The sequence below is a fragment of the Simochromis diagramma genome, unplaced genomic scaffold (assembly GCF_900408965.1).
Source record: "Simochromis diagramma unplaced genomic scaffold, fSimDia1.1 OVJJ01000663.1, whole genome shotgun sequence".
Classification (NCBI taxonomy): domain Eukaryota; kingdom Metazoa; phylum Chordata; class Actinopteri; order Cichliformes; family Cichlidae; genus Simochromis; species Simochromis diagramma.
Genome location: NW_024387049.1, coordinates 1,390,311 through 1,646,829, shown reverse-complemented (window position 1 = coordinate 1,646,829; position 256,519 = coordinate 1,390,311). Strand labels below are relative to the sequence as shown.

Sequence of the window (256,519 nt, the reverse complement as noted above, 5' to 3'; positions counted from 1 at the left end):
AGCCCCAGGTTCTCCTTCATTAGCGGGTATGCCACCAAGTTTTTACAACAGATTAGTCATTTTCCTGGAACAAATTGTGAGGAAAAACCAGACCAGTGTTAATATAATAACATTTGTTGTCACCTCTTGACCCCTGTATTTAATACTCTACCACACAAGCCTTACATGTTGTTTGTGCTTTCAGGCATCTCAGAGGTGAAATGCCAAAAATGAAAAGATTCACTGTAAGAATCAGTTTATTCAGTCAGTTTATCGGTTCATTTTAGAGGAAATGCAACCATCTGAGTGTGTGGTGATGGGAAAAGGTTGTGGTGAGCACACAGGCCAAAAGCAATAAATAAAGGCAGCAGGCGTGGTAGACGGGCTTCTGTTGCACCGGCAAAACACAGCCTGAAAGCAGAACCAAAGACATAACATCCTGGGAACAGGAGCAGATGGTGTTTGCTTAACATGTGGACTTACCACTGGGGGAACAGTTCAGAAAATGGAGTACAACAAGACCAAGTAAAGAAAGTAATCACAGAGCACCACAGGCTGAAGTGAGGTCATCCTACCAGAGTAAGACGTTCTTGTAAACAAATATAATCATAGATTTCAGGTCTTTTCCATTTGACTCAAAAAATAAAGCTTAGCTTCTTATTTGCACCCTGGTTTTTTGTGCAGAATCCACAGATATTGATCCAAAATCATCATGGAAAAATATGAATTAAAGCACAGCAATTCCAGCTATAATGAAACAGGCAGGAAACGGAGGGGGACAAACTGACTGCGACACTGTGAAGGCAGAGATGTTGACCCCTACGTAGGCGGAGAAATCCACAGAGATTGGCAATACTCACAGTAATTTTCTTCCAAGTGTCTCAAAGAAAGATTAGAAGCATTGTGATTATATACTCAGATATCACCAAACTACTAATTACATCATGCTTTTTGAACCACACACGAAACCAGAACACCACTGCCATGACATCCCAGGCCAGTAGAGGGCAGCAGACAAACACAACCTTGCTGCTACTATTTGATTATCGATTTTGTTTACAACTCATTTTTTGTAATAGACATCTGATCATCAGTTTGACATTTAGTTTTTCATTTAAATTTTTTAAAATAAAAAACTATATATGAATATATGCCACAATAGCCTATGAAAGTTCCTTATTTTACAGACTCCCACATAAACACTTCACTGATGTCAGATATAATTAATACGTTCCTGTTAACCATCAAAGCCTTAACATTCTCATAAATAGTCAGTATTAATCAAAGCCAGTTCATAATAACTCTGGACAAAAAGAGACAAATTAGTCTTTCATCCCACACAAAGCATTAAGGGGCATTAACATGAATGAGTTGGTTTGTTGGATTGGCCAGTGCATGGATGTGGATTAGAAGTGGGATGAAGAGCTATGAGGGACTGTAATCCCTCTTTCATGCTTGCTAGGATAATAAATCTTGTGAGAAACAAGGGGACTAAATAACGGCGGTGCCTTCAAAAACAGCATTTCTCTATTTTAGCATCAGGCGTTTACAAAAATAATTTACAAACTGACGGTCTGAGAATGGCTTATAAAATGTTTTATTACCAGTAAAACAGTCAGTTGGTAACTCCACTGGTAATGCCACTGGCACCGATCCTACCTCAGCTTTAAAAGGCTGTAAGACAAAAATATAAAAAACAAAAAGCAGCCACAGCCTTGTGAGGAACACGAACATAAATGAACTAAATAAACTGTCGGCAGAGATGCTGCAACTAGACAATGAAAGCACAGCAAATACTACCAAAGCACATTTGGATAACACCCATGATTATGATGAGGCCCAAGGCCAAAAGCTGCAGTTAAGACATCTTGGCTACACTGTGAAGCGATTCACGCATGTAAGCACCAAGGACAGGGACACACTGCGCCAAGTTAGAGGCCATTTGTTTGGTCTTCGGGCAGCACAGAGAAAGAGACACTTTATTATCGCATCTTAAGACAAATGAAAGCAGACTTTTTGTAAAAAGGAAAAAAAAAAATTTTTTAATTGAGCTGTAAATGAATGTGAGTGCGTTCTTAATTATAATCGTGCACGCTGGCTGTGCAGGATATCGTTTTGTGTTTAATATTAAATATGTTCTGCCTTGAGCCTTTTTCACGTTAATTATGATTTCATGATTTGATTCAATAATTCAACTTATCGGCACGGCACCTGTGTGCTGCTCTGAGATTCTCACTAACGCTCAGCGCTGTGGCCTTTATAGCCTCACGGTGGAAGTTTGGGGGACGTGCCCACCGTGTTACACGGCAGGATGTCAAACCGATGAGGACGTCATTGAAACGGCTGGCGACAAGAAGGCTGTTTGAATTCTGTTATTTGTTTGGTAACTCACACTTCCAATTATTAATTAGCAACTCTTTTTTTATTGTCCTAACTATAACTCTACAGGCCACTGAGTGCGACACAAAAGCGATGCACTCATTTGTTTGTTTCTCGATTTAAACAAATGGCAATAATAATAATAAAAAAAGATGGACACAAAAAATGTCTGCATTTATTACACATTCAAATCATTTCTTGGGTGAACTTCTCTCTTTCTCCTTTCATAGAGGAAAAGAATAAGGAAGCACATTTCCTGAGTATTCAGAGAAATCAGCCAGCTCTTATTGTAGCTGCCAAGCAGATACTTCTAAGTCACTTTTCTCAGTTTACAATCATCCTGATTCTTGTCCCTGCTCTCAAAGAGCCAATCAGCAGTCAAATCGGAAACATGCACCATGTGTTGGAAGTGTATAAACTGTGGGAGGAAAACAATTCTTAAAACTTATTTTGGGGGAAAAGTCGCCGAAACTTTTTAACCCATTGTTGACTGGATTTAACTTTCTCTCTATGTTCTTTTATATGGTGGACTCATAATAACATAATAAATCATAATAATAACGTGGAAATGACTTGATCTTAAGTCTAGTATGGATGCATGCGAACTGTTTGGGTCTTGTGAGTAAATTATGGGTATTTTTGCACATGCAGTTTGCTTTTTTTTTCCCTCCATAGACGACAATAAACAAAGGGGGGATAAAGCAGGTGGTTTAACTTAAATGACAGTTGCAAAAAAGTTGCAAACAGCATTTTTAGAATCTGCTTATCTGACGTTCAATGTGCCTTCGCTGAGAGTCATCCACTGACCCTGACACCCCCCCCCCCGGTGAAAGGCAGCTCTTTCGTTCACTGATGGTTTAGAACAATGAGCAGAAGACAGCTCTTGAGAAAATAAGCTTATAATCACCAAGCCTGAAATTACCCATTGTGGATGGTATTACCATGCTGCCCCCATTATCTGCATCTGTTAATTCACTGGTGCAGCGCAATAATCTTCAATTGTGTTTAAGGACTCACACAGGGAGACGGCAGCCAGCAGGCGGAGGCCAGTGCCAGGGGGAAGGCAGCAGTGGAAGAGAAGCTCCAGGATGTAATTGGAGAGAGTGAGAGCCATCATAATATGAGTGGTAGGGCAGCTAACCAAAACTGAAATCCACAGACGCAAGGTGTGCAGTAAATGTAAAACGGGGGGAAATTTTCTTCTTTTTTTTATAATAGCCTATTAGCTAAAAGCACAGCAGTAATGTTATGCACTACAGTGCACCTAAGATTGCTTTTGATTGATTATTCCTTCTATATCTATTATTATTTAATGGAGCATTTTGTTTTAATCTTTCTGTTACTGTGCAAAATAAACTGTTTAGGTCATTACGGATGAAAACATCCATCCACTTTGAGGGTATATTATAACGCGCTAATTAAATTAGACTGGGACATCAACTTCAGACAAAATATGATTGGTGTGCCATCTACAGTTATTTCTATTTGACGGTATAACTGTTCTGGGTCCACTTCCATGCAAACACGTGGAAGGCTCCACATGGACAAAGGAGCCCAAAGAACAAGACCATGATCTGACCAGAGGTGGGGTCCAGGTGGGTTGTAAAGTGACTTGCAGAGGCCACAGCAACTTTATGTAGGCTGAAGTGACTTAAATAGCTCACACCTTACCAGATTTACCAAACGGATAGGCGAAACAGATCGGCTGATTTGCCAGGATTGCAGCTGATCTCGCCTCCTTCGCCTGCCAAACTAATTTGTTCAAGCCAATTTCTGCAGAGTATTTTGGGGATTTGGGGTCCTTTAAAAGATTGTAACATTTGCACATCGTGTTATTTAATCTTAATCTTCCAAATTGGTTTTAATCTTAGCCTGATATCAATCCAAAGTACCCCGGTTGGTGAAAACAATACACTTGTTCTCACCCAACTCATTACACCATTAATGACCCAGTGAGCCTGCATTCTGCAGTACCTCCTTTAGGACTCACAAAATCTGATAATGTTTCCTAAGTGAGCAAAAGACAAACAGAACATTTAAGAATTGATACTTTGAAGATAAAAATGACAAGTTTACCATTTCAATTAACATAAAAATGTGATTCTAAAATTAAAAAAAACAAAACAGATTCAGCATCTTCTATGAAACAGCATCACTCTGTTGACATACTGCATTTATGCTTGTATTCTTTCTTGACTTCACGTTGAAGACTTCATTTAGAAAACTGGAGCCAAAAAATGAAAAGAGGACATAAAATGAGGAGGCAACAGTGCTTTCGCTAATTTGTGCTCCTTGGAATTGATCTAAAAGCTGGCACAGGGTCTCTGCAGGTGCACCAACTGTGTTATTTGTTTTTTCAAGTCTAAGCAGATTTTCTGGGGGAACAAAAGCAGTTAATTTTCTTTACTGGCTTGAGTTTACAATAGTCAGGCCATGTGTGCTCACTGTGTGTCCCCATGCTCTTACTATTCAGCACTGGGACATAATATGGATTTCTCATGGACGCTGAGCCTGCACTTGATCTTGTTAAGCACATCTCCCTTACAAGCTCCCTGATGAAAAGCCCACACCAGGGGAAACTGTAGGTTTATTTGAAATAAAGTTTACCTTGTCACGGCGACACTGAAAACTCCAGCTGAGTTATGTTTTGCATTTCACTTATAATAACTACTATAGTTGTGCAGGACTGCTGGAGCCCATGGAAATGTTATGAGTAACTATACTTTTCAGACACATAAGGTGTAACACCAGTCTTTAAAATGTTTTTTTTTTAAGTCTGTGCAGCCTGACTCAGCTGTTTTCCCTTCATCAGTAAAAGTGTTGGAGGTGAAGTGATTAACTGTTGCAAGTGTATCTCTCCAAACATCTAACAACAACTAGCCTGACCCCAGCACTACAACCGTGAGGACTTGAGAGAATTTCTTGTTAGGGGAAAATGAATTGAAACAGTGCACTTGTACCTTCATTTGTATAAAGAATCATGGATTGCTTAGGGTCAAGGTCAAGAAAGGGTGACATCTACAGGAAAAATCACCTCCTTGCAGATCAGATCATCATTTAATTTCAACAGATTAAAATACAGGAACGGTGCTTAAACTGCCTTTTAAAAAAAAAAAAAAAAAAAAATCTAAAATCTATCATTTTAACAATTTAACATGTGACTCAAAAACATTCAAGCTTCAAACAAAAAGGGCACGGTATGTAGAGAACACTACAGTGTGGTCTTTATTGACACGGTTCGAACAAAACAAAGGTATGAACAAACAGCCCCAAATGTCATGGTATGCAACCTGAAAAGCAGTTCCTCCTTCTTATCTTCTCATGTTGAGCAGAAGGGTTTAAATATGCAAATATTGTGTATGGAATGTGTGTTTGATAAGGCATAAGTCCAGGATTGAGTGTAAATCGCTGTGTTGAACTGTAGTTCAGAACAATAAGGACAAGTAAAAAAGGATAGCATGACGACGCGGTGTTAACATTTGACCTAATCTGAATGAGCCAGTCTCACAGCAACAGTACACTTTGGGTTCAGGTGAGAGTGGTGAATGTGGCACGAGATTTAAAAACAAGAAAAGGTTCAAATTTGGTTTATCCGATCCATTCTTCCTAAACTGCAAAGTGCCCACCACCGCGGACTTTCAAGGGCTCGCACAAGTCCAGGTTTTTAACCGTGTAAAGAGTGTCACGACACCCGTTCTTCCACTGCCACAGAGTCTGACAGAAACACAGGAGTCTGCCAACTTGTGCCGACGCGTCTTCTTCACAGGCCGATGGTGTAGGAACGGCCTGCGGGGTTGTGAATGGCAGAGCAGGAGGGCTCCGTCACAGCCCATTCATACCAAACCTTCTTCCCGTTGTTGCAGCGCCAGAATCGCACTGTGACATCATCGTCCTGGGATATGGAGATGGGTTGCTGTTGGCAAGAAGGAGCACGGTGACTTATCTATTCACTCTCATTTTTCAACTTTAGCATTTAACTCGGTACCGACTAAGGAACTTACTTTAAGGGGGAAGAGGATGGGGAACCATGAGAACATTCCGGGTGAGTGTGTTTCTGGTTTTATACCTGCCAACAAAGAAGACTTTAAATGACAGTTCAACCAAAAGGAAGAAGAAAATACTTCTAGTATTCTGGACTGTAGATTGTAGAGACATTACACCTGCCTTTTTTTTCCTTCTTCTTTTTTTTTTTTTTTTAAAAACACGATGGAAGTAGCTAGCGATGCTCAAAGCACCTGATTTTTCAGAAATCATGATCGAAACGCTCCAAAACAAAAATGTGAACATTTTCATGGAAGAACTATTTGCTTTCTGCACAACTACACCCACCAACGGCATCATTCTGAAACATTAATGAAGCCCTGCTGGGCTGTAATGGTAACAAGCTGCACTCTTGATTCTGTTGCTGGATGTAGACTGACAGAAAACAGGTCCTAACTTCTGCATTCATTTGAAGCAACTAGGTCATGATTTTTTTATATGAACGTGCAAAGACTGAGTGCTAAAAGTAGGGCTGTGCTACATGGAGGGAAAGAAAAATCTTATAATAATTGTTTTTACCAGTTTTCAGTCGATCGATATATTTCACAATATAAAATGAAGCATTAGTTATTAGCTTAAATGTTTCTTTCCATTCCTAACTGAAGATATGAGGTCAATTTTGATTTAAATATAATTTATTTTCTAATTTTATTTCAAGCTCATGTAAAATAAATAACATAGGTATACAGAACAAACAAAAATTTTAATTCTCTAATTTAACTCTGCTTGATGACATCGTGTCTTTTATATGAAGCTGTCTGTTGCATTCATTGACCTCTCTTTCCAACAATGTCCTCGCCTTTTGAGCCTTGGGCTGTGTGTGTTTGGGGGGCATGTTTGGTAATGCTGTCACGTTATCAGTTTTTATTTTCTCTTTCATCTTTGTCACACTGCTAACATACTGGCGTTTATGTCTGCGGTAGCCCAAACATTAACATTTCCAACTGTGTACATCAACCTATGATTGGTTTGGCGTAGCACCATTCCGTTTGGTTTTTCATGCCATTTTCAGGCATTTATCGACACATGGCTGGAATGAATCTACTAACTTTACATTACTCTGTTGAGGAAAAGTTATTTTGCTGTGATAACCTTCATGGTTTTACCATCCAGCCCAAATTGCAAGGATGATGACAGATTCTAAAACTGGGGAACTCGTAAAAAAACCTGATGAATAAAAAACAAAATAGGTCAAAGGAAAATGGATCTGCTGACTTACTGAGTGTGACATCTTTGTAGAGAGTGGTCTCAAAGTAGCCAGCAAAGCCATGGAGCACAGAATTACAACCCACTGTGAATCTGAGGCACTGATACCGGTTATTGTTCATATCTGAAACAGACGGAGGGAGAGGTGGTGAGCACATGCTCTACAAGCTTATTAGAGGGATTTTAAGCGATTCCATCTACCTGTTGAGGGGTGTGTGAAGGTGAAGCAGGGTTTGGGATCAGCCAACTGGTGGAAGTTATGAAGGCGCACAACATAGGGCGTCTCAAAATGGGACTCTGGATCCTTGTCTCGTTCGCGGCACCCTCGTACTTCGTTGTAAAGCTTAGAGGACGACAGAGGAGCCAAGTAGGACGTGTACGAGCAGGGAATGCTCACTCCATCATCTGAAGGTGAGATGATATAAACAAAGGGGAAAATGAAAGTAATTAGAGTCAGGAAGCATTAAAAGGTGACGCTTTCAATATGGCTTGGTGTGGAAAAATGACCTCTGATGACTCTGCAGTATCTACATGTGTAATTAAGTCTTCATTAAAATCCTGAAATACCTTTGAGAAAATGCTGTGCTCCATCTAAGCACTCTGGGGAGAGTTCATTGTCGCCAAATGATCCGAGCAGCTCGCTGACAATGATGTCAGCTTTCTCTGGTGCGGCCCACTCCCGCATGTCACATGACACCACCGTCACCTGATCCCCCCACTCCTCAAAGCGCCAATTCTCTAGCCTAGAGAACACACATCAATAAAATAAGCGTTGAAAGTTTCAGGCTTCACTTCAATCCCCTCCTGACTCACTATAAATTCAGACAAAATCAAAGGCCAAGCTTTAAGATAAGATAACCTTTATTAGTCCCACACGTGGGAAATTTGTTTTGTCTTTTATCCAATCTATAGACTCATTCAGGTAGCGCAATTGATCTGTTGCATGCGATAATATTTTTGCTTGTACGCTGTGAAACATGGAACATTTGAAAGCATTATTTTACTCACGTCACTACAGCATTGGGGTTTTTCTCCACAGCATACACCCTCAGTCTCCTGTCTGCCTGCCTGGCAGCACGCAGGGATGCATTGACCAGAGGACCCCTACCTGCTCCCAACACCATCAACACCCTGTGGAAAAAACACATCATTATTTTAGACAAGGCTGCTACCCTGGTGGTTACCACTGAAGTTTAAACAGTCAGTGTGTGTTATCCTGCTCTACTTCCAGTGAGACTTATAGGAGTATATTATAGACTGCCATGATATTGAGGTATTAATCAATATCTGAATACAGTTCCTACTCCACAATCCTCATTTGTGACTCTTTATACAATAATTTTAGATATAGATACTTACTGAACATTAGTGTCCTTCTGCTCCTCTGGAACTCTGTCTAGCAAACATTTATATACAGCCTGCACACACAAAGAAAAGACCAAAAACAAAATGGTGTTAAATACATTTTGCCTCAAACTCTTACAGACCATTTAAACCCCTTTGTTAACACCAAACACCTAAATGTCAGTGTTTTTCAAATGCTACATGAGTGACAGTCTGTTTTGTGTGGATAAGCTCTACATACACAGACAAATATCTAGGCGTATCTTCACATTCAGGCTGAACAGAGGCCAATGGAAATGATAATGATTATGGGCAACAGTGTGGTGCGGTGGTGAACACAGTTGCTTCACAGTAAGAATGTTCTGGGTCCAAGTCCACTGGCTGGATCAGGGCTTTCCAAGAAAATGGACAGATGGATAATAATTACAAGCTCATAGGTAAAAAGCAACTGACCAATATTGCAAACTGATACCATCCACTAAGGAAACATGAGCCAGGAACTGAATTTTCAAAATAAGCGCAAAGGGATTGTCCACTAATAAAATTAATCAGTGTTCTCTGTGATGCATAAAAACAAATGCACTTGCATATCTGAACAGTCTGCCCAAGTAAAGTCTGTGTAGGGGAAACAATTTTACTGCATTTGTATGTCTACTGGACAAGCAAAGACCTCTCTGTAACATCTGTGCCATGCCTCCTCATACCAAAAAAAAAATGTCTGACTGTCTTACTTGTTGGTACTGTGAATACTTAATAGGATCCTTCTCGAACACTTCGTATGTCTGAGACTCCAAGTTGTCCATCAGAGGCTAAACAAAGAAAGCAAAACATGACGTTAAAAGGTCCTGATTAGGAGGAAAAAACAAAACACCCTCAGTTTTACAATTCTACCAAACAGTGAAACTGCAGTTTCCATTCATATCTCTCGAGAGTGACTTTTGAGTATGTCATCACTTCATTACTTTATATTATTAGACATGTGTACAATATGTCACAATTAACAGATTAATTCTTGACTTAAAATTTATAGTTTGCAAGGTCATTGCATTTGACCATCAAAATCTAATCTGATGTTCCTTCAGTGATCCAACCAGACATAACTATACATCTAGCTATGGCTTCAGGTTGCACAGAGGCATACAAACGTGAGCATGAAAGGGTACTTCCTCACCTGTAGAGGTGACTGCAGGTAGTCTTCATAACCCTTAGCAAAGAGCTCGTAGGCATTGGGTGCAGGCCTGTTCTGGTTGAGGTACTCCAGGTACTGCAGGTAGGATCGGAAGTCCTTGTCAGTGTGCCGACTGGTGCCTGTGAAGATGAACTGGGCCTCCAACTAAAAAAGGAGATCATTTTAATTTAACGATTTTTTTTTTTCAAAAGTAGACAAAAAAAACAAAACAAAAAAAACCCCCAACCTTTTTGTATTTGATTGCAGATTGAGTTCTGTTAAAATCAAATAATCTATGAATGTTATTTTATACCTTGAAGAGTCGAAAGATTATTCTCTGATGGGCTTTCGACAAAACAGGGAAGCCCTTCTTATTGGTGAGGAAGATGCTGGTGGGGAGGATGGCTGCTTTGATAGGTTCTCCGAGCCATTTATCAATCACAGTGTCTGATGGCATATCTGGTCCAATTTCAACCGCTTTAGGAATACAAACGAAGCACAATCTCAGTAACAGACAGGAGCATAATTATTTCTCAATGCCCGAAGTTTGCCCCAGGTTGCCGCTTCACAGTGTGTTCTCTCACCAAGACAGATCCTCTTGTTGTAGTCACAAAGGGTTCTGAATGAGTTCCACCTATGAAAAAAAAAAAAAAAATGAGGTAAGTAAACAAAGAAAGACAGTGTTTTAAAAGAAATCAATAGTAACCGTTTCAGCATGCAGACGGCACTCAGTTGCTCAGGAAGTGCTGTGGCATGAAACTAACCAGCTCCAAGTCTTCTCATCAACGCTTGTGTCATCAGTACAAGAGATCGGTTCATTCTCAGTCAGATCTTCCCGCATGTCCTCTGACGCCATCAGTGGGACGCGTATCCAGAACTAATCAACAAAGAGGACAGCAGCGGTTAAATGAGGACTTTCACTGTCTTGACTTTTCTGACATCTTAACACAGTCTTTGTGTGCTTGTTGATTCCTGATGTGCTGCGTCTTACATTTGAGGTGTGATGTCCAGTGTGGATGTGATTTAGCAGCACTCGGGCTAGATTGGCATTACTGAGGCCCTTCAGAGGGATCATGAAGACAGGCAGGCCCAGGTAAGCGGAGAAGTTTAGCTCCTGGGCAAGAGCCTGGAGAGGAACATGGGAAAACAGATAAGATAAGCATTAAAAAGATGACATGATAACCTCACTCATATCTCAAGATCAAAGAACCCTCACAAGCACCATCAAACTCAAAGAACTTACAGCCTCTGAGTTTCTGCGTTCTGTCTCGATTTCTGAATCTGCATCGATCCATGGAGAGAGCTTCCCAACGATTAGAGTATTCCAATCTAGACAGAACAAAAGGACGGTTTAGAGAAAGCATCGAACACCTAACCACTTTACCTTTATGCTAAAATCACATTATTCTGATGATGAGTATTTAATACAAAACATGAAAATGATTAGAATTAGTGTCTTAACATCTACTTTCCTTCTTAGGCTGGGCTTTAGCAGAACAAATGGTATTTTTAGGATTGGTCTTTCAGCACAACCTACCTACTTTCTGATGAAATTTAGTTTGCAGACAGATGTCCTGACATAAAGACTTCATTGCTCCATTAACTCCCCTGCTTCAGATGCAGCAAAACAGGCCCTGACCATGATAATACCACCACGCATTTATGCTTTAATGCGGTGTTTTCCTTACTCCAAACAGTCTTTTAAACTTAAACTAGCAAGTTCTATTTTGGTCTCAGAAGCCCACATAAGATTGTTCAAATGCTCAGTATTCTTTTTGCAGAGTAGTAGCTCTCTTTTTGGTGCCCTGCTATGAACAACACGTTGTTCAGATTCTGTAACCCTTTCCATCCCGATGAACATCAGCAGTTCCTTCCTGAATCTTTCTAAAATCTCATTTATGCCATGACACACTTACACAAACGTATGTTGTCAAACTTTGATAGATTTATGTTATATGAATAAAAAGTTATTTACTGAGAATTGCAAAGGTTGCAGTGTTTTTGGTTTAACAGACCTAATAAGTTAATTTTCCACTTTTAGGACTGTAAAAACGGACTATGCTTAAATTTATTTAATATTAAACAGAATTTAAAGTGACCTTGACCCCCCCCCAATAAATAAAGGGCACCAGTAGACCCCACCATGCTCAAAAATACCCTGCACAGTATAACACACTTGGTGTTTCCTCTCACTTTAGGGGGACTGATGATTTAATGGCCAGTAATGCCTCAAACTGCAGAAGACAAAGGGGCAGGAAAACTGACCTCTGCCACATAACAGCAGGTCCGACCGGGTCTGGGCTCCAGGTCGGGATTTAGCGGGCTCCAGCTCATATTCCCTCCTGAACCTCGGGTGGAAGAGAGGCATGCACAGGAAGTCGAACCTGGATACAAGAGGAGGGAAGCACTTCAGTTAACATTCAAAATATTTATAATATCAACACGAAGTAAAGCACAAACCTGTTTTCTAAGTAATCCTCCACACACCTCAAATATACTATGGGAGTAGGCAGAGCCTGTGTACTGCACACTTCACTACAGTGTCAAGCATCATTGTGATTCGGGCACGTGCTGGTAATTCACCGGCTAGCTTAGCAACCATCACGCACTGAGAACGTGCTAGCAAAGCAGCGCGTTCTGCTCATAAGCTCATTTCAGCTAAACAAAAATTACATGTAGAATCGAAAAACCATCTTACCCAAGTTTGGCGACCGCGGCTAACGTGTCGGCTATCTCTGGCACACAATTCAAATCTCTCCCGCAGGACACCCTGCTCCCTGTGCTGGCAGACGCCATGACTTTAGCCGACTGAATGAATTGATTTCTCGGACTTTCACATTGCTCTGCCTTTAGAAGAAACTGGCGCCATCTTGGCTCCTAAGGATTGCAATGCTTGCTGGCTAACAAACGTGAGACAGAACCAAGATGGCTAATGAGTGCACAAGTTGCATATCGCGTACATTGTCGCGATAATTGTGTACCGAGCGTTGTTTAAACGTTGCCATTTGATGTTTCACGGCGACTTCTTTTTCCAAGACGAACAGCTTGCTGTACTTTGATAGAGAAAATAAAAACCAGAAACCAGATTTGAGAAATAAAAACCCGGCAAGCCTTTCCTCCACTGTACAAATACAAAAAATTATTTACTACTAGCTGATAATGGGGACAATTTTTTATTTTTTATTATATTTAATTTTATGCTATGTTATTTTATTTTTTTAATATACAGATGAAAACGTATTGTTTTGTGCTGCCTGTCTGTTACTCTTTTAAATGTGCTGACAGCCTCCCGCAGCTCGCTGCACTCTACAGTACATGGACGTCTTGCTTCTGCACACATTGTTAACTATTGTATAGTTAAACAAACATTGACCAGAAATTATTTAGATAGAGACTTTTTTAGACCCACTTATTAAGAAGCAATAAAACACCACAAAAACACTTCCCTACTCATAAAATTGGTTTATTTGGCAATTTGTTCATAAATAACTAAAATTAAAAAATATTTTTTCAGCAGAAAATTCAGTGTTATGTGAAATAACATTACTGCTGAAGATGTTTTATCCTCAGATCATTTTTAAATGGCATGCTTTATTTAATCATCAGTAATTTGTGATATTCTTTAAAAGTATGTCTGTAGTTGCTGCTGGCCAAGGTGGTCAGTCGGACAAAAACTTGTCTGTTATGATGATATATCACAGAAGCTCCTCTATTTGCCAATTCTGGTTGTGTTTTCACATGCGAACTCAACGAGAAAACGGTGCAGGTCTCTGACACTGACATATCGTTAGCTTCATAGCATAAGTGCCTAAGTCATTTTTTGGTCAAATTGAGATTTTTGCCTAACTTTACTCCCCCTACCACTGCTGCATCATCCTTTTTCTTGTTTCCTAACACCACAAAAAAATGACAGGCACTTAATGCTATTGAACAACGATATGTGAACCCGGAACACCTTACAGTTTCAGGGCTACAGGCAGGCGTGCTTTGTGGAAAGTACAATAGCCAGTTGCAGCCTACCGATGACAGTGTTGTAAAAGATGGATGAAAACAAGCAACAAAGTTTTATGACAGAATGCTGTTTGAGATGAAAGGCAAAAGATCACTTTCACTTTGGTAAGTTTTGATTGATTTCTATTTATAGATTCAACTAGGCAGCACCGCTTGCTTTGCTTGTCCTTACTGAACTCCACTTGTAGGACTTGCAGAAAGTGGCTTCTGCGGATATCAGGTTCACAGCATGTAGGCTAAAATATCACTTACATAAACCATAAATGGTTTTGGATATGGAACACGGCGTGTGTATATGTGTGTGTATTTCTACCCGCTGTCACACCTGCACGAGCTATAAAAGCGCAAGAACTCAGAAGCAGATGAGAAAGAGTAGCAGCATCCGCCCTCTACAAACCAGATCTGTTTCTTTGACACTTAAGATTGTGTTTGATCAGCTTTTCAGTGGATAGACTGTGTTTGAGAACAACTTTTGTTTACTTTTCAACAGAAAAGATGTTCTGATTTTGTGATCAAGTATCTGTGTCTACACCATCATGGCTTTGGAAGATGTTTGCAGCTTCAAAGAAAGGCCAGTGCAACATAAATGGTTTTCTTTTTCATCTCTGGGGGACGCAGCAATTCCATTTCCTACGAGTGACTGTTACAACCTAAGATGCTCAAGACTGGAAACATCTGAAAACAACTGTGGAGTTCCACTGCATTTTTTTATACCACCTCTTCCACATTCCTCCTCTTTCATCAACAGACCGTTGTCATCCTTCTGCCCACCCAAAAATTCAATGACAGTCCAGAGGCCTTTCCGTTTGGCTCATGGAACAACAACCCTGGGTTTCATCTTCCAAGGTGGGGTAATAGCAGCAGCAGACACACGTGCCAGTGCCGGGGGGCTTGTTGCCTGTCCGGCTGTTCATAAGATCACCCCTATTCACTCTCACCTAGTGGTCACATCTTCTGGTAGTGGTGCAGATTGCATGCTGTGGGAGAGAATTCTGATTAGAGAGATCAGACTGTACCAGTTACGGCATGGACATCGCCTTTCAATACGTGCCACAGCTAAGCTCCTTTCATCTATGCTCCATCCTTTTAAAGGTACTGAAATGTGTGTTGCTCTTACACTGTGTGGTTGGGATAAGCAAGAGGGTGCCGCTGACTGTGCAACAAGTTTGGAAGACTCACCCTGGATGACTGATGATAGCTCCTTGGCTGTTTTTAGTAACCAAAACATTACTGCAACAACTTCTCCAAACAGCGGTCCAAAGCTTATATATGTGTGCAGTGACGGAGCCCGACTGCAGGGAGATGTCTTCTCTGTGGGCTCAGGCTCACCTTATGCTTATGGAGTCTTGGACAGAGAGCTGAGGTGGAGCCTGAGTAAAGGAGAAGCCATCTCATTGGCAAGAGAAGCAGTGTTCAGGGCCACTCACAGGGATGCCTACTCGGGGAACAATGTGGACCTTTTCCACATCACAGCACAAGGATGGAGCCAGAGAAAGAGAGAGGACTTGAAAGAAGAATATTACAGAGATAAAGAAAAGAAGGGAAAGAAAAAGAATGACAAACTCAAATAATACTCAATAATCAAAAGCATTTATGTGTGGGAGGAAATTATGATGTTATATTTATCATTGAAAAGTAAATTTAATAATAATAATCACACACATTTACACTCTGATGGATGGATCGGAGAGTAACTTGAGGTTAGTATCTTGCCCAAGGATTCTTGACATGCAGACTGGAGGAGCCTGGGAACAAACCACCAACCTTCTGATCAGTGGGTGACCTGCTCTACCTCCTAAGCTACTAATAGGCAAGCACAGTGGCTTAAGGTTAGCGCTGTTGCCGTACAGCAAGAAGGTCCTGAGTTCGATTCCACCATCTTTCTGGGGTCTCCCGGGGTCTTTCTGTGTGGAGTTTGCATGTTCTCCCTGTGTTTGCGTGGGTTCCCTCCAGGCACTCCAGCTTCCTCCCACTGTCCAAAGACATGCAGTTTGTGGGGATAGGTTAATTGATTAATCCAAATTGCCCATAGGTGTGAATGTGGGAGTGAATGTGAGCGCAAATGGTTGTCTGTCTCTGTGTGTTAGCCCTGCGACAGACTGGCGGCCTGTCCAGGGTGTACCCCGCCTCTTGCCCTATGACAGCTGGGATAGGCTCCAGCGCCCCCCGCGACACTGAAAAGGATAAGCGGAAGTGAATGGATGGATGGATAATAATAATAATGATAATAATAATAGCTGTGGAATAAAAGGTATTTCCTTTACCTCACACTTTTTTTAACCAATACACCGCCACAGACACAGGGGGCGCTGTTTGATTATGTTACCGTGGCAGAATAAAAAAAACTACCGCGGCGGATGTTGCTTGTTCATCATACATTTTCAAAGATGGCCCTTGCTAGTGTGTTGAGCGGTGATTCTGCGGATTTTTCGTTTGATAGTAGCCAGTCCTTTGCTTTTGGTGGTGGACCCGGACCAAGAGGTCTGGGGTTAGAAGGCACGCCCGAGGACAGCCTCAGTTTTTCCGTTAAAAACCCGCTGTGTGTCGGAGACGATGATGGCGTCGAAAGGAAAATAGAGTTTCTGCATGGAACCACCACCTTAGCATTCAAAGTAAGTTAACGGTCCAGTTATTGTAGCTATATGGTATAAGAAACCCCAGTAGCAGTTGTATACCTGTCTAAACTAGACGTTTGATAAATTTTGACTTTACATATCATACGCTAGGGTTTCCGGTATAAATTGTCTCTGATGTTAGCATGCTAGCGTGGCTACAAATCGCTTTCTCATGACAGATGTGCATGGTACATGAGATAGGTGATGTGCACTTAGTAAACGTAAACAAGTAATCTCTCTAATATGTTTACTATGTATAGTATTAAGACAAATCGTGAATTACGTAGGCTTACGTTGACGTTTCTCAGTCAATTTAAAAGCAAAAATGTGGGTGTTTTAATAACATAGTCACGTGAATTTATATAGTAGGAAATCTGACGTGTTCTTCCGTAAAAAGTGCAGCAAGTACACACTTTTTGATGGTTACAACTTAAAAGAGCTACCTAAACGTGTGTTATTTCCAAAGTGATTTGTGCTGAGTATGTAAATGTATTTTATCCATAGGAGAGCCTAACCGACACAGGGTATTTTGGCTGATAGTATACAGTTTTAAGGGTTTTAAAAGAAACTCGTGCCTTTTATATACTTGAAATATGTTCAGTTATATACTGAAAAGGCAAAATGGATGAAAATAGTGAGTTCCTCACAAACTAATCGCCTACCACCTCTTCAACTTGAACCCCAACTTTTAGACACTGTGTAGCGTGTTGTAAACAACAGAAGCAGCCCCAGGTGTTGGGGAAAGTACACGGAGAGACCATTTCTCACTTATCTCGAGTATCGTTTTGTATATTTTGCTCCGAGGAACGTGCACATATCGAGAAATATAGTAAAATAAAAATGTAGTTGACCTGTCTTGGAAAAAAAAAATTGTAATTGATACTGGCCAACTATGTATTAATCAAAAACAATTTACTATCAAAAGAATATTACATCATTGCTACCTTTTTGTTAACACAATTTGCAACACATTTCCGTCAATATTAATTAAATACATATAAATGCATACATGAATGAAATTTGCAAGTCCATATAGCTTTACATCACATCATGTTAGAGGTTAAAATGTGATGATCTTTCATTATTATGTCATTACTATGTTCAGTGACGTTGCAGTAGGAAGGAGAAAAGCACAAGGGCCCTTTAATAAGATTCCTGTTAATTGTATTCAGATGTATACATGTATAATGTGTTGAATGAATTAAAGTCACACTTTCTGTGAGTCTTCTTTTCAACTGTGAGTTCTCCATACCTGCTTTTCTAAATGTTATTGTTAAAACACACATGAAGTTTTGATGGAAGAAGACGTGTATTCGATTAGTCGTGACTGTGATGCGCACAATAAAAACAAACTTGCATGCTCACGAAAAGAAGCCAAGAAACCTCTAGAAAGTGGAAATGTTCTTTTTGATGTTGTACATCAAAGTAGAAAATCTAAAAGGGGGAAAAATAAATCTTGATTTCTAGAAAGTTTAAGGCTTGCTGTTGTTTTTTTGTGCTGTAAAGATTTAAGCAGTGTCTCTGAGGATACATTTATTTGTAATTAACAATCCTTTGTTAAAGCACCAAGATTCCATTGACAGGCTTATAAACTGGCATGTACAATTGGCGATGCATAAATACATTCTGCCTCTGTGCCGTAGAAACCCCCGATTGAAAACATTTAAAACAGCATGAAAGAGCCTTTCTGTTGATTTGTCATCACAATTGAAAACAGCCATTGTAGTCTTCTCCCTCAGTTTGTCAAACGCTGTGGAGCAGTGTAAATACAGAACCCTGCTGATGGCTTTTGTCTCTTCAGGGGATTTGTTGATACAAGTAAAAGATAAAAATAACGCCATCCTTATCCCTTAATCCCTTAATGAAAACATCCCCCACAGACATCTCCCTCTGACTGGCCAAATCTGTTGTCTACTATACTTGCTTCTGTGACTGTCAGTTCGCTGATAGAGGATTTTGGAAGGAAGAGCAAAAGTCTTTCCTCTTATCCAGCAGCTTTCTGCTAGAGCCGAACCGTATATTGCACCTCTCTGACAGCTGTAGAGCAGCAGCTCTTTTTTTTTTTTTTTTTTTTTTTGCCTCATTTAGGCAGAACTGCTGCAAGCGATCTCTTACTTAAATTTAGAGCAAGTGACTCTATTCTGTTAAAAGCAGTGGATGTAGGGGAGGGCATTAAAATGTATTATGCACTGGTAAGTAGTGTAGCTGTTTAAGAGAGAGGGGCACTGATTGCAAAGTTCTGGGCCACTGCTAATGTTTAAAATGACAATTTGGCTGCGAGCCAGTGCCAGTTGATTTTAACTGTTTAACCCAACAGATCGATCGATCACTGACATCGGTAAATGCCATCTTTGTGTCTTTTCTTAATCAATGTACTGATATCAGTCTATATATCTAGTACTTTAAACATATGGTTTTGTGAGGAACTTGTGGAAATGTGGGCTACCCGACCCATTTTTTGACTGCTGTTTCCCCTCTCAGTTCCAGCATGGAGTTATCGTTGCAGTGGACTCTCGAGCCACAGCGGGCTCCTACATCGCGTCACAGACGGTCAAGAAGGTGATTGAGATCAACCCCTACCTACTGGGTACTATGGCTGGAGGAGCTGCAGACTGTAGCTTCTGGGAGCGCCTGCTGGCCCGCCAGTGTCGCATCTACGAGCTTCGCAACAAGGAGCGCATCTCAGTGGCAGCCGCCTCCAAGTTGCTTGCTAACATGGTGTACCAGTACAAAGGCATGGGACTTAGTATGGGAACCATGGTCTGTGGCTGGGACAAGAGAGGACCAGGTAACATAAACAGTTATATCTGACATGGACATGTCATTTTGTCTGGTTATAAACTGATCTAGATAGAATTTGTACTACTTTAAACTGTACCAGTATCAAGATATCCAGTGCTTCCTTGAACTGATTGTAGGACAATTTGTATAGTGTCAAATCAAAACAACATTCGCCTTGAGGCACTTTCTAGTGTAAGGTAAAGACCTTACAGTAATACAGAAACCCTATAATGGTACAGTAATAAACATATTTTATCTAACATTCACACACATTCTGTCTACAATGAATATATCAGAAGCAGCTTGGGATTCAGTGTCTTGCCCACAGATGCTTTGGCATGGAGACTGGAGCAGTCAGGGATTGAATTACCAACCTTCCAAGTAGTAGATGACCTGTTCTACTTTCTGAGCTCCATTATCTCTCCTAATGGGGAGATAAAACTGGCAATCTGGAATCAAGTTGACCTCATGAAAAACTATGCAGTCTGTGAAAATTGTTCTTGAAAATGGTAAATTTGGAGAAAGAGCAGCAGAACGACATCCAGCAAAGTACAGCTGGCCTGGAAACCAAATGTGGACTTAGTGACTGAGTCCAACACTTGTCTGCCTGCTGCTGGTTCTCCTAAGAGTGGCCTTCCAGCTTGGAGTAGATCTCTGAAGCAGAACAAGGAGCACAAGTTGAAGTGTGTATGAATACAGGGAAAGAGGCTTTCTGGAGATGGAGCTGAATGTGTAGCCAAATTAGCCTCCTGTCAAAACAGGAGAGTTCAGGTGGTTAGCAGCTAAACTTTAAAAATATAAAAGAGGGGATTGTGAACTGGTGAATGTATGCTGATTTTGTCTTACTCAAAAAAAAGTCCTCAATATTCTTGTATGGGATATAAATGTTTATAATCTATCTTTGTGGCCGTTTGTGATTCAGCTTTTGAGTAATGCACTTAAATCTACTCAACACACATCAGCTTTTCTCTCTTGACATATGCTAATGGGTCTGTTTTTATGTGAAAGATTATTTTGGCAGCTTAATCATGCATCAGTTTTGTTTCTCAGTGTTGTCAAAGATCCTTAGTCCCAGGCAAATTTCAAAGAGGCTTCATTATTCATTCATTCTTCATTATTTTTTTAAGCATGAGTTTGGACATGAGCGGTTAGCTGTTTATTATTTAAATGAAATATACTACAGCTGGGCTGTGTGGATAATTATTTAAGAAAAAAACAAACATATGCATTACTCCGGGTTAGCCACTAGATGGCACTGCAGCCTTTCTTTTGCTCTGTCTGTTTTAGTACCTTAAGCTGTGGCTTTTGAATACCACACAGTGTGAGGCTGTACATCACAGAAGGTGTGCTTAAAGAGGCCGCCACGGTGACACAGTAATGGGAAATCGATGAGGCTGGGACTGCAGGCCAGTGAGAGCACGGTGGGATGATGGACATTGGGTCTCAGCCCTGGACAACTGGGTCGTATGCATAATGGCCATACACGTGCTGAGATCGATGGTGGCTTTGTATGGAAAGCCAAGAGGTCTCTGTGAACAATGACAGCCCGGTGGTATGCCAACAAACGCAAATGACACGTGTTAAATCCCGGGCAATCAATTGGGGAAATAATGATCCCTGTATAAGTTCAATATGTATGCGGGCTTTGCCATGGTTCCCACAATGCCAGTGATTGAACGGAGAGGTAAATGTCATGTAAATTAAATCAATCATGATTAGGTGGGAAGCTCATTAACCAGCTACAATCATGTCAGGCACTTATTCCCCTGATGAAGTGTCTTAAGCTCCATGCAGACTAAATTGAATAAAAGCGACATTGAGGAGCTTGACAAATATGGCTCAATGTAATAACATTACATGTTATGACACTCACATAATCAGGGCACGGTTAATGCTTGATAGCTGGATAGCGGCTTTGGCTTTGACAGAGGAAAAAGTGATTGTACCTTGCGTGGCACCCCCCCAGTGCTCTCTCTAAAGACATCAAGGCTTTGTAATGAGCTGATATGTGATCCACTGAAATGTAGCGTCATGGCGACAAAGCCGAGCAATGTTTGATACGAGTCCTCATCAAAGAAGACCCATGTGGCTGTCGGTTTCGAGCAGGTCCCAAGGGAATGATGTAATCGCTTTTTCTCCTCTGTACAACTGCTGCTGTCTTTTTACTCCTGAGCCAGTCATGAATTCTAGGGGGGGAAGGACAGATGACAGACACTGACCTATTTGAGGCTACCCACCCATGCATCCTTACTTACACTGTAATACTGTCATTCCATCCAGCTGCACTGGCTGCTGTTTTTTAAAAAAAAAAAAAAAAAGAAAGAAAGAAAAAAAAAAAAAGGCTCTTCGAGCACCTGTCAGCTGATTGATGGAGTAGAAGGAGCCTCTCCTGGCCGCAGAGCTCCACCATCCAAACGACACTTCCGCTCTGATGTGTGCCTTGCAAATTTTAACCTCCCTCTTCCACCCCTCCACCCCCCTCCCCCTTGGTTTTCTGAGCACTCCTCATCGGCTGCATGTGTTTCAGACTGTTAAGTGATAAGTGATTGCATTGGGCGCTACAAAGATCCCAGGTGTGAGGGGTTTTTTTTGGTTTTTTTTTTAATGGATGTGGGAAGTGTCTTTTGGGTGCCGCTCTGCTGCTATACTTGGACCTCCTAAAGAGTCCTCATCCACCTCCGTCAACTGTGCTACTCAACACAAGAGGCTGCCTTTACAACTCTCTCTGCCTGCCCATTATGTTTTTAACGAGTCCCTCACAGTTTTCAAGAGGAACAGGCAGGTCTTGGAATGGCAAATTACCCCCGTGCATAGGCAGGCGCTGGATGATTATCATGGCAAGCTAACGACAGGCTGAGGAAGCTGCAATTTGCCAGTTGAAAGCAATGGTAAGCTCCCCCCAAAAAGCAAGTGGCTCTCTATCCCTAATAGACTGTCACTAGTTTAGCTGCGAATCTCTGCAAGCGAGGGTGTGCAGTGTGAGGGCATTTTGAAGTGTTTTTTAATGTGGGAGATGAGAGATAGCGGTGGATATTAGGTAATTTTCCATGCATGTGTTCCTGCGTTTGTCTGTGCATCATTTTCACAGGTTTGAATTTGTGAAAGCAGTATGAAAAAACATGCCTTTTCGCAGGCTGTCTTTTTACCATCTGCAGGCTGACTGTGGGCGAGCTCACAGGCTGGTGCTAGTCACCCGTTCCACGTCACTCCGGGATGAGGCCTAGCGAGTGTGTCATAGCGCGGAACAAAATGTCTCGCATGTGTCCACGAAGCGTGGTGTGGAGCAAACTGTCCCTCACAGGTCCATCAGAGCATTGTGAGTCTGCGGTGCACATAAGATTACATGTTTGGGGTGGAGGCAGAGCTTGTGCCTCCATGTGATGCTCAAGTGTGTAAAGGTTAAAGAAATGTGTGTGTTTGTGTGAAAGAAGTGCGCTGTACTTGTTTGACGTCTACAGGATGTGAGCGCGATGTTGTTCTTTGCCCTCCCTGGCGAGGTGCGAGATGCTGTTACCTGCGAAGCTCAGGTTGTGGGTCGATAGTTAATTTTTGGCCTGTTTGCGTGGATCAATAAGATCCAGAGCAGGGCCCCTGGGCGGACGGCGATGTGGCCCCCGCCTTGTCAGCAGGTTCTGCGGCCGGCTTCGTTTTACTTGAAGAGGGTGCAGCTGTTCATATCTGCCAGCCTTACTTCACTTGGAGAGGTTGCAGCTGTTCATATTCTCTCTCTCTCTCTGGAGGACATGACGTGCGTGAGCGTTTCCAAGATCGCGTGTGTGTGTTTGTTTGTGGGAGCACTGCGGTGTTAGATGTACACCATCTCAGTTTTCCTGTCAAAGCGCAACATCTAGAGAAATACAACTCCCTTTACACGGTTTCTCTGTCCTCTTTGCCTTCCTGTCCTCTTTGCCTTCCTGTCCTATTGACCCGCCCGTTGTCCTTTCTGTTCCTTTTTTTTGCTTTTCAGGATTGTACTACGTCGACTCAGAGGGGAACCGGGTGTGCGGCGACTTGTTTGCGGTGGGGTCAGGCTCCATGTATGCCTATGGTGTGATGGACAGCGGCGTGAGACACGACCTAACGGTGGAGGAGGCCTGCGAGCTTGGCCGTCGCGCCATCTACCAGGCCACGTACCGCGACGCCTACAGCGGAGGGCAGGTCAACCTGTACCACGTCCACAGCGAGGGCTGGACCAGGATCTCCCAGGACGACGTGCTCGTGTTGCACCACCAGTACAAAGATCAGGCATAGTTATAGAAAACAACATAACGTAGAGCCGGGTGAGGGTTGGGAGAGATGAGGGAAGGGGTAGGAACTTATTCTAGTATCCAATGTTTAGCTGTTCTGAAATGCCAGAAAGGGTTGACACATAATAAAAAGGACTCATCTGCAGATTGACTGCGACTCACATTTCTTCTGTGACTTGTTGCTAGCTTCAAGCCTTTATACTGTACATTTTTAACAATGCCAGTGAGCTCCACTCGCCCTCCACACAGTATGATTTGAGGGGTTGCAGAGACAGGCCCGATGACTCAAACATGCTTTAATACAGTGTGGGAGTAGTGTGGTGCTTGCCCTACATACATTTCATTTGGATCGTACTCTTAGAAACTGCATCTCCTTCTTCAATAAAACCTGTGATGTTCTCTCTTTTTTTTCCAAGAGTCTTGCTTTTGTTATTTCGTGGGAGGGCCAATTCCATCTTTGGGTCACAAGATAGTGAATTGTATTTCTTAGAATTTCCTATTTATGCAAATGTTTAACGGGATCGCTTCCTTTTCCTTTTGATGTAGTCGTTTTGCCGCTCGTTGTGTTTACATTTCAGTCATCTGTTTCCCTCCACAGATGTGGGGATTTTGGAGGTACATCCAAAATCTGTGTAGTCTCCTCTATACGTTGTGTTTATTAGTGGGGAGTAGTGCTGTCTAAATAGCACTATTTAATTGTGTACCACCAGCCTCAGTAATTGTGCCTCCTGAGTTGTAACAGTATGTTTTCTTCCCCTCATTGATAATGTTCCCTTCCTCTGCTCACATTGCACAAATGCGCCTTTTAATTGGAAGGGGAAATTTATTCTTTAATTCCTCCCTGACACCCTTAGCTTCTCAGCGTGCAGTGTTGTGTGCCACCCTGCCATGGTGTTTTACAATGTAACGACCTGCGCTAGCGGTGTGTCCCCCTCCAGCGGTTTTTATGGCCCGGAATAAACACTAATAAAGGCGATGGGGTAGACAGCCGGAGCCGGCGCACTTTCAAACCGTGGTTAAAAACTAGTTTCACAGGTGACTAGTTAGCAGATGGAATAGAAATGGGATTTCGATAAATGGAAATGAGTGAGTCTCGTCTGCGATGCTGCTTCTGTTAAATGAAGTGATGGGGAATTGCAGCGTCAATAGAAGCAGATACTGAAAGAGTGACGACGCATGCGTCCGTGGAGAGGTGCTAAAATGGAGCAGATGTGTTAAACTTTGTATTCAAATTTTGAGAAAACTGTAACCACACATGTCCTCCCTGGCTGGCTTCAGGAGTTGGAGGATGGATTTTTTTTCCCCCTCAGAAATGGGTTGAATATGACTCAGAATGGTGGATAAAGACTACGTCCTCCAGTGCCATTAAGTATCCAGTGCACTGCATTGTCATCTAAGTAGGAAGGCTTTTCTTGATAAAAATAGCCGGCTTTTAGAGGCCGTGGTTTTTGTCCATAATTGCTTGTTGAGATATCATTCAAACAAAAGCACAGTGGAATGTGTGTGTGTGTGTGTGCCCATATGGAAAAGATATATATAAATCTTATAAAGTTTGTATCTGTCTTGTGTGAAGCTTGTATGAAAAGCATATAAGTGTGAAAACAGATATAAGATCCCTTGAAAAATTATATAATGAAACTTGTATGTTTTGGATACTTACTAAAACAATGTATGAAAGTAATGAGAAAGTGGCCACTTTCATGAGTAAATCATGTAAGCCTTATATGATTTACTCATGAAAGTGGCCACTTTCATGAGTAATCACATATAAGTTTTTACTATTTCTTTTCCGTATGGGTGTACATGGAAACATTGACCAATTGTACTCCCAGATAGCAAGACGACATTGAATTGATGTTGATTTTTCATCCGCTCCGTCGTTATGATCAGGGTTGAAATGCCACTGTTGTAACAACATTGAAATACTGTGGTAAACCGACGGTCTTACTATAGGGACGTTGAAATAATGTTGATTTACCGTTGTTTTTTTTGTCATTGATATTTGATCTATTTGTAGTCGACCAGGTGACGACAACAACGTCGAGAAAACGTCTACTTATAGTTGACCATCATTCGGCGCCGGTCACCATCAAAAAGCCATCGATTTGTAGTTGAGCGTTAAATTGCATTGCAACTGAGCGGGTTCAAGCTTGAACCCAGCATCCAAACAGAATATTACTGAAGTACCCTAATCAGCCAGATGTAGTTAAAAAAATATTTACCAGTATTAAATCTTTCTCTGGTGACATCAAGTTTTTTTTTCTTTACTAAAAACAGCAAAAGAGAAAGAATACTCTGTTAAAAAACACTTTGCCATGGTGGATGAAGTATATTTTTTTGAGATTTGCCTACAGCTACCTAGTCTTACAATAGCAGTCTTGTCAAGCGGGGATAACAGGAACAGTTTGAGGAGTATGTGGAAAAAAAATAAATTGAAAAATCATAGATGTAACCTTAGGGTGTAATCAAAGAATGACACCCAAGTTTCCAACAATGGTTACAGATCGTGACCGTGAATTTGAAAAGAATAATTGCACCGCCCCGACCACTGATCGCTATCTCTGTCATACCTTTGTGTAAAAGGAGGGGAAATTGTAAGACATTCGTATTATGATATAAATATAAAGGAATAAAAAGATGTAGGGATATTGGCACTCTTTTGTTCTTTAGGGTTACAGATTTGTGATAAAAGCTGTCGGTGTGTTTTAAATAAAATTCTTTTACATTTACCAAAATTGGAACAATCCTATAAGCACGTCACCTTGGCTCGGAATGAATTCATGGTTCCTGCAGGAAGGATCCTTGGATGATCCCGCTCTTTATCCAGTGCCACACAGTGAATATTAGCAGTGAAAAAACAACAGCGGATTGCTCTCTGGGTTAATTATAATCACTTTAATGATTTCAAGGACCATCGTGAGTTGAGAACTGAAATTTGTCCAATAACTGCTTTAGGAGAAAATATCTGCAAAATCAGATTAGCTCTTTTAAAAAGGCTTATCAACATTCTTAACTTATCTCGTGAACTCAGTAAGTAGTATGCCTGGTAATAATTAGCATCTTAGATTGCTGACTTTGGTTTTTATAGTGTCACTGGGCCTGAGATTCATCTTTTAGTCAAATAAGTGCAAGTATCTGCGCATTATGATGTGCACAGACGACACCGTGATCTGTAGACTAGTGAGAGTATGGAACATGTGGAGGAGTGGTGGAGGTATGCACTGAAGAAAGGAGGGATGAAAGTCAGTAGAAACAAGGCAGAATACATGTGTGTGAATGAGAGCGAGAGTGGAGGTAGTGAGATTAGATGAGTTTAAAGAACTGGGGTCAGAAATCCTAAGCCATGGACAGTGCACAAGAGAGGTGAAGATGAGAGTCCAGGCAGGGTGGAGGTGGAGGCTGGTTTACAAGGTGCTAGTGAGACCTGCTGTGGTGCATGGTTTGGAGACTTTGGCAATGACAAAAAGACAGGAGGCTGTACTGGGTGCGGCAGAGCTGAAGATGTTCTGATTTTTGCTACGAGGGACCGGGACAAGATTAGAAATGAGTTTGTGAGAGGGTTTGGGTACAAAGTCAGAGAAGGAAGGCTGAGATGGTTTGGACGTGTGTAGAGGAGGGAGAGAGGATATACTGGAAAGAATGTTGAGTATGGATGAGGCACGGGTACAGGAGGAAGACCACAGAGAAGATCCATGGATGTGGTGAAGGAGCACATGCAGAGGGTCGGTGTGACAGATGTGGCCAAATGTGCAAATAATGCGGTCAGGGTATATAAAAGTAATCTGTTGTCTTTAGGGCAGTCTGAAGCTCAGACTCGGTTTCCATGTTTGTTTTTTCTACTCATGTCTCAACCTGATGTCAGCTAGGGACACATTTCTTTATATAGTCATGTCAGACACAAGCAACGCCACAGCCTCAAAGGATCACGGAAATAAAATGGCTTCTTTCAGACAGATGATAAACCAAGGTGCTGCAGAGAAGGCGAATATAAAATAAATATATTGTATGTATTTGAATTAGAATTGAAGAAAAAACTGTAAATCAAGCAAAGATACTCTAGTGCATAGGTGTCAAACTCTGGCCCGCGGGCCAAATTTGGCCCGCAGCCTAATTACATTTGGCCCGCAAAGCCATACCAAATTACTATTAGAGCTGGCCTACTGGTATTATACAGCTAATATATATATTGTTTAGTATTAAGCTTTGCTTGTTCTATATTCAATTTTTCAGCAAAATGTGTTTGAGTCCATAAGAAAAGATTCATTCTTATATCTGGAGGAATAAATATATTTCAATAAATATTAATGTTAGCCCGCGACTTTGTTCCAGCTTTGAATTTTGGCCCACTGTGTATTTGAGTTTGACACCCCTGCTCTAGTGAAATCCAAAACTTCAAATATGGTTATTTTAAAGCAGGGTTGTCGAAGTCATTTTACATGACGGGCCACATACAGCCTACTTTAATCTCAGTGGGCCGGACCAGTGAAACTCTTCTTTCTGTCAGTGTAAAGAAGTTGAATTATACATTTAATTCTCAAGACATCTTAATATAGGATAAAGAAGTACGATTTCAACAGTGTGTCTCGGTTTTTTCTACACGATAAAGAAATACTGCTCAGTATTTCAGTAAATGAAAGAAATCTTTCACCATGACTCTTAAAGTGTAAGATTACATAGAGAGTATATCCATGTGTACAACTGATAGTGTGGAGTGAATACACACTGCATTCAAATGGGACTAGATTGCTTTGCCAGGCCAATTCTGGCCCCCGGGCCTTTTGTTTGGCACCTAAACTTTAAAGCGTGGATGCTGTATTTCAGATTACCTCCTAAGTGACATGACAAAGTATAAAACAGTTGTAACTATCACAACTTTATGAACTGCCGTCACTCATTACCCTTCAAAATGCATGAATGTATTACTCACACAGGACTTTGTGGATCATATTTCATTGTCTCACTGGTACCTTAAACAAAACGTTCCCGTTCACACAGACACTTGGATTTTCTTTTTGGTCTAATTCTCACTTACAGAGCAGCTAGTGTGGCCACGCAGACTAATGTACGTATACGTGACTGCAACATAATGAATGCTCTAAAAAGAGACTGTCCGAAATATATGCTCGTGGTCACTTTATTAGGAACGCCTTGCTTGTATGGGCTGGATTCCCGTTTCCTTTCAGAGCTGTCGTAATTCTTCATGGCACAGATTGAACAAGATGCTGGAAGCATTCCTCAGAGACTTTGGTCCATATTGACGTGATTGCATCACACAGTTGCTGCAGATTTGTCAGCTGCACATGCATAATGGCAATCTCACCAAATCCCAAAGATGCTCCGTTGGATTGAGATCTGGTGATTGTGAAGGCCACTTCAGTACAGTGAACTCACTGTCAAGTTCAAGAAACCAGTTTGAGGTGATTTGAGCTTCGTGTACATCTTCTGCTGTACCATCATCATAGGATGGACATAGTCAGCAGCAATACTCCGGCAGGCTGTGGCATTTAAATGATGCTCAGTAAGTCCTAAGGACCCCAAAATGTGCCAAGAAAATGGACCCCACATTAATACATCACCACCAGCCTGAATCATCGATAAGTTTAGATCCGTCCTTTCATGCTGTTTCACCAAATTCTGACCCTACCATCTGAACGTCCAAAAATGAGACTCATAGGATCAGGCGTTTTGCCAATCTTGTACTGTCAAATTTTAGCAAGTCTGTATGAATTGCAGTCTCAGTTTCTCATTCTTAGCTGCTCCTCTGCATGCCTTGGGTGCAGTGAGTGGTTATTTGAAATATTGTTGACTTCAGCTAGAAGCAGTTTGGCCGTTCTTCGTTCTCCTCTGACCTGTGGCATCAACAAGGTATTTTCTCCCAGAGAACCGCTGCTCACTAGATATTTTCACTTTTTTGGACCATTCTCTGTAAACTCTAGAGATAGTGCAGGAAAATCCCAGCACATCAGCAGTTTTTAAATTACTCAGACTAGCCTGCCTAGCGCCAACAACCATGCTATGTTGAAATTCTGACGCTCGATTTGAGCTTCAGCTGTGTTGATCACGTCTACGTGCCTGAATACTCTGAATTTCTGTAAGGCGATTGGCCGATTAGACATTTACATGAATGAGCAGTTGAACAAGTGTACCTAACAAATTGGCGGGTTATCTATAGATATATTACTGACCACATATGACCTAGGTCACTGGAAACATGCTGAATCCTTTTTGTGTGTGCCATTTTGTTTACAGCTTTAGGTCCATAAACGTGGTTAGCGGGGAGCATGTTTCTATCTGCCCTTTGCCCTGACTTGTCCTGTATGGAGGAAACACCTCTAGCCTCTTGTGGTTTTTTACTATGTTTGTACTGATCCACCCTGTCTGTGTGTGACCTTGGCACTGGACCAGCAGAAGGCAGGCAGCATGCGGTGCCACTGTAGAAAGTCATCTCTGTCTGGCACAAAGATTGCGGGTTGTCAACAGGTATTTTCAGAATAGCTGCTATTATCTGTACCAGCTTTCAGAATATTTTCACAAAGCTTTACGCTCAGGAAAAGATGGTGACACTCTGGGAAGGCATGACAAAATTAAGAAAATAGATTTTTCTCTTCTTATTTTTGCCTAAATTAGACTGAATGCTATGAAAAGGACCAGCTGGCGATATTGAAGGATGCCAGGACTATGATTTTCACACTGTCAGAAAATAACCCCTGTGCCCACATTATGCCATCTGTCAGGTGGCCATATATGATTTCACTTCCAGACACCAGATCGCATCTGAACGCAGTCCTGAGGGGAGATCACCACTGACACCTCCTGTACGAGACGTTATTTCCTATGATTTGACGCTCGGACTTAGTAATTGGATCTTCAAAAGAAAAAACACCTGCTGTAAGAGTGCACGCCTTTAGTGATTGAGTATCTCGCAGCCATTGTTTATTCCTGTTGATGCTTCACCCTGATGGAAAAAACAAATGAGAAGTCTATTTGGCTTGGGTAATGACTCCCGGCTGGCTTCCTCTTGTCCACCCCGAAGGCTCTCCGGGTGTCATATAATCAGTACACCCAAGTCCTTAAATGCATGCCAATTCTGACAAACAACAAAGCTGGCATGAAGATAATTGTGTTTGTGGGCTCTGCGCATCCCTTTCCCTCGCTGGCCCAAGAGGCAGCCGCTGCCTCGCCTCGTTTGAGAGGTGCTGTTTTTCATCCCTTGCAATGACAGCCGCACTCTTGTCATTCCCGCCGCATGCTTGCCATGGCTGCCTCGCTCTCCTCGAGATGGTTCTTTTTTTTTCTCCTTCTTCTTCTTCGCCCCCCAACCCTCCAACCCCTCTTCTTCTTTTTTTTTTCTCTAGCAATGTTTTTGGCAATTTCTTTTCTTCTTCTTCTTTTTTTTCTTGACTCGATTAATTCAGTGACATGAATGAAAGCAGCCCGGCAAAGTAAACAGTGGAGCCCTTGAGTTCTGTCCAATCTGAGTCAGTACTTGTTCGCTTCCCAGCAGGCACTTAGGAGCTTCTGCCAACACCGCTATTGCCGCTCTTGATGATGATGACGACGAGGGTGATGGTGAAGATGAGGAGGATTATAGCCCCCTACCATTAGTGCAGACTGTGCCTCGAGAGGCCCGAAGCGGTCGGCTGTTTATCCCTTGTCATGACACCTGACTGTATAAATGGGACCTGTCTGTTTGTTTTATCGTCAACAGCACCAGGCCTCGCCTTCCAGGCAAAGAGAGACAGGGTCAGGGAGACTACAGCTAAAGACTTGGCATTAAGAGCAATGGTGGCTGCCACGGTCACTCCACTTACTCCCATGTGGCTTCTGGCTTTTTTTTTCTCTCTCTCTCTTTTTTTTTTATTATTGCACTACGTCCTTTAATACATGGTGACTATACGTCCCTCAGGGCAAGAGAAGTGAATTGCGGATTCTGCTGTTTCACAGTATCAGTGGGTTTTTTTTTCTTAGCTTCTTGCTATTTCAGTGGTGCTTCAGTTCTTACATTTGTTAAGGTGACGCACCATTACTGCTGCTGTGTTTTCCTATTGACTGACCTTGTAAAGTGGTTGAAATGCTATAATTTGCTCCTATAATCTTTACTTGCTGAGAGTTTGAATTGTGGCTCTTCCATGTATAAATCATTAACAAGTACAGCGTCCAAATCCATCCATCCATCCACTTTTTTTCTACCACTGATCCAATTGAGGATTGCGTCTGATTCACACTCACATTCATACCTACGGCCAAGTTAGAATCGCCAACCAGCCTAACCTCACTATCTGCATGTCTTTGGAGCAGAGTACCTGCAGAGAAGCGATGCAGACATAGGCGAAGCATGCAAACTCCACACAGAAAGATGGTAGAGACAACATTGCGGCACCATGCTGCTTATAGTAAGTTGTATGAAATGCAGCTTTGGGTTGCACATTCTTTTTTCACTCTGGATGTTTCTGCTTTACAATTCTGATGGAGCACAAAACTACAGTGTGTGTGTGTTTTATGGGTTTGAAGTGTCACTCAGAGCTGCAAGCTTTTTGACAGAATAGCCAGCCCCAGCGGAAGACCCATCTCAAGAGGAACAACTTTGCCAGGCTTGAAGCCCCTGCCTTCCCTTCTTATTCTCTTCTCATTCTTCTCCACCTCTTCATCCATCCTCTTTTTTCTGTTCTACATTTTGACTTAATCCTCCCCGCAGTGCCTTCAGCCTGTCGCCACTTCCCCTCCGGCCTGATCCCGCTCTGATCGATGCCACCTTGCTCCCTACTAGAAACCCAATGGGGAAATGGAAGCATTAATTACCCACCCCAGAGCTCGTTACCCTGGCTCAGCCCTTTCAGCTTCCTGGCTCTTCACCGACTTTGCAATTGTAATTCAGCTGGGGGCCCAGGACGTGAGGGTAATAACAGAGGGTACCCGTCCAAACGGACGATCGCCCACTGATAAATGATCTGCTGGGCCGGACGTGATGGAACTGATGCGAAGGGCCCCGGGAGTGACTCTGAAAGTGATTGACACACAGCTCTGGCACGGGGATTTTTGTGTGAGAGAAATAATTTATGGCTTTCTCTTCCGGAGCTGAGACGAATGCCAGAAATGAGTAATGACCTCTTGGAAGTTCAGCTTCTCTGATCGCAAACAATAGCCCAGGTTGTCAGTGTGGTGGAAATGACAGAATTGATGGCGTTATGAGAATGAGAAGCTAATGGACTAAATCATGGAAATGGCAGTTTAATTAAATATCAGGGCCCAACTATGAACAACATATTACCATTAGAGACATCCTCGCCGATAAATATTGCCCCTAGATGTGGTAAAATGAAAATGAAGGTAAATTGCCCTTTCTTTGGTTAACTGCTTCTGTTTTCTTAATCCTCTCTTCTTGTTACCCTTTTGTGTGACGGCTTGAGTACCTAACTGTTGAAGCACCCAGCAGTTGGCCTCCTCTGTGCTACTCAGCGTCTGATGTTTTCATGTAAGCGCCATGGCAAAAACACACACACACGCACACACACGCGCGCGCACACACACACACACACACACACACACACACACACACACACACACACACACACACACAATAATGTTTATTTGCTTAGCTACCGTCTCTCCTCAAGCATCCCCAGCTCTTTGCCATAGCCCTAAATCCATTTACAGCCTATGCCTCTATCAGCAACTTTTCCCCTTATCCTCCCATGCTATATTCTGTCTTCCTCCCTCTCCCTTTTCTCCCTTTTTTCCACCCCACTGCTTTCACCATTAACCCTCTCCTCCTTCTTTCTACTTTCCCCATGTGCCCTCCTTCTCTCTCCTTCTCCCTCTCCTCCCCTTGCCCTTCTTTTCCCCCTTTCTTTCTTTCTTTCTTTCTTTCTTTCTTTCTTTCTTTCTTTCTTTCTTTCTTTTTCTCTGTTAAAGACCGATCTAGTCTCATTACACTGATGGCCCTGATGATTCACTTGAATGGTGCACTCTCTCCCCGGTGCCTCTCCAATGGTTCCTCTGCAGCCTCCGCATGCAGCGGCACTCAGCAGTAACAGCAGTCTCTCTTGCTCTTTCTCCCCGGCCACAATGACAGCGTGGCACCTGCTACTCAGCCGCATGACCTCTTGATATTATCATATAGGTCACGGAGACATTTGCACACTGAAGTATTTCTTATTTAACAAGTACTCTCCCACATGTAAATGTTGTGGATGGAAGAAGAAGATAGAGCAAACACCCGGAGATGATGGGAGGAACAGGGAGGGGGTGGGAATCAGATGTGTGAAAGAGTGTGTGCAGCTAGACAAAGTGTATATTTAGCCTGCTTGTGTCTTTTACACCGAACCAGAGTTCAGGTGTGACACTTCCCTTTGATCTTGGGACTATGATTGTGAGCGCCGCACGCAGACTTAACCACAACCACCTTCCATTATTCATCTCTAATGGAGCATTTTTCACACATTGGGAATTACCTGCAGTGCAGAATCTGGTTTGCCTTCAGTCTCGCTCTCACTGGCACCACTGCATTTTGCTGAGAGGAAAATGGTGCAAGCTAAGGCTTTGTCCCATTTCTTCCTTGCGCCTTCGCTCTTGAGGTTTCCCTACCTGACTGCACAGTCATGTGAATGTAATGTTACTCCATGAATGGTCGTAGTTGTAGCTTGACCATAAACTTGCCAAGATTGTTTAGCATAGTTTCACAGCTCAGATCACAATATTCTCATGTCGAGCTGCACTGTATTGCCAAACGTATTCCTATGAACTATATGAACTTGAGTGACATCCCATTCTTAATCCATAGGGTTTAATATGATGTCGGAAAGGAGCATGTTTATGGGAATTTTTGACCATTCTAGAAGTGCATTTGTGAGGTCAGACATGCTAATGTTGGACGAGAAGGCCTGGCTCCACTCGATTTCTGGTCTGGACTCTGTGCAGGCCAGTCAAGTTCTTCCACACCAAACTCTCTCATGCATGACTTTATGGACTATCCTTTGCACGCAGGATGCGGCCATCCCCAAACTGTTCCCACAAAGTTGGAAACACAAAACTGTCCGAAATGTCTTGGTATGCTGAAGCATTAAGAGTCCCTTTCACACCAACTCTGCCTTCAGTAACATCACCTTTAACATCACGTTCATCAAACTTGACACTCTTCCCCATGAAACTGCAAAAGGTTTCACGCAAACACAACAAACTTCCCGGTTTCTGTAAACTCGTGTAATACAAACTGGTTCAATTAACATGGAGAATATTTGTAGGATTATAATTGGTTTTAAAAGCCCAAACAAAAGAACATGCTTCTTTATCAGAACAAATGTAACAGATTTCAGAGGGGAGCAAATGTTTTCATAAACTGATCAGGAAAACATTTGCACCATTATTATTTTGTAAATGACTCAACTTAATTACTTTCTGGCTGTTTTCCTGTGCATGCCCTCTGTAGATGTAACTCCAGAGAGATGTACATTTTCCAACATTCTCAGCAACGGCAGCTTCCAAACCGTGCATCTCCATGGAGAGTTTGATTTCAATCCAAACTATTAAAGAATTAGGAAGTAAAACAACCACCAAATCTGTTGCGCTGACAAGAACGTAGCTTTCTCTTTTGGGAGGGGCTGTGGCCGAGGATCACACATCCATGATGTTTTACACTTTGCTGTACTATTGCGTTTTGAGGCGGTGCAGCTGAAACCTCATACCTCACCTAAGCAACCGACTCAACCTTTTCGGGGAAGGTCTTGGTTATTTCAACAAGCTCTTTACCAAGTCAGATTTTACATACTTCACAAGCCCAAAAGAGACTGGATGCTAAACTGGCCTATCTGAAGTCCAGACCTCTCACCCTCTGAGAACATTTGGAGCATTATAAAACAAAACACATAACAAAAATCCTGCAAGAGAAGTCCTGGGAAGTTAAGATGCTGAGTTCAGGTACTGTAAACAAGAATGGCAGAGGTTTGTTATTTTGCTTTTGAAACACCAGCACTGGGCCTCCTCGGTTCCCAAATGTTTGCAGAGTGTGGGTGAAAAGAAGAGTTGATGCAATACAGTTGTAAGCATTGCACCTGCCCAGTGTTTTAGAACTGTGCTGCTGGCATTCAAAATTAGCATATATTTAAAAAATAACCTGAGTAAATACAATTTCTTCACTTATACTAATAAATATAGGGTTTAGCTGATTTATAAATGACATTTCATATTTTCTTTTTAGGAAACAGAGTTGTGTGTGTGATCATTTTTTCCCCCAGTGAGACTCAGTAAGTGAACTACCCAGAGAGTCAACTATTTATCAGGGTCATGTTCCCTCTAGTACACCTGATCTGACGGCCAACTGAGTAAAACCACACAATGGACTGCAAAAAACCCCCAGCGAGCATTGTTTGGACATGACAGCCATAGCAGCACTTGAAGCAGGCCTTTTCACAGTGTGATATGAAGAGTGCATTGGCACAGCGTAAAAAAAAAAATTTCTCATGATATCTTGTTAGAACAGGGGAAGTTTTTTCTATCTTAATGAATTCAAGATTCTTATTGCTCTATCCCACAGTTATCGAAGAGAATGGGGAAACTACGCTACTGGCTCAAAGTTGGGTGGATGAACAAAGGTTGAGAGAACAGACTGTCCCATAAGAAATAAAGCAGCCATCTGAATGGTAGCTCTGCTGGACAGAAAAATGTCCGTGCAGTGAGGTTTTAGATAAGACACTATTTCACGTACTACACTCTCACAGTGACAGCCTGTGCACATTGCTTATTAAAAGCCCCATTTCATAGTGTGCTTTAATTCTTCAAATGATGGCTTTATTACATAATCAGCCACTCCTTTGTCTCTCCTGTGGCAACATTGCTCGTACTTCTTTCTCATTAAAGGCTACAAAATGTGCAACATGGCACGCGACGAGGCCGGCTCCACACTGCTGTTTAAAGAACAGGTGCATGTAAATAAGGGACAACATGTAAGCCGGGTTTAGGTGAGAGACGCTAATCATAAAAATGCAATCAGGCCTAGATTGATTAATGTAATTATCTGCAGCTGTTTTCTTCAAAAATAACAGCTCTGTGAAAATGGGACTTTGAGAAATCAATGTAAGCACTGTTCAGCCTTCACTCGCTGCATAATTTAGCCCGTTTTCTTTTGCTTTATATGCCACTACTATCTGACTAAACATTGTCTGTGCTGTTGACAACTTAAATGTTTATACTCCAGACCAAGGTGACTTTAAAAGAGACTTGCAAGGAGATAACACACAGAGATATGTTCGATAGCGGGAGAGGCCAACAATACGCCATGGAGAGCCAAGACTGTGGATTTTCATTCCAAAGCATCGCTTCAGCGGGTGACAGTGCTGATGAGTTCTTCCCTTCTACCTGACAGACTGCTAATTAGTGGATGTCTGGATGGAAAGCAGGCAGCCGGCTATCCCTGTTCTACACTATCCTGCTTTTACAGTTATAATGGAAAACCAACAGTCTGTAGCTTCACTACTGACAGTTAGCTAAAGGAGAAAGCAACTTTAACAGTTTGTTTAGCGTGAATCTCTCAGAGGTCTCTGCATGATCTCTGACTTGTTTTCTGTTTCTTCGCCAGCTGTGAGCAGATTCTTTTGTGTCCCTCTGCAGCACGCTGAAAAGAAAAATCAACCAAATTTAATTTATGCAAACAGATAACTGTCGTTATACATAATTTATTCTTTCAGTGCGAAAGCAGTGCAAACTCAGTGCTTTGTTAGAACAGAATGGCACATGGCACATACGTATTTACACAAAAATCTGATGAATGTTAAGAAATAGTTTTACCCTCAGTGTGATTCATTGTTGTGCAAAAATGTTCAATGCCTAAGATATGTCAGTTTGATTCTCTAGCATGACAAATGTTCCTAAAGTTGGACAGCAAGACTAGGTGCTTGCTTTATGAACCTGTGGCACCTGAATTAAAAGGTTAAACGGTGAGGCCCAATGCTGTTGCTCATATAGAGAAATAGACTTTACTATGTTATCCCCAAAATGTAGAAATTTTGTCACAGCTGCAAACAACAACTATGAATACAAAAAAAGTTAAATAAAGTGATTCAACAGTATGGAAGCTTAGTTTTGCCAGTGGCAAAAAAAAAGGAAATAAGAAAGAAAAATATTTTTTGGCATTATGTCAATTTCAATATCTGAAAATTTCAAATTTCTTAAGTAAGTTGAAATTTTGAGATACATAACTCTGGATATTAAGTCAAAGTTTCTATATCTTTAAAACTTTATGAGGAGAAAAGTCAATACACTGGAAAAGAACAAGTACCTCAAAAAGTATACATGCTTAAAGGGCAGTTTGAAGGGCAGCAACCTGTCTCCAAACAGTTGGGGATGGACTGGTCCAGACTGTAGTCACTCTCGCACAGATTGCCATTGTTTCCAAATAACTGCTGTCTAATTTAGAAATGTAGACAGATTGCTAACCAGTTGCTATCAATCAGTCAGTTTGCACCCATGTTCACCACTCATCTGCAATGTGTCGCTAGGACACTAGACTCAACTGGTTGCCAACTCGTTGTATTCTGGTTACATTGCAATGTTTTCTATATTGCATGGTTTCTGAGGACTTATATCATTTTGCAGCTGTAACTGCGGCCTTGCAGCAACAATTTTTGAGTTTCTTTTTCAATGCACAAGTGCACAAGTGAATGCACAAATGAATTTCTATTTAATGTGAATTACTGCGTATATAATCATCATATTATCACCAACAAAATGTGCATATAGTTGCCAACTGAACCCAATTCGTCGCAAATTGATAGCAGACTACTGGCGTGCACCGAAGTTGCTTTGAAGATGGCAACTGAGTATGAGTTATTGCAGACCTAGTCCCCATCTTATTACCCCAAGGTAATAAAGGCATTCTTTTTAATTGCCAGCAGGGTCAGCTTCTCTGGTTGCAAACAAATTTCTTGCTATTTAGAAGTCTATGGAAAACTAATGGCTCTTGGTCATTTATTGGATCATTTATGGGATCAGTTGCTGGTTTCAGGAATTAGGAAAATGCAGGCCATTTACCATTTACACAATATTAAGCTCGTTTTGTGACTTACTGCCATTACTACAGTACTGCGGTCCTCACTGGGTTCAAAACACCAAGATGACAATGTCAAAAACTCTCTGATTCTGATTCTCACTACCCAGTGGGTGATGTGATGGCAGCCACCTCCATCTTTTATATACAGCTTATGGTATTACATGACTGCATGAGGATAGCGAATGATATTGGCTGATCCTGAGAGATGCAGCACAGGTAAAAGTAATAACATAATTAATATCTCTGTCCTATTTAGACACATCAGTATACCACGAGAGAGCCAACACGCACAACCGCAGAGCCCTGGAACACCCAAGTGGCATGCAGCTGTCATTAAAGTTAGCAGCGGTGGCTGTGTGTGACACTTTAAAGAGCCCACTGCGAGAAGGGTTCTGTAGGCCAATATTCTGACATGTCAAAGCAGGGGAAGCACAGGTGTGACTAATAACATTAATAACCATTCAGGCGTGCCAGTTCCAGGGCGCTGATATTGTGCGTGCTGACTCGCTGCCAGTAACTTACTGGGACACTTCAGTGGAACAGAGCCATCATTAATGTGATTAGTTCCACCTGTGTTTCTGCTGCTCTGACAAGTCGGGATATTTGCAGTGACAAAAAGAGCCTGTTTGCAAATGTCCTCCTGTTTTTCTTGCTTCTGCTGAAAAGTGGCCAAAGCTGGATAAGAAGTAGGAAAAAAAACCCCACAAACAGCAAATCTGTATCAGTGAAAGTAAAAACACAATTTTGATGTCAGTCCCTCAGAATCAGAGTTTTTGCATCTGTTGGGGCTCACTGTTTTACACTGACATGTAGCTATTACACAGGTACAATCCTATCACAGGAGACCCAAAGATACCAATTACTCCACCAACAGCAGCCTCGATAGACACAACTCAAACTGTAGCTGTCTAATTGGGTACTTTTCCTTCACAGTTTATCACAGTCTTTAACAGAATCTAAAATTTCTTGCTGTGTCAAGCCAGCTTTGGTACTTTGTTCTTTTTTTTTTTCTCATCTTAAAACATATCAGAATAAGCCGAGTCATTCCACTGCCTTTGCCTCTAATCCTGGCAGTGCTTCTAACTACAACACCCGCCATCTACCTATTCACACGTGGGTTTCTTATTGCTTTTGGGAGGGTCTACCGGGGGACTGATGCTTGTTGTGGATATTTACTACAGCATCTGCTGCGTATTGTTGTTCTTCAACTCAACCTTGTAAAACTGCTCAGGTATATTTATACAGTGTCTCTTCCACAGTAAGCCGTGCCACTGCTGTCCCAGAACATAAAACATTAAAGTGTTTTTCTCACCTCTCGGAATTGCAGCACGCTTTGTTTTTCTTCATATCCCTTTTCCACTCATAAATATATCTTATTTCAAGGCCCATTATCTATTGTCAGACAGATATAAACCCTTTTATTATCTACTTCTTTATCCTAACCTTTAGATTGTTGTTGCAGCCTGTCTTGTTCCTGTAAATAAAGGAAAGCTCTCTGAAAAAAATCAGTTAAGGAAAAAACAAAAAGCAGACACACACACAAAGATGTGTCTGACTTACTCCACTTCTAATTTTCTATCCCTCCCCTCAATCTGCATTTGATATCACAATAATGCGAGACTCTAAATTTAATTTGTTTGTTTGCTTGTCTTTCTTTTCACCTGAGTCTTCATAATCTCCACTCTGAGCCTGTGAACTGATGGCCCTGCTCTGGAGCTGGCTTTCATCCTGCCTAATTGCTTCTGATGGCCTCTGCGGGGAATTTCAGGAGGGAGATGCTCCAGAGCTCAGCAAGTGCGCACGACGAGGGGTTAAAATACACCGCGTGGGATTAATGGAGGGTTATCGCAGCAGATGAGAGGAGAGGGGAGGCAGGAGGTCCGTGTAACCCAACTGCTCCTCTATCCTCTCCTATCTGTTGCCAAGACCCGGGGCAGTAGCCAAGAGGAGACAGTGGCGTTTGTAGGGGTGAGGTGGGGGAGGAACACGGTGGAGCATTACGATGCTTGTCGACATGTGGGTTGCACTTTTGCTCGCTCGACTTCGCCTGTGGTGGTTTCTCTAATTTGTTTGTGTCTGGTAGATGTGCGAATATCTGAGCGTGCGGGGTAGCATCTGTGCATGCTGCTCGGGCACAAACGGATGGCATCAAGGCCACAGTTTCCTATTTTCCATGTGGTTTCATCTTGTCCGTCGGGGAATGGTCTTCCACTTGAATACACTTGGCTTGGTGCCTGTGGCAACCCTCCTGACCTCCTTGTTTCTCTCCCTTTTGTCCACCACACCTGAGATCTCCGAGGCAGACGGTGCCTGTAACACCAACCGAGAAACTTGCAGATGCACACAAAGCTTTGGGTCTGTCTACTGTCCGCAAAGCTGCGTATCTACACGAGTAACAGTGAATGATTCTTACCCCGGGCCTGTGTCTCCCAGTGTTTTCTGTCCTTTATTGAATATTTGAACAAGAAGAACATCTGAGAGAGAGTCCCGTCACCACACTCTGTATTCCCTCTCCTCTCCCTCAGAGGGCTCTGATCACATTTGTGACATAACTCCTCTATCTCCAAACCAAATATCACTGTCTCCACATCTGAAACATCCAGGCTTTGTTCTGTTGAAGGTTATGTAGGTGTCTGTGATTTTTTTTTTTTTTTAAATGTCAAAATTCTGTTTGTTTTTCTTTTACATCCTCTCTGTGCTTTCTGCTCAGATATTCATGTCAGGGTGGCTTGCATAGCAAATATCGGTCTGCCTGCCTGTCAGTCATTTTGCCCATCTGTGCATCTGTATGACCGTCCAGCATCCCTGTCAGCTTTGCCACAACCCCCACCCTCCCGTTATTCTTCTCGTATACTGTGTCTGGAGCAATCAGTCCCCTCCTCGGGCTTATGCCGTTTATCTCCCTCTGTGCCTGAATTTGTCTCATGGCTCCTCCTGTGTGTGCTTACATAGTTTTTTTTCTTTGTGCCTGTCCATTCACCTGTTGGCTTAGTATATGTGCGCATCCGCTTGTTTGCACGTCAATCTGTGTGTTTGTCTGAGGCTTCAGAGCTTCAGAGAGCTCACCTGTCAGTCAGACGTCTCTCAGCTGGGTATTAGCTATGTGTAAAGACAAGGTCATGGTGACTCAGGCACGCAGAAGCAGGTAGAGCAACCCCCGAGCCTTCAAGGCACCAGCACAGTGCGCTTCATTCTTTTTACTGATAGAAGAAGCCTTAAAGGGCAAGCAACACAAGCAGCAGTAGAAGGATCTGATGGAAAAATGTGAAAATAAAAAAAGTTATTTGGAAGAGAAAATCAGCCCAAGTGTTAAAATATTACCCACAATGCCGGGTGTAAGAATCCATCATTTTGCCAGCATAATAAAAGATTGCTGCCAGCTGAAATGACTGATTATAAAGCTCTGAAACTGGATGTTAAATTGAAACATATTATTTGTAAAGTAATAGAAAATTCTGTTCTTGAAGCCTTTGCACATACACTGCTGTATAAGATATGTGTAGCATTAAAAAATGTTTTAGACTGAGTAATAATGGAGAAGACTGTTAAACAGGTATATTCATGAATGCTCAAGGAAATCCTTACCTGTGTGCAACAAAAGCAGATTTCTGGGTAATTGATGCTTCCTCAGATTTGATATTGAAAACGTTAATGTTGACAGCTGGTAAACTACCTTAACTTTATATGTGACCATGAAAACTGGTCGTGGTTCAGTATGATCCCAAATACTTTACCAAAGACAGACATTCAAGCTGTTCCATTGTTTTACAGATGCCCAGTCAGGCCATCCCAGCAGACAACCGCTTAACATCTAATCCACAGTAGTACACATACTACTATCCGGTTATTAAGTGATGACGTATGAAACCTGCATCTGGGTCCAAACTACTCTGCGTTTATTAAGGCTGTTGTGTTTTTAACATGCTTTAATGCTTTGTATCTTATTCTATTTAACACAATCCCCTAAAAAAGTCAGTGATCACCGTCGACCTCTCTTGGTTTTTATTACCACTATTCATTTTAAAGCTCAGTTTTTAAAACCTTACGATGTAACTACAGCCCAGCCCATGCAGCATGTATATTAATGACTAACCTCGTATTGTGGATGGATTATCTCAGTTTGAAGTTTGGTCCATTTACAGCATCATACCATGCGATTGCATTTGTCCCTAAACATCTGGAGCCGTCACGTTAACTTTTATCGAGTGGAAAAAAGTTAGCGTTAATATAAACACATTAGCACAGCTTCACTGTGCTAATGTGTTTATATTATGCTAACCATAGCTCTGTAGCCCACCACCACATAGCACATCATTATATACCAGCTAGCCCAACTTCAGTAACCCTACAAACGTTACTACCGTTTAGTTTTCTGTCTTTATTTATTTTGGAAGTGATAGAAGAGCTGTACGTTTTAATTTTTCAGAAATTCCTCAGTCAGAACATGGTGTGTCATCTTTAGATGGAAACTAGCGCGCTAACTCCCAGCTAAATTTCATGAATTCTGATGTTAACCTTAATTACACAGTTAGTTGTTAATTGTTAGGCTACGTTCACACTGCATGTGTTAATGCTCAATTCCGATTTTTTTGTCTGCTTGTTCACACTACAAATAAAATGCAACAGCAAACGCGCTCTAGTGTGAACGCTCAAAGCGGCCCACATGCGCAAAAGAAGACGTCACACACAACGCGCTCTGTTTAGACCCAGACCAAACAATATTGTTTGACTGATGGCCCTTAATATAAAAACTTCAGACTTTACATTTCCCAATTTTTGCTTTAAGTTATTTTGCTATTTACATAATAATGTAAATAACCTAATAATTATCCTAATCCTTATTAATTATCATTCGCGATGTCTTCTCCGGCGCTGATAATTAGCATCTGTCTTGTGTCAGTGACGTAAAAGACGGATTTAATGCGACCTGACCATTCAAACAGCAGTTGCTTTCTAAAACATTGGATATGTATCGGATTCAGTACCACATACGAAAGTGACCCAGATCGGATTTGAAAATATCGGATTTGTGCCGGTCACACTGTCATACCATGATCGGATATGGGTTGCATAGGGTCAAAAAAATCGGATTTGATGCGCTTTCGCCTGCAATGTGAACGTAGCCTTAGACAGTTTGTAACTCTCAGTGATGCCGCAGTGTTCGTTTGACTTTGGGACCAGAAGCGGAGTTTGGACCTGGACACGGCTAATGACGTCAGAGTTAAAGACCAGATTGCAGGAGTCTCTTCTGTTTTATTTTCTTTGTAGCACTTTTAAGCCATTTATGTTTCTCTCCATCTAAATGATGTCTTATGTGTTACATGTTGAAATGAACATATGCAAATGGTCACAACTATCGCTTGTCTGACCACAATGTACTATAAACCGGTGATGCAGGTAATTAGCAGTCAGTTAGCTCAGTAGGATGAGAAACAGGCAGGAGGTCTGTAGTTCAACTCTGTCTTATGGTTTTATACCCTTTTCCCATGTTTTCCCTTCAACACTGTTAATTACCCTGTGTCTGAACATAGATATGAGTCTCTATGCTACGCTATGCTGACCTATAAAGGGTACTGGTTTTATGTATTTGCTCATAAACACTAGAGAACAAAGAAAAACACGATTTAAATATAGTCACCTTTGGATCACTTTCAGCATTTCTGCTAGTTGTTCCCTGGCAAGCTACCTCTCCTTATGTTAAAACAGTGACCCTTGGAATTGTTTTAATGGGAAGAGGACAGAGAGCCAGATACGGCAAGTAGTGTAGCTGATGAGCGATGATTATGTTTTTTTTGGCCAAAAAGCTGCATTGTTTTAAATGCTGTGCGTGCTGGCACTGCATATCACAATGGCATGGCAGCATACACCACTGTACAGGTGTCTGGTGTCTGAATATTATCTCAGGGGGGTTACAGTACAAGTCCCTACTGAGAGTCCAGCCCTGGGGATGAATTCTTGATGTACAATATAGAAAAAAAAGCTCCTCATCTGATGTCTAGCTTTCAGGCGTGAACAGTTTGCTCTTCTAGTGGGGATTCTTGGTGAATGAGTCAGATATAGCAGAAGTGCTGGAAGCAGTCCAGATGTGCACAAGGAGAAAGGTTGAAGGGGAATCAGCCAAATATAAATCGGTTAGGTTCACACTTATGTGTTGACTTCACTACAGTTTGATTGCACCTCATATTCATTTTACAGCGTGGGAGTGGTGTTCATCACCTGATCCACTGCTTGGCAGGGAAGGCAATATGCATATTTCACAATATGTCAAACTACTAATTTGAGCAATGGTCAAGGAAACAGTAGCTGCATAGAAATATGAATCAATGCTAACAGAAACATCACACGTACACTTTGCACTAAGGCAAGGCACATTTCAGTCTATAATCAGACAAACCACCACCAAACGGCGAAATACTGTAACAGATGGTGGGTGTGCTGAGTACACACACACACACACCAATTTGGCTACCTAAGCAGATGTGTACTCAAACACCAACACACAGACACAAGGAAAACACATGAGTTTGAAGAAGAACCGGCATCAGAAATGGTTTCAAAACATGGGCATAGGCACAGAGAATCTGTCAACCGAACAGATGCGCACAAACACGCAATCATTGCAAGAGGGGAGCGAGTCACCCCCGTTGAGCACACAAGCGTCAGAGGGAACTGAGGGTCCTGTGTGTACAGAACTTGGATGTCTACCACATGAAGCACAGAGCAGTGGGGAAGAGAGCGGGAGAGAGAGCGATAGAGAGATGGATGGAGGTGGAGAGCGAGGGAAAGAGAGAGGGAGCAGATGGGTCAGCCATCTGGTGAATGGAGGAAAAGCGAGGGAGATGAAAAGAAGGGGAAGGGTGCATTGGAGAGAAAAAGAGAGAGAGACTTGGAGAGATGTGTGCTGGGGTGGGGAGTTCATAAGAAATATCTATGTGTGTGTGCGAATGGCGTAGGAGTGAGTGTGTTGCGTTTGTGCGGGACTTTTAATGTGTGCAGCAGGGCTGGTCAGCCGAGACTCAGGTGCCAGTGGACAGTGCCCTGAGTCACTCTGGTAGGCCGAACACTTATGTCACACACAGACAGTATATTGGGGCCTAGTGACGCACATGATTTCTTATTAATAACAATATGCACATGATCTAGTATCGGCTGCTATAACTTCTTCACATAGCCATGCAGCAATTCTTAACCATTAATTCTATTTGCAGCCGATATGGAGTCAGAACCTGTTATATCTTCTTTTTCTAACAGATAGCTCCATTAAGCAAAAAGCCATCAGAACACAGCAATGAGTTACACTGCTGCAGCTGGTGACATGTTCTTTACGAGCACGACCAATGCAACAGTTGCTTATTATTACTCAGTCCTACATACGTCAGGCAGCAAACAGAAATACTCTTTAGAGCACCAAAAATATAAATTCTAAGAGAAATAGCTCCCAACCAAAGCACTATTTAGTTCTATTTACCTGACATGGTGGCTGAAGATAAAACCACACATTATAGTATACCACCCACATTACAGCGTCATGTACTGTGAATAAGTATGTTATTTCTTCTTGAAAACTTAAAGAGGCTTGCATTATTAATTCAGCTCTTGGCTGTGGTTCGGTAAGGTTAATGTGGCTTTATGCTCAAGAGACTGTAACTCTGTTGTTCCCAAAAGCAATCTGAGCAATGACAAGTATTTCAGCTTTTATAGACGTCTTATTTGTAACAAAGCTAAATTCATTGTTCATTCTTTTCAGACCTTAAACCTGCGTCTCACTTGAGCAGCAGTGTACGAGGGAAACTCTTGCGATAGCGTCACACAGCCATGTGGAACTGATGAGAAAACTCATGCAAGGTGAGTTTATTAATTTAGCAAATTTACAAAGTTTTTGCTCAGGCATTAATAAGTCACTCCTCTCCAAATTCTCCTGAACCAGAATTGCTGGTTGACATATAAATGCTGAAACCTTATAGCTTTCTTACTTTATATTATGCCAGGATGATGTATTGAATTAATCAGTTTCATTAAATTTTTCAGTTTACTGAGGAATATGCATAAATCACATTCTCAGTGAAATATGAACTATGAACTGAGATCAGGTTAATCCTTGGCTATTTGATAAACATTCTAATTGCTTCATTGTGACAGTAACAACTTCATGAGATGAGAAGGACTGATTTTCATTCATCTGTCTTTATATTTTTCTTGAAATGGATAATTGCTTATCCATTTCAACGTTGCATTGAGGCTGGCGTGAATGCCAGCCTACAATGAGGAAAAGGCAAGCACTGGCCATGTTGCCAGTTAACTGACTTTCAATCATCATTAATTTATTTCTCAAGTGGAAACACAATACCCAAGCCTTCAAAACTCCTCTAGGTTTAAAAGAGACTAACCACTGACTATATTTGAAAATAGACATAACCACCATGATGTTGCCCATTGATAATTTAGCTAGGTTTTGAAGCCTGGGGCTGAACATTTTGGCCATCACATTCTTGGTGCTTTCAATATGGATTCATCAGCTGAGGTAAAGATCTGGCTGAGAAACACTGCACTCTTGCAAAGCACCAACTTTATTGTCTCTGTTTCTCAGAGTGGGATTTTATCTTACAAAATGAACACCATGTCACTATGTTAAATAAAAAGTCTTTAGCACAGCTTTTACTGTGTTCATAAATCACACCCACATTGCAACCACAGGATTTGCCCCCTATTGGCCACTAGAAAGAATGCAGGTTTATGGTACTTTATCACTTTTTATACCCAAAAAGCTATGTCCATCTTTTATAAATAGTCTATGGAATTAACTGTGTTGAAAGACTCTAAGAGACTCACAATGAAAAGACCAAATGCATTTACTGCCCCTGATAACATTTACTACCCTAGCAAAATCAAGACATATTCTTTCATGAAAAGCAAACCTCTAACTGTCAATGAATATAGCAAAAGCCCTGACTTTTCAGATCCAATAAATGGGCCAAGCATTGCTGTGTAATAGCATACTGGAGACCTTACTCATCCTGCAACTGAAATAAAACCTATTAGTTTGTTATTATAATAATGAATATTTTTTCCTAAGCATTGCCCACCAGCTATGCTTTATTTTATTGTAAAGTTTTTTTCTTCTTTCTTCCACCCTCGCAACTGCTGCTATTTAGTTATTGTAACACAGCTGGTCCTGTTTTCTCAATTTGTAAGAGCTTAATAGCCTTACTGTGGCAGTTTTATCAGACTTGCAAATTCAACCCAGGGGAAAGATATTCTGAATTGTTGTGAAGGCTGATAACAAATCAAAATGACTTTTTTTTTTTTAAAACAACCAAACCTCGTTTATATTTGTTATGTATAAATATATGACCCTGTGAACTATTGATATATGCAGAAATGACAGAAATAAAAAGCAAACATAACACTCATAAATAGTTCATAGTGGTTTGACTTAAATTTCCTCCATTTATCTGAGTTGTCAGAGTTGTCTGAGTTGTTTTTTCCTAGATAATCAGTTGTAACCTGTTTTATTGTGAAAGAACAGGAAGTGAACAATGGTGGACCAGCAGCTTGCTAAAAAAGAGAGAAATGGTTTGCGGGGATTTTGACAATAAAGTACGAGTCTGAGTTGCTCTACAAAGTGTAGCTTGAACCCTTATGCCTCAAAACACGATACAATGCACCCTGCTAATCATACTAGCTAGCTGTTGCTAGCTCCACAACTCTATTCCCCCTCGCCCAAATATGGTAAAATGAACAAAAAGCAACAAACAAGATGGTAGTCACCTGAATGTAAAACTCAGGGCTTCAAAAAGGTAGTCCACGAACTAGTGGGTCTCAGTGGCTATGTCCAGGTTTTATATGCAAATAGCATAGGCTACACAAGCCATGCTAGCATGCTATCGCACTACTGGCTAGTTTTGTCAGTAGTATGTAGTAGCAGCAGTATAGAGAGCTTTTTAACTGTATGTCATTTCACTTTAACTATTTGCTACTGCTTTAGAGATGAATACTCCACGAATGGGAGTGAATTGAGATAAATGGCTACATTATTTACTCTTGCAACAAATAACAAAAAAACCTTTGTTTAATTTTTGCAAATATAGTATTCAACATGGGTTACATTTCTAATGTAACCCATGTTACATTAGAAAATTGATTTTTTTTTCATTAAACTTCTAGTTTAATGAAAAAAAAAATCAATTTGTATTTGATTTTGCTCATAAAATGCAACAGTTAAACAACAGTAAGGTCCAAAGGTTTTTGGACAAAGACAATATTATTTGACTAATTTTGCCTCTGTAAACCACCACTGTGGATTTTTAATCAAATAATCAAGATGTGATTGAAGTTCAGACTTTTAGCTTAAGTAAAGAGGTTGCACAGGTCTTTTGTGTAAAATGTTTAGGAATGGCAGATATTTGTATACGTGCCCCAACTTTCAAACGCTCAAAAGTTGTTGGACCATTTACTGTTAGAGGTTTACAGCCAGATGAGGTCTGTTCTCTCGTTATTCCATGACAATTTAAGCAGATGAAAGATCCTGAAAGTCCATTTGTTGGACTTGCATTTGGAAGCTGTTCACTTAAACTCTTAATGAGCTACAAACAGATGGCAATGCACATGTAAGAGGCCATCATTAGGCTGAAACATCCAAAATAACTTAATGAAACATAAATCAGAATGACAGCACAAAATTTAAGAGTGGCCAAATCAACAATCTTATAAAGGAAGAATGCACTGGCCAGCTCAGCAATACCAAAAAGGCAGAAGAGAGGGAAGACTAAAGTGCATGAGACAGGATTATTTCCTTGGTTAGGATAAACAACTTCACCACATAAAACAAGGCTGTCAAGAGCACTCGAAGATGTAGGATCATTGTCAAAGACTACAATCAAGAGACTCTTTCATGAATGTATAGAGAAATTATGATGAGGTGCAAACCACTGGTTACACTTAAAAACAGGAAGGTAAGGTTAGATTGACAGAAAACTAAAAGAACCTGCAGAAAAAATATCTGGACAGCTGAAACCAAGATTACCTTGTACTACAATGATAAATAAGGGAAAAGTATGGAGGAGAGAAACAGCACCTGATCCAAAGCATACAACATTTTCTGTCAAAGATGTTGGAGGCAATGGGCATTGCTTGCAGTGGAATTGGGTCACTAGTGTTTATTCATGAACTGGCTGCTGATAGAAGCAGCAGGAGGAATTGTTAAGTGTACAGGGCTATAATCTCTGCATGAAACCAGCCAAAATGCTTCAAAACTGATCGGACAGAACTTCACAGTACAAATGGATAATGACCCAAAGCATATTGCAAAAACAACCCAAAGTCAAAGCAAACAAATAGACACTGAAGGTGGCTGCTTGTCGGAGGCAATTACTTTTGAGCAATTACTTTGAGCTTCTGAAAATGTTGAACTGTGTATGAAAATCGTGTATGAATTCATGAACTGCTAATTGCAGAGTTAAATCACATCTTCACAAACACAGGCCACAGTAATGGGTACAGACATTGCATTTTATTTGAATGCAACATTAACATCACACTCTCTATTTAAACATAATAAGCTTAAAAGGAAGCTGATGTTTGGCCTGTAGACTACTTACACACATATTTATTCCACTTTTCTATCCCAGTAAGAGTTCAAACTGTTTAGATCAGATGAAGTCCACACTTCAGTTTTTTGGTAAGGATCCATCTATAGATTGGCACATTCACTATGTGTCTATGGATGGACTGCCAGAAATATTCACTCATATGCCTTCACATATGAACTTGAGTGACATCCCATTCTTAATCCATAAGGATATGATGTTGGTCCACCTTTTGCACTTATAACAGCTTCAGCTCATCCAGGAAAGGTCTGTAGCGATCAACTCTGCACGGTGCACCTCAGGATCTGCTGACCCCACTAGGCAGTGGTGTATGTAGAAAATTTTACATGGGGGGCAAAGGAGGGGCAAGAGGTCTAAGCAAGGTGGCACATACCTTTTCAGTAAAGTATGTGAAAATACCCTATATGTAAATGGAGTCAATAAAATACCCACAAAAACACTTTAAAACTGTTTATTATATCATTATCTCTTCTAAGAAAACAAAGAAAAGTTTTTTGGTATAAATGAGACAAAAAAAAGTTCCCCCAAAATAAATACAGAAATAAATAAATACAGAAAAAGAACTTAAATTACTGCACAGGACTGATGGACACAAAAGTTGGGGAGGCAGCTGGTCGGGAAGGGAGGGTGGGGCAAGGTTCCACAGCAGGAGGACAGTTGCCCCCTTGTAGATCCACCCCTGCAGCATTGTGATTTTACATGCCCCACCACTCTGTGGTGGTGTTACTGTTATTCCCAATTGGTTGAGCTTTGTTACTATATCACTAACAATTGACTGTTAGTGGTATAGTATATATTGTAGCGAAAAATTAATTACTGAAGAAATTTTATGGCTGAACTTGTTGCACAGGGGACATCCTATCACAGTACCACACTGGAATTCAGTGCACTGAAAAAAAGGGATTGGCCAGCTCTTGGATTTACGTAAGCATCTTGCGTGTATTTAACACAATTGCCTCATGCTTTAAAGTTAAGTGTAACTACATAGTGTAGAAACTACATGATATGCAGAGAGGCTAGATTAAATTGTTCATATCATGTTCAAGTGAAGTAAGTCAATAATATATCAATGTTAAATCCCGCGACACTGCACGGTTTTCAGACTCGCGCTCTTGAGATCGTGGTTTCAGGAAGGCATCCATCTCAGTCAAGTCGAGCAGCCACCTCTACTTTTTGTAGTATACCAAAAAAAGTAAATTGTTGTTACATTAAAAAAGTCTAACTTGTAATTTGAACACAATAATTTCATGTTTCTATGAACGTAATTAAATCATGAAGGATCTGTACGAAATTCAACAACTTAATTTGTTCTTGTTGAGACGACATGATACAATCTAGGAAGAGTGGTTAGTTGCTGAACTCATGAAATTCACAAGATCGCACAAGATTTCAAACTGCAGGAAAATCACTGGAGTTATAAGAGGCAGACAACTACACACACACCACGTGCATGCTATTGCTATTTATTGTGTATTATTACAAAAACAAAAAAAATTCTGCATCAAATACAGGAAATCATAGCTTTCCTACATTTCCTAGATTGTTGGCATGGTGGTTAGTGCTGTTGCTTCACAGTAAGAAGGTCCTGTGTTCAAATCCACATCCTGGCTAGTTTGCAGGTTTCTCTCTGGGTATTCTGGTTTCCTCCTGCAGTTAAAAGTCATGCAGTTATTAGAGTTAGGGTTAACTGGTGATTCTAAATTACCTTTGAATGTAAGCACAAATGGTTGTTTGTTTCTATGTGATAGACTGGTCAGCTGTCCAGGGTGTACCGTGCCTTGTAACCTATCACTTCAGGGTTATTTCCCAGCCCTCCTGCAACCAGGATAAAGGATGGTAGTTGTTGAAGACCCATTTAATTTTTATGGTAACCAGGATCTAGACTTTGTTGAACATTATGTAATATGAAGACAGCATGTATTTAAGTGACCAAGTAGTATTGGGGTAAAAGTTATTGAATGGTGTTGGGATAAAGTGAGAAAATTATGAAGGATTAAAATATTCCAAGAGCTCAACTTACTTCATCTGAACATGTTTCAATCGCGTTTTATGAACACAAAATGCACAGGTTAACTGAATATGAAAAAGTTGTGTTGATTTAACTCAGTTGTTTAAGTTTCTGCCAAAGCAAAACATTTGTGTGCAACCAATGTCCACTATTGAATCAAGTAAATCCAACATGGCCTTTTTTTCAGTGTGTGCAACCTGAGAGCGACCCTTCAGGTGACTTCTTTCACAAACATTTGTAGAAACTAGGTGCTTGATTTAATACACCTGTGGCCATGGAAATAATTGGAACACCTCAATTCAATAATATGAATGGCTGAGTCTTTCTGGTGAGACTTGTATATACTGTCATATCATCACTTTCTCCCATGCAAAACAGAAATATAGTAAGTAAATAGTAAAGGTTAAATACATTCAAAAAATATATAAAAGTATAAATCAGGGATTTGCCTTGCACCAGCTTCAGCCTCTTGCAAACAGTTTTTTAGCCTTTGCTATTGCATTTTTTTTCAGCCATGGTATTTTCCATCACATTACACAGAAACTGAATAGCTTGTGATGACTGACTCGCAATTTTCCCTGTTGAGCACAAGGTAAGCAGCAAAGAGGGCGACTTGTTAAGCTGCACTTGACCCATGATGAGTCTTCCCACCTTTCTTCACAGCCACTGGATGAAAGCCAGACTTTGTAAAAGTGTCTGTACTGCAGTGTTGACTTTTGGATACTAGAGCCAATCAAAATGCAGAGCATTATCTCGTTATGTGAAACAGGTGGACCAGGGATAAAAGGTGCTTTGCTATCCCATATAGACATGGCGACACTAAAACAGATGTTAGGAGTTAAAACACATACACGTGGGGTAGCTGTGGCTGCTGAAGGTGACTGCTATAATATGGCTGCTTCTAGAAATTCTCTGCTGCTGCTTGTTTGATAAGTGAAATCAAAATGTAGGGATTGTGTCTATTTGCTTACACAAAGGTATTTTACTCAAATTTCTGAAAAAGCTCTAAAACTGAGCTCAACATATTGCTTCAGCCTTGCCTGTCCAACATGAAAATTGCCTCTTTTTTTTTTTAACCCCATATATATTACATGATTGGTTGCAGCTCCAAATGGCTCCATTCTTACCTATGTCACGAGTTCCTTGAAAGGAACCAAAAGTTCAGAGTTAAAAGGCTTTTTGTAAAAATTTCAGATGACTTTACACTTATTTTTTATCCTATTTTTCTCTCTGTACTTTACCACCCATTTATCCTTGTCATCTGTTTGGTCGGACAAAACAGGCTGTTGATCTGCAAGGTGGCTTTTGAGAAAAAATCTAATATCTGACTTAGATCCATTACCATTAAATGGTAAGCGTGGGCACGGACATCAGTCATTTTTTAAATTTAGACAGAAAACTGTAAAAATATTACATTTTTGAAGATGGATGTAGTGAGCCTGACTGTCTCTCTGTGACTTTGAGAAGTGAATGCGTCTGGGCTCAGCTCCAGACAGACCGGGCCCAGCTTAACCTCTGCATATAAACACCTGCCAAACTATTCAGGTTCACTCTTGTGGTACTTCTCGCTAAAGTGGGTGTTACCAGGAAACACACACACACACACACACACACACACACACACACACACACACACACACACACAGAGCAAAAATAATACCAATACATTTTGCTAGGAAAATGGGGAAATAGGTGCAGCAAGTTTACTGAAACATGCAAACATATATGGAAATACAGTATATCAGGGAAACACAGCATTTTAAAAATTCTAACAAGCTTCAAAGTGGATATTTGGCACAAATACCTCTATTCTTCAACACAGCCTGACCTCTCTGAGGCAGCTTTCTTGTAATTTCTTGACGTAGTCTTCAGGAATAGTTCTCCAGGCTTGTTGAAGGACATTCAAAGCTCTTCTTTGGATGTTGGCTGCCTTTTGGTCTGCTCTGCTTCAGTAATGTTGGGGTCCAGCCTTTGGGGAGGCCAATCCATGACTGATAGTGTTTTTCTATCCAGGTATGCTCTTACTGCATTGGTAGTATGTTTCGGATCAATGTCATGGTGAAAAATGAAGCTGCTGCCAATCAGATGGTATTGCATCGTGGATCAAAACGTGACCGTACTTGTCTGCATTCACAGTTCCATCATATCTGCCAAGATATGCAACACCACTGGCTGAAACGCAGTCCCAAACCATTACAGAGGGCCCACCATGTTTTAAAGATGCCTATAAACACTCACTGTTGTAGCGCTCTCCCGATGGCTTCCATACATATTGCCAACAATTTGAACCAGAAATGTCAAATTTAGATTTATTGCTCTAGGAGACATATCGACAATAGCTTTCACTTCAGTTCTTGTGTAATTTGCCATATCTCAGCCTTTTCTTGCCGTTTCTCTTCCTTAATAACGACTTCTTGACAGCCGCCTTTCCACTGAGACTATTTCTGATGAGATTTTGGTGAACAGTAGATGGATCAACTGAAGGGCCAGATGCATCTCTCAGATCCTGTTTCCTGTTTATCTACTGTAGATAGTTTTTTTTAATGCCTGCCACTCCTTTTTGTCGTCCATTTGTCTAGTTTCCTTAAATTTTTTAAGAACACACTGCGCACCATGCTGAGATATGCCAAATTTCCAGCTTGTACTTCTTTGGGAATCAAATAGCAATTAGCTTGCTTGTGCAAAAATAGTATTTTATGTCTGTCTGACTGTGTTTTCTTTGGCATTTTTCATGGATTCAGCTACAAATTATGTGTCTTTGCAAAAGGCTGCTAGTAAAAAAGGTGCCTGAAAATACAATTTAAAAACGGTTCTTTGCAAAATTGTCTATTATGCGCAGGCACAAAACTGGTTCATCCCTTGAGTTTGGTGCCTTATTTACGGTTGAATGAATCATTGAAAACAAACAAACAAACAAACAAACAACAAAAGAAAGTCTGGCTACTGGCATAACAGTGCAGCCAAAAAGAAGTGAGGGGTGGCTTGAGACTTCCAAATTACTGGAGGGAATTTATCTCATCTCATAGTAAAACAAATAAAGTTCAACTCTGTAATGAAACTCCTGGTAAAACACTTTTCAGGTGACCAGTTTCCTTCTCATTTAAAACTTAAAGAACCATCAGAATCATTTGCTGGTTAATATGAATTGAAACAAAGGCTGCACGTAGCAAACTCACCAATGCATAGTTATTTATAGAGAGAAAAACATATACACAATGAAACACACGAAGATGTTGAGTGACAAAATACACAAAGCCTGTGGTGGTTACGAAGATAAAGCCAATGGCACGACACGGCATGTTACAGTTAATGACAGCAGCACAGCAGAAAAAAGTGAAAGCAGATGAAACTGGGAGATAACTAAGACAAGTGATGAAGAAAAGATGGGTGACAGGCTTGGGAGAAAATAGGGGAAGCAGATGGTTTGATGATACAGAAAGAGAGATAGGCGTGACAAGAAGAAAGAGAGAAGGAGGCATAAAAGGTGATGATGTAAAATGGAATACCAGAAAACGTCTGGTAGGCCTGAAAAGATCAAAGAATTCTGACTTCCAAAAGCCTGGATGTCAGAGAATGGAGACCAATTTATTGTAGATGGCAGGAAGCCCGACTCCACCTGTAAATTACACTCTGTCAGCTGAAGCAGTGCCGAAACAATACAGCGGGCCCTGATGAAAGAGAGAGCGAACACGATGGGGAAATGACTTTACATGGAGGGATGACAAAGATTCCACCCTCACATTCCACATTCAGCTTTGTATTCTGCTCATGGAGTCCACTCGGTATCACTGAGTGAAATACACTAATTATTGTTAATATGATCGCAGGTATGGGCAATTTATCATTGTTAGCCGCTCAGCCATAGCCAACTCAATTCTCTGTGTGTGCCGGATAGGGGTAAAATTAACCAGCATATAATTTGTTCAAACTTTATTTTCTCTCTGCTTGGATGGTTGGTGATTATCATCATTACTGTGATTATCACTCACTTGGCTCTTGTTGTGTTTGTTGTTCGCGAGCATCCTTTGCTTCCCTTCTTGTCCCAACTGATTGTGCAGATGTATTGTAGTTTAGTTTTTTTCCTCCCTCCTAATAGAACCCTTATGATATTCATACAGGCATGTTTACCCTTTGTTGTCTCAGTTTTTTTTGTTTCCTTTAAAGGTGCAATCTTTACTTTGGGAACGTAGACTAGAAAGGGAGGGGATCGCGCAAAATATCCTCTACCAGCTTGACATTGAGCCTGTGCTCTTGAAGATGAAAGATGACACCTCACACGCGCACACGCATATATTCAAATCACACACTGGGTATATTTCCAGGCATTAACAATGCATAGTGAGACAATACTACAAAATTCAGTTTGAAAGTCTGAACTCTTCATTTATTTATAATGGATGAAAGCGTTGCTCTGGAGGTATTCACTTTTCTTGTTTTTGTTAAAGTTTATAATATATACATGTATCCGTGGTCTCTTTTGTTTTAGAGCCCACTGGAATTCTTTCTATGTGGAAACATTTACATTAAAGTAAAGTACATTTCAAATGACCTTCCCTTAAAAAAAAAGCTGTATTCATAAGTGAACACCCGGCTTGGGACGATACAGATTTGAAGCGAGCACATTTACGGACTGCTAATATAATTACAACCGTGAATCAAACAGCTGAGTTACTGAACAAGATCCTGGTTCTGCAAAGCGCTCTACATTGTTCTCATTTAGCCATTTAAATGCCTCCAACAGTGGAGCATTGTGCCCACAGGCACTTTGGCCTGTGTAGGGTTTTGGGTATCAGACTGCAAACCCTGCAATTAGAGAATTACCTGCTCCACCAGCTGAGCCACAGCTGCTCTGCTTACCCAGACGTGTGCGTGAGATTGGAGTAAAAGCAGTGGTCTTCTTGAAGTCACTTGCGAACCACGAGTGGCCTTTTTTTTCTTTAAAGCTGTCAAAGCGAAATGGGCACTCGGTGCTCAGTTTTTGTACTCGAGCAGAGATGGGACCTGTCTACAAAGTGACAAATTGATACATAACAGCAAAGATTAGAGATGTTGAGGGGAACTGATGGAAACCACATGCAGTGACAGTAAAGTGCCTTATTTTTATTATTCCCCCCCTCAATCCTCTCTTATTCTTGTAACAAACAGACCAGTGAGAGGTCTCTGATAAAGAACAAGAGAAATGAGAACGTACTTGTCTTTGGGCTTTTGAACATCAGCTTCATGAGAATCAGGGTTAGAAAAGATTTCTTCGAGCTCACGAAGCTGCCATAATGAATCTCGCTCAGGCAGCGTGAGTGATGCTGAGAAGCCATCCAATCATTCTCAAAACCAGTGCTCATGTTTTGACAAAACATAACCTTGATGATGTAATTGATCTTAAAAGAATGGAGGAATGATTAACCCTACTGGGTAAGGTTTTGGAAGGAGTGTGGTGAGTCAAATGCAGCTGACACATATGATTTGTTGCTGAATTTGTAAATGAATGTGTTGATGTTGACACAAAACCGCTATCTAGAAATAAGAATCAGACTCAACAATTGCCAAGCATCATTATTTAGCTGTTGGCGCTAATCTTCAAGCACGTAATGACAGTTTAAAATGGTCATTAAACATACAGTGTGGTATCAAACAGCAGCTATGACAGTAATTTAGCTTGTAACAACCAAGATTTACCAACTTCTTCAAAACAAGATTAGTAAGATCAGCAGCCCAAAGGAGCTAATTTGGCCTCCTGCGGGGCCTGAGCATGTAATATGTATTTTTAAGGATTTTCTTTGATATAGACTACAACCGTTAATTAGCTAATGTATCTAATTAGCCCACTGTTACCATTAGCCATTGTCACACACCAAAACAAGCAGCACTCCGCGAGCACAAACCTCCACCATGGCAGCTCGCTCTCTGGGCAGCATTTCCTTTTAAAGGAATAATATTGTGTTTCATATATACACTCATTTTTATTATCACATTTAAGAACTCTGTGGTGCATTAACAACAAGTGTAAAGTGCAGGCTTTTGTTATTTGCACTGCTGAAACTCAGTTTAATGCACTTGACATAATTTTGAGTGTGATTATTTTATATTTTTGGTTATTTATCTGGCTATAGCACATGTGTAGCATTTAATTCATTGTTTAGTAAAATTCCTTTAAATATTTTAAGTGGTTCTCCCAAAGTTCAGTAACATTGCAGATGCATTTAAATAGTATTTGAACTGTTATGAAGGTCAGAGGAGTAACCTGATATTTAGAATCCCCACATACCGTCCCCTGTATGCCATGTTTTTATTTTTCATTTACATTCTTTTTAAATCAGCCTGCTGATAAATCTATTGAATTATGTTTGTACACAAGTACTTGCCCCTAGATTTAAAGAGAGTACAAATTCCAATTGAGAGTGGTTTCAAGTCTCACACAGAGCTTATTAAAACACAAACAACAAAAACTATTTCTTCTGCTGTTGCTCTAAAGTCACATTTTCGTTCACTGTTTGCACAGATTTGGACAGAAACCCCTATCTGGTTAAAATGAGGGGGAAAAAAAGAGTTAAACAGATGTTAATGTCATTCTCACTGTAACTAAAAAAGTTGCTCAACAATGTAAACAAACAAATAGATTATACCTCAGTTACTATTTCATGTTTTGCCCTGAGGCTTGGTTGGGTACATAGATGTAGGTGGGTTACACTAATGCCCGCCAGGTGGGCATCCTGATATTAAGGCTAGATATTACATGACAAGTTTTAATAGTGAAAGAAATATAGAAAACTTGGTGTAAATGAAGCTAAGTGTACAGTGTAGTGTAGATTAAAGTAGCAGCCTTTTGCCCCGATCACAGCTTCATGATATCGTCATTTTAAGCCTTCTGTTCAGAGGTGAGCCTTGTTAAACGTTTATTTGAAGTATTTCTTGCTTTCTTAATGAAAGGACAAAAATATTGAACTACTACCAAATCTGCTCAAATAAATAAAAAGGACAGACTGCTCATCATTAGTTTGAGACATGATGGGCAGTTAGCTTGGACAATTTCAAGAATTCTCAAAGTTTCTCCAAGTCCATTTGCAAAGAAAGTATCAAAAGTTGTGTTGAAGCTGTCTCTCATGTGGCCCGCCCCGGGAAAGAAAGACCAAGAGTTAATTCTGGTGCAGAGGATAAGTTCATTAGACTTACAAACTTCAGAAATCACCAATTAAGGGCCTCTTAGATTAGAGTCTGCATTAATGTTTTGCAGAGTTAAAGGAGCACAGACATCTCAACAACTGCTGGGAGGACACTGCAGGAATCAGAGCTTCATGGACGACTCGCCACAAAGAAAGCCTGTGGGGGAGACCAGTATGTAGAGAGAGCTTGGGCCATTAAAAACACAAGAAATTAGACATCAAGTCAGTGAAAGTCTGTGCTTTGGTCTGAGGGGGCAAATGATGAGGTCTAAGATTCCAGCGACTACGTGTTTGATAGATAAGAGAAGGTGATTGGATGGTTTCTGCATGTGTGATTAGTGCAGCCAAAGCATTCTGTCAGGTTTGAGCACTGTGGAGTCATAATTTGTTGGTTTTCTTTCTTAAACAGGACAATGAGCCAAGGATGGTTTAACCAAATAACAGTCAGCTTTCTAAAACCAATCGAGAGAACTCTCAGGTGAAAGAAAAGCACAGAGAAGCAATCAGCGTCTCGAAGAACTTTTAAGAATTCTGGAAAATATCTAAGTTATGAATTTTTGAAGCTGGCTGAGAAAATGAAGAGTGTGCGGGGCTGATGAACTATCTCATAAAGAGAATATACAAACTGCATCATCATTTAATTACAATCTTAAGTATCAAACTGTGGCCAGGGGAGAGAAAAAAAGCAGAGACTTTTGTTTTTTAGAGGGAACATAAAGATTTAATGGAAATGATATAAAATAAAATGCTCATTTCCATTTTATCTTTATCATTTAAAAAGAAATCCTGCTAGAATAGCTATGCATGATTCACAGTTCAAAATAATCATAATCATCTTATACTGACCCATGTAGCCCTCAGTTCATTGATTCATCTGGTTTGTCGGCACCATTTTCTCGCTTGCCTGTGCAAAGGTTGAGTAAATATTACGCTCATTACCTTCTTATTGTTTGACATAGCAGCGGATTGAGTCTTTCAATCCCGAGAGCTGTAAAACACTGCCTATATATGCCCTTGTTAGAAGGTGTGCATGTGGGAAGTGCGATAAAGTGCCAACCTAAGTGTAAAACGTCTGCAGCTAGAATGCCTCAAATAACGTAATGAGTAAATGTTTTTCTTTTGTCACTAAGTGACTGAACAGTATCTCCCAGCGCTGTTGTTTAGAACAGCTTTTTACAAATATAAAAACAGCTTGCCAAAGTCAGTAGAATTATAAAAAGCAGCTTAGCTACATTACAAACATGCCCAGTGCCTGAAGTGAAACCATCTGCTCTAATTGTCAATGCACGACAAACATCTCACTGATATAAAGTTTCTTTCAGCTTTCACTTCTGACTCCTCACCGTTGCCCTTTATATTATAGAACGTGTCTCTTTTAGGCTGCATAAATGTCTTGCTTCATGCTGTGGCTGTTCAGACAAAAGACGGAATTTCTTTTTGTCTTCTTTAAAAACTTTCCTTCACAATTAAAAAAGTATATTTGGGTAATGTCCCAAACTTTTCTGGGTCACATTTCATTTAAAATGGAGGCAAAGTGGAAAACTGGTGAGACAAATGAAAATTTAGAATCCTTTTTGGAAAGCATGACGCCACATTAAATAAATATTAGAGTGACCATTTGGTTTGTTGTCAGCACTCAAGTTCAAAATCTCATCTCATCTGATGGCATGAGTGTGAATTGGTGCCTATCAAACTGGCAGTTTGAGATGAGTCATTGTGACAGATATATATGTCCCAGTGACATGCATATCTGTACATGTCACAGAAACACCAAGAATAATAAGACCCCATCAGTCTTTGGGGCACAGTTGGATTTTGGGGCACAGTACAAAACTGTGGAGCAGAGTAGCCACTGACGTGCAGCATTTATCACAGGTGACACCTCTGTTTATATTCCCATAGCCAATGCTGAGCATTGCTGGAACAGTTATGTATGTTTTCAACAGAGTTTTCCCAAAGGTTCGTCGGTGTATACACTCCATTTGACTCTATTATAGTCTTTAATCCCTCTCCTGCAGGTAGCAGACAAAACTATAATGTTGCAGTCCATATTGCCTTTGTAACTGCTTAAAAGAAGGAAAGGCCCAGTCAATGTAAAAGTCACCTACATATTGCATATCTAATCTACTCTACATGGAAAAGGCTCCGTTGAGATTTGAGGGAACACAATTGGGTTCTTAGTGACAGGTAATGCTAGAGAAATGGAACTGCGATTAAAAGAAAACTGCCTCCAGATTTTTATGAGATTTACTATGATGGGGTTGCATTTAAACATCCTCTTATTCATTGCACCTATAGAGGATGGTGTAGCAGCCTTCTTGCTCTGTTTTTAGCAAGCCTTATATTGTTGTGGAAGTTAATCAGAAGTTTAAAATCCTGATCATGCTAACAGAGCATTAAAATTAGAAGACCCAGTCCTCCTACCACTTTCACAAGTATACTTCTTTTGGAGTCACAGCAGCATTACTGTGCATATTACCCCCAAATACTTACCTGCTGTGTGTCGAACCTTAAAAATAAATAGGGAGCAAGTTAAAAGTTTGCCATCCTCACCTCTTCAGCCCTCAGGCCACAAAAATACACAGCTGCATCTCCACAGGCCTGGGGAGGGAACCTGTCACGTTCTTTGTGTTGCACTGTCCTGGAGGCCAGGCTGTGAAGGTTTCCCCACCATGGAAGCTGGTTTTGTGTGAGCTGGCCAGAACTGAGGCACCAGAAGCCACAGTTGCTGGCATGTCTTCTGCACAGGCACTGGCCTGGAGCTGCTGGAAGATACAGGACAGGTGGTCTTCAGAGCAAACCAGCAACTGAGAAATGACATCGGTGCCAGGGTTTGGCACATATTTGACAAGAAGCATTTATTCGGTATCTGAAAATGCATTTCACAACTTGGGATGATTATTCACGAGGTGAGTTTAAAAACAAGGCTTCAGAAATTGCACCAAATCGAGCTACAGCAACATCTCATTTAGTAACTGCGGGAAGTAGGGTGTTAGGAACAATAGGCTTTTTTCCAACATGACTGTCAAACCTGCTGCTTTACAAAACACTAAATAAGATTGGATGAATAAGCCTTGGGTTAAAGCTGCATTGTTAAGAATGAGCAATTCCCTTAGTATATCAGTATGTCTGGTTGTATATTTGTTAAAGTTCAAATCAAGTGTTTTTTTTCTCAGGCTCCACACTAACAGTAAGCTGAAAACTTTGCATGTGTTTGTGTGGCCTATATGTAACACCAGACTGCTGTGATTACACTGTGATTGGAGGGTAGACCTTGCATGCCTCGCAGGTGAATCAGAAGTACAACATACATTACACCAACACTTGTTTCACACTGCTAAACACTTCATTAAAAAACATTCACCACGTTTGTTTTTGTTGAAAATGGCACAGTCTTGAAACTCGGCTTTTCCGAGCTGATGTGTTCATGAGCTGATACTGCGTAAAATGTATCAGCGGCAATAATTAGAAATTCAAGAGTTGCTTGAAAGCTTATGAACCCCTTCAAGCGTCCTATATTTCTGCATAAATTCGACCTAAAACAGCAGATTTTTTATTTATTTGTTTATTTTACACGGGTTCTAAATTTAGACAGAATCTAGAAAACCAAATGAGACTGCAATATTATAAATATAGAATTCAGCATTATGTTTTCGCAGTTAAAAAACTATGGTAAAAAACAAACAAACATTTATTTGAAGGTGGAATTGCAGTCAGTAGGATGACCATGAGATGTAAGTGGGCACCTTGGATATACTTAAAGAAGTCTGATCTTCTCAACACATTTATGAAAGAATTGTTGATGCTCTAGAAATAAAGCCACATCTAAAATGTAGAGGTGGGGAGATAAATCCAAATATCAACAGCATTGATACCAACACTGATATTGGTATTGGATTGATATTAGCACAATAGGATCATCAATCCATCCATCTTCTTCACGGGGACAGCAGCCCAAGCAGAGAAGCTCAGCCCTCCCTCTCCCCGACATAAAAGCTGGCTTGGGGACACCTTCCCAAGCCAGCTTTTACACTCTTCTTTCTCTTCACCATGATGGACCAGTACAGCGTCCGCATCACTGTAATATACCTGCAACATGCACCATTTAAAAAAAAGTAATAATAGCAATGTCTATTTTATTTATAGCCCAGAAAATATTTATACAACAGATGTTGGCCCAAAGTACTTTAGCAAAATTCATGGTCATTAAAACATTTTCAGAATTTCAAAACTGATGATGATTCATGTCATGACAACTCATGACACACACTCTCCTCTGTATAAGCTGCCTTTACAAGTTAAAAGTATTGGTGTCAGAACTGGCAAAAAATCTTGGTATTGGATCGATACCAAATCTGCAGTATCGCACAGCATTAATAAAAATTTAGGATTCCAAATCCAGACTGCATATAAATGGAAGAAGATCTTGATCAGTGTCCTCCAGGAATTGTTCATCAATAAAGATAGACAGCTTAGGAGGTCACAAAATAAAACTTGGGTAACTTGAAAGCATCTAAAGCCAGCAAGGAAGAAGACACTGTTCTCCAAAAAGAGCACTGCTGCTGTCTATAGTAGTACAGATCACGTGGATGGGGTGCTGCTCCAGGGCCCTGAGAATATGGGGAACCCAGTTAACCTCTATCGCCTAAAAAGTCTGACAGATCATGAAATTGTTACTAAATGTTAAAGTCATGGCTCTATCATGTCACCCACAGCCTAACTTTTTAAATTCAGTATATATTTTCCTTATGAATTGAGTTTTAGCTACAAATATTTACTCAATTATTTTACACTTAATTAAAAATGGATGCCTTTTCTGAAAGGTTTTGATGAAAGGGAGGGAGGCATGCTGGGAAAATATGTTGCTTGTAGCTCTTCACCTTGCCCTCTGTCAAGCACTGATTTAGAAAATACACAAACCTGTTGACCTAAGCAATGTTTGGTTACCGGTGAGTGTGTTAGAGCACTTCATCGGCACAGCCTGCATTATAAATCATATTAAGCAAGCAAAAGAAGAAGAAAACAAGAAAAAAAAAAGTTGGTGCTCAGAAAAAGGAAGGAGGGGAGAGAGCGGGGTGAGTATAGCACCAGGACTTTGGATTTGAACAGTTCTGTCAATGGCTTTGGTGAGAGCAAGGCCTGAAAGATGAAGTTCTGATGGGTGAATAGATTGTATTTGTGTTTTTGTAAAGGACTGAAACATGTTGAAGATATGCACTCATAATGTAATAAACTGTGCGATATATCTAGAAACTGGTGGATTGGAAATAATTGTTGAATGAGGCTTGTTATATGGTGACCCTGTCCAGTCAGTCTGTGAGGACCTGTGGTTAACGGGCTTCTCTCTTTTGCTCCTTGCTTACAGACATTAATGTTGCCTTTGTGTTACTTTAGCCAGAATAAATCTGTTTCAGACTTGTGCTAGGCTTGTTGAAGAAGGTTGTGTGAGTTTATAGCATAAGCTTAGATACATGTGTCCTTTCCCCTGACCTCAGGCTCTGGTTGCTGTCCATGGTGCTGATCAAAAGTTGAAATGGCGCTGCTGAAATTACTGATTACTGTTCTATTGATTACTGCTATATACTATTACTGTGTATCTCTCTTTCTCTGAGTGTGTGTGTCACTATGTTTGCTTGGTACCAAGTGGCAGAAAGAGACCAAAAAATTTCTGCCCCAGGCTCTGTCACAGAGTTGGAACACACCTGTGGTTGGAAGATTGTTTAATGAACAGATGAGACCAAAACAGAACTTTTTTGTTACATGGGAAGCAGGAAAAAAGAAAAAAATACATTCCAGCATAATAATCTCCCACTTTTCAAATTTCCCATCTGTGAAACATGGTGGTAGGGCTATGATTTGGGACTGTTGTGCTGCGTCTCACCAGCATGGCTTGCCATTGCTGATGGGGGAATCAATTCTAAAAATCTACCACTGATTTCAAAGGAAAATTTAAAAATAGGATGTTCTACCCAAGAACAGCTAGAGATGAACATTAATGTGTTGCAACAGTCAAGTTAAAATCCTGACCTTAATCCACCGGGAATGCTGCCTGAAGCGAGCTGTTTGTGAGTTAAAGCTGCACCAGATACTGAAAAGTTAGCATACTTTTCATGCTTGAACATATGAAACATTATCAAATCCAATAAAAAACAAATAAATTACTTGCTATACAACTGATGCTTATCAAAAGCTGGCATGATTACAGTTATAATAATAATGTATACTTTACAATTATGTGATTCTTATATTCACATTTAGGGTTTGAGATACAACCTGATGATCTGTAAGGTCCTATTTATGCAGAAATATAGGAAACACAAACTTTCAAGCATCACACACAGAAACAGCACAACCTTAGCAGAGTCTGGGTCTCAGGCCCGGAGTCAATGTGGACCCCCCCATACATTTTCAGTCTAGGCTGCACACAACACATCCAGGTCGAAGTCATGATTATACACACAAAGAAGATTTTGATGGATTAGATTTATTCCATGCATGAGTGATGAAAGAAGCTATCAAACCTGCCACAGGTACCTGGTGTGTTTTGCCAGTTTAGCTTTTGTGTGTGTGTGTGTGTGTGTGTGTGTGTGTGTGTGTGTGTGTGTGTGTGTGTGTGTGTGTGTGTGTGTGTGTGTGTGTGTGTGTGTGCTCTGCTGAACTAGCTTTATGCTGATGGTGAGACCTTCTGCTTGTAGGCTTTGTGTGACTTTTGTTTGGTTATTTAGCAGCTATCCAGCTGGTAGACAACTAGCATCTGGGTGTTTCGGCTTATTTGCTCTGTAGCATTCTCGCTACTGTTTCATATGCTCACTGACACTGCTAATCTTCATCATGTTGTTTTCTGTGTAATGTAATGACCAAGTAGGCAATAGCTGCCCTGCTTTAACATAACATAATGTAAAAGCTGCACCCAGGTATGATTAATTATGCCGCTGCTTACTTTCGACGAGTCTGGTTTAGATAATTGTGTGTCATCTTCCGTGTGTGCATTTGTGTGCTTTTATCTGATGCTGGTAAAATGTTGTGTAGCGCCAATGAGTTTGCGTTACAGCCAGTAGGCTGTGTTTGCAAAGCACTGTATGTATACACATTCATAAATATATGAAACAGCCCTGATCCAGAAGCATGCCTAGACACTTTAATACAATATGCGCCACATTTATCTTCCCACACCTCTGACAACCTTTTCTAATGTTTACATATCATTTGTTTGTTTTAGCTTTTTTGAGTAATTACCACAGACAGCTATGACTATAAAATGTACTTCTGTGCAGGTTGTAGGTGTGAAAAAAAACAAAGACAAAAAATGAAAATTGCATTTGTGCTTTTTGCAGCTCAGACAAAAAGAGGTCATCTCTGTCGAAATAGATGTTTGCTTTTACACTGAAATAATGCTGAGGCAGTGTTCCTAGACTACTTATAAATATGCTGTGTAGTCGTGGGGACCTTCCATTGCAGGTTGTGAGGTAGCATATCAAATACTGCACCAAGGTCCTGCTTAATTGACACACAACACGTTTCCAAACGCATCCTAATAAGCAACGGTATGATTTTATAAATATGTAGTGGAGATGAGGGGGCAATTGTAACACCCTCTGTATGACCCCTTTTCTCTTTTTTTTTTTTTTTTTTTTTTAAATTCAATTCAATTTTATTTATATAGCGCCAAATCACAACAGCAGTCGCCTCAAGGCGCTTTATATTGTATAGTAGATCGTACAATAATAGGTACAGAGAAAACCCCAACAATCATATGACCCCCTATGAGCAAGCACTTTGGCGACAGTGGGAAGGAAAAACTCCCTTTTAACAGGAAGAAACCTCCGCAGAACCAGGCTCAGGGAGGGGCGGCCATCTGCTGCGACCGGTTGGGGTGAGAGAAGGAAGACAGGATAAAAGACATGCTGTGGAAGAGAGACAGATTAATAACAGATATGATTCAATGCAGAGAGGTCTATTAACACATAGTGAGTGAGAAAAGTGACTGGAAAGGAAAAACTCAGTGCATCATGGGAATCCCCGGCAGCCTACGTCTATTGCAGCATAACTAAGGGAAGATTCAGGGTCACCTGGTCCAGCCCTAACTATATGCTTTAGCAAAAAGGAAAGTTTTAAGCCTAATCTTAAAAGTAGAGATAGTGTCTGTCTCCCGAATCCAAACTGGAAGCTGGTTCCACAGAAGAGGGGCCTGAAAACTGAAGGCTCTGCCTCCCATTCTACTTTTAAATACTCTAGGAACAACAAGTAGGCCTGCAGAGCGAGAGCAAAGTGCTCTAATAGGGTGATATGGTACTACAAGGTCATTAAGATAAGATGGGGCCTGATTTTTTTTTTTTTTTTTTTTTTTGCCTGTCCCGTTTGGCTCTTTTGCCATCAGAATTATTGTCTAAAGGCAAAGAAAGATGCCCAACGGATTTACTTTACCAAATTGACCATCCCAGCCTTGCCATAATGGTCCATTTGATTCACCTTTTATTGTTTATTTTATTTTCACTTGCTGAATACGGGACAGACTTGACTGGAGGAAAGAGGGGGAGATGACCCCTTTTCTCAAAGGGCACAGGAAACCTTGGCTGAAATTTTGAAGGAAAGGATAATTTTTAGATCTAACCATTAATTTCAAGATGTAGTGATTATTTCGTCTGCCATTAAAAGTTTAAATGAACACAAATTTAAACTTACATTAATTTTAACTGGTGAAAATAGCCATGGGGAAAGCATACAAATAAAGTTTGTTTTTGGTTTTTTTGTAGCAAGCAAACAATTTTTTCTATCACGGGGCCAAGATTTGGGGCACAGTACCACAACTAGCCCAGAGCCTTGTTTGTCCTTGTTAACATACTTTTCTCTTACAAAATAAATAAATAAACCCAACATGATTTACAGCTAAATTACATTTAGAAGAATGTTTTAAAATGAGCACGATTGTTTTATTAAAGCAGCACATCAGTGAGTATTTTTTAAACCCTTATTTTAATGTTTTTCAAACAATATGAGAAGTTGACAGAATGTGTGAATACCATGTAGGTCTACAAAGCGACCTTCCTTTCACATCAGTTAGTCTGTTTAGTTGTTTTGAAGTGGTTTGATTGTATCAGAACCAGCAAAACCAGATGCTTTGTTTACTTGCGAGAAGCATAAAAAGTAGCCTAATCTCTGAGGATTGTTCCCAGCAACTTGTTGAATCTGTGATTTTGGCCCTTAATGACATGTTAGCATCACACGGTCGCTGCTGTATTGGATTGAGATCTGGTCACTGATGAGGCCATTTGAGTGCAGAGAACTCGCTGTCATGGTCAAGGAACTAGTTCAAGATGATTTGAGCTTTTTGACATCACACATTATCCCACTGAAAGCAGCCATAAAAAATGCATACACTGCAGTAAGGAAATGGACACTATTAGCAACAATACTCAGGTCAGCTGTGTTGTTTGGTACTATGGGGCATGATGTGTGCAAAAAAGTCCCCTGCACCATTACGCCTCCAGCAGCAGTTTGAGCTGCTACTGTAAGGCAGGATGGATCTATGCTTTTGTGCCGCTCACGCCAAATTCTGACCCTACCATCTGAATGTTGTAGATAAAAATTGAGATGCAGCAGACCAGGCGATGTTTTTTTTTTTTCCGGTCTGGTGAGTCTGTGTAAACTGCCTCAGTTTCCTGTTCTTAGCTGACAGAAGTGGTACCTGGTGTGGTCTTCTGCTGCTGTAGTCCATCTGCTCCAAGTTCTCGTACATTGTGGGTTCAGATGCTCTTTTGCATACCTTGTTTGTAGCAAGCATTTATTTGCTTTAATGTTGCCCTCCTATCAGCTCATAGCAATCCATTCTCCCCTGACCTCGGACATCAACAAGGCAATTTTGGCCCAGCGAAATTATTAATTATAAATTCTAAGCAGGAACTACACTCCCAAAATAAAATTCTACATTTTACAAAATATCAAGAGATTAGTCAATTCATTTCTCCTTTTATTAGGATAACTAGCAAGAACAAATTAAGTAGTAAATCAATCACATTTTATGCTGTTTTGCTTTCATTAATCTATCATGTTCAGTTCTGTAGAAAGAAGTTAGTCACTGGCCATGAAAGGTTGAATTGCTGAGATAACCCTGAACGCTCAGCTTGCATTTGGCATTCATTAAATATCTGCCGCTCCTCAAAGGAGAACCAAACTTCACACAATGCTTTAATTATTTACAAGACAGAAAATTCTTTATTTTTATTTTCTAATACACGATGAGTGTATAATCAGAGTTGGGGGCTTAATACTATCAAATCCAAATCTTGCCCCGTGACTCTGTACTGAATCCAAATCTCTTTGGCTTTCATCTGTGATCAAATTTTGCTTTAAACCTTCTGAATAACAAAAGTGAAAATAACTGAAAGTTTTCGTTGACATGCGTGCGACCTTCCTGTTTTCTGAGACGGTAGTTACAAACTGAAAATGAAATGAGCAGCACTGATCAAATTTTGCTGTCTGTCTATTCTTATTTTCCATGCTTGATCCAAAATCCTATTATCTTATCATTTCAAATCAGGACTTGGAAAGCACTCTGGGTCACCTCCTCTGGTTGTTTTTGGGCTCTGCAAATAAACGTGACTTGACAAATATTAGACAATTTTGTAAGATGCTGAACTGTGTCGATGCTGTGTGATCAGCTGATTGCTTCACTGGAAAGCAGTCATTACTTTGCAGTCTTGTTCAATGTCAACAACTCAAGGCCGGACTTGATTTCAGGATTGTGTTATAGGATGGTACTTCTGCTTTTAACTAAATATATCTGCTTTAATCAGAGCAGAGATAAACTATGTATTATAATACATAATATAATATAATACATATAATACACATTTACTATAGCAAAGAGTTATTTTTAATTTATTAACAAATACAGATTGGTTTTAAGCTGTTTACATTTTGAAAGAGGTAAATTTGAAAATAGTTGTATTTATCTTAGTGCCCTAGGGATATAGGAGTTATACATAAGGCCCATAGCGATATATTTAAGAATCTGATATATTGCTTGACATTTTGTTTCTAACAAAGTAAACACAAACGGATGTCTAACACATTTCTTGTATGTAGTTATTTATGAGTTCATACTAAGATAATATAACAATGCAGTGTAAAAATAAACTTGCTTATTATCATCTGACCTGGCTCAGATGTTTGTGTTCGTGGCGTATCAAACACGTGTTGCCAACAGGGAATCTGCAGAGCTGGACGAACTATGCAACGTGGTTGAAGGGTGTTACATTTTTAACATTTTTCATTTATATCAATTTTATTTCTACAAATGTTAATGCTGATATATCAGCAAATAAATAATATTGTCATAGTTGGCATATTATGCTGACTCAGTGTAGTATGGAGGACCCAAATGCAGGCAAGAATTAACAAAAGGTATTTAGGTTATTTAGGCTGTTGGCAAGGAATCCAAAAAGGCAAAAGGACAAGGTCCACAAAGGAACTGAAAACTATAAACTACTGAAACATAAAGCTTGAAAACACACTGGGGCTAAGAAACACTGGAGCAAGATGAACAGATGCTCTGATAGAGGACTGATGGGAGAACAGCATTATACATATACATAAAGAGTGGCAATCAGGGAAGTGGAGACAGCTGGGGGAGACAAGACACAGCTGGACTAAAGCACAGAGGATGAGACCAGGGAAGGAAAAGTAAAAGGTAGGCACAAGGAACAGCTAACTCTCAGACTGAAGCAGGACGTGAGATAAGTAAACGGAGATAAACACAGACACATGAATGAACTTCAGAAATTGACACAAAAACATGGGACACTGAGGGAAAAATCAAACTCCAAAGTAACTAGGAACTAAGAACAGGGCTGAAAACACTGAAGGGAAAAAAATACGTAAAACAATATAAAAAATAAGAAAACCAACAAAACTTAAAAATGCAAACAATTAAAACCACTCTGTCAATTGACTCAGGTCCATGACAAATATGTTCTGATATATCAATTTTATCTTAGCTTCTTTGCATCTTTTAGCTTATTGTTTTGCTTTTACACTGTGCAACTTTACTGCTGTGCTTCAGTGCAATACTTTCAAATGACACAGCAGTGTTTGCCTCAGGAAGAAGGACTAAAAAAGGAGATGAATACTGAATTGCTTCTACCACACACACACAGGCTTGGCCACGTCTTATGTGCTTTACATCATGATGCACTGGGTACACCTTTGTCATTTTTCAACATGCACACAGTGCAATGCAATAGAATTTCTGAAATCGACACAAGACTGGAGGCAAAAAGGGCTCTGCTGGTGTTGTCACTGTTGGTTACCAAGTGTGCCAAATGTTACCCAAAGTTTGTTGCAAATGGAAGAATTGTATTTTTTTAATGTGTGCAATACACCGTTAGAGTGTATTTTAACCACAAGCATGAGCTCCCCACACTTTCAGTGCCTAGACCGAACCTCGTAATTTACTGTTCAAATCTAACTAAGAGTCCAAAGCAACAGGGAAATGAAGTGTATAAACCGGGTGCCACACAGTATTCAAACGCTTGTCTTCTGGTTGAAGGTTGTGTGATTATGCCAGCCTTCATCCAGACATTTGTAGTTTCTTTGTTTTTTTTGTTCTCACTCATGCTGAAAATTGATGCTCGGGTATCCCTGTGCCTTCGAAAAACAAGTATACCAAGAAGGGCTTTTCTGACCAAATGGGACTGTGTGATGTGTTGGGAGTGAAAATGGACTGCCAGATCTTTTCCTGATGTGTAAATACTCAGGCGCCTGTGAATGTTAGGCACTTCAGAGCACAATAAATCAGTGTCTTCAGCTTAAAAGTGAACATCAGTTTAAGAAATTTCACGCCTGATGGAGAAAACAACCCAGAAGTGATAAAGTCAACAACATTAAATACACATTGTATAAATAAGCATCCTTCTCCAGCAGTTTATGTGATGCAGTGCCAATTAGCACTTGATGCCAGGGAGATGGAAAAGAGAGGTCTCTGTAAGTGCAACAGTGATCTTGCACTGCAGCAAAGAGCAAGCCTCCTGACACACCACTGCACTACAGAGTTGTTTTTGTTATTTATTTACAATTCGTAACCACCAATTGAACTTTGATCAAATTTGAATAAAGCTGAAAGAAAGATTTCAGTCCTTTCATTTCTTCTGTGCATTGCTGGTCAGTCCCATGTCACGAGGAATCCCACAATGCTTTGCAAAGCAATTCGCTTTTGCCACATACTGTAGGAAGCATGTGCGGGCATTACATTGCTTTCAGTGAGTCTTTCCCCTGAGGCTGAATAATGCTTTATTGAATCTCTTGTGCTACTGCTGTCACTTGTTGAAATGACAAATATTGCCTGTAAGACATTGCGTCAGTCCTAACTAATGCACTTTTTTTCTTAATGCATAAATGCACAAATTCAAAGTATAGAGAAAAATACAATTGCCATCTGGACTTTACAGCCCCATTATATACAATGTGAGCGGCTGAGCTGCTAAACCCCAGCTCTATCAGACACACTGACATGCTGTTCTAGGAATGTTTTCCAGTGGGCTCATGTTTGATATAATGTTCAGATTTAAAGTAGGAAAGCAGCTATCCCCTTTTCACCCCTCCCTTTCCCGCCTGTCTTTCCTTCACTGATCGTCAACAGCCATTCAAAGGCTGGAATAATTTGCTAAAAGAATCTCGGCCAGCTGGATGAGCAACAGAGGAAGAAAAGGAGCGAGATAGAAAAGCTAAATAACAATGCATTCATATATGGTCATTAGCATTCGAACAATTGCTCGAGCACCCTCTCTGGCACAAAGCCCTTGTCATATTCATACCTGGACTCTCGCCACAAACAGACTCACAAATATGCAGGCCACTCCACAATCCACTCCTGTCTGTCACTGGTTGTATTTCGAGTCCGGTAGCATTTTTTTTTAACAGTAAATGCCACACAAAAATGCAAAGGAAAAGAGAGGAGAGGAGAGAAGAGGAGAAGGAAGGAGACATGAGTGAGGAGGGGAGAAAAAGAGAAGATGACAGTGCCTGAGGGAACAAACATCACCTCCTGTCTGGCTCTCTGACAGCAAGGAGCAGACAGGTGGAGAATAGAAGGGGACGAGCAGAGCACTGAGTGCGTGTGCATGTGTGTGTGTGTGTATTTTTTTGTGTATGCGTGCAGGGGTGCAGCATCTTTCCAGCTGAGAGAAGGGCATCTGTCTGTCTCTGCTCGGCTCGGACTGTAGCATGCGGCAGCTGTCCGTGTGTGTGTCTGAGAGGTGTGCCATTAGACGCCATACCTGTCCAGTGTCTCACCACATATCCCGAGTACCATCGTGCATCTGTCCGGCCGTCTGTTATCCTCATGCTGTCTGTCAATCTGCCTGTCTGTCCTTGTGTCTGTCCGTCACTGAAGCAAAGCAGCATGTCCCCATTGCAGTGAGCACACTTTGCATCTATCTGCCCACCTGCTTGTCTATTTGACGCACCCGTAGCTATGCCGCTTTCCTGTCACTCTGCATACCATCACAGGTTTTCTGTTTACCCTCTGCATATGCCACCACGATCCGCTTCTGTGGATCTTATATGGTGACAGATATACTGGGATCAAAGCTCTGCAGTTGCTGCAGGGAGCGCCCACTTCCCCGGCCCCACCTCCCAACTTCTCAGCTCATGACAGTGGCCTTCAAAACATGTACGCTGTCAGCCTGTACATGTATAAAGCGCACATACATACTCACGGCCTCATCTGAGTACAAAACTAACAAAAACGTATTAAATAACAATTCAGTTTTCTACGCCCAAGCCTTATATATGGCAAATCACAGCAACGGTTGCCTCAAGGTACTTTATATTGTAAGGCAAAGAGCCCACAATAACACAGAGAAAACCAATTAGGTAGCCCCCTATGAGCAAGAACTTGGTGACAGTGGAAAGGAAAAACTCCCTTTTAACAGGGAGAAACCTCTGGCAGAACCAGGGAGGGGCAGCCATCTGCCCCAACCCGTTTGGGGTGATAGGAGAGCTTTGATAGGTTACTCTAACACTGATAACTAGATCATTAAGGCTTTTACATTTCCTGGTAGGTTTTCCTGTAGGAAACTACTTAAAGTGTGTGCTTATGGAAAAACAAAAATGAGCATGTCATTATGTTAGATCACAGACTACTGTCATATTGTTCTGAGGTAGGAACTCAAATGTACAGATGCAGATCAGGGGAAAGGGGACTTTTTATTAGGCTGATAAAAGTTCAAAAGATTATTCCAAAATGAAGTCATAGAACCTAAATCCAGGTGAAGCAGACAGCAGTACAGAACAAACATAACTGTTTATACTAGGACTGAACTGATGGTAAATGAGTGGAGTGCAAACAGCTGGATGGAAGCAAAACAAACAAACAAACAAAAAACAACAGGTGGAAGTGAAACTAAAGGCAAGGCATGAGAGTCACCACACTATCAAAATCAAACAGGAAGCTGTCAAGTTGATAAGACCCCAACTTGACACAGAAGGGCCCATAGGGTAAGGCTAAAAAAATGGGGAAAAAGACCAAATGAAACAAACTTATCACCAGATAATGTTTTAATTCAAAAATTAATTAAGTGGGAAAACAGCTGGGCTAATTTGTAGTGTATATCTAGTAGCCATTATTGGTAATGCAGAAGACTGCGCTCTATAAAAAAATCTTTTGACTTAGAGCAGCTTTCCTTCAAATACGTGTATGCTGTACCTCAGTATTGAGCACATCCAAGCACTGGAAAAAATACTACTTGTCAAAGTATGAAAACATCATCTAAAGTATCATCTAATACGGTTAGCATGCTAGCAAGCTAATTCGCTATCATCTATTTTACTGCCTTGCTAGCTATACAAAACTAAACTAAAAAAAAAGACAAATAAAACTAAAACCTAAAAATGAAATGAACAAACTTCACAATGTCTGGTATGGTTCAGAGAAGGAACACAATATGACCATGAAAAATAAAAGTATGAGAACACAGTGTACATACAAAAAAGTACAGACAAAGTGGTTTAAAAAATAGATGGATGGATGGATGTTTGTCATCCGCTGAGTACAATGGCTCACCCCTTTCTCTTCTCTTTCTTTTTCTGAACAAAGCTGTTGAAGGTCTTTCGCTCAGGATACATCCACACACACTCATGTTTTCAGATTTATGGGAAAAGGCCTTGCTCTAGTTTCTGTCTTGTTCTTGCACTACTTTTTGTTAGCTTAACTACTCTGTTGGCTAAAAAAACCCCAAAGACATAAAAACCAAACAAACTGATTAGTTACCAACAATAGACCAATCTCTGTGGTTCTGATGACCCACCAGTTACCTTACAGATTGCTGCGATCCAGCCAGAGTATGCCTCGCTTTATCATAAATATTATAGCTCAGCTTGCTAACATTCTCTTGTGCTCAGCCCTTAGTGTCAGAAATGTTATTAGGTAAAAAGAATTACATCCATTAAAGTTTTGACTAGATGAAGTCACTAGATAATAGACCATGGGATTACTGAATTCATTAGAATTGATCGATCAGGACAGAAACAGTGGATGGTCTTAGATTGTGATCTGCTTCAGTGAGGTCTGGGGATTATGCAGAGCCTATTGAACTGTTGTGCTATTTCTGAAAAAGAGGCATTCTTACATTTAATAAAACTTAATTTTTCACGGTGATGAGCAGCCCAAACTAAATTTCCATTTTCTTGGCCATTGTATTAAGATAGGGGCAGAAATCACAGAGAGCACTTTTCAGATAAAACCAAAGCTGTTTGCATGAGTAGAAGAGCTACGTGTGAAAGTGTGTTTATGTAATTTGGGCTAACTGAGCCTTTTAACTTGAAACTCGCATGGATTTTACTTGATCGTAAACCGTAAAGCTGAGAAAGAACTGACACCCCGGCTAAATCTGTGATGTCTGAGAACACAGTAAATGCGCTCGCTTTTGTGGTACAAGTTGTTTCTTTACACAGTGTCTAAAAAGCCTAAAAGCGTATTTCCTGGTACTGGGTACAATATATCCAGCCTGATTCTGCTGCCTGGCCAACTGAGTGTGCCTGCCAAACATATGTATGGCAAAACTGACTCTCCAGGCTGCAGTAAAAGTGAAGCGCATCCAGGCAGACGCGCACCCTGGCCTGTGGAAGAGAAGAACCAGCACACACAAATGCATCTGTTTAATTTAATCATGTAATCACCCACTCTATAGTTCAATAATAGAGAGAGCAAAACAGGCATGTACATACTGCTCCTGTCTTTACTTTCTCTCTTGCTCACACACACACACGCGTGCGCGCGCGCACACACACACACACACACACACACACACACACACACACACAGAGTCTCTCCCAAGGGGATAAATCAGTCCTTTCATGCTCTGCCGTCTGGCTGGCCCTGTTATACTGTGTTTCTATAACACAGAGAGAGCAGTCTCCGTCTCTTACTATTCTAATGGTCACACATACCCCTCCCTCCCACTCTCTCTGTGTTCTTCAAAGACTTTCAGGTGGAGTCAATCTACAGGTACAGTGCACAGTGAAGATACTGGCCTTTGCACACGTGTAATGACTGAGGAGGGTATATCAGCCTAATGAAATGTGGGTGTGCGCATGCTTTGGCATGTGTGCGAAGATGACGAGGTATAATTTGTTCTTAAGTGATAAGGCTGAGGTAATAGCTTTTTGAAATAGGACCGTGGTGATGATAAAGGTGGTCTGATTAACATGAATGTAATAATGTTATCACTGGGCGGTAATCGGGTGATGATTTGTTGGCGATAATGATGCTGTTAATGATGGCCCTGTTAAGAAAGTGGTATATTATAGAAAAAGGGACATTTCAAATGCTATTATAACAACAGTAAATGCACCGTTTTATTTATACAGTAAGCATATTTGGATGCATGGATGGAAACACAAGATATTTGTATAGTTTGTATACTCATGAAATGCAGTGAGTATACTTGAGCTACAAGAAATGTGCACATTATAAACTGAGTTCATTTCTATTTTCACTTTGAATGTCATCACCTGTCAATTAACAGAGGACTAAGAAACTCAGCCACATCCCAAATATTCTCATTTTGTCAGAGCTGCTGGCCTCACAGGGATACCCACAGAGATGTCCTTTTGATGTTAATACAGCAACCCACTGGAAATCTTGGATGGTGACAGCAAAAGGTTCTGTTTCAGACAGTGTTGAAGTTGAGATAAGAAATCAGTGGGAGTTGGGATGTAAATCACAAGATTTTTAACCTGGAAAAAGCAATCCATGAGTTGTCTGGGAGCTTTTATGTTTTGCACTTTGTCTCAAGTCTTTTGACTTGCTCTTTGGGGTTTTTTTTTTCCCGCCTGGTCTCTTGATTCACTGTACTCCATCCATCCATCCATCCTTCATTCCTTCCATCCATCCATCATACCCACTTCCAACTAGGGTTGCTGTGGGATGGTGGGCTGGACGCTATTCAAGCTGACATTCCATGAGGTACGATGAATATTAAGAGCCCTCAGTGGGTTAAAATGTGATGCTACACAGTCGTGATCAACGATTGTAGAAAACAGTCATTGGTCGTGACAAAGAGTTGATATCTCACAAGCTGGGTCTGAGAGCAGTCATCTCTGACATACTGGTATCTTTGACGAAACAATAACATTTGATGCTCTGTATCTGTGTTACCAGTGTCAAAAGGTCAGCTTTAATAATGCTCCAATAGAATAAAGACAGGGATTGAGAGTGCTGAAAGAGGCTCCTTTACTAAAAGTGACTCATAGTGATTATCATGATTAAAACCAATAGATCGATGAAACTTTAAAACAAAAAACTTTTGGCATCACTTTCTACGGAGGCAGGGTTTATAAAGACTTTATACTTTCTTCTTCTTCTTTGTATTAGAAGCATAAAGTAAAGCAGTGAATGTCTCTGCATGATTAACTGTAACACGATGTTACAGAAAACTTTAGGAAATAAAATTTAGTATCATTTTTTAAAATAATGTTTATGAAGGTTTTTGTTGCCTCAGATCATGGGAGGCACCTTTAGCACTGTCAAAGCAAGAAGGTCCTGGGTTCGAATCCAGCAGCTGGTCGGGGTCTTTCTGTTTGGAGTTTGCATGTTCTCTTTGTATGTGTGGTACTTCTCTCTGGCTTTCTTTAACAGGCAGTTTTAACTTAACTGGTGATTTTAAATTGGCTGTAGGTGTGAATGTGAGTGTGAATGGTTGTCGTTCTCTCTGTGTTAGCCCTGTAATAGACTGGGGGCCTATCCGGGGTCCACCCTGCCTCTAACCCAATAACAGTTGGGACAACCAACATTATATTGCATAAATAATATTTTTCTTATAACCGACAATAACATATGCATTGGTCTTTTTTGCTCCCCCCCCCCCCCCCAATATGTCTGGCAACCCAAATATATTAGTGGATTAGTAGATTTATTAACAATGGCTTGAAACATTAGTCATTCTTAAAAACCAATATTATTAAAAGTTGTACCAAAAATCCTTTTAAAATTTTCCCTTTAATATGATTAATGTTTCTAAAGTGACTTGTGGCATAGCCTATGGTGCCTTAGTCAACCTCTCCTCCACACTAATGGAGTGAGATAATGCTTTAATTTTCTAAATAGCCTGCCGACCCAAAGCTCAATAATGTGTTTTTGATCTTAGTAATATCTTAGAAGTACTATGTGAAGCTTAAGTATATTATCTATTAAGTTCCAATTAGGGGTTTAGAACACATAAACTCTGGAAAAATACCTTTTAGGAAAATAAAAGTATTACTGAACTCTTATAACAAAGAAACAGCGTAGGTTGTGAGTGCAATTGTACTGGAAAAATTCTTGTGCACAGGAAACTCCAGCACATAAGGCAGATGAGAGTGATGTATTGATACGTGATGAATGATGATCACGATGATCACGCCGGTGGCGGAGGTGGTGGATATAATTATGAGCGATGATGGACATAATACTGATATTAATCACTCCCGAGGAAAAAAGGCGATGATTAAGAATTCAAAAGACGGGACAAAGAGAGAGAAAACCGTGGAAATTAGGAGGTGGGGAAAAAAAAAACGTGCACGGATTTTCGGGAGTGACGTTGTTTGAAAAGACAGAGCGAGAGAGAGAGTGGGGGAGAGAGAGAGTGGGAGAGAGGAGAGACGGCGCGATAACAGTGTTTGCCCTTCTTGGACTCAGTTTTGTGACCGGCTGACGGACGAAGAAACTTGAGGCAATCCCACTGACATCCTGAGGTAAATTCAAAAATGTCCTAGCCCAGATAATCCTGTCTTTGAAAGCACTGTTTCTGTTTTTTTTTTTTTTTTTATTACCTCGGTCAGGCTGGCTGAAGATCAGACCCAGTTTTCCCCTCTGTTGGTATTTGGGGATTGCGTTTCTCCCCGTCTGCTATCAGGCGACACTGCTTGACATTCACCGTTTTTTAAAACTGAAATTACGGCACGTGACGCGTAAAATACCCACATATCGATCCGTGTTCCCTCTGTACTATTTCAGCGAAACAGATGGATGTGGTTAATTCTCGCGGCGGTCCGACTCCGTGCGTATTTCCGACACTCCGGAGGGTCTACTGGGTTTTAGTCGTTGTAAAAGTATATCCCTCGAATCTCAGTGGAAAATTTAAGGACGGACTGTTGTTGTAAAAATTATTATAGAGCTCTCACATTCATAATGGCCGACAGTGAACGTGGAGTCCTAATTGGGAGCCTGTGGTCAGAGATTGAGGACTTGTCCAGTGTGCTTTTATGTTGGGGAATTTCACAACATACTTACTGTTGTGCATACTGATTGATTATCTTATTGGTCGTTCATTCATCGATTCAGTCGGGTGTGTATTCCTCTGATCACAGGACGAAGAGGATGCCACTTTCAGTGCAAGCCGGACGGGCGCAGTGTTTTTACGCGTGCGAGCCGATTCCCAACAGACGGAGTGCACTGCTACTGACAGACTGTCACTATACGGAGCACCGACACCCCGCGGCAAATATTTTACCTGCGCGCCGTCCGTATGTGGAAATTTGTCTGCGGTTCAGCGCGTCCCTAATGAGGGTGATCGGCTGCGAGTCGCTTCAAAAACCCAGCTTAATTGCGTCCATTTATTACGCGACCCTATAAGTCGGTGATAATCAGTATTTGGCTTCATATCCACGGGTGTCTGGTGACGTGCCTGTGCCTTTGCAAAGTGTTCTGTTTTTGCACAACTCTAATATATGTATGTATATATATATATATATATATATATATATATATATATATATGTATATATGTGTGTGTGTGTGTTCTCTCATTTGTGTGAGACCTTAAGCATCCTTTGCTCTACTGGGAAATACATTTGCTTAGATTTATGACCTGCCTTCTCAGGTTATATCGATTATGGCAGCCTACTGCCGTGCTTTATTTTTGTAAGAGCAAGAAAAGTGGGTCTGCCACGTCTATATATAATTTCTTCATGTTGTAGGGTGCACAGCAAGCTTTTGATGCAGCTGGGTCAATTCTCAAGAGGAAAATCTCTGCCATGATGGCCCCCTGTTGAACATATACATAAAAACTAATGTGATACATGAATGACTCCCTCACACACACGCGCACACATGCACAAACACACGTGATGGGTCTTAAGCGACTATAATGACTCTGATCAGTGCGAGACATGTTTATGTATGTGGAAAGCTCATGTATTATACATTGTTGTTGCACCGGGGTGTTTGGGTGCAATCAGCTCAATGTCTGTGAATACCATAGCTGCAAATGTGTTTATGTACATCTGTGATGAATGTGAATGCGTTTATCTTTGAGTGTACCTTTGATCACGTGAGCACATTTGGGCATTTTTCCCTGGACCAGCTGTGATATTACATGGCTCTTCTGTGGAAAAAATATGATTGCTTCTACAAATACTAGTCTCAATATCAATACCTTATCTTGTAATGTGGCTAAGATAAAGAACCCACTATGATTCCGTTATTAACTGTTCACACCAAATAGCCTTTGCACAGGTGGGGAGTAACAAGGGGAAAGGAGATGTAAAAGGAGGGCAGAGAAGGATGAGGAAGAGGGGAGGCTAGGAGAAATCAATGGATTGGAGGGGGTTAGTATGGAGGAAGAGGGAGTGGATGAAATGTGAACAGGTAGAACATGAGGTGAGATTAGAGGGAAGAGTGGGAAACGAGTGGACGGTGGGTGGAAGATGGAGAAGAAGAGGGAGAGGGTGGTAACAGTGGAAAGAGACAGGTTGCATTGAGTCAGTGACTTATGCTGACGATAAAACTGCCCGAAGAAAAGAAAGAAAGAGAAAGGTGCTGTTGTTGTGACACGGGAGGGACACGGAACATCCCATTAGCGGACATTACTGGGTGTTGTGGACACCAGCAGAGGAAGAAGAAAGGGTTGGTGTAGATGGTGAGTTACTGAGGAGGATGCAGGATGGCACAACTCAGACAGACAGAAAAAGGCACAGAGGACTTATAAAAGGAGAGGAACAACAGCTGAGGAGGCTGCAGGAGAACGGTATTTGAATTCAGGTCTCGAGTGAAGATTTTCTTTAACAATTCTCACCTGCCAATCTTACATAACCTTGTTGCCTCTCATGCCTGAAGTGGCTTGTAATGCTTTGCCAGCAAGACAGATCACTTACTAATACTGTCCCAGAGAGTCCGCTAGTCGTCTTTGTTTAAAGGCTCAATCAAAAGCGGTCAATAACATGCCCTCAAAGATGCAAACGTCCAAAAACGGTGATCACCAAGTCAAAGAGAGAAAGACGCCTTCGCATGGAGCCACACCCCCACTTCATGGAACACACACACACACACAGAGGACATGAGAAATGATCAGTGAGCCTCTGTTTCCGTTTGATTCCCTCCTAATGAGAATAGGAGAACCCCCAAGATGAGCACCCTTGGGGGCTTTTCTATTCCGAGAAAGTGTGTGGCAGTCGATGGACGCGTACCATTCATTAGCTGACAATTCAGTGAAATGAATCAGACAACATGGCCTCCCAGGGATCCTTGTGGAGAACAAGGAAATGAATGCTTAGTGTTCAAGACATGAACGTTCCCCAGGGCCCTCACGCAGCGAGGTAATGCAATTGCAGAATTCCTTTTTCCTTTCCGATTGTTATAAACGGAAAAGGGAACAAGGAGCTTCTAGGATCTAAGATCGCCTCAGATTCTGCTCGTGCTCTCTTCTCCTTGCTTTTTTCGGATTGGGGAAATGAGCTGTGTAAAACCTTCGGCAGAGTACTATTCCTCTGGTGTCAGTCTTTTAAAGGGGAAGTGAAACGTCTGCGACTCTGAAGTGACTTTGCCCAGAACTAAATCTCAACTATATCATCTCCAATTACCTACTCAAGGCAAGAGACTGGCGAGCCATTTTTCACCCATACGTGATGTTCCCTTTAAACTCCAGCTGGATGCGGAGGGCGAACAGTTCACTGCCTCGGTGCCCTTTGATGGTGATTGGGCATCAAAGGAGGGGAAAGACACATGGTTGCTGATGCAAACTTTTTAAGAATGGAAAAACGCCAATGGATTCACAGCAAGCATCTCTCAGGGAAAGTGTTGAATTTAGGTTCAACATCCTTCACGCTTTTCTCCGTCCTCCCCTGCCTCCCTCCTCCAATACTGTGATGTGTCCCCAGCGTTCCAAGACTGAGGTTAGAGCAGGACAGGCTGACCCCAGCTTTAGCAGTGCTGTGTCGAGACATGGAGTCAGTCTCTCCCCCGGTGGTGATGTGAGGAAGGGAGGGGAGAGAGACGGTCATTTAGAGGAAATGGCTATGCCTAGCAGTGCAATCTTTTTCCTCACTATAGGCCTGTGGGATGGTGCTGCAGAGTCTGTCACGGTCTGATTGCTCCCAGATCAACACTGCTGTTTACTCGCGTGCACGTAACAATAGATATGCACGCACCTACTCAAGCAGTGGCGCACACCTTGCATAAGTTGTCAAATGAGCATAATTTCCAACCATATTTTATTGTGAACTTTAAAATTTTCCCCTTGTGCAAGCGTGGAAGTGCATTGTCTGTCTGCTGCCAGCAGTGGGTCTGCGTTACCACCGGGCAGAACTGAATTTCTGAGCTCGATGTCAGATTGGTGGAGGCAACTCCCAGCTCGGTGGTGGATGGCTGTTTGAATGGGTGGGATGAAGGCGGACTCCCGTGAAAAAAGTACAGCAACTCGCTCCACTGGAGACATTATTATACAGAAAGACAGGAGGCTGCTCCAGGCTGTGTGTGGAGGCGTGTGTGTATATATGTGTGTGTGTAACTCCTGTGTATTTACATTTATACCCCACTGTGCAGAAATGAGATAGAGAGAGGGCAAGGGAGTCGGACACTGACAGAAAGAGAAAGCCTGTATGACTGTTGGTTGTAGGTGTGTGTGTGTGTGTGTCAGTGTGTGTTGGTTATAGACCTGCTGCCACTGGCTGAAGTATTGGAGTTGTGAGCTAAAAAGAATCCTTTCTCTAGTTATTTCAGATGGAAAGTTGAATTTGAGCCAAAATGAAATATGATACTGGGCATTTTCTTACATATTTTTTTTCTAAATCTATTTGGAACGGCTTCAGTTTTTTCACGCAGGTGCACAGATGTTAAATAAGCATGCCAAAGAAAAAAAATGGTGGTAATAGTAAGACTCCCAGAGTCCCTGACGTTGGATTAAATTGGGAGAAAGAAACTAGACAAATCCAGTATATATGACTTATTTTTTATTTCAAGCTGTGTTAATAAAAGGTTACATTATGGAACTGACGAATTACACTACAGTTAGTAATCACACCTATACTGTATTACTTTATCAGGTTTGGATCAAGGGTTGACTGCTGACTTTAATATCACTTTCTTCACTCTGATTTTTGGGGGGTTAGCTTGCATAGGAAATGAGAAAGAAATCATATACCTGGTCTTACTGTGTCTCAGTAGCCAGCTGGCCTCCCCTGCATGGGTTCCCTGCATTTGGTTAAAGGCAAGCATTTAGTTAGCATATGTTAGCTTAGCTTCAGTAAGTCTCTGGGGCAAAGCTAACATGAAGGGTAACAGTCTGCAATTATGTCATAACCGTAGGCTGGCTACTTGTTAAACCATACATGTCTTGTTTTCTATTTCTCCCACAGTTTCTCTGAACGTTCAGTGAGTTATATGTAATGAATAATGTACGTTTTCTATGTACAACACCAGTGTGGCTAATTTTCAACAGTCAGTTGGTGTGTTAACTTTATTAATAGTCTGTCTGCCACCAGAAGTCTTTGGGAAAATGGTAATTTGGGTGAACATGTCCTTTAAATAGCCCAGGGGGAGAGTGCCACGGTGGATTTGAGCTGAAAAAGCCCCCCAACTTGTGTAAAGCCTAAAGTCCCATGATGCAACAGTATGCTAAATAATTTAACAACTATCAGCCCACATCTGTCCTATAAGTCAGTTTTTCGCTTATATATCATTAATTATACTTGGAATGACTAAAATTATCTTGATTTGCTATGATAATTTCTTCAACTACAGCAAACATATTGTGCCACAAAATGCGTTTGCATTATTACCAGGCTTCCTTATGCCGTGTTTTCATACTTAAATGATCGAGAGGTCACAGAAGCTACCTTAGGTATCCACCTTTATAAGAGTAAAATATACTACTGCAAATCCCGACTATAAATTTAAAGAAAAAGAAGAGAACAGTAATCTTTGCAAAAAATAATTAAGTCTAGTGAACAGACTTTTCTAGAATAAGACTGTTGAACAACTAGACGGAAAATTGTGATTCTGTGTCTGACAGCTCACCTGTCTGAGGTTGGGGAAAATTACAGATTTTGATTTATCGTTAGGTCCTGAACACTCTTTGTGTTGGAGGAATATTAAAAGCTGTGAGTATTATTGCTGTTGTGCCACATTTGTAAATTTGGTAACTTTCTTGCTCTGAGCACACTCATATGGACTCTGTAACTCTAAGGTGCAGCATTGTAGGCTATTTAATAAGCTCAGAGGAAAGACTCCTACAAACAGCTAGAAGCAAGAACTGCAACCTCAGAATGTTTGTGGAAGCAGGATTAAGTCTTCGTAGTTGGTAACTCTCATTCATAACATCTGACAGGCTTGTTTCTGTGCTTCTGGCAACTCCAGCTCTCTGTTGGGTTTATGTACCGACGATAGTGCTGTAATGTGGAAAATGCTAATACTCAAACTTTGCCCAGGTACGGAAAAAGTCTGTTTAGACAAGACAGCTTTTTTTCCCATTTAAAAATAAAAGGCTTTATTTTATTTAGTGTGATTATTGTGAGCACTGTGAGAGCATATGTCAGGAAAATTACTGTGCACATAAGATTCTTTTAAATCACGAGTCACGGCGCTGGGAGGTCTTAGGTGTACAAGTGAGGAACAGATCAAAGAACAGCCATATCAGTCACACAGCCCAGCTTGCATTACTTCCGTGTACAAGGATAATGAGGGTGGAATCCATGAGGGGGATCAAATCTCACTGAGCTGCACTGAAATGAAAGAGGAAACAATTAGTGCTTTAGCACATGGAATCTGAAATCAGGAAATTGAACATTAAATTAGAGTCTCTCTATTTAGACATCACATTGAAGTGATTAGTTTTAAAGCATGTGACTGAATAGCGGTTTTCAATTTTACAGCTTTCCCTGGATTTCCATTTGCGTGTCCTTATTTCTCACGCCATAAGTCATAAGCACATATGAAATTGAAGGCACTAACTCAAGCTACTTAAATAATTTCACCATGGTTTAACACAATTTAGAAAGACTTTAATAAGCCTTGCAACAAAAGGTGCCAATGACTGTAACCGGCGCTTTGGAATTAAATTTATCATACTCTGAAAATTAACTGTTTTTCTCGACAGTTGCTTTTGAATTGGGGGAAAAACTGCTTCCACAGGAGGTAGCTCATTTTTTGTGTGTGCGTGTGTTATTGTGCTATTTATCACTTCTGTGTTTGGGCTCATCTTTATCAAGGCTGCCAGTAATTCTGGTATAAAATGCTGTGCGTGCCTGAGGTAGGAGTGACTGTGTAGGTGTCTGCTCGGGCTGGTGGTAATGTGCATCTGCATGGCTGCGTGGTATCACAACAGCTGCAGACGTGTGTGTGTGTGTGTGTTCGGGGGGGGGACCACGACAGAATGAAACCTACAGCATAAGCAGCCACCCCTGACATAGAAGTCCTGTAGGAATTGAGCAAATCCTATTGTAAATTTGCCTACTCCATGAAGATAATTGGCTTATTCCTGTGTTAAATAGCCGGTCCTACAGGACACTGACTGGGCTTAGCATGCTCCATGTAGACAGTGTGTCTGTTCCTCTGCTTCTTAGGGACTTAGAGGCACATTACATACTGAATTACTGTATGACAATGATGAACTGATAGCTGCCGTGCACAGCCCAGAGCTGCTATGCAGGGACAGACACGAACAAGAGTCTGCAAGGGCACAGGTTCCATTCCTATGGGGTGCTCCTTTTTGAAAAAAGCCTATATGGCTCCAGCTGCTTGATCTATGAAAGGCAGTTACACAGACAGGCTACTTTAGGAACAATATGCACATCCAAGACTTCAGAGCTACATTTTCCTACATCTTGCAAAGCTCCCAATTTCTGGTTTTCATGCTCAAGTCTATGCAACAGTTTCAGGCTTCTGTTGAGCTTGGATGTGGAGAAAGTGTTGCGTAGCCTTACCTAAATCATTATCCACACATCAAACACCATCTGGCTTTCACTCCCTTACTTTGAAGATTCCTTCCTCATCAGCCCTTTGCCTAAAGCAGACACAACAGATAAATGTGTGTGTGTTTGTGTGTATGTGTGTGTGTGCGCATGCATGCATATATGCAGACGAGCTTACATGTGGCTTTTTCATGCTTGTTTTAACCTCGTAGCTGCTCGGTAACTCTGTAGCAGAGGTTGTCTCTCTGTTTCTTGGCCTCTGGGCTGCTGCTTAGTGATGAACCCAGCCCCAGCTGATCTAGCAGCTCAGAAGTGGTGGTGGGGGGAGAGAAAAGCACCAAAATGCTCAAATGAGAAAATGAGAGATTCAGAGATGGATGAATTGTCAGCGGATGTGCAGCTGTTCAGGCTCGCACGTGTGTATTTGGAAAGCTAGAGAGCTGGCTCGCGCAATTCTGGGACATGACCGAAAACTGTCTAGTTAGAGTGCATCAGGAAATGGATGAAAAGGAGAATTCCCTTCACGTGGTGAGAGGAAAGAGCCAGAGCTCGAAATGCTTCATCCGTGTGTGTCCTGATAGCTGCTAAGTTGAACAAAGGCAGCAACAATGCTATATTTCCAAACCAGTGTGTCTGTGTGAAAACATGTCGGACATGCTGTGAAGTGAAATGGTTGAAAGCATCTTTTAAAGATTGACTGATGATATTGAGCAGATGAAATGGCAGCACCTTGGGGGGGGGGGATTTTTGAAGCTAAAAATACAGAGGTAAAGGAAATATGCAGTCATGGTTATCTCTGTGTCAAATTGCACTGATAGATACCATAATATGGCGTTTTTTTGGCTAGGTGTGATGTACTCCATCCTGTTCCATGTCAGCGCAATCTGCCATCTCTGACTGTGTAACGGATCGAGACCGAGTGTATCCTGGCATGCGTGCGCGTGCATTCGGGTGCGCGTGCATCCGTGCGCTTTCCAGCCCTCTAGGAAGGCGTGGAGCGGGCCGTAGAGCATGAGGTTCATCAGTAGCGTAATTAATGTAGTGCAGTTCAGTTGTCATGCGTGATATTTCAGGGCTCCGATCTACTTGAGAAGGCTTTTTGATGAATGGCCAATTAGAAGCAGACTCTTCATGCCTGGTGGCTGACTGATCTCTTTTTAATGGCACTCCTGTTTCTTTGATAAAACACAAAATGAATCATCGATACCCTGGCCCGGAGGAGCACCAAGCTCCGCGTTTAATTGTAATTGGGTGTGTAGCAGGACTTGAGGTCGAGACTGTGCCTGCGTATGTGTCTCTGCAAAGAGTGCGGCAGAGCACTTTTGCGGTAATGGCGGTCAGCCCCAGTCATACTCTGATGCACATGGCTGCTTTTCCGAAACATTATATGTAATTTTCTGGGTTTGTGTGTTTGTCTTTATTCCTCTATCCACATCATCTTTGTTGATCTATTAGAAGATTATTTCGGCAGCCCAGCTGTGGGCACGCTTGCAAACCCTCCCCCCAAAACACTAATTGAGTCTCATTGTTGCTGATTTTTTTTGAGTCTGACTGCTATTAAAGAACTCTTTAATCAGACAAGTTTTGCTTCCAAAAAAATAAAATAAAATCCACGCTTAAACTTTGTTGCTCTGTTTTTGATGCTCTAATCAAAAAGTCCAATTTTATATGCATAATTAATGCTACAGAAAAAGAAAGACGAGAGGGAAAACCAGCCTTAAAACATCCAAAGAAATACAAAGTCTCTTTTCTTCTTTGTTTGCCAGTTCCTCAGGAGATGGCCACGATGTATTTGCCATTTCCTCAGAGGGGGTGATGCGGTTGGGAGAGGCGGTTGTTTGAACTGAAGCTGTGAAAACACACCGTGTAACAGTCTGAGCAAGCAGCTAGCGTCTCAAACCAAAGAGCCCACCAGGAGCTTTTCGACCACCCAACGGGCAGTAAAGGTCTTTGCTACCCCTTTTATTTTTATGTTTCCCCGGGTCTCAGCAGCTGGAGATTTCTTCGCTTCCTCAAGCAAACAGAAGAGGTTCACAATGGGGTGATTAGTGCTGTCAAAATGCCATCCTCTGCTGATGTTGGGGGGACTGGGATAATAATCTTGTGATTCCCCGCCCGAGACTGCTGGAACACGTCGCTCATACCCGTCTGCCTGCAAATGGCACATACATTACGCGCCCTCGGGAGTCTCGGGCTCGGACGAACTTTCTTCAGCCTCGTACCTCAGCTCCACCACCACCACAATGTGACGTGGCTTCAAGCTGAAATTGCGAAGCGGACCTTTCACACTCTGTCACAAAGGAAGCTTGCTTGGCAGGTAGGCACTTGGGGAGATACAGAGGGAATCTTATTTTGTGGATTTAGACTTCATAAACATCATTATCATCTCCCCGACCTTGAGTTGCTGTGCTGTTCAGCGGCGACCCCAATTTTGTCAGGAACCTTGAATGGTGATGCGCGCAGTCTCTCGGGCACACGGGCAATCGAGTCAACAAAAAAGGGATTTTTTTCCCCTTTAGAGTTTAGTGTGTGGTGTGGCGGCATGTGTGTCAGGGAGAGGGTGCGCATCTATGTACGTGCGCTGACTCAGTAATCTTTCTTGCCTGCTGCCTGGAACCGTCAGCATCTTTCCTCCAAACAAAGTTTTCTGACTGTGCCTCTGCCAGATTTAAACTGTGTAGAACATTAGTGTAACAGCCCACGCTTTTAGAATACAGATTTGTTCTTGAGTGCACGCCAAATGGCCTCTATATTTTATGAGCCTCCTCTACTAACATACCATCTTGAGACTAATTATCATGGTCGCACTCAAACACAAAGCTCGTTTATTATTGCATTGACATCACATTTGTTTTGGCTTGGCCTACATGGCAGGGACTTCACAGCACTACAATGCTGGAATCATGTTTTGAGCTTGACAGAGCACGCTTTGGATGGAGAATCTGTTCTACCGTGCGTTGTACAAGGTGTTAGGCAGAAAGGTTGTTTGTTCTTTACAATCTTGTCATTTGTCTCTCTTCAAGTGGACTGTATTTTTTTTCCTGTTCCTTTTTTTCCTGTTCACATGGGAGTCACACTCAGTTCTTGGAAGGCTGGCTTCCTCTCATGGTTCTGTCCTAGAAATGCCTTGGTACTTTTTTTTTATTATCATAATACTTTTCCCCCCAGCATAGTGTATCTGTACACTGATTCCAGCTATTTTTACACACACTGCAAGACTATTAATAAAAGTCTGAGTAATGCCGGTCTGAAAAATGGAAATGGTACATGAAAGAGGAAGTGGCAAATTAAAGGAGTTTTCAGTAAATGACGTAGAATAGATTTATTATGACATTTTTTTTGCATGTTTTTGTAATTCTGTTGTGTACTTATAATAAAATACTGCAGTGATCCCATTAGGGAGTATCACAAAGGATTTTACCAAGCTACCACAGCTATTTAACACACCAATTTATCCCTTTCCAGGATCACGAGGCCAACAGATTCTATCCCAGCGCGCACTGGGCAGAAGGAAGGAAATATCCTGGGCAGGTTGCCAGTGTTATTGCATGATGAGCACAGACACAGACAACAGATAGACATGGGAAAAACACATTTGAACTATGGGTTTGAACTATGAAACACTGAAAATCAAATTTAAATTTAATTTCTTGGAATTTCACATAATAAAAGTACAGAATATAGATAACAATGGATAAAGACAGCTAAAAAGAGAAAGACAGAGTGTGAAATATCTGCACGACTGCATCACAGCCCCAGCTAATCTATGGTAAACCCACACAGGTGTATTTACTTAAGTGGTTTATTAGACATGGCACCACTCCAGTCCTTAACAGAAGCCTCCTTCCAGACCTCAAAGCATGTTTGCTGTTGTGCTCAGCACTAGTTCCACAATTGTGTAGAACATGTACATGACTATTCTATTCTATTCTATTCTATTCTATTCTAGTTTACTAAGGTAAGACAAGGGCCATGGTTTCTAGTTAACTAGCCAGCTAGCTATGTAAGTAGGTGTAGGAATCTTTTTTTTTGTTAGCTATGCAACTCCATGTAGCTGGATGGACATAGTCACAGTGACATCACCTGTTGTAAGTTAGTTTAAATTTGAAGCCTTAAGCAGAGTGTTTTCAGTGTTCCTGGACGTAGCGATCGAGGGGCAAATCTGTGAACCTAAGTACACAGACTGAGAACAGCGTGCTGCTGTCAAGTCATTTTATTCAGTGTCAGTGTGAAATTAACGATGAGGACGGTGTGGGTCTGATTGTGAAACCACACAGTCCTAATTTATAACTCGTTAGCCTATGAGTGTGCAGATTCATACCAAATATCTCACAATTCCATATTGAAACATGATTTACAAAACAGACGTCATTTTTTAATTCAGTATGTACGGTGGCCATTAGATGTCAAACACTTGAAAAAGTTGCAGTGTTTTACCTCTCAGGGCCTTGAATATGACCCAAAATGTGACTCGGCACATAAACTTAGTAGGAAAATGTCCATGGACAGGTCTGTAAGTTCATCTCCTTCAGTAGTGAAAACCCTTGAATTTTCTTCAGTCTGCCTTTGATGTTGTTCAGTCCTGCTTAACTCAACTGAAGGTGGTTTTAAGTCCAGACACATCTAAGTTCATGTTATTATCATATGGGACAGAGTTGTTGTCTTCGCTTCCTAAGATCAAAACCATTCAATGGGCTGAAATTGAAATGTTACATCTTATAAACCACAATTTTTAGGTACCTAGGTAGCATCTAGTTTCCAGGTATCATTATAGATCACAATTTGTCATTTGAAGCTCACATTGAAAGGCCTGTGTCCAAGCTGAAAGTTCAAATAAATTTATTTTTTTTAGGAATAAATCCTGTTTTTCTCTCCAAGTGAGGAAGAACTTAATCTTTTTTAAAAATCTGAGTTTGGATGGTGCCCATCATTGTGCTTTGCATTTTATGGTTGGCTTTGGACATCGTGTACATCACTGTTCTCTGTATGTTGCTGCTGAGTGGCTGTCTCTGGATATCCACAGACTTTTCCATTGGTTTGTTTTTATCTATAAATCTATGCTTGGTCGGTTCCTTCTTATCTGTGTGTATGTGTGTAAAAACTGCAGCCAGTATAGCCTACGCTCTCACAATATTATACAAATGTTTGTCCCCAGAGTCAGAACCGAATTAGGAAAAAAAAAGGCTCTTAAATACACTGCCCCTGTTTCCTGGAATAATCTCCAGCAGGCGCTGAAATTGTCAGAACTGGTGATGAAGTGGGAGTGGAAGTCCATTTTAAAAGAGCGAGAGAATAGTTCTTTTGGTCAGTGTGACTGCTTTTAATATCACACTGTTATTGCATATGATTCACATGTTTGTGTTCGCTTGTCTGTACTGGATACGAGTTGTATTTGTTTCTTTACTTCTTATATTGCTATGTGTTGTATTTTTTATAACCTCTGCTGCCTTCTTAGCCAGGTCTGTCTTGAAAAGAGATTTTAATCTCAATGAGACTTTTAGCTAGATAAATAAGGGCTATAAAGTATTTTCCCGTCGACGTGCACACGACAGCAAGTCTTATTTTGAATCACCATCTGGTAGCCTTAATGCACGTTTTTAGGCACTTTCACACTTGTTTTATAGTGTCTAGGTCAGTAAAAGTACTGCAGCTATAAGGCACTACGTCCATCTTTTATGCTTTCTGTGTTTTCTGCATTTGTAAAGATGAACGACATTGAAATAGCTGAAAAAATAGCTTTATTTAACATAAATGCGCCGAATGAATAAAGTCAAACAAAATGGTAATTCAGTTCTCATTTCCATGCTAACAGTCTCCCCTAACCAAAAATATCTGATATTCATATTTGATTCAGTTGTTCTGCTTGCAGGTCTCATCCCCACCAAAAAAAGAAAGAGAAGAAAAAAAAGAAATATGTCTTTTAACGTGGTTTTACACCTCCCGGTTCTTCTATTTCGCACCTGTTACTCCTTACATCTGTAAGAGCTCGACGGGGGGAGACAGTTGAGTTTGCTCTCCTCAAAGCCCAGTCCGACTCCCATAACTCCCAGTAAAAACACCTGCATGGGTCTGTTAAAGCCACTGCTGTTGTGCAAAAACAGCTGAATATCATCGTTATTATTCAACGCCACATCAGCTGAGTTAAAACTTAATGTACAGTGACAGATCGATTTCTGGCAGCAGAGAGGTTGACTGCATATTGCCACATGCTAGATGGTGATAATATATTTCATCTTGTTGCAAAGGTCACACAATGCAAATCACGTTTAAGAATATTCTTAAATGATGGCTTTGAATTGCAATTAGCGAAGCATCCAGACGTATACTTTTTTTTTTTTTTTTTGCTGTTGTTGTTGTTGTTGAAAAGGCCTCCACAGTGCAGCCATTTTTCTGAAGAACTGCATCCCCTCTCTTTAAAACCATGAGTGACACATCATTTAAAAGCCTGCAGCAAACAGAAAATGACATATAGCATTACAGGGGCAGATTGTTTCTATAGCCGCTTGGCATATATCCTTATCCTTGGGTAAATAAGCCACAGATGCATCCAAACACCTATAATAACATGTTAGCACGCTCTCAGCGACTGAGCTTTTTGCTCACCTGTTGGCAGCCATGTATGTTGTGGTGTTTTGTTTTGTTTTTTTGTGTGGAAGCATGCACTCTGCCTCGTGTCCACGTGTTTGTCATCTATGATCACAGGCTGTGAAGATGACTACACTGCCAACGTTCATCTGACTCCCACAAACTGACTCATAAATTTTATGGCTATTTATGTCTTAACACTTTGCAGATGGAAGTGTTTTGTTCTTGATCAGGCCAGTTTGAAATGCGTATGAACACCTAATAATAATTTTTCTCTGCATAATAAGACCCCCACCACCACCACCACCCAATATCGGATTTAATACACTGCATCGGCTCCGCTCTTCTGCTTCTCGACTGTGCTTCATGCATTTGGAGTATGTCGGGCTGACATGTTTTCAGTTGTTCATCTGTTCCTGCAACATACACACTAACATATTCCACTGTTCTACTTTTGTCACTCTCTCTTTCTGTGCGCCTGCACAAATATGCTGTGACACATGGCAATATGGCAAATGTCAGCAAAGACAAAAGGGGCGTATGATCAGTTAGTCCCGCGATCTGTAGGTGCACACGCAAATATACGAACCAAGCCTGAAGTGTATGTACTTGTGCATGGGGGGGGGACAGCTGGAAATAAAGCAAGTGTGTAGGGATTGCGTGGGTGTTCTGGTGCGACACATCTGGGTAGAGCGACACGAGGGGTCCTGACAGATATGGGCTGAGTGAGAGCCTGTTCCTGTTGTGCTCTGTCATGCTGAGGCTCCTTCCACATGCCTGCCTTTTCCCCCTCTGTCTGCCTGATGCTTCTGTTAGCTGTTAGGTAACCTGATGCCAGTGTGTGTGTGTGTCCGTATACGTGCAATGATACTGGCCCGTGATTAAAAGCGGAAGCGTCGGTGCGGCCACGGAATTGCGTGTGACGTGACATTGGGAAACGTGAAAGATGGAGGATGTGAGATTAAAAGGACACAGCAGAAGGAGAAGAAAGTGCTGCTTTATGCCTCTGCATGTGTAAGGGACAGAAAGTTCAGATGATGAATGAGAGCTTCAGCAACATCAGAACAGTGTGACCATGACAATGAAGGCATCAGGAAGCGCATATGATCTCCATTTTTTCTTTCTGAATTATATTTCTCACTTTCTTTTAGTACCATGTACCTCAAGGTTAGCGCTTAGGTTTGAACATTTGTGTTTTTGGATCAGACATTTTTTGGACTTGCATAGTTTGTGTGTGTGTGTGTGCATGGGCTCCCACTGGGGTTTGTATTTCGGTCAGTCAAGCCTGACAGATAACAGCCCGCCGTGCTCGTCACATCAATTATTGAGGGGACGGGAAATTGATCGGCTCTAACGGTGAATGTTACCGTGCCTTCCTCAGTGCTCCTCTCACTGCCTCTGTGCCTCCTGTGTCATTTGCCCTCACTTCTTGCTGTGGGACTCCCTGCCTCCCTTGTTTTCAGTCATCCTGTTACCATTGCCTGTCTTCTAGCTTTCGTCTCTCAACCTCTGAGCCTGCCCCACTTCCCTCATAGCTTTCTCACCCTTATTTAAATTTATCCCCCTTTTTCAGGCCTGCTTTTCTCGGCCCCAGTTTTCCAAGGCAAACTTTACAGATGCAGACCTCCACACCCTCTCGGTTTCTCAATTGCCAGCATAACTCGACTTTGAGTTTTTTGGCAAGCTCTTCTGTGTTGAAGTTGTTGTTCTGCAGTGTATCAACACACCCGATTCCTCTTCTCCCACAGACTCTATAAGCTCTTTTCACTCTTCGCCTCCCTGCTCTCTCTCCTTATCCCTCCTCTCTCCTCATCAGCTGGAAATCACGACTCCGGCTCACCTTTGATCGCTCTCCCTGGGAACTCTTCATCGCACAAAGTCAAGTGTTTTATCTTTGTTGTGTGACAATTCAGCTCTGCAAAGACCACGCGCCGCCAGCCAACACGGCTTTTTTGCGCCCCCGAATATGCGGTGCGGAGAAGAAGAAAGCCTAATTTGAGCTCAATTCATCATGGCAAGATTGCCCTGCATTTATTGATAATTGCTTTTTTCCGTTTAAAGGGATGGCGTTTAAACCATCAGTCGTGTAAACATGAGAGATGCAGCTGTTGCCGCAATTAACTTCTCACTTTCCCTAATGAAAGGATTAATCCGCCAGCAAATCTCTCGGCTTCCTTTCAAATGCCAAGCCCCCATTCAGCTTGCTGCCAGTGGAAGAAAGGCGGCCCGCGTAGAATAAAATGGGACTATCTATAACCAGAGCCAAAAGTCACATTCATCGGCTCAGCCTGGTGTCACATCATCAGGGCCCCTTTACTGTGGTGGAACAAGAGAGACCCTTAACCAACTGCTGTTTGATGATTTCCTGAGCGCAGCCTTTGCAATCGCCTGTTTTTGCAGCCAGGCCTCTCCACAGCACCACTCCCGACCGCCTTTTCTTCCTCGTCGAGCGTGAGCTCCGATCCTTACGCTCAGCTGCCCGAAAACACAGCATCGCCTCTTGTCACAATCCTTCAAAATGGACAAGACTGAGTGCTGTACTTTCTGCAGACAGTTGAAAGTCAGGAAGCGAATAGCTGTCTCCTGTTGGAATAAGACATGTCTGGGTAGCCAGTGGTGAATGACAGCCTGTTAAGAATGGAGCTGAGCTTAGGCTAAATCTTTGAAGCCATTGATCAGATGTATTGATCTTTTTTTTTCTTTGCAGCACAGTGACAGGGGGAGAGGTGTGGAGATGGCCAGATAGATCAAATCCATGACAAATGCCAATCATCCTCCCTTTTCTGGTCTGCCCATTGATCAGAAACAGCAAGCTGTCATTTTCAACATTTATTAATGCTCGGCTGGTTGATAGTCTGTCTCAGTTTGTTTAAGCTTATTCAATATTGGCTCTATACACATAAACTGCGAGTAATGAGCTACATGGAAGTGAAGCATTTTAATAGCATTTACTGCAAGTTGAGGCAGCGAACTTAGTAATGCTTTTATTACCTGTTTACTTGATTATCTGGCTTATTCATCAGCATGTGAATGTATTTATGCGCGCAAAAAATCGAAAGATGCGGTTTAAATGGCCCACCTATACAGATAAGCGTTCAGTGATGTGTTTGACTTTTGAATTCTTGCTAAAAGGATGTATCTGCTAAAGCAAAATGCCCGTAGCTGTCCCTTTTAACTTCTACTCCAAAAACAAACTCCAAATCACCTTTGAAGTTGACCGTGACTCATCTTGTCAGGTGGTCTTTGTCTCGTTCTTTAGTTTGCTCTGGTATTGACCTTGAGCTTTCACAGCCCAATTAGTGGGGTTTTAAAGCACTTTGAGTTGTTTGTCGATAGTGCTACATGAACAGTCCATTTACCAATTTCCACCTGGGCTGGCGTGAAAGTTGTCAGTCAAACTTTGGTGCAGACTCAACAATTGGACCAACGCTCCTCGGTGAACTGCAGCAGCTTGTTTACATCAAGAAGATAAAATTGCATAGGACTGTGAGCGCATATGCACTTTCAACAAGTACTATTGGATGAACTCTTGCCTGCTTTATTCCAGAGACTGCATCTGCCTTCTTCCGCTCAACCTCCAAATACAGACTTGACTAATAATGCTTATAATCAGTTGTTTGTCTGTGAGCTCTTTGTGACCATCAGAGTACATAAATAGCTCTTGGCTTGTTTGTAATAAGTATGTGTGAACACAATCTGCGCTATCTAAAAGGCAATAATGTAACAGTTTTTCTTCTCCCTGTTACAGACTAAAAGAACTTGACTACAGTTGTCCGAGTGGACTTTGTTCATGTAGCTTCCAACAGAGAGTGATTGACGAGCAACTGGAACACAAGTCGGTCTTAAAGGTGTCTCTCCTCTATGCTACTAATATAACCTTAGTGAACCTCATTTATGTGCCTTCAACCGACTCCATATACTTTGTTATTAGTGTATTGATTGTTTGTGAGAGCTCTGGCTAAAGCAAGCGTTATTGGTCAGACCTCAAAGGCTCGCTGTTAAGTGGCTGGTCTTTTGTTTAAATAATCGTCTCTGCGGCGGTGAACCCACGACAGTTTAATTTCATTATTCTGTCTCGCTTGTTTTGCTGTTTTGGGAAGAGTAGACTCTTTTCTCCGTTTCTGTTCTATTTGCATACATCGTGGAAACAGTCTGTGTAATGTGTGCCATTTACCGGAGTAAGTAATACAGGTTACAGCCCTAAGACTGTGTTTGTACAAAGGCAGCTAAAGAGGGAGACAAAAAGAGTTTTTATTTACTCTGTGTCTCGTCTATGGCTTGTTCCGCTTGAGCTAAATGAAGTGATATTTGAAGGGGGATTAAGTATCAGCTGGCATACAGATTCATAAACAGCTATTGTCTTGATCCCCGGCTCACGGATTCCTTTATCTTTGTTAGTGTCTCCGTATCGCTACCTATTTCGCCCACAATCCCTCCATCTGGTATAATCTCAATGTAGAGCTCTTCCCTCTGACCACAGCAGTGGCCAACTCATTTTAAAAGCCAAGATTACACAACTGCCCTTCTCCGTATCTTAACCTCTTCATCTCTCACTCTCTAGCTCTCTCTTCACTAATCCAAGGATCTTATCTCCCAGCTTTGACTGTCTCCCAACTGTCTATTTCTTTCTTTTGCTCTCTTGTCTCTCTCTTTCTCCTTTGCTCCCCACCTCTGCTTCCTCGACTTTGCCTTTGTGCTCTCTGCACCACCCTGTCTCTGCTCTAACCCTCTTTTCACATTTAAGGCTTCAGATTGAGTTTATTGGTGTGACAGGCGATGATCAGCAGAAGATAAAAAGTTTAATGCCAGCGTCCATAGATCCGCATAAAGCGACGCAGGCAGCGGGTGAACACACACGCGCTTTTTCACAGCTGAATGAGCATTCGCTCCCAGCTTGCTCTGTTCTCTCCGTCTGTAAAGGAAGAGAGAGGGAAAAAGTGGCCAGCTTGAACTTCGGCAGAAACCAGTAGCTGTCTGATTAATTCATTAGCCGACACTATACTGCTGGAGTCCGAGCTGTTTATTTCTTATATATATTTAGACCAACCTCACGTACACACTCCACCCACGGCACTCTAGCTTTTTCTCTTTTTCTCTCTTGCTCTCTTCCCACTTTGTCTCCACAGCCTAAGAAATAATAGCAAAAGTGATGATGTTTGGAGCTCACCGCAGCAAGAGGATACTGTCCTGGAGCGCTCTTTGGCTGGCTTTCAGAGTCTAGCTTTCTTTTTTTCTCTCCCATCTTCATCAAATCCTTTGTCTTACTGACAATCTCTGCTCTCAGCTGGCCAACAGCTATGGAGACTTTTAAAGTCTTACTTGGCCGAGGATCTAGTCCCGCAACTAGGACCTATTCCTTTACAGCCCTCTGTGAATTCAGATTGATCCACTGGCTGATTGGTGATTAGCCAGGCACTTAATTCTATCTTTAGTTAAACCTCGGGAAACAAAGTACTTTTTAGGGCACTCCATTTGGCCGAGGAGTTTGAAGAGCGAGATGAAAGAACAAGTGCCTATCAGACGCGCTTTCCGAGGTTTGCTAGCTTGGCAAATGAAAACATGCAGAGCAAATAGATTTGAGGAGTCAAAAAAAAAAAAAGAACCAGAGTAACCAGAGTAGATGGAGTGGAGGGTACGATGAAAAAAGAGGAATGCAGAGAAAGGGAGCACTGTCCTAAATGAGAACAGTAACCTGTGGGGAGTGATAAGAGCTGGCAGATGGATAGAGAGATAAATAGACAGATGGGTAGTTAGATAGATGGAGGGGCCTGATTTGCTGAGATGGAGAGGTTGGGAGAGATGATGGGCAGATGGGGTAAGGAGATATGCTAGAAGACAGGCGAAACTTTCTCCCCATGCAAGCACTTTAAAGTCTCACTGTTGTTTTTTGGAGTTTGCTTCGCCAGTCAGTCAGCTTTCTCTCTATTCTCTCTCCCTCATTTGGCCTCTGTCTCCTTCCCGTCACTCACCCTCTCCTCCTCCTCCTCTTCGTCCTGGCTCCCCCCCCCCCCCATTTCCTCTCGCTCTCTGTCTTCGTCCCAGCTGCCGCTGCACTCACGGGATATTTTTAATAGAATTAGGCTGCTCTTGTTATCAGTGGAGCGGGTAGCCACGGAGTGAGGCGAGATTGAAACAGCGATTTCCAATTTGAGATTGTGTCACACACATCTCCCTGTGCCCAGATAGCATCAACGAATCGCTGCCACCATCTCTCTCACTCGCTTTGTCCCTCTTTTGCCTCTCTCTCACTCTTCCAAACATCTCTCGCTGGATATTTTAGCCGCGCTCAGGCCTTCTGCACATGCGAGGCTAACATCTAAATGCATACACGCTCCCCTCTCTGTCGCTCTGGATTCACTGGCTTCTCTTGACAGTTTATCTCCCTGTCTCTTTGGCTCTCATCTGGGGTGCATACAAAACACATCGCTCTTTCTTCTCCCAAGCCGTACTCCTTGGACTCACTTAGTACCTCCATCTCCACGTTAGCCGTTTTCTCTCCTTTATTTTTTACACTTGCTGCTCATGACTTTCCCACTCCTCCCACACTTGCTCATTCCTCACGCTTCCACCTCTCTGTTCTCTGCTTCTCTCCTCTCCCGTTATTTCGCATCACTCCTCCCACACCGCCCCCACTTTATCCGCCCGCCCCTCACCAATTTCCGCCTCTCCATCTCTTTTCATCTGGTTTGGTGTCACTCTCTCTATCCCCCGTGAATATTTCTCTTTCCTTCATCCTTCACTCCTCTGGTCCCTCGTCTCATCCTCACCCCCCCTCCACCTCTGCTGCCTCAAGGTACTGGATCCCTTTGACTTTTCTTGGCAGGTCTTTGGATTTCTGTCTTACCTCCAGAGATATACAGTGTGTGTTCATGCAGCGCAGGCAGGGTGTAAGTTGGGGCATGAGCCTGTGTTTCAAAGCAGATAGTGTGTGTGTGTGTGCGTGCGTGCGTGCATGAGTAGGTGTTTGTCAGGTCATTTACTGGTTCCCAGGGCCAGAGGGTCTTTTCTTTCTCTCACAACAAAGAGACAAGTTGAGCCTTTGAAACAGTGCAGCCCGGCTTTAATATCTGGTTAAACAAGCCAAAGCAGCAACCTTGATTCTTGTACTGCATTTGCAAAAAGTTTGTTGTTCTCCATTCCAACATTACATTAAATTCCAAATACCTGATGTGTGAACTTTATTATATACCGGTTTAACTTTTTCATGATGACAAAAGACGTGCTACGATTTAAAGAAAAAGAAGTGTGTGTGCCCTCCAACTCCTTCATTCCCTTCTTCACAAAGTAAAAAGAAAAAAGTGTGACTCTTTGCTTCTGATTAGAATGAAAATGTTAAGGACAGGTCTTCGGGCTGTGCTTTCATGCATTTAAAGAATAAACAAAGCTTCATATATGCAGGAAGCTCACAGAGGCAAATCTTCAAGTTTCCATCATAAATTAGTTTTGGGGGTCACATTTGAGTCACTGATAATAAAGAAAGTGAAAAGGAGTTATTTTGCATTGTTAGTCCGTCTCCTACATGTTTTTGCTTAATTGCGTTCAGGTACTCACTGCCTTGAGAACGTTTTCAGATGCTGGAGAATTTTGTAAAAAATTTTAGAAAAATGAAAAACAGACAAACCAACTGCATTCTTTTAAACAAATCATACTTTTATGCTTCTTTGTCATCTTTCAGATGCAAACGAGATTTTTTTTTGAGGGTTTTTTGTGCAAATGCACATGTTTTTTTTGCATGATGTCAAAAAAATATCCTGAAAATTTGCTCAGTGGAAAAGGAGGTTTAAAAGTTTTGCCAGAATAATTTTATCAAGGCCATCACACTTCATTAAAAGCTTTTTTTTTTTTTTTTTTTTTAAAGTACTTTTGTAGTGCTTCACTTGCAAGACTGAGGGTAAATTTCAGAATTTTCTGACATTTTTTTGTATTGTTGAAAACTGTAGAAATGCTTACTATCACTAGTGTTGAATGTAAACCATTGCAGAGTAAGGTGTTGGTGTACATTTTTCAGTAATGCAGTCATGTAACGCGTTACTGTACTATTATGTCAGTTGCATTACTTGCATTACAAAGGCTCAATTATCTGCATGCCTGGTGAATAGAAAGTTTTCAAATGAATCAAACAAACAAAAATAAACATGCCCTTTTCTTAATGTGCAGTTGTGCTACAGTCAGCGGTCTGCAGCTTTTCAGAAGTGAAGATATGGACATTTATGGTGAAATGCAAACTGCCTTCAGAATGAAAACGTTATGCTGCTAACAGTACAACATTATCCGAGCATCCGCACCCACAGCATGCTAACACAAAGCTAACTGGGAACCCAGGGCAATGTTAAAACTGAGTGAATGCCGACCAGCCCAGCAGCCAGACCATGAACTTTAACAGGTAACAAAGGCATGGATTTGTGTTGGTGTGTGGAACTGTAGTTCATATTGTTCACTGGCAATTATGTGAATGTATTTTAGGTCATTTTACGGAGTAACAAGAAAGCAATATAATGAGTAGTGGGAGAAATTACTTTCTCTCGCAAGTAATTAAGTAATGTACTGCAGTACTTATAAGAAAAATAAGGTGTAATGTGTAATACATTAATTGGCTAGATAAACTCTGCTGTTGGATGTCATTCAGAGAAATTGTCATTTTTTTCACTCAAACACCTTATTTTGAAAGTTTATAGACTGCTAGCTCGCTAGCCCTGGTCCTTCCAACCTTGTGTTTCTTTAACGTCTAGCTCAATGTTTATGGTGTTATTTTTGGCAGTCCTTGATGTCACCCAGCTACTCACCTCCCCCAAAAATCCTGCCTTTAACTTGAGTGTGTTGGACTACTGGTAGTTTAATGGTAGTGTTACTTCCACTCTACAGATCCACTGTTAGCTGAAGGGTCACTTTAACCAGAACCATGCAGTAGGTAAAGAACTGGTTTATGTGCTAATACACAGAGTTCACAAAGCTTTACAACAGAAGAAGGATTAGCATCGCCAGCTACAGTTCAAAATGTATAATTTCGCAGGATGAGAGACTCTTTTGAGGCTTGATTTGTCATAAAGTAGCCCACTTTGCAAATAAAATATTTGCTTTGCGATATTCATGTTCTTGTACAGAGACATAGACATGGACACAAGAGTGTTCACATGCATGTACATGGGGAACATGTGAGGAACACTGTGTAGCCTAGCTTAATCTGCTAAACTAGGCTAAATTGATGCCAGTTATCACCCTTGACTGGCATCAATCAGAAATCTTTTGTCACTCTAGGAATGAAAGCAATAATCACATCACTTACTGATGAAACTATTCCTCTGAATACAGCTGTTGTAATTCAATGTGCCAGCCTTAGCGCAACGCTAATTTTTATCTGCAGTCCCTTGGCAGGTCACAATTAAACACACATGCAGTGTATTATTAAACTAATGATAGAACTCATGTCTTGTGATCATAAGCACACATCTGTACAAGATAATGATACACTAAAGTGAGCTGTTTAGTCATGAATGATGAGCTTCAAATAGGAGTGATTTGATTACGCTGGTGATTTGTCCTCCGATATTTTACCCCTAACCTGTCCGTCTGCCTCTCTCCCCTTTCCAATCCCACCGCGGCAATCCATTTCCCTCTGAAAGTGACACTTTAAAAGGTTGATAGCTCTTTGGCCGAGTCTCAGAGCCTCAGATCGATGGCTGGTGGAAAGCAGCGTTGAGGTACTGCGTGTCTTGCGTCTCCAGACACGGGAGTTGAAGTCAAACACAGTAGGTGAAGATGCTTTTCGATTTGTTGCCACCACATGATCCTCATGTCCCTGTAGATGGGACATGTCTAATCTGTTTCTGTTGGTGCTCTTAAACCGGGGGGGGGGGGGGGGCTGTTTTAGTGCGTGTGAGGGTTTGGAGCTCGCACAAGACTGTAGAGATAAAAGGAAACACATACACAGACAGGGAACAGTAAAGAGACGGCCTCATGAAAATTCATAGTTCTAGAAATACTTATAAGACTTATGTTAATTACTTAAGACAACATTTACAGTTATAAAGAAGACAAAATCTCTAAATTTGCTTCTCTTTTTTTGCCAAGAAAGTTCCCACAGTGCCTTTCTCTTTCCTGCTGTTACTTATTGCTATAAATTGTTTCCCTGAAACATTACTTTGCAATCAGAGTACACATTGTGGCTCCTATAATTACTCTACCTCTTCTGTTCAGCTCACTGCTCCTGAACAAAGTTACAGCGAAAATAGAACCCATTTTTATTTTGACAATGGCTGCTGAGGTGTGCAGCTGATTGCACAGAGCTGAAGATGAGGAAGACATGCAGGGATGTCTGGCTGTGCTCTGCCTGAAGCTTGTGTGTCTCTAACCAACCCTGTGGTTACCAGTGATCTATCCACACCACGTAGCTCCATTTCCACTCCTGCTGAGCATCCCAGGGGAGGACCTCCAGCACGGCTCTGCTTCTTCCCTCCCCGAAGCAGCTTGGGCTTGGCCCCACTGTGTAGCCAGCCTGGCTTTGAGGGACCCGGGAGCTGTAAAGCATAGATGGATAACTATCCAGGGCTAAAGCCCACCTCGAGGTGAAATGAGTAGCATGGGAGAGGGGGAGCAATAGCCCCCTGGAGGTATGGAATAGGGAGTAGAGCCAGCACAGTCAGCCAAGCCTGTTTTCACACCGGCACTATATACCCCAAGGCCTGTCACACCATCAAACCATGGAATCAAGGACAGGAAGTTGGGAGAGTACAAAAAACCCCACACACTCTTTCGTTCCATCTCCATAACTTTATTCTCTTGTTCACATGTGGAGTATCAGCAGCAGTAAAATGGCAAAGCTGGGATTAGACTATGTTAAAGTGTGAACAGTATAAATATTCATCATCCGGTGAGCGGCGGCGTGGAGGAGAAGCAGCGAAAGATCTCAAAGGAGCGGCTGAGATTTTTGTTTTTATATCCTCACTGCTGTGAAACAGGATATCAGTGTCAGAACATTTGCTCCAGTGTAGCTGGAAATGCCAATCCTTTAACTATAGGCTAAATTTGCAAGCCACCTTCTCCATACTGATTTTGTGGCCCTGTTTCTCACAGGCCCGAGAAACAAAACTCAAAAACAGGCTTTTAGTCCATTTTTTATGCAGCCAGATGATGCTCCGCCTCCTGCCGGTGACCCCCCGCAGATGCAGGATTGTCACCCAGCAAGCCTGGCCTCCGGGCTTCTCTCTATTCCTTCCTCTGAGCGCGCTCCCCTTATATCTCTCCATCTCACTGAGTCTTTATCGCAAAAACACAGCACACCACATTTTAATCATGCCCTCGAATAGGAGACACTTTTCCAATTAATGGAACTGCCGTTGTGATACACACCGACTCTGTGAAGCCGCAATGCGCAATTGGCCCAATAAGCCAGTGCACCCACTTGATGTATGACTGCCTCACAAGTTTTGAATGTGAACAAGATGGTTTTTGAAATAGAGAAATCCGTAGTGAATGAAAGCCTATTGGTGAGCCAGCAAAGAAGGGCGAGTGAATGAGTAATTCTCCGGTGAAGCTGCTGAGTGGCCAACAGTGGATGTCTGTGGTTGTGCTGGGCAGCTCTCAGGCGTGAATATATGGAATTGTATGAATGTGAAGCAGGGCATTACTAAAAAAGAGCATGCACGCTCAGCAAAAAACCCAGCCTGGATAAATAAAAGAGGGTCAGAAGCTGTTGTCATCGCTCCAGATTGTGTTGTATAAAATCAGAATCTATTGATAGGTCATGCGGTCAGCCGCCAGACAGCCTGTTATCCTTCCCAGGCGGGCACTGACTTCTTTTCCAACAAGTGAATGACTTTAAAGAGGGTTCTGAGATCCTGTGGCCTGGCAGCGTAAACGCTGAAAGGAAGTTTAGCAATAAATGGAAGCGTTGCACAGTTTCACTTGCCTCCGTATCGGCGCTTTATTTCTGGGATATATTTCCCGGCGTGTATTTATATCTCTGGGCTCATTCGGGCTTAGACAGGGACCTATCGCTTTTCACAGAGACACAGCCCGCAAACACACAGAAGTGGCAAGTTGTAGTGTTTTTGTGTATGTGTGTGACAGAAAGAGAGAAAGATGGATTATTTGAACTAGAGATGCAAATGCATGCATGCATTGTTGTAAGGGGCACACACAGTTTACATCGCCCGTGTTTGCGTGTTCGCGCGTGTGCGCACACATACCCACAAAAACATTCAAAACGTTCAAATAGTAGACACCCTCACGCTGCAGCTTTTTATGCAATTTGTGCTCTTCGCAGCATGCCTTCTTTTGGCTCCATATATTAACTTGCCCTCCCACTCCATCAATCAGCTTGACACCAATCAGCGTGAATCCTCTGTGCGTAACATGTTTATGAAACGAAATAATTTTCTATTGCCCCACCGGTCTCCGAAATCTGTCGAGCCTTTTATACCTGGCTCTCCTCGAAAGACACACTCCTTTGAACAGAATTAAGAGGGAAATGGCTTCCCTCCTCACACTCACATGGAGGGTTGAGCAGAGGTATTAACCAGAGGTAATTGAATGTAGAAGCAACAGTGCACAGTTTAGCACAGGGATTAACCCTTGCACTGCTGCTCTCTGAGCCAAGATGTGGCAAAGAGGCCAGGCTACTGTACGAGGCAAGAAGAGGTTTTGGGGCTTTTTTTGCAGGTCTAGAAATATTTTGAGTTTGGGGCCTGTGAGTGATAGTTCGACTCAGTTCATTGCTATTTATCGTGACTGACAGGTGGGGAGCACAAAAAAACTCAGCACCTTCCTGCGTGAGCAATGGAGCTGTCTTATTACCCACAGTTAGGAAGCCAACTGGGTGCTTACTCGAGTTCTTTTCTGAAAACAACAGAAAATGGCACCAACTCTTCATTGGGGTTTGTTGTTTTTTCCCTGCATATTTCACTGTTGTAGGGAGATTTCATTGTTTTGAAGAAGTCATGCAGCAGTGAGGAGATGTGAAAATACAAAAACCAAAAAAAACCCCCAAAACAAAACAGGAAAAAAAGCACAGATGTTGGATTTAATCTCGTCTTGTCCATGATGATCCAGCAGGCTGACATTTGGTGCAGCAAACTTGACTTGAAATTCATTTTTCAGCTGTTTTTTTTTTTATTACAGCATTGAATCTGACAGGGAAAAAGCAGATATAGATTTAACATGTTAAGGTCAGGATCTTTTCAGTATTCTGTAAGCATTTCAGCTCTTCTTCTTCTTTCCCTCCAAATCTCTTTATATTTATTTTTATTCACGAAAGACGGTTGTGCAGGGAGTGTGAATGGTTGTCCCAATGGAGACGAACCGAAAGCCCGTGCCACTGTTTTCCTTTCAGAGTGTACTGATGAGGCAGGTCAAGATCACATGGACCTGCAAAAGGAGTAAAGAATACATAGTAGGCCTCAGGTTAAAGGGAAGGTATTAGAATTCATATTTGCCTCGTTTTAAGCTATGAAAATATTCAAGACCACAAGGACCAAAATAGAAAAGAAGGTTAGGTTGAAAAAAAGAAGGGAAAAGAGAGGAGAGGAGGCGGAGCTGCGAATAAGGGAGCGAGTAAAAAGTACGCTAATTGCTCCAAAGGGAATTTGTCTTACACATGAGTAAAATATAAAGCAAAATCAACAAGAGGGAAGAGTAGAATAAAAAGCCAGAAAGGGGATGGAAGTAAAGTGGGATGGAAGGTGATGCATGGATGAGGCGGGAGCGACAAAGACTAAGGGGGCTACCATGTCTCCATTTCCACGGAACCACAAACCGAGCTAGTTTCCACCAATTACATTCATGTCAGCGTGCGTCCTGGATTCAAAATGCAACAACAGCCTCGAGGGGCCTTCACTCTCCTGGTACACGCTCAACATCCCTGCCACTCCAGCATTCTTCACACACACGCTCTCTTTCTCACACGCACACACACACACACACACACACGCATAGACGAACATAGTATGCGCATATCACACTCGTGCACATAATAATCTCATCACTCCCTCTAGCTTTGTCTGTTTTTGCCACTCACGCACACACTAACGCGCACACGCACCTACCAGCCAGCCACACGCATTCCCACCCAGCATCCACACACACACACACACACACACACACACACACACACACACACACACACACACACACACACACACACACCTCCTCTGTCACTTCCCTCCGCTGTCTTCCAATTCCATTTCTCTCACTCTCTTCTCCTCAGGCTCTCCATCCATCCATCCACCCCCTTCTTGTCTCATACTGTCTGAACACACACACGCTCACACACACACACACCACTGCCTATATTTGTTTCCCAGTGCGCGTGTGCCCTCCTCTCTTCTCAGATGATAGTAATAAGGCCGGTGATTGCCGGAGATGGAGATGAGGGATGTCGCCTATTGATGATCGTGCATGTGACAGCCTGGCAGCAAGCTAGACGTAGAGGCTTCATTATTAGCAGTACTGGTAACAATAACAGCAATGCTGTGGCCTTAATTGAATGAAAAAAGCCCGTGGCAGTCAGCATTATAATCTGGAGGTGGGTGGGAGAGTTGAGAAAGAAAGAGATGGACAAAGATGGGGCTGAGGTGATGGTGAGGTAGACGGGAAGAAAGACAGTGGCAGAGTGGAAAAAGAAAAGAGGGAAACAGGCACAGAAGCGCAACTCAGAGGAGGAATAAAGCTGAGATACATGAGGTGAAGTGGAAAGTGTGAAAGGCAGCAGCCAGGAGAGTGCTTGAGAAGAAGCGTGACGAGCGATGTGAGAGAAGCGTGGACAATTAGGACACTTTTATTGAGCAGAGAAATGAATAAATAATTGACCACAGTCTGTTTGAGTGGGGAAGAAGAGAAAAGCGAAGGTTATAAAGCACAGAAGGAACATGAGAGGAGAGGGAAGAGTAGAGGTAAACATAGGAAAAGGGAGAAACTATTGACTGAAATGATATTGATTTTAAAGGGTTGGTCACATTTTCTCTTTGGCTTGAAGGTAAGGCACCACATATGTGGAAATGGATAGAACTGGATTTTTGTGTTCACATAGCATTAAAAATGCAACTGTTTATTTCAAATCTTTTGAAAGTGAATTGTGTGGTAAGCAGTTCTTCGAGGGCAAAAATATGATAGGAAACATTTTTGAAAAAAAGATATTGTTGGAAAATTTGAAAAAAGTGACATATATGAGGACCTGTCACACCAGAAAGCACGGAAGAGTTACAGAAGAGTCACTATGTGGTGCCACTAGCTAACAAACGTGATAACACAGCAAGTGTGTAGCTAGCACGGTCGCTAAACGTGATAGCTAACATGATAGCATTCTAATGCTAATCGTTGTTGCATTTTCTTAACTGCTTATGGAGTTCATGGTGCTGGAGCCTATCCCCGCTGTGAGGTAAGGTGAGGTGGGAGTTAGGTTGGGGTAGACCCTAGACCAGTCACCAGTCTAGCACAGGGCTTGTGCTAATCAATGTAGCTTAATTTTATTTATGCAGAACCAGTTCAAAGTAACTCATGGAGCACCGTGTTGTCATGGAAGCATCCTACATCTTACAAGAGAGAGAAACCAGGTTTCCCAGGTCATTAAAAAGTCTGAACATAATATAAAGAAAAATAAATTAAATAACCTATTAAATACATTGTAAGAGAAAATCAGTTTTAAAAGTTGTCAGTTTAAAAATTACTTGCTCAGCCTTGTAAAAACCTTTCATTATTACACACATTCATTGATGTAGGTATTTAGCAGCAGTTGGCCTTCAAGGACTTGAATGTTACTCAAATATAAAATAACTAATGGTAAGCTAAAATCAAAATACGGCGTGGGGACATAAAGCATCAAAATTGCGTTGGGATTATTGGACTTATTTCTCTAATATGGCTTGTTCACCAAAACATTGTTGAGGCTTGTTTTTTTTAATTTACTGAAATCATAAAAGCACTAGTTTTGATTTTTTAAATGGAGCAGGATTCCTGGAACTCCAACTGTCTAACAAGTCCCTGTGAGCTAGCACTTGTAACAAGAGATTGCTGGCAGAACCAGGCTCTAGGAGGGGCAACCATCTGCTGTGACCAGTTCGAGGGTGAGGTGAAAGAGAAGATAGAAGTTCTCTTTCTTCTTTTTGTGTTGGCTTTGCACCTTAACTGCATACTAATTTCACACAGTTTATCCAGAAAACATGTTTTTACCTTTGACTCTTGTCACATTAACTGTATACAAACCACTTATGTTTAGCAGAGCAGTTTATACTCAGGCAGTGGAGGGCTGAATAAAAACTGATGGAAAAACACTTCTAATGAGCTTGGCACATTTTGAACTCTCTGGCTCTCCACTTCTGAGGTCAATGCTGTCAAGACAGATATTGGTCAGCAGTTCACGTGTCAAACTTCACGAAAGTTGAATAACAGACTAAATATATCCAGATTTACTCGCGGCCGATTGTGGAAAATGCTGCAACTGGTGCAAAATTTGAAATGGGGGAGGCTTTGCTTGTTATAATCCACAAAACCCAGGTGAAAAAAACATTTTCATCAGAATTATTATTATTTTATGTACGAAGAGGAACAGTTCACAGTGATGTCTGTGGATTAGGGCGTCAAACAAGGACAGAGGGAGGCACGTTGCTGTGAGCACCGTGAACACAACTCAATTATCATCCATTGTGCTGCAGTGAAGGCAAAAAAAAAAATCAAAACCTTGGCTCACAAAACCAAAGCTAAGAAAGAATTTTGCTTAATTTTAGAAAAGGGAAAGTGAAGAGTTAAAGAAGTCTGATAAATGAAAACTTTGTAGCTTGGACATTTATAAAGGCAATATGTCATAACAGAACTTTTTATTTATTTTTTACAAGGAAAATCAGCAAAAAACATATGCTTAAACTACTGTTCAAGAACACTGTGTGTACTGGACAACACACACACACACACACACACACACACACACACACACACACACACACACACACACACACACACACACAGTGACTAAATGATCACATCAGTTCTTTGTTTTGTAGCCTTTTTCAGCTGCTCCCTTATTCACAAGGGGTCACCACAGCGGGTAGCTCCCCATGTTTGTTTTGGCACATTTTTATACCGGATGCTGTTCCTGTCCCAATCCCCAAGCGATTTGATGCATAAAGTATTTAATGAGCCATGTAAGCATTACTAAAAGGATTATGATATACATTAGGAAGCTCATGGGGTTGCGCTGGCACAAACATATATTACACCATTTTTTAAAGTTCCTTTTTTATTCATTGTTTACCCAACGAAAGTCACATTTTCTGGGTTAACAGTGGGGTGGAAACACCATCAAACATATAACCACATGATCACTAATAACATATTTAATTTTAAGATGTATTTATAGTGTATAAACAAGATAAAACCTCTGGAGTTCCAAAACTTTTAAACAGTGCAGTTCCTCAGTTGGCCACATGTTTACATATAGGCAAAAACCATTTTGGTCTCTATTGTCAGTGTAAGGTTTAAAGTTTGCATTATTTTTATTAATAGGGTTGTGGTCACTTTAAGTGACAGGTCGATACCAACACAGGTGACTCATCTTACACTGCGAAGCGTGACCTAGCATATTTGAGCCACTGAACAAAATCTTTCATCGGTTTTTCCGTTACTGATGTTTCTGTCGGTTGTGGGGAATTAAATTCTGACGTTTTACTACTGTGATAATATGGATCGGCGTCTGATGTCTGTGTCTGTCTGTATGATGCACCCATACAATATAAAGTATGAATGCATTTTACTTAAAAGCTTCAAAGGCCTGATTCAAACTTCTGCAGTGAGTCTTTGCAGAGGTGTATCTGATATCTGTGTGTTGGTGTTGTTGCGTCATCATAAAAATGTTTTTCCAGGATCAAGATTGCAACTGACCAATCGTGTTGTTGTGATGTCATAAAATTGCAATGTGGGGGAAAACATGCCTTGGTTCATATAAAACTCAAAACAAAAAGTAAGCATTTCAATAATTTTCTTTACTCATTTGTAGAATATGATCAATTTATTATTAGGTTTGCTGTTAGGCAAACGTAGGTCACTCATGTTGGTTTGCTAGTGATAGCTTTTAAACCATTAGCTAATTTTTGGCAGACAACGTAACTGGTCAGTTGCGATGCTGATGTTGAACCAACAATATTAACAACAATACCAACATGAGAATATCATGTAACCTGATGTAATCTTCATAAATGGCCAATGTTGTTGCTGGTATTTATACTTGGACCTTATGTCTTATACAGCGTGTGGTTGTATTCCGGTTTTGTATCGATGCAATTCAATACAAAGGAATAAAATACTGGGGCTTTTTCCTCCTGGGTCCCCAAAGTTTCTTCTGATCAGTGTATTTCAGGGCAATCACATGTTTGCACTCGTGTTTTTCCACTTCTTTGTATATTCCCTCACATTCCGATAGTTCCAAAGATCTCTCTTCAGGAATTTGCTGACTTTTGTGACTCTATCGATGCTATGATTATTATTCCTTATATTGATATGATGATTGTTATTCTCTTACTGATTAATAGTGATGTGATACCATTGATTTCCTTTCCGATACCAAGTAAAATTCAGAGTGGTATCGACGATACTGACCCGATACCGATACTTTGTAGAAAAACCTATTTTATTTATTGTATCTCAAATTATAGCTTCATAATAATTAAAGGGCATCAGATTACTTGTTTGTATCGCTTAATAATGCACAATTATCATATAGAAATAAAAAAAAAACTGAAGTTGTGAGCTATTTGAACACCTTGCCTGCCTGCAGCACTAAAGGACTCCGTGAGAGATGCCTGTCTCGCCCTAGCAGCACCTGTCCCTCTCCTCTTCAGTTCCCCTCAACATAAGCTCGTCAAATTCTGTGATATGATTTACTCTGAGGTGCTTCATGAGGTTAGTAGTGTTGCCACAACACCTCACTTTCTTGCCACATGTATCGCAAACTATATCTCGGCCGTTTGTGGAAGTAAAATACATCCACACATGACTCCATTTACGCTCAGCCATTGTTGTGAGTGTGCACGCCAAGGGGCTGGACACATTTATACAGAGGTATTTCGCACATGACTATGACAGGCAGAAGAAGTAGTTCCTTCCAATGTAGACAATCCAAATGATCTAGTTTCTTTCCACTGTGTTCCTGTAGATGATAAACTTACAAATTTACCCTAAATTACTAAAATATCGACATTTTAATGTCAGAATCGATTCTAGAACATAAATGACTGGTATCGGAGGAATTGATATTTCAGTATCGATCCGCACATCACTACTGATTAATTTAAAAACTGCAGCCAAAATGCACAAGAGGAATCGATGGTTCTGAACAACCCATTTATTGCAGGCTGGTCCACATTGTTAGTGACGGTGTAGGGTTCTGAGGGATCTGTGGTTATGCCGAGGTTATGCTGTAGATTTACCGCTGAAGAAGAAATCCCTACTAAGCAATATTTAATAATATTAATAATGGATTGGATTTATATAGCGCTTTTCAAGGCACCCAAAGCGCTTTACAATGCCACTATTCATTCACTCTGGTGGAGGCAGCTACGGTTGTAGCCACAGCTGCCCTGGGGCAGACTGACAGAAGCGAGGCTGCTATATCGCGCCGTCGGCCCCTCTGGCCAACACCAGTAGGTGGCAGGGTAAAGTGTCTTGCCCAAGGACACAACGACCAGGACAGAGAGCCTGGGGATCGAACTAGCGACCTTCTGGTTACAGATGCGCTTCCCAACCCCCTGAGCCACGGTCGCCCACTGTTAAGTTTGACTTTAACTTAACAGTGTACCCGGTATTAATAAGGTATTAGCAAGGGCTTAATTCATAATTTATATACCATCACTCCTCCTTAGTATGTAATTTAAAAATACAGATATGTTTATTCATCTGTTACATGTACAGCTATCACTGCTACTACAATGCTGCTAGTTATAATAACAGTCATAATAATATATCAGTATTTATAAATGGAGTAGTAATGCTATATAAAGTCGAGGTTTTGATGTTAGTCCACAAGCTACTGGGTGTTGTCACAGTACCCACAGTGGTGGGGTTTTTTTGTTGAAGGAAAATTTCATACTCTGATTAGAGCACATTCAGTACTTGTTTTTGCAGGTAGCTTATGTGTTGGTGTCATGCAGCTAATGGCTCTGTTTTTATCACCGTGACTTTGTGACTCAACATGAGATGACACTCAATCTGTGCTTTGGCCTCTCTGACAGATTTGGTAGTGCTACGGCTCCATATCCAAACCTGCTAATCAAACTGTCACAGCACCCCACAAACATGCTAACAATGTGGTGAGACAGGTCCACGGGTGAGGGTAATAACATCATCACTCATATTAATAATGCCACAGGCTTTTCAAATGCCCTTTCTCTTTCTGACAGCATTAAAAAGATCGGGGGGGAAAAACAACTGAGGGAAAATCAATTTTTGCATTTGTACCTTGTTTCTACTTCGTTGTGGGAGAAGGAATACATTAATACAGTAATCACGGTCAAATCACACTCTGCTTAAGAAAAAAGAAAAAAAGGCAAGTGGGGGGGAAAAAGGGAAAGGTAAGTACAATAGAGCTCTGATACAGGGAGCTGAGGAGAGACCAGACGCCGGGGTCTTAATATTGATAACATAGCGATAATGTCTGAGAATACAGAATGGGACACCAAACAAGAGCAGCCGAAAAAGAAAGGCAGGCACATCAGGCTGCACCTGTGAAATGGCTTAATGACAAAGGGAAGCTCTCTGGTGGTAGCAGCAGTAGCTGGCCTGAATTTTTTATAGTCGGCTTCATGGCGAGATAGCTGAGAGAGACACCATGATATGCCTCACCCATGTTCCTCTGAGAGCAGTCTTTCATTAGCCTTCTTCCAACCCGAGGTGAGAGCAGTGGCCAGATGAAGTCAGGAGGAAATAAGAGTTGAAATTGTTTTGAGAAAGGGGGCCAAAAAGAAAGGGAAAGCTGCAAGTGTATTTATGGTCTTCTGAAAAATAAAAGCGGCCCATTTTTGGCTGTTCTTGGGAGCTGTTCTGATGGATTTTGGGTAATGGAGTTTTGATGGATGCGCAGTGTTTGGCCGGTCCCGGGGTCTGAATTGAGGGCAAGTACCACTGATTTCACCCACTGATTTCTCGCCATCAGATATTGCAGCATCCCCTGCTTCTGGTGGTCTACAGCCAACATGTTTAATCCTCTCGCTAAATTGTTTAGGTGTGCAATATTGAATACCCCATAACCTTTTATAAGTTCTATAAAACAACTGCAAAACCACACAGGAGCCTCCGAGATCGACTTTCCCTAGGATCTCAAACATTCAAATTCCCACATGCACCCCCTCCCCCCTCTCGTTTAAAAGGAGCAATTAGACGAGGTAAAATGATAATGTTTTCGTCTTTAGCATCCCTTTGGTAAACATTGCCGTTAGGATCAATTAACCAGCGGCTAATGAGCAAAGCGGGGGTCTGCCTCAATATTGCACCATTGTTCATTGGCCATTTTTAATTAATGGCTTTTGAAGTAAAAATCGCAAAAGTTTTTAATTGTTTTTCTTTTCCACTGGTGGAAGGAGGGGGGTGGGGGTGGGGGGGTGGGGTGTCAAGATCAGAGTGTTAATTATAAAGTAGGGGCTTTAAAAGTGAGAAGGATTTAGACTTTTAATTAAAGAGGAATTTGATGCGACCAACAGACTGAGTTCAGTTGCCGCACAATCCCCCGTTATTCTCCCCTGGCCGTTGTCTTCTATCTGCTCATCTTCTCCTCGGTTTTGCAGCCCTCCATCTTCTGCCACTCATTTTGCTCTCACTCCACCCCTGCATGGTGTTGATTTCTGCCCGTCTTACGGGGTGTTGCTATCAGAAGCCGGATTAGGGACTTTGAGCGCTCTGCTCTCAAATGGTAAAGATGAGGCCTGGGTGGGAAGGAGAAGCGGGAGCGGGTTGGAGGTAGGGCGGTGGAGGTGGTGGCGGGGGCAAGGGGGGATGGCTCAGTCACTCCATCGGATTTCCAAGATTGAATTAAAGAGCTTTAGACGAATCAGAGCCCTTTTGGACATGTTCGCAACGTTGCCTCTTCCATTTTCCACCCTTCTCTTTCCGTCTCATCCTCTTACAGCCTCGCCAGCTTCTCCTCCCTTTGCCTCTCCATCTCCCTTCCTCCTCATCTGTTCTCCCCTAATAGCGCATAAGATTGTTTTCATAGCAGTGATAAATTAGGCTGAAGTGATTAGCATGGCGTGAAAAGTGATTACATACTGTAGCTTTGCTGATTTGTCGAACAGATGCCCTCTACCAACTAAACTTTGGTAGGTTACAGTGTTAAACTCCATCTCCCCCACCCACAGCTGGAGATCCCAGCAGACATATACAGGTTAATTGCCTCGATTGTGGATATAGCCCCACCATACCACTGGGAGTGCAGCCTGCAGTTCATTTGTTATTGCAGTAGCTGTTAACAGTCGTGCCTGTTGGCGCACGCCTCTTTTGGCAGTGTAGTTCTTACATAAATAGGGGGGGTGACTGAAAAGTAGTAGCAGCTGAGAAGCAGCAGTGACATGGGATGTTGACTCATGATGCCGTCAGCTGACTTCAAATACCGATGAAGTTGTTAAAATTAGAATATAAGAGCACAATATTTGCCAATCACCAGGATTAATGGGTTGGCGGTATAACTTCCATCAGAAGCAGCGGGATGTGAGACAAAGAGCTGCTGTTTTTTTGTTTTTTTTGAGGAGCCTCATCATCAAGGGTGGAATAACATGAAAGAATAGAACTAGAGAAATGGCTGACCTCCTGTTGTCTCACCCCTTCCGCCCGTGTTGCTGTGATTACGCCAATCACTGTCATTAGCATTCCCCGCGATTAATGTGATTTCTCATGCTTTGTTGCATGCATGCTAATGACGAGCGCCCCAGCTCGCTTCTCATTTCAGCAGCGCAAACTCTCCACAGCTCTCCCTCGAAACACTCATCTGGCACCGAATTAACTCCTCGAGCTGCACTGTATTAATACATGCAGTGCAGCCGGCAAATCCACTGCTGATTAAGACAACAACCTGACCCAGCATTCATCTACACTGGAATCAGCGCTTATCAATTTTAGCTCAGTGTGATTCTCATCTTTCATCCGTCTTTCTCTCTTCCCTTAACCCCCCACCCCCGATTTCAAACAGCAGAAAAGAGGAGGAGGAGTTGGGATTACCATACGTCAATCTCTCCCCTCATCCCTCCACCTTTTTAACTTTGTTGCTTCTCATCTCATCACGTGGGCGCTCTCCTTATCTGTTTATCCCACTCTCGCTAATCTTCATTTTTTTTCTTTTTTACCCGCTTCTATCCCGTGCTCTCCGCATTAATGCCTTTTGTTGCCTTTATCTGACTCTTAATGTCTCCCACTCTCGTGTACCTTGGTTTTGCTCAAGGTTTCTCTTCAGTTCTACATAAAGCAAGTTCTTTATGCAGTAGATTGAGTGCATAGAAACTAAGAGATGCATTTTGGCTAGTAGTTTATGGTGGCATCAAGTATTAAGGTCTCTGGGGACAATTTTATTACACAAACAGGATTTGGAATGTTTATCTGAGTAGAGGGACATGTGCTATTATTGTGAGGAGATTATTGCGCTATATATGTATTCAACAAACCAAGCAGCCTGTTCTGCTATAGCTGCAACCTCTTATGCCCATGCTATATTTTTAGCACCATCCCTATGTTTTTGTTATTATTATTTTTAAATAAAATATCAAATTTCACATAGATTGTAGTGAAATTGTGCACAGATGCTTACAGCCCCCTAACTGACTAGTAATGAGTTGAACTTTGTGGAGAGGAATGGTGTCCCATTCTTCTCTGATCTGATCTGATCTGATCACGTCTTCTTTGTCATCTTTTATTATTTCATGACTTCTTTCTTTCTTCGACTGCAGAGCCATGCTTCTATTATATATGCAGCATTTGGTTTAGCTTTGTCTTCTTGAACTATGCTAGGCCTTCTATGAAAAGAGTCACCTGGATGGGAGCATGTAGCTCTAACACTTGTCATCACTGATGTTGCATTTCTAGATGTGCACACTGCCAATTTCACAGGGATAAATAATTCTAATACTAATAGTAGTAATAAAGAGGAGACTAAAAAGAATATAAAATTTCTGCTCGACCGCAGAACAGTTTTGCACTTGAGCTTTAGCCCAAAGCAGATAGTAGTGTTTCACATACGATTCCTTGTTTCTGTGATAGAACTTTAGCCTGCATTTGTGATTGGACATAGATTTCTGAAAGTGAAGCCCTGCAGTGATTTCCAGGATCATGCCTGTTTGTGATCACAGGAATTCGGTATTGATTTTTGGCCTTGTTCCTTGTGCACACCTTCTCCAGATTCTCTGAATCTTTTGATGATATCATGTATTGCTAATGAAACATTGTTTAGTAATTGAGGAACACTATTTAGAAATTGTTCTGGACTTCATAGATGGACTTTTTTGCAGATTGGTGAACTCTGGCTTTCTAACATGTTCTTTTTATGGCCTATCATGTTTCTGACCTGTTTGCAGGTAATCTAATTAGTTGCTAAATGTTCCCGCAGCTGTTTCTCTTTAGTACCACATATGGTTCCAGCTTTTTGTTCCCCTAACTTATTTGAAATGTTTTTCTCCCATCAAATTCGAAATGAGCTAATATTATTCAGGACATAGTAAAACATCTCACTTTAAACATTTTGTGTGTGTGTTTTTGTGTTCTTTTGTGACTAAAATACAGGTTTATGAGATTTGCTTATCATTGCATTGTGTTTTTTATTTGCATTGTACATCCAAACTCATTGGGAATAGAGATTATACTTGCATAGGTCCTCTCAGTCTTATAATAATCTTAAAGCTCAAAGTAGAGCAGTCAGTCTCACTGTAATATCTGCACATTCACAAGGAGAAGGGTTCTTAAGCAGTTTGAGACCAGCAACCCATAACATACCGTACCATCTGTACTCTTAGACGCCACTAGAATTAAAGTTTAATATTAGTAATCTAAAAGTTTTGAAAATTAAGATGTTATATCTATTAAGTGGACACAACATAAAATAAGATTTCTCCCATAGTAGGGAAAATTCCTCTGTTACGTTGTTAGTTAAAAATAAAGTTTAACAAACACATCAATACACACAGACACACACACGCACACAGGGATAACTGCTTCAACCAAGTAGACTAGAAAGTAGTGTAATTAGAGCAGCCATGTGTTCCTGTTGTCCGCAGCTGTCGGTGTGTGTCTGAGTAAAACGCCTTTTTTAGAGTTTGTGTCAGAAGAGAAAAGGAGCGTTTCGTCCCTCGCTTTTTCTGTGCATGTGTACATATTTCTAAAGGTAGTTTTTCCACCGGGAGCTACTGTATTGTGTTTTGTTTTTCTCATTCGAAGGCTCACTTGACGCAGTACAACATTCATCATGATTACACCGCCCCGATAATGAAACACAGTGGAATTAACATTCATTGTCCCTCCCCATCCGCTGGGAGCCTAAAATGTAAATGGGAAGGCTTTACTGTGTTTCAGTGGAATCAAAGTGTGATTCAAGGAGACCTCGTGCGACACTTCTTTGAAACAAAGTGAGTTAGTCAACTGTATATTTAGCTGAACATGCCCTTTGTAGTTGTTAAGTGTAGCAGTGTAGTTAACAGTGAAATCTAGAAGACTGGAAAACTGCAGAGATCCAACATGAAGAGCATTTAGTGCGCAGGGATGTTATTTTCCCATCGTAGCGCTTGTGGCCAAGGCTTTTGCTAATTAAGTGGGGGAGATTTTCTTTTTTTTCTCTGAGTCACAAATGACTTTTATTGGCACAACTTGGACAAAAAGGAACATATTTGGATTTTTAAAAGTGCACCTAATTATACTGCTGGTTGCTCATGCATTGCGTTTGTTGCTCTACTTCTCCTCAGCTCAGCCTGTGCTTTTACCTCAAATGCTACGCTGGGGTTTTGAAGTTGAAAATAACCATCAGGTGTGCATTGGACAAGACAAGTGCACCCCCCCACACACACACACACCACACACACACACACACACCACCACGAACATAATATATTTCCTATCATAACATGCTTTTGTGCTGCATTTGACCAAAAGAAGCTGAGATGAAAATAACATTATTTTATTATTTTCTTTATGTATTTTCGAGGTGTTGAGTCAGAGGTTAGGGTTTCCACTTTAGCTTTTCAATTTATTAATTCCTCTCTGTGGTGCTTTGGCCAGCCAACAGTCTACACTGTTGATTCTGTTGATGGTTGTGATAAGTGCTTTCAGAACCCTGAAGGGCAGAGAGGGAGAATGAGTGTAATCCAGTACAACTGGCAAAAGTCATCAAATCGCAAACTCTGAAAAGGTTAAAATTTGAAAACTGCTTTTGAAAAACAAGGTGCAAAAATGCACATTTAGGTGTAATCCTTTCATGAGGCTGTGTTTAATGTGCTTACCGATTTCTTGAAGTGTTTGGATGTGTCAGACAGGAAGTGTTATGGTGAGTTTGTACCCACGGAGTGCGGCGAGCAGGTAAGGACACTGCTCAGGGTTAACAGGCTGGGTTGAATGCAAAAGTCCCAAGAGCCCTTTGAAGAGAGAGCGAGAAAAAAATATCTGAGTGTGAGAGGTGGAAATGGAAAGAGAAGGAGATGGAGGGAGAGCTGTGAGGGCGAAGCAGAAATGACCTCTGCAGTTCTGTTGATGACATGAAGCAGAATAAGAGGAGAGATGAGGGAAAAGAAGGGAGACAAACTGAGCAAGGAGGATTAAGAAAGCAGCTGGTGAGGATGATCCAGAGGAGAGTCTGGGAGGAGAGAAGGAGAGAGACAAAGAAAGAGAGAAATAAGAGAGAAAGGAGGTGGAAGCTGAAGAAGAGGGAGGTGCAAGAGATTGATGAGGGAGAGTGAGAAACTAATTCTCACTTCACTCTGGGCTGGAAGATTAAGGAAGATTAGAGAGATAGAGTGAGGTAGGGAGAAAGATGGGGTGATAACTTCTACCACATGCCACAGAAAGATCTTTGAATGCCTAATACCCAGAGAGAGAGAGCGACTGAAAAAGAGTGTGTGAGACGGGGAGATTATGAAACATAATAAGAGGTAAAAAAACAACATACAAAGTGAATGAGCTGGGGAAGAGAGAGAGACAAAAAGCCAGAGTGACAAGAGAACCGATAGATAGAAGCAAATCAGGCTCAGAGGGGTCCTAACAGTCGTGATCCCTGATATTATAAATGTCTTTATAGCCGAGTCCGTTTCTAGGAGTGTGTTCTAATTCATGTCATGGGAGTGTAGATGCAAAATCCAGGTCATCTATATACCTCTCCAGCATTCGCGTTCACTGAGTCTTCCCATTGGGATTCATTCTCCTGTACTGAGCTGGTCTGTGTGGCGGTATCTTTTACACTCTGTTCTCTTTTACTTGCAAAAAGGGAAGCCTATTTTCCATTCCCTGCCACTGACATCTATTTATTCTCTCTCTTGACTGTTGGTGCAAAAATTTGAACAGCTATAGGCTGCCATGCATGTTTTCAGGAGGAAAGGGGTGATGGGGCGAATGCATAACACACGGGTAGACACAGGTGCGTGGATGTATATGTGCTTGCACACATGCACGCACGCGCATATATATATAAATGTGTGTGTGTGTGTGTATATATCTTATGTTGTAGTTGACAAATGTGTGTGTCCTCATGCTGGAACACATGCCTGCTGCCACAGAAGTTTTCTGTAGGAAATGAGGAAGCAAGGAAAGAGAGGGGAAAAGAGAGGGAGAGTGCTGCAGTGGCAGACTCAATCCGTCATGCAGGATTACAGTGTAAGCTTCTCCACGGCCATAGATGCGGTTTTATGGAAGAAACACAAGGCTTTTCTAAATGCAGTAGGCCCTCCTATCCTTGCTTCATATTAGAAACAAAAGCAGAGGGCGGAGGAGGGCCATGAGGCTCCTTCCTCCCTTGCGATCTTTGCTGCCTGATGGCTGCTATCTCTGAGGACTGATTGAGCATCCTTGATGCACTGTGGGATTTCCAGGGAACAGCTTAGGAGTGACCTTGATTCTCACCTCTGTGTCCTCACGCACTGGAGGTGTGATTGTTACTGCACCTATCCTGAGGCAGAAGTGACCTTGGAATGTGACAAAAGGCTCATAGCTTTGTTCCTCTTTGAAGCTGGGATTGGTAGGAGGTGATCTTATGCATTTGAAAAAATATTTTTTCCTTGCATGTGTCTCGTGTGTGTTTGAGAGAGATCTGCCCCTCACATCTTAAACAGAATTTATAGTTGCTGTGCTGGAATGATGCCAGAACATCATTCCAAACATTACACAGCATGAATGCGCCCCGCAGGGAAAAAATCGCCCTGAAAATACAACTCTGCCAAACTTTGATCTCCTCCATCGCCCTGCTACACACCACTGAAACGGGCAAACGCAGCTTGGAAATCTTCCCTCAACATACACCCACAGCCTTGTTGTACTTCTTTGAACTAGCACAGAGAAAGGTCCCAATAAATACAATGCTGCCACAAATATTGGAAAGTAAAAAGGGGTTAGTGTGCCCACATAGCAGAGGCTGACGACTGCCTCGCAGGAGAGCGAAACAACCGCCGCATCGCTGATGCTTCGCTGGATGCTGTGCAACATCTTGCTGCACAAAGCACTCTGCAGTTTTAATTTTCACATCCTTTATCCGATCCTCACCCAAGGTGGCCCCGCATTATAACCTGCCAGAGATACCGACTTAAACGTGTCGCAGTCTGCTTTGTCTCCCTGAGCCGCTCGAAAGTAAACACAACAGCGAACTGACCCAAATGGAGAGCGACAAAAGCGAAATGAATCTGAGATTGGCTCGATGTCATTAGAATTACAAAAATATACCATCAGTTACAGTGGCAAAGCAGGAAAAGACCTAGGGAGCATGAAAGTCATACACGGAGAGGAGGGGGGGGAGATATATGCTAATGAAGCTGGGACTTATTGACTTCAACGAGGGAGGATTAGAAGCTGTGACAGAACAAGCTTCCAGGCCTGTTCAACCAGCGGAGCCGAGGCGTGAATGCAGCAGGCTACGATAAGGGAGCAGGACACAACAACATCCTTGGGATAGATGGTTCTGACAAAATGCAGATACAAGTCGGTGCTGAATAGATATCAGAAAGATTAGTACCACGTTGTGTTGTTGATTTGGTAAAGCGGTCAATCCGGGACAGGTGCTTCCAGGGTCTTAAAGTTGGAACCAGGGATATCCGTAAAAATTATAGTTGGATGTGGCTGTCACAGGCAGCAGTGTCATTACATCTCGGCTATTTGGGACTCACATTTCAGTCACAGTAAATGCATCAAAACACATTTGAGATATCTCAAGTTTTCCCCAGTTCCCGTACTGGAGGTCACTGCTGCTGTCAGTTACTTCTCGAGGGGTGTAGTCTGTATGTTTGCCTCCACAATAACGTATTTTGACAAGTAACTGATGAATAAGCATGAAAATTGGAATAGACATACATTGCCTCCTGAGAATGAACCATTGACTTTCATGGCGTGCATTGACTTTTGGAGCAGAACACCTGTCCTAGTGATTTCCCCACTGAGTTTCATCTGATGGTTTATCCTTTGGGAACACTCGAGCTTTCAGTGTATTCTTGGATTTCTGGGCCCAAACTTCTGGTTCTTTAAACTGATCGATTTACCATAAGTTAATTTTTTTATAAATAATTTAATAAATGTGATTTCTTTTCCAGGTCACTGATAGATGATGATTTGATGATCACATTTTGTGCAGTGTTTGTGGCTCTTTCCAAATTGGCTCCACATTACAATCTGCCAGAGATGGTGAGCGTGCGTGCAACCACAGCCTTCTCAAATGCGACTGATGTAACTATAACATAATAACAAAGGCTGCAGCAATATCGACATATTTTTATGATATGGTAGAATTTACTATATTACCAGCTGCAGGTTGACATATTTACCCTCTATTGAATGAACTGCTTTCAAATTTGGCATTGACATTTATGTTCTGCACATAGAATTTAGTGGAAATTCTAATCTGTCCATGACTAAACCTGCAGAAATAATTATTCCTATTAGTGTCAGCTATACTTAGTGTTAAGTGCTAAGTAACAAATATGTGCTACATGAAGGGGACGTTTTTGTCAGTTTGCAAACAAAAAAAAATATCATTTGCAACCCACCCAAAATTCCAGTGTTAAAAAGTGTGGGTGCTTTCAGACACTGGTTGACAAGCTAATAAGCACTAAAGCGTTGTGATGCCTTAAGCACGGAATTACTGTGGCTCTAGACTTTTTACATATTTGCAGCTGCAAACAGATATTAATTTGTAGTCAGTCAAAGTATAAATTTCAGAACTATACCGCCTTCCCCCCCAAAACCCCACAGCATGTAGGCATTAACACGAAATCTAAAGCAAACATGTTCTGTGATTGAGAATCATCCCAGAGGGGCCATTACAAACTGAACAAACACTCTTTCATCATCAAAATATTACACACCTGTTTCTCCAGCAAGCCCCACCAGAGAATATTAGTGGAAGCCAAAACCCTGAACACCTGTGGAGAACACACTCAAAGAAAAAATTTTCAGTGCGCAGCAGAAGCTTATTGATTGCATCAGAGGGACATTAAAAGTAAGGCTGCTCGATCTTTCCTCTTTTCACTCTCTCCCCGCCTGGGTGGGAGATAAACATGAAAATGATCTTTAACTGTAAGCTGAAAAGAGATTTGTGCCGATTAAGGTGGAAGATGGAGTGTCATTATTCACTCGCCTCATTGGTCGGTAGCCTTGGTGCTCTTCTAAAATGTGCCATCACCTTTCCAATGCATCACATATAATCACAGACAACCTTGCACGTGTTGTGCTTATTAATCTCTGAAACGACCCTCTCCCACCTTACCGTGTCCTCTACGCTGCCTTGTCCAACCTCTAAGCCTTCTGAAAGGAACACCCTTGAAAGGCGAACGGCAGACGGAATGAGAAAAAGATGTTGTGAATTAAACCTGGCTGTAAACGTCTTCAAGCACTTTGCAGTGAAGCAGCTACGTTTCTAATGATGACTACCTTTATTGACCTAAGCTATCATGCTCTGCAGCTCACAAAGATGACAGGTGGGAATAAACAGAGTCAATGCAAATCAGCTCTTTCAGTGGGTAATTTTCATCCACCTTTTTCTGTAAAAGCCTGCAAACGTGTCGCTTTTTTCAAAATTCTCACACACACATATCTTAATGCACATACTGTTTGCACATGCACGCAACTTTGGGGAGATAAAGTCCATCTGCAATTCCCGAGGACTTCTGCTGAAATGTCAGTGCCAGTGTGTTGAAAGGATCAGATAGCTTTTTGATGTTGCGCATGCAGTCAGGCAGAAGAGGACGAGAGACAGGGCTGATAGGCATCAGGTGTAATTTTGGTAACTGCTTTGGCAGCTGATGACTCACCATTCAGAAGACGCAGACAGAGCACCAACCTAAAGAGAGATTGGCTGAAGTCAGATGAGCTGCCTGACACACACACACACACACACACACACACACACACACACACACACACACACACACACACACACACACACAAACCCAAAACATCCCCTGACCTTTGTGCATGAAGATCATTGGAGCTGATCTGCACCTTCAACTACTCAGCAGCGAAACAGCGGAAAGGCCTAAAGGTAGATGTCAGATGCTGTTATAGTCCAGTGACACAATAATAATTTGTTGCAGCCATATGATGCGGACAGCAGTATCAGCCACCCTGACAAGAGCTGAATATGTTAGTTAAGGTTTTACATTGGTGCTGATTCATAAGCCAGAAAATAATTGTCACTAACTAACTTTAACTATATTACCAGCTAACTTTAGATGTATTATAAAACACCTAACATGCACACACACACAGAGGAAGCATAAGGAAGTATTCAGTAGTATGCACATGCAGAATCTAGACATGACAGTCACAAGTACGTCCGCATTAAGGCCATAGAGTGGTGGGGTTGGGTGGGGTGTGGGGGTATGGAATGGATGGGTGTCGACGTTTTTCAAAGAGCTGGGAGAGACGCGAATAAAATAAAGCATTTGGCACAGTGTTAATTTTGGCCTTTTTAGCAATAATGCACACAGTCTGCTTTTTATGCATAATTTATAGTTTTAAAAAGGCCTGAACGGTGAGCAGAATTTAGCAGTAAATCAGAGTCCTTCAGTGGGTCAGTGCTGTCACTGTTGGTATATCCACAAGCTCTTAGCCAGCACTTTACCTTATGGCCAGACAAATCAGACTTAGAACTACTTGAACCATTGCCAGAGCAGTAAAATATAGGCCACAAATGTTGTCCCTGTCATGACCCTACTGGCACGTCTCCTGGCACTGTGATTCTCTGGACTGTCTCCTGTCAAGATTTATTTGATCTTTATTGCACCTCTCACAGTTTATATACTGTAGCTTAAGATAAAGCAGCAGCAGCAATAGCAGCAGCGGGCCTCACATTTGCTGTGCTCAGTAGAGCTGGATCTGTTTGTACCCGTGTAAATATTTACATCTCTAAATTGAAACTGGTTGCAGTATTTGTGTAGAGAATATTGAATATTCGCACAAAGATGCCGGCTGCCTTAACTGTTGTATAGCTAAATTAAATGCAGATGTAAAGGATGAAAATTGAATAATATATGTCTAAAGATGCTGCTCCATACAATCCTATTAAAGTTGCTAAAGCTTACCCTGGATTCCTCTCACTTCCTTGTTTTTGGTTCCACAGAGCATGAAAGATCATTTTGCAGCTGCTATTTTTGCAATGATTAATTATATATGAAATACTTGTGCGCATCACATGATGAAAGTTGCAGTTTGGAGTAAAATTGCTTTACAGTTCATGTGTGGGGGCTTAAAATCAAACTTATTCCAGCAAAACAGCAAAAGTCCCACTTCTGAAACAACAGTGGTGTTTCCCTAACCCAACATCACTGTGATCTGATGGAGAAAAAAAGACTTCCAGGGCAGCTAGATAAAGTTGCCTGATGTGGGTATAACATTTACTTTGGCACTATTTTTCAACCCTTGTTGGCAAGCACAGCAGTAAGATGTTTCTTGTAATTGGTCACCAAGTTTGCACACATCTCAGGAGGGATTTTAGCCCACTTCTCTTTACTCTAAATCCTTTGACAACTCAAAGCTTCAGATCCCTCCACAGATTTTCTATAGGACTGAGGTCTGGAGACAGACTCCATGACTTTAATGTGCTTCTTCTTTGGCCATTCCTTTCTTGACTTGGCGGTATGTTTTGGGTCATTGTCATGCTGGAAGATCCATCCACAATCCTTCAGTGTTCTGTCTGAAAGATGGAGGTTCAAAGATTTCCTGTACCCTGTGCCACAAAGAATAATGTTTCCACCTCTGTCCTTCTTTAGGTCATACTCAACTTTTCTCTTCCTCCAAACACAGCGGGCCACATCGCTGCCAAAGAAAACAATTTTAATTTCATCTGTCCACAGCACTTTCTCCCGAGCCTTCTGTGGATCATTTACATGTTCAGTGGCGAACTTAAGACGAGCCGATACATGGATGTCCTTGACACGGGGGACCTTCTGGGCACCGCAAGATTTCAACCCCTTACAGCAGGGGCAGGGAACTCCAGGCCTCGAGGGCCGGTGTCCTGCAGGTTTTAGATGTGTTCTTGATCCAACACAGCTGATTCAAATGACCTCCTCAATGTGTCTGGAAGTTCTCCAGAGGCCTGGTAATGAACTAATCATTTGATTCAGGTGTGTTGACCCAGGGTGAGATCTAAAACCTGCAGGACACCGGCCCTCGAGGCCTGGAGTTCCCCACCCCTGCCTTACAGTGTAGTGTGTTACCAATGGTGTTCTTGGTGACTGTGGTCTCAACTGTTTTCTCTGAAGAAACAAGTTCCTCTTGTGTAGTTCTGACCTGATCCACATGGAGCACCAGGCAACAGGCAGCTATTTGGCCATTTTATACATCGGGAATCCTCGTGTAGTCCATTCCAGCCTCGTGCAGGTACAATCTTTTCCCGGATGTCCTTTGGCAGCTCTTTATTCTTGCCATGGTGGTGTACAGATTAGTATGGACAAATCTGATTCTGTGGACGTGTGCTTTATACGCATAAGATGTTGAGATCAGGATTATCTGTAATTGATTGATTGATTGATTGATTGACAGCCAATCTGTGAGAGCCAGAGTTCTGGCTGGGCTGTAGAGGAACAAATATTAATTTCACCACATGTAAATCAATTCATAACTTTTATGTAATATGTTTTTTTTTCTATGTTTTTGGTTGTTATTCAGTCTGTCTCCATTAAAAGAAAACAACCATAAAAAATTAGAGATGGTTCATTTCTTTGTAAGTGAGGAAACTTCAGCAGGAGATCAAATAATTATTTCCCCCACTCTATGTGGAGCGTGTGGAAAAATATTACTTGAGAAAAAGGGGCAGCTTTTAAGTTGCATTCTTACACAAAACACAATTACAAAACGAACTTCCAGCTGCGTTTTGCTAAATGACCAAATAGGATGCTGGGCTGGTGTAACTGGCTTTTTACTCTTGTGTCATAATAGGGCAGGCATTCAGCAGCTTGGATTTAGGTGGTAGCTGACCTCAGTGCTCTTAATGTCAGCTCCTTCTCAGCACAAGACTGCAGTACAATACTTACCTGTAATGCAGCAGCAGTTTGGATCTTTAATTTTTTTTTGGAGGTGGGGCGGGGGTGGAGTTTCTCTACCTCCTGTGAAAACAAATTTCTTTTTGTGTTCTCCACCTCCTGAATTGGTACACTGTGCAAATACAGTATTTGGTTTGCACACCGCTCCTGGATTACAGGTTAGAATTGTGCTTTTCGTATTTGCCTTCTCAGGGAACAAGTGTGTGCAAGCGAGAACAGCGACATACAAAGTGTCAAGGTGACAAGTGGACCCAGTTACTAAGCACGAATCACAGACGGATTTATGAGAAGCTGCTTCCAGATGTTTCTTTGCATTATTGTAAAGATAATTCAACACGAGCGAACGCTCACGTCTCGTGTTTGCTGTTTTCGCTGCATGTTCTGTATTTTAAATAGCCGCATTCTTGCTTTATGTTCTACAAGCTCTGACTCTTGCCTTTCATTGTAACCCCATTGATCTAGCTGAAAGCCTAGCAAATCCAAAAACCCCTGCTGCCGCTCTCTTATACTGAGTATTTTTAGTCTTAATCTCACCAACAGGCAAACAGCCACCCCTAAGTGGACTGAATTTCACAGCTCTTGAAGCCATGCAAAACTGTAAATTCATAGCATTGCTTTTTATTGCAAAAAAAGGAACAAAAAGAAAACAAAAAAATAGGGTTGTCACATTGTTTGCCTTGCACTTGTTTCCCTCTTTGCACTCCATAAAATAGCCTCTGGAGCGTTTTTGTGTCCGTAGGCTCGTGCTGTACACCCCCCATGAGAGGTTAGCACCTGCTGTCAGTATATCAGTAAGGGTGCGATAGAGACAAGGCTGGGGACACAAGCGAAAAAGACATTCATACATTAACAGATGAAAGCTTCTGTTGCTCTTCACCTCCTCGCACTCTGACAGGTCTGCTTTTATCTGCCAAAGCTCAAGGCGAGGACGGAGCTGCTTTATGGCGCTTTGCACTTCAAAACTACCTGGTTGGTCTTCCAAGGAGGGCCCCGCTTCCCTGCAGCAGCCACCCATCAGCACCTCGCATCCTCTTCTCACGCAGATGCTTACACGCGCTCCACCATTCCACCAAACATTCCTATTTTTCCTTCATTTTTGCCCTCCTCCCCCTAGAGTTAGCCTTTGTTACTCTATGCATAATTCTTTTGGGGATGGGTGCTTTTTCTCTTCTCTCCTGGTGAAAGAGCGCTCCCTTTCTTCTCTTTGACTTTATTGTGTCCAGACAGGGAGTCCCCAGAGCTTTCTTTATTTTTCACACTTGCCCAGATATATACTGTGTTTTCAGGGAGAATTCAGTGTGGATGAATAAGGCTTTGTGAGGTTTGTGCGTGCATGTAAATGAGTACGTTTTTAAAAAGAATGTTTAGTCAACGGGGCTTGGCATGTCTGGGTTTGCTCATGGTTGTGGAGAAGGCTTGGATGGCCGTGTTGCTCCTGTGGTGGTGTTCTACCTCTCCAGGGGCTACTGGGAGAAAAAGAGGATAGACAGAAAGCAAGAGGGGGAATTGTAATTAAAATTTTCAGTCTTGTTAAGTTGGTGACAGCTTGCAATCGATGGCAAGAATCTGCCTCCAATACTAACGAACTAAAAGATCATTGGAGTTTTAGGTGGGCTGGGACCAGTAGAGGGAAAATAATTAAGATATTTATGGCCTCAATTAATCAGTTCACTGAGAAACTTGCTGCAGGAATACAGTACAGTTGGAAACTCTGAGAATGTACCTCAACTATATATTTTCTAAAACTCTAATTAGGAAGCCAGAGCTCCCTGAAGCAGCGAGCAGTATGACCTTATCATCCTTATTTACTCCTGAAATCCTAGTAGAGGCTATGGTTGAGATCCCCGTCCTGATCCATGCTGGTTTCACAAGGATGAAAACAGCAGTTTCGCCATATTACATTATAAAACTCTAATGAGGAAATATGAGCTCCCTTGTGATTCAAACTGCAGCACCCAATTATCCTTACTTACAGCTGCACAGGCTGATACACCCAGGTTAATGGCATAACAGAAGCTCTCCCCAAGGTGCTCAGCACAATGTGAAAGGCTGTGACATAGATCAATACATTATATCAGTGCGTCGACTCTGTTCTGGGGGAATTCTCTCCTTTTGAAAATGCTGTAAAAAGATAAAAGAATGAAAGAATGAAAGTGGTGCTTCAAAGGAAAACGTCACATTGACAGAACCTCCCACGCGAAAATGTTTTAAATTTGTGCTCAGCTGGCGAGCGCCATGTTGATATTCTGCCCCTCATCCCGCCACCTGCCCCGGGCTTGTTAACAAGGTGCCCGTGGCAATGATTGCCTGGCCATCAAACTCCCAGCTGATAAGTTCCTCCGGGAGAAGCGGAGCTCTGTCATTGAATTCACCCCTGATCACCTCCTCATGCTGTACATTTGAGATAACGCTCGGCCATACCCGGCCTCGCATCCTTGGTAACGAGCGCTTTATATATGAATTATTCTGTAAAAATCCCCCCAGCATTTTGCAGCTACTTTGTGTAAGTGCGGGATGTATATTATTCGCTGCATTTGATAATTTGTTGACAGGATTTATATGCACAATTACGGTGTTGTAGCCTGTCATCAACATGGTATCCGGCGAGACACCTGTCACTTCCAATGTTGCAAGGCCCAAGAATGAGATTGGCTGAATGATTGAAGCCTGAGTGCAGTGAGGGTGAGGGACACAGTGACAGCACTGTGATTGACACAAATGAGAGAGAGGAGGAGATGATGGAAGGGAGCGAGGAGAGGACGGGATACTAAAACAATAGCAGGTTAAGAGAGTGGATAGACGGAGAGTTACAGATAGATAGGCCGTAGAAGAGACAGGTGGCGAGTGGGAGAGGTGGGAAAAAAGCAGAGGACTGGGTGGGTGGGTGGGGGATGGGGGGGGAGGGTGCTCTCTACAGTTCATCAAAAAGGTTTACTTAGAGAACGAGAGTGCTGGGAGACAGGAAGCTGAGAGGAAGATGAGAGAGGAAAAGGGTGAAAACTATTCCAGGAGGAACATCCCAACTTCAGTCATGCCCCAGTGAATGTGCTGACAGGGTCTGTCTGTGCCACAGCGGAGCAAGTGTCATACACGCAGACACACCACACTGCACAGGGCAAGAGGAAACTGCCACTGCTTAATCCACAACACACAGCATACACAGCATGTGTAAACTTTAAATGCAGTTTTGTAGCATTTGCTGGATTAGTCCACAGGACAACATCACTGAAAAGGACACGCTTTCCACAGTCTGCTCCGTGTTTACTGAGATTACTATTCATGATTTAAAATTGTTGTAGTTTGTCTTCCATGATCCCGAAGAAAGAAAATGACCTCGAGGATGATGTTAAGAACTTGGGATCAAGTGTTTGAAAGATGTGAGAATTTTACCAAGAAGCTGTGAAATGTGGCCGTGATGTCCACGTGGGGTGTCCCCATACGCTCACATGTTTAAACGTCCATTTTTTAATGCAGTCTTGGTCTTTGTAGCCCTGTCTTTAATGTCCGAGTTGGACCAATTCGCTCTGTTTATGCCTTTTTGTCTGTTATTGTTAATGTATAATTAATCCAGTTATAAAGTGATAGAAGTTTTAGCTCCAATTATTGGTTAGAGAAAGTCGAATATTTAGAAGTGTTTTAATCATTTGTTTGTGTTTGTGTGAATCAAATATGGATTTATGGATCCAGCTTGCTAATCTTCCTAACATTGGCTAATAACTAATACCCCCCCAACACACACACACACACACACACACACACACACACACACACACACACACACACACACACACACACACACACAAAACAAAACAAAACAAAAAGACAATCAAACAATAATAATGCTAAAGTGACACAACTGTGCCGATCTTTTATCTACAGTCTATGGGATTTATTAATCAAAGATGCCTATTGAATTGACATGACTGAATTGCTGTGTCAGAGCGGCATACCAGCAACTAAAATGTTACATTGCTCCCCACTGCTTTGGTTTTGACCGTTATTCTATCTCACGCGATTTCTCCAACATCTTGAAAGTGTTTTAGCGAATCACTGGCATTTGGAGTTGAATTACACTGTACACATGCTCGTCTGCCTTTGCACGCGTAGTAGCAATAAAAAGGTTTTTATGTTAATGCAATCTGGGAAATAGTCACATTATTGACTTGTCAGATGTGTGGGCTGATGTTACTGAAACACTACTGAAGGGCTCCTGCTCTTATCTTTAAACAAGCACACTGATTGATATCTGACATTTTGATTTGGCGTAGGATTTCCATTTGAGGCTTGAGTGCTTGAGAGACATGCTGAGATTCAGATGTTTACCAACCTTTTAGATCGCTCGGGCCCGACATGCAACAAAGTGCATCCACGTCTACGGCTTGCATTTGAATTGAAATGTTAACTGACTGATCAAAAGACAGTATCAATCGGGGTAATTAATCACACTTTAATATAACATGAATCTAACTTCGTGTCATAGCTGGTCTCCTTCCAGTGCAATCTGAAATCCTTGACAGTTGTTCCCATTAATAAATGCTCAGAGCAATATCTAATAAGAGTTACTCTATCACCTTTCCATATACAGTACCGCGGTGATAGCTTTGTCCCTGTCTGTCTCGCGTAAAACATTTCAGTGATTATGAAGCTATAAATTGAATTGCGTTCTTGCCCTAAAAAAGGCCTTTGTGAAATTGTGATTGCTGCACTGTTAAAAAGTCTGTCCTGCCTGTCAGTGACTTCTTCTACCTGTCTGTGCCTCTCCACTTTTAATTAACACAGTGCAATGATTAAAGTTTTAACTTAATTATCTTTATCTTTTCTCTTAGGGTGTTCAACCCTCGGCGGGAAACTGAATGAGACACTTGACGAGAGGAGTGGAGGGAAAAAAAGCAGCGGAGAGAAACTTGGTGAGATAGAGGGAGATATCAGGCAGCTGGAAAAAAAAACAAAAAGGAGAGGAGTGACTGACACCTGCCCTCCAGCTCGGTGTGAAGGGCATATAATGGGAGAGTGAGAGGAAGGGCATGAGGAGAGGGAAAGGAGAGGAGAGAATGAAGACAACCGGAAAACAAGGCCTGCCTCAAAGCAAACCTGTCTCCAATTAGGACATCTCACCACAAGACAAGATGATTACGAGAAATTTTCTCTTCTTGGTGTCCTTGTGTCTGTGGGAGGGGCTTGCGAGAGGTGCCTCAGCCAGTAAAATTTTACGGAGGAGAGGAGTGGGAGGATCGCACGTGGTGAAGCTGGGGGAGAGCCGTTCTATGGACGCGAACGTGGATTCGAATGCAATGCCCGTGGTTACTCTTCGAAACCTGATTAGCCACGAGCAGGCGAGCGACGCCGGATCTTTTTCTTACTCCAAGATGTTGCAGAATCATCCTGCCCCATCTGTAGCTAATAAGGAGAGACAAACTTTCAAGCCCAAGCGCGAGGTTGACTCTGTGGCCCCGCGCACATTGGCCGCTAGCAAGGAGTTTACCCAGGATGGGAAGAAAGTCAAAAACAACACCAAGAATGCTGACTCTTCCAAAACAGGGAGGTCAGAGAAAACTTTCACAGTTCATCATAAGCCAGATCTTCACTCTAATAAAACCAAGTTTAAATCTGGCTCCAGGTCCAAAGGCAGGCCTGATTTCAGCGTCCATACTACGGGCGTGCCAGGGAAAGGTTTCAGCATAGACTCGAGCCGAAAGCTGAACCTCACTGGCAGTTACGGGGTGCTGAAGCTGCTCTCAAAAGACAACCTGGTTAGGATTGTCAATTCCCAAATGCAGAGCGTTCCCAGCTTGAGCTTTCCGAGCAAGGGCAGTCGGAGCAGGAAGCGAGATTTGATTGACGTTAATCACGGACAGCTAGAGCCTCAGAAAGTGCCGAGACAAGATATAGCTGTCACTCAGTCTCATGTGGGATATGATAATCAGACTGCATTTCCTTATGCCAGCCCAGTCGCCACTACAGATCTTAATCGGGACCGGGGCCCTGACACTCGTATTAATCCGCTAAGTGAAGTCAAGCCAGCTTTAAGTAAAGGGCAGGACAACTTGGGAAAACAGGGTTCAGATAGCGGCGATAGCAAGAGCAAACACTTTGCTCGTTTCCTGTCAACACCTCGCAGCGAGGTCAGTTTGAGCCCTGAGAAGGAAGTAATGATCAGCCAAACAGAACGGCCATTCACATCGACAAAACATCTCCCGCTGTACGTTCCCTCTGAAACAAATGAGTCTCCTCCGTCTGTGCTGACAATGCAACCCCTGGGAGTGAGACCGGGGAACAGAGCAGCAGAGTCCCGTGGAGACCCATTAACAGAGTCAGCTCACACTGCTCAAACAGATCTCAGCACAGCTCAGTACTCCGCAGATGAAGACAACAAACTTGTCAACAGCAGTCATGTCCTGAGGCTCCACCCTGCTCACGAATGGAGCCGCGTCGGGGAAGACGCCAAGATGCACGGCGCGGATCCCAAAAACGCAAAGGGCCTCGTATTTGAAGAAGCAGAGTCAGAGGTGGAAGAGGAGGAGCGCGATCGCATGGAGGTGAAGGGGTCACGGTCTCGCAGCAGGAGGAGCTGGATCTGGAACCAGTTCTTTGTGATTGAAGAATACGCCGGGCCGGAACCTGTGCTCATCGGCCGGGTAAGGAAAAAACTTCATTCATCATTTACAAGGGCTGTGAACTGTTTTATGAATGTTTTATGGATATTTAAGACACTGTTACAAGTCTCTTACATGGCTTATTTAACCCAAGGTCCTCGTTTCAGTTACACATCTCGTACAAGAAATCATTAGCATACTTTAGCCCCATAGTCACGCTCCAAGTTTTTTTTTTTTTTTTTTTTTTTTTTGTGCATCGTTATAATCTCACAATTGGAATTGATTTACTTTCCTCCAATATGGTACCTTCCAGGTAGCTGTAAAAACGCCAATGAATCTATGAAGTACCGAGGCGCAACAAAAGCCCCCGATCCGGTGAGCCCAGGGGGCTCGTCATGATCACAACCAATCTACAGCAGCCAATGGGAATTGACATATCCAGGAGAATTAATAGCTTTACTTTTTCCTTCCACCATTGATCCTCCCTGGAAGGCAGAGAGCAAGAGAGTAGTCCGAGTGTTCCCTCATTTCCCTGTAGGTCAGTCCTGTCAGCTATCCTCGCTCTTGGTCTCAGGCCTGCAAGATCCTCCTAATGCTATTTCATTCAGACTGATTTATACTTGCTTTGACAGGATTTATCACTGCATTCGCCCTCAGCACAACACATGCGGGGCCATAGTCCTATTGCTCAGGTCTGCAATTTATTTAGATCACTGACTGACTGTGTCTTGCCCAGTACACACACACACACCTCCCCTCTCCCTTTTTTTAAAGAGTGAGCAGACGAGCGTGGAAGAGGTCACGTCGAGTGGACAGAAGGTGTCTCGGAGCCCTGCACTGTAATGGCTGCGCTCTCAGTCCTCAGCATGCGCCAACTGTCTCAGTACCCAGCTGCGGTAGATGAGCTAATTTATAAGCCTGTGTGGCCAGTTTGCTGAGCAAATGAATAGTAATGATCCCCGTGTGACTGCTGTAGGCTGTGAGAAGCCGGTGTGCGTGTTTGTGTGTGTGAGCGCTTCAAGTTCAGAGCTTCAGCTCAGTGGGAGGTGCGTTGAACTGAAAAGACCCACATCACATTGGATCTTTAGGTTTTAATATCCAGGTGCAGGCAGATGGGCAGGACCTCGCGGGCTTTGTGCGCAAGCCTCCCTGATGTTTAGCTAATATTTAATGTGGCTCCTTTTGCTTTGTGCTGTGACTGATGAAGGTCTGAGTGGAAAGCTGGGAAGCACTGGAGAAGATGTAAGAGCCAACGGTCCAGCTTACAGATGGCACTGCGTGTAAAGCCATTAGTGCCAATCTGCTGTGTCAAGCAGGTATTTATGCCAGCACATTGTATGGCACTCAAGGAGGGAACAACGCCAGGCCACACACACACACACACACACACACACACACACACACACACACACACACACACACACACACACACACACATGCCCATATGATAGTGCTGACACTTGGAGTACACCCAGAACACTATTGTGACTGTGTATTTGTGTGTGTATTTGTGTGTGTGTACTGGGTTAGAGATGCGTATGATTAGTTCCCTACTGTATGAGACAAGTGGCGGCACACATGTATAATGCTCTTATAGATCTTAATACGCTTATGAATTTTTAATCTCCCGCTCTGGCCCAGTGTAGGCCAGCTCTATAGGTAGAGAGATCAATGTGCACTTGTTGGGGGTTTTTTGTGGGGTTTTTTACCCTATTGAGGGCCTGATTGTGTTTTAATGGAGAAGTGTGAAGAAATTGACTGTGCAGGCCAAAACAGCTCCACCTGCCAGACCTAGCCCAGTCCAAAATCAGGCTCAGTCAGCTGCAAATACTGTTGCCTCTGTTTCAAAACACCGCATCTCACCTAAAACCAACTATACTGTCCTTACGCAAATCGTGGTCATGTGAAGGTGTTTTTCTGCGGGCTTGCTTTAAAATACGCCTTGTGACATTGATTCATGCTGTATTTTTGTGTGATCTTGGACAGTTTGTTCCAAATAAATCTCTACTAAAGCTGGAAACTAGAGCCAAGAGTCTAATCTGTGATGTCAATAGGAGACAAAGGCCCTGCTGCTAAACTGATAATGAATTGGTGGTGGTGGCGGTGGTGGTGGGGAGGGGCAACTCTGTGGACACAGCGCTGGGCGCAGTTTTGAAAGGACATTTATGAGCACTTCCTCTGATTTCAAACTTTCAGAAGCTCTGTCACAAAAAGTGCTAATCTGTTCATCAATCTACAGAGAATATAAAATGAAGCAGTCTGTGAGCCTCCCACTATCCATCAGCTGTTGCTTGAAATATCTCTGCACTGTCAGAGATGCAAGTTTTTGTTTACTGTAGCATATTGCTTTTGGAGAGTTGTTCAGGTTCACTAGAGTTGCCTAAAAGGGCAAGAGGTTTTCAGCGGTCTGTCTGAGTCAGTTTTCTGCTCTCTACAAACACCCTTTCGCTCTTTATGTCTCTCTTACACCCATGCAGAGCCCTGCACACACACACACGGGCATGCACAGGCACACAAAAACACGTGTGCACACTTGCAGACGCTGCCATGTTACTATATTTTCTCACAGTGGAGTGTCTCTGCCCCATGATAATTGTGAATTTAATTGATGCTGTCACATGGTCTGTAATGGGGTTTCAAGTGATTGCAGAGGCTGTGTGAAAGAAACACAGATTTTTCTTGAGGAGAAAAGGCGCCTCAGCAGAGCTGGGATTAAAAAAAAAAAAACACGCCCCTTTTCTGATTAGCTTTTCTTCTCCCCTTACTCTCTCGCTGCTGAAATGCAAACTCCCTAACACCTCATGCGGGGGGAAAACGTGACATATACAGCAGCTTCTTCCTCTCTGTTAGGAAATTCCTTCTTGCCCCGTCTTCACCCCGATAACAGCGTAAGCGTATGTGAGACCTGGTGTGTTGGTGAACGTGCATATATAATTCACCAGCGCAACAGGAAATGGACCTAGGCTATCGTCCTCATTAGCATATCATTTACATCATCATGAGCATACATAATTCATAGTTAGTGAAATATGCTGGTAATACGCAATTAACATTGCTGTCTGTACTATACATGGCGCTCACACTAGGGCATGGCAGGAATCTATAACATGTAGGCATCAGTGTGAAATAGTAATTAGATACTTTTAGCTCCTGACATGCTGAACAATACCAGTCATTTCTCACAGTAGTGTATACTTAGTGGCATCATTATATTGAATCATTAACATTCACTACTAAAAATTGCTCTGCAAAGTGCATTTAAAAGATTCCCCCTGCCTCGGGGCATCTTAAGATATATAAATAAAACAGTTAGTTACCGACTGTCCTGCTAATGATAAGACCTGAGCCTCTGGGTGCAACATGCGCACACAAGATATTGGAGAAGCGCTTGTAGGAAATCCTTGGTGTGATGCAATGGTGAGAATGAGGTTGTCAGACGAAGTTAATTCTTAGTATGCATGCTTTTTCTCTAATTTTCACTCTTGCAAAGCTTGTTCCTCATTAGCTACAAGTACATTTATTCAGCTGCATGCAGTATTTCTCTTTTATGATAAAACTATACTGCTCAAAAAAATGAAAGGAACATTTTGAAAGCACTTTATTTCTCCATAGAACAATCATGCTGGATATCTATGCCGATATAGACTAAGTAATGTGTTAGAAACAAAAGAATTCAAGTGAAAAAATGAAACAATTTAGTCCATTTTACCAAAATTGCATTGCACCAACTCAAAATGGTTTGTGTGGCCTTGACGAGACAACTGATGGTGACCTGGGAGATCTCGTCCCAGTTCTGGATCAGGGCATCACTGAGCTCCTAGACGGTCTGAGATGCAACCTGGTGGCGTTAGACGGACCGAACCAGGGGCCAGTCGAGGTATCAGTTCCTTCATCCTCCAGGATTTGCTGGCATACATGAGGCCGGGCAGGGTAGGGTCATGCATCTCATTCTGATACCTAATGGCAGTCATGTTGCCGTTGCCTAGCCTACCTAGTCTTTGTGTCACTCCAGGGACAAAGTAACAGGCAGCAAAACATTTTCCCTGGCTTCTCCAGACCCTTTCACGTCTGTCACATGAACCTGCTCTGATCTGTGAAAAACACAGTTTGCCAGTGGTGGGCTGAGAATTCTGGTATTCTGTAAATCCTAATCTGGCACCACGGTGCTGGGCAGTGAGCACAGGGTGCACTAGAGGATGTCGGATCCTCACGCCACACTCATGATGTCTGTTTCTGATTGCTTGGTCAGAGACATTCACATCAGTGATCTGCTGGAGGTCATTTTGTAGCTCTGGCAGTGCTACAAAAGGCACAAAGGAGCAGATACCTGTCCTGCTGATTGGTTAAGGACCTTCTACGGCCCTGTCCAGTACTCCTCGAGTAACTACCTGTCTCCGGAAATCTCCATGCTCCTGAGACAGTGCTGGGAGACACAGCAAACCTTCCGGCTATGGCACGTATTGATGTGCCATCCTGTAGGTGTTGGGCTACCCGTGCAACCTCTGTAGGGTCCGGGTATCACCTCATGCTACCAGTAGTGTAGTAGTGCACCTGTTGTTATTTCATTAACATCAAAGCAGCTGAAACTGATTAACAACCCCCTCTGATACTTAACTGACCAGATCAATATCTCACAAGTTTAAGTGAGTCGATGCTACACTCTGATTAAAAAGTGTTCCTTTCATCTTTTTTCAGCAGTGTATTTCACAGCTTTAGTTACTGGGTATCTCACAGGCTCTACATACAAACACAAGGCAAACAAATATATAGATAGTATGTATTTTACTGCTAATGGATTCAGGTAGCGTAGGCGTGGACTCATGGGAAACACTTCATTGGATCAAATTTGGCCTGAAATGTTCTAATCTTAACTGTAATTTTATATGTGACGCAATACTTCTCACTGTACTATTCCTGCATTTCACCACCGTCTGTTTTTGATCCTTGCTTATTATCGTAAAGCTCAGTTCTTATTTTGCTCCTCCTATGCGTCTTTCTTCTCCGTGTGCCTCCTGTGTTCTCTTTTTCTGCATTTCACATTGTCTGAGTTTATTCTCGGTATCTCTGTTAGTGTTAGCTTCTTTTTTTTAAAGTTTACTTCCTCATGTGGTTTTCTGTTTTTACTTCAATCCTCTCTTTCCGTGTCTCAAATGAGTTCACCTGTGCCTTGTTATCCCTCGCTGTGTGTGTGTGTGTGTGTGTGTGTGTGTGTGTGTGTGTGTGTGTGTGTGTGTGTGTGTGTGTGTGTGTGTGTGTGTCAGTCTTGGTCTTTTGTCAGGTTGTGGTGGCTTGTATTCCTTGTTTTCCTTCTGCTGTCTCTCTGCTTTTGGATTTCAGTAGTTGATTTTTGTTAAATCAAAGTTGAACAAAAGTTTCTCTTTGTGTCAACAACTGGGTCCTACTTAATGAACTCTACTGCACATGTGATATGTGTGCCTGAAGTGAAAGCTTCACTACTTCTGCAGTAAACAGACACTTCGTTCCATCCCTGACATGCATAGAAGTTGTGGAATAGACAAACACGCGCACACTTGTAGATTCTAAATACACATTTGTATCAAGAATAGGTAAAACACACTCCGTCGCTGCAGAAACACATCACACAGAAAACTCGTGAGCCATGCTTCAAAGCTATAAATAAAAGTGTGCAGATAAAAGGCTCTCTCATGAGTCTGGAGGAATGAGAGAGGAAAGAGGCATGGAGAGGCAGACAAAAGATGAGAAGAGCGTGTGATGGTGCCAATAGGAGGGCCAATTGTAACTGTAAACACACACACACATGCCTTCTGACGAGACACTCATCAATAGTTATTAAAAAAAGGACTCGGTGTTTTCCTGTGCTTCCACTCTCCCTGTAGAAATCATTTAGCCTCCGGGTCCGAGCACAGCAGGGGTGAGACAGCAATTAGAGAGTGACTACAGTGCAGGGAGGGAGGGAAGAGGGGAGGGTGAGACAACGAGGGAGAGCAGAGCAAGATTGCCATGCAGGACAAAGAGGGGATGATGTGCAGGGGAAAAGTAGGAGAGACTACAGAGAGGGGGACGTAAGGCGGCGTTAATGGCGTGAGGATATATGGAGCAGAGGGAGGGAGGGGAAAAATGTAAGTGGTGGAAAGTGAGGAAAGGTTAATGGCTGACAATTGGTAGATGGGAAGAACGTGTGAGACAGTTAAAGGAAAAAGAGAGGAGGGGGAAGGACCACACGTCTCTGAAGCTGACCTCGCAGCCCGTCGAGGCCTGAAGCGAGTCGGAAGAAGGAAGACGGGCTGGGGAGACGAGGAGAGGGTTATGAAAAGAGGCAGGGCATCAGTGCAGGGACGTGCAGGGTTTACAACGAGGAAAATACAAGAGAGCAGGAGAGAGAGAGGAGGGAATTGAGGATGCAGTTAAATACCATTTTATTGCAAGCCCCTGTGGAGGCCAGATTTAAATGTGTCTCAGTGCTGAGTGGGTGCAGGATCACATAGAGAAAATAATAGACAGGAGGAGGGAAGGAACAAGGCTACGAGGGGAAAGAAGAGGAAGAAAAGAGGAGAAGCTGTGGAGTCTATTAAAGATGGAATTCAAAGGAAACACAGCCCGCCGTTCTCTTCTTTTACTTCCAATCTCCCTGCTCCCTTTATAGCCCCCGTTTCATCTCGGGATAATGTCGAACAAATCAGCAAAGCAAGTATCTGAATTTAAAGCATCATTCTCCCGGATGTGAAGATGGCAGTATTTTATCTCAGGGAGTGTATGAGCCCCCTTTAGAATACATCCAGAACATTTTTAACTTAATATAAAAATACATTTGGAGGTAACCCCAGAAATATCGGCTAGCATTTGTGTAACCTTAACAACCCGTAAAGGAGTGTAACGGCCTAAAATAAAGCAAAAATTAGAGCCGGGGATGCTCCATCACCTGAGGTTAACCCTACAAGGTTAGTCGGTGTCAATGGTGAGAAATACAGTGAGAGTTTAAGTGGTGGAGTATGAAGGGAAGAAGGCTGTGCAGGAGCTGAATTCATGATTATGCATAGCCCAGTGTGAGCTCTGTGACCGTGACCTTGAGCTAATATTTATGCTTTGGCCTAGACTGTGCGCTCCACTTCTCCCCGTGGCCCTGAAGGAGCCCATGAGTCAGAGAGCTGAGGGCATGGGCAACAGTGGAGGGCAGAGGAGGCTAAAGAAGAGGAGACGACACATGACTGAAAGGAACTGAGTGAGAGAAAAGAACAGGAGGTAGTTACAGTGACAGAAGTCATCCTGCTGTGAACCTGTTGGCTGCTCAAATTTGATTTTTGTACCTGTAAACCCGTAACATTAACACATTACTAATATTAAAGCATTAAATTAAAAAAGCACTTCTCTATTCATGTGAACATTAATGCTGTTTGTAAATGAGGTTGTTGCATGAGCACTGAATTTTAGCTTCCTTAGCCTAGACGGCCACGTTACTGTTAAAGCAGCAAAGCTGCCATCACCAAAATGTCTTACACATTTCCTCATAATCAGGACATTCATTTCTGCTCAGTCATATACAGTAACTGGCCACACATGAGTCTACTCCAGTCAGGTTTTGTTGACCTAAAAAGAAAAGAAATCACTTTTATCGTGTGCCAAACAAGCCCACAGCTACTCAAGCAGCGCTGTTGGTCTGTAAAGAAGATAGACTGTAAGAGTTGTAAAATGTGGGTCCATGATATGTTTAAGACTTATATACACTGTATAAAGAAGATGGGAGCAGCTTCTGGGTCTGAAAAGTCAAACCAGTTTAAAGTGCTTTAACCTCCTAGGACCTGGCGTCCACATATGTGGACATCACATTTTGGGTTATTTAGACCAAAATACTCAATTTTGCCCTACATGGGCCTGATATCCACTTACGAGGACATTATACTGCTACTGTTCTATCAAAATTTTAAACAAATATCCTCATATGTGGCTCTTATTTTTCTTAAAAACAAAAATAAGGTAAAAAAATAATCTGGTAATTCTTTGTTTTTACAATCATCGGGCCCCAATCAGCCCAAATATCAAAGAGAAATTGAAAATGCATGCCGTGGAAGAGTTCGGGTCTTAGGAGGTTAAACATGTATGAGCTTTAATGACTAACATTGGACAAAAAACAACAAGAAAAAAATTCCCAAGAAATTCTGGGAAATTGATTTTTCCATCTCAGTAAGCTCACTCCTAATAAATTTATGGTCTAAATTGCTAGTTCCAGGTCTTTTTAATAAAGCATGATGCTTGTTTTTGGAAAGCATAGTCAGTTTTAGAGCAAAACATAAAACATAAAAAGGTTACACTGTGGGGTGTGGTTTCTCTGCTGCATGGTTCAATTGTGACTTCATTTATTTAGTTGAATCCACACATCACTTGTGACCTAATGTCTTTCAAAAGACATTGTGGCAGTGGCAGAAATGCTGAACTTTGAGACTTCAAAACAAGATTTTCTTATAGCTACACAGAGAATTGTAGTTAATAGCAATTAAGATTTGTCTAACGTGTTTGGAAAGATTACCTTAGATTACCATGACCTCAGTGACTGAGAACCTACACAAACAACTAAGATTCAGTTAATTTAAGGCTTGAAAACTAAAATTTATGATAAAAACTGTATTTATGTGATTTGTGAGCAAACAAAAAACAGATCTCCATGTGCATTTCTTTGAATACTCCCTCTTTATTGACGCACAGCTGGTGTGAAAAGGCTGTGAGGCGGGCAAAAGGCTCGGTTACAAAGGTGAGGGGGTGCATGGCGAGGGCACGTCAGGAGATGAGATTAAGGTCGGCGTGAGATACGCAGGAGGCCGTGGGAGGGAGGGCAGAGGGAGCTGGTTGGAGCTGGCCACAGATGGGAGAGGGGAACAGAGGTGAACGAGGATGAGGATAGAATCACACAGGGGCACTCATGTTACTTTTTTTTAATGCATCCTGAGTAGCAAGCCTGAACAAACGGGCATTTTCTCCCCCAGGTCTTCCCTAAAGACATGCAGTTAGTGGGGTTAGGTTAACTGGTGATTTGACTTCTTAGATGTCTTAAAATATGCCAGTACGCCTTTGAACTGGAAACCTTTTAATCTAACTGGTCAACTAGCTGGTTACATCCCAAACAACACATACACTTTAGAAGCTATATTGTATCTCCTGTTTCTGTTACTGGTATATCTTAATAAGAGCAATTGTGAGAACATCATGTATTATTCTTGAAAAAAATTATGCTTTCTATGTATATTGAGTAAACTAACACTTGACTAACACCTGATTCTCGTGGTGTAGATACACCATCTGTATCTCAGAGAAAAACGCAGGGAGCTATCAATATAGTAAAACTATGATTCAACTTATTCAAGTTTTCTTGTAATATATTCTTTATTGACATGTAAGACGTTGTCAGCCATTCCTCAGGCAATCCTTCAGCTCGACACCAGTAACTGCAACAAACAGGATGATAAACAGAGCTTGAAAATTCCCTTCATTATTGCCCACTTTACGCACACATAAATGCACGCAGACTCCTTGGTTCCAAGTTGGTAAAAGCCATTCCTCTTGGCAGTGGCACGCGGTGGCATATATGTGGGCGATTTGCCCTTTAAATGTACAGCAGTGAGTTAAGCCTCCAGTGGCCTTTTCCAAGCTCGTCTCCCTCGGCTAAAAAATATGATGTGAAGTATACAACACTAGAGTGGAGCACTGAAGCAATAAAACACAAACAATCATCTGACTAGCCGCCACACACATTCACATACACACACTCTCGCTCTCATACATCAGCTGATTATGATAATCAAAAGTGGGATTTGCATACTCCGAGGCTAAAAGCACAGTTTTGTCCTGAATAATGTATTGCGGAGGAAGACAACAGTGGCGAGATGCATTGAGGAGCTTATCGTGCTAAAGGAAAAGTCTAATAATGATGAATAATAAATGCTCTGTTAGGAAGTGTGCGAGCAGGAGGAAGTGTGTGTGTGTGTGTGACAGAGGACTGTTCTGCGTTCTTCGAGGCCACACAGCATGCCCTCCAGAGACAGATTATATTAGATCAAACGGGAACAGGACAGCGTGTCCACACCACAACCGAATTAACGCGCCGACTGACACTAACCAAACTTCAATGCACAATCGATGGCGGATCGATGCTAAACAATTAACTGCGGCTTCTCATGACGTATTTGAACCTCATTTCGGCGCAAGACAAACAGACAGGGAGCCAGAGGGGACTCGTTTCAATACCATCTGACATGTTTCCTGAGAGCGTCGAACAAAAAATGGAGAATTTCCACGGATTTGATTGAAAGTTCAGCCGGAATTTCAAACCCGTCTCCATGCGAAGGTTTCGCCTTCTGAAGTCGCAAGTGCTCCTGAGGGTCTCGCTGTATGCTGCTCACATTTCTGGGAAGCGGGCTGGGTCTTGTGTTTGAGTGCCTCTGCATAATTGGAAGGTGTTCTTATGTGTGTCTGCATTGATTAGAGTGGAGAGCAGGACAGCCGAAAGAGCGCTGTGTAAATCGGCATGCACCTGGATGCGCGCGTGTGTGTGTGTGTGCGAGGCCCACCGGGTGAAACACTGCCTGCGTTCTTGTTGTGGCTGCGGTTGTTTTATGCTGTTCTAATGGTTTGCTTGAGACTAGTAGCGGGTGTTTTCTCATCATGACAATTATTGGCTTTGTGGGGATTCTGGCTTACAGTTATGGATAATTAACTTGTCTTATTTTTGTTATTGTTTGGTTAAGACTCACAAAATAATTGCTGCAAATGTGACGGGGCAAGGCACAAGCAGTTGTCTTGTCAGGTGATATGACCGAATTACAATAAAACAGCATTTTTTTGCCAGATTATGTAATCCCCCCCAGTTTGGTAATAATCCCCCCTCAATCCACTGTGAGGCATGTGGACTAGGTGATAGTTGTATTCCTTCCTCTGGCACCTTCTACGTGCCTGCATTTACAATACAGTGTTATTATTAACTTAAATATAACACAGAAATGTCTATTTGGTTTATTTTAATACGGTCAGTGATTTATTAGGGATTATTAAGGAATTATTACATCCCGTTTGAATCCACTAATGCCCGGTTATACAACTAGGGCATCATGTGTTTGTTTAGCTAGTTATGACGCTATACTGCATATCTGATCTGTTGTAGCCTGATCTAATCTGATCAGGGACAACATAATCTGACATAATTCATTCTTATGTTTATCATTTTGAATCTGATTTGTCTGTGTGTGACGCTGGTAACAACTGTGCATTTAAATGCTGCTGGTGTAAAAACACATTTTAGTGGGTGATGATGTGGTGATGGCTTATTTTATTATGGATTAGCAGGAAAAACCCACAATAACTTAGACGTCAACAACAAGAGACAACACGGTCCTGAATTTAGAGGCTTTTATTAAATGAAATTGGTTGAACCAATCAATCGTAAAGATACCCCCTAAGGATTTCCCTCACAAAACTTGGAATTATTCATAAATTCAGAGTCATTAAATACATTGTCACTTATCCTTACTTGGTCCTCAGTGGTGCAGTCATCAGATTACACATAAAAATTACATTTTCATAAATTAAAGCCAGTGTAGGCCACATGATTGTTTGATGTCACTGTACAAAAAAACAGAAAAAGACTTCCTGCACACCAGCTGTAAGCGCTGACATACTTTAGCACGTATAAAGCAAAGACAAACACGCCCATATGTGGTGGGGCTTAGAACAAACACGTTAGAGGGGGCAGCTGCAGAAGTAGGGCTATCCATTTTCAATTTTCTTTTTGGTGTTTTGCTTCCCTTCCTTAAATTTCTATCTACTGCAACTTTAAATAGATTAAAAAAAACATGGCCTAGTGTGTCCCACATAATACATCTTCAGATCTGTTAAATTTGAATCAAATTGGAAATTTGGATTCTTGATTCAGATTCAACACATGAGCACACTGTAGTTTGCACGAACCCTATCGCACATAATTTAACCTGCATGGGAGGTGCGCCAGAAGAAAGCTAAACAAAATGTTTGCCAGTGAACATTAAAGCAAAGACCAGGCCTTTTGGTTTAAAGCACTCTGGATGGCCACATTCAAAATTGAGCTGTTTGGCCACAGTAACAGAAGACATGTCTGGCACAGATCAAAGACAGCTTTTCAGGAGAAGCGGCTCGTGCCAACTGTGAAGCATGATGGTGGAAATGGGATGGTTTTGGGGGTTGCTTTGCTGCCTCCGGGACTGGGCAGCTTGCAGTCATTGATCCTACTATGAATTCTCCATCATATGATTGAGCGCCTGAAGATTATGTGAGGCCATCTGTCTGAAAGTTGAAGCCGAACAAGAAGAGGAACCTTTCAATGGGATAATGATCCAAAATGCACAAGTAACTGCACCAAGACAAGGCTCAAAAAGAAAAAAATGTGGTGTTATGGGCTGGTCCGGTCAATACTTTACAGATTTAAATACCAAATGTCCCGCAGCTCAAGGAGTTTTAAGAGAGTTGTCAAAAATAGTTCTGCACACCGATGCTGCAGACTAGTGGGCAATTACACAAAACAGAAGCATTCATATTAAAGAGAGCTTTTAAAGAATAATATTACCTATATAAATAACTCAAAGGCTAATTTTTATTTTTCTGTGTATCACAGAGGATTGAATAGGACAGACTAGGCCAGGTGTTCACATGCAGTTTGTGCTCTGAATGTATTTTATTGTTTTGGTTTACTTAGGCTTTGCTCTCCTTTGTCGTCTCACAAGCAGAGATGGAGTTGCATTCCTCTCCTCTTGGGACTGACAGCTAAGACACCTGATGATGGCAGAGCCATCAACGCTTACTGATTTTAGTTATTAGTGCTTTGCAGATGCTGGCCTTAGCCCTGCGCTGTGCTTTAGTAACCTTCCCACACTTCCTGGCCTTCCCTCAATGGTTTCTTCTCTCTCCAGGTCAGTCACCACAGGCTCTCAGTGGCACACAAACACAGACTCAGACACACACACACACATTTTCTCAGTCAAGCCTTGGCTCGCTGTCCACTCTGTGCTAGAACTGTGCCAAGTGGAGGTTCAGCCAGGGCACAAGGAGACTCGCAGTCATTACACCTCTTTCTTTAAAGTTACTGGGGCCGGCACACTCACATACTCACCTGGAAGGCCTGTTGTTAAAACGGTCACGTATAGTAAGACACACATGCACAGTTGCGTGCACACATAAATGCTTACACATACCCTCAAGCAAAACTAATGATATTGCGGTGGTAGGTAAGCTGGCCACAAGGCATAGTTTCATTTCAAACGGGCTCTCTGAACTCATGTGGGCTCTGTCCCAAATTAATTTTCCTGACGTTTTCCCTGATCGGCCCGTTTCTTTAGACATCTCTCCGAATCGGTGGGCCTGCTCCAAATCGATTGGCTGACCCTCTACCCTCTGCCCTGCTTGACACTCCCCGGCTGATATGACGGAGCTGGCTCAGCCTCAGCTGCCCCCCTCCCCACTCACCCACCAACGGTAACCCCTCCCTTTTTACCCTCACCCAGCCTTGCTGCAGAATTTGACTGCTGGAGCTGGTGGTGGTCCCATAGACCTCTGGCTCTCTTGAAGTCACCATGCACAAGATGAATAGCTTCCCCTCTTACAGCTTCAACAGGAGACGGGTCGGTATTCTCACACCTGCCTGCGTGACCTTGCAGACGTTTCCTGATGTGTTTGGGAATTGAACCCCACTGCCAATCACAGGGCTCAGTGGTGTATGCCTATCGGCATTTCACGTGAGCCGCCACCTGATTTCCCGCACTTTATCTTTTTTTTTTTCTATTACTGTAACCTAACCACCATCTTAGCCTCAAAGCACACAAGCACATCAGACGCACACACGCACACTGAAGTTGTAGGGAATAACATCCACATTCATTAGGCTAATGCACAGCTGTGGAAAAAACACATTTTCCTGGTGTTTTTATGATTTATTGTGCAGCAGAAATGTGAAATTGTGTATATGGGATATTAGTTATTTAAGTGATTTAGAGGTTGGCAGAGAGTACTTTTCCTCCTCGCTTCATGATTTATGGTTATTGCAAAAATGTGAAATTGAGTATATGAGTATAAGCATATTACCTTATGATAATATAAGTAATTGAAGAGATTTAGGAGTCTGGGGAGGCTGGGTGTTGCATACACAAGAGGCGGTGAAGAAAATGGGAATGGCAGCTTATCAGGCTGAAATCATTCTGCAAGCAGAGGTGACACAACAGTAAATTTGGCTTTTGTGGCCAGTGGCTTCATATTGTTTGGCTCTTGATATATTTGATGGTATATCAGAGGGATATGAAATGTACGAGTTATGAGATGTCATATCATTCTGATGTGAAATATGGTGATAGCCAGTTGTGTTATATATAAAATTGTTTGGTTATTTTCACACGTTTCTGTAGCCATAAATTACCCATAGCCATTATGTGGTTAAATGCATTCCCTTATTATACTTTCCTATTAATCTTGGAAGAACAGATAAGGGTGAGAGGTCAGCCTTAAATGGATTTGGTTTCCTTAGGCTGGTCTCTCCTGCTTCAGAATGACTCTGAGCAGTGCTTTCAATCAGTGCTGCCACCACTCACTGTGGTAATGATGGCTGGGGCTTCATTAAGAAGCTCGTTAAGTCCCCTCGTTAAGCTGCAGGGCCGTTAAGACTTTGATTGTTAATGGCTCTTCGTTAAAGGGAGTGAGGAACCGGGCTCCCGTGGTGGTCCCGACCAGCCGGGTGTTTTGGCCAATTGGCCCCAGTTGGCCTCCTTAGAAGATGAGAGGAAACCTAAATACTGTAGGTGTAGGTCATAATTTAAATACTTTTTAATGAACTTTTGAGACCCTGACTGCAAAAATACTTAATTTGTTCAAATATCAAAACCTTTTGAACCTGCAAATTTGCACTGGTGATGGACTAAAACAAATAATTAGATCTGGAAAACAAGTAAAGAGAAAATTAGTTTGCATATAAACCAGTGCCACAACAATGTCTTGGCCCATTGTCAGCTGTGTGGATGCAGATTTTTTTAAAAGACAGTGATTAGTAACGTGTCTTTATAATAAATTTTTTGCCTCATTGGTGCTTTGCACAATTTCTGCGTGTCATTTTGAAATACACTGAAAGTGAGGTGTGCACCAGTTTGCCTGAATGTTTACAACACTGCCTCTAATAGGGTTGCTATATTGTACCGAGGGTATGAGGTACATGGAGAGACCATTTATCTGCTTTATTACTATAGGTGGTGCAATAACATATATTTGAGTTGGGAAATCTGATCTCAAGTGGTGGCTGGAAGTTCATCCATATGGATGCCATGTATGGAGTGTGTTCGACAGAAATGAGACATGCCATAATTGAATTTGCACGGTCAGGTCCTAATTGGGTTGTAAATAATGTGCCTTGTCAGAGTTTATGTAGGTGTTTTGTGAGCTCAAAAGCAGACAGGCAGTGAGGAACCAGGTTCTAAAGCAAAGGTAAAATCAGGCGGTAGCCCAGGGACAAGCATTGTAGTGAAAGACTGGTAAAGAGCTTGTGCTTATGGGCAGGTAGAGATAAGGAGTGGCTGAACTGATTAGGGGGAGTGACAGGCTAGTCATATAACTTGGGAACAGCTTTCTTCACAATAGTATAGGTGTAGTAAAAGGTGTAAAAAAATAAAATATATAAAAAAGCATTAATTATGGCCCGATTCATTTTAACACCTTTTTTTCAGAGTCGTGAGACTGTGGCTTCCTTCATACTGTAACTCATTGAGATACTTGAGTGAAACTGAGGCATCTTTAATGTCATTAGCAGCTCTTGAGCTTTTCATGCTGTGACTACTCAGAGTCTGCTGTGAAAGAGGCCCATTCAATGAAGGTTAGTGGTGGGAAGTGAAAGTGGGTAAAAGAGAAACGAATTAATAAAAGTAACATGATGATTCATTATTGAGATGTTAAGAATATTAAACACTCACTAAATTTTTGCAGTGGAAAATGTCAGCAGCGAGTTGCATCATAATCAACTTGCCTCCTAAATGTCTCTGTTTTGGGACTCTACTCATCCATGTGCACAGACAGAAAGCCAAAAGAAGGGAGGCGTCGGTAAGAGGCCATGACAAATGGAAGCAGGGATCCTTGACAACAGATATGGCAGTAATATGACCAAATCAAATCATACACAACATGGAACTGAAATGTAGAGGTGGGTTGCAAAGCAGCTTGCAGATGTTCATCACCTATAGACAGGTTAAAGCAGCTTAAATAAAGCCTGCCAACTGAATGGTATCAGTTGGTATCAGATCATGTAGTCTAGCACTGAGGTCAGCTGATGTTTCTTCATAGTGTGCTTCAGCTAATGCTATGTTCAGTTTTTTTTTTTTTGTTTGTTTCTTTTCTCAGCCTGAGCAGCTGCCACTCCTTACACTTGGTCTCTTGGACAATTGCATCAAAATTACTCAGATTACTTGCCAAGGTGGTCCTGGCTACAGGGGCTACATGTTATTTGTAATGTAAATTCTAAACCCCAACAAGGACATATGAGAGAAATATGTCGGAAGTGATCCTTTTCCATCATGTCCTGTCACAAATGACTGGTCATCCAATTTCAAAGAGTTGCAAGAACCCATACATATACATGTTTCCAGTCAACCAGGCATTTGACTGGAGGTAGAAGGAGAAAATGTGCTGGGCCCCCAGAGACAATGAAGACAATTATAAACTCTGAACATAAATAGTCAGCTGGACTTGCAAATGTGACAGACGTGAATGTTGATCTGTCTTGTCTGTCAATCCGTTTGCCCAAGGTGATCAACGTGCAGAGAGGGTCCGCGTCATACATAAAGGAGCACGTCTCCTATGTGATAACTAAAGTAGCTTAGAGGAACTAAGCTAACATGAAGATTTTTAAGCTAGTTATTGAAGGCCTTGCATTTTCATTTATAGGTCCATGAAAAGAAAAACATTCAGGAGAGCAGTGCATCTAGAGTGGGGCAAAAAAGTATTTAGTCAGCCACCGATTGTGCAAGTTCCCCCACTTAAAATGATGACAGAGGTCAGTAATTTGCACCAGAGGTACACTTCAACTGTGAGAGACAGAATGTGAAAAAAAAATCCATGAATTCACATGGTAGGATTTGTAAAGAATTTATTCGTAAATTAGGGTGGAAAATAAGTATTTGGTCACCTCAAACAAGGAAAATCTCTGGCTCTCACAGACCTGTAACGTCTTCTGTAAGAAGCTTTTCTGTCCCCCACTCGTTACCTGTATGAATGGCACCTGTTTGAACTCATCATCTGTATAAAAGACACCTGTCCACAGCCTCAAACAGTCAGACTCCAAACTCCGCCATGGCCAAGACCAAAGAGCTTTCGAAGGACACCAGGAAAAGTATTGTAGACCTGCACCAGACTGGGAAGAGTGAATCTACAATAGGCAAGCAGCTTGATGTGAAAAAATCAACTGTGGGAGCAATCATCAGAAAATGGAAGACATACAAGACCACTGATAATCTCCCTCGATCTGGGGCTCCACGCAAGATCTCATCCCGTAGGGTCAAAATGATCATGAGAACGGTGAGCAAAGATCCCAGAACCACACGGGGGGACCTGGTGAATGACCTGCAGAGAGCTGGGACCAAAGTAACAAAGGTCACCATCAGTAACACACTACAACGGCAGGGAATCAAATCCCGCAGTGCCAGACGTGTTCCGCTGCTGAAGCCAGTGCATGTCCAGGCCCGTCTGAAGTTTGCCAGAGAGCACATGGATGATACAGCAGAGGATTGGGAGAATGTCATGTGGTCAGATGAAACCAAAGTAGAACTTTTTGGTATAAACTCAACTCGTCGTGTTTGGAGGAAGAAGAATACTGAGTTGCATCCCAAGAACACCATACCTACTGTGAAGCATGGGGGTGGAAACATCATGCTATGGGGCTGTTTTTCTGCCAAGGGGACAGGACGACTGATCCGTGTTAAGGACAGAATGAATGGGGCCATGTATTGTGAGATTTTGAGCCAAAACCTCCTTCCATCAGTGAGAACTTTGAAGATGAAACGAGGCTGGGTCTTCCAACATGACAATGATCCAAAACACACCGCCCGGGCAACAAAGGAGTGGCTCCGTAAGAAGCATTTGAAAGTCCTGGAGTGGCCTAACCAGTCTCCAGACCTCAACCCCATAGAAAATCTGTGGCGGGAGTTGAAAGTCCGTGTTGCTCGGCGACAGCCCCAAAACATCACTGCTCTCGAGAAGATCTGCATGGAGGAATGGGCCAAAATACCAGCTACTGTGTGTGCAAACCTGGTAAAGACCTATAGTAAACGTTTGACCTCTGTTATTGCCAACAAAGGTTATGTTACAAAGTATTGAGTTGTATTTTTGTTATTGACCAAATACTTATTTTCCACCCTGATTTACGAATAAATTCTTTACAAATCCTACCATGTGGATTCATGGATTTTTTTTTCACATTCTGTCTCTCACAGTTGAAGTGTACCTCTGGTGCAAATTACTGACCTCTGTCATCATTTTAGGTGGGGGAACTTGCACAATCGGTGGCTGACTAAATACTTTTTTGCCCCACTGTAGGTCTAGCTTGTGCATTCTGCTCACGCAACGCTCTCTCATGTTGGTGGGTGTGCCTTTAGATTTTCCAATTTACGTTGTCATTAAAGTACACAGATCTTCTGAAGGTGAAGTGCTGTTTAACTTTGTGCCATGCTGTTTAATTAGCTTTAACTTTTAACTGACAGTCTAGACTTATGACTGCCATCTTATTTATGAATAAACCTTGTCACGTGCTTATCGTTTACCCCCCATGAAGCTGGCACATCCACGCCATTTCCCCCCCCACTTGAAAAATAGCAATCCTTAAAGTAGATGAACATTTCGATTCGCAGTATCCATTCTCATTTCATTTAGCAAATGTGCTTAGCTGTTGCCACGCAACAATGCTTTCCTGAGCTAAACCCACCCATCCCCTCCCCAGTCGCCTCTCTGCTCTCTCCTTTCCATCTAAAGTCACAATGTCACACTTTCTTGCGAGCGGGGCCTAATTTAGCGCTCCTTTTTTTGGTCACAGTTTCTATTCGATCCACGTAGGTGTGGGGGTAATGAGATTGAATCTTGATGTGCTCACCACATCCCGCTGGCTTGTCTCTCGTCGGGCGCGGAGGACAGTGTGGAGCCTTCCCTGATATTACCTCTCCCTGCATGAGAGGACGCCGGTCGCTCTGCTGCTCTGCCATCCCGCTAGGCGCTGATCCAATAAACCTCAAAACAGGGCTGCGATCGATACTGCGTGTCCCATTGCCACACAAACTCCACCCTCACTTATACACACCTATTAGTTACAGAATAATTGATAGGCCTACTGTTTATTATTCCTTTGATTTGGTGCTTTCATTAAATAGCCAAGGCGTTGCATGTGCACAGACTAGTAAACTCTCCTCTTCCACAGCTGCTGGGAACTGAATGGGGGCTTTAAGTGTGAGTACTTGAGCATGTGTTCTGGATAGCTTTAAGATTAAGGAGATCCAGGTTCATAACTGCTCATACTGCAGGAATAGAAAGATGAGACACAGCACAATGGCAGGAAAGTGTGTCTGTGTGAGAGAGGGGGGTATTGTGCCTATTTCTTTTGTCTGCTTCTTTTCAAATTCATTATATCCTAGAGGCATGCAGAAGATAATCTGCTTGTTTTTTGTCTTCACTGACTGGCTCAAAAAAACAAACTTAATTTTTAACTGGTGTTTACTCTTGTCTTTCTTCCCCACTGTTTCCTTACCATTTCCACCCGTTTCCTTCCTCTTTGCTTCCATTTTTCCCTGTCTTTCTTTTTTCCCATTTCTGTCCGTCCTCACTCAGCTCCACACTGACATGGACAGGAATGATGGACGCACAAAGTATGTCCTGCGAGGCGAAGGGGCAGGCTCGGTCTTCGTGATAGACGAGAAAACGGGTAACATCCATGTCACCAAGCCGCTGGACCGTGAGGAGAAGGACGAGTATCGTCTCATCGCCACGGCCACCGACAGGCAGACCGACCGTGCTCTGGAGCCCTCGTCACAGTTCATAATTCGGGTGCAGGACATCAACGATAACCCGCCTGTCTTTGATGAAGGCCCCTACAGTGCCACCGTACCTGAGATGGCAAATATAGGTACTGGGCGGGTGGAGGGTTAGTTTAGAGTTGGTTTGGGGGTAAGGATTAAACAGTGTGCTGTGCTTCACAGTGAATGATATGAGATAAATAAATGAACAGGTGCCTTTGACCAAACAGTTTTAGTGACTCATTGAGGGTAACTACCCAAGGGGGTTACTTACCTTTAATGGCTTTTTTTTCTATTTCACAAAGCCAATAGGAACAGTAAGATGATGCCAGTTGGCAGTCAGTTCGAAACACCTTAATCAAAGCAGTGTGTGTCATATTGTGTGAAGTGGGTTTTGCAATAATAATGCAGTTATAAGGGAGATGTGTAGTTGAGAAAACCCATTTTGTGGTCTTTTAAGTTATAAAATGTAACATTACCAGATATTATTGTTTTTATATTAAGTATGCAAGGAGACGCAAAGCATCCAGAGAGGCTTTCTCTGGCAGACTACAGCTCCTGGTGGTGGTAATGATAGCTAAAAGTCAGACTAACTAATCCTTTGTGCCCTCATTAGCAGCAAATGCTGTTCTGTGACCAAGGATAGCTTCCAATAAACCACACCAATTCAGACCCAATATGTGGTACTTTAATGTTAATGCAATCCTCTTTTGGCTTTTTTATATTATCTTTCATTTATGGTGTCCGTATGACCAGGTAGCAAGTTTAGGGGAAAAGCTAGCAGCTAGCTTTAACAAATTAGAATTGCGTTGCAGATCTGCCATTGAGTAAAAAACCTATAATAGACAACTATAGAGACAACTGTGCAACAAGCAAACAAAAGAATATTTTTAGGTCGTCTCAAGTAACGGTGTGCTACTGCTGACATGGCCCATGAAATAGAGTTGGTAGGGTAGGCTGCCACAGCTTCTGTGTAGCTGCTGGTAGACTTTTATCAAGATAATGCTTTTAAGACACAAATAGTTGTGTTATCCTGATGAATTAACGCCGTCTGTTAATGTTACACACAGTAGCAATGATAACAACATTAACATCACTATCTTATTATTAGCTATAGCACCTCAAAGATAACAACAGACATTTAATGTGGCTATCAGATAACTGCTAAAAGTACTGTAGCAAATGAGTACATAATCTTTAATATTTTTCTTTTTGCTATACATTTTTTTGACAACTCTGCTGTCGGCTCATTTACCACTGTTTTGTTTCATTTTTGAAGCAGTCTATAATTTATGCCACTAACATCTTTCTATAGTTCCTCTGCTATTGTTTACACAGACTTTTTAAAGTCACAATACTGTCACTCAAGCTAAAAATTACCCCAGAAAGCACGTTCTATTAACTTTGATCTTTCAACAAGGATCCTGTAGTAAAGACACGGTGTATCTGATATCCCGTGTCTGTCTTGTTCCTGCAGTAGCATAATAGTGTTGGTCCTTTGCAACTGACCAATCATATTGTTGCATTGTCATAGCTTTGCAGTGTGGGGGAAAGAAATACCTTTATGCAAACTCTTCTGGAACAAACTGTAAGCATTTCAAGCGCTTTTCTTTCTATTATTAATTTATACAATATAATAACTATTTTTATCAAGTTAAAGGTCTGCTGTTACAGTAGCCAAATTTAGGTAACTCATGTTTGTTTGCTAGTGATCCTTTTTAAAAGCATTAGCTAACTTCTTGGGTAATGCTAGGTGAATGCTCAGACAACTTCATTATTAAAAACACTAACACGGGGATATCAGATCGGGCGTGCCGGCGCACAAACAAGGAGGAGAATCTAGAACTATGGAAAAGTTGCTCTGGTCCAAAAGCATGTAACAAAATATATGAACCAATTAATAATAATAATAATAATGGATTGGATTTATATAGCGCTATAAGGCACTCAAAGTGCTTTACAATGCCACTATTCATTCACTCTCACATTCACACACTGCTGGAGGCAAGCTACGGTTGTAGCCACAGCTGCCCTGGGGCAGACTGACAGAAGCGAGGCTGCCATATTGCGCCATCGGCCTCTCTGACCAACACCAGTAGGCGGTCGTTGTGTCCTTGGGCAAGTGTCTTGCCCAAGGACACAACGACCAGGACAGAGAGCCCGGGAATCAAACCGGCGATCTTCCGGTTACAGATGCGCTTCCCAGCCCCTTGAGCCACAGTCGCCCCGATTAATTAACATTAATTAACTAGTAAAACTAATACAAAACTTTGTAACTCACAATACTTTTCATGATAATGTTGTTGTCACCAGCTGTGCTCGGTCTAAAAGTACTGTTGCCACATGTAGCTACTAGGGGTGCAATGATACACAAAATTCACGGTTCGGTTCGATAGTTTTTCGATACAAAAAAAATGTTCATGCCTTTTTAATTTGTCATTTATTAAAATTATAAATATATATTTTAACTCAAAAGTACAGTTTTTAAATTTAATGTTGCTGAAATAACAAAGTAATAAAAAAATAAATCTATCTGATCGAGAAATCACTCATCTTTGGAAAAGAGAGTTTATTACAGAGAAATGGCTCTTTCCAAAATAAAAGCTATACTATTCGCTTCTTCTGGGCTATATTCTCAGCAGCATATTAAACATATCAGGTCCCCATAAGGAGAATCATGTGCTAACGGCTGTCTAAATGACTCGGGTAAAGTTTGTAGCATGCGTGCTTGTTGTTTTTGTCTGCTTCCACTTGTCTTTGCACTAGGATAATGTCGGAGTAAATGTGCAGTCATATTCTTTGTGTTCCCACTAGTGCTGTCAGCGTTAATCTGAAATGACGTTAACGCCACAACACGGCAAATCTCCGTTAACGAGCTACCGCGGATCGCCCCATGCGTGGGGCTGGACGGCCAACACGTTAACGAGCTAACTGCGCTAACACACTAGTTCCCACCAATGTAATTGAGCATTGCGTGGCACATCCGACATACCGTTTTACTTTAGTCCATGACTCGCTTACCTTCAGGGTCATACGTCACATGAAAACCAAAATAGTTCCAAACGCCACATCTGAATTAGGGTGGGCGAGGTTCAATTTGCCATGTTGCAAGGAGAGCTTAACTTCTGTCTCGCTAGCTTGCCCCCCTGCGCTCAGTGAATCTGCGTTCGACTATTCCGCCTAGGCTGCACTGTCGAGCGCAGATCCACTGAGCGCTCAACACAGACAACATCGTCAGAAGGAAGGTTGATAAAATAAATTAAAAATTTTGTATTGTTCGATACATATGCGTACCAAACCGAAAGCACTGTATCGAACGGTTCAATATCGATACGAGTATCGTTGCACCCCTAGCAGCTACTTGTTGTTGCTCTTATTCACCAGCTCCTCATAGTTTTTGTGTTCACAGACAAGGAAAGCTGCTCAAAACTGCCCTCTAATTTCATTACCTCAACTCTCTGATGTCTTTGGTTTGCTCAGTAGCCGCCTGCAATCCGCTGACTATCTACAAGACAGCACGGACCCTATGCAGTTGTTAGTTTAACAGGCAAACCTCGTTGCAAAGCTCAACATGAGGTAACATATATTGATTTGCACAGGTTTAAATTGTATCTGGAAACTTCATCGCGTCACACATATTCCTTTTTCTCATCTTTTATGTCCTTTCTCCAGACTGATGGAGTAATAATAGCAAATATGAAATCATAAATAATATCAAGAGCAGGAATAAGATAAAAATTGATAGATCGGGCTATTGAACTTACATTCTGTATACAAACAGAGGCTGAAGCATTTTATTGGTTTACTGTTTAATCAGAATATTGTAGCAGCCAGTGACTGCTGTCAGGCTCTTAAATGATGGATGTCCCACTTGACCAAAGCTAGACAGTATGTTTTATTAGTTGTATCTCCCGGGGCTGAATCTTCGGAAGGAATTTTAGTCAACAGCCTAGAATTTGTGGTGTGTATGGCCCTGCAAAGATATGCCAATTATGCAATGGAAAAGTGAGATTTTATCAGTTATTGTCTTTAAATTGAACACTAAAGACAGAAATTTAAAACCTCTGTTAGATCCAATGTATTATAAACACCAATTATGAAAATCACTTCCTTGTGAGCATGAGCTAATATTTGAAATATAATAAGCATATTAATGTACCCAGAGGAGTGTTTTTGAGGATTTTGACAGCTGCAGTCATACAGTCTTTATACAGTTCAGCGGCCACAACATTAGTGCCTGCAGGGATGCTGTTCACTTTGAATCACCGTTTTGTGCACAGACCTTTTAGCCTTCATCACGATGAAGTCTCAAATGGGTATTGTTTGTGAGAAAACCTGCTGTGGTTAAATGCACACGTTCAGTGTGTGGACAGTTTTTAGTAAAGTAAGCGGGCTCAGGATTTATTTACAACTGAGGACACAGTCTGAATCCTGCATTTAATGCCTTTACATTAAATGCAGCTTAGTAAAGCTTCTAAAAAGAATCTGGAAAGCTGTTGTTTTTTTTAATACGCACTGCATATCACCTGACTGTGTCCACAAGAAGAAAGCAGCAATCTGCATGCTGATGTCACTGGTCCACATTTGCATAATGTTTTATCAGAGTGTGTTTTTTTGTCTCTCGCAAAAATGGACCTGCTCTTCTTGCCAGCCCACAATTATTGGACTACTTCTTAATAAATGTGCATAAAAACATTTATTTCCGTGATCAGATTCAGATTCAAAACAGAAAAGGTCCTTAAAAATGCCCTTGAGTCACTGAGTCCCACACGATGAGATTTCTGCCAAACCTGTTTCACGTCGGGGGGATTTTTGATCATGAGCACTGAACATTTATGCCGTCTTTGGGTGCTGCCGGTTAATTCTGCTTGAACCAGATTTGAATCAAAAGCCCAAATAATATATAACTACACTGAGCATAGAGAGATATTGAAGCTATGTTTGTGAATGCACCAGTGCTGCATAAATAGATACATTAACACTCATGTCAAGTGCTAGAAATTACATTTCACGTGCTGGGTTTCAAGGTAAATTATCACAGTCGTAAAGATTGCTAAGAATAAAGCACCAAGCACATTTTCATTAAGAGCACCCCGGCTTGTCTTCAAGGTTAAGTTATGCACAGGGTGAAGTTTCTTCTGTGAAATTAAAGGGACACACATTCAGGCTGGTTTGCATACAGTAAAATTCAGAGAGACTGCCCTTTCCCAAAGAAGCGACTCCATTAGTTGTTTGCGCAAGCTCTTGTAATGACCTACCCTTGTATTTTAAAGTTAAGCAACCTCTAGAAACTGTTTGAATAAATGCACATCAAATCTGTCCTGGTGTCATCACCTCTAGATTTAGGGGAACTCTGGACCCTGGTACCATCATGAAAGTCAAACCATGGTGGGTTTATTTCTAACCCTAACCAATAAATTTTCACGGTTAACTCAAACCAAGTAGTGTTTGTGCCTAAAATCAGCAACACATAGATATCACCAGAAATATGAAGAGATATTGAGATATCCAATTCTGTCCCGATCAAATTAGCCTACAAGACAGCCATGCACAGAAATCTAAACAGGCTGCATTTTGATGCAGATGACAGCCACTGTGACTGGTTATTGATTTGTACATTGCCTTTCTGAAACAAAAAGTGTTAAGTTGTCATTGTATCCAACTATCCATCTCCCATTTCCCCATTTTCATTGCTGTGCTAAGCCACGTATAGACAGCCGATTCCAACAGCTTCTCTCTTTTTTTTTTTGGATTGCAGTAATTTCAGTAAAAGTAGCTGTTGTTCAATATTAGCTCCAGCTCCAACACGACTCAGTTTCAGTCACAATTTGTTGAAAGAAATCAAAGCGATTCAACACTGCAGCACAGACGTCTTACTGCCAGCATTTTGGAGGGAGGGGCAATTGCAGAGTAAAGAAAGTTAGATAAATTGGAATTGGCGAATGAAAATAATAATCAACAACAGACCAAGCTGTGCATCTCAAGGCAAAGTGAAAGTCATCAGAAAACAAGTCCAGTCTTGTGGTCAAAGCTTGGGTCCTGCATCATCTTTAAACGTCAGAGGACTGGAGGTTTGGTATGAAGGTTTGAATAGTCAGATGATTTAAATATTAGTCCTGACAGTTTCTTTATTTGCACTCGAACTGATATTCTATTCAGAACTGGCAGCGAATTAAGCCTCAAGCAAATGACAAATTATCACACTTAAAAGACTGAAAAATAATTAAGTAAAAACAACCTGTTCTGTTTCTAATGAATGTTCAACTCAGTGATGCATATGACATGTTAATGGGGTGTCTATCATTGCTTTATACCTCTTCAAAGTCAAAAAGCACTGTTAAAACAGCAGCACAAACATGTACTCGTGTTATAAATCTGCTCTCCTGATTGACCGCTGGGAGGAGAATATTCTCTGTGCTGTTCCAGCGGAGCTTTGTGTTCATGTAGCCGGATACAAGGATCCGGGGACTCACTGGTGCCCTTCTCAGATTCTAACACCTAGATCTAGTTTCTCGAGGGCCAGGCGATGAAGGGCGTTTGTCCTGCTAAAATCCCATTAAAGCATATAGGACATATAGGCTTTACCTTTCTTTAACAGAGTTTTCAATAATGCATGACGTGGAACTAGAATATATAAAACACGAAGTCGTGGTTTTAAAGTACTTGATTTGATTTTTGTGAAACTTTTCTGTTAAGTGCTCACGTTCGCTCCCAGTTTTTTCTATCAGGAGTGAACAGGTCAACTGATGCTGTTCAATTTTATTACTCTTTTTGGCATGAAATTGCATCTCTGTTTCTGCCTGCTCACACCAGACAGAGAACATTTCATGGCTGCATCCAGTAGATATGCACACACACACACACACACACACACACACACAGAGTCACACAAACCTCTTCAAAATCTAAAAAGTCAGATGCAAATACGAACTCATTTTAAATGGGAAGCTTGCGGAATCTGTAATAAGTTAGATTAATAGCTGATTTTTAATGACACTGTCACCAGAGCTGCTTGCAGGATGTATGAGGCCTTTCCCTTTTGTTGATTAAATACCTGTGGCCATCACACAGCGGCAGGACTGAGACACTACATATGTTTCGTCTTTGCTGATTTAAAAGATGTGCAGCATATAATTATGCAAAGGTCAAACCGTGTGGGCTATTAGAAAGATCATACAGCTGTTATTATTATTATGGGAGCTCCCAGCTTATGCAATCATGTAAATGACTTAAACAGACTTGTTTTTGTTTTAGCATATGCAGCTGGATCTTGATTGTGTGCATATAAATGTGGACCAAATATGCCGTATGTAACTGAATACAGAGCATTTAATCGCTTGAGCAAATGTACAAATAGAAACACATTTTAGGGAAAAACATAAAAAAAGGAGGGATAATCAGCCTATTAGGGAGGCCGTCTATTCATACTCGAGTCGCGTATTCTGCGCTGCTGCTTTGGGACTCAGTTTTCTAGCAGCCTGAACTTTCCTCTCAGCTCATTTGGAAACTGACATCCACTTTAAAACGGGATGATGAGCTGATGTGACTGTCCATAACTGAAACCATGTCTCGACTCCAACTGTGAATAATCTATTCCGCCTCTTAATTATGTATGCATACTGCTCCAGCCTCTTTCCCCACACTGCACTGTGAATCAAAATGGCAAGAATTACTTGGTCACACCCACTCGGGCTCGTACCCTGTGATTGCACTCGCACGAGGTTTTTGGGAAAATTGAGCCCCAGTTCGTGAAGCAAAGTGTTGTGAAATGCTTCTGCTGTGGCATAAAGGATGGATGGATTTCTCCCAAAAATGAATACATGCAGCCATTCGTGGAAAGGCAATAAAAAGTAGGTTTCCGGGGCAAACACCTTTAAATCCATTAGAAATCAATCGCGAATACCTCGGCCGGCGGGGACCAGCTGCGCAATCTAAAAGCACAATTTTGAAATTCCTGTTTTTTTGTTTTTTTTTTCATCCATGTGAGGGACACTGTTTATCTCAGGAAAAAAAACAGCACACTTCATCTGAATTCATGAGGATAGAGAGGAGGGTTTTTTTTAAAGCCCCGAAACCGACATTTAAATGAAACTGGAAATCCAGAAAATGAAAATACGTTCTAACCTGATCTGCCTCATTCCAAAAAATTATTTCATTTTCACTTGAAACATGGTGATAGAGTTCATGTCACAGCCACGGCGACCCGATAACATTTCTGTGACCGCCGAAAAAGATGTAAGGTGATTGGGATGCGTGGAATAGGAATGAAATACGAGGAGAGGGCAGAGATTAGGAGGGGCGGTCGGGGATTTTTGCGCTCATATTGCAGTGAGATCTCAGAGTGACAATAAGTGTCTAAGATTGTAATTCAAAGCATGACTGCAGAGGGCTTGTAGGAAATAGTTTGTATGTACAAAAAGTACTCTAATCTCCATTTAAACTCTGCTCAGACCCTTGAAAATGAATTCTACTTTAAGAGGCACTCTGCCCTCTTAAAGTGAGCAGAATTACTTTCAGGAAAACTTTAGAATTTGCCAGAAAAGTGGGTATTATTTGAAATAATTCACCCCTAAACTGGTTTGTTTAGAAAAGTTCTGCAAATTTGGCCTGATGTCCTCACCATCTGCCTCTTAGAGGGTTTTCCAAAACATCAAGGTCCCTCTTGCGCTGAATTGTTTAATTCAGATTAGAATAATGACCCTGCCAGCATCCTGCCGGGGCAAAGCCCAGGGATGTGGGGATGAGGCAGACGAGGACTATTTAGTAATCCTATCAGCCACCTTATGAGCGTCTGCTCCGCACAGCAGCTCCGTCTTCAGATTGAGTTGTTCAGTCAATCACAGATTCAATATTTACTTGACGATTCAATATTTACCGAGGCGCTTTGCAGCACGCGTGACTGAGGAATGCAGCGGCGAGGATCCTATCAAACACTCGTTACATCACGCATTTAAGGGTGAGGTTGGGAGGGAGGAGAGGATGGAGGATGTCTCATCTATTGCAACGAGACGCTGATGCAAGGTGTGCTGGAACCGAGCCTGATCCGCTGCTCGAAACGTGTTCCCGTTTTGTGTCATATTCACTCGACTGGTTACACACATCTTGTCAGATGTGTATCAGCATTGCAAGAGAATGACTCACATTTAAAGTTTAACCTTCAGTATAAATATTTTAAAAAACAATATTCTTAGACATATATAGCTGGGGGAATGAGTCTTGTTGCCCCAGAGGACAGATGTCTTACACTACTGTAGGTCTGCTCCTTTTAGCTGGATGCACAGCACTGTGAATATTGGATCCTTGTGGAGTGTGGCTGTATACATGGAGCACGGTTGGAAGGGTGCATGCCAATAGCTTCGCCTCCGCCTGTTGCATCAACCTCAGAACTATACTGTTTGATCCCTGAGTTTGATTAGTTTTTTTTTTTTTAATTTTACTGCTGTCAAAAGAAACATTTTGGTCTACTTAGCTCCTTATGTGCTTCTGCATTTATCTGCAATATCTATATGAAAAAAGAAAGCCAAAAACATAAAGACATTCAGACGCAGATACTTTGTAGTCTGGGAGCGAAGCTGCAATAGTAGAGTGCTTTGAACTGAAACATAAAGTGCACATAGCGCTGTAATAATTTACGTTCAAGCTCGCAGGAAGATGGGAGAAGTGGAGAGAGAAATCAAAACTGAGAATGGATTAAATTAATGGCCAAACATCTGAAAACATGGGTCCAGAAAAATATTCCTCTCCTGTTCTGCTCTTTTACTGTGTCTCAGTCCCTCAAATAAAATACACACACTACAGGCTTTTTACTAAAACTAAAAGCAGATGTAGGTAAACAATAGATTTGTATATATATTTACCATGTAGTTGCACTGCACCCGCCAGCAGGCGTCAATCACAACCCACAGAGTTTGAAATGCCACAGCAGGGTGAGCTGTACTCTGAGATGGATAAATAAATAAATACAGTTGGGTTTTCATTTAATTCATTTTTTTTTTCTTATTTCCAAGATCAGACTTCCGCGCAGTTTGTTTAATGTTTTGCCGCTCTGAGCAGCCACTTCATTTCCTTTGGGCATTGCATTGTAAGACAGTAGAGCACATAAATAACACACTCAAAAATCAAGCATTTGCTAGAATGCGCGCCAACTCTCGGGTATAACTCCAGTTTCTTTAATCTCGGTTGTTATTTTTGCCGGCTTCACAGTCATTTCTGTTTACTGTAAAATTATACTTGTCAAGATAACTGTCCAGATGAGATGGAGAAAGAGGAAAAAGTGGTCCAGCTGATTAGACAAACACATCAGACCTGTCAAATGTATTTAGCGGAAGCATCTCTTGTAAACATCGCCAGCAGCTTCGACCAAACGTTAATCCATTCGACTGACTCAGTGAAGGTTTGTGAGTGACATTATTGATTGTTTGCTTGCAAATAAAATCTAATGACATCTGTTTGTCAGAGAAAACTACTCATTCAGCATAAAATGTGTTCCTGTAAATGATGTTTTTGGTATTTTTGTGCACTGGTCAAAAAATCAAAGGAACACTTTGGAAACACATCAGATTTCAATGAGAAAAGACAATCGTGCTGGATACTGATGACTGGAAATGAAATCAACATAAAGAGGGCTGAATTCAAAGAAACACAGAAAATCAAAGTGAAAATAATGATGTGGCAAGCTAGAGAGTACAAAAACGATATGTTAGAAGCAGTCAGGATGTCCGGCCCTCAGGCCACCCTCATGAAGTCTGTTCCTGATTGTTTGATCAGAGACATTCACACCAGTGTCCTGCTGGAGGTCATTTTGTAGCTCAGGCAGTGCTCATCCTGTTCCTCCCTGCACAAAGGAGCAGATACCGGTCCTGTAATCTCCATGTTTTTGAGACTGTGCGGGAGACATAGCAAACCTGTTGGCTATGGCACGTATTCATGTGCTATCCTGGAGAAGTCGGACTACCTGTGCAACCTCTGTAGGGGCCAGGTATCACCTCATGCTACCAGTAGTGACACTGACTCTAGCCAAATGCAAAACTAGTGAAAAACAGTCCAAAAATATCAGGAGGGAAAATATCAGTGTCCTCTACCTGTACAAACATTCCTGTTTTGGGGCTTGTCTCATTGTTGCCCCTCTAGTGCACTTGTTGTTAATGTCATTAACACGAAAGCAGCTGAAACTTGTTAACAATCCCCCTCTGATACTTAACTGACCAGATCAATATCCCACAAGTTTAAATGACTTGATGCTGATAAAAGCTGTTCCCTTTGTTTGTTTCATTTTCTGAGCAGTTTATGTTACTATTGTGGTTGTAATGTGTGGCTTCACTTCAAACCCCTTTAAAATTTAAAAATGCATTGAGACGAACCAGTTGTCTTTTAGTTTTTTGCTAAAAATGATACAATAAGACATATTTGTGATAAGTAAAAGCATCTTTGTGTGAACCCCTTGTGTAGAAATTGTAGTCGCCACTAAATGTTTCTGGTAACTATCGATCAGTACTTAGAGGAGATTTCGTCTCCTCTAACAACAGCTTCAGCGTTTGATGTTGGCGGGTTTCCTGCTTCCTTCAGCTCATTCCAAAACATTTCTATAGGATTAAGGTCAGGACTTTGACTTGGTTGTTCCAAACCATTGCTTTATTCTTCTTTCACTAATCTTTGGCTGTGGGTCATTGTCTTACTGCATGACTCACTTTCTCTTGAAATTCAGTTCGCAGGCAAATGTCCTGACATTTTCTTTAAGAAATCGCTGGTGGAATTCAGAATTCATTACTTCCCCTATTGAAGGTAAGCTAACCTGGCACAAATGGAGAAAAACAGACCTAAACCATCATACTGATACAGATGACAGTAACTGCAGGTGGGATAAGGTTCTTATGCTGGATTATTGTGTCTTTCTTTCTCCAAACATGAAGTGTCTTATTTAAACCAAAATTTGTTGCATTATTCCAAAAGCCTTCAGGTTTGTTCTCGTGATCTTTGGAAAACAACAGACAGGCAGCAGCTTCTCTTTTTGAGAGCAGAATCTTTCTCACTGCAGGAAAGCTATGCACAGATTCAGATTTCAGTGCTCTCTTGAACTCATGAATATGAACATTAGCCAATGTGAGAAAGACCTTTAGCTGGTTACAGGCTACCTTTGCATAATCACTGACCTCCCACACTATGCCTTGCTCTTGCTGTGATCTCTTCTGTGGAGGGCAACAACGGTCTTGAATCTTTTGAATCAATGCACTCGAAACTTTGTCTGAAGCCCTTTGAAAGCGTGTTTGTTTATTTACCTCCAGAAGCTTCCACTTGAGCCCAGTGGTTCTCAAATTCTGGCGAGTGGGGGGCACAACTCAAGCAAACCTTTAATGCTAGTCTGTAGAAATAATCCTAAAGAAAGAAAATAATGGGAATCTGGTCTTTAAGTGATAACGTATGAACCCTGCTTTCAAACTACTCTGCATTTATTAAGGCTGCTGTGATTTTAACATATTATAATGCTCGGTATCTTGTTCTATTTAATCTGAACACATCCCATGAAAAAAAGGCAATGATCACTGTTGGGCTCTCTTGGTTTTTATTACCACTGTTCAATTTAAAGCTCAGTTTTTAAAACCTTACAATGTAACTACAGCCCAGCCCATGCAGCAGTATATTAATGACTAACATAACTCATATTGTGGATGGTTCACTGTGTTTATATTATGCTAACCATAGCTCTGTAGCCCGCCACCACGTAGCACATCGTTATATACTAGCTAGCCCAACTTCAGTAGCACTACAAACATCGCTGCTGTTTAGTTTTCTGTCTTCATTTATTTTGGAAGTGATAGCAGAGCTGTACGTTTTAATTTTTCAGAAATCTCTCAGTCAGAACATGGTGTGTCATCTTTAGATGGAAGCTAGCGAGCTAACTTCCTGCTAACTTCTAACTCTGTTAAATTTCATAAATCCTGTTTTCATGGATGCCTGGATGTTAAACTTAATTGTTACACCTGGTAAAGCAGCAACGCTGATCATTTTATTAAAGATGAAAGGATATAGACAATTTGTAACTCTCAGTGATGCCGCAGTGTTTGTTTAACTTTAAAGCGGAGTTTGGACCCAGAAATGGCTAATGATGTCAGACTTAAACACCAGGTTGGACACACAGGTGCGTAAAGTCAGGGAAAATAAGACAAGGGGAAACCTCAAAGAAGGCACAAGGAACAAATAACTATCAAAATAAAGAAGGAAGTGAAACATGGTAACTGAACTGAAAAACAAACACGAATTAACTTAAACGGAACAAACCAAGAATATGAACAGAACTATAACCAGGAAAGTAAGTAATACAATCACCAGAAAATACTCAAAATAAAGCAACACTATAAAGTCCATAAACACGAGATGCTGTGGCAGTATGTTCAAAGCTCATGTTATGTTATTTTGTGTAAAATCTGAACTGAAACCAGTTCAGTCAAGTAGAAAGTAAGACACATCCAGCCAAGCTTGAACTTTGCTAATATGACAAAGCATAAGGGGGAAAAATGTTGAAGTACATCAGTAAAATATGTCAAATGTACATGTACTTTGTTGCTTTCTACTATAGATGAAAAGAGCTATAAAATGAGATCCTAGTTGTAACAAACTAAAATGATCTTTTGTTTTTACATGTGCGACTGCATGATGAACTGAATCCACACTAAGTCTTCTTTGAAACAAACAAAACCTCTCTCCCATCAGTCTTTGGCTCTCTGAGGTGCAGCGCTTACATGCTTTACATCTGCTTTCTGTCAATAACCGCTCTGATTCTTAACTACCCACAATGGATCAGTAACCGGTTGATCTCATGCCCCCTTTCTGCTCTCCCTACACAAGCACACGCGTACTTTAAGCAGCACGTTTGTTGTTGTTGCTGTTGGTGGTGGTGGTTGGCTTTTGTTTTTTTTTCTTCCATAGTGATTCTCTCAAGGCTTTGATCAAATATAGAATAGAAGCTGCTCCCTCAAATCCACGTCTTCCTCCTCCATCTCATCTGCCTCTGAGTACCGTTGGAAGAAGTCATTCCCCATACACTTCTGTATAAATACAGACATGCACCATACAAATACATGATATATGAAAAGTGTTTACGCTTCATATATTCATATAGTTTCATTTTTTGTTGAAAATATACCCCCCCAAAAATTTCCTGGCAAATTGACTCAGCAACAGTCGTAGAAAGAAGATTTAGGAGAGGGTGAGAGAGGGAGAGAGGCCTGTTGAAGGGACAGACAGTCCGATTGAGAGAGGAAGCAAACGGGAATTGGAGACAGAGATGAAGAGAAATGAAGTGAGACAGAGGGAATCGGGGGGGGGGGGAAGGTGAGCGACAAGAGAGATGAAGGAGTGTGTGTGTGTGTGTGTGTGTGTGTGTGTGTGGGTGGGGGGGAAGGATAAACTATTTGTCACGCTGCTGACGGAGAGAGATTGAAAAAGAAGGAGTGGGAGAGAAGAGTGGAGGTTGTCTTGATATAATGCTTTCTTATGCTCTTAAAGTACCGCTGTAGTCTGTCTACTTAGCTCCAGCTCTGGCTTGTTTTGTTGCTTATTTCCTTTCTCTTCTTCTTTTTTTCCTCCTTTTCTTTATTTCCCTTTTGTCCTTCCTTCCTCGTCTGCCCTCCCCGCAGGCACGTCTATAATCCAGGTGACGGCGACAGATGCTGATGACCCGACGTATGGGAACAGCGCCAAGCTCGTGTACACACTGGTGCAGGGCCAGCAGTACTTCTCTGTCGATCCCCAGACAGGTGAGCGTGCTTATGTGCGTTTGCGTGTAACACACGTGGGCGAACGAATGTAAAAGATGCGCAGATGTCAGAAGGCAAACACGCACGCATGCAGCAGGAAAGCGACATACATGCAAGATGTTCAGGAGCGAACAGCTGAGCTCGGTCTTCACAGTACCCGACATGTCTGTGCTGTGTGACGGCCTAAGGAGACGCACACGTGTTCGTGTAGGTGTGTGTGAGACACAGGTGGAGTGAAACACTGGGGAACCCGTGGACCTGCATGCATGAGTACAGAAACATGTCTCTGACTTTCACACACACACACACACACACTGAAAGCAACACTTCCCCCCCAGTGCAACTCCCATTCTCTTGTCACACTTAGTCATCCATCTTTCTCTCTTCCCCTTTTCCCACTTGTGCCCCATCAAACACATACACACTTGCTCTTTCAAGCACACCCCCCTCCCCCCACCTCCACCTCTTTCCCCCTCTGCGGTTCGCTCCAGCATGAGCTGGCAGAAATGTATTCACGCCGCCAGGCTGCGTGTGCCGAACAACAGCCTAATATTATTATTTCTGGGTGAAGCAAAAGCGAAAAAGACGCGTTTAAAGACACACGTCAGCGAAGGCTTATGATCTCTGATGCAGGGCAGATTACAAAAGGGCTTCAAGAAGGCATCTGGCGTGCCTGTTGTCACCGTGTCGGAGTCTCGCACACGTCACCTGAGGGCAAAAAGTTTTATTGTCGAGCGTTTAGGGGTTGAGGGCGGAGGAGGGCGCTTTATTTATTAATTTATTTATTTAACTTTATGATGATTACTTTTTTAGCAGTCTACCTTGGAGGGGACTTTTAGCTCTGTTTAGTCAGAAATGGAGCACTGACTGTCTTGATGTTGTAGGTGCTGTTTTGATAGGCAGCGCGCATTGAAGAGACATTAAGTTTCACAGTAAAACTCCATATCTATTAACTTTTTCAGATTTTTGTTTTCTGTCTGCCTGTAGAAGTGAGAGCCTCCATGTGAGCGTTTATTTTGCCCACACAGTCACAGGTAGCCAGCACTCGTGTTTTGCTCATTGAATGTCAATGCCTGGTAATTGATTGCCTCGGCACGTGAGGACCTCTCAAATAACCAAAGGGAGCTGCAGGACTCTTTGAAATATAAGCCTAATTCCACACAGTGTGTAGTAGCCGTGACACTGTGCTTTCAGAAGAGCTTCAGCATTCCGAACATGTCCGCTCTCCTCTTCTCGACTCCCTATCTCCCTCTTTTCAATCACCCCCCATTTCTCGTCGGTTCCATCACCGAGGGTCTTTTTCAGAATGTGCACTCGGAGGCGAGCGCGTTCGCTCATACATTTACTTTGTTTGTTTATGAATTCTGCTCAGAAAGCTCGACATATTTCTGCCTGTTCGTTCGTTAGCATTCAAAACAGCCCAGGCTGAATGTGATTCACCTTGAGCTGCCAAGTCATCCAGGCCGGTGTTTTTTGGTTGATGCTGGGCGAGAGCGGGCAGAATTTGATGTGCAACATCCAATCACATGTAGCAGAATGAGGTCATTTGCACGGGGGAGGTGATCGATGTCGAACACGAGTAAATGATTCGTCTTTGTGTGCCGCTAAAGAGCATGAGACACAGAACGTGATTTTATGCTCTGTCAGCATGTCTATCTGCTGCAGCGTGGTGATTTGTCTTTTCCAGATGAGCCCCCTTTTCACATATCTGTTTATGTACGTGTGTGTCTGTGCGCCTTCAACGGGACATTAAGTTATATATTGTAGCTGTCAAATGGAAAGTGAGTGTCTCCAAAATGTCAGAAAAACTGCCAGATTGTCAGGAAAAGCAGCTCGGTGCCGGCGCACGTCGATATCGTCCAATAGGCTGTGAAAGGGCAAAGCAGAACTTTAAAAACACTTCGATTAAACTCAAATTACGGGCTTTTAACACAGAAACAAATTGAGGATTGCTTTGGAAATGATAAAACAACTGCTAACATAAGTGGTAACTTTACAGTTTATTGTGTCGTAAGCTGAATTTTATACGCCATAAACTGGTCTGTTGTTTAAGTACACCAGTAAAATTACAGTTCTGTTGTCGTGGGAAGGATGAGTAAACCACCGTACCAACAGAGAAGCCACCATCTAAAATTAAAGCAAGTTTATTTGTTGAAGGTGCTGCCATGCTGTTTGTGTAAAGTTTGAATGAATTTGATATCATTTCTTGTGTTTCCTAATGTTTTCCTTTCACCGCGTCAGCCATGCTCCTCTGTCTCTGCCCTCCTGTTTGTCTCCGTGTTAGTTTTTCGTACTTTCATAGTTTTTGTTTTTTTGTTTTGCTTTGATATCTTTTACTTTTTTGTGTGCTTGACAGTTTTCTCTCTCCCTCGGTCAGTTATCCGTCCATCTGTTTGCCCTCCACTTCTCCTCATGTTCCCAGGTTGTTCTTTGTGCTTTCCTCTACTTTTTTATTGTTTTGTTTTTTTTACCTTATTTGTTTTAAAGCTCACTTGTTGGTGTCTAAACCTTCTACACACATAACAGAACCTTACCCAATTGATTTCAGTGCATTGTAAAAGTAACTTGATTGGTGGATGTCAGGACTTTTAAATTAATCATTTATGAGAATAGTTACACATACAGTCAAGTGAAAAGAATGTTTTCATAGGGCTCTGTGCAGTCCTGTGAGAAATTAAATACGGCTTGTGATTCAATAGTTTGTAAAACTACCTTAAGCAGCAGCTGGATGATTTTATCTGTCTCACAGATCATTGTGGAGACATTTTGGCCCACTCCTCTTTGCAGCATTATTTGTTTATGCACAGCTTAAAGTCCCACTGCAACATTTCAGTCAGGTTAAGCTCTAAACTTTGACCGGCTCATTGCAACACCTTAATGCTATTCTGTTTTAGATTTACTGCTTCGCTTGGGATCATTGCCTTGTTGCATGACCCAGTTTTGGACAACATTTGGCCTCACATTTGGCTCCAGAATACTTTGATATAAAGAGTAGTTCATGGTTAACTCAATGACCAAAAGGTGCCCAGGTCCTGTGGTTGGAAAACAAGCCCAAATCATCAACCCTCCACCACCATGCTTAACAAGTGTTTGTGTTGATATGCAATGCTTGGTTTGCTCCAAGTGCAGTCCTGTGTGTCTTGGCCAAAAGGCTCTGCTTTGGTCTCATCTGTCCAGCAGACACTCCTGGGAAGATTGTAGCATTGCATTAAGCTCAATGCTCCAGACCAGCAAACTGCCAAAACAATTACAGAGGTGCCAATGATTAGTTACCAATGTTCATTTGATTAGCAGCACCGAGCTGTTACTTACCCTCTTAATTTCTATGGAAGCTCTGATGATGTTTTTCACAGGACTGCATAGAGTCCTATGAAAACATTGTTTTCACATGACTGTATTTATCTGCAAAATATACAAAATAAACTTGGACGGGTTAGCCCACCTGATTTACAGAGGGTGCATGAATAATTCAGAAATTAGTAATTAATCTAGCACGTTACCTATATTTTGCAGAGGCCTGATGGTAGTTTGCCTGCATTAATATTTGCATGGGGGATTCAAGCGGTCCATTTACTGTAATACTATTTTTTATAGCTAACTACATAAAACTACAAATGATTAGCGGCTGTAAAGGAAGAAAGTGAGTGTTGATTTTGTCATTCTCTGCTACAAGTGAGCAACATTTGACAATTCCCAACCCATTTTATTTCATCTTGACTGCTGTGAAGGAATATACAGGCAGTGCATTCCTCAGGCGGCACACACTTGACATTTTTTTCAGTGCTCGTGCAACAGGACTGTGGTTGTGTCGTGCTCACAGGGCGACGTCATCATGGATAAATCTCACAAATCTGAGCCTGAGGAATACATCACTGTGACCAAGCATTTTATAGAAAGCCAGAGCTGACATTCTTGCCCTTTCACATAAAAAGTGGGTTGTTTTATTTTTGGGTGTTATGTATGACCTGTTAACAAGTGGACATTCTTTTGCAATAAAATCAACTGAGTGGTATTTTTCTGCTGGCTTGTGACCTTTTTGTGATACATTTGTTTCATTTTGCATGTACATTGTTTAAGTTTGCGGGAATGTGTACTTTTCAAAACTGGCAACACTGCTAATTAGTTTTTATGTGACTCTAATGGAATAACCAGTACTTAGATTTATAAATAAGGGTTGCAGACCATCAGGACCAAACTGTGTTATATAACAACTTGTTAACATTTATACCTGAAGGCTAAATGGCATACTGGAAATCAAGAATGACCTTTCATTAATGACTTCCTAACATGTGTAACTGCGGTGCTGATGAAGTCTTTAATAAAGGGTCATGACTTTCTCAGTTCATAACGGGAAGTCAGATCTGTTGTTATAAATGTTAATAAGTCATTAATAAAAGGTTACGGTGTCTGTTTATTAATTTACCACTTCATAGGACATTTAGTTCTTGTCAGATCTATTGGCGGTTCTGACTCAGTCATCAATAAAGACTTATTACATTAACGCAATTCTTAAAGACTGATCACAGCATGTGGATTTTACTGCAAACAGTCAAATTAACTGTAAACTCGGAAAGCTGTGCCTGATTAGAAAGTGGTACCTTCAAATGTGTAACAGATAGATTCACAATCATCATACCAAAGGTGTGACTGCAATATTTTATCTGAGAGTAAGAAGATTGTAAGGAAGTTATAGATGTGAAGAGAGCAGGATGAGGTCCTGCTGTGCAGAGAGATTTTCTTCCAAAACAGAGCGCAGGCCAGAAAGTATATTTTTAAAGCCAGAAAGTTCAGTTAATCATAAAGTTATAAATATTGATCACAAAAGAGTTTCAGTCTCACGCAGATGGATTGTGATCAGTTGTTGCCAAGTAGTAGAAACCAAGGTTCATGGTCATTGTGATGCTACCCTATGTGTGTGTTTTCTCCAGGTATTCTACGAACAGCTGTACCCGATATGGACAGGGAGACCCAGGACCAGTACCTGGTGGTGCTTCAGGCTAAAGACATGGGGGGGCACCTAGGAGGATTATCTGGGACCACCACTGTAACCGTCAGGCTTACCGATGTTAATGACAACCCACCACGCTTCACACAGAGTGAGTAACTCAGCAGCTTATACCGCTACCAAATAAAATATAGAACAGGAATAGAGAGGCAGCAGTCTGGGGAAAATTACTGCTGCAGAGAGTGCATCACATCCCACATACATGCACGCTAACTGTACATACTGCCCACTGCTCACGAGAGCACACGCCGTGCAAGAACAGTGGAGCCATCAGCCAGTGTAAAATAACTGTGTGTACTTTTAACCATTTTGTTATGCCTGTGTAAAGTTTCTAGCTTCCGATATAGGAAAGGGATGAAGAGAAAACAAACACTGAGCTGCATAACAGCATAAACACCATGTTTGTTTTGCACCAGAAGGCAGAAGAGTTGTTGGACCTTTCTGACCTGCAGGTCCTGTCAGGATTTTCACAGCAGCAGTCAGGCAGAGGAGATTCCTGCAGGGCTGCAAAGTACCTCATCAAACATTCAGCCATGGATTTAGCTTGCCTCTGCTATGATAGATCGGCTGCTATTTCCAACAGCAGCTACACTGTCAGATTATATCAGACAATCTGACAGCACGTCAATGTAGGAAACCCTAATTGGCTTCCTAATAACTTTGAATATGGTTAATTGAATTACACTGTTTGCAATCATGACATCGTTTTAGTAAAAATCATAGATGTGATAGGTCTTTCGCACTTGCAGTCTATGAAATATGTTTTTGATAAATGAAATCAAATTAAAATTTACTCTTGTGGATTAAACAAAATATAGACCAAATTAGCGGTTGGCATAATGGTGAAGATGATGTAATCAAGACGGGTTATTAGATATTATTGTCCTGTTGGCGATTATAATGTTAATCATTCTTCCAAATAGGAGGCAGATCTTCTTCTTCATGTACTAGACTGATGTGAATAAGACAGGCTGGGATTAATTAATTCTCTTCTTTGGTATGTCACCAAAAGAATGGTAGGTGTGTTCTTTCATACCCTCGAAAGGACAAGCTAGTTAGGCCTCCTGTGAATGATCAAGAGAATCATGTGGCCTTGGTCGCCAGGGTTCTCCTCGTATTTTACTTAAGGTCGTCCTTTCTGCCATTTCTCCTCTAAGCAGCTCCGTCTCCTCCAGTTTAATTGCTGACCTTCTTCCAATTAAAGTGACGAGGACAGGAGTTGGGAAATCACTTTTGTATGACTGCTGTAGAGGAGCTGGTAGGAACCATACAGTACTATGCATAGTTTACTTCCAAGGACCTTGACTTTCTTACAATTTTTTAAAATGGTCTTGATCAGTAGCCCTTCAGCTTTCTGAGGGTCTTTCAAAGTTTTTCTTTGGATATTTGCTGATTTCCACTCATTTTCAGTCCAGTCCTTATACTGACCATTTTTAGAAGGTTTATGTATTTATTTAATAATATGTGCTATCACTTATAATGCTGAGATATGAATCATCAAAGCCTGAAAAAAGAAACATCACTCAAGTAGTGAGCCAGTTTTGTGTCTATACATCAAAGACAACTTATAAAAGAACCCATTTTAAATTGTATCTGTAGGATAGATGATGGATCTTTAGGCACTCTGTTACTCTTAGCCTCTAATAAAAGCATTTAATGTGTAACAGTTTCTTCAGTTGTATCTATAAAAATGTACCAAGAATCTATCATAGTTTGACAAATATAAAGCAGTATTTTGGTAACAAGAACTATTAGCTGAATACTTGGCGTATCTCAGCATAGTGTGCATTATGTAAATAAAAAAATCAGAAGGAACTGCTCAAGTGGAGGACAAAAGAATCGATCTAAAAAAGATCAACTGTATATGACAGTCATGTCCTTAAGAGGCATTAAAAAATTCAGCAAAGACCTGAAACAAGAACTGAGAGATGCATCTTGGTCTTCGGTTGATCCATATTTTCCATTTTCTTAGCAATATATGGAGAAAAGAGGATCGCCTCAAGACTGTACAGTACTGTAAGTTACTCTACTAAAAGTGTTAATGAGAGAGATAGATAGATAGATAGATAGATAGATAGATAGATAGATAGATAGATAGATAGATAGATAGATAAATTGCATACAATTGCATTCTTACACGTTTTTTCTTTTCATTAGAACTTTGGAGCTTTGGTGTGATCTGAAGGCTGTTGTAAAATAGGCGCGACTACAATTTGAAATTCTTTTCTATAAATGAAATTCAAGGCAAAGTCATTTTAAATGTGTGACTGAACCAAGCGTACTCAGACATTAAGTTTGAAAGATACAGCAATTGCTTGTTGTTGAGCTTCTCCCAGTTTTCATACAAGTCACTGAGTCAGAAACTTATAATTAAACGGATTTCATATAATTTCGTTGTCAGAATAAGGATTTTAGCTCACATGGTAGTGGGATTTTAATATTTCCTGGTAATATTTAGACATTTTATTTATCAATAACAGCTGTCGATATGTATGCTGATCATAACAGTGTGTTTAGAGTTTAGATGGAGTTACAATCTTAGTAGCAGTATAACTAGTTTGCATTTCTCTGTGCTGTGCTGAAAAAGTCACTGTTTTCTAAATCAAACAGCATGGGGTGAAAGTGCCGTAGTGTATCAGAAACCACAGGAGCTGTAGAGCATTTCCGATGCTCAAGCACAGGGAAGCTTTCAGCTAAAATCTGATGGAAAACTCGAGATGCATGCATGACTCCATCACCGAACACGGTTATGCAGGTAAAGCCGACAGAACCACTTCCATTTGACAGTGACATCATGTACCAATTCTTGGAATGAGGTCTAACACGGGAGCAAAGGAAAACAGACTCAGGAGCTTGAGACTTGGTCTGTGCCATGACTGTGCTTTGAAAAATTCATGAGTTTCATTGTTTTTGTTGCCAAATTGCCAAGGTTTTGGAGCTGTGAGAGCACCTCTTGTTAAATACAGAATTTAAATGAACTGCAGATCTGTTTCACTGATACTTTTATTCACCAATTTGGTTCATTTAAAGTAATTTGTTTTAAACGTAGCTTAAAATGTAATATCTTTGAAAGGCTTTTGTAGCTTAGCTTGCTACGTTAGCTTCAGTGTCATTTGAGGTAATGTAGAATAACTGATGTCTTACTCATATGCTTCCCAAGTAGCACGTTCTAAGCTGTGTAACAGCCTCTGTTATAGCACCACCTGGTCTTCTTTTTGTAATGAGCAGTGAGTAAATCCACAATATGTTCTTAGTGAATGTAGAGCAGTGACACGCACCTGTTCCTTTAGCCAGGTCTCCCTGCTGGAGTCTCAAATACTTCTCTTTTGTGACAGCCATCAAATATCTAGAGACCAAGTACTCCTTGGTCTCACATCCAAACCCATTTGCTAAATGCAATTTTTCAGTGTACAAAGACATGTTTTAACCCAAACAACGACCTGTTTCGAAGTTAATCAGTTAGTTTTTAGTGGCTGAATCTAACCAGTGAATGAAACCAAGGGTAAGCAGCAAATTAAAACAATAGAAACAAACCGCAGCACTACTCCCACAACCTGTGCAACTGTTGGATCAGTCTACGTTCCACATGCATTACTTGCACAGGGTGATGTGCTATTTGATTAAAGCTTTGCCAGAATTGGGGTAATGATGTACTGGAGTAGCAGATTTGCTAACTGAGCTGAACCTCCATCAAGGATGGTGTTTTGGACCTGAGGCCTGGAGGGCTTCTTGGAGGAAAGCTGGGCCCTGTTTTGATCTTTGTGGGTGATGAGGAGTCTCACGGTGCTGGTAGCTCCTTTAAACCTTCACCGTGCACCGAAATCTGTTGGCTGTTACCTCCTCATGTTCTTCTGATGACTCCCTGTATGAGTTTGCTTTGCTGAATGCACTGATGTTAACCTACACGTAACCTAGAGAATTTGTGTGTGTGTCTCGGTGTGCAAACAGTCCACATATTCCTACGTTTTTCTGGATGTCTGTGTGTATCCCTGAGCCTCTGCTTGCCTTTTTTTTCTTCCCCCTCACGCACTCATGCTCTCTTGTGCTTGCGCGAACACCATCAAAGCCTGCCACCCCGCCGCTCTACTCAATTACACACCCAGGCTTTTAAAAAGACACCCTCAAATCCGGCTCCCGCGTCTCCCAAGGTCAACACTGCTTATTCCTTGTGGCATTTAGCAAAGGGAGAGGATTACACTGGTACGTATGAACCAGGTATTGGCTGTACATTATAGCCTTAACAAGAAGGAAAAAAACCAGCCTGCTTTGTGGGCTCGTCTCTTCACAGAGCCCTTGAATTTCTCACTATCCAAAACATGATTTTAGGAACTAAGTGGGTTTGTTGTGTGTTCAGTTTTGAAAGCCATCGGGGGATTTCTTGTGCCCGGAGGAGGCAGTATAGCAAAGGGAAAGTAGGCTACGGTGCAGATTGGAGGTTTTTTGTCTAAATGATTAGTGGAGATTGTGGGATATTTTCAGATGCTTCACTGGCAAACATAACGCTCTAAACACTCTTTATCAAATGGCATGCATTGTGCTCCAAATGTATTTGGACAGGACCTTGTTTCTTTTAGAATTTTAGTTCTTTGGTGCAGGGAAGGCTTTTAATTTTAGACCCATCCATATCAAATTGTTAAAGAAAAAGCGCTTTTTGAACAGCTGTGTACGGCAACAACGCAAAAGCAGCGAGGAATCGTTTTCTGTAGCCTCCTGACACAAATTCAGAGTTATAGAAGTTTTATCCCAGAAACATGATTCCACTTAGAAGTGTTAATACTGGGAATACCCGCTTCTCAGCGGGTCTGCTTTTTATGACACAAGTAAACTGAAAAATGTTTGTTTTCAGCGACGCGTCGTTAACAAGCCAGACGGCTGTCTGTTACTGTCTCATTTCACATCAGCTCTTTTCCTGATTAAGCTGTTAATTATGCTGGTGCAAAGTGGAATACATGGATGAGTAATTGTGTGAAAGTAAACATGGGTACTGGGTATCAAACGCAAATAATTAACTCTCTGTCACCCCGCTTCAGGACTGCTATAGTAAATGACTTTCTACTCTTCTGGAAATCCGGCAAAGACGATAGGGCTTTCACAGCTTCACATAATTTGTAGCAGGACCATAGTGGTGTTGTTTGAGGGCTGATTTGAAATTTCATACCCTTGTTTCCATGTAGTCATTTATTCAGACATGTTTTCCCATGTTTACTATAGCTGAATAATTTATGGCTGTGTGTACTCCAAGCTGAATTCTCCCTAGGATAAATTGAAAAAGAGGCTAGCTCAACGGCTGGAAGAGTACCTAAAAATAAGATGACCACTTTATTTATTAACACATAACACATAATAAGTCCTACCGCTCGATAAGGGAGGGAAACATGGTTAAAATTTGAAGATGCCCTTTTTTTCTTAAAGCCTTTAAAAAAATATTAAACTTTTAAAACTTTATCAAAATCATCCAACCTTTACCTTTTCAACCTCATTTTGTTTTAAAAAACCTTTCACACACGCTATCAAAATTAAATGCTAATATTGCCCTGTAGCATTTTCTACACCTGAGAAAATGACACATAAAAGACAGAACAAAGAAAAGGAAAGCAAAGATGTGCAAACACCTGACATCTCAAGAACACAAAAATAAACATGACCCAGTTCTGCCTGTTGCATTAGAAAACTGCAGTGTATTAGAAAACACAGAGATGAATGTTAGATGGAAAACGGGGATCATTTCATTTCATTATAATAATCACATATTGATGGACTTAATATTAGCAGCGACCCAGTTAAGATCAGAGTGTTATACACTAACACGGCCTTTGTGCTTTTGACAGATCAGACTTCTGCCATAATGTTAGCTGAGGACACTGTTTTACTGTATTCATGTAACTCAGTCATGTATGTGCGTAAAGTATTTATAGGTGCACATTACACTGTATAAGATGTAACGTTTATCTTCCCGGCACAAATGCAGCTTTGGGAGCTCTGCACTTTGATCTCACCTGCTAAATTTTTATCAACTAACTTGTGTATTTGAAATGGAAGTGGAAGGTAGCCTCAGGTTCCCTGTGATTATTTATGGAGTTATATATGATATATTGACAATATATAGACAATTCAAGGTCCACTTGCAAGCGTCTGGATGTCTCACTTGTGCTGGGTTGAGTTTAAGCTTGAGATCTCATTTTTGACCTTGGATAAAGTCATTTGAGAAATCTCTCCCCCCCCCCTTCCTGAATTTACTAAAAGCTCTTCAGGAGGCTTCAACAATTAATCACAAAATCCTTGCCAGCAGATGGAATTGGCTTCTTTTTTTACTCCAGTTATATATATCGATAAAGAAATCAAAAAGGAGAGAATATGAATAAAAAGCTGAGCCTTTATACCACTATACTGTTTTATAAAACAGTATAGTGGAAACATATTGTGAAAGCCAGTAAGAGACCTTGCTTTAGAGAAATCTTAACTAATGAATACTGTACTGTTTAAAAAAAAAAAAGGTTTGATTGGTCACCTCTTAACTTTTTTTAAACTCTTTTTAAAAAACATCCTGAAACATAACATAGGAAGGTTCCTCTTGGGTCTGCGCATTTCTTGTTAATGAAATACATTCAGTAAAGTCCTCGGGCTTTTCACAAAGCCTAATCGCTTTCCTCACATTGCTTTAGTTTGTCCTCATCATACTAATTTAGAATTATGAGATCACGATAAGAAACTCTGTCGTAGTCCTTATTGGTCCTAGCTGTTGTAATTATGTTACGCCGTACTATAACATTTCATGCAAACGTAGTGCTAAAGCTATTGAATAGATAAACACTTTAAAATGTGCGTATAGCACTGTGGGCTAAAAGAAAGGGGCTTGCATTTCAGAGCCAGGGCTTTAAAAGCAGATTGAGAACAATTAAAGCATGTCAAAGAGTGGGGCAAATAATCAAAATCTACTTTATTAAGTGATCGACATCAAAAATGATTCAAAACCACATTTGAAATCAGGACCACTTAAAAAAACTGAAAGTGAAATGTCACTCTGTGTATGCGTGTTCTCGGTGAAATGTCAGCATTTCATTTGATCTGGCCCAATCCTATCTGTACACCAATTCTACCACCTCGAATACGTCTGTCGGCTGTCAAAGGGCAAAACATTGATTCAGAATCTTGTAACGGTTGGAGCAGCAGACTCATAGAAATTCCCAAATGCGTCCGGAGACGCATAACTTGTGCTTGCTGAAATGTACTGGGCATGAGCAGCTACAACTCTGCACGGTGACAACTCCACAGACGGAGGCTCAGGTGCCGCTTTCCTGTTTTTATGTGGTTTCCAAACAACCTTGGCTTGCCAACGGTGCCACATAAAAACGTTGAGGGAGCCATCACTCTCCCAGCAGTTTGATGGATGGAAAGATAGATGAGCTGACAGATGACTACATAGGTAGCGCCGATAAGATCAGTGTCATTTTATGCACCGGGGAGAAGAGACAGAGGGAGAAGGAGCGATAGAAGGAGTAGTTCGGAGAAGGCTTCATCATAAATATTACTAATTCATTTCCCTGGAGAGCTCGGATGTAATAGAGAGAGTGTGAATGGGAGGAGACAGAAAGAGAGAACGGGGAGGTGTGTGTGTGCGAGTGAATACAAAACTCGGTGTGCGTATATGTTCAAGAGCGCCCTTTTTTTCCTGAAAGAGAGGAGAAAAAGAGAAAGATGGAGACGCTGAGGAAGGTGCGATAAAGTTGTCAAAGGAGTGAGACAACAGGAGGGAGCAAATGGGGAGTGGGTGAGAAATGGCTCAGAGAATGTAGAGGAAACCACAGAGAGGCTGAGGAGACAAGGAGACAAATGTGCAAGTACGGGCGTGGGGGTGTAATTGAAATGGAGGGAATCGGTAGGCATTAAAAAGGGTATTATGTCCTTTAGTGAGAATGAGACGCGCAAAAACCAAAAAAGAGGCGTAAGGACAACAAAGGGGGATGAGTGGGCGAGCTAAACGTGTACACACAGATTGACACAATGGCTTAACCTGTGCGTGTGTTCTTTATCTGTGGCTCGAGCTCCTCCTGCAGTTGTTAATGCTTTTCGGCCTCTGATACCTGCGCTCGTGTTTGTGCACGCGCCCACGCGTGCACGTTCGCGCGCGCTCGCGAGATCAGTCAGAGGTTAGGAGACGGGATCGCATAGAAGTGACAGACGTTGTCATCTCCTGTCAGACCCAGAGACGTGCACACATCCCTGCCTGCCAGCGCATGCAGACACACACAGGCACACGCGCGCACGCATACGGACACACTCCTGACTCCCACTCGCTCTCAGTGTGTGCTCTTCACACACCCGGTACCCTTGTGTCCCTTATCACACACTCTCCCATCTGTTCCTGTTTTAAAACACCCTCAGCGCACAATCATTTTTAGTCATTGTGGCAGAAAGTGTCTGTGCTGAGAAATCCCACTCGTCAAACCATTCACTTTCACAGTCCCACCGTAAACTACTGTGGCTACTGTTAATGAACATTTGCCGTCCCCACCAAGCAATAAATTCCTCGCCTGGGGTTAATGTTGGTCATCAAAGTTTAATCATGAAGAATTATTTGCGCAGTATTAATGTTTAAAAAATAACATAAGGAGAACATGAGGGAGGGTGGTGCAGGTTAGAATTTGTGATTTGTATGTAACAGTGAAACCAGCTGGCATGAGCCAACATCATTTTCTCTTCTTATCTTCTTAGCAGTCCAATCACATTCAGCGCAATCTAATGCATATCGAAAATAACACACGTCCCCTTCAATAGGGCATCGATAATGAATTTAGTTAAATGCCATGACTAATGTGCATTTTGTGGACTAGTAATGGGCTCATCAGAGTTAGGGGACACACGCGCAGGCCAATCCGGTCCAACGCGGCCGCCCCCGTCCCCGTCGCACTGTCCAATGATCGCCACCCACGTGCTGACGTCTCCCATTGTTTGGACTGGGACGATAAAGACACGAAGCCGCCACTCTTTAGAATGCATGAAAGCAAGTCCTGGGGGCAAGTTCACCAAAGCGTGAAGGAGGGAGGAGGGAGACGACAGAACGGAGGGATGGAGACGGGGAGAGGAAAGAGGGGAGTAAAAGCAAATGGTTTTGTGGCGACAGTGATAATCAGGCTAACTAAAAATCCCTTCAGCTCACGCAGAGCAGAAGCGATGCTGGGAAATGAAATGAAGCAGGTTTTCACTGATGTGTTTAGGAGCTGCGATGCAGACACACAGATGTGCCTGCAGCTGTTAACGTATACATGTGCGTTTCTCTGCAGTTTATATGACGAGTTTAGGGCTGGATTACTGGATTTTGTTGAAAGCTGTGCGTACTGAAGCGGCCTTTAACTCACAGCTTTTAATTGTTGAGACTAAGTTGGAAATACTATTGTGTGCCCATGGACTGATATAAAGAGCAGTGATGAAACATTAGTCTGTTTGCACAAGCAGCTCTCAGCATCTTTTTTTTCGTTGTTTCTTGTTCTCTGGAGGCTTCGCTGTCCTCGAGCTGCGAGGCGCCTGATTCAGCTGGATTTGGGTGGAAGATACGAGGGGGAACCCTGTTTTTAGCTGATTATATGTGTTTTAAGACCTTCTTGGAGAATTCACACGTACGCACTTGCTCACTAACACGTACAATGGCACATGCAGTGCAGCGCTTAAGCAAAAAAAAAAAGAAAAAACACTCCGTATATGCAGCCAGCTCAGAGGCGTGAGATAGCGCCGAGGCATGAAAAGCCTTTTCCTGAAATGGCTCCCTCATATCACAACGCACAATTAGGCCTGCCATTGCAGTGCCCTGGAGTCAATGGTGGCACAGTACAGAGCTCTGCTTGGATAGATTCCTCTAGGCTTTCACCCTGCGTGGGTATGAATTCTGCTGCAGCCCACTTACTGCATCGCCTGCACGTTACGTGTTCATGCGTGTGCGTGCCTTGCGCCCAGCAGTTTGCGTGAGCGTTAAAGTAGCAGGGTCAGCTGGCCTTGTTGGTAGTGGCTTTCTTTTTTCTCATTTTACCCCCTTTTTTCCCCTCTCTTGCACTCTCTTGTTCTTCCTCACATATACATGCACAGCAAATGAGGCTTTACGCTGACATTAGAACCACATCAAATTGGCAGCTCCTGTGAGGGATCCGCAGGCAGAGCTTCCCCCTGATGAGCTTTTCTGAAGCAATCCCGTGCAGCCAACAGAGCCTCTGAGCAGAGATTCATTGCGCAGTAATCATCCTATACAACACGAGGTTTCCAAAAGACCTACATGTAGGCAATCCGGCCCGAGAGGCTCTTACATTCTCCACACTTTTCCTGCCATCGCAAGAGGAGAAACTTGGAAATTTAAAACTTAATTAAACTCCCCAAACAGGGCCTTTTCCTGTCCCTGCTTCCTTTTTTGTTAGTTTGTGTATCAGCTCTGGCTTCTGTGGAAATTAGGTGAATCCATCACACCTTTTCCAGCAACTCCCGGGCCCTTTGCTCGCAGGGAAAGCACAAAAAATGCAAGGCGACAGGACGCAAAGAGACTGCCTTGACAGTTTTTTTTATTTTTTTTTTTTCTGCATTACTTTTTCATCTGACCTGGCAGTGTGCCCCCTCACGCAGAATAATAGGAGCTAAAGCCATTCTCTTTTTGCCGAGCCATCAGTGAGCCATGGAGAGCCGGAGAAGAGGAAGTGATTTCCATGTTAATGGGAACCTTCTCAGCAGCGTCTAAACCTTTCCCTTCTTTCCTTTCCTTCCATCAGTGCTTCCTCGCTTGCCGTCTGTTTTGTGCTTACCTGGCTTTACCTGCTGTCGTTCCTGTGCGCTCAGTCGTTGTGGTGTTGTCTTGCAAAGGTACCTTTCACCTCCCAGTCCCTGTTTACTTCTTCCTTCCTTCCCTCTGCAGCACTCTTTTTCTCTCTGTCGAGCTTGATGAATGGAGTCGCTGGACTGTGAGCGCTACATCCTCAACAGGGTGTGGCAGGCCATTGCTAGCTATCTCACATTAATGCGAGTGTGTGTGTGTTTCTCTTTGTTTTTTTCTTTCATTTACCCTGCCTCCTGTGGTATACATGGGCAAATCCTGCCTCAAACTCTAGGCCATAAAAATGGATTCTTGGAAATGAATTGGACAGATAAGAGCACTCTTCAAGAGTCTCTTAAAATCCCTTTTCCCCCGCTACTGCAGAACTACATTGATGTCCACTTGGCTGAACATTTACAATCCCCACCCTAACCCTTTGAGGATCCCTGAGCAGCCAAGTGAACATGCTCCCTGAGGTTTTTTTTTTTTTGCCACCCTCTCCTGCCCTCACCGCACTCTTGACCCTATTCTCCCTGGGATCCTCAAAAACACAGCTGGAAATGGGCCAGCAAGTCATCTCCCCCAAGATATGATAAGTGGCTCCATCTACTATACGGTCTGTGTCAGAAAAACGGCGGTGGGTAAACTACTCTGCCTCAGGGGTGCAAAACGAATCGCCTCAGTCCTGCATTCTCATCCCTTATACATAAAGGCAGGCAAGGCCAAACTAAGCTCTCCCGAGACAGTTTACGGCATTCTTATAAATCATAAATATACCTCGCCATATTGGGTAAACAGATGATCAGTTTGTGAGCAGAAGGGATACAAAGTAAACTTTGTAGGATGCAGGAGACAGACGTGATGCCAAGATGGACCCTGCGGGGCCTTGCTGAAATCTGCAGCTTCCCGCTGTTTGAATGGGTTACAGATAGATAGGAGTTTCTTATTGTTTGATGTACATCAGTGGTTCCCAACCTTTTTCATCCAACATACCCCCACAGCCCTGTCAGATGGACAGTTAAACCCATTCCCAAATTAAACTCTTCTTCAACTGGATGTGCAAAACTTTAAGTTTGACATTTCCAAATGTATTGGCAGTTAACCGTACATTTGTCAGCAGTTATTTCAGATGTTCATCCAGTGCTTTTACTCCATGTAACAGATAGTCATTGGTCAGTTTTATATGTATCTGTTTTGAGGTTATTATATTTGTGTTCCTATGCATATTATAAGGAGCTTTATTTCTTGCATTATCAGGTTGCTTTGAGTTATTGGTTTAGTTTAGGTTACTCTTTGCATCTGTTTCTGTTCACTACATGTTCTTGTCCTCAGTGTATTCTCAGTTATGCCTGTGGTAGGTTCCCATTGTTGTTTAGTGTGTCTACCTGTCATGTTTCAAGTCTGTCGTCTGTTTTTTTGGTTTAAAAGTTCATCTCATGTCTGTGTCTTATTATGGTTCCTGTTTTATTTTGAAAGAGTCTGGTGTTCTTTGCTCATTGTATCCTGTCATTATGTTTTATTCTAGTCAGCTGTGTCCTCATGTGACGCCACTTCCCCTAATCACCTCATGTGTGTATTTAAGTCCTCAGTCTCCGTGTTCAGCGTCATGTCGTCTGCATATACCCCCATGGTTTCCTTGTCAAGGTCATAGTTTAAAAAGTCATAGTCTTGTTTGCAGTTTTGTTTGTTTACTCATTCTTTCAGCCAAATAAAGGCTCACTTTATTTTTGAAACGTAGTCTGGTTTGCACTGTGTCTGCTTCTGGGTCCACCTCATCTTCACACCGGCGCACCCCGCTGTGACAGCATCCATAATGTTTAGATTTGTTTGTTCTGTTGTCATTAATTTGAGAAAAATAACTCAAAACCTTTTTATTGACAGTTTTATTCCAGAACCAACACAGATTGTTGGGATGTTACACGTTGGGAGGCACGAGAGCGGGTTGGAATGAATTTATACATGTGTTTTACTGTTGACATGAAAATCAACCTAACAAAGCGTTATGTACGTTAAATCTGTTCACTTTCAGATCCTGAATCACTTTGGAAAACACTGTGTTAGAATTAAGGTTATGGTTAACGTTAGGGTTAGGGCTCTGCTCTAAGCGTGTTTTATTGGATTCCATTGAGAACCCAGAGCGTTTCATAAGGACGTGGAAGGCTACTTTTTGTGTTACTATGTGACGCCTTGGGCCGTGGCAAATCATCGTTATGTTACGCGTTGGGAATGATAATGCTCTGACTATCCACACTATCAGCCAATTATGTTTGCTACTGTTTACTGTCAGCCAGCTATTCTAACCATTTAGTCACTTTCAAAAGCATATATGGTTCCATGTGCTCCTATTTTTTCATTGCTTTTAGTTGACTTGTTAATTATAACAGTTTAGATGATCTTTCCATTTACTTCTGGCCGCTGCAGAGACACGTCTGTGGTTGTACACACGGCTGGTTTGGAAAAAGAAGAGTAAAGCAGTAAATACAGGGGTAGAGACTGAAGGAAGACAGAAGACTCGTCCTGCATTTATCCACATATACTTGCTTGGAGGAGGAAGCAGACTTTCATCAAAACTCTAAACTATTCTGACTTGAAAGGTGAAAGGAAACATCCACAGTCTGGGCTTCAGATGAAAACATCTGTCTGTTTTTTGTTTTTTTTATCTGTAGGTGGTGTTTTTCTCTCTCCAGACATCGTTGAAGCTGTGCATCTGCGCAGTCATAGTTATTGCACAACTGTACGAGAACTCCCGTGTGGTTTAGCCCGTGTGTTGTAACTGCTGCACTTGCAATTAAGGGTTCAATTCTCATCAGGCTCATTTTGCAACAGTGCAGAGTAAACTGCTTTTCATAGAGTGTGCTAAACAGGAAGGAAAATATTTCTCAAAAGTAGTCTCATAAACTCTTTAAAAACATATTTTCTATATTGTTGTGAATGACAGTTTTTTTTGTTCTCAGTATACACATTTATTTTAATTGAGGCAACATCTGCCAGCACCATTATTAATAAGTGTAAAACAATGATAATTACGATAAAAACACCAGGTGGAATTCACCGTCTGCTTCTCTTCTCTTTGTATTAGGAGGTACTTGCTGATGGTGTCTAGACAGACATATGTACACGTGTACAGTGGAATCAGAGATATTTGTTAATGATGTTAAGATTCTAAAGATTGCAAGTTGTGTTAAATATTTCTCATTTTTTAATTTTGCAGGATACAAAAGCAAACACATATTTCTTCCACAGAAATGCAAACGTTGCAGCTTGATGGCAAGTGGCCAAATGTAACTGGGCAACACTATGAGAATGCCATAGCCAACTTTTTAATTGGAAAAGAGTCTGTAATTGTTTGTACAGGTCCTTATATAAGAAAGATGAGCAGATGTTGTTGTACAGTAACGTCTGTGTTAGGTTCTCAGTCATCCAGATCATGGTTGCCTTAAGAGCTTTAGAGAGAAGGCGACTGGACTTATTTAAGTTTCTGAAAGCTTCTTCAGTTCTGCAAACAAAAGCTAGGGGGTCCCAGGTCTTTAATCCCTTTGGGGGTGGCCATTGGTCCACTATTTATCATGTGCTTCATCACATGATTAAAGTATTAAAATAGCACATACTGCCAAATTTACAGTTTAAACCTTTTAGAAGATGTGCTATTCCCAATTGAAATGAGAGAACCTTTTTTGGGGGGACCGTCCTCTTAGTCACAGAGAAAACTGTGGTGATTATAGCTCTAGAACTGATGCAAGCAAAGGCCACTCTGTGTTAGCCCTGTGATGAACTGGCATACTGTCCAAGGTGCATCCATCCTCTCACCCAGGGTCAACTGCCACCAACCTGTGACCCAGAATTAGATAAGCAGTTTACAAAATGTAACCCTGGATGGATGGTTGTCTGTCTTTGTGCTTATGCCAGGAACCAGGTTGTGCATTGCCTCTCAGGCCAATAATCATCATAAGTGCCTCTCACAAGAGGTGTAAGGAAGTCCCGTTTCTTCGTCGTTACGTGCATAACAAATAAGAGTCCTCATTGCATTTCCCAGCCCTGCTGACATTACTTAATGCATTCAATCACAGTAAATTAATTTGCAGAAACAATAATCTACAGTGTTTAATTTAGGTGCTGACAGCTGTTTGTGGGTCTTCTTCTCCGCGGACTCACAAATGGATGCTTCTTGTCTCAAGAGGAAGCATTTGTCATCTCAGCAAATCTATGTCCAGCCTGCAACCTGCCTCCAGGCTGGGACAACACTGTGTATTCATTAAAGCTGACCTCTGCATTTGCCCGCTCTTCACTGGTATATCATGACTGAAAAAACCCCCAACAACTTTAACTAATTTCATAGCTCTAATGCGCGCTTGTATTTGCAGAAGAGTAATAATGATTGCACCGATAACATAAACAATTAGGTAATAGGCAATAATTTCCAATAATTGTTAGTCCCTAATTAAGTTTTACATCTTCAGAGCCTAAAATAAGAGACGGAGGAAATGAAATGAAAGAAGAAACTAATTAAAATGGAGGTGGCTAATACCAGCGTGCTTTATATCCTTTTATTTTCTCTATCCCTCTATTTCTTTTGCTCTGTATTAATATTTCATCTAAAGTTCAGTGCTTTCTGCTTCAATAGACAGTAAAATCACTGCTGGAAACATAGCTCTCAGTCACATCTCTCTCCCTCTCTATCTTTGTCTCTCTCTCTCTTTTTCACCTCCTCACTCACAGCCCTCCTTTGTTTCCTTTCACTCTCTGTTTTTTTTCCTTCGCTTTAGCTCTTGCCGTACATTTTCCGGTATCTCCCGTCTCTCACAGTATCTTGTAGGTGGCGGCAAATGTCAGCAGTGAGTCTAACTGGTCTAACTGCACACTCTACTTTCCCATCTCTCAGTCACATCGTTCATTCATCCAGCCAACCAACTAGAGAGCCTGCTTGCACTTTGTCGTTTTATCATTTTGTCAGTGGCGCTCAAGAGTCAATGTAAAGCTTTTTAGCCACCTGATATCCCGGCTGGGCCGCAGCTGGCGCTTGCTTTCTCTTTATAACCTTCAAAGTGGAATTCATTTAAAATGAATACAGAGCAGGTGACTTTGAGCAATACTTAAAGAAAGTTGCTGCAGAACACTTGGTGAATTGTTCGTATGGCTTCTTCCTGCATCGACATAAAAAAGGCATCATTGTGGGATTGATGCAAGGTGCTGGGAGTCAACATTGTTTAGCAGTGAATGCACTTAGGCACCTGGCTGCGCCCACGCTGGCATGGAAGCACAGGCATTCACATACTAATGGATTAATGGACACACGCTCAGGCACACCCTGCCTTTTCCTCCTGCTGCATATGGCATTCGAACAGAGCTCAGTAATGGCTAATGGCCTACCTCTCTGCGCAAGGCAAGTTAAGCAGCAACATGCCGCGCTTATACCCCTGCAGCCTGTAACCAAAGAGATCCGTTTCATTATTAACCCCATTAGCACTGAGATAGAAGGTGCCACTTTCACTTTCTCCGCTGCCACTTGCAGTTTAATTTAACCCCCTAGTGGATCGGAAAGACTAAAATTTTTTGCCTAGGCAGCAGATGCGGCTCTGTTTTCGTCTCTTCGTCCCTGCGTGAGCTATCACTCCGTCCCTTTGTGTCATGATCGCGCTTAAATTACCCTCTGCGTGCCTTGATCCTGCCTTCCGTCTCTCTTTGGCCTTTTTGCCTTAAGCCCTCTTGGGTATAAGTGCCTGCATGATGGACTCCCTCCACCCCCTTTAAATGGATGCAGATTTTATTCAGGCTATTTCCAAAACCAGTCCATGCAGTTTAGCCAGCTAGACATTTTTTTAATGACTCCCCTAACTCGACTCTTTGCACCACCACCACCTCCACCACAAGAAACAACCCTCTGCTTTAGATAAGATGCGGTGGAGTCACATCCTCTTATTTTTTATTCCCACTCAACCCCCTGCCTCCTTCACTCTCCCCTCTGTGCTTTTCCAGCACAGGCCCCCGATCCGCGCTTGTCTTCAAAAAGTGCTTCCCTGCTGGGTTTTCACCCTCTTCATTCCCCTCTCTTCCCACCCCCTCTGTCCCTCTTGTGTTGCATCTTCCATTTCATGTGTGCCTGTCCTCCTTACAGTCACCAGCTCTTCCCCTTCCCCCTCCTCTCACCATCCAGCGGTACGTCAATTTAAGCACTTTTCCTGCACCTTTAAACCTATATTAAACTACAACCACTCTAATTAACTCTCACCGCCTGTCATTTTGCTTCATTTCCACATAATCCCCCATGCCAGCGTGATCCCAATTCATCCAATCAGCTGCAAAAAAAGTGGCAGTCCCCAGACGACTGTAACATCTCTCACTGAACTCCCGTTTGACAGCAGTCATGGGGAAACAGAGCAGCCGCGTAGGTGAGAAAGAGATGTGAAGAGAGTGTGGTCTTATCTGTGAAGGAGTGCCCAAAATACAGCACAGGAGGGCTTTCGATCCTTCTCTCCCAGGCACAATTATGGCCAGCTCAGTGGGACGCATCTATATTAGTGAGACATGATGCATTGAACCGGCGTGACCACGCTGTTTGCTCGCAGCCCGCTCTAATGACTTTACCTGCGCGAACAAAGGCAGAGGACGGGGCACAGCCCCTCTCCATTTCGATCCGACGTGTGATTTTTATCAGGAAACCTGTGCTGCTTTTTGAGGTTCTTTATGTGAGGAATGAGCTGGGAATCTCTCCCTGCCACTCACCATTTCTTTCTTCTCCCTCTCCCCTGCTGAATCGCCTCTTTCTTTCTTTTCTCCCAGTCCATCACAGGTGGAAATGATGTATGACTAGTGTTGCCAGATGCTCTCCTGTGTGAGCAGAAAGCTGATAATGACTTGGTCTAGCCTACTTTACTGGCAACACACCCCTTTTGTCACTCTCCTCTGGAGCGCTCCCTGTGTGTGACAAGTGTGCATGAGAAAGAGCAAGGCTGGGGGACTGCTGGTGTGTATGTGTGCAAAAGGGACTGCCGTACACAGCTTTGCTGTACAAAAACCCGATCAATAGAAAAGACCGTCTCTGACTTGTAAATAACTTCCCTAATTTGCTGTCTCATTAGCAACAGGCCTGTTTATGTTCGAGTTGTCTTCGTCTCAGCCTTCTGGTGCTGTGTCAGTCCCAGATGGTAGGCATGGTAGTCACACCACATAAACTGGCATTTAGCATTGATTCATTGGCACACGCTGTCCCTTTTAGTGGGCAGACCCCTGCAGGGCCACGTGGGAGTAGCCTTACTCTGTTAACGGCAGATTTATTTTTTTTAAATCGCTGTTTTCTAGTTTAATATGCACACGTTAGGGCTCGGGAATGTTTCACTGTTGCAGGTTATTCAACAAGTAGACACCTAATAGAACAACTGTACAGTATGTGCGAGCTTTATCACTCTGCTGTAACATCCTCCGCTCCTCAAGGAAGGCTTTCAGCCAAACTGAGGAACCTGGCTGCAGGAAATTGCTCCCATTCAGCCACAACTGCATTAGTGAGGTCAGGCACTGATGGTTTTTGATAAGGCCTGACCCACAGTCAGTGCTCTAATTCATCCTATGCTGGAAGGTGCTGAGGTCAGGACTCTTTCCCATCAACCTGGGAAAATTCTTTCTTTATGGACCTGCCTGTGCAGAAAGGCACCTCTGCATTGAAAGAAGAAACATGGAGCTTTCTCAAACTGTTGCAAAAATAGTATGTTATGATTAGGGATGGGTATCGTTTAGGTTTTATCCGATACCAGTACCAAACCGGTACTTTTGAAACAGTGCCGGTGCTTAAACGGTGCTCAAACCGGTGCTTAAAGAATGGAGAACACAAAATTGGTCCAAAAACCTCTCATGTTCAGCTGTTTTTTTGTAAAAAGATAACAATGTTAGCCTTTTCTGCAGCTATAGGGAATATATGGTATCACTCTTGGCTGGAAGCAGTGCTTAATCAATGGAAAAAACACAAACTTTGTCCAAAAACCTCTCATGTTTAGCTGTTTTCCACTTTTTCTTTGGTCATTTTAGCCTTTTTGCCCAGGGTGAAGGGAGTATCTGCCATCAAACAAGAAGACAGCCGCATGTAGCTATGATGGTGTTTGCTAGTTCACCTTACATGCATTAATGTAATAACGTGGTTAGCCTACTCAACGTAAATTACACACGGACAACATTAAGCTACTCACGCAGAGAAGAACGGCTGCTGCTGCCGTCATCATCCGTCATCATTTCTGCTACACTGGCAGGGCTAGGGGCCAGGACTCTATTCTTCGGGTTATTGGGGGATGTTGCTAACTCCGGGTGCGATAACAGGCAACCCACCCGCAGTAGATGTGCCCAGTGTGAGGTCTTGCAGCAAGCTATCAAACACGGCGCTTTTCTCGGCTTTTAAAAAAAACGCTATACGTCGCCAGGTGTTTCATCAGATTCGAGGAGTTACCTCTTTTGCACCGTATCACCTTAAAGCACTTGTTACAGGCTGCTGAGTTTGCATCTTTTGCTGTGAAGTACAGCCAGACTTTGACCGCTTTGCCTTGGGCATTTTTAATCTGTAGCTCTGCTCTAAAAGAACGTACGTACCTGGGCCCGCCTACTATCCTTGGAAAGGTAAAATGATTGGCTAGAATCCAAAGTGTATGACATTTCAGGAAAAAAAGCACCGAAATAAAGCACCGAAATGTGTGCTGCTTTTCGGTCTGGTTACTACCGTTTATGTCAGAACCGGTGCCATTATGGCACCGGATACCGGTACCCATCCCTAGTTATGATGTGATATGAAAACTTGCTTTGTTAAGGAAACCTACCTAGCTCAAACTTTGATTAACAGCCTAATGCTTCAGTAATGTACCACAGTAGGTAAAAACAGGTAAAAACAATGGTTGGACACTGCCAAAATTACTGCGACTACAGGTTTGTTGTGTGCAGGGTTTTTTTTCTGAATCCAACTTTCTTGCAACATTTTGGGAAGGCTCCATGTTTCTTGTTTCAACACATCAGTGCCCTCGTGCACAAAGGGGGGTCTATACAGAAAGAATCTTGACAGGTTGATGGGAAAGAGTCCTGACCTCAGCTACTTCTTGCAGTCTTGTTACCTCTGAATGGCTCCTTTGAAGATGGGGACCAGGTTTGCAACTACTCACGGTCAGCCACCATCTTCAAAGAGACTTTGGTGCATTAAGATGACAAAACAGCAACAAGACAGAGTCGGTCTGCCATCAGTTTGTGATTGAAGGAGTCAAATTGGCAATTACATGCAACCTATTTCTGATGACATTCCAAATATATACACAGAAATACACATAAAGTACTCACAGTGAGAGTCCAGCCAGAAACTCACAGATTTAAAAGAGAAATTCATAACATTCCTCCACAAATAGTGATGTGGTTGCTGCAGGGTGGTGATTTAACTCCAAAACGACATAGGCACTTAAATTTGAAATGAGTTGGGTTTTTAAAATCCAAGATAAATCTTTTTTGTAAAAACGTTAACCTGATCACATTCTTTCTTCTTCATCATAGGAGAGGACAGCTCCAATTTGAATTTGTTGAATTATTGGCCCGCCGTTTCGTTTTTGTGTTATTAAGCAACAGGAAGCAGGACGTTTAAATCATCGCGCACCGCTTGAAGGGACGTTTTGCCTGTCACGTCAATACATTTTAAGCTATCTACTTGTCATGTAACACTTTTGGTCCACATCTCGAAAATAACCTTAATTTGCCAACACAGAGAGCAGAAATTGCATTAGCGATGGTGGCCCGGGCTGGAAAACACTTCTTTTTTTAATGCCAAGGTCAGCAGTTTGACTCTTTGTCCTTGCCAACACAGGTATTGATTTTACTTTTTTATATTTTAACTCCTAAAAAGGAACAGTGAGAGCAGTAAGAGTGAACCAAAGCAGTAAAATTACACTAAACAGAGGCTAAAATCTCTGCATGCAGAGATGCAGGAGGTTCCTCAGAACAAGCTACTTCTTTCACAGGTTTTTTGTTCCTTTCTAATAATATGTATATATATATATATGTATGCTAATCAAATTCTCATTATCAGAACATCGAACAACACCCTGTTTCACGCTTCATATGTCACTGTTGACTTTTTCAGTAACAAACCACAACAACGATCTTTCCCTAAACCTAAACAGGCTGTTTGTGCAACTGTGACAAATATAATCAACACAAAAGCAATAAATGAAAGAGAAACATGTTTCAGCATTTTGAGACTTTTTGAGGCGGAAATACTAATTAACAGTGTCTCTCAGTTATGTTGATGAAACAAAATAAGGGCAGAACTGCGTTTTCCCCTCTCAGAACATATTTGCTCTTTCCATTCAGAGTGTAAATGTCATTTTGATGAGACGGAGTTGCGGGAAAAGTTTCCTTTTACATGATTTGAATCGTTTGCACTTCATTGCTTTTGACAATGAAGATCCATTTAATTTTCAAAATAAAATAATGTAGGGAATTTGGGAGAGAAAAATGACTGCGTAGTCATGTAGACATAGTTACATTCTGGTATGTAAAGAGTGATGCGTATTAAGACACTGTGGGAGGTCATGTAACTGGGAGTTCTTTTTAGCACTTTAAATTGATCTTAAATCAATCGACTATTTATTTTTTCTATAACAAAGCTGTTAGTCTATATATTATAGTAAGTACATTGGAAAGAGCTATCACATCAGGTATATCACAGATATCAGCTGTGTGAAGCACTCCTTGAAAGAATCTTGAGTAAACTCTGGAAGATGGAGAGAGAGAGGCAGAGGAAGCAATTGTTCACCGGGAGGTAAATGAAGGAAAGTATAAAAGTGGTTAAAGAGCAGCTTGGAGAGCAGCATATGGCAATGGGGCCAGTTCATGGCCCTTTAGAGCCATAAGGCCAGCAGTGAGCTTAATGCGTCTGTCACATTTACTGCTTGTTATGTGTGCAGAGAAAAGTCTGTGGTGCTAGCTAACAGCTAACCACTATTTAACCATGAAAATAAAAAAAAACTTCCTTTTGAATTTCTGTGAAGCTGTTTCATTTGTGCCGTTATATAATCTCCACTGAGAATCTCCCAGACCATTACAGCAGTGGGCACAGAAGAACTGCGCAAATAAGCTAATATTAAACGAGTGTCGTCGAGGTGCAGGATTCCAATCAGACAGTGAAAAGGAATTAACACGGTCTAACCAGGTAGGTGTGGAGATCATAGCTAAGAAAAAAATATATTACTTTGAAAGGCAGCTCAGTGAAAAATGGGAAAGTGTTTGATTCACTGTGGTTTCATCTTGATCAAGAAAGAGTTTGCTCTAATCTCATCAAATCCATCTTGGCTGCTGTGTTTTTAGAGAATTTCTTTCCTCTCTGTGTTACTGTGGCTTTACAATGTTGAGTCTTAATTTGACAACTCTTTGTCAAATGACAGGGTCATTAATTTGATTTTTTTTTTTTTTACCCCTGCCGAATCTGTAGCTTTAAATATTTTAATATGTGATCTAAGGTTACATTTCCCCTGACTGATTGAGTTGAGTCTGAAACAGCCCTGAATAACTTATCCCGCAGATAGATGACACAGAGAGGGTGACTCCTTGTTCTGTCACTGCTAATTTGCAGCGCCGTTCATTTTATGCAGAAAAGAGTTTCCATCTGTCCCTTCAGACAACAAAGTAGTGAAGTGGGAGCAACGTCAAGACAAAAAGGAAATTAGTCAAAGGCATTTTTTATATGAACCAACTGTTATAAATCCACACAACTTCAGTTATTTAGTAAATCATCCACATTTAAGTGATGAAAATATATTGCATGCATTACTGCTGGACAAGCATTTGGATAGTTTTTACTTTTTACCTATATTGTTGTCACAACAGTAATAATGTTCTGAGTGTGGGCCTAAATAAATACAAAGGAACACAAATACAAAGAAAAAAAAGCAACAATTACAGCCTCAGTTTTGAGCTTTTGCAGTCCCTTACTGCGTTCCTGAGGGTGACAGCTGGAACAGGTGATGTGAAGGACGCATCCCACCCAACATGGCGCCTGTTCCAGATGTTGCCCTCAGGAAGGTGGTACAGAACAACAAACACTAAAACAAACAGACTGAAGAACAGCAGATATCCCAGGGCTGTTGCAATAATTCATAATAAACAATAGATGACATTGGTATGTCACCTTTTCACTAACCTGTACAATCTTTAGCTTGTGCATTTAGTAATGATTGTACTGTTTGTACTGCGTTTACAGGTAATTCTTTTTATTTGTATTTTTTCCAGAATAGTTAGATTGCTTTCTTTGCACTGACTGGGACAGCAAATAATTTTATTGTGTGTTTGTCACAATGACAGTGAAAGAATAACTTCCTGCGAACTTCAATCACTAAGGAAATAATGCAGTGTTCGTTGCTCTGGGTGAAATGAATAATAAAGAGGGTGGGGCACCAAAAACCTCAGTGTAACTGTAACTTGGTTGGTTGAGAGGAGGGTGGATTGATCGAAATATCGATAGTACTAATACCAATGCTGGTACTGTTGTGGGACTGATACAACCTCAATAGGATCAATACTTTGTTTCTGTCTTCTGTTTTGTTTTTTGATGAAAATACACCACAGACATACACTATGAAAAATGTCAGTGTTGACAGATAGTATCGACCGTCACATCTATTTTTTAATATCTCATAGCACTTAAAAGTGCTTTAGAGAAAGGTACAGTTATAGTCCGGGGCTTCAAGAACAACAAGAACACACACAGTTTCAAAACACAAGAAAAACTGGTCCTTTTTTATTGTGTTAACTAATTATTGTCAAAAGTAAAATCACAGTGATTTAGCGGTCATTAAAATGTTTTCAGAATATGAAAACTTATATTGATTTTCATGTTTCTTATAAATGATGACACACTGATTTCCAATTATATGCTGCCTATGTAATGTAATTGGTGTCGGTATACTGGACCTCTATTTACTTGGTATCGGATCAGTACCAAAATTGGCAGTACTGCGCATAGTTGCCTGTGGTTTGCATAGAAAAAACTGACTTGTCTGCAAACACTCACTAAATAACCACTCAAAAAAAAAATGCAACACAAACTGGAGATGGGGAATGTTCACCTTCAAAGTAAAAGTTGTGCCTTACCACTAACATGTTTTAAAGGACACAGCTTTTACTTTGTAGATGAGTGGTGTGTGGTTTTCCATCCCACTCTTGACAGTTTCACTACCACTTGGCAAATAGTTGCCACGTGCTTGCAGACAAGTTTGTGTGTTCCTTAAAAAAACAGGCACAACTGAGGCTATGCTAGCAGCCATAGGAGGCTCTCAGTGCAGCACCTCATATGTCACAATGGCTAGTTTCACCTAGTGACAGCAAGCAACCTCTTGCAACCCCTGACTAACAAGCAAGGGGATACTCATTTTTCCTTGACAACCAGTTGTTGCCAGGTGGTTTCCAACTTATCCCTATGTCTGTGTGACTGGGGGCCTAACTAAGTTAAAAAGAAAAGAAAACATAACATAGACAAATGCACCAGTTGCACCACAACAAAGGCAACGAAAGTTAGTAGTCAGAGCCAAGGAGCTTACATACATGATGCAGCCACAGCTACATGACAGCTCTCTTAAAAATGTGCTTTCTCTTGCAAATGTTCAAATTCAAAAGGGTCAGTAAATGAAAATGTGCTTGAATGAAGTGAAAAAATTATACTTAAAAAAAGTGTGACGTGTGCTAACCGCCGTGCTTATAGTTGAATGAAACCATAAGCACTCGCAATTAACTATTTATTGCTTTTAATGTTTCATAGCGGCACAGCGAGACAGAAATGCTTCAGCCTGTGGCTTTGCTCGGCCCTTCCAAAACATTTGAGGGTGTAAACCTTATCAAAGCACCATCAAGACCCAGCCTGTGGTGTACCCCGAGGTGATATTCATAAACCCATGAAAAATAAAATACAAGTAAAGAAAATGAGAACTATTTGTGATGTATTGGTTTTTTTACCTACTGTAAAGCCCACGGAGGGACAAATTAGCTATCCTTCTCATGCATCAGTTACTCAGATACAGGATACATATAGGAATAAAAATATCCTGTGCTTCTGTAACAATGTGCAGTTCAAAACATTTTAAGAATTTAAGAATTGCATCATTTTTTTCTAATGCTGCTCAAAAATTTGAATCCTTGAATCAGGCTTGTGGCAGCGAAAGAATGTGTTTTCCTCTCAATGCCTCCCAGGAGGTCTTAAGATTTGTGTTACCTGAAAAAGGTGACAAGCTACATGTTTCATGTAGCTCTCAGGGCCCTTTGCCCTCCTTGCAGCATAGGCCAGTGACAAATTCTTGTGGGCTCCAGGTCCGCGAGTGTCTTGTGATGTTTCTTGTTGTCTTTCTGAGGGTATGCCTGTGCCATCCCTACCTCTTCTTCCATGGGCAGTAAATCCCAATGCTGGAAGAATAGAAGCATTCTGAGGGCGACTAAGAACTAACAAAGTATTAACACTGGATGGAAATCTCTGCATTTTGCAAAAAACTTGTGCGAAGTCTTGAATAAATGTTCTCTCAGCTTGATACCATTAGTTCAGATTGGTTTGTACTGTGAGAACAGTTGATGTGAGAATAGCTCTATGATATCTTTACAGAAGAAAAGTAAAGCAAACATTTAGAGGCCGCACATGCAGCACATAATGCATCTGTCTGCTGTTTCAGTAGCATTTGTCATATCATCTCCTGCCAAAACTAGTTTCTTCAAAAATGACAATGTTAATCTGTTATTAAATTAGCAACATCATGGTGTTAACTGAAATGTTCTGAAAACTCAGTGTACCTTCAGATTTAAGATTGCTGTTTCTGTAACAGTGTCATGAAATTGCCTTGGGAGAACCTGAATAACTGAACAAGTAATATATATATATATATATAAAAAATTAAATATTTTAAGAGTGTCTTAGGATTGATAATGAATGCAGCTGCTCGTCTCCTTACTGAGCGGCATGTCTCTATTACCCCTGTCCTTGCTGATCTGTATTGGCTTCCTGTTAAGTATCGCATTCAATAAAAAATCCTGCTGCTCACCTTCTGAATTATTAACAATATAGCGCCAAGCTACCTCATTGAGCTACTTAGATTATACACCCCTACTAGAGCACTAAGATCATCTTCCCAGTCACTCTTGGTACTGCCGAGACCCCGGCTGAAGACTAGAGGTGACCGCACGTTTGCCTTGGCTGCACCCGATCTATGGAATAACCTCCCCATCGCTATACGCAAGTCCGATTCCATTCAATCCTTCAAATCGCAGTTAAAAACCCACTTATTTAGCCTCACCTTTTCTACCAGTTAACGTTTGCTTGTTAGTTCGCTTAATACTTATTCTTATCTTCGGTTTATTCTTAATTATTTTTAATCATTTTTAAAATTTTTGGCTGTTTTATCCCTTACACTTATTGCTCTTTTATGCTTTTATATGCATTTCTTTTGCTTTTGTGCTTTAATGCCATCTAACCTGCTAGCATGTTTTGGTACCTTGCCGTAGCCCTCATCCTTCCCTCTTACTTCATCTTACCCTCTTACATGTTAAGGGGCGACCGTGGCTATGGGGCGACCGTGGCTCAGGGGGTTGGGAAGCGTATCTGTAACCGGAAGGTCGCCGGTTCGATCCCCGGGCTCTCTGTCCTGGTCGTTGTGTCCTTGGGCAAGACACTTTACCCTACTGCCTACTGGTGTTGGCCAGAGGGGCCGATGGCGCAATATGGCAGCCTCGCTTCTGTCAGTCTGCCCCAGGGCAGCTGTGGCTACAACCGTAGCTTTCCTCCACCAGTGTGTGAATGCAAGAGTGAATGAATAGTGGCATTGTAAAGTGCTTTGGGTGCCTTGAAAAGCGCTATATAAATCCAATCCATCATTATTATTAAGCACTTTGGTACACCATTGGTTTTAAATGTGCTATATAAATAAAGTTTGTTGTTGTTGCTGTTGTTATAAAACCAACTTAAACCTTGTTATATTTGCATCAACTTATCTCAGAGAAGCTTTGTTGTTGAGGTTTCACAAGCCTGTTTTATCTGACTTTAACTTGGAGGACTTGTTGGAGGGAGAGTACTGCAATTACTAGCACGGAAGCCCACATTACAGATTTGATATTAAGAGACTTGGAAAGACAACAAACACGGTGAGAAATAACGTTGGTTTCCATGGATAAAAGACTTTGATGTCTGTAATCCCGATCCACAAAGTCACATAACCTCACAAGTTTGTCTCACTGTGATGTTGTCAAATTTGCCGAATTCTTCAGATTGCGTGTTGTGGGAACAGACACTTGTCAGGGGTGGGCTATCTTTTATTCCGTCAGCCGGTGTGTTTGTGTGATGTTGTTCTCGCTCACATTTACAGGTCTATCTGATTCCTTTAGCTTTAGCTGAGCTGATAACAGCTCTGTTGTGTGCCAAATGGTGATATCTTACCTTTTCCCTTCACTCACTTTCTATCTCCCCTACCTCACTTATTCTTGTCGGTGGCCACTGTGTGCGTGCTAGGACAAAGGTGCTATTTGAATTTAAGTGCATGTGCGTCTGCTTTTTCTATAGAAATATCAGTTTTTTGGGTCCTCCATGCTTTTATCACATAGGTGTGCCCGATGGATGAGAAGAGGAACATATTATGTAAACTGCAAAGCCAGCAAAAGGACTGATAATGTACTGCTTTAATGGGCTGACAGCTAAACATAAACCAACACACATGAACGAGCCTGTTATCTTGATTAATATGTCTCAGCAGAAGGAATGAATGGACAACTCAGAGAGCCAGAGCAGCTTCTCTTAACTGTCTCTTAATCTTTTCTTTTTCTTTATCTCCTTAAACCCTTCTGTTTTTTTTTTAATCTTAGGCTCTTTTAATTTAGTTTTTTTTTAACAGTAGGTTTTCTGGCCATATTCTACCTGTCTTTTAATAATATCTGTGCGGAGCGCTCAAATGCACACTCTGCTTTTATCTCTCTCCTTCATTCTCTCACTTCTTTTAATTTAAACGCTGCCTTATCGCAGCAAAATGTTGTAAATATTGGCTCAGCGCAGGTGGGGAACAGCAATTTGAATACACTTCAAAAGACAAAATTAAATGTTTAACTGACAAATGAAGCGTATCAGAGCTAATGAAATGACAGTGCTCCTCTAATATGTGCCGTTGCGTGTCTCTCCCCAGGTATGTGGTCCTTCTCCGTTTCCGAGCTGGCCATCCCGGGCGCTGAGATAGGACGCATCTCCGCAATGGACGCTGACCTGGGTGAGAACGCCAAGCTGGAATATACCATCCTGGAGGGGGAGAGCGGGGACACGTTCAATATCACCGGACTGAACCAAGAGGCGGTCATCACGCTCAACAAGGTGAATGAAGGATGACAGAGAATGAGGGGTGGACAGATGGAGGGAGATATTGATGAAAGAGTGGGCAGGAGAGGAGGGAAGGGTTTCGTAAAGGTTACCACAGATAGTGGCTGAGGAGGAGAAAACCAGAGCTAGAAGAATGAGCAGTAAAAGAGCGCACATATGGAGTCATTTTGTAAAGGTAAAAGGCAGCAAAGGAGACAGGAAACAGATGATGAGGGGGAGGACAGACGATGACACGGGTAGTGTAGGCCGGTCTGTAGAGAACAGTTTTGTTTTGCCTATGAGTCGAAGCACAGCTAACAACATGCTGCCTAAGCCTATTAACCTGGAATTACCTGGAACTAACAATAATGCTATACAAACTCACACAATTCATCACTGAACAGCCCTTTCAGCGAGGACTTTAATACAGCTGAGCTGCATTCTTCTTACCTGTTTTCCTTATTTGTCTCCCGTCGAGGAAGAGTGTATTGTTGGGTTTTTTGACAAATGAATCTCCGGCTTGATTCCACTCACTGCGAATCAGCCTCTTTTTATCAGCACGTCCATCTGTTTAAAGCAAACATAATGAAATATCTCCGCAAAACTCAATCCAAAGCGTGACGCATCCAAATGCAAATGCTTGCAGTGGCAGAGTTGAGTGTCATTTTTTCGAGACTGTTTGTCTCCGGCCTTTTAGCACATCCTTGCATGAATTGCAGAGCATTTGCATGTACAAGAGAATCAATAAGGCTCTGGCTTTCTATTTTGAGTTCAGTTGGAAAAATGCTATCATGCACAAATGATAGAACAGATCATTAGCCATGCAAATGCAGTCTATATGGATGTCATTTAAATATCTTGCCCTGTGACAGCTGGGATGTGCTCCAGCCCACCACCGACCCTAAAACTGGATAATCGGAAGAGAATGGATGGATGTATATTGTGATATACTATAAAAAATCATGGTTTGTGTTAAAATAGCTGTATTAACTGCATATCACAGCACAAGCCTCTCCTTCATTTTCTTGGTTATCAGGGTGATGAGTCCTGTAACCAGCGTGAATCCTACCACATCTGATTTTTGATTGGTTACATGAAATTAAGCCACAGCGATGCCACAGATACATTTGAAAAAAGAGATATTTTATTTTATTAACAAAAAGGAACCCAGTTGTCTACATAGACACCATTCATCAACTTAAGTTGATGCTGGTGTTCATTTTTGTAAATGATGGTCTTATTTACAGAATAAATTAGATAATAAAGCAGGGTTTGCCTTAGTGGATGGTTAGCTTGTGATTGCCTAGACATCACTGTATGAACATGCTGTCTTTGGTTTATCAGTCAGAACCATCTCTCACTCAGGGATTCATGGTTCATGTCTGGTTTAATAAAAATGGGATTGCAACAGCCAAAAATGCTCAAGTTGAGGCTTTAAAATGAGAGGTTGCAGTTGTTACATCTATTCTTTATATACAGTCTCCTTTTTAACCCCAGCAAGAATCCTTCCCAGATGTTTTTTTTAATGCAGGCTGCAGATGGATAGATCCCTTTAGTGTAAAGCTAGAATTTTTGGTTTCTGTCATTCCCCAAGCTGCCTGCCATGCTGACTGATCACCTTTTTGCACAGGTGTATGTGCATTGTGGAAGTGATGACTGCCAGTGTGCCTTGTATCCGTATGAGGAGAGGAATCTCTCATGCTCATGTGTAGTGTGCATATGAGCAGGGCTGTGGGAGGCTAATATGAGCTATGGTGCTTTGATTTTAAATGAGCTCTTCAGAAGTGTCGAAATACATATGAGTCGCCTTTATTGTTGTTAGCCGTTTCTCTGACGTGTGATATCAGTCACTCAGTCAGAGAGAGTGTGCTTCAGCACGTGTTGTGCCACCTGTGTTATACTGCCAGGCGTCATACCCATGAAGCTGCAACAAAAGAGAAAGCATAATTTTGCGTGTGCTCGTGATCACATGTAATATGATCAATCACCTGTGTTACCAGCGTAACACATTCTTCCTCTGCGATTGAGCTCAATTGCGCACGATGAGTATTAAAATCGTATCAATGAGCAGCACACCGCACAAGGCCATGTGTCCACTCACAAAACCAAGCACATATTGTAGACTTTCTTTCACACAAGCCCACATACAAAGTCCTGATACAAAAATGAAAAATACCACAGCTAGCACACCAGATCTGCTGCTGGGAATTCAGCGAAAACTTCAGGACATTAGTTAGTCTGTTTACAATAATGAGTGTACTAATGCGAAAATTCTTTTTGTTTTTCATTTACTTTTATACATTTTTTATTAGGCGCTAACCCTGGATCTACAAAATACACACCCTCCATAGAAAGCATTGAGATTTGGACTAACATATTAGTCCAATTGAATTTACTGGCAATACACTGAGAAAAATATGGAATATTTCCAGCCACCTTGCTAAGTACACCTGTACAACTGCTCATTAATTTAGAAATCTAATAAGCCAGTGTTTCCCAACCTTTTGGAGCCACGTCACATATTTCACATTAGAAAAATCGCACAGCACACCACCAAACAAAAATGTCACAAACAGCATATTGATTATTTTTCCCAGCGGACCAGATACAGCAGAATTGGCTCGGTTTGTCCCCAGTATACCTTTCCTGCTTTCTTCTGAGCACTACTCATGCTAGGGCCTTCATCTGCGTCCGAAGTTTCTACAGGACTCAGGTCAGATTGACTACTTTTTCAGACTATTATGTAATTTCTTTTTCATCTTCTTCTGTTTTACTAGCAGTTGGCAACCCATTTAATTAGAGCAGGTAGTTGTACTGCCCTCTAGTGGAAGACAATGTAATTGTTCTGCCCGTTACTCACGCTGGTCGCTTAGAGTACTGATCAGGTGGAACCAGACAATCTTCTACATCACATCTGATCATTTCTCACGGCACTCTAATAAGCCAATCAAATGGCAGCAACTTGCCATATGCATTTTAAAAATAACCTTTTTATTGTCCTGTGTTTATGGATTTCCAAGCATGTATTGGCAACTGGGACGGTTGCAGTGCCCTCTGGCACTATTCAACATCAACACTACCACATGGTTGAAGGGTGTTTCTCCCATCTGTCTTAAAATTTTTATTTACTGTCCATTAAAAAGGCTGACACAGATATATCAACAAACAGCTCACTTCTGCTGATATATCAGCGTGTCTGAGTAACTGCTGATCCAGTGAGCGAGAGGCCAGAGGCGAACGGCCAGACTGCTTCAAGCTGATAGGAAGGCATCAGTAACTCAAATAACCAAGATGATCTCAGTAGTTTACTATTTAGTAAAGAAATTAAATTACTACTACTAATAATAATACAAACAGCAATGCTCTTTTTAATTGTACATAATGCAAAACAAATGCCATATACAGGCAGCTATAGTACATGATATGGCTCATTGTATGCTCAGACTGTCTGTGTGTCTCTCTTTCAGAATGACTGACAGAGCACTTCTACACTAAATAGGGCTCAATTAGTTCCATCTATTAAAACTGCATAGGCAGAAATGGGTGCTTTTGACTGCGATCCCCCAGGACCCCAGTACATTTGAATGTTTAAAAAAGCACTAGTCACAGCAGATAGTAGGAAACAATGAGTCACAAACTGATTGGCCAAATAGTGACAAACTGGAGCAATAGATCAAAGCATTTCTAAGATGTGACAGACATTTTGCCTCTGGGGTCTGTGAGAACCCAAGTCACCAGGATGAGGTTTTTGTTTGGTTGTAGCATGTTTGACTTTATGGTAGCGCTAAAGCTATTTCTTCAAAATTTGTCACACTCCTCAGCCAACCCGGTGAGTTCTATGCCAGAGTGCTGGAGAGGAGAATCCATCTTTTAGCTGGACAATGCGGTTTTCTTTCTGGTCGTGAATTGCTGGACCAACTTTTAATCCTCTCGAGGATATTGGAGGATGCGTGAGAGTGGGCTCATAATACTTGGCCAGTTATTCCACTGTATCCCTTTGGGAAGTTCCCTTATGGGAGCTTGGTTTGTATTTGCTGGGAGTAAATTAGAATTTTTATATTTTAGATAACTGGATGTAAAAGTCTGCACACTTTGTGCCATTAAATTCCATGAAAAATCTTTGCAAATGCACACGAAGCTTCTGAAACCTTTTCACATCGTTTTTGGGAAATGCAAACTGCAATCTGGCTAAATCTGCAGAAAAAACAACAACAAAACAAAACAGAAAAAAAAGCTATTTGTATTCAAAAATTGATGTTGTTTTTATTTTTGCTGGTGAGTGCCTGACTGCACAAATGCTTTGGTTGGTGTACTGGAAGCCATGCAGGTGTGCATACCGGTGTATGCATGCGCATGTAAACACTTGAAATTTCTGTGAATTTATCATTGTGTCAGTTCTCAGCCTTGGGTTTGCAGGATTCGTTAAAAACAATCCGCACCCAGAGGTGACGTGTAGAGCAGGATTTCCAAGTTCCTTTGAAGAGACGCGCCGAGGTAGAGCAAGGACTGGATACGGTGAGAGGTGCAAGAGAAAGAAATCTAAGCCAAGGACCTGGGAACAAGGCGAAAGAGTGCGGGTGAAGAAGGAAAGAAACGATGGGAGAGCTGAAGGAGGAATGTTAAATTGAGGTCCTGCGAGGCGGTGACAGCAGAGAGTGCGGTCTAACAAGGGGGTTAGAGTAAGAAGCGACCGAGAGAGATGCGCAAAGAGACAGGAAGAGAGACACAGTGACAGCCATGGAGAAACTAGCTCAGCTATAGGCTGCGAAGCACAGGAGGTTAGAAATACCCATCCGGAGAGACAAGCAGACAAAAAAAGCTGAAAAAAATAAATAATAAAAAAGAGAGGTACAGTTATTAGGAGAGGGGGAGACAGCATGGCGACAATAAGACAGACTGAAGAAGAGTTGGGGAGAATAGGTGAGCATCAGCATGTGGTGAATGGTGAAAATCACATGTAAACAATTACACTAAAGACCTCCCACCTCCAGCATTAGCTGCGCTGGATTCAGCCACAGACGCAAGGCAAAAAAAGTACAATTAATATTTCAACGTGGCCTCCTCTGCGCTGCTTTACTCTCTCTGCAAAGGCACCAGAGAAATAGATTAGAATAGATTAGAGCAGGCTTGCTGTTCCAGTTAAATAAAACTGGATAATCACAGGTTACATGTGGATCAATTCTGAATGCTTACAAAGTGGAACATATATTGAATATTTACAGATGCTGCAAGGCACAATTTCCTGAGTATTTACAACAAGCTGTAGCCCCAGCAGTATTGGGATTTAGGTGGGGGGTAAAGGTGGGTGTGTTACACAAACTCTGTATGTGAATTTAAAATAATCTGACTTCAGTAGGTTAAAAGGATTTAGCCTTTCAGGGAATTCATGCATAACTAATGGGAATCATGTATGATTGGCTACGATTAATAGAATTAAACAAACAAAGCATAAAATTAGCGCTAAGCTCCCCCTCAGTTTATACTTCATGAAACAAACAAAAATAAATAAATAAAACAAAATGTGTGTGTGTGTGTGTGTGTTTTCAAGCGTGCGTATGTTTGGGTTGCGTTAATAATGACTCATATGCCCTGCTGTCCGTTTCCCAGAGTCAGAAGGCTTTCACAGTGTGAAGAATTTAAACAGAGGAGTGAGATGATCTGTGCGCCTCCGGAGAAGGAAGGATTTCCAAGTGGAACAATTTGTGTTGCCACAGAGCCGGCCTTGACCTCGCTGGTCATCTCGCTGCTGTGGGCTGAATCTCTTTAACCGCTGATCTACGGCGTGCATTCTCTCACAGGCAGAGATACGGAGAAACGAACACGCACATCTGCACAAGCACCAATAAACCACACACATATATATAGATATACAGGCACGCATCAATATTACACACTTGACCTCGCAGCTCCCTGTTTAAACTTTGGAGATTGAAGAAAAAGAGCTACACGGAGAAATGATCGCTTATCTGAGGGTGGGGAGGGCTGCGTCTTTACCTCAGAATGATGGTAGGTGGGTCGGAGCTGCAGGAGGGTTAACAGCAGATTAGAAGGAAACGGGGTCAAAAGAGACGGGAGAAGAGATTTGGGGTGTGTAAAATAAGACAGAGAGAGAGAGAGCGTAAACGAAGGACGCGGACAAAGAATCAGACTCTGGATGGCGCCCCTTTGAATAGAGAGGAGGAGAACATCCCTGTGAAAGGGCGAGGGTTAGGCGGGGACACGCCATAGAAAGCTGGGTCATTAACAGCCTGTAAGTCTGGGTGACGACTGAAGCTGCTTATCATCGCTTATTTACTGTCAGTCCCACAGAGACACCCCCTAGCAATAAAAAGATTTCCCTCCTCCTCTATTTCCACTCTTCCCGTCGCCCCTCTCCTCTTCCTCCTCCCATCATCATCAGCCCCCCCTCTCTCTGCATCTTGTTACTCTCCCCGTCTGATCTCCATACATGTCCAAAGAAAATGCAGTGCACGGGAGACACACAAGCTCACATGCAAACACACACACGCCCTCCCCCACCCAATATCTGCCTTGCTCCCTCACCTCGTCCTCGCTCTGTTTTGTGTCTGGAGGCCATGTCAGACAGTGTGTGCTGTTTGTGGCTCTGACTCAGCCTAGGTCTGCCTCATTTGCATTCACACATGGAAACACACATTTCCAGACGCAAACAGGCACAGGCTAATACACACATCAACAACCCATTCACTCTTTTTGAAACTAATTTCCTCTTTCCAGTTTCCTCTTCTTCTATAGTCTGTATTCTATTCCTCTCTGCTCCCTGACTGGTCAGCGCTGCTTTGCTGCAGCTATTTACGCACACATCGATTCTAATGAACGTACACGTTCCTGCTAATAGATTTTTGATACAGCATGCGAGTGAGGCCACAGACTAAGGAGCAGGTAATTTCAGAATTAGGAATTGCTTGACATTGCTCTGCAGCAGTGCCCCCTAATGGCTAGCGGATAACATTCACGGGGGGGTCGCCTGCTGGTTAAAGCTTCCTTGAATTTTCAATCCACTAATCAGAATGAAATTAACTGGAGCAAGAAGTAGAAAAGAGAAAGACTCAGCTAATAGGCAGAGGTGCTTTACATGCAAATCAGACAGGTGATAAAGGGTCTAGTGTGTCTGGCAAGCTGAGGTCACACATTAAAAAACCAGAGACTCTGAACACAAACATAACATAATAGCCCGTTTTCAAAATACCTCATTACACATATACTGAATTAAGCAGCATCTGTATAACAAAGTGGGATCACTTGACGCAACACTAAACATGTCACAACATCATTAAGAAGAATCTGGCGGCATCCCAATTCAGGAGGTTCCTTTTGAGGTATGTTTACGGGGGGGTGCTGTGAGCTGTGTAAGCCTGCTATTTGCGCGCTTTTCATTTCCTCCTTACCTGGGGGACAAGCAAGCTCACGCGTGTGTCAGTTTGCAGTTATTATTTCCATATGCTCTCACTTAAAACGGCTGGCTAATCCTCGGTCACACGCCAGCAGCGTGCCCAGGATTATCTGTGTTTGTTTTCTCACGCGGAGGAGAGATTGTGTTAATCTCCTCACAGGGAAAGAGAGAGAGAGGGAAAGAGAGATGGAGGAAAAGAAAAGAAGAAGAGAGACCAGTGTATTGCTTGTAAGTTTTCTTAACAAAAAGAAAAAATTGAAAAAGGGAAGACACGAGACCTCTGAGAGTGAAATAAGACAGAAGACGAGACAAGTGACAGAGGGATGGGGAGGCAGCAGAGGAAGAACAAAGTCAAAAGGGAGATTTAGGAGAGTCTTTGTTCTCTCGACTCTGCAGTAGTGCTTGTTGGCAGAAATGTCCAAAGCTGAGTTTGTCATCAGACAAATGTGATGTATGATCTTGATTTAGAATGCACAAAATCAAAAAGGAACTCAATCTGCCAAGGACAGCGGGGTGCTGAGCGCACACTACAGACCATATATATACACACTGTGCTGCGTACACCCACTCGCATGTGTGTTCACCCTGAATCACACAGGCTTCCATAACCTTTTTTTTATTTAACATCTACTACGGTGAAGGCAGGGAGAATCACCTCCTCAGGGATTAGAAGCCTCAGCCGCCCATTAATGTACAGTTATTGTACAGTACGCTCAATGTGCGCGTGCACACTACCGCGCACTTTCTCAGTCAAGCGTGCAGGCCTATGGCTCGGCCTCTTTGAGGAGAGATGTATTATGTATTGCCAGTCTTGCATGCAGGTTAGCTAATTAATTTCTGCTAACTGTGAAGCAAATTTTAAAAGGTATAGAATTTGAATTTCAAAACAGACCATTGGAGCGCCGCATCACAGGACACGAGGTTACACTTGTAGAGCGTGTGGGCGGGGAAGCAGAGGGGAGTGCTAACTAGGAGTGAGAAAGTATGTATGTGTGTGATGCTGATTTAATGATTATTTTCAGTTTGTTGACTCTTCTCGGTGAATATCTGTAAAGGTCAGGAAATCAAGCCTAATATTAAGTTTTGAAACTGCTTGTTTTATTTAAACAGTGTAGGACGGAGAGATTCGTCAATTTTCAGTGATATAAAATGAAGGAAATCTACTGGGGAAAAAATCTAATAAAATCAAGGTGAAACATCACAAGCAGATTAACTTAAGACTAAATTCATGTACTGATTTTTTTTAGTACAATCCCTTTATGGCATTACCTTGTTAGACATTTCCCTTTGACAGTGTTCTTTACAAGACAAAATCACCCAGTTCTGCACTCTGGAAAAAACAAGTCTGATTCATTATCACGTTCATCCACCACTGTGTGGGAAAACCTCAGGCAATTTATACTGTATGTTTAGATTCTTATCCATCACGTACAATACCATCGGAGAGGCATTTGATTGGTCCTAAATTCATTCTGCAGCAGTGCAACAACCCCAAACATGCAGCCAGAGTCATAAAGAACTATCTACAGTGACAAGAACAGATGGTAGAGCCCGCAGCCCTGGTGTCAACATTATGGAGTCTGTCTAGGATTACATGAAGAGACAGAAGACACCGAGAAAGCCTAAGGTCACAGGAGAACTGTGGCACCTTCTCTGACATGCTTCCAACAGCCTACCTGCCAAGCAAAACCTGTGCATGGGCATCCAGAGGACCGGTGCTTTTCTCAGGGCAAAGGGTGGTCACATTAAATATTCATTTGGTTTGCATTCTGTAAGAAAAGGCAACTTTATGGCATTATTTCAAAGGTATCCAAACCTTTTCTTTTTTTAAATTCTGTATTTCATGCAGTAAGCAGCTCTCAAAGGTGCAGGCAGGAAGTAGAATTAAACAACATAAGGCTCGGGGGCCAGAATTGACCCTGAAAACACTCCAGTATGGCCCATGGGATGGCTTTGGAAAATGTTAAGGGCACAAATTTTGGACTTTTAACTGTATTTTCATTTGTTTTTTAAGCTTTTTTTTTTTTTTTTTACTGATAAAGACCTCCTTAAAACATTCATACTACATCTAAGTAAGTAATAGATAAACAATTAAATGACAGAAAGAGTATTACTTTATTATCTGCTATAGAAATTTTTATTTTTTACATTGCACTTTTTTCTCTAATATTAGGATATATCGGGGATTTAACCTCTAATGAGACCACAAATATGAGTTTGACATCCCCGCTTTAAATGTTGACACTTTTAAGGAAGAAAGTATTAATAACAGTGGTTTAGCACCTCATCATAACAAGACGATTCCTGGTCCGAACCACCTGAAGGCTGGTGCCGTCTGTGTGGGGATGTTCTTCCTGTGCTTGCGTGGACTTGCTCCCACAGTCTAAAGACATACATATTAGATTACCAGCCAGTAGGTGTGAATGTGAGTGTGAATGGTTGTCTGTCTCTCTGTGCTGGCCTTCCAAAAGACTGATGACCGATGGATGAATGGATGGATTGCAATGTGCAAGTAGTATTTTTTCTTTCTCTTCATCAAGTCAGACTTGATTTTCCCTCTGTTACTGCAGTCTGCCTATACCTTATTGAGAAAATTCACATTGTGTGAAGTCCCACTACCTCATTTAGCATACAGTGAAATTGTTAAATGCAGCAAGATTGCCATAACCGTGAAGTACAAGCTGCAGGGGGAATCGTGACAAAATGTGATATCTTGTCAGCGGTTCAAGAAAGGTAAGAAACTGAATTCATGGACCAGAATATGAAGATTAAGACCTGGTTCAGCCTTAGATGTACAGTATTTTACTTTTACATTAAGATCACTAAAACAACAGTATAATGGCAACCAAATGGCTGACAGTATTATGCTGTAATGCTCATATTCTATCCAGCACTGCACTATAAGATTTTTTTTGCAGTAAGAAACTCTCTAGATTGCTGTAGGTCCACTGTATAATCACAGTTTCATGCTAGCTAATCTGGCTGACAGTACTTTACTGTAATTTTACAGGGAAATTTGTTACAGTGTATCACTCAGCCCCATCTCCTATTCTTTTGGTCTCCACTACCTCTGCAACAGCCTTCTTAAATTAATGTTAAGCTAAGAGTTCAAGCTGCTCTAAATCACAGTCTCAGCCTTCAGTGAAGGTGGTGAGCCAAGGGTAAATGAAGTCAGCGTTACTGCTTTCTTATTCGGCGCGTAAGGAAGACGCCTGGGGTTTGTGCAAGTGACATGCAATCAGTTGGTGGCTACGCTGCTTATGTAGCTAATGTCAGCAATCCACACCAAAAATGCTCTGTCAAATTTCAGGAAAACCATTTTAAATATGAGCTTTCTTTGGCTTGAAATAGACCAGAATTTGAACCTTTGTTCCTTGTGAGAGGACATTTGCAACAACTGCATGTGGAACCTCACAGGTCCTCCAACATGACATGTGTATGTATGTGTACAAGTGTCTTACAAGTAGACGTGAATACATGAGTGAGGATTTTTTTTTATGATATCAAAAAGTAAAAAGGTAGACGAACAGTGGGGTCGCTGTGTCCTTACTGTAAGGGTGTAGGAAGGAGAAGGATGAGTGTGTGTTGTGGTTTGTCAGAGCTGGTGCCCTGTCGCGCGCACACCAGGGAGGGAAAAAAGATAGGTGTGGGCGGGTAAGTCGGGGACTAGGTGATGGAGTGTGTGAGGCAGCAGAGGAGGGGGAGCGGAGTGATGGAGTGCTGGGTGGAGGGAGGGCGGAGGGTGATGAGTGTGTGCTCACAGTGTAAGTGACACCTCTCCTCCTCAGACAGATTGTCTCTCTCTCCCTGTAATGGGGACCCCGTTAGAGAACCTTTTCCCTCCATCTACCCCCCTTCTGCACACACACTTTGTCACCATTCCCATGTCTCTCTCTCTCACACACTCTGTAACAATTTTTCTTCTGTATTTATTTTCTTCTATCTGCCCAGATATGTCCACAAATTGGCTACATTTCTCTGCATTTCAATTCGCCCCTTTCTCTGCATAATTTTTAATCAATCTGCACCTCGTTCTGAGACCGCTGATTGTCAAGCAGTTTACGCTGGTTTACAGCTCAGAGAGCGAGAAGAAAAGCGAAGGAAAAATAGCAAAAGAGAGATCAGAAAGGAAGGAGAGGGAGGATATCAATATTCCCACTGCCGGTGGGATCCTCACAATGATTTTCTTCTCAGCTCCTGTTTGAATCTGACAGCGAAAATTCTGCATAGCTAGAGAGCCCATTTTTCCCCTGTCCAACATAGTTCCCTGTGCCAATCACACTGAGATGAATTATATGCATACTTGCTTTTAAGGACACTCAGATACTCACAGAGGATCTGAGGATACACAGGCTCAAAGAACCACTTGTACTTCCACGCACAAGTCCACACACACACCTGCCATTACCTCAAACAGGTATTTTGAACTAGACCCAAACGTGTTCGTTTTCTGAAATTTAATCAACAGCAGGTGTATGTCAGGGTGCGTGTGTGAGACAGTGGATGTATGTGATTGCTTGTGTGTGCCCGTGCCCTCACTAACAATCATCTCAGCAAACCAGATCAGAGGCTATCTCTTCGCTTCAGAGGCGCCGCGCTGGCGGGAGAGCGACGCGCAATCACAAAGACACCTCAGACAAATAGGCTTCATAACTTGTCTGTAACAAACAATCACTGGGGCCTGAGCCCCTATCCCAAATGAAATCTCTCGCACCTGTGTAGATGCAAGGATACAAAGGAATTTTTAATGCTCCCCCGAGTCAGGTACGAGTCTCCATGGTGATAGCAGAGTCGCTATGGTGATAAAGAGATGGCGTTCAAAACAATGGAAGCATTTTTATGAAATATGTGAGGGAGGGGGGTCTTATCATGAAAATATATTCTTTATAGAGCCATACAGCCCAAACCATTTGTACTCCTAATGAACATATGCGCACAAAAGCAAGTTTCATACACTTTACAGGTTCTGAAACTATGCCAACCAGCATGTTTGCAACATTGTAACACAATATACAACCTGCCAGGTACCCACCAACACACTTCCCACTGTTTTTGCTAACACTGCAGTACCATATGAGCTAGATAAAATGGTCATAGCAACTACTCAGTGTAGCACGAGTCTGCATGCACATAGCAACACTACACTGTAACAAATGTACTTTTTAAAATAGAATAAATGAAGACAATTTTTACAGTGTGCCCACTGTAATTATTCGTGTACTGTAAAAAACCTTTCTGTGCTGTACAGAATTGAAGATTTATTGTATAATAGTTGTTCCATTGCTATCACACTTGTTGACATAGTTTGGCTTATACAACTATTTAAAGCTACCTAAAACCTTGGAAGCAGACCATTTACATTTCTGTGAGTCCCAAGTAAAATTGCTGGATTAAACCAAAAGGGCTTCAGTTTGCTGTTAATACTGATTTTTTTTTACTTAAAGTAGGGTAAAGTATTTAGCTTTATTCACCAAAAAAACACTACATTGCAATACAAAATATTCTGTATTTTTACTTTTAAGTCTCACCAACACAGTATTCAAACTCTACAGATATACATCATCCATTCTTAGCATGTCAACATTATCCAAACATCAACTCCAGAAATGTCAAACCAACATACAAACAAGTAGTTACCTCGGTGTTGAAGCTGTGAAGAAGCCTTTCAACTTTTTTTGAGCATCCGGAGTCTCATTGGCAATGCTGTAACATCAACGCCTCATGAATGTCTTTTCCAACTTCACACAAAACCCACCATCTAAGCATCCACCCACAACATCCTTCAAAGTATCGCTTCAAAAAATCCAAACGTCACAACATGTAAGGTAACCAGAATATTATTCACTCTAAATTATTCTTAGATGCTTTAGGATGTGACCGTTCTCTAGCCTGCGCGAGCTCTTATCTGTTGGAAGAATTCATTATTTTCCATCTCTCGACTTTAGATATGTAATTTAGCAGTCATTTGTGGAAAATTTAGTGTGAGAAATAGACCAAACGAAGGCACGTTAAAAAAAAGGCTTTTGGATCTGATGTTTGTAACAGTGACATTTGCATAATTTCTCGCTTTTAAAAAATGTCTCTATTGCTCATTTCAAAATATGTAAATGCATAAACCTTAGATGATTATACTACGCAAAAAAAACCCTTTCATTTTACACAACTGTAAAGCTTACCTCGTTCTTCTCTCCTCCACAGGCCGTAGACTATGAGAGTCGGAGCTCCTATTCCTTCTCTGTTGAGGTCCTTAACCCGATAGTGGACCCCCGCTTCCTACGTCGAGGCCCCTTTAAAGATCGGGCTTCAATCCGAGTTGCAGTCCTGGATGCGGACGAGCCACCGAGGTTCTCTCGGGCCAGATATCACATGGATGTTTCAGAGAACTGCCCGCCGGCCTGCACAGTGGGCCGAGTCAGTGCAGTAGACCCCGATACTGGTCTGACCAATAATATCAGGTAGAGTACAAAGCTTCTGCATTTCAGCAGGGCATGTAGTCTTCCTATACATTTAGGTTGCTACTTTTCACTGTTGAGATAGCAAACAGCCTACCTGGGCTCCTTTTGAACAGGTTTTTTTTTTTTTATAAAAAAGCTAGTCTTTCCAGTTTTCATGCTGAGATAGTAGCTGTAACTTAATCTTTGGTGTAAAACATGACACTGGTATCAGTTTTATCATCTGCCACCCAGGAAGAAAGCAAATAAGCCCATTTCTCAAAATGTTCCTCTCAGTATTTGCTGTTTATGAACTCATAACAAAACAGCTTTACAGGAGTTTTATTGCTGAAAGACAAATCAAGCATTTAATGGTGCTGGGACTTATATATATCTTCATTTGTTTTACTGTTTTAGAGGATATCATTTGTTTTTTGTCCAGCCACAAGCAAGGGATAGCCAGGCTTTTTGAATTAAATTCAAACCAGGCTCTTCAGCTAAAAGAAACAAGACACAACAATAAGAGCTAACCAAATAAAAATAAGCCAACCAAATGCCCACACAGTGTTCCCACGAGCCAGACAGAAACCACAGACGCTTGCAGCTTCCAGTGCTTCGCTTGTGTTTGCGGTGGGTTTTGTCTCAAATAGTATGAGGAGGGAAGCAAGCGATTTGTCTGTAAAAACCACAGAAAACCGTGTCCCAATTAAAAGCAGAAGTGCTAAAAGCGAGTATGTGGGGAGGAATGATAGCTGGTATATTCATGGAGATATTTAGATAATCGGTAGCACTTCAAAAGAACTCTTATCAGCTGTGATAATCTCACTATATTAATTCTTTGGCCATTTGAATGCCGACTTCCTTATCGCTCCCTCACACACTTGCCCTGTCTGCTTCTTTCACTCCGCACCCCACTGCCTTCCCCGCTTGCATCTTCCTTTCACTCATTCTTTCGATATTTCTCCCTGCCCTCTCCTCATTTCACCCGTCTATATCCTCAAACCCAACTTTCTCTTCTTCAGGTTCTCCATTGATCCTCAGTCAGACCCAGAGGCTCTGTTTCGTATCACACCAGAGACCGGTCTCATCACCACAGCGATGGAGCTGGACCGGGAGCGTGAGCACTGGCACAACATTACAGTCATCGCCACCCAGAGAGGTCAGAGGTCACTCTTCTTACAACACTTAATCCGGAGACATCGTTAGAAGTCGTTCATTGGATTATTTATTTTATTAGAGCTAACCCTTGACAACGAAGCTAGCATTTTCCCCACCTCTGACACCTTAACCACTGATGAGTAAGAGGTTTAAGAGACTAGAAACTGTGTTTTTTTACGCTATCTGAAAGGCACAGTATCCACTGTATGATGCAGTTTACTAAGCGGCTTAGCTCTCAAGTCATCAAACCATGAGAGAAATGCTGTTTGGCGCCATGAACAGTTTGTTACAGCGCGTCAGAGAATCAATTGATCCGTATTGTGCGAGTTATCTGATGCCGCAATAGATCTGTTCTCGTAAGGATTCAACTGGAAACACTGAATTAAAGCAACAAATCGAACTCAGGCCTTGATTTGCCGACAGAACATGATAGCACAGGGGATCGGTAAATATCTTTCTGTTTCCAAGTATGTAGGATGTCAAGCAACAAGACAGTTAAGTTCAAGTTATACATGTTCCCTCAGTAAAAAAATGATAAATAGAAAATGCCAGGGGCAAGATCATCAGTAGGTTCCACTAGTAGCTGCTCTCAAGCTTTCAGTCATGATTAAGGTTATCTAACTGTCTCTTGTCATTTGTGCAATTTAATTAATAATGAATTTTGATTTAATGAGTATATATTTAATGTGCTGTTGATTCTTTCATAAATGTATTCACATCGGCAGAAGTAAAGCCAATTATAGTCCAGTAGGCCCAATTACAGCTCAGCCCCTACATCCTCTAATAACACACTTTAAGTCTCGTTGCTTGCTCACGTGGAGGCTTGGCAACAATAACAGATGTTCCAGAACATCTAGCTTAAAATTGCTGTCAGATATAAATGTGTTAAAGATACGTGTTCATCCATCAGGTAGCAGGATACCAGCCACTTCAGTAGGTACACCAGCTCCAACACTTATTAATCACCCAATCATATGACAGCAGTGCATTCAGACATGGAGATATCAAGAAAACCTGCTGAAATTCAAACTGAGACACTGGCAAGAAAAAGGTGGTTTAAGTAAATTTGAATGTGACATGGTTGTTGGTCTAGACTGAGCTTTTCAGAAACTCAGACTTTGCTATACAACCTTCTCTAGTGAGAACAGCTTTATTAGAAAAAGAGAAAATATCCAGTGAGTAGCAGTTTTCGTGGAGAATATGCCTTGTTGACATCAGAGGTCTGAGGAGAATGGCAGACTTTGGTTGTAACCACTCACTACGACCAAAGTACACAGAAGAACATTTCTGAATGCATAACAGGTCAAACCTTGAAGCAGATGGGCTTCAGCAGCAGACGATCACACAGGCCTCCACTCCTGTCAGCAAAGAACAGGAAACTGTGGCTGCAATTCACACAGGCTCAACAAATCCATCCTACCTTTTATCAACTGTAAGCAGGTGTGGAGGTTATTTTCTTTACACTCTACGCTTTAGATCACTCAACTGAGCATCGTTTAAATGCCACAGCTAACTGAGTATTGTTACTGACCTCTCCATCCCTTTATGGAGGGAGACTCAAACATACTCAAACAGGAGTAAATAGGAATGCATTAGCTGGCTTTTATTGTGTATGTATTAATATACATGCAGTATAGTATTTATCACTGTGTGTATGTGACAACCTTCACTGCCATGACGGAACATATCATCCAGTTCCAAACTTGCGGTTAATTTATTATTATTCTTATTTTAGTACAAGGATACATCGTTAAAGAATATGTTATTTTTTCATTCGATTTCTTGACAAGAAAAATAGTAAATAACACCACATCAGCTTTTCTTAAAATGCCCTTCAGCCAGGTTAGTTAATGGATGGCACAGCCTTCGCAGCTTATTTAAATGTAAATAATTTATTTTAAAGCTTACTTAAGCTTTCGGCTTCACAAACTATGACCCTGAGAAATATGTCTATTAGAAGCACCAAATGAAGTAGTGTTGTGACATTTTCTGATTTTAATGTATATGACAAACTCTACAATAAAGTTATTTTATTGTAACCCAAATATTTATCAGTTTCAAATGAATCCAGACATTAACCTTAAACATAATATTGATGAGAAGAATGAATTTCCATTTGAGGGTATAATTCAATAAACTTTGTAACACATTATTGTAACTGGAACATATCCATTTTACAGTAAATTTGGCTTGTCAAATCATATAATCACATTGATACTGTAATCATCACAATATATTTAATAATCTAGAATAAATTAAATCATATTGTTGTGAAATGAAAACAATATGATGCTTTTATAAAGTGTTATAGATGCATAAATGTAAAAAAAAAAAGGGTATTTTTGGTTAGTGTTCAGGTGTTAGGCAACATGATAACATAATAAATGATATAGAGAAGAACCTTTATGGGTTTAAGTTGTATCTGTATGCCAACTTTGGTTGTTCAACTTCTGTTCACATTTACAGGCAAACCAAGACATTGAGATTTTGTGTATTATAGTAAAATTCTACTTTTAATTAAGTATTTTAATATAGCTACCTAATTTAAACAAATTCACTCATTTTTTTTTCATCTATTAATCTATAAATGCTTTTTTCATCTATTAATTACTGTAGAGAGGGCGACTTCATACTTCTTTAACTCAGAGTATCACTCTGAACACATATCTTTATTTACGCAGCCCGTTGCACTCTTGGTGTCACAGCTCCCAAAAAGAGCAAGCTGAGCACAATATTGCATGTTGTGGGGATGCACTTGCGAAGATATTTTGTTAGTGGAAAAAAACAACACAACATCTTGTGTTTTGGACAAACCAAATGCATTAAGGACTGGATAATTTAATGTAATTATGCAAGCATTTCTTTCTTTTCTTTGATGTCACTGATTTGACTTTTTCTCTCTCTACATTTATGTATTTTTAGAAGTCAGTGACAACCTGTTTTCTTGTTCAGTTTGCTGGACGGACGTATTACAATTAATACCAGCATCCTGTTAAATCCTGGCTTTGCTCCAGTAGCTGTGTCTGGCAGATGACAAGTCATAAAAGCACTCAAAAATAATCCAACTGGTTTGTTTATAAGTAGAAGTATTGTTGGAGAATTCCATCCAATGTCTGCTGTGCTCAAGGAAAAAGAAGTTGTTTTGCTGCCAAGTTTTGTTCTGGACAAACTTAATCTTTACTTAAAATCTACTCAGGGTTCCTTGTGGCAGCAATGTGTTGGTAGGACTGTGGCGGCAGCACACTGAGTGCCTGTCTTGAATAATGAGCTCTATCTAATAAACAGACTGTTGGAGACTGTGTTGACATAAAGCACAGTAGGAGCCCTGCCATGGCCACAGGCAGGCCAGCTCACCCTGTGGCATTACAGCAAGAGCTCATTTTCAGCTTTTCAGCGATGGGAACCAGTTGCTGTCATCCATGACACAGTGTTACTGCTGTTGGTTTAAAAAAACATGGTGTGGGAATGTTATGAATGTGAGTGTGTGTGTGTGTGTGTGTGTGTGTGTGTGTGTGTGTGTGTGTGTGTGTGTGTGTGTGTGTGTGTGGCTCGGTTTACAGAAAGTGTAGTCCAATGTGTTTCACGGTTGCCTGCCTAGATAAAGGATGTGTGCTGGTGAGCCTGGGTTGTGTCATAGCTGCCTAAAATGTAATGATGAGTGTTCAGAATGCTAACTTCATGTGTTTCGAGCGCGGCTTGTGAGAACTTCATGTTCAAGTGTGCGTATAGCCGAGTGAATGGGATGTAGGGGACCTTATGCCAATCCATTTAAACTGCGCTCTTGTGTAACTGCATGCAGATTCGCTGCCTTCTGCACCCCTCTTCTGCCTTTTCTCTCTCTTTATTGAGAAAACACAAACACACACACACACTTTATGCTGCGAGAAGTGCTGGCTATGAAAAGAACAGTTTGATGAGGAAAATTTTAACTGATATGGAAGCATCAGTCATACTCCAGCTGGGAGCCTGCGAGCTGTAACACAAGCCAAATGAAACCAAATGCACTGCTGTTTATTTAGCCAATTGTACGCTCACTAATGTGATGTAATGTGAAGTTTTTGGACAAAGTCTTGAAATACTTGATTATGCCTATGAGGACGACTGCATGTGATTAATGGACCGATGACTTGCACCACTGTATTTGTATTGTACTCAGTAGTGTCTTTTGCCGTTTTAACATTGTCTTCATATTATTTAGTGTGTGTGTGTTTGGAGGCTACGTTCTAATATGCTTTTCTCTGGCTCTTTCAGACAATCCCAGCCAAGTCTCCAGAGTTCTAGTTGCAATAGAGACCTTAGATCTGAATGACAATGCACCTGAGCTGGACAGGCAGTACAACACAGCCATGTGTGACTCCTCCTCCATCGGACAGGTCAGTATGTGTTTAAACTACTTGAGGTCTTTATTTCCATTCCATTCCAGTGTTAAAATGTTCATTTTAAAGACATGGAAAGACACTAAAACACATGTTAAGGAAACAAGCCGGGTTATTCCTGGAACTACATTCTGGCACTACACATTTCTCAGTTTAGGTACTTGGACTGCCAGCAGTGCTAAAGACTGTAATTTTTCAAGTAGATGTGAAAAGACTTTAAGTGATGACTACACAGCAGCAGCAGCAGCTGTGTTGTCTTTGTGTCTACATGTGTGGCGCTCGTGGTTTTTCGAGGTGTCAGAGCCCAACACACAATCACTGCAGTTGCATGGGTAAAAGCTTACAAATAGAGTGGCAGGGGTATAACGCAATCAGAATGTAAAAGCCAGAGTAGACATCTGGACTGACTGAAAAAGAAGCTGTTCTGTCAGACATGCAAAATGCATGACTGAAAACGCTTTTTAGACACACTGCTAATACTATAGTCTCACATGTTTCAGTCAAATCCGACATATCGTTGGGTTGAATAAAGTCACATAACTGATCACATGGTTACAGTCACTAACCAGTGGCCATTGGTTTGTGGCCAAACTGCTAGCATTATTAACCTTAAGAAGCTAACATTTTCAGCATATTCATTGTTTTCACCTTTTTATTTTATATTAAGATAAGATAAGACAAGACTGACTTTTTTATGTATACATATGAGCAGAAGCTTCAAAACCAGTTTTATCTGAAGCCTGAGAAGCTGTGGCTGGATGAACTTTAATCATCCAAAAATCAAACAATATTGATAATCAATGTAATAATTAATAATAATTGTAAAATAATAAATAATGCTTACTTTACATACATATTTTAGAAGTTAAAGTTTTTAGGTTTGCATTCAAAACCCCAAATTTCATACCATAAACACAAAACCTGGTTAGTTAGCTTCCCATTAAATAACTATCTTGACAATGTGTCACTTAGCTCGATTGCTACACTATTTCAGTAAATGTTAACGTTACCTCTTCTTTATATTGGCTGAAGCCTTCCTTGAGCCATACAGCCCACCACACGCCACATTTTGCACTAATTATACACATATTCATAATAAATTAGTGTTACTATGTCATATGCAAAACATATGCAAACTTTGTATTTAATGTTCATGTACAGTCATATAATTACAACACAAACAGTCGACGAGTATTCAGCTTGGAGCATATAGAGTGTGGCAGAACAAAGCTGTTTCCCTTCAGATATGGCCACATGCAGCTACAGCATACTCATTCACCATGGAGCCAGGTGAATCCTCCATGGCCTGTTATCAGAACGCAGCAGTTATTTGCATTGTAATTAAACTCGAGCCTCCTCTCAGGCTGCCTCCCTCCTTCCTGCTTTATTTGTGTTCTTGTCTGTTTCTCTGCATCATGTTTTTCTCACTCGATCCTATCTCAATTATAGAAATCATCCCTTTGCTCTTCAGCCTCCCCTTGGAAACCCTGCTTAGCTCTCCTTTCTTTGCCTCCATATTCCGTTTTCCATGCTGGCTCTGTCACTATCATTTTGGTGTCGTGGCCCATCTGTTGTGTGTGTGTGTTTTGTTTTTTTTTTGTTTCCACTGGTGTTTTCATTGCTCTGCTCATGCCTTTGTTGTGTCACCACGAAATCTGTGATTCTATGGCAACGACGTTGATTTGTTTTTGCCTGTGATGTTCATGTTTGTGCATGCTGCAATTTGAGTGAGCGGCACGCAGTTCATAAAAGAAAGGCTATGATGTCTTCCCAGTGTGTTTGGGATAGTATATGCACATCTCTGTATGACACGCCATTAGGCAAAGCCTGTTTGAATATTCACCCACAGCATCGGATAACATAATGCAACTGTTCTTAGCAAATCTTCTCAAGGCCTACAGACATCGACTAACTCAAAGAGCACGCTGCACCCTTCATCCCCGCATTGAGTCTCGTATCGAGCACTCGAAACCGTTCCTGAAAGAGCGCCCTGCATAATGACGAACAGAGAGTTTCATTAAAAAGAAATTACCCATCAGCTCAGTCTGCGGGAGATTTCTTTAAGATTAATTTAGTTAAAATTGCCAATGAGGACTTGCGTAGATGCCTTTACAACACCGAAAGCTGCACGGCACTGTATTTACAAAAAAGGGGATTTGCACACACACACACACACACACACATGGTTATATTTTTGGTGTGAGTATCAAACACAGTTCACTTATGTCACTATGCTAATTGTTTGACTTGTTTTCATTCTGCCAGTGTCGGCTAATGTTTTTTTGTTTATGTAGCTAAAAGCTCTCTCTGTGTAAGTGTTTTTTCTTCCTCCTTTTCTGTTCTCTCTCTATGCTTTTCCTCAAAACACACAAACACACGCGCACTCACACACATTCATTCACACCCTCCCCTCACCCGGTCTCCCTTGCTCTCTATCTCTGTGTTTCAGGTGGTGCAGGTGTTGCGGGCGATTGATAGAGATGAGGGTGGGAATGACAGCACCGTGTATTTCAGCATCCCTCCAGAGTCCAGCGCTGCCCTCAACTTCAGCGTCAGGGACAGCGGTGGTAGGCACTCAATCTTTCCTTCTCTGTGTAGTTCTCTTAATTCTTGTTTGTCTGCTCCTCCCTTGGCAGATAGACTGTTTCTCCCCCCACTTTTCTAAGGCCCTTAATCCCACATATATATTTTTTTCTGCCTTTCTCTTCCCATCTTCATCTTTCCTTCTATTCTCTCTTTCACGTTCCTCTCAAAACCACTCCCTCTCTGAGTCGCCTTCCCTTTTTCTGTCCCTGCCTCTGTCTCCTACCATCCATCTCCCATGTCTGGTGGCCCCATTGTTTTGCTTTGTTATCCTCCCCTCTTTTGTTTCGTCCCTCTTGTTGTATCCTCTACATCCATCTTCTTCCCCACGACCATGTAAACTTAGTATTTCCACTGAGAAGCTTTTGAAGAAATCAAAGCTGCTTAGTTTAATTAGCGTCAACTGAATCTAATTTAGCTACTTGTTTGTTTTCTGTGCATTTTTCCCCCTGAACACTTGTCGTGTCCTCGCTCTTTGTTTTGCACAATTACACACGTATAGTCCTTTAATATCATACAAACATACATTTGATATGACTATTTTAATTCAGGGATGCAATGTGCTGCCGGTTCTGTGTAACTGTTCACATCAAGCTGTGTATGTGTGGGGATATTTTTGCATCCTTGAGCAAATATGTAGTCTCCTAAAATTGGATCCACAAGAATTTTGTTGTCTTAGCTCACATTTACATTTCTCCACACAAAAACAAGTTAATTGGCTCACAAATACATTTTTTTGCAATTATGAGTCCAGCGCTGCCCTCAACTTTACACGAAAACCTGTGGAGTTTTCGTGTAAACACATACTTTGAGTCAGTGCAAAAACACAGTGTTTGCTTCCTTGAGGCCTTAACGGCGTGCTGAATAAAAGATCAAACATTTGCAAAAGTGACATTTTTCAATATTTTGAAGAGTGCAGGCCTGATTACATCAGCTGGCATTCTTTTTTCTTTTCACGTCTTTGCTTCTGCATTGCTACATTTTTTTCCTTTGACACAATAACTGTTGTGGAACAGCATGAAATCGGTGAAGCTCTTCAGTTGGTATGTGCTGCACAGTTGCAGTTGAGGACAGTAATGCAAATCAAAACATTGCACCACTAGCGGATAAAAACTCCACAGAATACTTTCATGTGTGCTTATGCATTCTGCACACAGCTCATCTCTCTCCACTTGAAAGTTTGATTTGTGCGTCATATTAGCTAAAGATGTCAGTAGCATATTGAAGTGTATAATATAGTATTCCATGTGCACGCCTTGGACACATGAACATGTGTACTAGTTGTAGGTATACCTGTTCAAGTGCTCATTAACACACATGTATTCTGATCAGCCACTCACATGACATTCAGTGTTGACATGAAATTCAAACCGAGTGTCAAAATGGGGGAAAAAGGTGATTTAAGTAACTTTGAATGCGGCAGAGAATTCTGATGTACTGAAATAATGCAACAAAATCTGAATCCCCCCACCTGAAAAAGAGAAAATAGTGAGGGTTGCTTTGTTGAGGCCTTAGATGAAAGGGCAGACTCCTTCAAGATGATTGGAAAGCAACAGTAACTCCCAAGCACTGTTAAAACCAAGGTATGCAGAAGAGCGTCTCTGAATGCACAACACGGTCAGCCTTGAAGCAGATGGGCTACCAGACCAACCCAGGTGCCTCTCCTGTCAGCTAAGATCAAGAAACTGAGACTACAGCTTTCACAGACTCTACAAAATTGGGCAATAAAAGATTAAAAAGAAAACTTTGCTTAGCGTGATGAGTCTCAAGTTCTGCTGCAAAATCCAGGTAGTCGGGTAAAATTTTGGCGTAAAACAACATGAAAGTCACCAAATCTAAATCAAAAAGAGCACTTCTGGGATGCGATGGAACAGGAGATTCACATCGTGGGTGCAGCTGACAAATGTGCAGCAGCTGTTTGCTGCTGTCATTTTAATATGGAACAAAATCTCGGTGGAAATGCTTCCAGCACCTCGTTGAATCTATGCCATGAAGAATAAAGGCAGTTCTGGAGGGAAAGGTAACATGATGTAACTAATCGAGTGGTCTGTGAGTGTAGCTTGGCAACAAATTTCTCAGCCTTGACTTCATCAGTAAACACAATATGGCAAATACGGGGAATTTGAAAACATCCAATTGAAAATCCAGCAAACACAGGATAACATTTACTCTCATTTTAAGTCATAGTACTTTGTTTTGTTCTCCATTAATTCTGACCAAAAAAAACTGCATTTTAGCTGCAAAATGCTTTGATTGTCTACTAAGTTAGCTGTATTAGCTAAAATATGCTAAATATAGAACTTAAGACAGGGGTGGGGGAACTTCAGGACTCAAGGGTCCTGCAGGTCTTAGATGCGTCCTCGATCCAACACAGCTGATTTAAAAGGCTAAATTACCTCCTCAACATGTCTTGAAGTTCTCCAGAGGCCTGGTATGGGTGATATCTAAAACCTGCAGGACACCGGCCCTTGAGGCCTGGAGTTCCCCACCCCTGCCAGATGAAGATATGTGCTTACATTCGTCAGCAGCTGAAGATCCGACTACTCTTTGACTAATTTTACTACCAAACTGGTGACCAAACTCCCAACTCTTCCTAAACCAGACAAAACCAAGTTAACTCGCCAGATCATGAATGAGTATTATAAACTCAGTGACATGTGAAATCAAAGACCTCTTTGATGTGTCATCCAACAGTAGAACAGAGAGACAATAAGAGCATCCTCAGCTCCCGTGTGGACAGCTTGTCTGACAAAATGCTACATTACTTTCTTTGTTTAAAAAGACAATGATTTGATCTATCTTTTGGATCGCTGAAGATCTTTTTGATAATCGCGTTTGTCATGTTTTCATTCCCAGTGCCATTCATGCTAATGAAAACCTGCTTTCGTGTCAGCGGCTATATTTTTGTGGCCTTGTGTGTGTAATTCTACAAATGTCTCCCACACAGATCCTCCGCAGTTCTTTTTCTCAAAAGTGAGAGTCAGATCAATACAGGCCATTACCTCTTTTGTTATTGCTGTTCTCTGTCCTTTTAAATTGCTGTATGTGAGCCTCTCATCACTGATGTCCATTACAACATCTTTAAAAAAAAAAAAAACGGGCTTGTGATGTATTCCTTTCATACAAGTGTGTTCTAAAAGTCAGTGCTTTGGATGTACAGGCTTTCTTCTGTACATACTTTGTTGTGTCATTAACCAGGACAGGTGTGGGAGTCTTTGAAAAGGATCATACAGATGGATCTAATGGCACCACATTATTCAAACAATAATTTTAAACGTGAAAGTATATTAGAATTTATGTTTAAGTTTTACAGCCTATCTGGAGCCATAAATCATGAAGTGTCTGGCTGCGGCAGCGAAAAATATACTGTCTGCCCAATTTGTAACACTCTAGTAGATTCATCCTGTAAAATTAGTATCACTGTTATTCTGCTGTGGAACGCTGTAGCTCAAATTAGAAGGGAAGTGAACGAAAATAGTAAAAATAAAAGAGAGGCTAAATATTTTTTCCTGCTCAATTCCTTTGTGGTACAAACCCGTCACCAGCTGACTGCAGTCGCACATTTGCAAACATGAGGACATTCATTTCTGGGCATAATTTCCAAATTGGAACGTCCTGCCTCCATTCTGCAAACAACACTGTAGCATGCGGTTAACAGTGGACTCAAAGTTTCTTCCTATCTGTCAACTCTCCTTCAGGCCCCACAGCCAGCTTGGTGTTGCTGTCCCAGATCCAGCCACTGTCCCGTTCCTCATCCTCCACCTTGACCCTCTACGTGCCGCTCGTCCTGAGGGATGGGACGTCTGGCCTCACCAGCACTGGGACGGTCACTGTGTCCGTCTGTCCCTGCCTGAAAGGAGGGGCACGAGCTGGGGAGAAAGACAAGGACAAACAGACCGAGGGCGAATGGGACTGGGAGAAAGAAGCGGTGTGTCTTCCTCAGCAGTCCACACTGCCCTCCCCTGGGCTCAGTACAGCTGCCTTGCTGGCTATCCTGGCTTGTGTTGCTACATTACTGGGTAAATACTTAATAGCTCATAAAGCTTGAGAGAGATTAAATCTGAGCTTGGCTTAAGATAATGCCAAAAGCAAAAGTAAAATGGTGAAAGGCCCTTGTTTATATAATTTACATGATGGCTTTTATAACAGCACTTAGTGTTATGTACATTATGATATAATATGAAGTTATATCATAAATATTTACTCCCTAGAAATGCATTTAATGCCATTCTACAAATAGAAAGTTGAGTAAATAGCGTTTAGGGCTTGTGTACCTTCAACTACATCCCTGGATGCTTAATCTGCATATGAAAATAATGAAAGCAGCAGCGTAAATATTTCTCTTAGTCACAGCTGCTCGATACAGGTTTACTTTTCCTCGCAATTTTGGTCCAGTTATTTCCCTTGGCAAGGTCAGCCCTAATCACAGCTAAAATAACAATTTTGAGTGATTATCTGGGCCCTCCGGTTTTTGATAGCAGCATAATAAAATGTCACAGCCACCTTTGCAGAAACTCAAATGCTCAATTGGATAATGCCTAGTTGCTGAGGAGACTGGCTGATAGCCAGCATCATTGTCATTTCTATTGAGTCTGTTGAAATCACTCGTGCCTTGTTGATAAAGGCATTATCATTCTGGAAGGGGCCAGTTCAATCAAGTGGGAGACGCGACATGGCGTGAAGGTGATCGTGCTCAGTGGATTTAGCGGAGTTAAGAATTTAGTTCGCTAAGTGATAATGGCATGATCGTGGGCGGGAGTATAATTCTGCTTTTTCTATTTCTAAACACTAATTTAACAGGGCCTTCCACAGAATGCCAAACGTCCTTAAAGAACCTAGGTCATCACCTCCATCAGTTATTAAAAAGGAGCGGGGTTTACACGAGGTAGCCATTGAGCCATTTGGCAACTTTGCCCTGTGGATAGAGGCTGTCTTTAACAGATAAATATACACACACCACGCTATAAAGGTTATTCCTCAAACTGTTATAAAAGGTTAGAGTTTTCCCACTCCATTTAGGGATCATTGAATTAGTTCCATAGAAATCAAATAATGTGGCCTCCAACTATATTAAGGTTGTAGATTTACTTACCGCGGCAGCTTAACCTCCTGCGATACAGCCGTATGGAAACACAAGCACATTAGTGTTTGTTAAATCAAATCATACACTGCAAATATAAATAAGCACCCGAGCAGATTCAGCACGGTTTGGATTTCTATAAATACCAAAGCAGTTTGTCCAAATGATAGGGAGAGCTGTCTAAGAGCGAGTGAGTGGAATATATTAAGAAAAAAATATGGGCAATGTCAGTCGATCAACTAACTAGCCTTCTAGTAACCTGTGAGGGTCCAAATTCAGAGAGTTGATCAACTTGTCCACTCAGAAATTCTACATTGGAGTGGAAAAAAAAATTGCATCCTTGAAATGTACAAATGAACTGGAAAGCCAATAGTGAGAGAAATTATTGGTAAAGGTGTCACCTTCCACAGGTGTACCAGCAGCAACTTTAACCGGATGCTCAATTCTTCTTGTCCCTGATTTCTGACTGGAGTCTTATTTGGATCGGGTGCCTTCCTGAATATTTATGCACTTTTTTTTAAATTTACTTTTCAGCTTGGTTCTCATTTTCTCCCTATTTGCATCCAGAAAGTTCAGCACATGCAAGAATAGGATTTCCCCCACTTAATAAGCATACTAAAGCTATTATCATAGGTGTCCTGTATCTGTTTTTCTACCAACTCGATCCTAGTGCAGGAACCTAATCTAGACCTGCGTCTGTGCCTTTCCCCTGGAAAATTGAAATGAAAAAAAAAAAAAAAAAAAGCCACTGTTCCCAGAGTTTGATGTCAGTGGGTATGGGAAGGCTGATTCTACTGCCCAATGCTAATGTTGTGTTTGCAAACCTGTTAAAAGTCACAAAGGCATCATTTGGTTCGTTGCCACAGTCCAGGGTGAAATTTAGCTCTCGATATTGGGAATATGCAATAAGAGTCATGGAGTCATGGGACAATAAAGCATCCATTTGGCTGGCTGGAGCTCAAAGTCAATTACCTAGTGGAGGCATGCAGTCTGCTGATATGATATACCAGCCCTCTAACCCAAGGACTCTCTGTATTCGTTTTGTCTCTGTGTGTTTCACCTCTTTGTCTGCTTGAGTTTTTCTCCCTTGCTCACACACACACATCTCTTCCTCCTTTCCTTTATTTCCCCTGTGACTTCTGCCCCCCCTTCTCCCTTGTTCATCACTCTTTTTCCAATTTCTCTCCTATGCCTCAATATCCGTTATTCCCGTTGCCACCCCTCGGCAGCGGTGAGTGCCCTGTCATTGTCGCTGCGGCGTCAGAAGCGCGACTCGCTGTCACCGCTGGAGGAGGACGACGTACGCGAGAACATCATAACGTATGACGACGAGGGCGGAGGCGAGGCCGACACAGCTGCCTTCGACATTGCCGCCCTGCAGAGTGCCCCGCACAGCTCGCGCTCACGCGGCTATCGCACGCTGGACAGCAGGAACGTGTAAGCAGGCGGAGGGGTGTGTGGGAGGGTTTGTTTGCATGTGGTGATGCATATATATATAAATGGGTCTGTTTCTAATTTAATCAAACCATCACAGCGGACCTTTCATTACATGCTGAAAAGAAAATATTATTTACGCCTTCAGAGTGAAACCATTCGTCGCAGTCCAGCTCTTAACTGATCCACTTAAGTAACTGTTTAAGCCACAACTCCCAGGTCATAATCAGCCACCAATCAAAACACTCAAACAGAAGGCTATCAAGCCTGGCAGTCCTAGGAGGCCACTTTGTTGTGCTCATTTTGCTAAAACTCATTTATGTTCTGCTACATCAGAGAGTTGTTTGCACCCACTTTGATGTTCCTGTGAAACATTGTTATTGCCTTTGGACTAATAATTAGCTCCCGGATTCATGCAAGCCATATGGAGAGGCCATAAACAAGTACAAAGGCTGCTTTTAGTTGATCGAAAATTGCTTCTCACAGTTTATGGAGGTGGACACAGCAACATGAAAAACTGTCTAAATCTAATGCAATCCAGTGCAATATTCCTGCAATATTAACTACCTCTGTGAGACTTTTAATTTCTAATTTCTGTTGGCGCCATGTAACAAAGGAGCGCATAGTTGAGTCGAGCGCTGCTGTAGCTTGTTCTTCTTGGAGTGAACTGTAAGATTTGGAGCGTTCATTATGAAAGAAACGTTGTATTAAAACAGAGGTTATTTTGGCCCTAGCTTCACTGGATCACTTTTTTTTTCTTTTGAAATTCCATCCATGGAATCACAAGTTTTCAGTCCAAACAAAATCACACAGTACACCCTTCATATTTCTCACCTGGTTATTTTTTCCCACCCCAAGGTGGACAAATGTCTCAGCAGAATATCTTGCAGTGTGAATATAGAGTGCAACACAAAACCACAAGTCATGGTTTAAAAGAAAAACCTGTTTAAAAAATGACCAAAGATATTTCCCGAGCAGCAAGCAGTATTCAAAAACAGGTATAACATGTTCAGATTTAGCCCAATCATATGCCCATTTTTTGTCTTGCAGTCGTTACTCACATCGTGCTCAAGACAAATCTCGCACTTATAGCTGGGCTCAGAATCCAGGTGTGGATCACAACTACTCAGGACCAGCAGGACCCCTTTACGGTCGTCTCTGCTACAGCAGTCACACGTTGCCCATTCTCCGTCGCGCCCCAGGAGGAACGTTCGAGCCAGGCTTGGCTGAGCTGGCGTACCGCTTTCCTGCAGGCCAGCCAGACCATTCCCTGGTTATCCAGAACCAAGGGGCCGTGGTCGGGCCGATGGAGTCTGGGGCGGTGTACATAGCTCCAACGGATCTCAGCACAGGAAGTCGAACGGGGAGTCGGACGGAAAGCCGCGACGGGACCGCACCCCAGAGCGGGGTGAGCACGTCCGATGGAGGGACACCGAGAACCAGCGACAGCCACGACAGAGGAGGAGGAACAGGAACCGCAAGCAACTGTACAGAAGGGAGCAGTGAGGACAAAGTTAACCTCAGTCAAAATGTGGACTGGGTAAGGATGACAGTGAGCTTCACACTAAACGCATGCTAAACACACATGAGCTTAAATAAATGTGCAAGAGAAACGGAGAGACGATGAAGGACACTAGGGTCTCAAACATAATGCCACTATTTAACAGTGATGCCCAGAGAACCCAAGATTCCTGTTTGGTAGAATTTTGATGTCCTTACATCTACATCATTCAAACGCACACTTGCATATTTGTGTTGAATGCAGCACAGGAACTCGTTCTGCAACACAGCTTAAAACATAGATTGATGGGGGGCTAAATATTTCAATAAGATGTAAAAAGCGGTAGCCGTTGCCGTGAATCGTTAATTATAACGGAATAAATTAGTCAATTAGCAGTAGATGGCCACATTGAAGACATCATTAAAGCTGAATCAATGACTTAATTATTCAATTAAATAAGCAAACGAAAACGTGAGAAAGTCATTAAGCAAATATAAAATCATTATAAGGTTTTGAAATCAAACTAATATACTGAACTACTGCAGTGATTAAAGCATTGCCACACTTTTAGTCTCTGCACAGTCACAGAAATGTCCTGGACGTTGTTGGGGGATGATGACAATAAAGACATTATCAGCACATCATATCCTGCTTTATTCTTACTTTTTGTTCTTATGCTTTCATTTATTAGGGCCATGGCACGGCTCCTTGGCCCTAGCTTTATTTAATTTTCAAATATTTTATCTCTCTATCTCTTCCCTTTCCATCTCCCTATCACAGTGCAGTGTTAGCTCATTCTAGTGATCAATTAATGTCTATGTCTTCTTCCAACTCTGCTTTCCCTCCGCTCTCCTCTGCTCACTGTCTGTCTGTCTGTCTCTCCTTCACGTGAATCACTTTTTATCATCATCATCATCTCCTGTTTTTTTTCCTTCACGTGGGCAATATGTCATCACTTTTCCTTATCTTTCTACATTTAATATACCTGTTATTAAATTTCCCCTTCCTCCTTGGGCAAATTGTCTCATCCCATTTTATGTTACTGTAACCAAACCTAACACCCAACCCCAGCCCCGAACTGAAACCACTCGTGCTCGCCTACATTCCCTCCAGGTGCAGTCGGAGACATTGCCCAGGGAGCACAACCTTGTCATGACCCGATCCGGCTCCCTGATTGGTCAGGGTCACGGCGTAGGAGGCTGGGTGTGTGACTCGGCTACCCTCCCCATGGCAGGACGCAGGGCCTCTCGTACCGGCATGTCCCCCAAACGCACATGTGGCAGTCTGGCTGAATCTGACTCTGGTGGAGGAGGAGGAGGAGGAGGAGGAGGGGGGAGTGGAGGAGGAGGTGGAGGTGGAAATGGAAATGGGACCACCTCCACTGATGGACAACAACAACCACCTGCCAGTGGACGCAACTATGCCACTGTCCTGCAGGGGGAAGTATCTGGACAGAGGGACTACGCTGGCACTCTGGGGAGAGGAGGACTGGAGATGGGAAGCAACTTTGTGGTGGCAAGGCCAGACAGAGAAAGTGGAGGAGTATCACTGACCGGGACTCCATCTATCTACCCAGAAGCACCAGGCTTTATTGGGGACTGGCGCGATCGAGTAGGTATGGGAGGGTATGTTTTGGGCAGGAGGGATATGACCCCTCAGCTTTTGCCCTTCCCCGGGCAGCCTCGGGCAACATATGGCAGTGTGATGGGCTTTGGGGCCAACTGGGTTCCAGGAATGGAGGCAGCCAGAGGGGGACCAGGGCACGGGGGTCCCTCCTTGGCACTGCGAGTGGGTGAGTTCCTACGTCTGCGCCTTGCCCAGGTCACCTTTGATCCCTCACAGCCGCCATACGACTCTGTGCAGGTGTATGGGCTGGAGGGAACAGGGTCCAGGGCTGGATCCCTCAGCTCACTGGAGAGCGAAGGGGAGAAGGATTCAGAGAAGGAGGATTGGGGGGCAGGGCTGGAAGAGTGGGGTCCCCAATTCCAGAAATTAGCCCAGCTCTTCAAAGACAGGGAGAAAGAGAGGGAAGATAAGGAAAAGGTTGACGAGGGTGCCAAAAAAGAGAAAGAAATGAATGAGGAGCCTGACAAGAAAGTGAAAAAAGATGGAGTGCGAGCTGGAGAAGAGGGGAAAGATTGAGGAAGGATATAAATGAAACAAATAGGGGCAAAAGGGGGTAAGAGAGGAAGGGGAGGAAAAGAAGGATGATGAAAAGGCAACTTGAGCTCGAATAATGTGAAGAGAAGTTAAAGGGGAGAAAGATGAAGAGGCAAAGTAATAAAAAGAGACAGAGAAAAATGAGCCTAGGGAGGATGGAGAATGCGAGGGCAGGGGAGGGAGTGATTGATGTAATTTATAGCAATAAGTGTTGAAACGCTGATATGGTTGAGCACAGATACTGAGACAATGCAGAGCCTGCTTCTGCTCGGGGCAGCAACAATTTGTTAAACGCTTTGGACAGAGAAAAACAACTCAAACATCCAAGACTCGATTAAATTCAGCTCTCACGTATGGAATGAGAAACAGCAGGAGGCGAGAAGGAAGACGTCTGGTGTGCCGATCTGATCCCAGTGTCTGCGTGTTTGTGTGCGAGAAAAGTCAGTGAAAAGTGCGTGAGAACACGTGCGCAACCGAGCGCGTGCCGTATGCGTGCATATTTAACAGAGATGGAGCAAAAGAGAGTGGCAGGGGGAAATCGAAATACCCAGAGACAATTTTCGAGATGAGACTGATGACTAATGCTGCGTAATGCCGCAACATTAGCTTTCAGGATGACGAGGCAGGGAAAAACACTTAACAACGAAGTTTAGAAAGTAGGATAAGACACAGGGGAGGGGGAAAAAGTGATGTTTGACTATAAAGGGAATGGGCGGCAAGGATGTATAGAGAGAGAAATGGTCTTGGAAGTGAGATGATTGTACAGAAACTGTTGCTTTTTATTCCATCTGCAGTGGCAGAAAAAGTGAATTATTCAGCTTGCTACTCCATTCCAAATGAAAATGATGAATCATTTAAATCCTGCAAAAGATTCTTCCTCCTCTCAGCCCACGAGGAAAAACAGACATTGTGAAAAATTTAAATGGTTTAGGGATATGATCCCCCCCCCCCCCCCCCCCGGACCCTCTCAGTTCGTTCTTTGCCCCCCTCCCTCCCATCCCCATCCCCCCCAGCTATTTTGTAGTTGAGTGTTGGTATGTTTACAAAGATTCACACACAAACACGCGGCGACACAAAAGAACTGATTAACACCACAAGGCTTTGATTGTACTACAGTAAATTACATAATCCATGAGTATTCTGAGGACTCTGTTATTGATGGCATAAATGTGTCTTTTTTATGAAAGAAGTCTGCTTTTTTCTAATTTGCCCACCCCACTTCCCCAGTCTCACATGCATGATTTTACAACAACAACAATAAAAAAAAACCCACAAAATCAGTTTCCACTCCAAACGCTTGTACGGCCCAATGGAACATTTCCACAGATCTCTAATGAAATTGTAGTGAAACACAACCACAGAGACAGGCTTTTTCGTTTTCATTTTATTTCTTGTTAAAAGGTCAGGATGCAAATGAGCTGGAGATTTCAGCTGGAATGCACTTTTATACTGTGTGATGTTCAATAATAGATAACGAATCATGTCGAAAATTACAGTTGTTTTATAAGATGTCAGCTAAACGAAGATATCATGTTTGACTGTATGTAAAAAAAAAAAAAACATTTGTAAATACCACTAAGTATTACTGCTAAAAGAGAGTATATAAAATTTAAAATGTGTAAAAAAAAATAAAATAAAAAATGTCTAGAACAGAACTTAGATGTTGAAAATGGAGCACTGTTGGGATTACCTGTATGTACTGTAGATTAGAAATGGATTAACTGCGCTGGACTGCCTCCTGGACTCAAAAACAACACCATGTATTCAACATCTGTGTTTGGGTTTGCTGTGTGCTAGCTCTTTGTCTGAGATGGACAAGCCAAGGATTCAATTATACATGTGGCCTCTGGCAGAAGTTTGTTGTGCAAAATATTAGTTACAGGAAGCCTGTGAGCTAACCTGTGCCAGTGAAGATCCATTTGATGAAAATCCAGTGAAGTGAGGAGAAATCCCCTTAATGGGTATACAAAACAAAACAAAAGAAGTCAGTGTTCCCTAAAATCTGAATTAATAGACTGCAAAAGTGGAATAATCTAGAATTTATAATAAATTTTACACTGCCTGAGAGATGTGGAGGTTTTATAGATAGTTGCTTCTCTTGAAAAATATGACAAACACTACATTAAGGAAACGTGTCTTGTGTGCATTTCAGGCAATGCAATTCAAATGCCAAATTACTGATGCATTATGGTCTACATAAGCAAATTTTCTTGCGTGAAAGAACAACTTAGCTCTATAATGTATTTATTGCTACGGTGGCCCTGAGAGGTCAGATGTACTGCAACTTAAGGAAACACCAGCAAGTAGAAAAACTCTACAAAAATTCACAAATGACAAGAAAAGTAAAAAAAACAACAACAAAAAAAAAACCCCCCAGAAAAAAACAAGTGTTTTTGGGGCGACAGCAACGTAACGAAACAGCTGCTGATGAAGTAAGACACGTTTAAAAGAAGCAGAAGATTCACATAATACCGTAGATTCAGGTTTGCTAGTAGCCGTTTACTGTTAGCTTGTCACGTTAGCTGTTCTGTCATGATATTGTCTCCCCAAAAACACTGACATTGTCTTTTGTGAGTTACGTCTTTTTATTTTGGAGGTTTTTTTAATTTCTTAACCTTTCATAATGTTTTTTAAATTTCTGTTTTATTCACTTCCATTCTGTTTTGTGTGCTTTTGTGGCATTTTTCTATCTGCTGGTGTTTCCTCAAGTTGCAGTGCGTTTGGGCTTTCAGGGCCACCATAGACTAAGCCTAAAAGTTACCTTAGTCCAGAGAGGAATTTAGCCACAACTTGAATGTATGGACGTCTTTGGCGCGCCATCACAGAAGTGTCACTGTTTCATTCTTTGTAAAGTCACACCAGGCTGCCAGCTTCGCTAGTGTCCGCCAGTTTGGTCCACCATAATCTTGTTGTCAAGGTCTTCTGCAGCATTTTGTTAACCGGTCGAGAAGCCGGTGACATGAAACAAAATCCATATGTGTCTCTCTACCCTTTACCCGAGCCACAGACTTTTCCATACAGTGCCACTGTGCAGACTGGACAGTGTGGGGACCAATATACTGCACAATAACCAGAGAAGACAGGGAGGGGGGTGCAGAACCTCAGGGAGAGCTGATTTGGGATTCATTTGGATGATGAACTGTACCTCCAAAAACTTTCACCTGCTATTTTAGCAAAACATATTTGGACTTTTAGACACTCAGAGGACTGAGTTATGTTTTTTACAACATGTCTTCATTTCTGCTATATCATCAGTAATATCTGTTCTTCAGGTAGTAAGTTAGTTTCAAAGACCTAGGAGGTGGAAAGTTTTTGCTAAAAACACTGAACCTTGCCAGTTTCTTCAGTCATTCACGTCATTTATATTAATTAAGAGTTAATGCATCTGAGAAGCTCTCAAGAGGGCCTCTTGACAAACATGTTGCATCAAAATAACACAGAGAGGCTTCTCTAGTAATTTGAACTCAAACGTAAAGAAGGCTCACTGTTCTGTTTGTATTTTGAAAGATCAATGTGGGTGAAAGAACTTTGCTTTGTGTATCGTATCCTAGCGAGCCGTGTGAACGAAGCACTAATGTTCTTCTGACTCATTTTTGGAGGTGACTAAGCAGCTTCAAGTGCATTACAGTCCCCTGTAAGGTGCAGTAGGATGGATCTGATTTGCATTTAGCCAATGAATACAAAAACACACATTCCGTTTATACCCAAAACACCGACTTTAAGTAATTTGATTACATGTATTTCTTCCAGTGTAATTTGATTACATAGGGAGGAGGGAGTATAATGTAAAATGTTAAATTTAATCAAGTCTAGTCAGATGAAATCTGCCTGATTGGCATATATTCAGTTTATACTAAGCATATCTTCCTTAATAATTAATTATCTGAATAAGGAAATACATATTCGATTTTATATATTTCAGTTGCATTTTACTCAAAATGATTGCTTCTTTTATGAGGTCGAATCATTTTGGGTGTAGAAGTGGAAATGAGAACTGATTCAATCAAAAGCACGCATTCCTTTCCGATTTGCCTTCAACTAATCTTCCTAACCTGCTGGTTTTGACTTCGTTGCATGTTAGGTGAGCACAAATAATGGTCAAAATTACAGTTACAATTTACAACAGCCATTTCTAAAACAAACAAAACCAGAAATATCCTTTATTTATCATTCGGTCGGAATAAAAAGTCTCGAATGATTATTTCTCCGGTGCACCTAAAATGACTTGAACCAGTTTAGGAATGAGAATTACTAAATTATATGTGCTGTGTTCTCCCTTGCATTTATCTCTAATGTGCAAACTTTCTGAGCCGCTTTTCCCCAGAACACATGTATTAACAGTCGCCATATTTTCAGAGCAGTATCGTTTTAGGCAGACATTTTATAAGCAATTAGCATGCTATACCAATAAGTGACCCTGTGCACCGTTCTAATTATATGGTCTATTCCTCTGTCTTGATTGGCTCCAGGTGTCTCATCTCTGCTGATTCAAAGCTTTGCTTTGGCTGATTGGTCAAAATCAAAGTGATGATTCTCCTGATTTGTCTTATTTCAGAGTTCTGGAGTGCTGTGCCGACTAAACCACTTGACAGAGCTGATTATCCCACCTCCTGAGCCCGGCAAATTGGTTCAATCAAAAGCGTGATTAGTTGAATCAGTTGTTTTAAATAGAATAAAAGCCTGAAGTCTCCACAGCACTGCGTGGCTCTTTTTTTCACTCTTTTAGCCAGCTTAGGTGCACCAACAGAGGAAAGCGGTCCATTTATCACATCTTCCCCTGAATGAGCCTCGATACTTAGGACAGTGAAGCTCCACTTAAAGGACGGGCACAGATACTTTAGTATCTAGTTAATGTATGTAGCTCAAAGATGCAGAGTAAAGGTCATGACCTCTGGCCTCTGACCCTAAACTGATCGACCCTCACTGGTTCTGCACCCACCTTCCCCCCGTGACTTCATTGCTCCTGCACGATGTTGATACAATTCCACAATTGCGTGCTGAACAAAGTGTATTTATTTCTGTTGTACTTTTTCTTTTTGTAAATTTGAATAAAAAAGGAACTATTTCAAACAGATGAGTCAGACCTGCTCTGTGCTCCTTTCTGCACTTTCCAGAATTTCGGGATAATCAGACTTCTGTTGATGGGTGTGCCTTCTGTTTGTGTGTGTATGTGGTGTTTGTATATGTGTGTGTGTGTGTGTGTGTGTGTGTGTGTGTGTGTGTGTGTGTGTGTGTGTAAAAGTGTGTCTAAGGGAGAACGAGACAGAAGGAGAGAGCTATTGAGAGACGAGCTGTGCAGTGCATACAAATGTGTGCACACCTTGTGAGCATGTGTCTTGTTGTGAGTAGGTGGGTGTGCCTTGTCAAATTGGCCCCTTGAAATTTCCAAACCACAGACAATGTGTGTGCGTGTGTGTTTTTTTTCTGGGGATACGTGTGCGTCTGACTGCAGGATGAAGGAACACCTTGTCTGGTTTGATCCACCCCGATGGGGGGATGTGAGGTCAGTAATAGAGGACAGACGGAGAGTTCTGCAGAGTAATCACACTATCAGACAGAGGGGGAGAGTTCTCTGTTTGTTGGTGAAAGGAAAGAGAAAAAAAAGCGCATTTTGAACTCAGGAGCTGTAGCAAATAGAGCAGACCTGACAGCTGCGACCAAATAATGCGGGCCCCTTAGCCAACCTTTGCAGCTCTTCTGAATTCTGCGTTTGTCCTGCTGAATGATGGATCGGGGAGATGTGCGCCATTGCCGTGTGACTGAATTGCTGGTTAAAAAGATTTATTACAATAATCAAATATGAAGGAGGGGATTATTTCTACATGATGGTTTAGAGAATGATCGTGTTAGCCGGGTCCTCGCTTGATTACAATGATAATACCCGCCTCAAGTCAGGAAAGGGAGAGAAGCAGAGGGAGAGAGAAGGGATGGAGCGAACCATATTAACGGTTAATATGCAAGTCTGTTGCATTACATAAAATTGCATTTATGATTGGGTTAGAGATTATTCCGCTGCCTGCTAAAGAAAAAGTCCTTGCCTTCCTTCCCATAATTATGAGACTCACAAGGCTGACTCGCTCCCTGCGGAAGCAGCACCCTGTATCTAAAGAGGATGTGAAATCAGTTGGAGGCAAAACAGAGCTTTGACTCGCTTTAACCCCCCTCCACAAAACTGATAAAACACATCAACATGTAACTAACACAGCACCCTTATCGATTTACAAGTCCTATATAAATATATATCAGTCTCCCTCCAGCATCAACACCGCAATGCAGTATGCTAGGTGAGATGCACTGTCATTGCACTGTCAATAATTACAGCATGCATAATTGATCGTGGCATAATAGCAGAGCTGGAGATAAAATGGACCCTGTTAAAGGCATACACCTGGGAACCACTAAGCACTGTATGTGCTGGAGTGGTGCAAACTCAAAGTGCTGCATGATTGCGTCACAAAACTCACAAGTTCGTGTGTGCTGGTGTGTGTAGTCAAGTACATTGAGATTCCTCATTCTGTTTGAACCTTACTGACACTCACAATCCCTCTGGCTATTCAGCACAGTGTGCACGCTTGTGTGTGTGCATGCACGCTTGTGTGTGTGTATGTGTGCGCGCGTTCTGCACTTGTGCATCTTTGCATTTCAAGTGTGCTTTAAAAGGCAGCATCCAGAGTGCAAGAGACTGCAGAGTCTTTCGACAAGGCAGTGCAACTTTTTGGACTCGACAACACATTACCCTGCAGTTAAATGTCTAACAAGTAGCTTTTAACTCCACCTGTCCCTCCGTTTTTCTTTTTTTATGAGTGCGTGTGCGCGTTTCTTTTCCCCCTCCTGCTCTCGTTGCTCATCCGTTCTGCTTGGAACGCTCACAGAGTTCAGTGGCTCATTTGAAGTGGAAAATTAAATCTTCATTAACAATCTTAATTAGAGTTCGATCTCCCCATAGTGAGGCGACAGAGAATCTATAGTGCAACGCGGGAAAGACCTGGAGCTAGAGTTGGTTTCAGTAATGCAGTGGCGGTGGGGAGGATTGAGGGGTGCTTTTGTGGGGGGTAATTAGTGAATGGGAACTTCAGGGTAAATTACGCGAGAGGTATTTACACTTTACAGGAGGGGTGGATGGATAATTAAAGCGACCTGCTGGTTGATGGTGGACAGTGCGATGATAGTCCCAGATGTGTGCTGTGGTAAAGGTGCAGTTCTTGATTCTGCAAAGCTGGTGAACTAGCGCTCAATAGCACTCGGAGGCTTGGAGGCAGAGGGGTATAGGGAGGGCACTGTTAGTCAGAAATCTTCAATTGAATTGTGTCTTGTCTTGTTTTTTGGTGACATGCTGTAACTTGAGGTGGCATAATCCCTTATCATGCTTCCATAAGCAGGAGAGCATTTCCCTAATACCAGACAGTAATCATTCAAAGACACTGCTAAGCACGCAGTCTCTCTTATCCACATTTACATACTACAGCACCCTATTCAGGGGCTGCGTGTCAGGGATTGGTTAGTAAATGAAACAATAATGTCGGAGCGCAATTAAAACAAGCATTATGTTCCTAAAATGAAAGCGGGGAAGTTGCCTTTCTTGTTAAGCGCTTCCTTTTAACTTTGTTGGTAATTGTTGTGTTTTTGGGGGAGGGGGATTGTGCTGTAGTTCTGTTGTAGTTAGCCACATCCTATCTGAAACCATCAAAATCACCTGTGCAGCCCCCCTTTGTGCGAGCAATGAGCTGAGGAAGAGAGATTTTGCCTGAGGGAAAGCAGGTGAGCTGGACTTGCCCAGGATCTAATCCTGTGACAGGAAGTCCACGGCAAAGGAGCACAGCCACACATAGCCCGAGTGAGACTGTATATGTCCCTGTGGGGTAGATCATTTGTCTAGTTGTCCAGGCGCTTCTTTATTTGCAGAGGACATACAGATACACACGACCACAGAATATTTCTAAATGGTGAGGACAGCAGATAGTGTCTGGACCTTGGTTTTATTTATCTGCTCCGCACAGTTTCCTGGGAGCTGTGCTGGTTGACTGCTCCAAGCAGGGGTGATCATATCTGCAGTAATGTTGTCACGGTGGCTGAAGATTCAGGAGAGGAATCTGTGTGTGTGTGTGTGTGTGTGTGTGTGTGTGTGTGTGTGTGTGTGTGTGTGTGTGTGTGTGTGTGTGTGTGCCTGTGTTATGGGAGGTGACAGACTCTGTTTACGCAGCTGATCATTAGCGAAAAGAAAAAATGGAGAACAAGATAACCAATTACAGACACACAAACACAGAGACGGAGAGAGAGAGAGAGTTAAGTACGTTCATTAGCCCTTTGTGTCAGATTGGTTAATTGTTCAATGAAGTGAGCAGAATAATAAGTTGAGGGGGTGGATGTTATGCCTTTGGTGAAATGTTCATGGGGATTTATTCTCATCAGCTGTGCCTTTTATTGTCCTACATAGATCATGGAGCAAGTCTAACAGCTGAAGGCTGCACAAAAGGCAGATCCAGTGTTAGGCCACTGCCCGCTCGCTAAATACCAACAGACTCTCAAGCGGTGTGTGTGGCCATTAATAAATCCCTTGTTGTCTGAGAGAATTTTTGCGAGGCAGCACTGGACCTCGGCTAAATAAACACATCTGCCCATCTAAGTACACACAGTACACAAGCTGCACAGTCAATTGATATATATGTAGTGCGGGTACAGTCCAGACATCACATCTTTAGCAAGCGACCGAGTGACTTAGAAAATACATTATTTTGGGATGGCTTGAAGTTGTAAGGAATATTCAGCTTTCTTCCCCATATTACTGTCCATATTTCCTGTTTATTTTCTGCCTAAAAATCTACTCCTCCTTTTTATCTGGACTCATTTATGCCCAGATGCTTTAATAATGTAGAGCAGGAAATAAAGCTGCCTGGAGTCAAGCCCTCCCTGCTGCTGGTAAAGTAACACACTGCCTATTACTTCACTTGTTTTACAGCTAATTCTCTATTTCTTCAGAGACCTGCACTTATTTTGGTTTTTGCTGACTTGTCAGTTTTACTTTTCTTCTCGTGGACTGCTGTAGTCAGTGTTTCTGCTCATAGGATTACCTGTTATCAATTACATTACGATATACAGTACGATGCAGTAATATAATATTTTAAATATTTACAAGGAATTGTGCAGGTTTTTTTAAAAAAAAAAATAGAGTCTGATCAAGTAAAACCCGCTTCCTAAGTGAAAGATTTCTTTTAATCACGTGCTTCACTAATCCTTAAGATTCCGTTTCCTTTCAATTAACCATCAAGCTGCTTTACACTTGCTAAAATCGTTTTCCTTTACTCTGATTTATGCTGCTACATATTGTGCATCAGCTCTTCCAGTTCGTGACTGAAGCCATACGACTGAACTACTTACTCCCCGGCTTGCGTGATGTTTATGCTCGCTGAAGTCGCTAGAAGTCTTTCAGAATTGAACTTTACTGTAACTGATCACACAGCAATTGTCTGCGGGATTGAAAAGGTCCAAGGGGGCCAAACAAACCCTGCTCACACATAAGAAATCAGAATATGAATGATCAAAACATGACACTGTGAATCATCAGCAAAACAACAAGCATAAGGTCAGACAGGCTACATTTATGAAACATCTCTAATCTACCGTGTTGTATAAATGTAGAGGATGACGCTGGAACAACCACAGAGTCTGACTGAGACCAAAAACATCTCAAACCAGTCTGACACAAACATGCTCAGCCAGCTCTGTGAGGTACAGCATGCGTGCTTTGGTTTGTGTCTGCTGCCACCTGCTGGAATAACGAGCATTGCTTTTATTCATTCTGGTCTTTTCTGATGCATATTCCACAATCCACAGAGGGAACACCCTTCACAGATCATCTGCTCATTACAGGGCCAACTCACTTCTGCAGACTATCATTCATATTCACACTTGCAGTCGATTAAAATTCTGCACTCTTCCTGACCAGCTTGTCCTTGGAATTTGAGAAAAAAAAGAGAGAGAAAAATCTCACACAAACCTCGAAGTGTAAAAGCTTACAGGAGGAATGAGACCTTCGTGTTGGGAGATTAACGCAGCAGGAGTTTTAGGCCCCAGAATGTCTTTGCCTTACCGATATACTAAATTAAAATTTGAGTGAATATCTATTTAAATGACTTATTGCATTAATCAAATCAAATGCGAGGGCAGGGATTATAGCTGCGAGATCATTTTGAGGAAGGCTGTTTTGCGGGGATTTACTTCATAATTGCAATTAGAAGAATTTGTGGGTTTGCTTTCTGTTTTTGGACCACTATTTGCTGTTTGCATCTTTAAGCTTACGGCGCAGCAGTCTCTGAACTCAAGGTAACTAAAGGTAAAAGTTCATAAAATCAAGCCACTCAAGAAATGCCAAAGTTTTGTGGGGAAACTAATCCTGCTCTTGCTGCTGACTGAAAGAACACTGTGCACGTTTCACCGTCTTTCTTTAAAATCTAATGTAATAGGAACACGTTCTTCCTAAAAAACACATCAGCGAACAAGGTTATGTTTATTCCAAATCCAACACATACAAGGGAATTCTGTGAGAACGCTACTTTGAGTACATGGTTTTCTTACAAAGCAGCTTTGTAGAATTTAAGAAAGAAAAAAGCTTTTTCTGGATCTGATCATGAAAACCAAAACACTCGAACATAATAACAGGCTCAGTATAAAATGTAGCCATTTTAGCATTTCTTCCTTTGATTCTGTCAGTTTGTTTAATTGTTCTTTGCTTTGTTCAAAATCCCACAGGAATAATCAAAAAATAGCCCCATTTTTAAACATTTTAAGTCCTTCTAGAAACAATTCTTGTCTCTCAGGAGCCGCCTTTGGGTATTTATTTAGGCAGATATGCTGAAACCGCTATTCAAATGAATATTCATTTCAATTCAATTCAATTTCATTTATACAGCGCCAAATCACAAGGGCAGTCGCCTCAAGGCGCTTTATATTGTAAGGCAAACCCTACAATAATACATACAGGAAAAAAAAAAAAAATCATATGAACCCCTATGAGCAAGTGCTTTGATGACAGTAGGAAGGAAAAACTCCCTTTTAACAGGAAGAAACCTCTGGCAGAACCAGGGTCAGGGAGGGGCGGGGCCATCTGCTGCGACCGGTTGGGGTGAGAGAAGGAAGACAGGATAAAAGACATGCTGTGGAAGAGAGACAGAGATTAACAACAAATATGATTCAGTCCAGACAGGTCTACTAACACATAGTGAGTGAGAAAGGTGACTAAGAGAATAAGAAAAGAGTCACAACATGACAGACAGAGAGATAGACAGTCATGTATGGCTGTGTGGTAGGTAAGGCAGGACCCAAACACAAAGGGATGAACTGAAAGAGGCAGCTTTATCGCTGTAACAAAATACTCAGAACTAAAAGATAAAGACAAAAAACCCATGCCTGGTGGACGCCAGGGAACTAGGAACTAGGAAACACAACAAATAAGGACACATCATCCTCAACATGGAACACAGGGAAACTGAGGACTTAAATACCAACACCAGATGACCAGAGAATGGGCAACAGGTGGGAACACAGCAGGAAGTAATACAGACCAACAGGACAGGAAAAGCAATACTGAACAAACTGTACAGAGGACAAGAGACTGTCAAAACAAAACAGGAAGTGTGATAAACACAGAGATGAAGACTAAGACTAACATGAAAACAAGACTGATTAAACACAGGAGAAGACTAGACACTGGGGGAGGAAAAACTCAAAAATCACAAAGAACCAAAACCGAAAAATACTAAATATAAGACATAAAAATAACCACAAGTCTAAGAATCACAGAATATTCAAAAATAAACAGTATAATATCCAGAAACTTAGAAACACTGTATCACAGACCCAGTATCATGATCGATTCATTGATAGATTGATAGATGGATGTGCATTCACACATTTAGTTCTAAACAGAACAGTCATTTGACTGAGTCGAATATGTTATTGAAATAAATGTGTATTGTGTAAGTAAAATAAAGAACAAGAAGAAGCAGCTCACCCTGTGGGTAGCATTTACTTTTAAGGGGATGGTATTGTATTTTCTAGATATTCATTTTCTTTTCTTTGATCTTTTTAAGCTTGTAGTGCAGTAAAAATCAGATAAGAGTAGCATGCCAGATGTTTACTTTGATTACACAAACAGTATATAGGACTAGGTAATAGGTATTGATCTGCAAATAACTGCATATGAATGACTGGAGTTTATTAAATAATATTATTTAACTTACTTACTACTAGACAGCTCGTTCTCTTTATGTTGACAGTGCATCAAAGGTAGAACCCAATTTGGGGTCAACTTGAAAGAAAGGCTGCGGGATATTATGAGTCTTTTTATGGTATGATCAAACAATACACACCACAAGTGTAAGAATCATAGCTTCTAAATTATAAAACTTGATCAATAAATCATTAGACTGGCCTTGAAGACCTTGATTACTGTCACTCTACACTGCTCCACAGCTTTATCAGAATTCAGTGGAAACTTTCAGAGCTGTTTTGTTAACAGACAGAATGACACACGGGCAGGCAAACGCTACATAACCTGCTCGACTGAGGTAATAAAATGTGTAATGTGTAAGAAATATAAACTAAAGAAACAAACCAAAACAAAAAACCCTTGGCATTTCAATAATTAAAGAAATTAATAAAAAAATCATCACTGCAGCAAGTTAAATCTGATCGAAGAGAAACACTTGTTCGCAGACTTTGTCCCAGTTTAAGGTTTAAAAAGCTTTTCCTTCCACAAGTTACATAACGCTGTGGCTTTATTATTGGCTCAGCCTGAAGTCTTAACACCATTAGAGCTTCCGGCTCATCCCACCAGACTACTCAACAAATGGCATGCTAATGCTCTCATAATTGGGCATTTTCATCTAAAAACCCAGTGGGTAGAAACAACCTCTCCATTTCACACAAACTGTATCATTGCTCTTCCAAATATGTTTACATGTGAGCCCTAAACTGGACTTGGGCATATATTTTACCCCATTTCATCTTAGTAGTTAGAGTCAGAGTTAGTGCTGCTTGAAAAGACATGGAGACTATATGACAGTGTGAAACTTTATTGCCATTTCATTCCAGCCTTTATAACAGAAGTGCTTCTTGACGTTGGTTTTCATTTCGACGACAGTCCTTTAAATCTTTCAATAACGCTTTCTTTTGCTTTTACAGCATCCTGATTAAATGTGGCTTAAGCAAGAAGGCAGTGACAGACTGCTATAATCTTCAGCTACACACAAGTTTTCCAAAAGTGAATCAGATTTTCTCAATATTATTAAAATACTTACTGGGCTATTACCCGCTTTATCCTCTAGTCTTTCCATATTACAACAACAACCAAACTGCTCCGGTGTATTAGATGTCCTCTATCTTCATAGAGTTGGGCTTTGTGCACTTTCATCGTATAGACTGTATACAGTGCTTTCCACCATCACTCACTGATTTCTGTGCACACCAGGGGTTATTATGTCTCCCTGACTTCTTGCCTGAAATGCCTCCAGGTCGGTGAGCATCCTCTTTCATCCGCTGTCCATCAGTCTGCTCTACTCCCAGCCTGTGTCCGCCTGCTTCCTTTAGCCATCATCTTGAGCAATCAGACAAAAGATTTGGTGCCAAATAACATAAACCGCGGCATGCCGAAAGACTGCTCTCCCTGCAAGAGAAAAGCTTCCTCCCATTTTTCAGGGTGCGTGTGCTGAAGATGCTATCAAAAAGTGAAAATTGAAACAAATCAAATAAATTGCTGACTTCGTCTTGGAACAAAAATATCACTTTGACTCTAAAGGCGTGTCTCTAAGAAGGTGCTTAATGCATCGATAATGAAAAAATGAAGTGTTTCCACTGCATGCACAATAGATTTTAGGGTTGGCATCTTTTCTCATAGCTGTTTGTATTCCATTCGTTTTTCTCCAACTCCAGGGCACAATAATTGCATTTTCCCATTCTCTATTATTAGGCCCAATTCCCCATCGAGTAGCAGCTACAAGAGGTCAAGATAAACTCCTATGAGAGACTTCATCACAAAAAGCCTGAGCTTACGAATGAGAAACAATACCGCATTTGGTCTCAAGATAACAATTTAATAAATTTTACAGACTTACAGACTCAGTGGGTTTTATAACCCAGCTGTCTTGAGTCCTTTCCTTTTGATCGCTTTCTTCAGTCCCCTGCTGATGCAGAGGTGGAAAATATAGACCACAGCTGCTTTTTTGATAGCTGCCTTGAAGGATGGGAAGACATGGCTGTCAATGAAATTAAGGGCATGAAAGGAGGAAATCCTTAATGGGCTCGCGGAGACTTTAAAAGAAGAGATGGCACCGATGAATCAAAATGGAGCTATTGGTCCATAATTAGGGCAACAATAAATCATTTGAAAGTGGATACTTAAAAGTGTTTCCTCTGAAAGTGGTGAAAGGGGAACACTCAGGATCCTTGGGTGAATTCCAAATGGTCCACTAGAAATGAAATGTTTTAAATCCCTAATTATCACATGTTTATTTATTAGGTTTTTTTTTTCATTTCTAATCATTATTTCAAAATTGAGGACTCAGCATGAGCACCATTTCAATAGCCTAACATGTGTTGCAAGGACTAATCTGTGTACTCCAGTGCAGAAAAGGGAAAGAACACACAAGGACACCATGCACTAATATCCTAATTACCAAGGAGCTAAACAGGACAACCTAGGTAATATAGAATAAACTCAAGACTAACAAAATGAACTTAAAAATAAACCATAATACAAAATGACATCAAAATACAAGAAAACTCAAAACGCTGGGTCAAATGACCCAGGACCATGACAGATCCCTACTTCTGACAGAGGTTCAACTGCCAAGAGACTCAACCCGCTGGGCCTCAATTTCCCATCCTCCAGACTAGGGATGGGTATTAATAAGATTTTCACGATTCAGATTCCATTTTCGATTCTGTTTAACGATTCAATTCTTTATCGATTCTCTTATCGATTCTTTTTAAAAAAAGGAGAACACTAAGGTCGATTAGCTTAGAACTTTGTTTTATATCTTCTCTTTGAACAAGATAGAAATTTAGGAGTAACATGGCCTTACAAACCCAGCAGTGAGATTTTAAGAGATCCACAGCCTACAGCTCTTCAATGGGGTGTCACAGGGTCCCCAGGGAAAAAAATTGTAAATGTAAAATAATAAAATAAATATTCTTCTGTAGCAATAACAAAGTATAACATAAATTATTCTGTAGCAATTACACAAGAATATCCAGTAATGTCCCTGCCTACAATTAAACACATTCACTTACCGAAAATCATCTGCTGTGGCAAATGGGTGCAAGCCTTTGACCACAAACTTAGTCACTGCTCGGTGACATTCGTCTATCCTGGCCTGAAAGGAGACGCTACCGGTAGACTGCAGCGACAACTGCCAGCATCTGAGCCAGACTCTGTCTGTCTCTCTCATCATGGTCACCTAAATGCACAGTAATGGCAGGTTTTGTAATAAGGCAGATCGCGCTAACATAATATGCACTGTTAGTTGATTATTTACCTGCCGCATGCTGCTGGGTTGAGATTCACGAGTCCGGAGCGGAATTAAAAACACAACATTCATTTAAGGTCATCGCGTGTTTTGTGAGCAAATGCTTTTGCATATTCGTAGTGTTTCCTCCCTTAAATGAAATATCTACTTTTCAAGTATTGCAAGTTGTCCTGTTGTCATCCGTTCTCGTAAAGTATAACCAAACTTTTGAGCGTTTGAGCCGCTTAGGCGTCGTGTTTCCTGCCAGGTAAATGACGCTCCGCAACGTGGTGACATCATTCGGGGCGACTGGAATCGATAAGGGAATCGTTTGCAAAAATGGCAAACAATTCCAAGGAATTGAAACAGTGGGAACCGGTTCTCAACAAGAACCGGTTTTCGATACCCATCCCTACTCCAGACCCACGATGACGTTTTGGACAAATGTGTCAAACGTGTCGGCCGGCTTTGGGTAACTAAGACGCAGCGCATAAATCAATGCAAAAAGCAATGCAAATGCTTCAGACAGTGTGGGGAGATTAATGACGATGTTACCCTCAACTACAACTGCTGTCCTCTCTGGGCAGAAAAATGTGGCATCTGCTGAATTTCCATTTACTGAGAGGAGCTCGAGTGGCATGTCAGCAATGTCAGGATCGTCAAACTGAGAGAAACTGAGGCTGAGAAATAAATCTGGACGCAGTTAAAAGTTGGCTATCAAACATAATCACAATCATGTGATCTCATCTCTTTGATGGATCAATACTTACAAAAAGAAAAGAAAAACACATGCATGTCGCAGGTGTACAAAATGTTTCACTTATGTGAGGTTTAGTTGATCCTAAATGAGGGATCAACTAAATCATAAAGATATCAAGTCTTACATTTTTAGGGCAAAAATCTAAACATATTAAAGGATCTGCAGTCGCATGATGTTTAGGTTTGTGTTATTCTCCCACGCTGTGCTTTTAAAGCAGCATACAGCATGTAATGACAAGACAGGCAGATAGGACGGAGACCAGAGGACAGCAGCATGTCACACATGGACTTCAACTTGCTCCTTCAGTGAAAGAAAATAATAAATAATGACTTACTCTGGATACTAATTAACACAAGCGTTGTGCTACTTTTTAGGCATCAAGAAATAAGGGAAAAAACCCGGAGGTCGTAAATCCTGAAGAACTGACCCAGGACATCACTTGACCAAGTAATCACAGTCACATAAAAATGAATGAAAGGCTATACGTCTGCTCCAGCATTTTCACCTGTGACTCATTTTGAGGGCAGACCAGCGTTTCAGGATCCCACAAACGCCGTTTGGGATCGTTTAGGTATAGTTATACCTGAAACAAGCCAAATAGTCTTAAATCTGACAATAGTTTCTTGTTTTGAGAAAAAATGGGGTGAGCAAAAGTTGCTTGAATAGAATAGTTAAAACTAGCAAATGAATCTATGCCTTAGACAAAACTCTCTAAAATTTATGCTTAATTGAAGAAAATTTGACTTATTACAAGGAAAGAGACTGAATTGTTTCTTTCTTGATTGAGTTAAATATAAGAATTAAATCTCAACTCTGAGAACAATAATTAGAAAAAATTGCTGAGAATAAGACACGATCTGTTCAAAAAGCTACAAAAAACATGGGACTTTATCTTAAAGCAAGACACCAGAAGCACTCTTATTTTTTGCACTTTTATTGACACAGCAACGGGTCAGTAACTCAACTTTAACAGTACTGAGGTCTAATTCCAGGAGACTCATGTCTAACATTACCTACTGTGTACTGTGTAACATGGCCACTGTAAGAAGTGCATATTCCAGATACTCTTAACAGGAATAATAACAGTATAAAGTACTCATGACTGAATGTATCAAACATACATTTTGCTGCAGCTTGAAGAAATCAGCATTCCAAATCCTAGATTGAATAGCTTTTTAGAAGAACTGCTTTAAAGATCACACAAACAAACGTGTCTTACATGAAGATGCAGCGATTGAGCATAACAGAGTGGAAAAGGTTACAGCACCTGGTATTGCATAAACAGATTCTTTTGATTTTGTGCAAAAATTATGATTACTTCATATTTTAATATTTTTAATGATAACATTATTAGGGTTTTAATGTCCCTTACTGCAGAATAAAGATTTCTTATGAAAGTTTGGTTTTGTTTTTATCTTTAGCTCCATTCTAAGAAAATGACCAGCTTTTCTTAGAATGTCCTCAGTGTAGGACACAGGATGTCATGCTGAAATGTAAAGCACTTACAATACAACCCACTACAAGCAAATTATTCCAGCCTAATTGATGACATTTATGGCATTTGTTTTCTGTGCTGACTGATATGCTGCTCAGTGCTTTGCTCCCTGCTTTTATCAGATGTCACTCTGAACATGAACACAAGCTACATGTGATGTCTCTGATGTGTATCTGTTTCTACCTGTGCTGATGCTAGCATGACTAAAGCTAGCCAAGCAGCAGTAAATATGTGAAGCAAGGCAGAAGGATTTACTCATCAAATGAACAGAATTATAAGAATATAAGACCACAAGCACTGCATATGTAACAAAAACATTTTGACATCAAATGGCATGTTATTTGAAATCTATATGAAGCAATGACACATCAATTTTTTTTTTAATTTTTCCAATTTATTTTTTTTTACCAATTATCCAAATTAGTCTGTGATTGGCCTTAGTGTCCCAGAAATCATATTTATATACAACTAAATATGACTCAGCAAACATGTTTTAAATGGATGATTCCTCATCCATTTAAAACATGTTTGCTGAGTCTTAAATTTGATGTCAGTGAGCTTATCAGTGGTTGGTGTTAAAAAAGCCCTCAAATCCCCCATGAGCAAGCACTTGGCGACAGTGGAGAGGAAAAACTCCCTCTTAATGGGGGAGAAACCTCTGACAGAACTGGGCTCAGGAAGGGGTGGCCTTCTGTCTCGACCAAGTGGGGTTCAAATGTTCACTGACAATTTAGTTGTATATAAATATGATTTTTTAGGATGTGATGTTGAGACCAATTATGTGAAATTGGGGACGCAGACAGTTCCGGTTCTTCTTCTTCTTCTTCTTCTCACTCGGCGGAACCTCTGGCAGGCTCTTAACTTCAGTCTCGAGTTCAGCCACGTTCACAGTGAGCATTTTCTGTTTTTCAGGTAGACTTTGCAAAGATTCCAGCACAGACAATGCAGGCGAGTCCTCTTTTTCTATCTTCTGTTGTTCTGTGGTGTCTTTTTCTTTCTGAGGCTCCTGCAGAGACATTGCAGTGGATGGCAGTGAATCCTCTTTTTCCATCTTCTCCTGTTCTCCAGTCTGGTTTTCTTTCAGAGGCTCACATTTATGCATTTCATTTGCATTGGTGGAATTTTGTTCTTCTGGCTCCTCAACCTTCAAATCATGAAGGGCCTTGTTGGAGCAGAGCTGGGATTTCAGGTCACTGATTTCCAGGTTGAGTGTCTCCTGCTCCTGCCTATGTTTAATGGCCTGCTCTTCCAGCTGATTTTGAGCTGCTAGGAGCTGTTTCTGGAGCATCTCAATCTGCTCTTGCTGAATCCTACATTGGACCTCAAATTCAGCCTCCTTAGAGGACATCAGTCCTACAGAGTCAGTGTGTGACGCCTCTGTGGTTGGAGTGGCAGACTCCACACACTGCTCTGTGGTAGGGTGGCTGATTTGGTCCTGCAGGGTAACCATCACTTCATCCAGTATGACAATAGCTTCATTGGCATTTGTGAGAGCCTCTGTCTCACTGATGTCATTGGGCTTATTACCAGAAGCCTCCTCTAGCTGCTCTATGAGGTCTTTAATTGTTTCCTCATGATTTCTCTTGTTCTCGTGCATTTGTTCATGAAGTTTGTTCACCTGAAACTGGTGATAAGAGGCCCTCTTGTTTGCACCTACCATTTTCCCGTAAAGGTAGTTCTGATGGTATTGGGAGGCTTCCAGTTGCTGTCTGAGAGCAGCAATCTCGTGCCAGGGATTAAACTGGACACTGCCCTGATGGGGTCTAAATGTGGGATTGGGTTGATATTGCCAAGTCCCTCCATTAGGCCCAGGGTTTGGTCTGCTGGGGTTCTTCACATTTCCCTCTCTCTCCATGTCCACCTTTACATTTGAAATGGGGAGGGATTCAGCTTTTTCCCTTTCAGAAGCAGCTTCAGTGTTTTCTTGCATTTCTTGATTTTTCGGGCTGTTTTGAGCTTCAAGAAGAGCCCGAGCATATGCCCGAGTAATTGGTCTTCTTGGTTCTTCAGCCACTCTTTTCTGTTTTTGCTTTTTTTGTTTCTTTGGTTTCACAACCATTTCCTTTTGTGGTTGTGCCACAGGAGACTTTTCAGGATTTGGTTGTGCGGCTTTTTCAAGCTCAGGTGTGATGACCATTTCTAATTTTGCTTCTGCCATTGTAGATGCGTCAGCGTTTGCGTCTGCGTTTCTCTGCGTCTGCCTTGTCTTTGTTATAACAACCAGGTTGTTTTGTGTTTCTGCCATCCGAGATCCACTAAAGTTGTTTGAATGTCTCCCCTATTTAAGGGTTTTTCCCATAGAATGTGCACTATGACATCCCAGGCTGTTCCTTTGAAGTGCCATGATTGGAACAATTCAAAATAAAATACCCACAAACCTACTGTAAAAGAAAAGGCTTTTATTTTGTAGCACATACTGAATTAACACTATAAAAGCTACTCTACAGGAATTGCAGTAAAAAATAAAACAAAAGCAAAATATGTTTTTTAAATGGTTGTTAAAAAAAACCCTAACCAAAGTAAAAGACAACTGTTTAGTGGAAACGTATTCGACATTCAACAGATTCTCACACATAATAACTTCTTTCATAATTTAAACAAGGACAGGTAGAAAACTTTCATATTTAGTGAAAGATATTTATTGACACTATCCGATGAGAGTTACTGAATGTCTGTAGGAAGTGGGATCTTGGTGGTTGCCGAGGCGACAGAATGTCATCTATGTTTTGTTTCATTGCTGAATCTAAGAAACAACAGGCTGCAGAGGGAGACTTTAATAGAGGTTTACTAACTCTTACTATCATATCCATTGTGGAAAAATCTGTCTATATTTAGCATAATATATTTGAACAATCCAAGTATGCAAACTAAAATTGACAGTAGACCTTATGAGACCACAAACACTGTTGAGGTCCAGTTCAGAGACACAGCTTTTGCAGAGGTGAAGCCTAGAGGGGAGCTGGCAGCTACAGATTTGCTGATCTGCTTTTCCCCCCCACAATTTCAACATTATCAGTAAACTAATGCAGGTATAAGAATCAGGTGTAGGCTATGTTTTGAAAGGTGTCTATTATAAATTGTATTATATGTATATGTATTACAGTTTTAAAATTAGAATACAAATTTAATGCCACAAACCTGAGTTGTCATATACATCTGTGATCAAAATCCCCAACTGTTACGATCTCATTGATAATTGTTGATGCTGCCTCCACTGAGTGAGCAGCAGCGCCCGTTGAATATTACATTTTAATATTTTTAGTGATAATAATATTAAGTTTTTAATGTCCCTTTTGCAGAAAACATATCTCTTATGAACAGCACAATAGACATCTGTTGTTCTTGCAGTCAAATGTTTCTGGGAATATTTTATTTGGTACGAAGAAAATGTTCCCAAAATTACATTTGCTTCTGACACAACTCATCCACTAACTGTGGATGTGAAGATAACGTCATTTTCCACAATGTCTTGGGAGGTATGGACATGAAGTAGGACGAGTAGTCCGAGCTGCCATTTCCTATTAAAAAAGAAAAGAGAATACACCAATGAACTGATGTTAATCCATGTTCATATAATCTATGTTACACTGTTTTCAAAGACACAGTATAAGTTCTATTTCCAATTTTTAATCCCCCAAATCAGTGATCAAAATTTATATTTTCTG

General features: G+C 41.6%; 4 protein-coding genes across 6 annotated transcripts; 3 read left to right on the top strand and 1 right to left on the bottom strand.

The window, feature by feature from the left end:
• Positions 1-5,551: 5,551 nt before the first annotated feature.
• Positions 5,552-13,048, bottom strand: prmt5 (protein arginine methyltransferase 5). The gene is made up of 16 exons (XM_040044938.1): positions 12,816-13,048; positions 12,383-12,501; positions 11,361-11,446; positions 11,109-11,243; positions 10,882-10,994; positions 10,702-10,751; positions 10,431-10,594; positions 10,121-10,282; positions 9,681-9,758; positions 8,965-9,023; positions 8,614-8,736; positions 8,173-8,348; positions 7,807-8,010; positions 7,619-7,729; positions 6,360-6,424; positions 5,552-6,271 (listed from the first exon to the last, which is right to left on the bottom strand). Exons 1-16 carry the CDS (start codon positions 12,911-12,913, stop codon positions 6,119-6,121), a joined length of 1,896 nt encoding a protein of 631 aa, XP_039900872.1. The 5' UTR covers positions 12,914-13,048; the 3' UTR covers positions 5,552-6,118.
• A 1,562-nt stretch (positions 13,049-14,610) lies between these two features.
• On the top strand, positions 14,611-15,699 carry psmb11a (proteasome 20S subunit beta 11a). The gene has a single exon (XM_040044911.1). It carries the CDS (start codon positions 14,665-14,667, stop codon positions 15,697-15,699), a length of 1,035 nt encoding a protein of 344 aa, XP_039900845.1. The 5' UTR covers positions 14,611-14,664.
• Positions 15,700-16,483: 784 nt separating this feature from the next.
• psmb5 (proteasome 20S subunit beta 5) lies at positions 16,484-24,177 on the top strand. Its single transcript, XM_040044935.1, has 3 exons — positions 16,484-16,740; positions 19,225-19,531; positions 23,492-24,177. Exons 1-3 carry the CDS (start codon positions 16,486-16,488, stop codon positions 23,773-23,775), a joined length of 846 nt encoding a protein of 281 aa, XP_039900869.1. The 5' UTR covers positions 16,484-16,485; the 3' UTR covers positions 23,776-24,177.
• Positions 24,178-79,467: 55,290 nt separating this feature from the next.
• LOC120741786 lies at positions 79,468-240,169 on the top strand. Of its 3 annotated transcripts, none has more exons than XM_040044822.1 (14): positions 79,468-79,811; positions 133,323-135,131; positions 154,920-155,214; positions 169,738-169,857; positions 174,786-174,953; positions 202,799-202,980; positions 216,575-216,831; positions 217,830-217,966; positions 222,217-222,338; positions 224,791-224,908; positions 228,623-228,943; positions 231,234-231,441; positions 232,489-232,978; positions 234,011-240,169. In XM_040044822.1, the coding sequence occupies exons 2-14, from the start codon at positions 133,623-133,625 to the stop codon at positions 235,079-235,081; spliced, it is 4,998 nt and encodes a 1,665-aa protein (XP_039900756.1). In that variant the 5' UTR covers positions 79,468-79,811; positions 133,323-133,622; the 3' UTR covers positions 235,082-240,169. The 3 variants fall into 3 exon arrangements, with proteins under 3 accessions (XP_039900756.1, XP_039900758.1, XP_039900757.1); XM_040044824.1 differs by having other exon boundaries at positions 79,469-79,811; positions 234,053-240,169; XM_040044823.1 differs by lacking the exon at positions 79,468-79,811 and adding an exon at positions 80,860-89,558.
• Positions 240,170-256,519: the final 16,350 nt, after the last annotated feature.

What these genes read in the sequence shown, in the direction of transcription:
- prmt5 (XM_040044938.1), bottom strand. Translation starts at nt 12,913, where the DNA reads ATGGCGTCTGCCAGCACAGGGAGCAGGGTGTCCTGCGGGAGAGATTTG. An exon ending in GCCGCGGTCGCCAAACTTGG is followed by an intron (nt 12,502 to 12,815) that starts GTAAGATGGTTT and finishes TCTTGTATCCAG; the next exon opens with GTTCGACTTCCTGTGCATGC. An exon ending in AGTATTCACAGTACCAACAA is followed by an intron (nt 9,024 to 9,680) that starts GTAAGACAGTCA and finishes TTGTGTGTGCAG; the next exon opens with GCTGTATATAAATGTTTGCT.
- psmb11a (XM_040044911.1), top strand. Translation starts at nt 14,665, where the DNA reads ATGGCTTTGGAAGATGTTTGCAGCTTCAAAGAAAGGCCAGTGCAACAT.
- psmb5 (XM_040044935.1), top strand. Translation starts at nt 16,486, where the DNA reads ATGTTGCTTGTTCATCATACATTTTCAAAGATGGCCCTTGCTAGTGTG. An exon ending in CCACCACCTTAGCATTCAAA is followed by an intron (nt 16,741 to 19,224) that starts GTAAGTTAACGG and finishes TTCCCCTCTCAG; the next exon opens with TTCCAGCATGGAGTTATCGT. An exon ending in CTGGGACAAGAGAGGACCAG is followed by an intron (nt 19,532 to 23,491) that starts GTAACATAAACA and finishes TTTGCTTTTCAG; the next exon opens with GATTGTACTACGTCGACTCA.
- LOC120741786 (XM_040044822.1), top strand. Translation starts at nt 133,623, where the DNA reads ATGATTACGAGAAATTTTCTCTTCTTGGTGTCCTTGTGTCTGTGGGAG. An exon ending in CTCTGTCGATCCCCAGACAG is followed by an intron (nt 169,858 to 174,785) that starts GTGAGCGTGCTT and finishes TGTTTTCTCCAG; the next exon opens with GTATTCTACGAACAGCTGTA. An exon ending in CAGCGTCAGGGACAGCGGTG is followed by an intron (nt 224,909 to 228,622) that starts GTAGGCACTCAA and finishes ACTCTCCTTCAG; the next exon opens with GCCCCACAGCCAGCTTGGTG.